The sequence below is a fragment of the Artibeus jamaicensis genome, unplaced genomic scaffold (genome assembly GCF_021234435.1).
Source record: "Artibeus jamaicensis isolate MK-2021 breed Jamaican fruit bat unplaced genomic scaffold, CSHL_Jam_final contig_723, whole genome shotgun sequence".
NCBI classification, from domain to species: domain Eukaryota; kingdom Metazoa; phylum Chordata; class Mammalia; order Chiroptera; family Phyllostomidae; genus Artibeus; species Artibeus jamaicensis.
This window is the reverse complement of record NW_026521938.1, coordinates 2376295-2631898: the sequence shown is the minus strand read 5'-3', so window position 1 is coordinate 2631898 and position 255604 is coordinate 2376295. Positions and strand designations below refer to the sequence as shown.

At 49.8% G+C, this 255604-nt stretch overlaps 18 protein-coding genes, 1 long non-coding RNA gene, 1 other non-coding gene and 2 pseudogenes across 44 annotated transcripts; 8 read left to right on the top strand and 14 right to left on the bottom strand.

The window, feature by feature from the left end:
- The first annotated feature begins 6398 nt into the window (after positions 1-6398).
- Positions 6399-39740, top strand: LOC119051619 (histone-lysine N-methyltransferase PRDM9-like). The gene is made up of 14 exons (XM_053672069.1): positions 6399-6452; positions 10892-11154; positions 26695-26795; positions 26857-27056; positions 27492-27587; positions 27773-27896; positions 28191-28298; positions 29350-29399; positions 31796-31952; positions 32569-32670; positions 32870-33141; positions 33552-33619; positions 34757-34950; positions 36903-39740. Exons 1-14 carry the CDS (start codon positions 6399-6401, stop codon positions 38189-38191), a joined length of 3078 nt encoding a protein of 1025 aa, XP_053528044.1. The 3' UTR covers positions 38192-39740.
- Positions 39741-63062: 23322 nt separating this feature from the next.
- Positions 63063-74514, top strand: MZF1 (myeloid zinc finger 1). 7 transcript variants are annotated; one of them, XM_053672080.1, is made up of 6 exons: positions 63063-63290; positions 66786-67220; positions 67508-67706; positions 68382-68452; positions 68541-68661; positions 72632-74514. In XM_053672080.1, exons 2-6 carry the CDS (start codon positions 66822-66824, stop codon positions 74053-74055), a joined length of 2214 nt encoding a protein of 737 aa, XP_053528055.1. In that variant the 5' UTR covers positions 63063-63290; positions 66786-66821; the 3' UTR covers positions 74056-74514. The 7 variants fall into 7 exon arrangements, with proteins under 7 accessions (XP_053528055.1, XP_053528054.1, XP_053528053.1 ...); XM_053672079.1 differs by having other exon boundaries at positions 63063-63375; XM_053672078.1 differs by having other exon boundaries at positions 63063-65310; positions 67508-67691.
- On the bottom strand, positions 66074-78626 carry LOC119051607 (uncharacterized). Its single transcript, XR_008392798.1, has 2 exons — positions 78357-78626; positions 66074-66318 (listed from the first exon to the last, which is right to left on the bottom strand). It is a non-coding gene; the product is annotated as an uncharacterized LOC119051607 (long non-coding RNA).
- A 447-nt stretch (positions 78627-79073) lies between these two features.
- UBE2M (ubiquitin conjugating enzyme E2 M) lies at positions 79074-81880 on the top strand. Its single transcript, XM_037148485.2, has 6 exons — positions 79074-79355; positions 80424-80518; positions 80649-80687; positions 80798-80901; positions 81200-81263; positions 81349-81880. Exons 1-6 carry the CDS (start codon positions 79247-79249, stop codon positions 81487-81489), a joined length of 552 nt encoding a protein of 183 aa, XP_037004380.1. The 5' UTR covers positions 79074-79246; the 3' UTR covers positions 81490-81880.
- A 450-nt stretch (positions 81881-82330) lies between these two features.
- CHMP2A (charged multivesicular body protein 2A) lies at positions 82331-84928 on the top strand. 4 transcript variants are annotated; one of them, XM_037148482.2, is made up of 6 exons: positions 82331-82476; positions 83209-83406; positions 84101-84280; positions 84354-84484; positions 84570-84631; positions 84723-84928. In XM_037148482.2, the coding sequence occupies exons 2-6, from the start codon at positions 83239-83241 to the stop codon at positions 84848-84850; spliced, it is 669 nt and encodes a 222-aa protein (XP_037004377.1). In that variant the 5' UTR covers positions 82331-82476; positions 83209-83238; the 3' UTR covers positions 84851-84928. The 4 variants fall into 4 exon arrangements, with proteins under 4 accessions (XP_037004377.1, XP_037004376.1, XP_037004375.1 ...); XM_037148481.2 differs by having other exon boundaries at positions 83197-83406; XM_037148480.2 differs by having other exon boundaries at positions 83193-83406.
- Positions 84929-85536: 608 nt separating this feature from the next.
- Positions 85537-91710, bottom strand: TRIM28 (tripartite motif containing 28). Of its 2 annotated transcripts, none has more exons than XM_037148431.2 (17): positions 91031-91710; positions 90585-90700; positions 90248-90380; positions 88608-88743; positions 88415-88531; positions 88218-88332; positions 87952-88098; positions 87735-87849; positions 87552-87658; positions 87420-87456; positions 87282-87330; positions 86962-87211; positions 86553-86872; positions 86356-86479; positions 86179-86265; positions 85958-86095; positions 85537-85872 (listed from the first exon to the last, which is right to left on the bottom strand). In XM_037148431.2, exons 1-17 carry the CDS (start codon positions 91389-91391, stop codon positions 85696-85698), a joined length of 2529 nt encoding a protein of 842 aa, XP_037004326.2. In that variant the 5' UTR covers positions 91392-91710; the 3' UTR covers positions 85537-85695. The 2 variants fall into 2 exon arrangements, with proteins under 2 accessions (XP_037004326.2, XP_037004327.2); XM_037148432.2 differs by having other exon boundaries at positions 90585-90697.
- Positions 91711-103714: 12004 nt separating this feature from the next.
- Positions 103715-109691, top strand: ZBTB45 (zinc finger and BTB domain containing 45). Of its 6 annotated transcripts, none has more exons than XM_037148468.2 (3): positions 103715-103959; positions 106095-107379; positions 108938-109691. In XM_037148468.2, exons 2-3 carry the CDS (start codon positions 106095-106097, stop codon positions 109192-109194), a joined length of 1542 nt encoding a protein of 513 aa, XP_037004363.1. In that variant the 5' UTR covers positions 103715-103959; the 3' UTR covers positions 109195-109691. The 6 variants fall into 6 exon arrangements, with proteins under 6 accessions (XP_037004363.1, XP_037004362.1, XP_053528077.1 ...); XM_037148467.2 differs by having other exon boundaries at positions 103715-104014; XM_053672102.1 differs by having other exon boundaries at positions 103949-103989.
- Positions 109692-113426: 3735 nt separating this feature from the next.
- SLC27A5 (solute carrier family 27 member 5) lies at positions 113427-121886 on the top strand. Its single transcript, XM_037148447.2, has 10 exons — positions 113427-114175; positions 115101-115310; positions 115658-115816; positions 118378-118502; positions 119349-119543; positions 119627-119717; positions 120312-120510; positions 120692-120789; positions 121093-121223; positions 121314-121886. Exons 1-10 carry the CDS (start codon positions 113497-113499, stop codon positions 121488-121490), a joined length of 2064 nt encoding a protein of 687 aa, XP_037004342.2. The 5' UTR covers positions 113427-113496; the 3' UTR covers positions 121491-121886.
- A 1114-nt stretch (positions 121887-123000) lies between these two features.
- ZNF446 (zinc finger protein 446) lies at positions 123001-128118 on the bottom strand. 3 transcript variants are annotated; one of them, XM_053672106.1, is made up of 7 exons: positions 128067-128118; positions 126939-127319; positions 126662-126863; positions 126291-126385; positions 124901-124985; positions 124626-124718; positions 123001-124472 (listed from the first exon to the last, which is right to left on the bottom strand). In XM_053672106.1, exons 2-7 carry the CDS (start codon positions 127278-127280, stop codon positions 123991-123993), a joined length of 1299 nt encoding a protein of 432 aa, XP_053528081.1. In that variant the 5' UTR covers positions 127281-127319; positions 128067-128118; the 3' UTR covers positions 123001-123990. The 3 variants fall into 3 exon arrangements, with proteins under 3 accessions (XP_053528081.1, XP_037004368.2, XP_037004367.2); XM_037148473.2 differs by lacking the exon at positions 128067-128118 and having other exon boundaries at positions 124626-124715; positions 126939-128035; XM_037148472.2 differs by lacking the exon at positions 128067-128118 and having other exon boundaries at positions 126939-128034.
- Positions 128119-128176: 58 nt separating this feature from the next.
- Positions 128177-140711, bottom strand: ZNF324 (zinc finger protein 324). Of its 2 annotated transcripts, none has more exons than XM_053672094.1 (4): positions 140622-140711; positions 134466-134592; positions 133998-134114; positions 128177-133395 (listed from the first exon to the last, which is right to left on the bottom strand). In XM_053672094.1, exons 2-4 carry the CDS (start codon positions 134584-134586, stop codon positions 131978-131980), a joined length of 1656 nt encoding a protein of 551 aa, XP_053528069.1. In that variant the 5' UTR covers positions 134587-134592; positions 140622-140711; the 3' UTR covers positions 128177-131977. The 2 variants fall into 2 exon arrangements, with proteins under 2 accessions (XP_053528069.1, XP_037004395.2); XM_037148500.2 differs by lacking the exon at positions 140622-140711 and adding an exon at positions 135986-136803.
- Positions 140712-140982: 271 nt separating this feature from the next.
- ZNF132 (zinc finger protein 132) lies at positions 140983-147197 on the top strand. The gene is given in 5 exon segments (XM_053672090.1): positions 140983-141604; positions 142665-142824; positions 144844-146334; positions 146337-146630; positions 146633-147197. Coding segments are annotated over 5 exon segments (2001 nt in total). The 5' UTR covers positions 140983-141589; the 3' UTR covers positions 146674-147197.
- A 3538-nt stretch (positions 147198-150735) lies between these two features.
- ZNF584 (zinc finger protein 584) lies at positions 150736-158288 on the bottom strand. The gene is made up of 4 exons (XM_053672110.1): positions 158170-158288; positions 157387-157510; positions 152841-152963; positions 150736-152283 (listed from the first exon to the last, which is right to left on the bottom strand). Exons 1-4 carry the CDS (start codon positions 158185-158187, stop codon positions 151277-151279), a joined length of 1272 nt encoding a protein of 423 aa, XP_053528085.1. The 5' UTR covers positions 158188-158288; the 3' UTR covers positions 150736-151276.
- Positions 158289-159384: 1096 nt separating this feature from the next.
- Positions 159385-164258, bottom strand: RNF225 (ring finger protein 225). Its single transcript, XM_037148477.2, has 2 exons — positions 163492-164258; positions 159385-163011 (listed from the first exon to the last, which is right to left on the bottom strand). Exon 2 carries the CDS (start codon positions 162998-163000, stop codon positions 162023-162025), a length of 978 nt encoding a protein of 325 aa, XP_037004372.2. The 5' UTR covers positions 163001-163011; positions 163492-164258; the 3' UTR covers positions 159385-162022.
- Positions 164259-164348: 90 nt separating this feature from the next.
- Positions 164349-169290, bottom strand: RPS5 (ribosomal protein S5). The gene is made up of 6 exons (XM_037148484.2): positions 169183-169290; positions 168335-168443; positions 165662-165871; positions 165367-165495; positions 164547-164645; positions 164349-164467 (listed from the first exon to the last, which is right to left on the bottom strand). Exons 2-6 carry the CDS (start codon positions 168440-168442, stop codon positions 164399-164401), a joined length of 615 nt encoding a protein of 204 aa, XP_037004379.1. The 5' UTR covers position 168443; positions 169183-169290; the 3' UTR covers positions 164349-164398.
- A 6915-nt stretch (positions 169291-176205) lies between these two features.
- A1BG (alpha-1-B glycoprotein) lies at positions 176206-180861 on the top strand. Its single transcript, XM_037148466.2, has 8 exons — positions 176206-176309; positions 176392-176427; positions 176620-176898; positions 177507-177779; positions 177972-178274; positions 178865-179161; positions 180077-180352; positions 180699-180861. The coding sequence occupies exons 1-8, from the start codon at positions 176240-176242 to the stop codon at positions 180704-180706; spliced, it is 1542 nt and encodes a 513-aa protein (XP_037004361.2). The 5' UTR covers positions 176206-176239; the 3' UTR covers positions 180707-180861.
- A 1777-nt stretch (positions 180862-182638) lies between these two features.
- On the bottom strand, positions 182639-190661 carry LOC119051634 (zinc finger and SCAN domain-containing protein 22). Its single transcript, XM_053672068.1, has 4 exons — positions 190642-190661; positions 190145-190218; positions 189904-190032; positions 182639-185320 (listed from the first exon to the last, which is right to left on the bottom strand). The coding sequence occupies exons 1-4, from the start codon at positions 190659-190661 to the stop codon at positions 184710-184712; spliced, it is 834 nt and encodes a 277-aa protein (XP_053528043.1). The 3' UTR covers positions 182639-184709.
- LOC128628405 (zinc finger and SCAN domain-containing protein 22-like) lies at positions 185339-188934 on the bottom strand (annotated as a pseudogene).
- Positions 190662-193892: 3231 nt separating the features above from the next.
- Positions 193893-203204, bottom strand: LOC119051600 (zinc finger protein 8). The gene is made up of 4 exons (XM_037148457.2): positions 203042-203204; positions 197649-197775; positions 197255-197350; positions 193893-195607 (listed from the first exon to the last, which is right to left on the bottom strand). The coding sequence occupies exons 1-4, from the start codon at positions 203105-203107 to the stop codon at positions 194190-194192; spliced, it is 1707 nt and encodes a 568-aa protein (XP_037004352.2). The 5' UTR covers positions 203108-203204; the 3' UTR covers positions 193893-194189.
- A 7129-nt stretch (positions 203205-210333) lies between these two features.
- On the bottom strand, positions 210334-224623 carry ZNF544 (zinc finger protein 544). The gene is given in 6 exon segments (XM_037148430.2): positions 210334-210608; positions 210610-212783; positions 217307-217393; positions 217693-217819; positions 219084-219175; positions 224487-224623. Coding segments are annotated over 6 exon segments (2697 nt in total). The 5' UTR covers positions 224557-224623; the 3' UTR covers positions 210334-210461.
- LOC119051617 (protein BEX3-like) lies at positions 213196-214725 on the bottom strand (annotated as a pseudogene).
- Positions 224624-229604: 4981 nt separating the features above from the next.
- ZNF274 (zinc finger protein 274) lies at positions 229605-253240 on the bottom strand. 7 transcript variants are annotated; one of them, XM_037148448.2, is made up of 8 exons: positions 252921-253240; positions 252438-252510; positions 251393-251519; positions 250600-250695; positions 234408-234890; positions 232386-232486; positions 231360-231486; positions 229605-230862 (listed from the first exon to the last, which is right to left on the bottom strand). In XM_037148448.2, exons 1-8 carry the CDS (start codon positions 253055-253057, stop codon positions 229943-229945), a joined length of 2064 nt encoding a protein of 687 aa, XP_037004343.2. In that variant the 5' UTR covers positions 253058-253240; the 3' UTR covers positions 229605-229942. The 7 variants fall into 7 exon arrangements, with proteins under 7 accessions (XP_037004343.2, XP_037004345.2, XP_037004346.2 ...); XM_037148450.2 differs by lacking the exon at positions 252921-253240 and adding an exon at positions 252828-252913; XM_037148451.2 differs by lacking the exon at positions 252921-253240 and adding an exon at positions 252687-252821.
- LOC119051639 (small nucleolar RNA SNORA1) lies at positions 235570-235710 on the bottom strand. Its single transcript, XR_005082965.2, has one exon. It is a non-coding gene; the product is annotated as a small nucleolar RNA SNORA1 (small nucleolar RNA).
- Positions 253241-255604: the final 2364 nt, after the last annotated feature.

Sequence of the window (255604 nt, the reverse complement as noted above, 5' to 3'; positions counted from 1 at the left end):
AATGTAGAAATAAATCTGCATATTACAAGGAAACAGTTGAAAATTGGAATATTTTTTGGAAAATTGGGGTTGGAAAATTGGAAAATTGGGGTTGAAACGACTGAATGAGAAAAATGTTGGGCCCCTTACATTACATCCTCCACCAAAATCAATTCTTTAATTGATTTCAATAGCCACTCATATCTAACATAAAACACTGAGAGCCATCTAAAACATATTAAGGGATCTAAAGTGAAAGATCTGGAAAAATATACTATACAAATATGAACCAAATGAAAAACATATAACATATAATAGACTTTAAGGCAAAAAAATGAATCACTACTACACATAAAGATGAGTACTTCATATCAGTAAGTTCAATATACCTGTTAGTTCGAAATTTGTATTCACTTACTAACATAAACTCAAAAATATATGCATGGAAAAATATACAAATTAACAATCATAATAGGAGGATTATCCAACCTCTATCATTCAGGTTCTGTTTCAGAATCAATAAAACCCACAAAAAATGGTACAAATATTTTAAAAATAACATTAGAAAAAATGGCATTCAGTGTGCATAAGTATTCACCACAACCCAAAACTGCAAATTACAGATCCTTTCCAAGCTCCCTGGGAATTGTTTTAAAAACTAACCATATTGTGATATAAAGCAAGTTTCAACAAACTTTAAAAGATTGACATTTCTACATATTTATATATTTATATATATTTACATATTTATATGTGTATATGCAATGTATATGCACATATATGTGTATGTATAAACATGTATATGTTTATTGCTCTCACTGCCATTAATCAAGAAATCAGTAACAACACATAAATAGAAAATATTTTTATTTACAAATTATGAAATACACTCCTAAATAACCACCCAAAAATAAACCACAATTGGAGTTAGAAAATTATTTGCATGGAATGATAGTAAAAACACTTCTTACCCAGGACAGATCACTCAGGTTCCAAACATGATCACAGCTTCAAGCTCAGTGGTTTTCCACCTCAGGTGGACTTTTCCCCCAAGGGGACATTTGGCACATTGTATGGAGACCTTTCAGATTGTTCTTGGGGTGGGGTTAAGGTGGGAGTTACTGGCATGAACTGAACAGAGGGAAGGATTACTAATAAGCACCTACAATGTGGAGAAAAATCCCCCAGGAGAAAATATGATCCATAGCAATGAGAAACCCTACTCTCTATGGAGCAGGATGGAGAGTCCATTAGAATACAAACAGCATGTGACTTTGCACCCTAGATCTGAAATCACACCTCTCTCTGGACAGGCAACCTGGAGGCTGAGAGCTAAAGAACAACAACAGAAAATAAATTAAAATGTCAGCCATCTTGCAAAGACTGGGGAGGAATGTCCTTGGCTAAGAAGACACCCGGGAAAGCTCAGAAGCCAAGGAAGATCTGACACTTTAACAGACTGAACCACAGTGTGATTAAACCACAGCACTGAGGGTCACTGTCCCTTTTCACTGCCCAGAAATCACTCTGCAATTGTTTCTTAAAATTACTTAGAATCTACAATCTTACTCTATTACATTCCAGAACTCACCATCAAACATTCTTCTTTTCGAAAATGTGGACATTGCCATGTTGTGAGTTCCTCAGATAACCTATAAGGGAGGGGCACAATTTTACTTACAAAATACTTCGGATTTCTAGAACACCACTGCTCCAGGCCCTGAACTCATTTACAATGCTAAGAAGCATGTTACTATTTTATCTAATTATTAATGAACTTATAACTAGTACAATTTTAACTCTTCATATCCTCATGTTTTATTCCAAGCTCTATTTTTCATGCCTTATATGTTGCATCCGCCGTCACGAGAAACAGAGGTTCGGAGACTTTCAGAATTTTTCAAGATGTTACTTTACTGGCCAAGTTTTACCTGCGCAGGGGCGAGCTCTCTGAGTGTCCGAGGACACTATGCTCAGGAGAGCTGCGGATGAGAGCCGCACCCGGCGCTTACAGCTATGTCCTTATATAGGGGTATGCAAGCAAGCTTTGAACAGAAGCAGATGCAGCTGTTAGCTATTGGCTAGCTCTAAACAGCTGATTGCCATTGGCTTATTAGGGAAATTGGCGGTTAGCCCTTTTAGGAAGTAAAAATTTCCCTGCTCCTGGCCAGCCTAACTTTAGTTCCTGGTCAGCCTAACTTTATCCGGGGCTCGTTTGGGATTGTCCCTTTTCAACATCTGTTTTGGACCTCAACATTATACAGCTAAACTAATGTAATTTTATTATTGCATGATATCTTATTTATCTTGACAACTCATGAATATCAACCTAAAGGTATCATAAATAGTACAACTTAGTAAATTGTGTGGTAAATAACATGCAGAAATAAATATCTTTTATATATACAAAGAATAATTTAAAGCCATAATCAAAGAACCAAGGGTGAACCTCCGAGTCCGATGTCTGGTCCAGATGGTGTATTCATAAAAAGTGGCTCCAGGGAACTGGTCACTGACATTGGGACCTGAGACTTGTACCTCGAAACAGTCTTTTAAAACAAATCAACAGTTCATTGATTTATTTTTTGATTTATCTGTTAATATTCCACTATAATCAACCACTTTTCCTGCTGTCCTGTACTAAGATGTTATTCCCAAATGTCCCATGAGATAGCAGCAGAGGTGCACTTTTGAGACGTATCGGTTGCTCGACCAGATCGTTCGATTTTTATGTATAAAATAATAGCGTTTTATTTTTTAACCTCTTGGGTAAAAATTCATTTTAAATAGATGTTACTTTATTGTTTAAGGAAGCTGCAACAAACAAAGCACATTACAAATGTGCTTTTCACACCTGGATCTTCTAAAAACCAGACTCTATTACACTATAAAGCTAGTTCCAACAAATGGCACATAAAACACATTTATTACTTCCTTTCCCTAATGTGAAAACCAGTCACAAGGTAACTGGGCACTCCTTACATTTAGACATTTTAAAATACTGACACTTCTACCAGCCCCACTTACAGCAAGGTTCAACCAGCATCGCGGCCTCAAAATTCTCTATACAGTATGTTTTTGCCCTCATAGCACTTAAGCTAGCATTCACTGAGAATGGATGACTAGAAAGTTCTGTGATGTGGGACTTCTGAAATAAACTCCTACAGAACCTCTGAAATAAACTGCCATTGGAATTACAAAGTAACTGGACCTGAGTGCTGGTAAAGATGCTCCGTAATGAAACTTGAGAAAGAAATCTTCACCTTTAAATGCACAGCTTAGAAACAGAAGCTGAAAACGCACGTGTTCTGCCCCCGTACCAGGAACCTAAAATAGTAGACGAAGTCCAGGGAAAGGGAAGAAATGAACCCTCAGACATGTTCCAAAGGGCGGTACAGACAATGATGGCGCTGGTATTTTACTTTGCTGTTTTTGTATTTCTTGTAGCAGCATTATATATAAATTTTACCTTCACATTGTTTTAGGAAGCTACAACAGAAAAAGCGAATTACAAATGACTTTCGAGCACAATTGGCACTTGTGAAAACCTGCCTCTATTATGCTACAAAGCCACTTCCAAGAAACGTCCCATAAAACACGCTTATTCCTCCCTTGGCCATTACTCTGGAGACTAGTCACAAGGTAACTGTATAGTCCTGACATTTAGATGTTTTCCAAACCACTGGAATCAACCATTTTTCCTGACCTAAACTAACATGTCCTTCCCCAAAACGGCCACGAGGTGGCAGCAAAGACAGACACTTGGAACATACACTGTACTATGGGCTTGGCCACAAGGTTCCTTCAGGTTTTCCAGTAAGATGCAATGACAGGCTCATTTTTTTCGTTTTTCTCGACAATGTGACTGGACAGCAATTTCGTCGTTTACTTCCTTTGTCCTCTGCTATCATTTGGCCCACTTCACCATTCCATCTGCCCACAACATTGTTATCTTTTGGAGCACAGAACTCTTCCAGGTGCCTTTTGCAGTCTTCCACGGACTGAAAATTTTTCTCCACTAAAAGAATTTAGAAAAGGCAGCGGAAATACCTGGCATTCCAAGGATACAACATCTTATGTGTACTGTAGATGAATCAGGACTGCCCAGCCAGACTGGAACCGTTTTCCCCTGGTCACCAAAGAGAAACGTACTCTCTTGCCTTTTCCTGAAGGATGATTGCTTACACATCTGCTGACAAATTCAGGACTGTGTCCTGGGCCAGTGACTTCCATTGGTCCAATGGGGAGCAGTACTTTGGAAGTAACCGCCTGGTCTCTGGCAAGGAGTTCCTAGTACAAGACTCCCTAGTGATCCCACCATATCCACAGCATCACCTTCTTTGGGTGCAGACCACAGGTGGGAGTGGCTGCTGGTGGTTCCCTTCATGTGCCCACCATCTCTCCCGTTCCATGTTAATGTCAAATATCAATGATTCGTCCCCCCTGTCCACAATGCCTTGGAAACACAACATTTTTCTTACATATCAGCAGACAATCTGATGTGGAAATGTGGTCAGGCAGGGATCCCGCCTCCTCCCCTCTTTACTTCTGTGAACCCAAACATCAAAGCGATGAATGTAACCACACTGGTGGAAATGATTTTCGGTGCTTGCTTAGGATTTTTTTAGTGTGTCACCTGTCTCGTTGGCATAATGTGGTCTCTCCTTGATGAACACCTGGACTGGATGACTATCTACTGTGACTGGTCCATCCAACACGTGGGGAACCCTCACACCAGAAATCTCCGACAAGAAACTTCTCAAACCACTTCTGACATGTTCAAGCCATCACACCACCTTCTCCTACACAGCGGAAATCTGGTATTCCATTCAACTGGCATTTAACCCTCTTAATATGCCACAGTGTAATGTACTGAAAATATTACTTCTATTCATCCATCTTCAATATGAAAATGGCCACACACTCAACAGTTCTTTTTTTTTTAATATTAATCAACAGTTCTAATAAGCTCTTTTTTTAAATACATGCTGATAGTACATCTGTCATGATACAGTTTACCCAAAGGGTTTCAAATGAAGTTACAGACAAGTACGTGAACCAGAGCCACATGATGAGAGAGGGAACATGGGGGTGGTGAGGGACTGAACTGACTTTTTAGCCAACCCAGGATAAAGCAGGCTTCAACAAGCATTGCAGCGTGGAAATCATACACAATGTGTTTTTTGCTCTCATAGCACTGAAGCTAGAATTCACTGAAAGTGGGTCTACAGGAAATTCTGTTGTTTGGTATTCATAAAACAGACATCTAAATAATCTCCAAAATGAACCACCCTTTGATATACAAAATAACTTTAACTGAAATATGCTTAACACACTACGTGTCAAAACTTGAGAAAGAAATTTTCACCCAGAAATACGCATGTTAGAAACAGAAACTGGAAATGTACCAGTTTTATACCCATATGAGGACACTAAAAGAGTCAAAAACATCAAGAAAAAAAGAGAAAAAGAGCCCCAAGACAAATCCTTAAGGCCACATACACAAAATGATGACACTTCTATTTTATTTATACATTTTATTTTATATTTACACCATGCTAGAGAATACTGCAATAACGTTACTTTTCTCATTCTTTAAGGAAGCTGCAACAGACAAAGCAAATTACAACAGATTTTCAAGCACGCCTGTAACTTGTCAAGCCTGCTGCTGGTACACCACAAAGCCAATTCTGGGAAACATCACATGAAACGGTTCATAACTCCCTTTGCTCTTAACCTGCAAACCAGTCACAAGGCAATTGGACAGTTGATATTTAGACATTTTTAATGATTTTGTAAAACTGCATCAAAAACATTGATATTCATGGAATCAACCACTTTTCCTCCTGATCTAAATGAGGTGTAATGAAAGAAAGATGCAGAGACCAACAGTTGGAAACACGTTGTTACTATTGGCTTCACAAAAAGATTCCTTAGCTTTTTCCTTGGTTCATTTTAGGTACAATGAACCTAAAATACTAAACTCAATCTAGGCAAACAAAACTGAGGAAATGAGCCTATAAACATGTTGTAGGGGCACATACATAAAATGAGAGTGCTTATGTTTTACTTTCCTTTAACTCTTGGTGGAGAATTTCAAATAAATTTTACCTCTGCGTTGTTTAAGAAAGCTTCAACAAAGCAAATGACAATTTTCAAGCACACCTGGAAATTGTAGAAACCTGACTCTATCACACTACACAACCAGATCCAAGAAATGTCACATAAAACACACTAATTGCTCTCCTGGCCATTAATCTGAATACCAGTGACAAGGTAAATGGACAGCCCCGACATTTAGATGTTTTCAAATGCACTGGTAAAAACCCCTGCCATCAAAAGTCATTGATATTCTACTGGAATCAACCACTTTTACTACTGACCTGTACTGAGGAATCATTTCCCAAAATGGCCACAAGATGGCAGCAGAGACCGACATTTGGAATACCTCGAACTACTGGCTTGGTGGAAAGGTTAGTTCACTTTTTACCATCAGGTGCCATGACTGGCACGCTTTTCCTTCTCCCCCAACAACATGACTAAACGACGACTGGACAACATGGTCACCACTTTGTTCCACTGCCCTTTGCCACTTTTCAGGCAACTTCACCATTCCATCAATCCCAGGACATTGTTCTCTTTCAGAGCAGAGAACTCTTCCAAGTGCCTTTTGCAGTCTTCCAGGGAATGGAAATTTCTCTCCATTAAGACAAATTTAGAAAGACTGAACTAAATGGCCTTGCACCTTCTGCGTCTCCTGCTGACAAATTCTGAACGCTTTCCCACTGGCGGCTTTCAGTGGCTCTGATGGGAGGAACCCGCTGGGTTTCTGCAAGGAGTTCCCACTGCAGGACACCCTCGGGAATCCACCACATACACATCACCTCCTTTGGATGAAGACCAGCCTTTGGAGGAGCAGCTGGTGGTGGTTCCTTTCTTTCCCTCAACTCTCCGGTTCCACATTATTCTACCATATCAACAGTTCATCCCCCCCTCAATATTTGTCTTGGAAGCAGAATGTTTTCCTTAGGTTTCAGTGGAGAACCACTTGTGGCAATGCAATCAAAAGGGGTCCCCCAGCACTACACTTAACTGCTGTGGAATTCCATGTCAAAGCGATTAATGTCATCGTGCTGATGCAAATAATTCTTCATACTCGATTTTGACCCTCTGAGTATGTCGCCTGTCTCCTGCATGCCATAACGTGGTCTGTCCTCAGTGAACATCTCCCCTCCATGGCTCTCCACTGCACCTGGTATACCAACTCGTGCAACTGAGCTTAAGAAATCTCCACCATGAAACTTTTCAATCCATTTCTGACATGTTCCATCACTCACAGCAACGTCTCCATACACACCACAAACCTTTTGTTGCCTTGCAGTTGCGCTTGTACCTTTCTTGAAGTGACAAAGCCAAAGGGGCTGAAAATGTTGCTTATGTTCATGCATCTTCAGTGGGGAAAGGGACACACACACATTCACCACTTGTGATGAGGATTTTTATCTTCCAAGAACTTTAAGACACAGGGAGTAAGGCAAGAGGGTCAACAAGCTCTTACTAGGAGTATTACTGTTTAGAGCTGTGCTGAAACTCTCTTCCTAAACCCAGTTTTGGCAACTAAATCTCTCAGCAATAAATGACATAACAATCCTCAGTAATTTCCCAGTCTTCCCTTTCCTAACAGCCAGTTTAAAATAAACATACCAAATGCAAAATGTTGACCCTCTTCATTACCAGCTCTGCAACTTTACATAGAAGTTTTGTATCAACAAACTAAATTAGTACATTGCTCCACATTTTATTCAGGTAATCATTCAGTTTTGAGAATAGTTACTTCAGTTAAGTTATTAAATCTTAAGTAAATGGTTACAAATATGTATTGTCCAAATCCACCTCCTATGAAATATGTGACTGTTTGCTTATGTGATGGAGAAACAATCCTTCCTCCAACCTCAAGAATCTGTGGGCTGGTCTGATAATCCAACAGGTATGACACAGATTAGCAAATGAAACCATCAAATTTGAGACGTGCATAGGCATGGGAACCTCACTCACATGACAGAGTCAGGAACCCCACATGCAGAAGAACATCAGGGATAGAGTGGAAACGTGCACACACAAAATGTACTGAGGCTGCGATGGGTGTGCGGTGCCATGGGGCTTCAAAGTGACCTTGCAAAATGATAGCAGATGCTATGAAAAAGGTGCTATTCTCAAGATGTCCAGAAGGTGGCGACAAAAAGAGCATCTCCTGCTGGACTCACCTCAGATGCTATTCCAAAGAATCGCACTAGATGGCGATGTGCAGCACAGTGTGAAAAAGGGTCCCACCCCCAGAGAGCAGGGGTCCTGCCAAGTTAGCCCTGGGTCCTCTGACTGCTGGGAAAAGTATTTTCACCTAAGAGAGGATGGAGCGACATAACATGAGCTCTGGATCCTCACCAAAGAGCATAAAAGGTCATGTCAGGTCACCTCTGCGTCTTATAAGCAAGGGGAGGGGACCCACCTGAGACCTGGGGTCCAAGAGTCCTGTGACCTCAGGTCTGGGCCACTTGAGTGTAAAGAGGACCACACAAGAGACAGGAGTGTCCTGTTACTGCACACCTGTGTCCTGTGAGGGTTGAGAAAGGTCTGTGAAATGTAAGTGTCCTGACCCTTCACCTTTGAGCCTGGTGACTGTGGGGAGCGGTCTGACTTGAGACAGCAGGGGTTCCTGTCACTTTAGCTCTGCGTCCTGGGAGCCTGAACACAGCCCCTCTAGGAGAGTACAGGGCTCTGCCATCCCCGCCCTGTGATTGAGAGGTGCACAAAGGTTCTGGGTCCATGACTGCAGGGAGCATCCCTGCCTGTGAGTGTGTTGGGTTCAGTCCCATCACCTGTGTCCTGTGGGTGCGGCAACAGGGGCTTCTCGGAGAAAGCTGTGGGCCCTGTCACTTCGGCCCTGGGTCCAGGTATTGCAGGTAGAAGCCTCTCCAGGGGGAAGAAGCTGTGGTTTCGAGTCAGCACTGGGTGTTGTGAGCAGGAGGAGAGGCCCCACCTGAGAGGACACCTGGTCTTCTGACATCAGCCAGGGTCCCAGAGAATGTGTGGAGGTTCAACATGGGATAGTCTCGGGTGCTGTCTCATCACCTCGGGGTCTTGTGAATGTGGGGTGGGCTGCTCACTGAGAAAGTAGGGGGCCCTGCCATCTGAACTCTGGGTCCTGGGAGTGTGGGAAGGGGTCTCTCCCTCCCAGGAGTGGGGTCCTGTCACAGTGAAGAGGGACCCGACCTGGGAAAGACAGGCGTCCTGCCTGACAGCCGAGCCCTGTGGACGCAGGAAGGGCTCCCACCTGACAGAGTAGGGAGCCTGTCCCACTGGCTCTGTCCCCTGTGCGTCTGAAAAACTGTCCCACCAGGGAGAAGAGTGCTTTCCCTTCCACTCAGCTGTGGGGCCCCTGATTGTAGGGAAGGGTCCCTCCCGGAAAGTGCAGGAGATCCTGTCACATCGGCTCTGGGTACTGCAATGCTGGGGTCGGGTCACACTGGAGACAGGAGAGGGCAGAAGAAGGCAGCCAACGCTGTGGTCCCGATTATTCAGCAATGCAAGTCACAGACCAACACCAACCCTGAGGACTCCTGGACACAGTAACTCCTGGCAAGAAAGGTCCCAACTTCAGCAACGAGGTTGGGCGGGAGCGACTATCCTCTGACGCCTTCTGCCTGTTTCCTCCAGTCCATATGCCACCCGCCTAGTTTTGTTGCAACAGCAAAGTTCTCTTTCATCTTTAGGGAGAACTGCTCACAGTGGCCACAGCCAAGAAGACCCTCTCCGTCAACCACTTCACTTAAGGGACCAGAACTGTCCCCAAACTCTATGTCGGTCTTCCCCCCCCCCCCCACCCCCGCCGAGCACACAGTGAGAACCAGACCCCCACTGGTACTGCGTCTGTTCTGACAGGGACGTTTGTCTCACCAGGGGCATTTCTAACATATAAACGCTGACTCTCCCTACTGGCACCTAAACAAGGCAAATGTCTGGGGAGAAACACGTGCGTGTAACAATTCTGTACACAGGTCCCTGGCTCAGGGGTCCGGAGCCTCCGCGTCCGCACGTGGGGTCCAACGACCCTCTCCCTGTTCGCGCACCGGGGGAAAAAAAGGAGAAAACCATCACCCCCTCACCACGCTCCCCGGACTCCGATTCTCCCGGGTTTTCGTCTTTCACAACCAGGAAAGAGAGGGGGGAGCTAAGCGGCCTTGGAGAGCGCATCCACCTGAACTCTTAGCCGGCTCCGGCTCCGGACCCCCGCACCCGCGCTGCGCCCCGCCCGCCCGTGAAAGGCCGCACGCTGGGTGCGCAGTGTTGTGCGCTGTGAGGCCGCTCCCCTGCGCTCTCCCTTCCCGCCCACGGGGGAGAGGACCCCCAAAACCTGTACGAGCGCGCAGCCCACTGTCCCGTTTCCGGCCCCATCGCCCTTCTCCCAAACCCTCCTGCGGTCTCTCACGGTCTCCGGCACCTCCGCCCACGCGCAGGTCCCCGTCCCCAAACCTCCGTTCTCTCAGTTGCACCCGAATTCTGCGGGGGCCCTTCCCTGTCTCGCCCCCAATGCAACCGGTTCGAACCTCACCTAACTGGCTCCGATCCAGGTCCCTTAGTACCCACCGCTTCCCAGCAGGGTCCAGTCCTCCTCTGACATTCCCCACCCTTCCCTTCTCACCCCGGCTTTGCCCTGAGAACCGCCACCCGGACCCCGACCCACCGGGATCGCAGCCCCGCCAGCACCTCCGGGATCCTAACACCCCTCCCCGACCCCCTGGTCCCTCACGGAGCACGATTCTGGTCACTCCGCCTCTGAAAGTTCTCAAAGTTCCGGGACTCGCATCACCTGGGCCCCCCTTTGCTCTCCTTCCCGAGACCTTCGCCCCCGCAGATTCCCGCCGACGCCCTTTGCCCGCGTGGGATCCTCTGCGCCCAGCACATCTCCGTCCTGCGGCCGCTGGGAGGGAAGAGAGGGGACCGGCAGGCCGAGGGGGGACAGGCTGGGTCTGAGAAGGGCTCCGGGATGGAGGACCAGCGGGAACATCAGGTCCGCAGGGAGGCCGAGCGCAGCGCCGGACAGGTGCGGCCCCACCCGCACACGGAGGACACGGACCAGAGGGAGGTCTCGGCCCGGGAAGCGAGCGAGTTCACTCGGTAAGTGCCTGTGAAGACGCATTTGCTGGTGTCAGGCCCGGGGACCGGCATCTCGTGCGTAATACAGGACACACACCGGTGATGTTACAGAAAACAACTCAGCCGCTTACGGGTGTATGAAGTGGAAGTTTTATTTTCACGCATGGGGACCCAGAGGAGTCATTCTCCAAATTCTGGGCCTTGAACAATGGGGAAGCAGTTATTTTTTTTTAATATTTTTTTAATTTATTTATTGCCGCGGACCAGCCTCGCCAGGAGAGGGGAGGGGGTGGAAATGAGTCAAGGACGCAGGGAGTCAGGTTGGAGAGGTCTCAGCATCCCGCTGAGCCCCGAACTCCGTTTATTCAAGGCTTTTATTACAATTATGGGGAATAAGCAGGAGGGGGCTGCACCCAAGCCAGTTTCTTTGTCCTTTCTGCAAAGCTACTCCACGGAACAACAGGGGAACACAGGGTGCTATCAAAACTTCCCTGTTTATCAAGCACCGGTGCATGACCTACCCTTCTACAGGGAAACAGGCTGTCTAGCTTTCTTGGGAAACCTATTGTCTAGCCACAGCAGGTTCCAGGCAGGGAGCCAAGCAAGGTGGAGAGGAACTGTGCCACGGGCAGCGGCCTTGCCAGCTGGCCCTGGCCCCCCGGCTTTGCCAAGGGGGGCTTACCGCACGTCTCCACGAGCAGTGGCTATGCCGGGTATTCCTGACCCCCTGGCTTTGCCATGGGGGGCTAGTGGCGCCCACAATTTATTTTTAGAGAGAGGGGAAGGGAAGGAGAAAGAAAGGGAGAGAAATATCTGTGGTTGCCTCTCATGTGGCCCCCCACTGGGGACCTGGCCTGCAACCCAGGCATGTGCCCTGACTGGGAACCAAACCGGCGACCCTTTGCTTCACAGGCCCCTGCTCAACCCACTGGGCTATACTATACCAGCCAGGGCGGAAAGCAGTTATTTTTATAGAGCAAGGGAGGGCCCGTCCTTCGGACCAAAAGCAGGAGACAATTTACAGAAGCAGAAAGCAGAGAGTTTCATTATCTCTGGTATGTAGGCGATAACTTAGAAGAAACGAGGCGAATCACTGGGCTATAAAAACCTGGGCTGTAAAAACAACCCCCTAATTGCTGTGCTGTATTTCTAAAATAGCGAGTCACTCCCTACGCACTCTGCTGTATTTCAAAATAGCTATCAATTTTCCCCAACAGCGAGAGGGACACACGTGCCTTCGTGGAGCTCACTGTCCCGGCCTGTGGCCGAGCCGCGGTGGAAGCGTCCAGGCTGAACCGGCACCTGCCCAAGTGCAGCGGGCGGAAGGGACCGCAAACCTGGGGAGACTGAGTCACGGTGGTGAAGCTCCGCAGGCGTGCAGGGATGACAGCTTTCTTGTCATTGCTCACACGTCACTCCTTAATAACTGTTCTGTCAGGTCACTAAAAGTAAATACTCCCGCTTTCTACATTCCAAAGTTCACCATCTACAATCTCCCTTAACGAAAATGCGCACATTTGCCATATCGTGAGTTTCTCAGATAACCTAGAGGGGGCGCCATTTCACTTACAAAACACTTCTTTCTTAAAGACCAGGGGTCCAAACCCTGAACTCACCTAAGAATCAGTATCCTGCTCCTGTTTTATTTCATCAATAATGAAAACCAACAAATTTTTTTCTAACTCCTCACATTACCTTATTTCTTCATATTTTCTTTCAAGTGTTGTCTATTTTTACATGTTTTTACATAACTAAAGTAATACAATTGTATTCTGCTACGATAGCTTATTTACCTTGATGAATCATGAAAAGCAAGGTAATGATTACAAATAATAGAATTTATTACAGTGCGGGGGAATAACACAGAAATAAATACCTTTTTATATATACAGAGAAACACTAAGTTGAAGATAGAATGGAAAAGAACCAATAACAACAAACCAGATACAAGGCCTAACACTAACCTCAGCAAGAATGTGATGATCTGTGTGAACAAAATGTTAAAACGATGCCCAATGCAAGACACTTGAACAACTGGAAAGTAACATCGCGTTCTTTGATTTAAGAAAACCAAAAACATAAGGACGTCAATTTCCCAAAGTTGCTTATAAATTTATTGTGATACAGTTTAAAATACCAACATTTTAAAACTAAAACCAACTCATGTTCAGTAAACTTGTTAAAATGAGGAATGAAAAGAAATTTCTGGAAGAGGAAATTCATAAATACAACTTAGCCCAACCAAACATAAATAGGTATTGTGTTATAAATGTACTTTAATCTAAACAGTGGGGTAATGACCTTTGAATAGACAAATTAATGGGACAGAATACAAAGTCCAATAATAAATGCAAAGTCTGGGCCCTGGCTGGTGTAGCTCAGTGGATTGAGCGTGGGCCTGCGAACCACACGATCGCGGTTCAATTCCCAGTCAGGGCACATGTCTGGGTTGCAGGCCAGTTCCCAGCAAGGGACACATGAAAAGGCAACCATACACTGATGTTTCTCTCCCTCTCTCCTTCCCTTCCCCTCTAAAGATAAACAAAAATTTTTTAAATAAATAAATAAATGCAAAGTCTGATGGAAATTTTCTATGACAAAGATCTCTCTTTAGATCCATGGGGAAATATTAATAATATAGTAAAAGGTATTGGAACAACAGAATAGGAAATATATTGGCCCTCCTACATTACATCCTCTGCCAAAATCAATTCTTTGATTGGTTTTAATAGCCACTCCTAACTGATATGAAACACTGAGAGCTATCTGAAATATGCCAAAAGGTGTAAAGTAAAAGAATGGGAAAATGTAGGGAACTATTTCGAGTGGCGTGGAAATGTATCTCAGCACTCACGTGGAAAACCAGTGGGGAGCAAGTGCTGTACAGGACCACGCCCACAGAGAGGTTTTTCTGTGCGTAATCAGGCCTGCATTGTACCTAGACTGCTTTGAGACTTTCGTTTGCTAAAACTCCCTCACCCTGAATTGAGGCATCAAGGGCTTACTGCATCTTCCTAGAATCTGAGCCAAACCTCCCAAATATAAAGTGTGATCAGTTCAACCACTTTTCCCCTTGGTCTGAAACATCCTTCTCTTTGAAGTAATTAGCAGGATTCTTTCCCTTTATTATCTGTAAAAGGTAGTCCCCTGCACTGAGCCTGTGCACAGTAAATGAGGACTACCCTCCATGTAATGTACCCAGAGAAGCAATAAAAGCTTCTCCAGACACAGGCCTCTGGCCCCCTGGCCCTCTCTCTCTCTCAGAGAGTGGCCATGCCATCCCTTTTCCTCCACAGAACTTCTGTTGTCCGTGTGTATTTGTTCACTAGCAACCACAACACACAGAGATGCTGCCGGCCAGGCTCCACATCAGGAATATATGCTATATGAACATTAACCAAATGAAAATCATATAATGACCTAGTAGACTTGAAGACAAAAAAACACTACTATACATAAACTAGAGTACTTCATATCAGAAAGTTCAATTTACCAGTTAGTTCCAAATTTTTATTCATTTAATAACACTAACTCAAAATTATATAGAACAGAAATGCATGGAAAAATACACAAAATAATAATAATAGGTGATTTAACAAATTTTCATCGTGCAGGTTCTGTTTCATAACCAATAAAGCCCACAAAAATAGTAAAAATACTTTTAAATAACATGAGAAGCAAATGGCATTCAATGTGCGTAAATATTCACTACACCCCAGAACTGCAAATTACAGATGGTCTCCAAGCACCCTCGAAACTTTTTTAAACACTGACCATATAGTGATATAATGCAAGTTCCAACAAATTGCAAAGGACTAAAATTTGTGTGTGTGTGTGTGTGCATTTCTTGCTCTCACTGCCATTAATCAAGAAATCAGTAACAATAGATAACTAGAAAATACTTATATTTATAAATTATTAAATACACTTCTAAATAACCACCCCAAAATAAATCACAATTGGAATTAGAAATAATTTGTGTAGAATAATAGTAAAAATACTACATATCAAGGCCACATCGCTCAGGTTCCAAAGATGATCAAAGCTTCAAGATCGGTGGCTTTCACCCTGGCTGGTGTACCTCAGTGGATCGAGCACAGGCTGGGAACCAAAGGGTTGCCATTTGATTTCCAGTGAGGGCACATGCCAGGTTCCCAGTGGGGTCCACGTGAGAGGCAGCCACACATTCATGTTTATTTCCCTCTCTTTCTCCCTCCCTTCCCTACTCTCTAAAAATAAATGAATAAAATTTTCAATAACAGGTCAGTGGTTTTCAACCTAAGGTTGACTGCGCCCAGAGGAACATTTGGCGCATTGTATGTAGGCCTTTCAGGTTGTCATTAGGGGGGTTAAGTTGGAAGTTACTAGCCTGCACTGAAGAGAGATAACAATTACTAATAAGACTTCCGCCAAGATGGAGGCATAGGTGGATGTGCCGTGCCTTCTCCCACAACCAAGATTAGAGAAAACTAAATATTAGCAACAGAAAACACAGCCAGAACACGGAAAATTGAACTTTTCGGAAGTCCGTTAACAACAAATTCTTCAGCCTGACCGGTAAGGGGCGAAACCAGCGGCTGGCGGAGCAGGGTTGCACAGGAGGACTCGGCCAGACACACTCAGGCCCGCGGAATCCAGACGCAGGGTCAGACCTAGTGAGCGACCCAGCGAGCAACCAGGCGAGCGACCTCGGGGGAGACAGCCGGGCCAGGGCTGCGTGTTGACTGAGGTCGCGCATTTGTGCGAGGGTGGACAGGCGAGGAAGTGGGCGGTTGGACCAGGCCGGCAGGTCCCCACGGCAAGCGGCAGTGGAGGGCGCCGCCATTTCCCTGCTCTGACCCCACCTCCACATACAGCGTCATAACCCAGCGACTCTGAGTGGCCCGGCCCAGGTGAACCACCTAAGGCACTGCTCCTCCGCACCCAGCTGTGAGAAGCGGCACAGGGGGTCGCCATTTCCCCGCTCTGGCCACGCCCCCACATACAGCGTCAGAACCCAGCGACCTGGGAATCCAAGGCGCCGGCTTCTCACACTTAAAGGGCCCGAACAGACCAAGAATGGCGCAGGAAGATCTCAGAGCCCCAGAGCCAATAAATGTAAGCGATGAAGAAATAGCAAAACTCACAGACACACAGTTTAAAACATTGGTGATCAGGATCCTCACAGAACTGGTTGATTATACTGACAAATTAGACAAATATATGAAGGCGAAACTAATTGAAATGAATGGAATTGCACAGGACACCAATAGCAATGAAAAGGAAACTGGGACTCAAATCAATGGAGTGGACCAGAAGAAAGCAAATAATGGCCAAACAGAAAAGAGTCAAGAAGCAAGAATTCAAAGAAATGAGGAGAGTTTTAGGAACCTCCAGGACATCTTTAAATGCTCCAACATCCAAATTATAGGGGTACCAGAAGGGGGAAAGGCACAGCCACCAGTGGAAAACTTATTTGAACAAATAATAAAGGAGAATTTCCCCAATCTGGCAAAGGAAATAGACTTCCAGGAAATCCAGGAAGCTCAGAGAGTACCAAAGAAGTTGGACCCAAGAAGGAACACACCAAGGCACATTGTAATTACATTAGCCAAGATTAAAATGAAGGAGAGAATCCTAGAAGCAGCAAGAGCTAAGGGGACAGTCACCTACAAAGGAGTCCCCATCAGACTGTCAGCAGATTTCTCAAAAGAGACCTTACAGGCAAGAAGGGGCTGGAAAGAGGTATTCCAAGTCATGAAATCTAAAGACCTACAACCAAGATTGCTCTATCCAGCAAAACTGTCATTTAGAATGGAAGGACAGATAAGGTGCTTCTCAGATAAGATCAAATTCAAGGAGTTCATCATCACCAAGCCCTTATTATATGAAATGTTAAAGGGACTTATCTAAGAAAAAGAAGTTAAAGAAACATGAACAGTGAAAGGACAACAAACTCACAGTTATTAACAACCACACCTAAAACGAAAGCAAACTAAAAGGACAGCTAGATCAGGAGTGGAAACATAGAAATGAAGATCTCAAGGAGAGTTAGCAATAGGGGAGTGGGAGGAGGAGAAGGGGGGAGAAGGTACAGAAAATAAGTAGCATAGACGGTAGATAGAAAATAGATGGGGGGCAAGAATAGTATGGGAAATATAGAATCTAAAGGAATTGAGACACATGGTCATAAACTAAAGGGGGGGGGATGGGGGGATGGGGGGTAGGGTGGAGGGGAATAAAGGGGGAATAGAACAACTGTAACAGCATAATCAATAAAAAAATAAAAATAAAAAAAATAAAAATAAATAAAAAAAAAACAATTACTAATAAGCACCTACGAGGTGGAGAAAAATCCCCCAGGAGAAAATATTATCCATAGCAATGAGAAACTCTACTCTCTAAGGAGCAGAATGAAGAGTTCATTAGAATACAAACAGCATGAGACTTTGCACCCTAGATCTGAAATCACACCTCTCTCTGGACAGGCAGCCTGGAGGCTGAAAGCTTAAAAAACAACAAAAGATAAATTAAAATGCCAGACATCTTGCAAAGACTGGGGAGGAATATCCTTGGCTAAGAAGACACCCGCGAAAACTCAGAAGCCAAGGAAGATCTGACACCTTAAAGACTACACCACACTGTGATAAACCACAGCACTGAGGGTCACTGTCTCCTTGCATTGCCCATAAATCACTCTTCAATAGTTGTTTCGTAAAATTACTTAGAACCTATAATCTTACTCTTTTACATTCCAGAATTCACCATCTAACATTCTCAGCTTTGAAAATGTGGACCTTTGCCATATTGTGAGTTCCTCAGATAACCTATAAGGGGTACAATTTTACTTACAAAATACTTCTGATTTCTAAAACACCGTTGCTCCATTTACAATGCTAAGAATCATATTATTGTTTTATTTAATTATTAATGAACTTATAACTAACACATTTTTAATTCTTCATATCTTCATGTTTTATTCCAAGTTTTAACTATTTTTTCATGCTTTATACAGCTAAACTAATGTAATTTTATTATCGCATGATACCTTATTTACCTTAACAACTCATGAATATCAACTTAAATTTATTACAAATAATACTATTTAGTAAATTGTGTGGTAAATAACATGCAGAAATAAATTACTCTTTTTTATACACAAAGAATAATATAAAGATACAATCAAAGAAAAGAACCAATAGTGCACTTCCAAATCCAGTGTCTGGTCCAGATGGTGTGCTCATAAAAAGTGACCCCAAGAACTGATCACTGACATTGGTACCTAAGACTTGTACCTAGAAATAGTTTTTTTTTTAATCAACAGTCACTGATACTCTACTATAATCAACCACTTTTCCTGCTGACCTGTAGTAAGATGTTATTCCCAAAAATTCCCAGAGATGGCAGCAGAGATGCACACTTGGTCCATGTGTTAGTGGATTGGCAAAAGGGCTCATTCGATTTTTATGTATAAAAGGATAGCGTTTTATTTTTTTAACCTCCTGGGTTAAAATGTATTTTAAATAGATTTTATTTGCTTCATTGCTTAAGGAAGCCACAGCAAACAAAGCAAATTATAAGTGATTGTCAAGCACATTTGGAACTTCTAAATACCTGACTCTATTACACTATACAGCAAGCTCCAACAAATGGCTGCAACATTTATTACATCCCTTGCTCTACTCTGGAAACCAGTCGCAAAGTAGCTGGACAGTCCATACCTTGGGACATTGTAAAATACACTTCTAAATACCATTGCCATCAACAGTCATTAACATTCCACCAGAAGCAACCATTTTTCTCATTGACCGGCACTAAGGTGTTATTCCCAAAATAAAGAAGAGATGGCAGCACAGAACTGAGCTTGGAGGGTTTTGGCGGGGGGGGGGGGGGGGGGGGTTGTTTGTTTTTTTTTTACATTGACCATATTCTGTGGAGCAAGTTTCAAATCAAAGGATTGAAACTATATAAAGTACGTTTCTTGTTCTCATTGCAACTTATCTACCAATCCGTAATAAAAGGTAACTAGAAAGTCCTTATGTTGAAAGATGATAAAATACAATTCTAAGTAACCCACAAATTAAATTATAATTAATTTAAACTGAATGATAATAAAAATTGTACATAAAATACATTCTGGGAAAAAGGTATTAATAAATCCACACATTAGGGGAAAACCCTGAAAATTCACAAGTTTTGCATCATATTACAAACCTGGAATAATAAATTAAATCCAGAGGAAGTGGAAGAATGAAAATATGCAAGTAGTGCTGTCTGGGAGGGTATATACTTTTTTTAAATTTTTTATTTTATTGATTATGCCATTACAGTTGTTCTATTCCCCCCTTCATTTCCCTCCACCCTACCCCCTGTCCTCACCATTACCCCCCCTTTAGTTTATGACCATGTGTCTCAATTCCTTTAGATTCTATATTTCCCATACTATTCTTGCCCTCCCCCCTATTTTCTACCTACCGTCTATGCTACTTATTTTCTGTACCTTCTCCCCCCTTCTCCTCCTCCCACTCCCCTGTTGCTAACCCTCCTTGAGATCTTCATTTCTATGTTTCCACTCCTGATCTAGCTGTTCTTTTAGTTTGCTTTTGTTTTAGGTGTGGTTGTTCATAACTGTGAGTTTGCTGTCCTTACATTGTTCATGTTTCTTTAACTTCTTTTTCTTAGATAAGTCCCTTTAACATTCCATATAATAAGGGCTTGGTGACAATGAACTCCTTGAATTTGATCTTATCTGAGGAGCACTTTATCTGTCCTTCCATTCTAAATGAAAGTATTGCTGGATAGAGCGATCTTGGTTGTAGGTCTTTGGATTTCATGACTTGGAATACCTCTTTCCAGCCCCTTCTTGCCTGTAAGGTCCCTTTTGAGAAATCATCTGACAGTCGGATGGGAACTCCTTTATAGGTGACTGTCCCCTTAGCTCTTGCTGCTTCTAGGATTCTCTCTTTCATTTTAATCTTGGCTAATGTAATTATGATGTGCCTTGGTGTGTTCCTTCTTGGGTCCAACTTCTTTGGGACTCTCTGAGCTTCCTGAATTTCCTGGAAGTCTATTTCCTTTGCCAGATTGGGGAAGTTCTCCTTTATTATTTATTCAAATGAGTTTTCCACTGGTGGCTGTTCCTTTCCCCCTTCTGGTACCCCTATAATTCGGATGTTGGAGCGTTTAAAGATGTCCTGGAGGTTCCTAAGTCTCTCCTCATTTTTTTGAATTCTTGTTTCTTCATTCTTTTCTGATTGGTCATTTTTTTCCTCCTTCTGGTCCACTCCTTTGATTTGAGTCCAGTTTCCTTTCCATTACTAATGGTTTCCTGTGCATTGCCATTCATTTCAATTAGTTTAGCCTTCATATGTTCCTCTAATTTGTGACTAAAATCAACCAGTTCTGTGAGCATCCTGATCACCAGTGTTTTGAACTGTACATCTGAAAGTTTTGCTATTTCTTTGTCACTTAGATTTATGGGCTCTGGGGCTTTGAGATCTTCTTGAGCCATTTTTGGTCTATTCACGCCCATTAAGTATGAGGAGTGGAGACTTAGGGGCGGGGTGGGACCTCCAGTGCGGGGTCGCTGGTTTGTGACTCTGTATGTGGAGGAGGGGTCAGAGTGGGGAAATGGCATCCCCCTCTCCTGCTTCGCTGCTGGGTGAGGAGCGAAGCTTTAGGTGTTCACCAGGGTAGGGTCACTCAGGGAGCTGGATTGTGACGCTGTATGTGGGGGCAGGGTCAGAGCTGGGAAATGGCGGCCATCTCTGCTACCTCTGGTCACTGGGAACCGCTCGGTCCCATCTCACTGCCCACTCCCTCGCTGGTCTATCTGCGCAGGAATGCGCCACCACAGTCAACCCACCGCCCTGCGCCCTGGCGGGATCTGTGGGTCGCTCACTAGGTCGCTCACTGGGTCGGCCCTTTGCAACCCCACACCTGGGATCGGGGAGCCTGAGTCTGTCTGACCGAGTTTTCCTGTGCAACCCCGCTCCGCCAGCTGCTGGTTTCGCACCTCTTACCGGTCAGGCTGAAGCATTCGTTGTTAACAGACTTCTGAAAAGTTCAATTTTCTGTGTTCTGGCAGAATTTTCTATTGCTAATATTTTGTTGTCTCTAAATTTGGTTGTGTGAGAAAGCATGAATTCCCCACCTATGCCTCTATCTTAGCGGAAGTCCCCTATACTTTTTTATTAAATCATTTTTTATTGATATTCTATTACAGTTTCCTGATTTTTCCTTTTTGCCCTCCTCCACTCATCTCACCACACACACACCCACCTTGTTTAGAAGCATATATACTTTATATAATAGCAGTTATTACCTGCTTGGGTAGGATTGTCAATTATTTTTATTTTTCTATATAACTTAAGTAAGTGGCAACAATAACAACAAAAAGGCCATCTCAGTTTGCACTTAAAAAGTACTAGAGGAGGACTTCCGCCAAGATGGAGGCATAGGTGGATGTGCCGTGCCTTCTCACACAACCAAGTTTAGGGACAACTAAATATTAGCATCAGAAAACACAACCAGAGCACGGAAAATTGAACTTTTCGGAAGTCCGTTAACAAATTCTTCAGCCCAACCGGTAAGGGGTGAAACCGGCGTCTCGTGAGGGGTTGCACAGGAGGACTCCGGTCGGACGGACCCAGGCGCGGAATCCAGACGCGCGAATCCAGACGCACGGGTTCCAAATGCAGGATTGGACCTAGTGAGCAACCGAGCAACCCACCGGGTGAGCGACTGCTGAGGAGACAGTGGGGAGGCGGTGCTGCGTGTTGACTGCGGTTGCCTATTTGCGGGCGAGCGGACAGGCGAGGGAGTGGGCGGTTGGACCGGGGCCGGCGGTCCCGTGGCACGCGGCAGTAGAGGGAGCTGCCATTTCCCCACTCTGACCACGCCCCCACATACAGCGTCACAACCCAGCGAACTGGGAGTCCAAGGCGCTGCTTCTCCCGCTTAAAGGGCCAGAACAGACCAAAAATGTCGCAGGAAGACCTCAAAGCCCCAGAGATAAATCTAAGCGACGAAGAAATAGCAAAACTCTCAGACGCACAGTTTAAAACACTGGTCATCAGGATCCTCACAGATCTGGTTGATTATAGCCAAAAATTAGAGAAACATGTGAAGGCTAAACTAAGGGAAATGAATGGAATTCCACAGGAAACCCATAGAGATGAAAAGGAAACTGGGACTCAAATCAATGGAGTGGACCAGAAGAAAGCAAATAATGGCCAAACAGAAAAGAGTCAAGAAGCAAGAATTCAAAGAAATGAGGAGAGTCTTAGGAACCTCCAGGACATCTTTAAACGCTCCAACATCCGAATTATAGGGGTACCAGAAGGGGGAAAGACACAACCACCAGTGGAAAAATTATTTGAACAAATAATAAAAGAAAATCTCGCCAATCTGGCAAAGGAAATAGACTTCCAAGAAATCCAAGAAGCCCAGAGAGTACCAAAAAAGTTGGACTCAAGAAGAAACACACCAAGGCATATCATAATTACATTAGCCAAAATTAAAATGAAGGAGAGAATCCTAGAAGCAGCAAGAGCTAAGGGGACAATCACCTACAAAGGAGTCCCCATCAGACTGTCAGCAGATTTCTCAAAAGAGACCTTACAGGCAAGAAGGGGCTGGAAAGAAATATTCCAAGTCATGAAATCTAAAGACCTACAACCGAGATTGCTCTATCCAGCAAAACTTTCGTTTAGAATGGAAGGACACATAAGGTGCTTCTCAGATAAGATCAAATTCAAGGAGTTCATCATCACCAAGCCCTTATTATATGAAATATTAAAGGGACTTATCTAAGAAAAAGAAGTTAAAGAAACATGAACAGTGAAAGAACAACAAGCTCATAGTTATTAACAACCACACCTAAAACGAAAGCAAACTAAAAGAACAGCTAGATCAGGAGTGGAAACATAGAAATGAAGATCTCAAGGAGGGTTAGCAACAGGGGAGTGGGAGGAGGAGAAGGGGGGAGAAGGTACAGAAAATAAGTAGCATAGACAGTAGATAGAAAATAGATGGGGGGGGCAAGAATAGCATGGGAAATATAGAACCTAAAGGACTTGAGACACATGGACATAAACTAAAGGGGGGGTAATGGTGGGGATGGGGGGGCAGGGTGGAGGGGAATGAAGGGGGGAATAGAACAACTGTAACAGCATAATCAATTAAAAAAATAAATTTAAAAAAAAAGTACTAGAGGAAACCTCGGCATAATTTACAAATAATAATAATCTAGTGCGTTGTTGTGACAACACCAGAGCCTGATCTCACCATTCAGAGGGGCTCCTTTTCCAGTTTTCACTTCTTCTTGTGCAAATGCATCCCAGCAAAGAGGAAATGAAAGGTCTAGACCAGAAGTCGTGTAAATGAGCGAAGAAGCCCTACGCAGCTCAGCAGGAGAGGGAGTTTGCTTCAGGGCTGCCTCACTTCAGGCCTCCTCACAGCCCTGATGCTACATAACTAAGAAGCAGCAGTACTGAGTTGATACACAGCGTGCTGCTTCATAATTCACCTGTGACAATACTGAGCTTCTTAACAACCTTTTTGTATTCACAGCCATTCTGTATTAAAATTGAGGTATTTGCATTAAAGTTTCCTTCCTCAACACACCCCAACTTTGGGACTCCTCTTGGCACTAACTTGAAGCTAATGACTCTAAATTTATAGACATGCACGTGGACCCTATACACAAACCCAGAGACCCCAAAGCAACACCCAAAGAGACCCGAGATCTGATACCCATAGCCAAATAGAGTCAAATCCAGGCCACAGACCTCAGAGACAGGATCAAGATCTATAACCAAGACTCCAGAGCCAGACTTCAGAGTGGAAGCTGGACAATGAACCCTAGTTGCCAGATGCCAGACACAGAAGCTGAACCACACTAGTCAGGGTTTGTAATATTCTTAATTGCATTTCTGTAAATGACCTTGGATCCAGTACTTAAATATAAAACTCATTGTATTTATAATGAATGGTTTCTATCTCTCAAACAAACAGTAACTGTGAGACAGTACATTTTGCACTGTAGAAATGTTCTTGCTGGAATAGACTTTTGGGTGCAAATTGGACACTTTGGGTGGTCAAGGTGCTCTTCAGATAGAGAAGGCAGCACCAGGCACTGGATGTAATGAAGATGTGCAGAATTTTTGTTGAGTCATTTTTATATGCACACATATATAACCAACTACTTCTCATCCATTCTTTTATATACAAAAAATAATTATAGATAAATTTAAGTAAAGGAGAAAACAAATGACACAATACTCCAAAGGACATGAAGGAAAAGCAAGTTTTCCCCTCCACTTTGTCCAGGCCCTGATCCCGGCGCATAGTCCCTGTGTCTCCTCCCAGCACGTCCTCTGCCTGGGTTTTTTTTAACACAATTTGTTTTGCAGGATACTTTTCTCACATAACAACATTACTTAGAAACTATTCTCTGTTAAAGTCCATTAGAACCACCTTACGAGGTTTTGTTTCTTTTTTTTATTTGTTTATTTATTTATCTTTAGAGGGGAAGGGAAGGAGAGAGGGAGAGAAACATCAATGTATGGTTGCCCTTTGCGCACCCCCTGCTGGAAACTGGCCTGCAGGGAACCGACCTGCAACCCAGGCATGTGCCCTGACTGGGAATCAAACCACGATTGTCTGGTTCGCAGGCCCGAGCTCAATCCACTGAGCTACACCAGCCAGGGCGGTTTTGTTTCTTTAATGAAATACCATGTATCCTCACCCATTTTCAACATTCTATAATATATCACAGTGTGATCAAACCATTTTTAGCAAATTCTCTTCTACTTAAAACTTTAAAATGATATGTTATTATATAAATGTTGAATACAATATTTTTAACATACTTCATTTCATACACAGGGAAGCATAACTGGGGGGATTTTTATGCTTTTAAAAAAGTTTCATTTATTAATTTGAAATAGAGAGAATTCATTGTATTCATTCCACTTATGTATTCATTCATTGATCGCTTCTTGTATGTGCCCTGACTGGAGAATGAGCTGACCACCTTGGCATATAGGCAGGACACTCTAACCAACTGAACTACCAGGCCAGGGCTACTGGAAAAAAAACTTTGAAAAGTGGAATATCTGTGTCAGAGGGTATGAGGATATCATTTCCGAATAGCTATTCTCGAAATGATCTGGAGAGTCTGCACCAAAGGACCATTCCCTGAGTCTTTCAGAGCAAGGACACTGCAACTGCTTGCTCATCAGCCTCAGAGATCTCAGAAGTCCTCTGGATCCCCATATGAGCCACCAAATTATGTTGAGCCTAAAAATATAGCAGGCAGTTATTTTATCAGCACATAAGGGGTTTATTCAGAAATAGTAACAAAAAAATGCAATTTAGGACAAGCAAGCTTTAGCAAAAGATAGGTAGCTCCACAAGTATAGGAGAGGAATGTTATTCTACAGGGAGAAAGGAGGAAGTTGGGAGGGGTCATTTCAAATGAAAGTGCAGTGCAGAAAATCCTCAGTTCAGGGTGACCATGGCTTCTTTCTGGCTGAGTTGCTGGGGAGTCAGTTTCTCCTGGGAGCACACAGTACATATTCATGTTGGGGCCTGTGACAGACAATTTTTCCTGTAATTGACCCTGGGTGGTGCTATGTGGAGCACCCCCACTGACCCCCAACTCCACTTTGGTCAGGTTTCCCTTTATGCAGTTTCACAGTAATAATTACAGTTAGTTGGCGCAGTTCCAGTCCATGGAAATGAAGTTATATTTACGGGCTCAAAACGAGGTATGGACCAGAAACACTCTTCCCACTTTATTCCGTGAAAGCCAGTAGCAGCTACACTGACCCTGCTCTGTGGACCCTGTCCTCAAACTTGATATCTTATTTTTATGCAAAATACTTGTAGGCTTTCTCAGCATTTTAAAAGCTTACTTAGTTTTATTTGGTTTTATCTTGTCTTCCTATTTCTGAAATGTTTTTGCACCTGAGTTACTTAAACATACCTATTACTCATATTACTCATACATAACGTCACTTTTTTGAGATGTGAACTTCTCCCAGTGTGTTTTCCGGTGTACTTATTCTGTCACTTTTTGCGTTTAAATCTTTGAGCTCTCTGGGAATTATTTTGTGTCTGTGAATAGCGTGGTCAGAATTTACTGACATGTTTCCACCGAATGCAATGCAGTGTTGACTGTGTGCAAAAGTGGGTTTGACAAGGGAGGGCAAGAACGGGCCTAGACGAAAGTTGGGGATCCCGATCACAGTCTGGTGGAATAAAAACACTTTGTCAGGCGGCAGGAGGGCCACGTTCACCCTAAAGAAAGGCCTGGGCTGGGAGCTCTCAGCTCCTGCGGGTCAGGTCCCTCACCAGCTGCTGGGGAACCGCCAAGACTGTGACACGTGAGGGTAGCCAATCCCCGCGGAGTGAGGCGGGTCTTCCGCCATCCAGTCCCATACCAAGGGGGCACCGCCCCCTGCCCCGCCCTTTTAGCGTCTTCTGACCGCCTGTTGGCGGGCAGGGCCCGGGAATCGCAGCACTGATTGGCGGATTGCTCTGGAGTGGCTACCCAGGCCCCTCCCTCGCCTCAAGCGCCCTCCCTCCTTCCGAGGGCGAGAAGCCCAGGAGCTCGGAGAGGAAGCTCCATCTCTATCGAGGTGGGCAGCGCGGCAAGGACCCCGGGCGACTGATCGGTAAGCGGGGAGCTTTGCCATGTGGAGGCCTTAGCCCGAGACCTTCAAAGTCCCGCCTAAGAGACCGTAGGTGTCCTCATCCCAAACCCCTTCAGCATCGGGGGGCCCGCGTGCGCTACCTCGGAGGACCCCCAACGCTTAGACCCCCAAACAGCCCGAAAACCCCAGCTCGGGGCACGCTACGTGCAGTTCGCCCGGAAAGACCAAATCGCCCCAAACTCAGAGACGCTGAATGCCGTCGTCCTGGAAACCGACTCAGTGGTGGGACCCTGAAGCCCCTCGATGAGATGCCCCGAATCTCCTCAGCCCCAGGGTCTGACCCTCCCCCCGGCCGCAGTGTCCTCAGCCCGGAAGACGCAGAATCGGGTCTCAGGGACCCCGAGCCTGTCAGGCTGAGAGACGGCGGTCTGCCGGAGACCGCGCCTGCGTCTCGTGCGGGCCTCTCCCGGTCCCCGGGTGCACCTCCGGGCCCTTCCCCGGGAAGAGCGGGTTTCCGGGCGCCGCCACAAGCCCACCGCCAACGGAGCCTCTCAGGCGCCCAAACTTGTGGAGTTGAAGAGGCGAGCGAGGGAAGGGCGGGAACAGGGCGCCCCCTGCGGGCAGCTCGGCCCCTGCATCCAGCCCCTCCTCCCGCAGGGCCCGCGCCCCAGCCTGGAGAAAGGACTTTGGCCCTCTCAGCGCCTTCTCCTTCCACAGGCGCCTGGGACTTGGGGCTGGGACGCCATGAACCCCGACGGGGGCCCGCAGCACAGCCCCGAGAGAGAAGCGGTGCGGACGCGGCGGCTGCCGCAGGTGAGCTGAGGGGCGGGGAGTGTGGGACAGGGCTCCGCAGACGCCCGGCCCTCGGGGCGACCCTGGCTGTGCGGGTGCAGGGCGCTGGTGGGAGAGACGGTTCTCTGCTTCACGGGGTCGGGAAGACCCTCAGTGAGCGTCCTCACTCGCATCACCGAGTTACCGGTGTTTCCACTCCTCTCCAGGCCGAGGAAGCTTTGGAAGACGCTTCCCTCTACTTCTCCAGGGAGGAGTGGGCAGCGATGGGAGACTGGGAGAAACGCCGGTACCAGAACGTGAAGAGGAACTTCCACGTGCTCACCAGCCTAGGTAGCCTGCAGGCTTTGAGCAGGAGGAGTCCCGTGGCCCGACAGGCTGCTGCGCTGGCTCCGACTCAGGCTGCTCCATCCGCCCGCAGCTCCCTCCTGCAGGGACACCGAGCAGGGGGCATTTGCTCTTTAGCGGCAGAGCAGGGCTGGCGCTGACTGTGCCGTGCTCACTCGTTTTACTCTCCCATCCCAGTTTTACTCTCCCATCCCATCGGGGCCAGTCCCACGGGCTTCCTGGTGCTTTTTGCTCCTCTGGGCTCTTTGCTTTCAGGACAAAGGTTTTGTCTCTTTCCAGGTCTCAAAGCCCCTCGACCAGCTTTCATGTGTCGCCACAGACGCGCCACTGAGCTCCAGGAGGAGGACCCTGAGGACTCGGATGAAGAATGGACTCCAAGGCAGCAAGGTGAGGGGCGGGAGGAGCTAGAGCTGCCCTCCTGACACAGACCTGGTTTAGGTCAGGCTGCATCTCAGCAGTTAACCAGGGGACGTGTTTGCTGGTCCAGCGAACAAGCAGGATGCAGAACAGTGTATCATACAATCAGGGAATATTCCTGTAAACTTTCAAATGTGAAACATAATCATATATATTTATAGATACACTAATAAGCAGTACATGTATAAGAACATACACGTGAATAAGAAATAACTAGTTCAGAATAGTTGTCATCGCAAGAGAGGGAGACAGGTCTGACAGGTGAGGAGTGTCCCCACAGCTGGCTGCATGATGGCCTGCATGGAGACAGACGGGAACAGTATTAACCATAGTGATTACGGGAGCTGGGGATGGCCAAGGTCAGGAGTGGTTGATCACTGTATCATTTCCTGATGTTGGCCATGGTGCTGTTCTGTCCAGAATCATGAGTGTTCAGTGGGTAGAGTCAGTCCATTTTCATGCGTCTGGGATTGAAACACAGCTGAAGTCAGGATGTGATCTTTAACTTGACTGGAATTCTGTTTCTGTGGTCATCAGACTGTGGGTGCTGACCAGAATCTAATGATAAGGAAGGGCGTGGATGGCCAGTATGTGCACCGGGGGGAGGATACCAGAGAAAGGAGGCGAGGTGGTCGTGGTGCCCTTAGTCCAGACAAGGCCAGTTCAAATGCAGAAAACAGGACGGAGAAAGGGTTATGTTGAAGACACGGAGTTTCTGTGCAGTTACTTTCACTACATTTTTGTCAGGAGAGGCCAATTTATTTTTTAATAAATGATAATAGGTACTTTATGAACATAGGGTGAAGCATAGATAACACTTTGTCTATTTTTTTATCATTCAAATGAAATTAGTGGGTGGCCCCAATAGAAACATAGGCCTTAATGAAACCTCAGAAAACATTTTTCAGTCATCCTGGGATTGTTCTTAGACTACTGTTTCAGAAGTCTGTGTCCCTAATAAGAATCTTTAGATTTTGGAAACATTTACCAACGAAAACACTGATTTCTCATCATCTTTCAGTGAAACCTTCTTGGGTGGCCTTCAGAAGGGAACAGAGTAAACCTAAGAAGGTGAGTATTTCTCAAATCCTGTTGACAAGAAAATTTTCCCCATGGATAGAAACGCAGATAAGAGTAGGAAAATGCTGAAAGTATCCTAGGAACTGCTGCCTTTCCTGATCTCTTCAACACATTGTTCAATTTTACCATCTTTTTTAAAAGATTTTATTTATTGATGTTTAGAGAGAAGGGAAAAAAGGGAGAAAGTAAGGAGAGAAGCATGTGCAAGACACACCTGTATGGGTTGCCACTCACCCACCCCCAAGTAGGGAACCTGAACCGCAACCCAGGCATGTGCCCTGACCGGGAATGGAACTGGTGACCTTTCACTCTGCAGGCCAGCACGCAGTCCACTGAGCCAACCAGCCAGGGCTCATCATCATCTTAATAGTTAACAACTACAGCAACAGTAGTGAGTACCATTTGTTTCATTCTTACAATGTTTCAGACTTTAAAAATTCTATATGAATAAACTCACTTAAACATTACAACACCCCAGTGAGGTACGTACTATAACTGTCACCATTTATGATCAGGAAAGTGAGCTTTCAGAGATACAGAAAAGTTTGACTACTATATTTCTAAGATCACAGTATCAGGGGTAGTGCAATCTAACCCATAGTTGCTTCTCCAAACCACTTACGAACTCATTAAAACTTTCAGAGTTTTGCTCTGGCCACCATGACCAGTTAGTTGGGTGTCATCCTGCAAAGCAAAAGATTGTTGGTTTGATTCCTGGTCAGGGCGCATACCTGGGTTGTGTGCCAGTTTCCTGGTTTGGGCGCATGTGAAAGGCTACTGATCAATGTTTCTCTCTCTCCTTCTCTTCCTCTCTCTCAAGAAAAAAAGCAAAGTCTTTTTTAAAAATTAGATAAATAAACTTTCATAGTTTTGTAAAGTTTACATTGTCTCATCCATATGTCATTACATCATTCATCGGACTGTTTCAACCAAAGTTCTCTGCTATGCTGAAGTGAGAGATGCACTAAGACCCTCTGAGTAAGGAAAGCGTACAATACACAGGCAGTTTGTACAGTGGATGGTCCCAGAAGAAGGAGAATGTAAAATGTCCAGGATCACAGCCTCCCACTCTAATAAAGAGCATCTCCCACCCCTGAGGAGCTTCAGGTTTGATGATTGAGAAACAACAAATAATGAAATGACTTAAGGACTGATGCACACACCGGCCTGCAGTGTCCGCATCATTATGGATGAAATGAGACGTTCACACACTACCGAGTCTGGTGGGGGAAAAGTGACAGCATGGCTTTTCTCTCAAGGGTAGCAACTTTATTGGGTTTCTCAGCACATTACATGATGGTCTTTATTTACTATGCACAGGTTGGTTTAGGTGGTTACCTTTTATAGAGAACAAAGAAGCTAAACACATCACCAAAGAGGGATATTTGCAAATGAAAAGGCAAAAGTGCTTGAACAGGTTACCCTCATCCTTGGAAGGTTTAGCAAGGATTTGAGGAAGTTACTTTGCAGTAAATGTTTGCCACTGGGGGCTGGGCCCACGCCACGTAGAATTGTCTCCTACAAAGGACTTCATATAAGTTACATACTCTTCTATAGAAACTCATCCATCTGGAACTGATTTCAAATGCCCTTTCTTATACGGGGAAGTAACAGCTTCTTTCTCTGAGTTCTTCAATGAGGCCACTCTCATCCCATTTAGAATCATTTGTTCAGCCTGCAAAGAGCTTCTGCATTGTGAGCTCTTTGAGAGCCTGGTCCATAACTGAGATTTCTCAGAGGTCACAGGCCCAGATCAGGACCCCTGAGGGCCCCCAAATGTTTGTTGAATGAATGATTTCACAATTACAAATTAAACTATAAGATGACCAAAGAGTGCTGAAGGTGATATCTGTGAGATTTAAATATGGAGAAAGCTGAGGGGCAGGTTGCTAGCAGGACTGTAATCTCACTTCATACTGTATAACACAATTCACAGAACACTGGTGAGCATTATTTAATTGCAAATTCACTATAACATTGAAAATTAGCATGCTATATAGTTCATGAAACTGAAGACAACTAGCTACTGATGATACAGCCTTATTCAAACAGAACTGGTTGGAACCAGCTAATCTTAAGTACAAATAGTCTTTCTAAGGTATTGTAAATTTTATCACCATTTAATTTATTGTCTAGATATATTTCTGCCAACTCTTTATTCTCTTCCCAATATTCTTTCCAATATTTTATCAATATTACAGACACAGTTGAAAGGCATGATTTCTAATCTTGGATTCATTACCCACATTGGCTCCGTCCCCTCTGATACTCATTCTCCCCAGGTATTTCCAAGGGTTGAAGTATTAGAGACATGCACGTAAACTGTATCATAAGCCTTAAATAGTTAAATACATGTTATCTTTTAATATCTGACTCTTATATTGAAGGAAACATCCAAGGTGCCATTAAGCAATGAATATAGTTTGAAGGAATTGTCAGGAACAGCAAATTTGAGGACTGCAAGTGACTCAGAGCAGGCCCAGAGACCAGTGTCCCCTCCTGGAGAAGCATGTGCCTTTGGAAAGCACACTAGACGAAAATCAGGTAAGAAAAAATAATTTGGAAACTTTAATTCCTCTAAGTCCTATAGAAGGGCTGATGAGTATGACCTGGGTATGTGAGGAGGACTTTGGATGGGCCTGGATTTAAGGTGGGCTAAGCTGAGACTGAAGTTAGCAATGGAGCTTTGGGCAAATCCTATCAATTCTCTGAGCTCCTGCCTGCTAATGTGTAAAGTGAAGATAAGGAAACATCAGTCATATATTGTTTGAAAACATTAAATTGAATTTAAAACAGGTGACACATGCAAGCTGTCCAAAAAATCCATCTGTGATAATAGCAACCGCACTGTACCGGTGTTGTGTGCCCAGGCCTTTACGCAATGCCGAACACATGATGTCCACTCAATAAATATTTTACAAATGATTAAACATTGGCAAGTTAAAACTGGTAATGGGAAGATCTAGAAACTAAAATTGAATCAGTCATCTGTAGTTAGTGTGGAGTCTTAGTCTTCTGAACCAATAGTTAACAGAGTAAAATACCAGGGTGTGCAAAAGGACAGGTGGTCATTTGATGAGAGGAGATTGTGTTTTCTGACAAAATGGGAACTAACACTCCAGACCCCACAACCTCACTCACCTGGCCTTCTCCAACTTAGAACCCAGGAGAAAGGAGATGGACGTAAAGATGTACAGCCTACGAGAAAGAAAGGGCCATGTGCACCAAGAGGTCAACGAACCCCAGGATGATGACTACCTTTGTAAGTGACCCTCACTAAGAAGCATGTTACGATACAATAATTTCATCTACTCCTTTGGTCCCCAAATCATTCCCTTCCTCTAGTGACCTGGAGTACAGGACTGAGTCTCAATGGTGTGACTGCAGAACTCCCTCTGAAGGTCTTTGTGTCTAGGAACATACGCTACACCTTCCCTAACCTGTGTTGCTCTCGCCTCCAGATTGTGAGAAGTGTCAGAACTTCTTCGTCGACAGTTGTGCTGTGCATGGGCCCCCTACATTTGTAAAGGACAGTGCAGTGGACAAGGGGCATCCCCACCGCTCAGCCCTCACCCTGCCCCCTGGGTTGAGAATCGGGCCATCCAGCATCCCTGAGGCTGGGCTTGGAGTGTGGAATGAGGCAGCTGATTTGCCTGTGGGTCTGCACTTTGGCCCTTATGAAGGACACATCACAGAAGATGAAGAGGCAGCCAAGAGCAGATACTCCTGGCTGGTGAGAACTATTTGCCTCTTCCACTGTCCTCTGGCTTCCCACATTCCTTCTGAGGCTTGGGGGGACCTCTCCTCTTACGTGCTAGACATGGAGGGGATGATGTGGTTAGCTCTGTGTAGTGACTGGACTTCACATGAACACAGAGCTCCTGTTGAAGGATTAGAAGGTAAGTGGGAGCAAAGTGGTGCAGACACAAAGGAGTGGCTCCTCCCTTGTGAGGGTCCTGCTCTGATTGGACAGGTACACTCAGGTGTGTAGGTGATGAGTAAGAAAAATATCATGTGGTCACAGCTGGCACTTGAATCCCCATGCAGGCTGAATGAGCTTTGATGACTGTGGAGTAAAATAATTCTGACTATTACCTCCCCAGAAAAAAATAAAAGGTCTTCAACTTCTTTTCTGAAACACAGATCGCCAAAGGGAGAAACTGCTATGAGTATGTGGATGGAAAGGACAGATCCTGGGCCAACTGGATGAGGTGAGGTCAACAGGTCTCTGGATGTCAGAGGGGACTCTCATCCCCCATGAGCCCCTATATCTGTCCCTCTCATCATGCCTCCCTCAGTGGTCTCCCTCAATCCTTTTTTCCCTCTTTTTTTTCCATACAATGTTCTTTCATTTTAGGGGACTTTTAGGAAGAAAGTATTGCATATGTCCTTAAAATATAAAGCTCTCTACTAGACACAACTTGGGCTCTGGAAAGGTCCTTGAAGAGCCTAGATTCACCTGGGACACTGGATTACACTTTAATTTATTAAATGAACATTAATTAAGCACTTAGTATATTCCAGTTTAGGTAAAGGGATATAACATTACTTAAACAGATCACACAACCCATGTCCTTATGGAGGACTTCTCACGGACAGACATAAAACAATTACTTTTAGGAACATTTAACTATTTTCCAAGAAGTGCAGTGTCAAGATAGTACAAACCAATGGTGGCCTAAACCTGTGAGGGCAGCAAAGCATCCCAGCCTCATTCCAAACTAGAACTGGGCTCTGAGGCCCGCAGAGGAACAGTCATGGGCCCTTTTCCTGAGAGGAGCTCTCTTTTATCAGGGTTAACAGAATGTGAATCAACTACTATTATTCTGTTTTATTCTAACAAGACAAAAAGATATTCAATTTTCTATAGTAACCTTGGGCAGGCAAGTGAATGATATTCTACATAAAGTGTAGGGGGGTTGGAGAAAGGCCTCCCAAGAGAAAACAGTTGTGGACTGAGTACTGGATCATTAGTGAGCTGATTTAGAAGCAGAGCCCTAGATCAAGCACCAGGTTCTGTGGTGTGAGACAACTTGATTAAGAGTTTGGACAAGCCAGAGATAACTGGATGTTACAGACAGTCAGGGTGGAGGTTAAGTCTAGAACTGGGTTTTAGAAAATAGTAATAGGCAGGATGAACACTGCCAGCAGTACTTGGAGGTAGGAATTCACATGACATGCTGGCAGATGCTCAGACACTAAACAAAGATTCCCAGGAATCATTAGGGGCAGTGGGCAACACCAGAGCCTGAGGGCCTTAAGAATCAGTGAGGGGCTGGACATGGATGTAACAGGTAGTGGGAACTCATCACCATGGTTTTCTTTCCCTTCCTCTGCCTCAATCCCAGGTTTGTAAACTGTGCCCGGGATGATGAAGAGCAGAACCTGGTGGCCTTTCAATATCACAGGCAGATTTTCTACCGAACCTGCCGTGTCATTAGGCCGGGCCATGAGCTGCTGGTCTGGTGCGGGGATGAGTATGGCCAGGAGCTGGGCAGCAAGTGGGGCAGCAAGTGGAAGAAAGAGCTCGCAGCTGGGAGAGGTGAGTATCACTGTTCTTCAAAACAGAAAGGAAAGAGAGAATTCTTTATAGAAATATTCATGACCCAACTCTTAAATGGAGTAAAATCCACTCTAAAGTCAGTAAAGTTTCAACTCAGATGCTTCAGAAATTCACAATTCGTTCTATGCCTTTGACTCTTAGGCAAAATTTTTGTATTTTTTACTTTTTAAAAAAATTCATGAACAAAACACACAACCGCATATAGTGCTCAAAGACTGAAGGGCAAAACAAAAATTTTCAAGCACTAACCAGTTCTCTCACCAAGGCAGTTTTTCTGACACTTTTATAGCTGTTTCTTAATTTTCCTCCATACTTCTAAATAAAACATTTTTGTTTGTAGGCATTCATTATTTTTTAAAGATTTTGTCCTGGCTGGTGTGGCTTGGAGGATGGAGCACCAGCCTGTGAACTAAAGGGTCACCAGTTTGATTCCCAGTTGGGCATATTCCTGAGTTTGGGGCCAGGTCCCCAGTACAGGGTATGTGAGAGGCAACCACACATCGATGTTTCTCTCCCTCTCCCTCCCTCCCTCCCTTCCCCCTTCTCTGAAAATAAATAAATATATAAATAAAAATTTTTAATGAAATTTTATTTATTTTTACAGGGTGGAAAAGAGAGAGAAAGAAAAATCAATGTGCAAGGGAAACATTAACCGGTTGTCTCTGGCACACCCCCAACTGGCCCACAACCCTGGCACGTGCCCTGACTGGATCGAACTTGTAACCTTTCAGTTTTCAGACAACACCCAACCCACCAAGCCACACCATTCAGGCAGGGCACATTCGTTCATCATTTCAGTGAATTATCATGAGAGATCCTACTCTGTGGTGCATGGTGTCCTGGGACCTGGATATACAGGTTGATGTGAGGATCAGAATCACTGCTCTTGAGGAGCTGACCGGTGAAGGAGAGAAACCCAGGCACACATGCTTACGTGTGCATAACACCACACAGCAGTAGTGCTTTGGAGAAAACTAATCTAGGACAAGTGCCTGGGGATTAGTGTGAGGGGAGGCGTGTGGCAGGTGGTCCGGGAAGGGCTCTCTCAGGAGACAACATTTACAAAAATTACCTGCGGGCAGAGATCCCAGGGAGAGGTAGCAGCTAGGCCAGGGAAGAAAAGAGATGGGGCGTTGAATTGGCTGAGGGTCACTCAGGTCTCGTCTCAGCACAGAGGGTAAAAACAGAGATCAGACAGATGCTTAGCAGCCCAGAGATGCAGTGCCGATGATCCGAGTTGAGACACTGGGGACTTTCCTGAGTGAAAGTGTGCAGTTGTCAGCCGTAGAGTGGTGTGTTCTCTATTCTGATTATGTTTTGTTAATTTTTAGAAAATAAACTCCAGTGGGGAATTCCCTCAGGTTACTTCATCTCCAAGTAAGAGAGCATGGTGGATTGGCCAGAGAGAAACAGGAGTCAGGTGTTTAAGAAATGTGGTTGAAATATTTTGAAACAGGTCTTAGTGTATTTGAAATAGTCTAACACTAAATGAGATAAAGCATAAATAAATATTTGGTGTGAGGCTTGAGGAAGAACATTTCATTTTACTATTTTGGAAAACCGAGACAAGCGATTCCTAGTTGGGACCTGTGGTTTTCCTCTTTAACATGACTTAGAAGATACCTGTAGATGAGAAACAACACTGCAGTTTGATCCACAAAGTGAGTAAAATGGCCTCTCATGCTCCAAAAATCCCTAGTCTGGGCAATATTAGAATAGACCCTTGATGTGGGCTTTCTGGATTTCTGAAGAAGATGCACTGCATAAAAATAAAAAGGAAAATAGACAGCAAGTGGACACTGTGGGAGACAGAGGTTGTGTTGTCACCACAGTAAGAAGGACTCATGGGGCAGGTCTTACCAGGAGACTAATCATACAGCCCAGGCATTGTCGTCAGCACCTGCCCTGACCAAACCTTTCTCTTTCAGCAGAACCAAAGCCAGAGGTGCACCCATGTCCCTCCTGCTTTCTGGCCTTCTCCAGTCAGAAATTCCTCAGCCGACACGTGAAACTCAGTCATCCCTCTCAGATTCTCCCAGGAACATCTGCAAAAAAACAGCTCCAAGCAGAGGAACCCTGTCCAGAGGATCAGAATCAGCAGCAGCAACATACTAGTACGCTCAGCTGGAATGATAAAGCTGAAGGTCAAGAGGTCAAAGAAAGGTCCAAACATTTGCTTAAAAGGATCAATCAAAGGAGAATCTCAAAACCCTTTTTCCAACCATCCAAAGAACAAATGAGCTCTAGTGAGCACGAGAGACTGATGGAAGAAGAGCCCCGGAGAGGCCAGAAAGAGAATCCAGAGGACACAGGCAAGTTCTTTGTGAAAGGAGGAATGTCAAAAATTGTAACAATCGAGCATGGAGGGTGTTGGCAAGGCTTTAATGATGGATCACATCTCATCACACATCAGGTGACACAGTCTGGGGAGAAGCCCTATGTTTGCAGGGAGTGCAGGCGAGGCTTTACATCCAAGTCAAATCTCATCAGACACCATAAGACACACTCTGGAGAGAAGCCCTATGTTTGTAGGGAGTGCAGGCGAGGCTTTACACACAAGTCATATCTCATCAGACACCAGAGGACACACTCTGGGGAGAAGCCCTATGTTTGCAGGGAGTGTGGGCGAGGCTTTACATGGAAGTCAGTTCTCATCACACACCAGAGGACACACTCTGAGGAGAAGCCCTATGTTTGCAGGGAGTGTGGGCAAGGCTTTACATGGAAGTCAGTTCTCATCACACACCAGAGGACACACTCTGGGGAGAAGCCCTATGATTGCAGGGAGTGTGGGCGAGGCTTTACATGGAAGTCAAATCTCATCAGACACCAGAGGATACACTCTGGGGAGAAGCCCTATGTTTGCAGGGAATGCGGACGAGGCTTTGCATGCAAGTCAAATCTCATCACACACCAGAGGATACACTCTGGGGAGAAGCCCTATGTTTGCAGGGAGTGCGGACGAGGCTTTGTATGCATGTCAAATCTCATCACACACCAGAGGACACACTCTGGGGAGAAGCCCTATGTTTGCAGGGAGTGCAGACGAGGCTTTGCATACAAGTCACATCTCATCACACACCAGAGGACACACTCTGGGGAGAAGCCCTATGTTTGCAGGGAGTGCGGGCAAGGCTTTACACGCAAGTCACATCTCATCAGACACCAGAGGACACACTCTGGGGAGAAGAAGCCCTATGTTTGCAGGTGGAGTGAGTGAGTCATTAGCATTAAGTCACATATCAATAGCCATAGGAAGTCCACAGCCCCTTATTCTCCCCAAGATTGTAATTAGTATAGAAGTAACTGGTTAAACAAAGCTTCCAGTTTCATTACAAGAGATGAAATGGACAAACAATTCCATAGTAATATGGGGCTGTCAGCACCAAACTCGTTCATGTTTTTTTGACCTATTCTAAAACGTTTTGTCTCCATACACATCTCTCATTTTCCTCATCACTGAAAGTAGAGGGTTCCTAAAGAGCCACAAAGAACTCATACTCTCAGCCACAGAAATTCAACTCCGACAAATGTGTAAATGTGAAATCAGTCTACTTTCGTTACTCCAGAAAGAAAGGGATTTGAGACAGACTCACCCGGGAAGGTAATTCCCCAGACTCCTGGAAAGGGCCTTTTCTCCTAATCAGCTCCATACTTCTCCCTTGCCTTCCCTTGGCTCTTCTGGTTTCCTACAACCTCTGGAGTCTCAGAGATGAATGGCAGGGAGAGACGGATGCTTGTGCATGGACGTGAGCTGCTCAGTCTGGGCACTTGGTCTTCCTCACTCTCCTTGCTCGCTTTTCAGGGTCAGCATTTCCTAGTGCACAGCATACAGATTCCACATCAGTCCATACTTGGTGTGAGTCTCAGCTCTGTCTCCTCCAGCTGTGTGACCTAAGGCAAGATTCTCAACTTCTCTCTGCCTGCTTCCTAGTCTGTGCAATGGAAATGGGAACTCCAGCCTTTTGGTTTGACATTCAAAGTTGAGTCAGCACAGACAGAATCTAGCAAGAGAATCGCTGACATCGCAAAGCCCTACTGAACAGCCTTCAGTGCCCATGTCTTCCTGGTCTTTAGTGGTGGACAAAGGAAGATTAGGACAGGGGTGTTTAACCAAATTCAGAATTTGAGTAGGACCCCACTGCTTTCCCCACACAGACTAAACTGCCCTGAGAAGGAAGCCTGAGGTTGGGGAGGTGCCTCCCCCTGATCACCCTCTCACTGAGCCTGGGCACCCTCAGAGCCTCCTCAACACAGGCAGGTGGTGCTGAGAGTGGCCTGTGAAACAAGACCCTCACCCACCCCTTGCTGAGAACTGACACTGGGAACAGCACCTGCCTGCACTGGTGTGTTGGAGTAGATGGTGAGCCAAGTCAGGGAGGACGAGGAAGATGGGTGTCACCCAGTGACTCAGCAGTCCTGCACCTGGTCCAGTTCTATTGGCAGATGTTCCAGCATCACAAGAAACACCATGCTAACACATTGAAATTCTAGGTATTGTTTCCACTATCTGGGAAAGAAAGGCCTTCAAAGGGTATTCATCCCAAGGCCTAGAAGATGGAAGGGGATCTACAGCACTCACGGAAAAACCTGTAAAACAAATCTGGTTAATTCCTTACCTCTGCCCACTATCTTTTATGAGAGGGTCCACTTTTACCCACCAACTATATAAGTCCTCAGGACAAAGGGCCTGGTGCTCTTACCTTTCACCCCCACCTCAGCAAGACCTGTCCTCTCCCATGAGAATGTGTCACTAATAAACCCTGCTTGCACGGCAATACACTTGATGACCTGTGATCTGCTGCGGACCAGCCTCGCCAGGAGAGGGGAGGGGGTGGAAATGAGTCAAGGACACAGGGAGTCAGGTTGGAGAGGTCTCAGCATCCCGCTGAGCCCCGAACTCTGTTTATTCAAGGCTTTTATTACAATTATGGGGAATAAGCAGGAGGGGGCCGTACCCAAGCCAGTTTCTTTGTCCTTTCTGCAAAGCTACTCTACGGAACAACAGGGGAACACAGGGTGCTATCAAAACTTCCCTGTTTATCAAGCACCGGTGCATGACCTACCCTTCTACAGGGAAACAAGCTGTCTAGCTTTCTTGGGAAACCTATTGTCTAGCCACAACAGGTTCCAGGCAGGGAGCCAAGCAAAGTAGAGAGAAACTGTGCCACAGGCAGCGGCCTTGCCAGCTGGCCCTGGCCCCCCGGCTTTGCCAAGGGGGGCTTACGGCACTTCTCCACGAGCAGTGACTATGCCAGCTAGTCCTGACCCCCTGGCTTTGCCATGGGGGGCTAGTGGCGCCCACAGTGATCCCTTACTGCGTTGGCAGGAACTGAGTTTCTCCTGTGACAGGTGCACCCAATCTGCACATGGCATTCATGAAGCCTGCAACACAGCAGGTTCTGTAATGCACCCTCCTTGTACCTGGGCCCCACAGAGTTTAATGCACTGCTGACACCATCTCAAAATTATTCCTTATTGTATCTTTGAACTGGTTTGTGAAGTCTGATGGGATAATAGACATGCACAATGTTGGTCATTCCTGGCCACCCATTCCCAGATAATGTCCACAATGGCCCAGGAACACAAAATTCCCATGGACCCAATGGGTGGGAGTCCAACAAGACTCAAGGTGAGAACAGGGTAAACATCTACATCTGCATAAACATAAGGAAGGGTGCCAACAGCTCCCAGAGGCCACTTTTCTAAGAACCAGAGCTGAGTTCAATACACAGAGATGTCAAACATTCAGTGAGGACCCCATCAGACCCTCTCCTGCATGAGGGAGACCTACACATGACCCACCCCATTCCTGCTGGAGTGGGTTCACCAAAGGGGGACACCAACCCCCATGACCTGGAAGGATGATCTCTGTGCCGCAGATCTAAAGTTCACCAGCTCGATTATCAATCCGGGCATGTGCCTGAGTTGAAGGTTCAGTCCCCAGTTGGAGGCGTGTGAGATGCAACTAATAGATGTTTTTTTTTTCTCTGTCTCTCCCCTTCCCATCCCCTGTCTTAAAGTAAGTAAAATCTTTTTTTCAAAAAGACACTTGAACAACAGGAAAGTAACAGCATGTTCTTGGAGGGGAAAATATATAATGATCGCCATTTCCCCCGGTTATTTATAAATATATGATCTAGCTTAAAACATCAGGAAAAAAATTTTTTATTCCTCACCTGAGGACATGCTTATTGATTTCAGAGAGAAGGGAAGGGAAGGAGAGAAACATCGATGTGAAAGAGAAACATCAAAGAGTTGTCTCCCCACTGGGCACAAAACCCACAACCTAGGCCTGTGCCCTGACTAGAGCTTGTACTACAACCTTTCGGTTTATGGAATTATTATGGGAGAAACTCAGTTCTCTTTGCTGATGCAGTAAAGAATTACAGATCAGCCAGTCTATTCATGAGCAAGCAGGGTTTACTAGTGATATGTTTTCATGGAAGAGAACAGGCCTTGCCAAGGTGGGGGAGAGAGGTGTAGATTCTGGGCAGAGCAAGGTAAGGGTGGCAACAGTCAAGGGCAACAGTGGCAAGAGCCTCAGGTCCTTGGTCCTGAGGAATCCGGTAGTTGGCAGGATCGGGGTGAAGAAATGAATATTAACTGGTGGGTAAAGGTGGTGCCAGCCTCCATGGGGGAAGTAACTACCCAAATGCAGGTATGTGGGGGGGGGTCTGTTAGCTTGAATGCTCATCTCAGCCCAGACCCCATTTGTTCCTCTTGTAAAACAAATACGTGACAGGAGCCAGTTGAAGCTGGGGCAGTTACCCAACATTATAAATTATTTATGGGCTTTCTGTAAACATTAGGTACTCCCTCGTGAAACAGATGGTGACCAGAAGTAGGCAAGTAACCAAAGTTGCCTTGTGGGCTTCTTTGGGCACTGTGGACACCCTCCCACCTACCAACCAGACCGTGGAATTAACACACAGTTTAATTCCAAGGCTTTCCTTCCCAGACAGTGGGAACAGTACATAGAATTCCCTCCTCGTGCGCTACCATGTGTTTCTTGTGATATTCTGAACACCTGGCACTATTATCAAATCCGGCTCAGGACGGCTGAGTCCGTGGGTGAGACATGTTTCCCTTTTCCTTTCCTTAGTTTGCTATCTATCCTACCTTACAAGACAATGCTCCAGCAGACTGAGCCACATTGGCCAGGGCTCAGCAATTTTTTAAAAGTAAAACAAGCTCAGTTTCAGTTTACCTTTTAAAATAAGGAAGTAAAAGGTGTATTGTATTACTAAGCTACAGTAAGCACAACAGTGGATTAATGCCTCATGAATAGACGGATTGATGGAAAAGAATACAGGGTCCATTAATATATACAGATCCACATAGAAATTGTGTTTTGTTTACTTTTTTAAATTTATTGACTTATTTTTCATTTGGAACATCTATTCTTTGCCTCTCATATGCTCCCAACTGATGACCTGGCCCACAACCTGTCACAAGTGGGCACAGGTAACCAGGTTCTTGATGATTGCAAACAAAGAATTGAACAGAACACAGAGAGTTTATAGCAGACAGATGGAGAGCAGATTTATTAAGCAATATTACTCTCCACAGAACATGGGAGCAGGCTAACTCCGAGCAGAGATTTATCTCAGGGGCTGGAGGGATTCTATACCTACAGAGCGATATTTCTTGTTTTGGCAGGGTTTTATTGCCCATGTACAAGTAGTTATATTACCTTAAAGCTTACTGTGTGTGTGGTCTCCCATGATCTTCCTTGATTGACTACTAGGGAAGGGGGTCCCACAAGGCTGGTTTATTACAATGCTATTATAATGAAGCAGAGGTCATGTAGCATCTTCTGTGCAGGTGCAGTTATGATTTGCCATGATTCAGCACTTTTCCAGAAAGCAGGAACAACTGGTCTTGGAACAGGGTCTCTGTCCTATATCAGTGTCCTTTCTCTTAGCCCTGGAGCACCTCCAGAGTTTCCTCCTGACTGTCTGCTGCCTCAAACCCAGGTAAGTGCTCTGACTGGGAATGGAACTGGTGACCTTTTGGTTTGCAGGCAGATGCCCAGCCCACTGCACCACACCAGTCAGAGCCATTGCTTGAGTCTTGCATGAGGCTTGACCAGGGATCAAACCTACACCCGTGTTTACCTCCCTTCCCCAAAACCTTGTAGAGATACAAAAAAACTTCACATGAGCCCTGGCTCATGTGGATCAGCAGACTGAGCACAGGCTTGCGAACCAAACAGTCATGGTTGGATTCCCAGTTAGGGCACATGGCTGGGTTTTGGGCCAGATTCTAAGTTTGGGGTGTATGAGAGGAAACCGATCCGTGTATCTCTTACACACATCGACACATTGATGTTTCTCTCCCTCTCTTTCTCCCTCCCCTAACCCCCTCTCTAACAATAAATAAAATCTTAAACAAATAAACTTAACATGAGCAGCGAAATTGAGTTCAACATTCAGGGATGACCCACTATACCCAGCCTTTCCTTCTAATCTGCACCAGCGTATTTTCCAAACGTGAACACCAGATGGCAAAAGAGAGGCGCACTTGGAACATTTTTCACTGATCATACAGTACTGTAAGCAAATTTTAACAAACTTCAAAACAATGAAATTATTTAAAGCTTATTATTGGCATTAATTGCACTCAATCTGGAAATCAGTAACAAAAGGTTACTAAAAAGTTCTTATTTTTATGAGTGATGAAATGCACGTTTAAATAACATCAGATTCCACATTTCTAGATGATCCGCTGTAGCCACAACTTTCCCTGTGGACCTGCACTGAGTTATTCCCAAACTGAGCACCAGATGAAAGCAGAGAAGCACATTGGTGCCCCTGCCCCTGCCAACCCCCGGAGTGTGATTTGTCTCCACCAGGCATCTCATTCGGGTGTCTTGGTATTTTTTTTTTCTTTGTGTCATTTAGTCTACCTCTAAATGCCTATGGTTACAGCTTTGGAATGGAAAGAGCAAAATAAAATAACACAAATAAATTAACCATATTGTGCTATAAAGCAAGTTCCAACAAATTTCTTTTTTTTTATTTAAAATATTTTATTTAATCTTTTCTGTATTTTTTATAATCTTTTTAAATTTTATTTATTTATCTTTAGAAGGGAAAGGAAGGAGAGAAGGAGAAAAATATCAATGTATGGTTGCTTCTGGTGCATCCCCTGCTGGGAACTGGCCCCTGCTGGGATTTGGCCTGCAACCCAAGCATGTGCCCTGACGGGGAATCGAACCGTGATCCTTTGGTTCACAGGTCCGTCCTCAAGCCACTGAGCTACACCAGTCAGGCCAACAAATTTCAGTGAAATGAAATTGAGGCAGGAGACAGCATAGGAAGAACTCTGAAACTGCAATACTGTTACCAACCAGCAGCCTGTACTGTAATGCACATCCTGTACATGATACTGTAATGCATCCTGGTTACCAGGAAACGCCTTTTACCAATTAGGTAGATTAAATAGTAAACTGAGGCAAGGGGAGGAAGGAGATAAGTCTCACATGTTAACTCAGTAGTCCTGAGCCTGGTCTGGTAATATTGCCAGGTGTTCCAATATCACAAGAAACACTATATTAGCATGAGGGAAGGGAAGTCCTTGAAATTCTATGTAGCATTTCCACTATCTAGGAAAGAAAGTCTTGAAACTGTGCTTTCATCCCAAGGCCTGGAATGCAGGAGAGGGTCCACGGTGCCCAAAGAAGAAGCCCGTAAAACAGCTTCGGTTAATTGCCTACTTCTGGTCACTATCTGCTTTACAAGGGAGTCCCTGGTGTGTACAGAAAGAGCCCATAAATAACTTTGGAAAGTGCCTCAATTTTAATTAACTGCCTCCTGTCACATATTTGTTTTACAAGATGAACAAATGGAGTCTGGAGCAAGATAAGGATTCGGGCTAACAGACCCCCACACATACCTAAGTTGGGGTAGTCACATTCCCCCAGGAAAGCTGGCACCACATTTACCTGTTAATCAATACGTAACTTTTTTTCTCCTAACCCATCAACTATATAAGTCCTCAGAAGAAAGGACACTCTCTCTCTCTCTCTCTCTCTCTCTCTCACTCAGGGGCTCCAGGTGCTCTTGGCTCTCAGGCCACTGGGCCTCTAGCCACCCAGACTCGGGCTGCCTGGGGGCTCACCACCCTGGTCTTCAGCTGCTCTTACTTTTGCTGCCCTGCTTTGCCCTGAACTTTGCATTTCACCCCCTACTCTTCTTAGTCCCACTCTCTTCCATGGGAATGAGTCACTAATAAACTAATCACATGCTAATAGATTTGCTGATCCGTAATTCTTTACATGAGTCAGCAAGAACCAGGTATCTCCTGTCAACAAAATTATATAAGGTATGTTAATTGCTCTTATTGACAATAATCGAGAAATCAGGATCAGAGGGTAACTAGGAAGTACTTTTATTTACATGCTATAAAGTACACTTCTAAATAACCCCCCAAAACAAATCACAATTGGAGTTAGAAATAATTTAAACTTAGTGATAATAAAAATACTCCATACCAAAGCCAGATCATTCAGGTTCCACAAACGATCAAATGTTCAAGGTCAGTGGTTCTCAAGCATAAGTGATCTTGCCCCCAGGGGGACATTAGGTACAGCAGAGACACATTTTAGATTGTCAAGTGGGCAGAGGTGAAGGAGGGTATTACTGGCAATCAGTGAATAGAAGTAATGGCTGCTAATAAACACCTACAATGCAGAAAAAAATCGCCCAGGAGAAAGAATTACATAGCCCAAAAGGTCAATAGTACTGTCACCAGGAAGACCCAAGTTAGGGGAGTTAGGGACCTTCCCCTCCTAGGTTCTTGTCATGCTAAAAAAATGAATTCAGGCAAGAGACAAGTATAGTGAAAATGAGGTAGCAAGTTTATTTGTGAAATACACTTGAACAGGAACCTGGAAGCTTGCACCCAACTAGTCTGAGTGCCCTGCCTATTGGGATTTCAAGGATTTTATGCTAGCAGCAAGACTCCATCTAGGCTTCCCCTCCTCTGCCCCTCTCCTGACCTCAGAATTAACATACAGTTTCAAAGGCGTCCTTTCCCAGGTAGAGAAAATGATAGAGAAAATTATTTCATAGGCTCCCCTCCTGCTGCTATGCTTATCCTGGTCTCTCTTGTGACCTTGGAACTCTGAAAATCTTACCTGACCTGGCTCAGGACTGCTGAATTACTGGGTGGAACATGTCCCCCTCCCACTCCCCGCCTTGGTTTGCTACCTGTCCTGCTTAACAGTACTGAGAATCAGAAGCCCTGCTCTACACGAAACTCAATGAAGGGTCCATTAGAATAGAAAAGGTAAGTCAGTTTGCTCCCTAGATCTGAAACTACACCTCTGTCTTCACACAGACAGCATACAAACTGAGACCTAAAAAACAACAACAATAGCCCTGGCTGGTGTAGCTCAGTGGACTGAGCACAGGCCTGCGAACCAAAGGATCACAGTTTGATTCCCAGTCAGGGCACATGCCTGGGTTTCAGGCCAGTTCCCAGCAAGGGACGAATGAGAGGCAACCATACATTGATATTTCTCTCCCTCTTTCCTTCCCTTCCCCTCTAAAGATAAATAAAACGTTAAAAAAAACAACAATAACAAAAGCAAGCCATCTTGCACAGATTGGCCATTGTCCTAGGCTGAGAAGACACCCTCCAAAAGTCAGGAGGCAAAAAAGATCTGACAGCTTAGGAAACAGAACGACACTGTGATACACCACAGTGCACATCTGAGGGTCACTGCTTCTTTTCATTGCTGGAACATCATTCTTTAATAGCTGTTCTATAATGTAACTAAGAATCAATCATCTTAGTCTTTTAGTTTCCAGATTCCACCACCTAAAATTACCATTTTGAAACTATGGATGGATGACAGACCTAGGCAGGCCTAGGAGGAATAGAAATCCACCAGGTGGGAAACTGTACCGTGGAAAAATGCCTGCCTGGGAAGGTGCCTGCCGACCCTACCCACGACAAACTGATGCCCCAGCTAACACTGGGTCTGGGGTCAGCCTACCTGGCATAACAGGATATAGCTTTAACCTGAGCCTGACAAGATGTATCTAAAACAATGGTCAGAAGAAACAGCAGCAGCAACCAGTTGTAGCCAACCAGACTCTGGCACCCCAACCAGTTACCCTTTGTGAGTTTCTGCACTTAAAAACCCTGCCCTAAGAACAACCGAGCGAGGCTTAACCTCACTTGGTTCGCTCCCCAACCTACCGTGGGTTGGCTCCACTTTCCCTCTTATTCCCGCTAATACACCCTGCTCCTTGGCTCTCTGCGTCCGTCTGGTTTCTTAAGCAACTCCGACCTAACAGTGGGCATTTGCCATATTATAAGTTCCTTAAATTGCCCACATGAGCACAATTTCACTTACAAAATACTTCTGGTTTCTAGACCACCATGCATCTAGGCCTTAACTCATTTAAAATGCTAAGAATACTGTTACTACTTTATTTAATCACTAATGAACTTATAACTAATGAAACAAATTTTTATAACTCTTCACATTACCTTATTTCTTCATGTTTTCTTCCAAGATTCTCTTTCAAAATTCTAACTGTTTAGTTATATAAACTAAAATAATGTGATAATTATTATTACATGATATCTTACTTACCTTGATAACTCATTAGAATCAACTTTTACATTATTACAAATAATAAAATTTAGTAACATGGGGGAGAAATTACATACATAAATAAATATCCTTTACATACACAAAAAGTAAGTTAAACATAATTTTTAAAAAGACTCAATAGCAACAAAACAGGTAAAATGCCTGGGAATAAACTTAATAAGAACATGGAAAATCCATATGAAACAATTCATAAAATTATACCCTATAAAAGACACCTGAACAACACTGACGGGGGCATCTCAGTGGCCTGGGTGTTGTGCCACAGATCTAAAAGTCACAGGTTCTATTTTCAGTGAGAGCATGTGCCCGGATTGAGGGTTTGGTCCCTGGTTGGTGGTGTACGAGAGGCAACTAACTGATATTTCTCTTTCTCTCCCTCCCTTCCCCTCTCCCAAAAAAGAAACAAAATCTTTAAAAAAACAACAATAACACACACACACTTGAACAACAGGAAAGTACCAGCATGTTCTTGGATAAAAAAATATATAATGATCTCTATTTCCAAAGTTACCTATATATTCAATATGATCTAGATTAAAATATCAGAAAAAAAAACTTTTTAATCCAGACTTCTGGACAAGATGGAAACATAGGTGGATACACTTTGCCTCCTCACACAACCAAAAGGACAACAAATTTAAAAACAAGAAATAACCAGAACTGCTAGAAAAATCAAACTGTATGGAAGTCTGACAATCAAGAAGTTAAAGAAGAAGCATTCCTCCAGCCCTGGCGGGTGGAGCACAGTGGATTGAGTGCGGGCCTACAAGCCAGACGATCGCAGTCTGATTCTCAGTCAGGGCACATGCCTGGGTCGCAGGCTGGTTCCCAGCAGGGGACACACAAAAGGCAACCATACATTGATATTTCTCTCCCTCTCCCCTTCCCTTCACCTCTAAAGATGAATAAAATGAATAAGATTTTTAAAAAAGAAAGAAACATTCATCCAGACCAGTAGGAGGGGCAGCAACCAGTGGCCAGGGTGGAGAGAGTTCAGGACATGGCTGGTGATCCTGGACCAGGAAAGGCTGGTGGAGCAAGTGGTCCCAAATCTGCATGTGGATAAACCAGGAGAAACAACTGGGGAGCAAGATAGACTGCCCAGGGTTCCAGTGTGGGAATATAAAGCCTCAAAACCTTTGACTGAAAAAACCTGTGGGGGTTGCAGAGGTGGGAGAAACTCCCAACCTCACAGGAGAGTTCATTGGGGAGAGTTCATTGGAGAGATCCACAAGGTCCTAGAAAGTACACAAACCCATCCAAGAGGATATCAGCACCAGAAGAGCCCAATTTGGGTAGCAGGGAAGTGGCTGAAAGCCAGAAGAGAGTTGAGCAAGTGTCATGGTTCCCTCTCTGACCCCTCCTCCACATACAGCACCACACTGCAGTGACCTGGGTTGTCCTACCCTGATGAATACCTAAGGCTCTGCCCTTTACAATGAACTAGGTGTAGCCCAAATGAAAGAACAGATCAAAGCTTCAAAAATAGAACTAAGCGATGAGAAGATGCCCAGTCTATTAGATGCAGAGTTCAAAACACTGGTAATCAGGATGCTCACAGAAATGGTTGAATATGGTTGCAAAATAAAGGAAGAAGTGAAGGCTATGCAAAGTGAAATAAAAAAAATGCACAGGGAACCAAGAGTGAGAGGAAGAAAACCAGGACTCAAGTCAACAATTTGGACCAGCTGGAAGAAAACATTCAACAAGAACAGAATGAAGAACAAGAATTCAAAAAAAATGAGGTGACTCCTGGCTGGTGTAACTTAGTGGATTGATCAAAGGGTTGCTGGTTTGAATCCCAGTCAGGGCACATGTCCGGGTGCAGGCCAGATCCCCAGTGGGTGTCAGAGAAGCACACACTGATGTTTCTCTTCCTCTCTTTCTCCCCCTTTCCCCTCTCTCTAAAAATAAATAAATAATTTTTAAAATTGAGGAGAGGCTTAGGAACCTCCAGGACAAGTTAAAATGTTCCAACATCCAAGCCCTGGCTGGTGTAGCTCAGTGGATTGAGCGCAGGTCTGCGAACCAGAGGATCGCGGTTCAATTCCCAGTCAGGGCACATGCCTGGATTGCAAGCCAGTTCCCTGCAGGCCAGTTCCAGCAGGGGACGCACTAGAGGCAACCATACATTGATGTTTCTCTCTCTCCTTCCCTTCCCCTCTAAAAATAAATAAATAAATAAATATTAAAAAATAAAATACTGTCACAAAGTAACATTTAAAAAAAATGTTCCAACATCCAAATTATAGTGGTACCAGATGGAGAAGAAAAACAGCAAGAAAGTGAAAGTTTATCTGAAAAAAATAATGAAGGAGAACTTCCCCAATCTGACAAAGAAAATAGACTTCCAGGAAGTCCAGGAAGCTCAGAGAGTCCCAAAGAGGAACACACCAAGGCACATCATAGTTACATAACCCAAGATTAAAAAGAAGGAGAGAATCTTAAAAGCAGCAAGAGGAAAAGAGAGAATTACCTACAAAGAAGTGCCCATAAGACTGTCAACTGATTTCTCAAAAGAAAGCTTACAGTCAAGAAAGGGGTGGAAAGAAGTATTCCATGTCATGAAAGGCAAGGACCCATATCCAAGACTACTTTATCCTATAAGCTATCATTCAGAATGGAAAGGCAGATAATGTACTTCCCAGATACGGTCAAGTTAAAAAAGTTCATCATCACCAAGCACTTATCATATGAAATGTTAAAGGGAACTTACCTAAAAAAAAGATAAAAAAAATATAAACAGTAAGATGACAACAAACTCACAACTATGAATAACTGAACCTAAAAACAAAACAAAAACAAACTAACCAAACAACTAAAACAGGAACAGAATCACAGAAATGGAGATCACATGGAGGGTTATCAGCAGGGAGAAGGAGGGGGGGTGAGTGGGGAAAAAAGTGCAGGGAATAAGAAGCATAAATGGTAGGTACAAAATAGACAGAAGGAGGTTTAAAACAGTATAGGAAATGGAGAAGCCAAAGAATTTATATGTACAACCCACAGACATGAACTAAGGTGAAGGAATGATGTTGGGAGGGGTGGTAGAGGCTGGAGGGGAATAAAGTGGAGGAAAAAATTGAGACAACTGTAATAGCATAATCAATAAAATACATTTAAAATTTTTAATCCTCACCTAAGGAAATTATTATTGATTTTAAAGAGAAGGGAAGGGAAGAAGAGAGAAAGGGAGAGAAACATTGATGTGAGACAGAAACATCAATATGAGAGAGAAACACTGAAGGGTTGCCTCTCGCATGTGTCCCCATCAGGGACCAAACCCACAACCTAGGCATGTGCCTTGACTAGAGATCAAACTATAACCTTTCAGTTTATGGGATTGTTACAAGAGAAACTCTGTTCTTCTTGCCAATGCAGTAAAGAATTACAGATCGGCAAGTCTATTGGCATGCAAGCAGGGTTTATTAGTGATATGTTCTCATGGAAGAGAATGGGCCTTGCCAAGGTAGATGTGAAAAGTATAGATTCAGGACAGGGCAAGTTAAGGGCAGCAACAGGGAAGGACTAGGTTGCCGCGGACCAGCCTCGCCAGGAGAGGGGAGGGGGTGGAAATGAGTCAAGGACGCAGGGAGTCAGGTTGGAGAGGTCTCAGCATCCCGCTGAGCCCCGAACTCCGTTTATTCAAGGCTTTTATTACAATTATGGGGAATAAGCAGGAGGGGGCCGTACCCAAGCCAGTTTCTTTGTCCTTTCTGCAAAGCTACTCTACGGAACAACAGGGGAACACAGGGTGCTATCAAAACTTCCCTGTTTATCAAGCACCGGTGCATGACCTACCCTTCTACAGGGAAACAGGCTGTCTAGCTTTCTTGGGAAACCTATTGTCTAGCCACAGCAGGTTCCAGGCAGGGAGCCAAGCAAGGTGGAGAGAAATTGTGCCACGGGCAGCGGCCTTGCCAGCTGGCCCTGGCCCCCCGGCTTTGCCAAGGGGGGCTTACGGCATGTCTCCACGAGCAGTAGCTATGCCGGTAGTCCTGACCCCCTGGCTTTGCCATGGGGGGCTAGTGGCGCCCACACTAGGTCCTTTGTCTTGAGGACTTATATAGTTGGCAAGGTGAGGTGAAGAAATTACATATTGATTGATGGTTAAAGATGGTGCCAGCTTCCTCTGGGTGGCACATGACTACCCAAACTTAGGTATGTGTGGGGGTCTGTTAGCCCAAATTCTTATCTCACTCCAGACCACACTTGTTCATCTTGTTGTAATACAGATACATGAAAAGAGGGAGTTAAAGTTGGGACAGTTACCCAGAATTATTTATGGGATCTTTCTATGAACATTAGAGACTTCCTAGCAAAACAGATGGTGACCAGAGGTAGGCAATTAACCAAAGTTGTTTTGTGGGCTGCTTCTTTGGGCGCAGGGGACACCCCCCCCTTCCCACTGACCAACCAGGCCTGGGGATGAATACAGTTTCAAGCCTTTTTTCCCCCGATAATGGAAATAAAACATAGAATTTCAAGGACTCCCCCACTCTCCTGTGCTATCATAGTGTTTCTTGAGATGTTCTGAACATGTGGAAATATTATCAGATCAGGCTCAGGACAGCTGAGTCGGTGGGTGAGATATGTCTCCCTAGTACTCCTGCCTTGGTTTACTTTTTAACCTACTTAACAGGAAAATGCTCCAACCAACTGAGCCACATTTGCCGGGGCTCAGCAACATTTTTTAAGGTAAAACAAGCTAAATTTCAGTTAACCTATTACGATAAGGAAGAATAAAAGTGCTGTATTATGAAGCTACAGTAAGTAAAAAGTGAAGTAATGCCCTCTGAATAGACCGACTGATGGAGAAGAATAGAAGGTCCGGTGATTGATGCAGATCCATATGGAAATTGTTTTAATTTTTTAAAAAGGTTTTATTTATTTATTTATCTTTAGAGGAGAAAGGAGGGAGAGAGGGAGAGAAACATCAATGTATGGCTGCCTTTTGTGCGACCCCTGCTGGGAACCGGCCTGCAACCCCGGTATGTGCCCTGACTGGGAATCAAACTGCGATTGTCTGGTTCGCAGGCCCACGATCTATCCACTGAGCTACACCAGCCAGGGCTAATTTTTTTAATTTATTGATTTATTTTTTATTTAGAACATCTGTCATTTGCTTCTCATATGCCCCCAACTGGGGATCTGGCCCACAACCCAGGCATGTGCTGTGGCTGGGAATGGAACTGGCGACCTTTTGGTTTGCAGGCGGACGCTCAAACCCCTAAGCCACATCAGCCAGAGCCATGCTTGATCTTGCATATGCCTTGACCAGGGATCAAAATTCTAACCTTGTTTTCCATACATTAAAAAAAATGTAGAAATATAGAAAAAAAGACTTAACATGAGCCCTGGCTTGTGTAGCTCAGTGGACTGAGCACCGGCTAGTAAACCAAACTTCACCAGTTGGATTCCTAGTCAGGGCACATGCCTGGGTTGTGGGCCAGATTCTCAGTTTGGGGCAAGTGAGAGGCAAACGATCGATGTATCTCTTACACACATCAACACATGGTTCTCTCTCTCTCTCTCTTTCTCCCTCCCTTTCCCTCTCTCTAAAAATAAATAGCTAAAATATTGTTTTTAAAAAACTTAACACGAATAGCAAACTTGGATTCAACATTTAGGATGATCCACTATACCCAAGCAACTCACTTTTCCTTCCGATCTGTTACTCCAAATGTGAACACCAGATGGCAGAAGAGAGGCACACTTGGAACATTTTTTACATGATCATACAGTACTGTAAAACGAGTTTCAACAAACTTCAAAAAATTGAAATTATATAAAGAATATTGCTGGCACTAACTGCAGTTAATGTAGAAATCAGTAACAAAGGGTTATTTAAAAGTCCTTATTTTTTTAAAGTGATGAATTGCACATTTAAATAACATTGGATTCAACATTCCTACGTGATTCACTATACCCTCTGTTTTCCTGCTGACCTGCAGTTATTCCAAAGTTTAACACGAGATGGCAGCAGAGAAGCACATTGGTACTATGCAGCAAGTTTCAACAAACTTCAAAGAATTGAAATTATATAAAGTAACGTTTCTTGTTCTAGTTGCATTTATTCTAGAAATCAGTAACAAAAGATAACTGAAAAGTCCTTATACTTAGAAAGTATGAAATACACTTCTGCCCAGGCTGGCTGGTAGGGCTCAGTGGACTGAGCGTCAACTTGCTAACCAAAAGGTCGCAGGTTGGATTACCCGGTCAGGGCACATGCCCAGGCTGTGGGCCAGGTCCCCGGTTAGGGACGTGTGAGAGGCAACCATTTGATGTTTCTCTCCCTCTCTCTCTCCTTCCCTGTCCTGTCCTCAAATAGCCAAGACCCACCAAAGGCCAGGAGAGCTGCCCACTTTACAACGCCGAGTTCCTCCTCGCATCAACATGATCCCACTGTCATCACAAAAGGGTCTGGGAAAACAACCCCCAACCGACAATTCTGGGGAAAGTACTGGAGGACAACATCCAGTTTTTCTTTTGTAAATCTGTGCAGACTGAATTGGTTTTTTGTTTTTCTTTGCAATATCCATTTGTTACCATTGCAACCTCAAAAACTAATGAAGACTGTTTTCAATTCCAATGCATTTTTAAAAAGGGCTGGTTCGCTCTCCCAGACCCGGGGGGCCCCACCCACACCCTACAACCACCAGATGAGCAGGTGACAGCTGGAGGAAAGGACTCTCTGGGCACGGGCCGGGCCGTGTGGCCAGGACGATCCTGCAGAGCCTCGACCCAGGAGGGTATGGATTTTAAACCCCGTGCATTCGCGAGGAGCTTCCTCTCACTTTGTGAAAGCAACCGGCAAGCGCGTAGGTGCATTGGGAGCAAAGAGGGGGATAGGCCTGGGCTGCAGAAGTGTGTGAATCGAACCGCAGCCGCCAAAGGCCAGCAGGGAACTTCGGATGAGCAGGAGATCGGCGCCCATACCCGGAACCACGGTGACAGCCACACTCAGCCTGGAACCACATCCACGGCAGGCCCTGCCCCGCCAGACTCCAAGACCCACGCACTGCCTTGCCCTACGGACTCGTTAGGGCTCATAGGGAGGAGGGTGGGGCTTCTCCGCCCACTTCCCCTACTGCCCTCTGGCTGGCCACACACCCTAACCCGGGCCTTTCCAGCAACTCTGGCCTTGTCACACCCGGATTCAACGCCACCGACAGCCACTCTAGGGCCCGAAGACAGGGAGCTTCCAGTCACCCCAGGGACTGCTTCTGGCGCTTTGCACCCTCCTCCCCGCCCCAAGCCCTTACACTAGACCAGACTTTCCCCCCGACATTCCACACAGGAGCGCGAAAATGAGGTGGTGGGAGGCGTCACTTGTTTCTGCCTCTCCACGACACGCCGGGATGTGAAAGTTGTGTGAAACAGGTTCTGTCGGCAACATTCTCTGGGGAACGTAGTCCTCCACCCCACAGAAAGTCAGCCAGTGGAGTTGCAGAGACTACATATCCCACAAAGGAGCGAGCACCAGCCCGCTCAGAGATGCAGTGGTGCACTGGGGCGCCTGGATAAGTTCCTCAGGGGCCTGCAAGAAGATGGTGGGTGGTTGTACGAGTCCAGGGCCTTCCCCTGAGTGTTGATGGAAGGCCGGAAATTAAGGTTTTTGTCTGGGAGTAGAGTACCCTAGAGCCAGATGGACCCACATTAGTCACGTTCCCAAGGCTGCGCCTTTGTGACCTCGAGTCAACTTGCTTCTCAAGTGTCAGTGGCCGCCACCTGCCTCCATACTCCTTCTACATTGGGATTTGACTTCAATACCTCACACAGGGTCATCGGGCTCCTTCAGGCCTTGTACCACTCTAAGACTCTATTGGAGCAGCTACTTCCTCTGAGACGTCCTTCATCTACCCACCCACAGTACTGGACCGCCTTAGACAAGCTCCTCCGTGACACACGGCATTTTGAAAAGGCTGTCAGCCAAGTCCCTGAAAGCTGGGGCACCGCCTCCCTAGAAAACCTTCCCTGTCATATCCTGTCACTCCAGCTATGTGGAGGTTCCTCCAAAGTCACCTGTCCCAGCCCATGTCATGTAGAATCTAACAGCTTCTGGACTGGCAGCTCTTGAGGCTAGTCTCACCCAACAGAGTCTCCCCAGCGCATGTGAACATTTCATATGCTCATAATTTGTGCAATTAACCAATCCAGTCAGCCACCCAGGTCCTAAGAAAACCTCCCTCTCTTCTTGCTATCCCTCTAGCTACTCATTCTAGGAAAGTGGACTTACCTTTTTCCCAGCAAGGCTGGGCCCTCAAGATCCTCCCTGGCTCCTAACCCTGTCATATGTTGACACCCATCACTGCAGGTGTTAGCTGGGACAGAAGTAGCAGAACTCCTTTCTCAATTCTTTATTTCTTGGCATGGGTGCACACGTGCACACACAAATGCAGGTACCTGTGTTGAAAAGCATCCAGGAGACCAGACATCCCTCCTCACCACCTGTGTGACTCCTCTGGCTGGAGCACAAGAACACCTTCCCTTGCTGGCTAGCTGTGTTTTGGTAGCCCATGTAGTGTGTCTGCAGAGTCAGGCAGACACCTGGAGTGCCTGTTTTTAGAGTCTGAGGGACTAGGATGAGGGGAGAAACAAAACGGTCCAGGGGACCCATCCATTGCAAACAAGCGGTCTAACAGCTGATCCTGCAGCAGCCACTGGGCTTTAACAGTAGATCAGATTTCCCAAAGAGAGCTAGGCCAGGAGACCATCAGTCACAAAAGGTGCAGCAGCCTCAGAGGCTGGAGAGAAGCCAGACAACCATGCCACAGAAACCCAGGGGAGAAAACATCTTCGAATCCATGCGGTGGGTGGAACCTGGTGTCAAAAGCCACAGTGACCAACACGTGTCCATGGGCTTGGGCACAGGGGCCAGAGAGGCCTCTGATAAGAGGCCACAGAAGCCAGAGAGGTTTGGGTTGGGATAGAAAGCAAGGAAATGCCGAGAACAGGAAAACTTCATCTAAAGTTGGCTAGGACGGGTCACCACAATGGTGCGGGAAGTGAGAGGTCAGGGTTGGCAAATGGGAAATGCTGGTCTCAGCTCGGGCACTCCTGGGCCCCAGAGCTCATCAGCCAGTCAGAGAACACCACCTTCCTGACCCTCGAGCCCAGTGGGCTATGTGTCACTGTAAAAACACAAACAAACAAACAAACCAAAAAGGCCCTGGTGGGTGTGGCTGATTGAATTGAGTGTCAGCCTGTAAACCAAAGGGTCACCGGTTCAATCCCATTCAGGGCACGTGCCTTGGTTGTGGGCCAGGTCCCCAGTAGGGGGTCTGAGAGAAGCAACAACACATTGAAGTTTCTCTCCCTCTTTCTCTCCTTCCCCTTTCTAAAAATAAATAAATAAAATATTTTTACAAAAATTAAAAAACCCACAGGGCATAAGATATGAGAACCAGGAAGCAGCAGTATCTGCCCTCCAGAAACAAAATGTCATTCGACAGTGCTCATCTGAGGTCAGGCCCAAGCCCCAAGTCACGCAGGCCAGCTGCAGAGGCCTGTCCTTCAGGGCCTGTGTCCTTAGCCACCCGCCCACCCTCCATAGGCCCCACCTGAGGTGAGCACAGACTTCCTGCCAACTCCCTTGTGGCCACCACCTTAGAGCCTGCTGAGAATGCAACTGCCTGAGCCTGTCGCCTCCTTTCCCGGTGCCGTTCCCGGAGGTGGGCAAGGGCACAGTGGACACTCCGGGATACTTGCAGGCTGCGCTCCGGGTTAGGGTCGTTCTCCGTGAGGACCCACAAGCCAGCAGTGAAGTGGGCCAGGGCCTGGGCCGGGTGCTGAGGGCTCAGTGCACCCACACCAGCTTCCTCAGTCCCCACACCCACCACGGCTTCAGAGAAATCCAGTTCTGATGTTTTGGAGGCCAAGCATTTCCTTGCCTCCCAGGGCAGCCCTGAACTGTTGGCATCTCCATCCTCTGCAACCTGGGGGGTTCCTCAAGGTGGGGGTTCCATATGGGCCTGCAGCAGGCGGACAACATCGGCCTCTGCTACGTCCCCAAGGCCCACGTGGCTGGCCAGTGCCACAGTGCTGCAGTGAAGCTGGGGCACGGTGTCAGGCTCCAAAGTGGCGGCAGGCACACACTCAGGCCAGAGCTTCCCCCAGGCACTGTTCATAGTGGTGGGCTGCAGCTCTGCCCAGGCCTGGGCAATGTCGTCTACTGCAGTCGTGACGCCAGAACTCCCACATGGAAGGCCGGTCTCCACCAGCCTTCTTCTGGACCAACTGGCTAAGTGGGAGGTACAGGTAATGGGCCTTGAAGGCAGCAACGATGCCCTGGTTCATGGGCTGGATCAGGGTTGATGTGTTCTTGGGTAAGAACTCAACGCGCACGTGGGCCGAGAGACTACCCAGATGGGCAGGATGGCAGGGTGCACTGTCCAGGAGCAGCAGGGCACGGTGTGGAAGGCCGTGGCTGGTGCAGTAGCTCGCCACAGCAGGGCAGAAGCAGCTAGTAAACCAGTCTTGGAAGATGCTGGGCGTCAGCCAGTCATTGCGGTTGAAACACCAGACCACAGGCAGGATGGCCTTGGAGCAGCCCTTGAGGGCACATGGGTTCTCCGAGGGGTACACCAGCAGGGTCTTCAGCTTGAAGTCACCAGCTGCGTTGACACCCAGCAGCAGAGTCAGGTGGTCCTTAGGAGCCTTGGGCCCGGGCCTGGCTGCACCCTCCAGAGCCAGCAGCATGCGCTCAGGCAGCCTCTTCAAGAAAAGGCCTGTCTCATCAACGTTGAAGACTTGGCGTGGTGAGTAGCAACCATCCTCCAGAATGGTATGCAGCACTGGGAGGTAGCAGGCTGCGGCCTGGGCATCAGCCACAGCAGGCTCATCCGTCAGCAGTACATTGTGTAGTGCCTTGAAAGTGCAAACCAGCCATTACTGGCCCCAAAGGTCTCAGCCTGGGCACCATTGCCCTGCTCGTGCTGCAACTGTGCAAAGAGGTGCCGCGCCTTGTCCTGGATGAGCAGTGTGCTGACAGGCAGGTTGCGCTGTTTCTGCTCCTCAATCCACAGGCTCAGCAGGTGTTCCATATGACCCATCACCACACCCTGGCAGCGGGTCAGCTGCTTGGCACTGATAGGTGTAGCTGCCTGAGAATTAGCTCGGATCTTGTCCTTGTTGACACGGATTGAGGCAACGGTGGAGGTGGCTAGCCCTAGAGTCCTGACAATCTGAGTCAACTTTTCACCTTCTTCAAACCTCCAAAGAACCTCCAACTTCACATGCAAAGAGATGGACTTCCGGTCCCTCTTGGCACTGTGGCGAAGGCCAGTCCCACCAAGGGATGCCTTCCCCAAAACCTGAAGGCAGGGGTTTGACTTCATTCCACCTCCTCACACCATGCACCTTGATGATCTCTGAACCTCTTGCCCCTCCACAGTAGCTGCCACTGTGCCCACAATGGTTTCCCCTTGGCCGCTCTGTAAGAAGGACATATATAAGCATTAATATGTGAACACATGGGAGTCCCAACCACTGCCCAGCCTTCCCATGCTCTCACACAGAGCACTGAACCCTACTCAGAGGCATGCCCGTACCTTCCTTTCCTACTGCTAAAAGCACTGCACACTCATATCCAGGCATTCTTTGTTTCTAGAAGTCTGTGGTGTCACTTAGTTTTAGCTCATGAGATCAAAACACAGCTGAGACTTCACTCTTCCCTCCCTGGCCCTGCAAATCTAAGAGCATCTAGAAACCCTGCCCCACCTCCCTGACTCGGATGAGCAGATGAGCTGTCCAGCTCCACAGCTGTCACTCAGAGACATCAATTGTCAGAGTGGGAGGCTGAAAAAGGATGTGTCCTGAAGACATCTGCATCCTAATACCAGGAACCTAGGAGTAAATCACCTTACACGGCAAAAGAGACTTTGTCAGTTGGGATCAAATTAATCCTGAATGGGGGAGATTATCCTGGGTTATCAGAATGGGCCCTAGCCCTGGCTGGTGTAGCTCAGTGGATTGATTGCGGGCCTGCCAACCAGAGAATCGAGGTCCCATTCCCAGTCAGGGCACATGCTGGGGTTGCAGGCCAGTTCCCAGCAGGGGACCCACGAGAGGCAACCATACATTGATATTTCTCTCCCTCTCTCCTTCCCTTCCCCTCTAAAGATAAATAAATAAATAAATTTTAAAAAAAGAATGGGCCTTGTTTTACACCGCTCTGCCTGGTTTTAGGAATTGTATCTCTACCCCTTGTGGCTGAGGGCGAGAGACGACCTTTGGAATGTCAGCCGCAGGAGACAAAGCCTGTCTCTGGTAGCAAACGCTGCCTCAGTTCCTCTCCCTGCCCCCAAAGCTTGGTCGGAAGTCAATGAAGGGTAAGACCCCTCACAGCGGGGGGCAACCTAAGCCAGACTTGATCACTTGGGAGGCCTTCATGGAAGGATTGGGGCGGGGCTACAACAAAGAGCAATGCACTACACACACACCCCACCCCACCCCCCCTCTTTGACATAGCCCGAGTCCCCATGTTCTCTGGGAGAAGCGCTTCCTGGCTCTAATCCCCTTAAGCCTGAATACCTGATGGGGAGAGGTGCAGCTCCTTGCCTTGCTAGAGCGTGTCCTGGGGAAAATCTGGCATCACAAAGACTTCCTGATATACCTGTGAAATCTGCTCTGCTAAGTGTGCTTTCATTCATATGGTAAGGGTTCGAGCAGGAAACCCTAAAACTCTGTTCCTGACAGACTCGGACTCATAGTAAGCCCTCAGATTTCTTTGAAATGTTATCCACTGTTTGATCCTTGCCACCCTGTATTCCTGTGTATTGCAATCCAATAAAAGCCCTCGAGCAGGGGGCTCGGGGCCCTTTTTCTCCTTGGAGAAACTGGCCACTGCTGGCCTTTGTCTCCCCTGAGAAACTGGCCACGGCCCACGTCTCCTCTCCAAGCAGATTAAATCATGTCTCCGCCATATTCACTCCTGTCAGTGGCACTCAGGGGGACTTTTGAGAAAGTCGCTCCCACAGGGCCCTAAATGTCATTACAAGGGTCCTTGTAACAGTAGGCAGATTTCACTCAGAAGGCAGCATGAACACAGAAGACTATAGCCTACAGAAGGAACCAGCCCTACCAGCATTTTGATTTTGGCTCATAAGGACCCACTTCAGATTTCTGACCTCTGAGTCTCTAAAATGATAAATCTGTTTTGCTTTAAAGCACTAAATTTGTAGTGATATGCCACAGCAGTCACAGGCAACTCTCACAGAAGGGAACCCCCCTAACTCGTGCCACCACTGGGGAATACTTGGGGATAGGGGAAGAAGGTGGTTCTCTGCATAGTGGCCAGAATGACTCAGTAAGAATTCAGTCAGATCCAGTCACCCTCTGCTCAGAGCCCTTCCTGTCTCTCCTCTCTCCCTGAGGAAAAGCCACTACATTCTCACTTTCCTCAAGCCTCCTCTTCTTTGCTAACTCCTGATGATACGAGGTACAGCCAAGGGGGGAGGGCCCCCAAAAAGATTTGGAATGGTGTCCAGAATTCAAAGTGTATAAGAATATTGGAGATACATAGATGTCCTCACCCCTTCCCCCCCACCGGTGTGAGTTGGAGGAAGGGACACATGGAGCAGGAACATGCAGGGCTGTTTTGTACAGCCACAGCCTTGCAGCTAATCCATGGCCTGGTCATTTAACATATCTATAGCCTTTGGTGGGTCACTTGGCTATGTTAAATGGCTGTGGCCAGGCCTGGAGCTAGGGGGATGAAGTCACTTCCCCCAAGATGTAACTGGGGGCAGGTCCCCCAAGTTACAGCGCCTGCGTGGGAGCTTGGAGAAGACTGGCTCCAGGACATGGGGCTATAACTGCCCAGACTAGCGATGGCAGCCCAGTAAACTTGTAATAATACAGAAATGTTGGCAGGTGTAACTGATCATGGGAAGAGTAGGAAATAGGGGTACAGAGGAAGATTGGCGCAAGAATTTAAAACCCAGACCCCTGCAGCCATTAAGAGAGCCACGCAGTTTCAGTAAAGTAAGGGTCCCCTCTTGGCCAGGTGAGGGGAGAGCCACCAGTTTGGGGCAGAGTGAGGACCCCTGCAGTCATGTAGGGGAGAGCCATGCAATTTTGGTCAGAGTGAGGACCCCCCTCTTGGTGAGGTGAAAGGGAAAACCACACAGCTTTGCCAGAATGGAGATCCCTGCAGCCAGGAGAAGAAAGACACATGCTTTTGGTAGAGTGTGGACGCCTGCAGCTTTGGTAGAAGAGGCCCATGCAGCTTTGGGGTGCCCCCTTTGGCCGTGTGGCCTGGAAAGCAGGAGAGACTTTGACTAGAACTTGGTACAAAAAACTCTTTCCAGTGGACTATGAGAGGGTGCCACAGTACTTTGGATTAACTAGAGAGAGAGATCCTGCCTGTACAGCGACACAGCTGACGGTGCCAGCGGCCTGAAATACAGAGGTGTGCTCTTTCCTGATTTACGGTACCCGGAGTTGGGACAGTGGGAGAAGGGAGAGCTGTGTGGGTGTAGGAGTATACCCTAAAGGGCTTTGATATTTTAGTGGAGGCATTGGGCCTAAAAAGCATTAAAAAAAAACATTTCGTTTCCTTTTCACAAATCTCTGGCATTGAGAGATGTCTTTCCAATTGGCGGCGGACAGAAGAGCCCAGTAGATATTAGTATTCCATCCTTGGGAGGGGCCCCTGTTGTTCTGTAACAGTTTTTGGTGGCCCTAGGTGGACCAAGTATTGCCCCCCTCGGACCTCTTGTTCAGTAACACTGATTCAGGCCTTTGCTCCTGTGGTTCCTTTCACCCAGAGCTAGGGCTCTTACCTCTTATCTATACAATTTGTTCCCTCTCCTCCTGCAGATCTCTGCTCAAATGTAACCTCCACACCTAAGTTTTACTGTGCCTGAGGGCAGGAGCCCTGTCTACATAGTTCTCTGCTGTGTCCCCCTGTAGTCGCTTGCTGAGTAAATTATTACATGAAGTAAAATGGTAGGACAGGCTTCCTACCTTGTCCCTTTTACACTTTCAACCCTGTGAAAGTAGCACCTAACCAAAACAGTAAAGTTATTTTTGAAGGAGTGCCACGTGAAAAGGAGGAACAAATGGCTAGCGAGTCTCTGTGTTTGGAGTGGCTCTGGCATCTAGAACGAGTACCTTCTTCAGGGCTGCAACTGCCTTGAAACGAGGTAGCACAGCCCAGGGGGCTCTCAGGCCGGGGAGGCAAGGCGAGGTGGGTGGGCAGGCCCCGAATACCAAGCCACTCGCGCCTATCCTTCTCCCTCTGCAACCATACCTTCTCTTACTCAATCACAATTGTAACTTAACCCACTCACTGACCCTTTCATCCCCTCACTTCCCAGATCCACCGCCCAGGAAGGCTCTCCAACCCAAGTCTCTCCGTACTGCATTTCCCAGAAAGCCGCGGGGACTGCGGAATACTCCGATTGGCCCACATCCCGGTGGCGCACGTCCCGGGCTGCGCGCGCAACCGTCTCTCCGTCTCTCCGTCCCAGCCGCCGGAACCGTAGGAAAGGTCGCCCTCATCTCCAGAACCTGGCCTGCGCGCGTTCGACCGCCCTCACCTCAGGACAGCGACGCAGGCGGGCTGCTTCAGCTGGGCCGGCGAGGCTGCGGCCCTTCCCCAGGTCCCGCTTTCACAGCACTTTCGCCGGATGTAGCCGAGCCCAGCCTCCATCTTGTCCGCGAAAGCGAAAAGTTGCCGGTGGGGAGCGCCTCCGACATCGCTCTGGGCGCTGGGGCGGTCGGAAATATAGTTCGGTGATGAGGCTACAACGCGCGGAGTCCAAGTAGGGCAGCCACAGGCTGTCGGCACCTAATTTTTTGTGTGTTCACATCTTTCCCACCCCCTCCTTTCTGTCAGCCTTTCCATCACCTTCCCTACCTCTTTCCCTTCCTGGCTGTCACACTGTTATCTCTTTTTCCATGTCTGTCCCCCATCCTGGAAGCTGATTCCCCTCAGGCTGTCAACACATAATTTTCAAAAAAGGTAGAAAAAAGCGCGCTCTCCCTCTCAGGAGCAGCCCCGTGCCTTTCCCTCCAGCCCTCCGCCCAGGCACCTTCTCTTTGCCTTTCTCGTAACCTCCAAGGACTCTTCTTTTGCCTCTGTAACAGTTTCCTGAGCCTAAGAAGCCCAGCTGGCTCACTTCTACCTCTGTGCCTTTCTAAATAACACTTTCTGATTTAAAAAAATTAATAAATGTAAAAACAGCCCTGGCTGATGTAGCTCAGTAAATGGAGCTGGAGCCTACGAACCAAAAGGTCATTGATTTGATTCCCAGTCAGGGCATGTGCCTGGGTTGCAAGCCAGGTCTCCAGTGCAGGGTGCATGAGAGGCACCACGCATTGATGTTTCTCTCCCTCTCTTTCTCTCTCCTTTTTCTTCTAAAAATAAATAAAATCTTTAAAAAAAATAGAAAGTGAGGTCATCCATTATAAAAGACTAGAAAGATTTTTTTTGGAAAAAAAAAAAAAGGAAGGGAAAAACAAACTCTAACTTTGATTTCTTCACCCAGGGAGCTAGGAGGATGACAGGTGATTCCAGGAAGATGAGAGAGAAGGAACAATGGAGTTGAAAAACAGAACACTAAATAAAAACCCAAAGTCGGACTAGTGCCCTAGAGCACAGGGGTGGGACAGAGGTGTCGTACAGTCAGTCCTGTGACACTTAGGGTCCTAGAGTGTGACACAACTCTAGCTCTGGGGATACTTTCTTTTATAAGGGACAGTGAGCATTTGCAACCTATCAACCTTTACAACTTAGCATCTAAATTCACAGTATCTGGTCCCTGATCAAAGTAGTTAAAAACAGTTGCTTGGCTTAGGGAGTTGGGGCTCCTAGTCATCTTTTTGCCTCAATGTCAGGTTTTGGGTAAGTTTTCATAACAAGTCTCCCACTAACTCTTTCTGGTTCTCTTCTTGCTGTCACTTTTTCTTAGTCTTTGAAAACTCTCAATCCATCTTATTCTATCTCTGATTTTTGTCTCTCTGTTCCTTCTTGCCTGTGTATTCCTGTGGCCTTGTCAGTCCCTTGAGTCTCAATGTCTACACTTCTGGTCCCTGTGAGTCTATTCTCTCCCTCTTTCCTGTCACCTCCATCCCTTCCTGATCTCCGTCCCTGTTGCTAACTATTCTGGTACCCCTGTCAACCCCGGTATCACTCCCTGACTCGCTGGATTGTTATCACATTCTGTAGCTCAGAGAGAGTAGAGATTCCTCTCTCTTTTTTCTTTCCGTGTGTTCACATACTGGAGTCTCCTCGCCTGTATCAGTCACTCCCTTCTCCCCTCTACCCCGCACCTCTTTATCCCAGTCTCCGCCCCACGCTTTCACCCCACTTCCCGCGCTTTTCCGACGCCCACCACGCCCCTGGGTTGCCTAGGAGACCAACGAGCGGGTCCCACATGTTACTGTGGACAGGCACCAGCCCACCTACCGCTAGCCAAAGCAAACGGTGCATAAACACGCACGGAGCGCCCGGCTAACTACATCTCCCAGAAAGCACCGGGTCGATCTACTTTCAGCATTCCGTTCCGGGAGAGAGTGGCACCTCCCCCAATCTCAGCGGGCGGTTTCCATGGAGACCCGGGATGACCGAGGGCGGTGATTGGTGCAGAACCGTGCTAATCCCCTGGAAAGACCTTGAGAGAGTTGAGGGAGAGATGATGGGAGGCGTGCGCGGTCCGATAGGCAGCGTTGCTGTCTGTTGCCTTTGGGAAGCTTGCGTGCGTTGACGGGAGCCCCAATACCTGGGTACCTGGGAAGCGCGGGAAGAGGCGGTCAGGAGTGCTACCTGATCGTTGGGAACAGCGCTATCCCAGGGAACAGGGTGGAAACTGAGGCGAGGGTGGGGGAAGGGCAAGGAGGTGCTCCGACTGCTGCGTAGAGCATTCTGGGAGATATAGTCCGGCCAGGGAAGGAAAGTCAGGGAATTCGCTTGCTCAGGAGCGGGAAAGCGGGCTGTTGAGAGCTGAGGTGAGGGCGGGGGGAGGCTCTCATTGGGAAAGGCTTGGACGGGAATTGGGGTGGTGGCTGCGGACTCGTGGGTTCCGGCTGCTTTGAGGTCCGGGAGTACAGGGAAGGGACCTAGGCAGTCCTTGCAGGCGGGCCCCGCACTGTCGCCGGAGGCCGGTTACTGAGCGTTGGCAAGGCGACAGACCTTGGAAGCCCCGCCCCCAGTTGCCTTGGCGGCACCGGGTCCGTGGTTGCTCCCTAAAGCGGAAGTCGGGGGTCAAAACTGGTAAATGTAGTTCGGTAACTAAAATGTAGTTCCGCTTAAGATGGCCCAGCTTTCTCCCAAGGTTTTTGTGTTGAGGAGCGGAGGGTTGGCCCATGGAATTTGGCGCCCCTCGAAATGGAATCCACCCTTTAAATAAACATGTCTTAACCAAGCCCGAGTCTTACTGCCTCAGAAGAAGCAGGGAGTGCGGCGGGGGTTGTGGTCCTTATTAGCAGTTGAGGAAACAGGTTCACAGACAACAGCCAAAGTTATGGGGCAAATAGGCGAATCTCAGACCTTTATTGCAGTCTTCGGGTCCCGTGGTCGCAGGGCCTTTGCAGGCCTCTGGAAGCTCCCCCATCACCTTCTAGGTTTACCTGAGTCAGGAACCTGAGATGATAGGACATTGCATGGTGTGATAAGCAGGGCTCAGAAGATGGGGCTGGATTGAGAAAGGATGCCATCTGGGTGTTGAACCACACAGGTGAATTCGGATAAGTGGAGGGAGGCTGCCCTGTGAAACCAAGAGGGCAAGTGAATTTCTGAGACTGGGTGGGAGAGTGGATGGTGCAATAATGGGCCGGCATGGGGCTGGGTAGTGGTGCTGATGCACAGGTTGGGAGGTGTTCTGTCATTCACCTGTTGGGGGGAAGAGCTACAGGGCCAGGATAAGGTAGTACACATTGAAGGGCAGGATTTAGGGGAATGAGGAGTGGCTTCAAGCCCTAAGAAGTCTTTGCTTGGAGCTGGGGGGCTACCAGAGCCTCTGCAGCCCAGCTAGAGAGACCAGGGACAGGTAGCTCGTCCATGGGTAACCAGCCCCACAGGGCGCTGGGATGTGATCACCTCTCTGTTCCTTAGTGTCTTCACCTGCCTTCTCCCTAGGCAGGTCTGAGGATGGGACAGCACAGCACACACTAGGCGCTCAATAAGCACTTGCGCCACTATCATTGCAGCAGCTTTATCCCATTCATCCCCCAGGGGCAGACACCGGCCTCAGCCCAGACTGTCTTTCTGATGAGGCCCACAGCACTGGGCTCCCCAGGGCACGAAGCCCCAGAAGACAAGAGACCCATCATGGTGAAGCTGGAGGACTCTGAGGAGGAAAAGAAGGAGACCACCCCATGGGATCCTGGCCCAGAGGCTGCACGTCAGTGTTTCTGGCACTTCCGCTACGAGGAGGCAGCAGGGCCCCGAGAGGCCTTGGCCCTGCTCCGGAAGCTATGCCGCCAGTGGCTGCAGCCCGAGGTACACTCCAAGGAGCAGATGCTGGAACTACTGGTGCTGGAGCAGTTTCTGGGTGCACTGCCCACTGAGATCCAGGCCCAAGTGCGGGAACAGCAGCCAGGCAGCACTGAGGAGGCTGTGGCCCTTGTTGAGGAGCTGCGTCGGAAGCCAGGAGGACCCCGGAGATGGGTGAGGCAGTTGGCAGAGATCAGGGTTAACCTGGGAGATGCCACGCTCAGCTAGACACCTGTCCCTTGTGGTTTGGAGTGGTCACCTACAGCAGACCCTATGCCAGGTCGAGGACACGGGGAGGGATGCAGGGTGTCAACACAGGATAGCCACTGCAGTGGCTCCCTGCTCATTCCTCGGGGGGTGGGGGGTCCCTGAAGGACCTAGTCTGTCAGGACCCCTAGAGTCCTGTGATGGGGTCCAGCCCAACTGCCTGCGCCCCTGATGAAGAGGGGGCACCTCCCCAGGTCACAGTCCAGGTGCAGGGCCAGGAGGTGCTATCAGAGAAGATGGAGCTGTCGGACTTCCAGCCACTCCCTCAAACCAAGCCTGGGATTACAGAACCTGGGCCTGATACAACCCCTGGAGCCACACAGAGGTCGCCACTGAGCCTTCACGTGAAAGAGGAGCCCGGGGTCACAGAGGACCCAGGTGAGGGCAGGCAAGGTAGGCAGGGCCCAGGGCCTGACTGGGTAGAGCATGGGAGCCTGGCCTGAGTGGCCTGAAGCACACTGGGCCAGTCACCTGGTGGATGGAACCATTCCCATGCACAGGGACCTCACATCCCAGCCAGCCAGTGGCTGTCATGGCCCCCTCAAATGCCAAGCCTGAGTGTCACAGTTGTGTTTCCATGTGTGGGAGGCATGTGGGGTTCACTCCCAAGGAGATCTATTGGGGGATGTCATCTAGTCACTGGGGAACAAACAGTAGGCTGGGGTATGGGTGGGTGTGGCTGAGGGAGGACCCCAAAGTACTGGGGGCTTGACCCTCCCTTGTACACCTACCAGGCAGGTGTTACAGCTGACCACCCATCCACCACTCTTGTGTGGACCCTCATGCAATGCCCTTCTCTTGCCCTCACTATCCATCTGCCCAAGTTTTCTGCAGCCATGCAGGGCAGAGGCCTGAGCCACCTTCTCCTGCTGCAGTTCCTCTGTGGCCTTCCAGGGGCCCTACTTTGCTCTACCCCCAAGCTGGGCCCTTAGAGCCATCCTGCCATGCCCAGTCCCAAGCTGGCACCCAGCTCTCACCCCACCTGGATCCCAGCACGTGGCCCATCACTGAGGAGGGCAGAGGGGTGGGAACAACCTTGGGCTGTCTAACCCCACCCTTCCTCTCCAGAATTTCTGGATTCTGGGCCTCTAGCCAACCTCCGGGAGGCCGATTCTACCCTCCTGCTTGAGGAGACCCAGGTAAGCTCCACCCCTGTGGGTGGGGGTCGGGTAGGTCCCTCCCTGAGCCTAGCAGGGCACAGATGAGCAGTGACCACTGTGGTTTCAGGGCTGTGGGATGGTGCTGGACCAGGCCTCTCTCCACAGCAAGACTGGGCCTAATGGGCGCTCATGGATGGAACTCCCTGGGGCCCTATGGCAAGAAAAACCTGGGAGCATCTTCTCCCCAGGTGAGTAAGATGAGCATGGTGGGGATGGGCCCTCTTGTGTGAACAATAACACACCTGCCTATCCCACTCCTAGCCCTGCTCCCCGAGCCCCTGTAGCATCAAGTTTCAGCATCTGCCCCCAAAAGCCAAGCTTTCCACTGACCCCATGCCCCTCCAACTGCTATCCCTCACCACAGTGAAACTTCCCAAAACCGCAGTCTGTGTTCCCCAAACCCATGCCTCCCATCTCCGTGCCCCCTGGACTCTGGTTGTCAGCATAGGGAGGATGGGGAGTGATTAGGAGAACGGGTTAGTAGACAGAGTGCACAGGCAGGACAGTGGGATTCTCATCAGTCACCCAGGTGTTCACTCCAGCCACTCAATCCTAGCTTGACATCATCCAGACTCCTGATCTCTTCCTCCCTGTTCCCTGGACCCCTTCTTTTTGATTCACTCCCTTGCTTTAGTGGACATTTCTGAGATACATTTCTCTGACACGTTAGACCAGAGTTTGGCCGGAGAAAATTCTTTTTATTAAGTTAGTCACAAACCTCTTTTTACCACATTATTAGTGACCCTTTCCCATTTGAAAAACACACCTCAGTTGTGGGAAATGCTTGGAAAGGTTCCTTTGATTTCCTTCGCTTTTTTTTTTTTTTAAGATTATTTTGAGAGAACATGTGGTTGTCTATTTCTCAGCCCCACTGGGGACGTGGCCTGCAACCCAGGCATGTGCCCTGACTGGGAATCAAATCAGTGACCCTTTGGCTCACAGGCTGGTACTCAGTGCACTGAGCCACACCAGCCAGGGCTCCCTCGTTTTATTCTGTCTTCTGGCATGCCTGTTCTTTAGCTGTTGGCCTCTGAAACAGATCCTCTAATGTTATCTTTTCACTCCAGTCTTCCATCCTTTTATGTTCTGTTGTCAAGAAAAGTTCTTCAGTTATGTCTTTCAGGCCTTATGTTGAGATGTTCATACCTGCTAACAGTTTTAATTCCCAAGTTTCATTCCTTAAACATTCATTTTTATAGCCACTTCCTGTTCTTACACTTTTATCTTTCTCTAAGAATCGCAGTAATTTGTTTTTTAAGTTTTGTCCTCCCACTGTGGTCTCTAGTCCCCCCAGGTTGTCTGCGTTCATGTAAGACAAGGGACCACCAATCTGATGGCTCTTAGCAAGTGGATGAGGGTGTGGGAAGGACAAGGGGGATCAATCCCAAGGAGACCTACATATTGGGGGACATGAGCAGGTGCGGGGAGTATCACTGGATGCCAGTTAAGGATCTGTAGAGCACTCTGCCTGGGCCACTTGGAGCGCACCTTGATCTGATCCTCTTTAGGTCTTACCTGAGTCCTCTCTCAGGTAATAGGCTGGTGTCTCAGCTCCAATATGGCTTCATTTTATCCCTTAACTTCCTCGGTAGGGTCTCCCACCTCAACCCAGCCTTTTTGTCAAAATGGGAGAAAAGACCCAGAATCCGAGCTACAGTAGTGCCCACTGTTTGTTCAGCATTCTGTGCAGAGCCCAGGGCTGTTCTGTGCCCAGCTTCTGCTTATAAAACAGCCTCCTCCACCTGCATGGCAGCCCTACCCCTGCAAGGCCAGAGGTATCTAGTACCTCCAACTCCTGAATTTTTTGAGCTTTCCTTAGGGTAAAACACGCTGATATTCTTTTGTTTTGTTTCCCCACTGATTTAGTATTCACCTTATTCAGTCTGCTACACAGTCACCGACTCATCTGCTTTCTAGAGTAGACACTATTGGGTCTGTTTCTTTTTCTCTTTATCTTTGGGGATCTTATTGGGGCACACACACACACACACACACACACACACACAAAACTTTGTCTTTTTACTCATTTCAAGATGGAACAATTTTAAATAGATGATACTGTTTCCCAAAAGTCGCCATCTGCTATACTAGCAGTAAGGAGGATCATTCATTCTTTCTCCATAATGTCTTTGTTTCGTAGATGCTGGTCCCTCCTTTGAGGATTTAGAAATAACTTTGTTTCCTTCCCAGACTGGTTAGCCCAGTTTCCTCAGCTGTGAGGAAATAATTTAGTTTCCTTCCCAGACTGGTTAGCCTCAGTTTCTCCCACAGGTTGCACTGTTGACAGACTGCCTGAGTTCTATGAGCTTGTTGCATCATCCTAGGTGAAGGGCTGCCACAGGGTGCCCTGAGATGGCCTTGGCTGGTGTAGCTCAGTAGATTAAGTGTGGGCCTGCAAACCAAAGGGTCACCAGTTTGATTCCCAGTCAGGGCACATGCCTGGGTTGCAGGCCAGGTCCCCAGTGGGGGCCACATGACAGGCAACCACACACTGATGTTTCTTTCCCTCTCTTTCTCCCTCCCTCCCCTTCTCTTTAAAAATAAATAAAATCTTTAAAAACAAAAAAACCCTGATGTGGTCCCCAGGCCATTCAAGGAAGATACCTCCGCAGCCCAACCAAAAGCAAACAGGTTGTTCCTGTCCAGGTCTGTGGGCGGACTGGGCTGTCATAGCCCTTCAGCCCCCAGCTTTAGAGCTCACTGTACTAGGCTCTGGATCCCTGAACCTCACCAGCTGGCCGATCTTGCTTTGGAATTGCCCAAGGTATTTTTAGGTTACATTCTCTGTGTCAGACCTAAAAGCAGTATCTGGTATATGCCCCTTCTGTTTAGGTTTCAGCTGCCAGAGAGATGCAGCCTGCGCTGTGTGGCTGACCACTTCCTCCAGCTTGGGACGTCTTTCAGTTTACAACCCCAGTCTTTATCCAGCCACACTGGCAGCATACTTTGGGTTCCCTGGTGGATTCCTCCTTTGCAGCCCCATTCTTTCCTCAGGCTGCACATGCTATAGACAGCTACAGCTCCCATACTCACACACAGGTCCCCCGTCCACCTCAGTCTCCCCATCAGGTCTCCTGTCTGCTCTCCTGGCCCCTCAACTGCATATTTACTGTGCAGCCAGGTTTTTGTTTTTTTTTTTAAGAGTTTATATTTTAGAGTTGGGGAGGGAGAAAGAGAAACATCAGTGTGTGGTTGCCTCTAATGCACCCCCTCCTGGAGACCTAGTCCAAAACCCAGGCATATGCTCTGACTGGGAATTGAACCAGTAATTCTTTGGTTCACAGGCTGGCACTCAGTTCATTGAGCCACACCAGCCAGGATGGAATTCTTTTAAGGTTAATTAACACCTTGCCTCTAGAGAGTTTCTCAGTTTGTCTTTTTTTTTTTTTTAAGTTTTTTTTTTGATGTGCATAAGTTATTTTCTTTGATATAATTTATCTGCCTCTTGATAACTTAGGGTTACTTAGGTAACTTAGGGTTACCACCACTGAAGCCCTTGATACTGTCTTCTTGATTTGACTTCTGGGCTTCCTATTCTCCTGCCTTGCTTCTCAGTGGCCTTTGCTTGTACTTTCTCGTTACCCAGCATCTACTCCTGAGGTCAGATTGTGGCTAGAGGACACTCCTTTTCTCGACAGACACCCCTCCACCCCACTCCATTTGATCTTATGCAGGCCCAGGGCTCCATATGCCATGCATATGCCCCAGCACCCAGGTTTATATTTCTTTTTCCCTGAAGACGGAGCTCCTGACTCTTGCATCCCAAACCTACATGTATGCACTGTCCCTCAGATGCCCCATGGGCACTGAGCAAAGCACATTAGACCCACCCACTTCTATGCATTTGTGGAAACCATCCTTACCCACCTGGTGGTACAAGGACCACCTTTGCAAACAGCCCTTCTAGAAAGGTGATGTTTTGCAAACTGAAGTCAGACCTGGAAAGCCTACACTAGGCTTCTTAGTCTTCTTCCTCATACAAGATTCTGTCCCCTTGTCACCTCCTGAGGATGCTCGCACAGGTAGAGTCCCTGCTCCTCTGTCTGCCTCCTTGGTCAGTGTCGGAGCCTCCAGTTCACACTGTTTACCCAGGGCTAGAACGCTCCAGGCACACAATGGGTTCTGTCACAAAGGAGTGGATCCCTTTGTACAATGCAGGGTTTGCGCTCCAGATGGACAGTGTCTCTGCTGGCCCAGGCACTGTGAGCCCCCACCTCCACTGGGACCTCAGTGTCGCTGGCCTCACAGGCCAACTCCAGTCACCCTCCAGAGAAGGTGGCTTCTCACATGCGCTGGTGCTCCCCAGCGACCCAGGAGGTGAGCAGGACCCCACGGACAAGGATCCCTGCCAGGGTGTGGGGCGAATGACCACTGTCTGCTGGCCAGCCCCCGGGGGTCGGAGCCGAGGTCGTCCCAGCACAGGTGCTGGGGCAGTACGAGGTGGCCGTTGCGACGTGTGTGGGAAGGTGTTCAGCCAACGCAGCAACTTGCTGCGGCACCAGAAGATACACACGGGAGAGCGGCCATTTGTGTGCGGTGAGTGCGGCCGTGGCTTCAGCCGCAGCTCACACCTGCTGCGCCATCAGCTCACGCACACGGAGGAACGCTCATTTGTCTGCAGCGACTGCGGTCAGGGATTTGTGCGCAGCGCACGACTGGAGGAGCACCGGCGTGTGCACACGGGCGAGCAGCCCTTCCATTGCACCGACTGTGGCCAAAGTTTCCGGCAGCGCTCCAACCTGCTGCAGCACCGGCACATCCACGGTGATCCTCCAGGTACTGGCACTGGGCCCCCCACGCCTCCCAGTGCACCGGAGCCCCCAGGTCCCTTCCCGTGCAGCGAGTGCTGCGAGAGCTTCGCGCGGCGCGCAGTGCTGGTGGAGCACCAGGCTGTGCACACGGGCGACAAATCCTTCAGCTGCATCGAGTGCGGGGAGCGCTTCGGCCGCCGTTCAGTGCTGCTGCAGCACCGGCGAGTGCACAGTGGTGAGCGGCCCTTCGCCTGTGCCGAATGCGGCCAGAGCTTCCGGCAGCGCTCCAACCTAACGCAGCACCGTCGCATCCACACCGGTGAGCGGCCCTTCGCCTGCACCGAGTGCGGCAAGGCCTTTCGCCAGCGGCCCACGCTCACACAGCACCTGAGGGTGCACACAGGCGAGAAGCCTTTCTCCTGCCCCGAGTGCGGCCAGTGCTTCAGCCAGCGTCTCAAGCTCACACGCCACCAGCGGACACACACTGGCGAGAAGCCCTACCACTGTGGTGAATGCGGCCTGGGCTTCACACAGGTTTCGCGGCTCACGGAGCACCAGCGCATCCACACGGGAGAGCGCCCCTTTGCCTGCCCTGAGTGCGGCCGGTGCTTCCGACAGCATGCCAACCTCACACAGCACCGGCGCATCCACACAGGAGAGCGGCCCTACGCCTGCCCGGAGTGTGGCAAGGCCTTCCGCCAGCGGCCCACGCTCACGCAGCACCTGCGTACCCACCGGCATGAAAAGCCCTTCTCCTGCCAGGACTGTGGCCGGCGCTTCCACCAGAGCACCAAGCTCATCCGGCATCAGCGTGTCCACAGTACAGAGTAACCAGTGCCCACTGACCTCCTCTGTGCCCACCTCAGTTCTCTGTGTGTAGGGGGACACAGGGGGACAGAACACCTAGTTCGCAGGGTTGTTGTGAGGCCTGCCATCACATAGGTATACGCAGGCTGGTCCAGAGTCTGATGCCCCAGTAGGTACTCAATAAACAGTAGAAGGAACCTGGCTCTGGATCTCCAGACACTCAATGCCACCCTACCTGCACAGGTCTCTCTCTAACAATCCCACCTATCCATCACTTCCACTGCAACCTCATGGTTCCTGAGAGCCTGACCCCCTGCAGAAGTGGCTCCTAGCAGCAACTGCACGAGGGTTCCCCATTTACTATGATTCCAGTACTGTTAGGATGACTTCAAGGCACACATCCATGAGTCAAACGAACTGGCAGGGGAGGACCTGGACTGGCTCAGTTCTCTCCAGCCAGCCAAGATCACTGGATGCAATAAAAGTAGCAAACTCATGCCCATCAGACCAGATGTGGCCTGGAATATGCTTGTAAAACTAAACCTGGGAAGGCATTCCTTAGGTGTAAAAGCTGGAAGGCTTTATCTGAAAATACACATTCTTTTAGGACTTTTCCCTCATTCCCACATTTACCACCAGCAGATACTGAGAGTGGGGCCCCTTCTGATGGGATTCCAACTAGTCTGGGAATGGAGGTCAGAGGGAGGCCCAGAGCCAGCTTCCCAGCCACCTAGTGGTCATTCCCATACCATAGGCTGCATTCACCTCCTACCCTGAACCCACGCATAACCCCCGAGGGCTCCTCCACACTGGGAGATCTCCATCAGGAGTGTTTTCAATGGCAAGTTACGGGAAATACATCCTGCCCATGTAGGTTCAGCATCCTGAAGCTTTGAGGGGTGGCCCTTTTCCCATGCCAGTGCCCCTAGCTATTTTCCACTTCCATCCCATTGCCCAAGCCCTTGGCACAGACCCCCACCCTGGGTGCCAGAAACAGGGTGAACGACAGTGCCAAAGAAGGAATCTTCATGCAGTAGGAGACTTGGGACCTAACTCCACTACAGACCAGCATCAGCCTTTAGCCTTGTGCTTCTGACAACAGCATTTTGAGGCCTGTGTGTCCAGGCTTCCAGACGTGCAGGTAGACTTTCCCCTACTGCTCTGAGTCACCCTGACCCCCCACAACAGGGGTCCCCAACCCCTAGGGCCACAGATTGGTACCAATCCATGGCCTGTTAGGCATGGGGCTGCACATCGGGAGGTAAGCCGTAGACAAGCAAGCAAAGCTCCGCTAACATTACTGCCTGAGCTCTACCTCTTGTCTCTCCTCTGCCCCCCATGGAAAAATTGTCTTCCAAGAAACCAGTACCTGGTGCCAAAAAGGCTGGGGACCACTGCCCCACAAGACTGGTGCCCCAGCATAAGGGAAAGAAGACAAGCCAGCCTGGGCCCGAGGCTTGTGACTACCACGCTAGAAAAGGCTCCCTGCCTACCTCCTACCTCCCCTCCATGATTCCTCCTCACTCCTCAGCCAGAACCAGGGCCACTCTGGCATTCTCTACATTTGCCAAAATTAGCAGCTCCCCAGGCAGGGACACTCCTGAGTGGCACAGTCAGGGAGGGAAGTTTCCTCTGGGACTTACAGTAGAACTCACTGTCCTCTCACTGACCACAAAGGGGACTCTGAGGACCCTGGTCTGGGATCTATTTAGTTAGGACAGAAGGTAGTTATGGGCCCCTAGGCAGAAGCTAAGAGAGTCAGGTCAGGGCAGGTACTGGAACTGAGGTAGCCAATGGTCTCAGGCTGAAAGAACATTGTTGGAACTTTAGAAATCCTGTAACATTGACTTTATAAGCCTGTGTGACTTTTATAATAGCGACAAACAAGGAAGCTCTTAAGTTTTGTTCATCTTAATGTAGTGAACACATAAAGGAAAATCGGTGCAGATACAACTACATAAACACATGAAAGTCCACACAGAAAAAAATTTCAACATGGAAGGCCAGGGCCCCAAACTTGAAGACTTGAGAAGTATATAGATCCACCTGCCAAACCAACCTCCTGAGGCAAAACATGAAGAGTGATATGACAGCCACCCATGAAAGACCATTTCTGAAAAAACAGATAAAGAAAGGAAAGACCACCATTTCTGCAATTGGCCAAGAATACCTCTACAAGCTGGCTGAGTGGGTGGGGGTTAAGATCCCAATTGCTGCCCTGGCTGGTGTGGCTCAGTGAATTGAGTGCCAGCCTGTGAACCAAAGGGTGGTTGGTTTGATTCCCAGGCAGGGCACATGCCAGGTTGCAGGACAGGTCCCCAGTGGAGGGTGCACAAGAGGCAGCCAGGAAACACACACTGATGTTTCTCTTCCTCTCTCCCTCCCTTTCCCTCTCTCTAAAAATAAGTAAATAAAATCTTTAAGAGAAAGAGAGAACCGTACTATCAGCAAGGCAGAGGGCTTGGATAGAATGATCACGTGGCATCACTTGACCAGAGCCAAACACGAACCCAGGAGAAGCCCAAGGCACTGGTCATCTCATGAAAGCTACAACAGTGCCTGCCCAGCATGTCCCTGGATCTTCTGTATTTAAGCCCATAGTTCCCTCCTAAGCCCATCCTCCCCGTGCCACATCTATCCAGTTGTTCTGACAACCAACCACAGCCTCCCGAATCTATTCACTTCTCTCCGCAGCACTACTCTGACCCCAGCTGCCAATCTCCTGTCTGGAGGTCCACAGCACTCAGCCTCCCTTTGCCACCTGCTCCTGCCCTGCTGTTTCAAAACTGACAGTATCTTCCCAGTGTCAGCTCGCAGGAGCCATCCTAACACCCCCAGATGCACTTCCACCCTCACTCCTCCTAACTCTCTGACCCTAGCTTCCCTCAGGGCCTCTACATATGCCAAACCCTCTGCTGCCTCCAGGAAGGTTGCACACCCAGGGGCTACAAGCACCCTCAACACACAAACACCTGTGCCCTTTTGCCACTTGGATAAGCGTGAAGAAAGACACAGCCCCAACACTTCCAACTCAGTCTCCTGCATCAGTCTGGCCATCCAGCCCCCATGGACTCCTTTTCCCAGCATTTTTTGCACAGTTGAGTCTAAGCCACAATGTTAGAGACCACACAAGTCCAGTGTCACCTCTCCAGAGAACCTACATGGGCCTGCAGCAGATGGGCTTCAGCAACAGGCCTGAGGATGGACACAGGCACCAAGCTAGCTGAAAAGAACAACCCCTGAGTCTTTGGTCACCAACCCTCACGTTAAGGACAGCTTTAACAAAAATAACCAGAAAGAGAAAAGCAGCTGCCAAGAACAGAGTAGAAGAGTTAGAGGAAGAGAGCTGAGTCTGGAGGGGCCCTCTGATAACCAGGACCGGTCATGACTGAAGCCTGAGAACACTGGGATGGTTGCAAGCACGTCAGCTCCAAAACTGAGCTGCCTGAGGATTCTGAGTCCATATTTTCACCCCAGCACATCGTTCTCACGGGACTCAAGAAAAGACGCTGGGAAGGTGAGACTGGGTGCAGGGTGCACGTGGGTTGGTGCCATTGAGAATGGAAGGGCGGGAAAGGGAAGCAGTTACAGAAAAACAGGTGGTATCAGTCCACTGAGGCAAGGGACACCAAAGTTCAGCACTCACGGGGCAGAGAGTACGTGGAGGCTGGAACCAGGCAGGTTGACGGACCGAAATTCGATGAGGTGGAGGCAACTCACTGGGTTGCGGAAGGGGGCTGGGGTGATGCCCGAGAACGAACCAAGGAGGCGCTGGGGATGAGAGCGTCAGGGTGGCTCCCCGGAAGAACCACGGTCCTGGAACTGAGGAGCCGACCCAAACGCGACCCCAAGAGGACCGACGAAACCGCGTCTCCCACAACGCTCCGGGCGGTTACGGCACGTCTACTCAGTGCCCCGCTTCTCAGGAGGGGACGTGTCGCGTGAATCACTCTCGGATGCGGACGGCCTGAGCTGCAGAGTGCCAGCCGCACACAACGGCCTAACCCTAGCGCCCAAGAGCCTCACCCGCTAGACGGTTTCCAAGGTGACGAGTCGACGATCGCAGAACCGCCAGACGCCGCTTCCGCCCGCCCTTAGTGCACGCTGAGCTGTGATTGGAGGAAGGCTGGGCCCACCCACGACGCTCCGCGAGCCGCTGCTGGAAGTTAGGGTTCGCGCAAAGCGGCTTCGCCTCTCCAAGTCCTCCACTACCGCAGAACTCTACAGTTCATGAGCACTCTAGCACAATACATGTTAGTTTACCTCAACTATAATATCTGCGAGCGGCTTGTTGGTATTTGCCCCGTACCCTCAGCACAACGCACCTGGCATAGTCCCAGGCTCTGACCCGCCGTAATCACAACGCCTCTGTGACCTCCGGGACTAGGGTCCCGTTTGAGCAACCTCCGCTGCGGTCTGCAGTAGGGAAAGTGAGAATCCCTGTACCGCTACTGAAGCGATCCGCTTCTGCCGTACTTAAAGATGGCGCCCTTTACCTGGGTCCCCAAGAGCGATCCCGGAAGTGACCAAGTTACGACCGCACCAGCGGAAATACTCGAGCCCAGCAGAAAATACCCGAACTCTAAGCCCCAAAGCTAAGCAACGCTGGGCGGGGACAGCGAGGAGGGCGGCCGCGGTGGTTGCGGCTGCGCAGGCGCACAGAGCAGGCCGACCGGGAAGAGCCGAAGTGAACTGGCGGCGGAAATTTCCGAAGTAGTGGGGATCCCGAGGCCGTTGCGAACCTCCGCGCCGAAGTCGCTGCTCCCGCAAAAGCCGAGCTTACTCCAACATACGGCCATCTCCGCCTCCCTCCACCTAGAGCCACATCGTCTTCGTGGAGGGAAGGAAAGAACGGGAAAGCGGCGCGACCCAAGGAGTCCTTGTCCGCAGCCGCAGCCGGGCCTGAGAGACCAGAGCGGGCGAGGGGGCGGAGAGAGCGGCTGGGTGGGGGCGGGGCCGAGCGGGCCGGAAACAGTCGAGTCGGCCCGAGCAGTTCCGAGCGAGGCCGAGGCGCTGGGCCAGGCCAGAGCCGGACTACGGGAGCCGACGCGGGCCGCGCGGTGGGCGCGGAGCGGCGCGGCAGGCCGGAGGGGCCGCGGCAGCAGCGGAGGAGGCCGCGTCGGCCGGTCCTAGTGGCGGAGGCGGCGCGGGCGGCTGCGGGGGGCCGGGTGGCCGGGGTCCCGGGCCCCGCAACGGCGGCGGCGGCGGCAGCAGGATGATCAAGCTGTTCTCGCTGAAGCAGCAGAAGAAGGAGGAGGAGTCGGCGGGCGGCACCAAGGGCAGCAGCAAGAAGGCGTCGGCGGCGCAGCTGCGGATCCAGAAGGGTAGGGGGTCAGGGGGTGGGGGTGGGGGTCGGAAGTCAGGGCCTGGGATGGGGTAAAGAGGGAGTCAGAAGTTGGGTAACGCATTCGCCTGCGGTCAGCGGTGGCCGAAATTAGGGGGCCGTGGATGTGGAGAGTCAGAGGTCAGGGCCTGAACTTTGGGGTGCTGGGAGGATCAGAGGTGGGGTAATGCAGTCACCGGAAAGTAAGAGATTGGGGGCACAGGACGGGACATTTAGGATACTCAGAAAGTCTGGTATTGGGGGCTAGGGACTGAGTCTGGGGATCAGTCGAGAACCCGGATGGCAGGGAGAGGACATGGGGATACTAGGAGCCTGGTGCTGGGGATAAAAGTGGGAGAGGATTTTGTGATTATGCTGGGGTCACTGGGAATCTGAGACTCAGATGGGGTGGAGTAGGTTCTGGGGTCTGGAAGTTTGGGTGACAGGTGCTGGAGGAAAGGATGATGAGTGCCAGGAGGGTTGAGAGCAGTGTAGGTTAGTAGAGCTGGGAACTCACTGGTCTGGGGGTTAGATAGGAACCTGGATTTCGGGTGACAGGTAAAGAGGAGACCAGAGGGATGGTGGAGACCCGGGATTGGTGAGGGGATGATGTGGAGTGTGAGTGGCAGGGTCCTGGAGTTTCAGTGGACAGGTAAGGATTAGCAGAGTCCACTAAATAGTGAAAGTGGTGGCTAGGGATCCTGGGATTTGGGATAGTTAGAGGCTCTTGGGGACCACCTGGGATTCGGGACTGTTAGGAGCTGAGTTGGGAAACCTAGCTATTGGGTATAGGGATTTGGGGTTGGGGGATCAGAGTTGGAGTTTATTCCGGAGCAGATGCTAGGGTATGTTTGCATGTTTGGGCTGTGTTGTGGATCCAGAAGATCCTGCCTAGAGACTGGGGAGCAGAAAGTAGGGACAGGGTTGAGGATGTGGGGCACAGCCCATGACAGAGCCCCAGGGTCCTGGAGGAGGCCATAGGGGATCTGCTGGCACCTACCCTGCTCTGACCACCCTCCCCTCTCCTCCTCCTTCCCTTTCTTTGTGCTCCTCTGTTGTGCAAACCCAGACATAAACGAGTTGAACCTGCCCAAGACCTGTGACATCAGCTTCTCAGACCCAGATGACCTCCTCAACTTCAAGCTGGTTATCTGTCCTGATGAGGTGAGAGCACACTTATCTAGACTCCCAGGCACTGAGTAGGCCATGGCCCAATCTTGAATAGGGAGACCTAGTTCACCTGCCAGGCCCTGCAGGATGGGGGTTGAGGCCTTTCTCTTCTCTCCCCTCACAGGGCTTCTACAAGAGCGGGAAGTTTGTGTTCAGTTTTAAGGTGAGTCCCAGGTGGGCAGGGGCGGCTCCCCGGGCTGAGGAGGTAACAGCTGAGGCTCCACCCAGGCACTGCTGGGACACTATCCACTTCCCCTCTTTTCCTGGAGCCAGGTGGGCCAGGGTTACCCGCATGACCCCCCCAAGGTGAAGTGTGAGACGATGGTCTATCACCCCAACATTGACCTCGAGGGCAACGTCTGCCTCAACATTCTCAGGTAAAGGCACTGGCCCTCCACTGCTCTCCCCAGTCCTGCCTGCCAGGCCCCCTCGTGGCCGTGCACTGAACCAGTTTCCATCCCTTTCCTCCTGCTGTGGTCTGTGTTCCTGTGTCTCTTCATTTCCAAGTTTTCTTCCTCATGGCATGACCTTGACTTTCTTTCTGGCTTGTGCCGCTCTGCACCCTCCCCCTAGCTTCACACACACACTGTCCTGTGCCTGACCTGTCCAGGCCCAGCAGGGTCTGTGGCAGCCTCCTAGCCACTGGTCCCTGAACCTGATGCTCTCTGCCCACAGAGAGGACTGGAAGCCAGTCCTTACGATAAACTCCATAATTTATGGCCTGCAGTATCTCTTCTTGGTGAGTAGAGGTGGGTGGGTAGGGCTTGGGGAAGTTGGTCTCCCTACCCTTTGGACCTGTTGACCCTCACCCACACTGGCTGCAGGAGCCCAACCCTGAAGATCCACTGAACAAGGAGGCCGCTGAGGTCCTGCAGAACAACCGGCGGCTGTTTGAGCAGAACGTGCAGCGCTCCATGAGGGGTGGCTACATCGGCTCCACTTACTTTGAGCGCTGCCTGAAGTAGGGTTGGCGCACACCCATCCCTGTCAGGGCCACCAGCCCCGGCGTCCCCTGCAAATATTTATTAGGGGCCACAGGTGGTGGGCATGGGGCAGCAGGTGGGGGAATCCCATGCCCCAGCCTTGCCTCCCCTTCCTGCCACCTGCTCCTAGTTATTTTTTTTTTAACCACCATGTGATTAAGGTCGGCGCTGCCTCCCCACCCCCAACCCGGACCAGCTCAGCGATGGGAAATGAATTGGCTTGTCTAGCCCCACGCTGGGTGTCGTCCAGCCCCCCTCCCCCACTCTGGGCTCTGGGGTGGGTGGCCAAGGGGACTGGGTGGCTGGGGCCCTGACACCCCAACCCTTCACCACTGGAGGTCCCACCAGGCTATTAAAGGGGAATGTTACTGCATGGCCTCCGCTTCTTCTGTGGGTTTGGAAGGGGCTGCTGGTGTCCATGGCGGGTATATCAGCTTGGGGGAAAGTGCACAATCAATCACCGCTGCCACTCCCTTTTGCCATGGGTGGGTGGGCCAGTGGAGGAGAACCTTGCCTGAGTGCCTGAGGTCCGTATACATTAAGGAGAGGGTCAAAGTTCCTTGAAGACTGGGCTAAGTAGTGAGTTACATAATGGGATGTAGGACCTCCGAGGAGTGTCGGGGAAGAGGTCGAATGGTGCACCAACATTGCGGGTGTGTCATCCTCCGGGCGTGACTCGGTTTCGTGCCACGAGACTCGAACGTGTGTACATCCTTAGTCTGCTGCGACGAAACGAAGCTGACGCGCATGCACTTCGGCGCCGGTCTGTTACAGGGTGTGTGCGCACGCGCGCTTAAGTCACCTCCCTACGCCCCGGAGTGGGCGTGGCCTGTGACGTCAGGTCGTTTACTCCGGAAAAGGCGACTGCGGCGGCAACAACCGGAGGGTTTTGTTGTAGACCACCGCGCCCGGGAACCGAGCTAGACGCTCGTAACCCGGAAGCGGAAGTGGGTCCCCGTCCCAGCTTCGGTGAGTTGCCCCTACCGGGCCTCGGGTCCCAGGTGGGTGCGTGGGCAACCAAGTAGGAGGGGCTCTTCACCGGGGCCGTCCTGAGCCTCTCTTCCTGGGACTCACCGTCAGGGTGTGCGTCGCCACCTTGCTGTCGGTGTGCAGGGCCCCCACGGCCCTCAGACCCTGGCCTGGGTGGACACCATCCACCCATTCTGCAGCCCTCGGTTTACAGGGTTCCCCGATGCCCCTAAATGTACTCTCGGCACAGAGGTTCCCTCAACTTTCAGAGTCCCGGGATCTGAATGCCGTCCATTCGCTGTCAGCTTGGCATTCAGGGCCTCCACGTATCTTGCCCTCCCGTGGGGGACTCCCACTACCCTGACGCTCAGGATCTCAAATGCCCCAATTGACTCCCAACCGTCCACCTCCAGTCTCCGTCCATCAGAGACAACAGGGCGTCACCCTTGTCTGGAGAGGGAGGCGGAAGCCTAGAGCCTGCTTGAGGCACTGTAATGAAGGGGCTGGTACAGGAACGCTGTGTTGGCTTTTAGGCATAGCTGTCCCCACTGTGACTGTAGGCCCTCCCCGATGTTTCCGGTAGCACTGTTTTGGTCTTCCATTCACTATACCCTTTCTCCCTACTCGCCCCTTCCCGTCTTCCACAACCCTACCCGTCCTGCCCCTGCATACATGCTGCCTCTTGCCACTTTTTTGGGCCCCATGCCAACCAGAAGCTAGGTTTCGCACTAGTCCCAGGCCCACCAGCGGGCTCCTGCCTCCATGGACCTGTTGTTCGGGCGCCGGAAAACTCCGGAGGAGCTGCTGCGGCAGAACCAACGAGCCCTGAACCGCGCCATGCGAGAGCTGGACCGTGAGCGACAGAAGCTAGAGACCCAGGAAAAGAAAATCATCGCAGACATCAAAAAAATGGCCAAGCAGGGCCAGATGGTGAGTTCAGCTGGGCAGGGGCTGGGACACAGGAACTAGGTGCTATTCTATAGTCAGGCACTGCTATATGATGGCAGCAAGCAGAAAGGGACACCAAGTAGGTGCTTAGAGTAGAACGGAGTGAAGGGTGAACAGGGCCTTCCGAGTTTGGGGGTCTATAAAGCCTGCCTCTTGGGAAGTAATATCTGCGGCAAATCTTCAGGAATGAAGATAGCCAGTGGAGACTGAAGCAGCAAATACTACATGAGGGAGTGTAGGTGAGCTCAGTAGAAACGGACAGGAAGGGTTTACTGCAGGAGACATGGCCTGGAGTACACTCTGACCTGCAGGTGAAGAGGACAGCCTGCCTAAAACAATAGTGAGTAGAGCCTGTGGCTGGTGAGTAGTTTGGGCCTGAGCAGCTGGGTTGAGATGGTACCATTTCCTGGGATAGGCAAGGCCAGGAAGAGGTTTAGGGAGTCAACAGCTGAGCTTTGGATTAAGTAACGTGGAGGGGGAGGAGGAAGATTCTTTGGCCAGGGTGAAAATTCAGAAATGGGTGTTTTAAGGCAAGGGAGGGACTCCAGCCAGGAGGTCAAGCAGCTTAGAGAAGCCTGGAGTGATTGGGAGGGAGCTGTAAGCACTGTTCAGCCACAGAGAATTCTCTGAAAACTTCCATGGGAATGGCCCCCTGCCACCTTTGTCCCCTCCTCAGGATGCTGTGCGCATCATGGCAAAGGACCTGGTGCGCACACGTCGATATGTGCGTAAGTTTGTGCTGATGCGGGCCAACATCCAGGCTGTGTCCCTCAAGATCCAGACACTCAAGTCTAACAACTCAATGGCGCAAGCCATGAAAGGCGTCACCAAGGCCATGGGCACCATGAACAGACAGGTATGTCTCTCCCCAAACCCATCACCACCAGCTCCAACCTCAGGGACCACACTCATCTTCCCCCCACTTGCAGCTGAAGTTGCCCCAGATCCAGAAGATCATGATGGAGTTTGAGCGGCAGGCGGAGATCATGGACATGAAGGAGGAGATGATGAATGACGCTATTGATGATGCAATGGGTGATGAGGAGGATGAAGAGGAGAGGTTTGTGGAGAGGTGGGGGATGGAAGTTAAGGCCTGGCCCTCACAGGGGGACTAAGTGATCCCGAGTTCCTCTTCTCTTCCCCAGTGATGCTGTTGTGTCCCAGGTCCTGGATGAGCTGGGACTGAGCCTGACAGATGAGCTGTCCAGTGAGTGCTACAAACCCTGGGCCTGGGTCCCTGCCCACACACAACCCTCCCACTGCTGCTCCCTAGGATCTCTAACCCCCTCCCTCCACAGACCTCCCCTCCACTGGAGGCTCCCTCAGCGTGGCAGCTGGTGGGAAGAAAGCAGAGGCCGCGGCGTCGGCCTTGGTGGATGCTGATGCAGACCTAGAGGAACGCCTCAAGAACCTACGAAGAGACTGACAGCCCCAAGCCACCCTAGGGGCCCAGTGGATGCTTTTTCACTGTTCCCTTTCTGTAATAAAAAGAGATTGGACACTAGTTCCTAGGCCTGTGTGGCTGGCCTGTTGTGGGCCAGTCTGGGATCCCTTAGGACTTATTCTCAGGGCGCCAGGTGGGCCAGTCAGCGTGGCTGTCAAGGGATCAATCAGCAGATGAGTTGGGTGTGGGCTGGGATGGACTAACCCCCTCCCCCATGTATCTAGTATGTGGGCCTCAACATTATTACCCCAAGATGGTGTGTTTTCTATAAGCTTAATCCTACCTGCCAGGGACATACTTCCCAACTCAGCTCGGCAGGGTGGCAGTCTCCCCACCCAGCTCACAGAAGTGGTTACAACCAAGTGTAGGGTCAGGTCCAGTACGTGGTACACAACTGGGGCACCACCCTGCACACCCACAGACCTGGGACAGCCCACCTACAAGGCATAGCTATTCTCAGTTTGAGGTGTATGCAACCCTCCGGAACTGGTGTTTTCCACATCTCTGAAGCCAAACTGGGATAACTCCTCCCCACTCCCCTGGACATGCAAAAAAGGCTGGGGGAAAAGTGCCCATATCCCTACTCAACCTGCCTGAATTTGGGGAAGCATAAATGCAGGCAGAGACCAGGTCCTAGGAACACTGCCCCCACTGACCAACGCCCAAGGTACTTGTGAAGTTTTTATTAAATCCACAGAAGTAAAAACCGTATTGTGAGGGACTGGGAAATGGGGATACCAAGGAGTGCGAGCCAGGCCACCAGAGGAAAGGGATGGGGTTGAGAGAACAAGACCCAGGCAGGCTGAGCTGGCCCAGGGGGCCCAGCTTCAGGGGCCATCACCAGGGCCACTGGACAACTCCTGGGCACTCAGGCCTGGACCAGGTAGGCTCAGCGGTGGGGGCTCCACCAGCACAGCCGAGAACTTGGTGTCACCAAAGGCCTCATTCATGCGAGTCTCGAAGAAGCGCTGCAGGCCGATGATGGACTGCACATCCGCCTTGTCCTAGACAGGCAGATGGAGGTGGTGGTTCCCTGATCTCCCCTATGCCCCTGCCCCAGCCCTTACCCCAGCCCCTGCACAGGCTCACCTCTGTCAGCTTGTTGAATTGCTTAAACATTCGGCCCACATCCTGGGCAAATTCTTGGGGCGAGCTGTAAGGGGGTGACAACTTCTCCTGGAGGCGGGCACGAATCAAGGTCAGGTCCAAGGTACCGCCAGGTTGATCCTACAGGCAGAGACCACAGGCTGAAGGTGAGTCCAGGCAGCCCCTGCCCTTGTGCCATCCCACCCCCCCATCCCAGGACTCACCACAGAAAAGCTGGAGTCAGTGGCCAGCTGGTGCAGGGGACGGCAGGGCTCATGGCAGAACAGGGCCAGCAGAACACGCTCACACTTCTATAGACAGTTGAAGCAAGATGTCAAAGCCGCTGGGGGGTGGGGGTGTGTGCATCTGCTGGGCAGCCAAGGTAATGACCCAACGCTCACCTGCTGGTTGGCTGGCGAGAGCTTGGCCACCACACCACTGCTGTCACCACCATCCAAGCTCAGACTGCCATCCTCCTCCTTCAGATCAGGTGGCACATGGCAGAGTGAGCAACTCCACTCCTCCCTACAGGAGACAAGAGTGAGGAACTGTGCAGATCTGCCACCCCCATCCCCAAGTACATCCCACAGCCTCGCACCCTGGCACATCCTGCAGGGCTGGCAGGTGGCAGTCCAGGTGGAAGCAGAACTCGCACTGGTTGCACATGACCAGGTCACCTGGCTTCTGGCAGACACGGCATATGGTAGCACTGTCATCCAAGGCACCTGGGCCACCAGTGGGGGCTGAAGTGCCCTCTGGAGCTACCACCTCCAGGCCAGAGCTAGTGCTGCCACTGGGTGAGACCAGGCGGGGGCCCTCAGCACCAGGGCCCTCCGCCAGGGCCATCAACACAGGCTTGGTCTCAGGGCCCTCAGCAGCTGCAGGTGGGGCTCCAATAGCAGCCTCTGTCTCTTCCTCCTGAAATAAAATGCTGAGGCTTCAGCAGTGTTTGGGCATAGGCAGATGTCATTTATTTGCCAGCCATGACGACTTGGCGGCAGACTCACCTTGACAATGGCCATGCCAGGGAGGGGCTGGGAACCAGGGGCTCCGGGTGCAGTTCCAGGCTGTCCAGCAGCTGCAGCTGCAGCCCCACGCTCAATAACTATCAGGTTATAATCCTCAGTGGTGCTGCCTGGGAAGACCTTGAACACTGGTGGCTGGCTGTCAGCTGTGAGGTCAAGATCCAGGCGCTCCAGGCTCACCCGTGGAACCTTGCGCATGAGACCACTCACTTCACCCTCACCTGAGCGAGACCTGTGGATGGGGCTTGGTGTGAACACCCTGTTTGTGTGCCCACCCAGCTCAAAAGGACAGCCGCACTCACCGTTTCATGCCCGACACGTGAGGCTCTGCACTCATGTAAGGATCATCCGCTAGAAATACAGAAGATGAGACAGTGGGTGGGAAGGCAGAGTTAGCACACTGGACCTCTCCCCCCTACTGGCAGATCAGACTCACTCACCTGACACGAAGCCATAGCCTTCCTGCACGTCCATGGGCTATAGACAAAGCAGGTTGCACCTGAGTGGGCAGGTGCCCCAGAGACCAAGCCGCCCCCCCCGCCCCCCCCACCCAGTCCCCTTCCCCTGCTCACCTGGCTACTGCCAGAGCCCTGCTTGCTTAAGGGCCCTGGAGCCCGTGGAGGGGCCATGGGTGCAGGGCCTGTTGAGTTGGTACCGGGACGCTCTGCCACAATCTTGCCTGTGAGAGAGAGACAGACATAAGGCGCAGTGCCTGGAGGGATGGCAAGTGCAGCAAGGGGAAGACCAAGACACACCAAAGGCCTCAGCGCTCTTGGTCCAGGCATTGAGGTCCCACTGGAACTTCATCTCGCCATGTGGCTCCACGGGGTCCACGATCATCTTGAGGGCGCGGTGTAGCTGGAAGTAGATCTGGGGGTGGGGCACTGTATGAGTTCTCAGGTAGTAAACAAGGTGCCAGGATGCTGGCACCACCTGTCTACAACCCATCACCTAGGCATGCCTAGCACACACCAACTTCTTGGACAGCAGAAGAGCCGTATTATTGTCACTCTCCAGGGCCCAAGAGGCGAAGCGTAGGATGTGCTCCTGATGCTTTTGGATCTTGGTCATGGTCCAATGCTGCCGCTCCAGGCGCTCCTGCTGACCCTCCGTTACCTTCTGCGAGTATGAAGAAGCGGCATCAGGAAGAAGAGGCCCCAAGGATGCCTCCCCACACAAGGAGGGCATGAGCAGCCAGCAGAGGGTGCTAGTCCCCAGGACCCTCCCTGCAGGTATACCTGGGCATCATTGACCAGCACCCGGCCCCGTTTATTTAGTTCCTTCATGATCTGCAGAATCGCCATCTTAACATCCACCTGTACACGCTTCTGCACGTCAGACACTTGGCGGATCCTGGGGTGAGGGTGAGCCAGGTCAGAACTAGTCAGGCAGGTGCTCACCTGGGGACACCCCCATGGCCCAGGCATCTACTTACGAGCTGCGAACCTCCTTGGTGTTCTTCTGCAGCGTTGCATGCTTATCCCCGAGGCGCTTCACCAGTGAGGCCAGGAGCTTGCGCTGGTTCCTCACTGCGTCCTCCAGGAACTGGTATCTGAGGGCAGACAGAGGTGGGCCTGGGCATTGAGCATGGGACCAGACAGAGCCCCTGCCCCCGCCTCAGGACTCACTGGTGGTCCTTGTGGGCGTTGAGCTGGCAGTCCCGGCAAGTGAGGGTGTCACAGCTCTCACAGAACAACACGAGGGGCTCATGCTTGTGCACATTGCAGTATACCGTGCGGTCGCCATCTCGGGACTTGGCTGGCCCTAGGGAACGAGTACCATAAGGACAGAACTCACGCTCAGTCCCTCCAAGTCAGGGAGTCTCACTGCCTGCCTGTCCTGCAACCCTGGACTATTAAAAAACACAGAGGGCCCTGCAGCAGGGGCCAGGGAACAGGCGTGGAGGCCAGATCCTTGCTTTCAAAACTCTCTATCCCAAGCCTAATCAACAAACCTCACACCCCCTACCCCCAACAGCTCCATCTCCCTTTCAGCTCTGGCTATGACAAAATGTGAGGATCATGGCCTGGGGACTACCCCCTGCTGTTCCTCTATTGGAATTGTCTCCAGGGACTCTGGAGAACTTCTATGCCTCCACCTCCCCCCTCCCCCCACCGGGCCCCCTTCCTCCTGCACTCACAGAAGATTCCGTCCAGCAAAAGAGGAGAATCTGGCTACTATGAGTCTCAGGACAAGCAATATTTGCTCTGTGACACACAGAAAGCAAATCAGAACCTAGAATACCATCCAGGCAAGTTCCTCAGAAGTCAGGCCTGGTGACCCTCCTTCTCCCCTCTGTTAAGAGGCCACCAACCTCTTAAAACCCACAGGCCCTTCAGAGCCTTCTCACACTGAAAGATGAGATATCAGAACAGGACCCTCAGAAAGGTGTCAGGACCCCTTACTGTGGGGGAAAGTGCTCATTACCACCCAAACAACAAGACACCATGTGGGTGCCCTCCTGTCCTGCCCCAGAGTCTGTCACCATTAGAAAGATGCTTGGAAGTCTGTTCCTCTTTACTCCCCAATCTCCAAAACCCCCTGGATACACCAGTCTAGCCTAAGCTATATATGACATTGAGACAAACCCGACTTCAGCTCCTCCAATATTGCTTTCTCCTGCACCCCGACTCTTGCCTAAAACCCAGGATTCCCTGTGGACACCTGCTCTTTCTTCCTGGTGCTTCATGCCCCACAACCACCATCTCCATCCTCATCCTCCCACCAGTATTGTCCTCTGGTCTGGAGCAGCCGTGATATGGCCACCAAAAGCCCACTCGTGGTAAGATGCAGACCAAAAATCAAGGTGGATTCAGAAAGCTTTTATACCCATCTTCATACCACTGACAGCATTATTTTCATATAAGTCTAGAAACCTGGCATATACACTCTCAAAATAAACAACTTCCAGAACTCACTGTCACTAGTGACCTAAAGGCTGTCCCAGCTTGTCCAGACCCTGTTCTGGCCCAGAGACCTTTCTCCTAGAGCCTTAAGCCAGGTACCAGGTGACACCAGGGTGCCCCTTACATCCTTTTTCAAACACCTTGCATTTCATTGTCTGCACATGCTTGTGAGCTTTCCTTTCCCACCTGGACCAGCAGACTACACACCAAACGCCCAGACTCCCCAGTTCTGCCACCCAGACCTTTAAGCAGTGACTTCTAAAGAAGCTCCAGAGACTCATCCCACCACATACGACCTCATCAAATACAGCTGGTGACAAAAATACAAAGGCAGCCTGGGCCACCCTGTCCACCTTGCATACCAGTGGAGCGCACAGTGTGGTCCTTGGTATATTTCACCCGCTGGTGTGCCTCCACACAAGTTTCGCACAGCGGCTCGGAGCACTCCACACAATAGCTGGTGGCAGGGGCATTATCCTCACAGCTGGTGCAGCACTGCTGGGCAAAAGCAGAGTCAGATAACAAATACCAAGTAGAGCTGCATTTACATCCCAAAGGACTTAAAACCAAGTACTGCTTTTCGCCTTTACGGCCTGCCCAGCGCCTCACAGTTCCGGCAAAGTAAAACCTGGAGCTGGTAACCGTGTACCTAGGGTAGTGCCGGATCCCCAAGGCCAAAACCTACTGCTAAGGACATACCTGATTAGCATCCTGGGAGTCAGTGGGAGCCTTGCTGCCGCTGTCGCGCATAAAGTAGTTCTCCACAATATCTTTGGAGAAACACTGCTGCTTGCACACGGGACAGTCCACAACTGCTAAGAGTAGGAACCAAAAAAACAATGTACATTCGCATCCAGGACTTAAAGTCACCGCACCTCCACCACTGGACCCCCAAACTCGGTCTGTGCGAGGTGAGCCCCTCCCCTCCCACAACAGTGGCAAACTAGTTCGTCGAACTGAAAAGCAGACGACCCATCTCAACGCACCGCCAAGACCCTATTACCCGCACCCAATCCGGCCCACCATCCCTCTAGCCACTATTCTCCCGACCGGGCTCACCAGGCTACGCTGAAAACGAACTCCCTACCTGAACGCCCAGTCCGGATTTCAGGGCATAGATAGGGGAGGGGCCAGATGGGACTCACCGGCTCCGTCGCCCGCCGCCCCAGCATCCCCCGCGCTATTGGCGGAGGAGGGCGCCGGCGGTCCGAGACAGGCGTTGCAGGCCGAATGCAAACAGGGCAGCAGGCGCGGCTCCCGTTCCGGCCGCAGGCGCTCCCGGCACACGCCGCAGTGCTCCAGCAGCTCCAGCGCCTCGCCACCGCCCCCCGCAGGCGACGACGCTGAAGCCGAAGCGGAGGCCGAGCCCGAAGCAGATGCCGCAGCCGAAGCTGCGGCCGCGGCAGGGACACGCTTTTCGCTGCCCGCCGACCCCTCGCCAGGTCCCGGGCTGCTCGAGGCGGCTGTTGCCGCCGCCGCCGAGGCCGCTGCCGCCGAGGCCGCCATTCTCACGCCGCCGTGGGCGCCTGGGGGGGGGGGGAGTAGGGGCTGGGGGACCCGCCGCGCAGGCGCAGAAACACTCGCCGCCAACGGCTGGGTTGCAGCCGCCGCTGCGAGGCCGAACGCCTCCGAGCGCCGCCTGGGCCGCCGCCCGCTGCGCGCGGGGCGCTGCAGACGCCCGGTCGGCTACTGCCTGTTCGCTTCTTGCCGCCGCCACTCACGCTTCCTCCTCAGAAGCCTTGGAGACCCACGACACGCGCCACGAGAAAGACCGCTCGCCCGCGCGCCTACTTGCAGAAAGAGACGAGGCCGGGGGGCGGGACAGAAATAACTGGCGCCGACGACGCCGCGCATGCGCGCTGGAAATCTTGCTCCTGGGGGTGGGACCAGGATAAGCCGCGGCAGGCGATGACTGGAGTACGCATGCGCCAGAGTAGGATCCTCCCACATTCGCCTATCCCACTGCGACGCGGCCCCGGAGGCAGGGGGCGGGGCATCTCTGTCGTCACAGCCTCTACCTATTTGTGGGCGGAGCGTGCCTCGTTGTTAGAGCGAGGTACCCCTCCCTCTGCCTCCTAGTTAAGCCGCTATACTGCGCCAGAAGGTTTGCGGTCCGAGCTTCTACTTCAATCCCCGCCCTCTCGGCGACGGGGAGACGTCTCCATTCGCTGCGTCAAGGGCGTTCGCGTGACGGGGTGGGGCTGAGAGCTGGAGGAGATACCGGGCACGAGTTAGGGGAGCAGGGTCCCCAACCCTGGGGGTAGTGACGTTCAGAGCCAGAAGGCTGACTTTTGGGTTTTAACCTTTTGTTGTTTAACGTGAAAACTTCCCAAAAGGCTACAGAGCAGAAGGTCTGCGATGCCTTTTCGGGTGGGCAACCTGAACCTCAACGTTGGCCAAATTCTGATGGGAGATTCTTGGGAGTGAATCCTATTCGAGGGTCTCGTCCCTGGAGGGATGCACAGCTGTGCGTCTAACCGCAGACCCTGGTCCTAGTTCCCGCGTTTGCACACGCCCAATGCAGGATCGCAGGCGTAGCCCCCAATCGCCTCCTCGGGCGCCCGCTGGAGGCGACCGAGGCGAATCTTCCGCTCCCAGGGCAGGTGTGGCCTGCCTTTGTTCCCGGCGGGGCTTGGGACCGTGGTGGGGGTGCTTTGTCTCCGCGCAGGCCTTTGTTTCAGCCCTGTTGAGGCCCCGCCCCCTCAGCAGCGAGCGAAGCTCCGCCCCGCTACCCGCCCTCCCCTCTTGTCTGCAGCCCCAGACTAGGGCTGGACCTCCCTTGGATGTTTGGGAAGGAGGATACGTGCCTGGCACAGAACTGAGCGAGGTGTGGTGTCCTTTAGTAATGTATGGAGTCTTTCGAAGACTCCGTCAAGCGCTGGGCATCAAAATCACGGGAGGCAGGAGTGGGTCGGTTGTCAGGGACCAAAGAGTCAAAATAAGTAGGTGATCGTAAATAAGTAGGGAGCGAGGAGTATGGAAGGGGACTCCTCTAAGGGGTACCTCCAAACACCTGCAGGAAGGACAGCTGAGGCAGAAAGTAGTGCAAAGGCCCTGAGGTTGACCAGACACGTAGGGAAATGTGTTGTGAGGAGTAATAGAAAGTGCTTAGGGATGGCTGGTTCCCTGTTATAGACCCTAGACTAAACTGGCAACTGGTCCTGTGGTTTCAAAGACCTGCCACAGGCCCATGCTCTTCTCTCTAAAGAGTTTCCCCTTCCTCCTTCTGGACCCAGGACCTTTCCTTCCCAGTCTGTGGCAGCCACTGCCAGACCCCTTGTCTAAATGGGGAAAACCAGGCTTCTGGAATTGCCAAGACATCATTAAGGGAGGGTGGGATCAAAGAGAAACCAGGCTCAAGCAAGCTCAGGAGCTCAAGAGGGCATCCCAGCACTGGCTGATCTAGCATGGACATAGCAAGAGCAGAAGCCTTGCTCAGAGGTCATCATCTCTGAGGAGTCAGCCTATCCAGAGGTCCAACACAACTTGTTCTGGTGTTCCACACAACTTGGGTACATCCTGCCTCTGTCCCCCCATTAGGCAACACCGAAGAGCAGTCAGTCAGTATCACCTTATGCTGTCTGGCCTGCTAGCTCAGTCCGTTCGAGGGTCATCCCAATACAGCAAGGTCGAGGTTTTGATCCCCAGTCAGGGCATATTTGAGAGGCAATTAGTGAATACTTATCTCCCTCTCTCTCTCCCCCCTCCACCCCTTATTCTCACTGTAAAAATCAGTAAGTAAACTTTTTTTTTAAAGGAATGTCTCTGGCTCCCAGGACCCCTCCATGGCCCTCATACCTGGGGCCATCCTGAGTTCTCCTACTTGAGACAAGCCTTGCTGGTCTGTATGTGGAATCTGTCTGGCTTCATTTCAGAGTATGCATCCATGTGGCTGTGTGTGGCCCCTGTTGTGTGGGTCCCATCACTCAGATACCCTTCTGTTTGTGCGGTCCCCTATGAACCACACTTGCACTTGGGTCTTCTGCCTGCTGTGTGATTATAAACACAGCCACTGTGGCTTTCAGTGGGATATTCTTAAGTTGTAGGTAGGAATGGCATGATCTGATTCCCATTTCGAGGGTACCAGGGGGAAATGGAAGGGTGAGAGACAGCTGAAGACAAACTTGAAAATACAGGCAAGGCAGAGAAGGCATCAGATCCTCTAAGCCTAGAGAAGGCTACTGTAACATTATCACAAACTTGATGGCTTAAAACAAAAATTGAATTCACACTGCTGGAAGCCAAAATCATGAACCAAACTGTGGGCAAGGCCATGCTCCCTCTTTGAAGGCTCCAGGGGAGGATCCTGGGTTCCACGGCTGTGGCTCTGTCATGACAGTCTTCAATACCAACATCGTCACACAGGCTTTTTGCCTGGGGACTGTTCCTATGGACCGAATTGTATCTGCCACTAAGTACATGTGTTTCAGCCTTGCCCTTGTGCTGTGCCCTTGGAGATGGGGCCTTTGGGATGTAATTAGACTTAGATTGGGTCATGAGGCTGGGGCCCTTGTGATGGGATCAGTGCCTTCCTAAGAAAAGACACCAGAAAGCTTGGTCACAATCAAAGATCATGTGAACACACACCAATGTACGGCTTCCTATAAGCCCAGTGAAGAGGCCTCAGAATGAAACCTACCTCACCAGCCCTTTGATCTTGGACTTCCCAGCCTCAAAAACTGTGAAAAGTATTTCAGCTTTTAAAGCGGATCCATCTATGGTATTTGTTATGGCAGCCCAAGGACACTAAGATGGTTGTCAAATTTGCCTCTGCCTTGCTCCTAAAAGGATGCATGTGCATTTACATTGAAAGCACACCCGAATAACTCAGGATAACTTCTCCATTTCAAGATCTGTAATCAAAATTACTAAGGCTCTTTTTCTTTATAGGATAACACTTCCAGGTTAGAGGGATTACAATGTATACATCCTTGGGGGTCATTTGTCAACCTACTGCAATCCACATTTCGCGTTGGAAAAACCAATCCCCAAAGAGAAAATGGTGTCAAGAGCACCACAGCCTGTATGAGTCCAGCCCAGTCCTGGGCTCAGTGGGTACCGTTACCCCTTCCATCTGCTGCTTCCCAGGGAATCTGTGTGGCCCCCGGGGAAGATAGGTGTTGGGGGCCACCCTGTCTGGTTTCAAGGACTGTAGCCTCATTAACAGACAACAGGGGGCCCATGGCTAAACTTGAGTGATAAGGCCTTGGGGACATGAGCCACTAAGGAGACAGAACATATCCTCCTGGCAGAAGCACAGCCTCTGCCTCCCTCATTTCCCCCTGCTCCGTCAGGGTGGATGACTGCTAAGCCAAAGATGGGTAAGACCCTTCAAGGGAGGGATGACCTAAGACAGGCACAGTCAAGACAGGCCATGAGGGAAGGACTTGGGGGTCTACAGAGAAGGGACAGAAAGACCCTCACCCCTTGGCTTTGTCATAGCCTCAGTTCTCAGTCTTTCTGTAAAAGTCTCCTAGCCTCTTGGCTGCTTTGCTCTCCCTGCCTGACTCAGCCTAGGAACTATGCTGGAGGCAGCTGTAACCTTGTACTGGAACAGAGGGCTCCTCGAGAGGAATCTGGCCAGAGAAAGAATATACATTGTTTCCTTTGAGGCTTGCTCTGCCCCGTTCCTATGAAACAGACACAAGCTAAAGCCACCCCTGACCAGACACAATCCTTGTGTTTCAACTATTATCTGTAAATGATGTCAGTTTTTCATGACTGTAGCTTTTTCAGCATTGGTTAATGAGCTTTATGTAAATTGTATCTCTGTGTGAGCCGAACTCAATAAAAACTCAGGAAAGGAAATCAGGAAATCGGGACCTCTCTCCTTTGAGAGACTGGTCATCTTGCCTCCCCAAGCAGATCATGTCTCGGTAGATTTATTGTCATTTGCAACAGACAGCGGGGAGAGCTCTGCAGGCGGAGGTCCCCCACAGACAGGGAAGGAAAGGAGAGGAAACATCCAAAGTCCAGAGTTTCATTCCTTCCCTGGCATAGAGAAACCAGAGGAAATAACTGATTCTAGGACCATACAGGGAAAGTCCCAGGTTCACCTGGTAAGAAGTGCCCAAAGAATGACGGGAACATGCTACAAGGACACTGAAGCCAAACCTGATGATGTACCTCAAGCATCAGAAAAAAAAACAGTGACAGTCACTGACTGACGCCCAATGAATGCATCCTATCCATGAGCCCCTAAAGGTTCTCAAAGAGACTGCCAGAAAAATTGGCCCATCTGTCACCAGATGATGCCGCCTTCAAGGCATCCCCACACTCTGAGAATTCAGTTCAGATCCTGCCTTCCCAGGGGAAAGTGTATTTCAGAGGAACACATGGTCCCTGTTCTGGCTTAGATAATTACATGCTAATATTTGGAAAACATCATTTCCCAACCTATAATGAGATTACTGAGCAGGCCAGGATTATCTGTGCAGACACTATTAGGTGAATGGACAGTGTGGTGTCAATGTGGCCATGGTGGGGGAACACATGAGTGGGCAGTGAACGGTCAAGCTGCCACTGCCCCTCCTGCTGCCCATGTTGGGGTCAGCAACACTGAGATTCTGCATGGGATGCAGATGGGACCTGTACAAACCCTCTCCCCACAGTGCGGAGTTCCTTTAACTTTATTTTCTTTTTAAGATTTTACTTATTCACTTTTAGAGAAAGGGGAAGAGATGGAAGAAGTAAGAGAAACATCAGTGTGAGAGAGAAGAAATATCGATCAGTTGCTTGGTTGCTTCTCTTATGTGCCCTGACCAGGGACCAAACCCACAACCCAGGCATGTGCCCTGACCAGGGATCTAACCAGTGACCTTTTGCTTTGCAAGACGATGCCCAACCAACTGAGCCATACTGGTCAGGGCTAACTTTCCATTAGTAGGCGCTAAAGGGGATGTTGGAAGAAGAGAGAGAAGCAGCCAGCCTGCCCTTTCAGAAGGAGGATGTCTCTTTGCAAGGGTCCACTGTTTTCCACCAGACACCAGGCTGCTGGGTTGGAGCAGAAATGACTACAGCCTGCACAAAGGTCCTAAAAACAGATTTTGCTGGTGACTGTCAAAATGAATGTTAATTTACTGGAAGTCTTTGAAGGGTACCGTGATGGCTGTATTTTTTAAGGTACTTTTTAAATTTTTTTGATTTTTTTTTTTTTTAGAAAGAGGGGAAGGGAGAGAGAAACATTGATTTGTTGCTTCACCCATCCATGCACTAACTGGTTGATTCCTGCATATCCCGTGACCAGGAACTGAACTGAAACCTTGGTGCCTTGGATAGCGCTCTAACTAGCTGAGCCCCCTGGCCAGGGCTGCAATGGCTATATTTTATAGCATGTAATCAACTGTGAGAAAAGGAGGGAAGGTCCAAAGCAGATATAAAAGTGGCCTGGACAATAAATACATGAAAATACACTCCACTTCATTCCTCATCAGGGAAATACAAACCAAACCACTATGAAATTAATGATTGATACCCACTTAGGACAGATGGCTTTTTAAAAAATAGACAGTAACAAGTATAAGCAGAGATGTGGAGAAATTGGAACCTACTGGGAAAGTAAAATGGTATAGCCACCATGGAAAAAGTTCGGTAGTTTCTCAAAGTGTTGAACATAGATTTACCATGTGATCCTTACAGTAATCAACTCCTTGGGCACATACCCAAAGGATTCGAAAACAGGTATTCAAACACATTCTTGTACAGGGATGTTCATAGCGGCACTGTTCAAAATAGCCAAAGTTGAAACAACCCAAATGCTCATCACCTGATGAATGGGTTTTTTTTTAATGTATTTCCATACACTGGAGTCTTATTCAATCATAAAAAGGACAGCCCTGGCTGGTGTAGCTCAGTGGATTGAGCGCGGGCCTGGGAACCAGAGAATTGCGGCTCGATTCCCAGTCAGGATACATGCCTGGGTTGCAGGCCAGTTCCCAGCAGGGAACATATGAGAGGCAACCACACATTGATATTTCTTTCCCCCTCTCCTTCCTTTCCGCTCTAAAGATAAATAAATAAAATCTTTTTTAAAAAAAGGAAAGGAGCCATAATATGTAGCATAACATGGATGAACCTTGAAAATATGATGCAGATTTAAAGAAACCAGATGCAGGCCCTGGCCACGTAGCTCAGTTGGTTACAGCATCACCCAGATATACCAGTTGGGGCTCAATCCCTGGTCAAGGTTCATTCAAGAATTAGCCAATGAGTGCATAAATGTGTGAAACAACAAATCAGTGTTCCCCTTTCTCTTTCTAAAATCAATACATAAAACATTTTTATAATGCTTTAAAGAAAAAAAGAAGCCATACATAAAAGACCACATATTGTATGATTCCATTTGTATGGAATATCTAGAATATGCATATTCATAGAGATAGAGGGTAGAATAGGGGTTGCCAGGAGCTGGATGGAGGAGGTGTGCAGGGAGCGACTGCCAACGGGTGCAGTTCTTTTATTTTTTATTATTTTGCTTTAGTTTTCTTCAGTTTTTTTACTTTGGAGTAAAACCTCTTAGAACTAGTTGGGAGGTGGTAGTCATATAACATTGTGACTATGTTAAAATCCACTGAATTGTTCTTTTTAAAATGGTTAATTCGTATTACATGAAATTCACCTTAATTTAAAAACGGGGAATAGAGTTTCTGGAACACCAGGGAGGAGGCTTTAATGGCTTCCAGGCTGGACAAACCAGCCATCAAGGTGGGTTTGTGGAAGGTGGTAACTTGGACAACTAGCAAATCACTCACTTTGTCTGTTTGCTTATTTTTATTTTTTATTTCTTTTTGTGTCAATGTGTTTTAATTAGGAAAATATTCTTTTTCTTTTTTTAAAGATTTTATTTGTTTATATTTAGAGGGGAAGGGAAGGAGAGAAGGAGAGAAATATCAATGTATGGTTGCCTCTCCTACGTCCCATGTGCTAGGAACTGGCCTGCAACCCAGGCATGTGCCCTGACTGGGAGTCGAACCGCGATACTTTGGTTCGCAGGCCTGTGCTCAATCCACTGAGCTACAGTAGCCAGGGCTAATCAGGAAAATATTCTTACTTTTATTTATTTTATTATTATTATTTTTACATTATAAGAGAAAGTTTATTTGGAAAGTTGCAGAGGCCCTGGCTGGGTGGCTCAGTTAGTTGGAATCATCCTGAGATGCCGAGATTTCGCATTTGGCCCTGGGTCAGGGCATATACAAGAATCGACCAATGAGAAACAACAAACCGATGTTTCTTTTTTTTCTCTCTCTCTCCTGCCTTCCTTTCTCTCTATAAATAAATAAATAAATAAATAAATAAATAAATAAATACGTAAACTTTACAAGGTTAAACCTAATTAAAAAAAGAATAAAATTAAAAGAAAGGTACAGACGTAGAAGCGAGCCAGATGGATTGTGTAGGTTCAGGAAACAAGACACAGAAGCAGAAGGGCCCTTGGCGTTTAGGAGAAAGGAGGTAGTCTGGAAAAGATTTCATCCAGCGTAATCTGGGAGGGGAGAGAGAGAGAGATGAAACCATTCTTGCTTTTAAAAGCTGCACCCAATGTAAACTGTAATAATAATAATAATAAAAAAGCTGCATCCGGAGGTTAAAAGAGAAGAGTTCATCTGTGTCTACAACATGAAGAGGGCTGAGGAGGGCAGTCCTCATCATGGTGAGCGTGGCGAGCAGGGCTGGGAGTGTTCGGTCTCAATCACCCACCTCAGCCCGCCAGAAAGCGCTTTTCAAATCAGAAGCCTAGGCCACAGCTCCGGAATGAAAACAATCCAACTTCAACACAATTCACAACCTCCGCGGGGCCAGGAGCCAGAGGCAGGGCGAAGGACACCTCAGAGAGTGGGATGCCATTGGTATAAATTTGCAACTCGAGCAAATCGACAGCGACCTTCGATTCGATGTTTCCTAAAGAGGGGAGGGGTTAGATGAATAATCCCAAGAGTTTCACAGGGGATGATGGGAAGGTTCTAAAACTGAGGGATGTCACAACATGGTTAGTTTACTGAACATGATCGGATCGTCTGTCCACTTGGAATGGGAGAATGCTCTGAGCAAGCTGAGGTTCCGGTGTGGGAAAGGCTGAGGAAGGAAGTGAAAGTTTCAAATTTACACTCGCTCCCACACCCAGGGCCCAGCGCGCTGGAATTCCCAACCCCAGGACCCCCAGGAGGACCAGGGGTTAGAACAGAACATTCTAATCTGGTTTTAGAGGATTCGTTAATCCCAGGAAGGAACTAGAAGCCTTAAAGAACAGACCAGCCCACGTGTGCCACCCTGACATGCTTTCCCTGTAGCCCTACAAAGCTTTACGCACAATTTTTTTTTTTTGCTTACACTTTGTTTTAGTAAATACCTGACCAAAATAAATAAACAAATAAAAGACAAATTTAGCAAAGAAAAATTTTGCCCTGGCCAGGTAGCTCAGTTAGAGTGTTAATCCAGATATGCCAAGGTTGTGGGTTGGATCCCAGGTAGGGGCGCGTGTAAGAATCAACCAAAGAATGCATAAATACTTGGAACAAGAGTTTCTCTACAAATTATCAATAAATAAGAAAAAATTTTAAATTGCTTATTTGAGGATGAGCGTGCTCATGTATGCCACTTCGTTCTTGTTTCTTGGGTTTTTCACCTTTTCAAAATCAATGAGTAGCCTGGGTGTGGGGGCCTTAAAGAATTACAGAGGTAGTTGTAATTAAAATTATTTTAGTTTAGGTCTCCTCCTTCCTACCCGGTTTTTTCAGGCTGCTCTAGGAGGCTAATAGTCTCTTCTTTGTATTTTACAAATGAAAGCAAATTAAACCTTTTGTGTTGTAAATATTCCTCACCCCACCCACACACCACACCCTCATTGGCAGTCACTGATGCCTCTCTGGCTGTTTCTTTTTTTGCTAAATCTTTTCATGGCCCCATCCTCTGCAGCCTGGTCCATTTCCCTTTCAGGTGTCTCAACAGGATCCTGTCACTGCCCCTCCCCCACCCGAAGGTCTCATTTCCTCTCAATACAGTCAAGGAGGCTACACCCCACCCCACCCCCGCCCCTCCCCACTGCTGGTACCTGCCTGGTCAGGTACCACCCTCAGTTTCAACTCTGGTACCTCCATCAAGGTACCAGAACACATTTTCCTGGGGACATGCTTAGTGTCTAACACCACCACCCCCCAAGCCAAAGGAAGCTCTTGGTGCACTGAGATGTGTGTATGGGTCTTAGAACCTGCATCCCACACCTGGCACAGCCCAGATCCATTACCATAGGGCTTGGAGACACGGTGGCCTGGGTGCTAGGCTTCTTCCCCGAACAGTGGCTGCCACAGAAGGGATCCTAACTGGAAAGCCAGCCTCATAGCCACAGATGGTGGAGGGGGGTTGAGAAGCCAGGTTGAGCTGGAACTGGGGATTGAATTTTCTGATTCCTTACCCGTTACGCCCTGGGGGTGGGTGTCCTGCCTCACCAGCAGATGAAGCCCAGCCACTCAGGAGCTCAATTTCTAATGTTCTTTTCTGTGCCTGTATCCTTGGGGCCTCCCAGGATCTTCCCTTGATGGTCAGCCTTGTTTCCTGCCCCTTCACATCCCCCACTACCCTGAAGACTCTAAACCTAGAATTTTCAAATACTTCCAGGCCACATCGGCCCCTCCCTGGTTTATTAAACCTGTGCCTTCAGCTGCACTATTCCCCAAAAGGCCTCCATAACCACTATGACAGAGGCCTTTGGAGAGAAAAACGAAACATGTTTTATCAAGGCCTGAGAGGGGTCAGGGCTTGAGTTTCTCCCCCTGTCCCACACCCTCCCTCCTCAGAGTCCTCACACAAGCCTTTCCACCTGCACTGATGCTCTCCCAGCCTTATGTCTGGAGAGTTGGTTTCCCTCTGACCCCTAAGATCCCCCTGCTTGTAGGACCTTGAAGGATGGGCAAATGAGACCAGTAAAGTGGTAAGGCAGAGCTGAAGCATATGGCATGAGAGAGGCAATGGGAGAGGTATTCATCCCATGGAAATAGTGGCACTTATCAGACACTATGTGGAGACCCTGAGTCTCTGGCAGCTGTACTCGATTTTGTTGCTTGCTAACAACTAACCACAACACAGTAGCTTAAAACACCCACTTTATAGCTGTAGGTTAGACATCCAGGCTGCAACATCCCTCTGGGTGTCACAAAGGATTCAGTCAAGTTGTGGGCGGGACTGGGTTCTCCTCTGGAACCTCTGGGGGAAAATCAGCTTCCCAGCTCATTCAGGTTGCCGGCAGAACCAGTTCCAAGTCGCTGTAAGACTGAGGATCCCTGTTTTCTTGCTGGCTATCATCCATGGGTCTTCTCAGGTTCTAGACCCTACCATCACTCCCGTATCCCTTGTCACGTGGCCCCTTCCACCTTCAATGGCCCCCAAGTCCTTCTCCTAATTCAAGTTTCTGCTTTCCTCTTCAGCCTTTAAGGACCTTGCTGATTACCTTGGGCCTGCCCAAACAATCCATGGTCATCTCCATATTGTGAGGTCACCTGATTAGTAACCTTGATTATACCTGCCATATTTTGGGGATTTGGGCAGGGCATTTTTTAGAATTTTCCCCCCCTACATTAGATCACTTACAATGCCCCAGAATCCAATGGAATTAGGTCTAGGGCACAGTGAAGCAGCTGTTGCCACCTCCACTTTTGTTTAAGTTGTAGGGGCAGCAGCTGTATGTCAAGGCGAAAGACAGACATGACCTCCGTGTGACAGATGGAGGGAAACTTGAGGTCAGGGAGGTTCCCTGGGGGAGGCTGCTAGCAGCTAAGCTGTGTGAGGTGCTACAGATAAAGGGAACTGCACAGGCTGGCTTTGAGGTGGGCACAGCAAGGAGCCTGTGAGGCCAGAGAAGAAGGGATCAGTGATAGGAAATGGAGAGGAGAGATCGAGAGGGGTCGCTGCGGTGGTATGTGGTAGACCCAGTGGACCAGGCAGGCCATTGTGAGGGATCCACATTCTGAACAAAGACAACGAAGCCATTAGACTTGGGTTTTCATGAGCTTCCTCAGGTCATGGGCCACAGGAGGGGCTGCCAGTGGGGAAGGTGATGTCCCACCTAGCATATTCCCCTCCTGTCCATGGCCTTCAAAACAATTACAGTACAGCTGTGGTAAGAAGGCACTCCTACCTTGTTTCCACACTGAAGGCTGAGAAGTCACCCCTCCAACAAGATGGACTCCATGCCTGCTGCATAAGGTATGGGCTCCACTGAGGTCCAGGCCCTCCTGCCTCCCTCCAGCCCCCATGAGTACAGAGTAAGGCCAGGCCAGCTCACCATCTATCACGCATATGCTGGACAGCCAGTCCCACGTCAAGGTCCTTGCAGACCTATCCTGTTCCCTAGGGTCGGACAGCTCTTCCCAGACTCTGTCCCTGTGACTTCTGATTTTTGGGGTCTGGCTGCTCACCACCCTCCCACAGAGATACCACCCATCTCGTCCTCCACCCTTCCTTTTCTGTGCTCTGAGCTGCATCATTCAGTTCCAGAAGCCTTCCTTTATTTATCATGGCTAACCCTGGGGTAGGAGGACCAGGGAGTGGGTAGAGCATCCAATCAGGCTGTCTTCTCCTTCAGCCTCGAAACCATGCTCAGGCACAAGGCAAAGTTGGGCTCCAAGGCTGGGTGGGGTCTGCTCCCCCACCCCACTGGCTAGCCTTACTCTTGCTTGCACCCCTGTTATGAGTACAAGGCCTTTCCCTCCCAGGGTCACATGTGGTGTAGGCCGAGCGCGAGCTCCGGCCACAAACTGCCTTCGCAGACTTCAGGCGGCACAAGAGCTCCAGCTCCGCAGCACGTGCACGGGGGCGTGGCCTGCGAATTGACAGCACAGGCCCCACCTCTGCCCTGTCTCTAGGGCGACTCCGGAATCGTGGCAAGGCCCAGAGGTTCCCCGCTGCCCAGCAGCCGCTGGATCTCAGCCTGGTTTCCCGGGAACTGCTGCCTGGAGGCGGCGGCGGTTAATCTCTATAGAAACACCGGAAACGTGCTCCCGCCCAGGACTTCCCGGCGCCGCGGCCGCTGCGAACTTCGGTTCCGCTGGAGTCGCGGCCCGGAAGTGCGGCCTTGGCGGTGGTAAGCCGGTGGCGGCTACGGCCGGGCCCGGTCGGTACCTGAGGAGGAGCCGGAGGTGGGGTTGGGCGGGCATCCCCCAGCCGCAGGGCCGGCGGGGAGGCCGGGGAGTGTCAAGAGAGGGGCGCCCGCACTAGGTTTGGAGAGCACGTTGCCGACGTGAGGGGGCGCTGCAGGGTGTGGGCGGGGCGCGGACCTGAGAGACGCGGGTTTGCGGGCTGCAGCGGGTGCACCCGGTGCAGACCAGAGAGGGGCGTGGGGCTCAGGGTAGGGTGCGTGCAGTGGCGCAGAGCGCGGGAGAGGGCGCTCGGGGTTCAGAGTGAGGCGTTGTCAAAGGTGTGGCGTCGGGAACGCGGCGCGGGCCCCGGAGGGATGGCTTAGGGGCCGTGTCCTCAGGTGGCCTTTGTTCCTAGGCTCCTGAAAGGCCCTGCTGCCTCCGGACCGAGGACTCGGGGCCTGTCAGGGACCAGGGATGGGTGGTTCGAAAAAGGAAGGGATCCAGCCCTGGGTGTTGATGCACCGGTTTCTGTCCCATTCCCGGGCGCGCACTTGAAGTCCTTTAGATGCTGGGTGAATGGAAAGGAGAAGGATGCTTGTGGAAGAGGCAACTACGTTTGCAGACTTGACTCCTTTGCGGAATTGTCAAGAACTCTTCGCAGGGGTTGCGGATAGGGGGGCTCTGAGCAGAGGAGGGTCCCGATCGGTTGGGAGTGAACAGGCTCCCTCTGGCTGTTGCGTGGGGAATAGACTGGGAGGGGGAAACGAACAGATCATTGAGTCAGTCCAAGCCAGAGGTATTGGCCCAGTGGAGGTGTGTGAAGTGGTCTGAGGGGTCTGATCCCAGCAAGGCGATTTGGGCTTAAAGAGCAGGACAAAGTGAGCTAACACCCCAGTAGATGCTAAAGGATTAAGGAAGGCCTCACTCTGGGGCCATGTGGCCCTGCATGGTCTAGACTGATTTCAGGGTGCATCCTGTGTCCCAACTCCTCCCCTAGACTGGAAGTGTGTGGCCTGGGTGTGGGTCACAGACTTTATTTTATTTCTGTTTGATAGAGGGAAAACTGAGGTTGAGTGAGCATGGTGCCTGCTTGATGGGTGAAGTAGCAGAGTTGCTCAGATTCTCAGAGCCCCTTGGAGGGGTGATAATCCCTCTTTCTGGAGCCTGAGGGTGAGCAACGCTGGGCTTATGAGGCCACAGTTGGACAAGAAACATCCAAATTGCCCAGCCATGCTCCACCTACTCTAACCCACACACCCCTGTGGAGGCCACACAAGTCCCTTCTTTGTGCCCCACAGGCACCATCCATATTCCAAGAAGCACCAGGCTGCTGTGTTGTAGTGTGCCGGAAACCAGGTGTTTTCCTCCGGTGGGGCACCTGCCAGGCTTTTGCTCAACATACGCTGAACCTTTTGTGATTGCACACTCTTGGTCACCTATAGTCCAATAGGCAGGTTGAGCCACTCTACCCTGTGAAGACCTCCTGTATAATAGTTAAGCCCGGTGATGAGGCAGCAGAACCAGGTCTGCACAGGGCCTTGGATGCTCTGAGGTTGGGGGGTGTGGCAGGGGCAGAGTAAAAGAAGCCAGGAGAGGAGTAAGTATCAACTGTCCTGGTGGAGAGTGAGCCCATTCTGGATGCAGGTCTCTGCCCTATTCTCCACAGGGCTGCCCCCTGGAGGGGGATGTGGGGAAGGTAGATAGGTACTGGAGTTGAGGAAAGGGTGGGTGAATAGGTCAAGACAAGAGGTGCCAGCCCTGGACCCTCCCCTGAGTAGTAACCAACATTGGCGAAAACGGAATGGTAGGCCTTTGGTATTCTCAGCCTTCCTCAGTGGTCTGCTGGAAACTGCGGAGATGGCAAGACCAGAAGTCCTGAAGACAAAGAGAGAGAGAGAGAGAGAGAGAGAGAGAGAGAGAGAGAGAGTGTGTGTGTGTGTGTGTGTGTGTGTGTGTGTGTGTGTGTAGGGGAGTAAAGCTGGGCCCTGTGTGCTGAGCTGAACGCTGCAATGGTCCTGTAGGGAAGGCTGAGAATTGCCCCTGGGCCCTGTCCTGTGATAAAGGCTGAAAGGACAGGGGCACTAAAGCAGAAGGAATTTCCTGGCTGACCTCCCCCCTTCCCTCCCCTCCTCCGGTGTAGATGGCTGCGGCGGCGGAGGCAGTGCACCACATCCACCTGCAAAACTTCTCCCGCTCCCTGCTCGAGACCCTCAATGGGCAGCGACTGGGCGGGCACTTCTGCGACGTGACAGTGCGCATCCGCGAGGCTTCGCTGCGCGCACACCGGTGCGTGTTGGCCGCCGGCTCACCCTTCTTCCAGGACAAGTTGCTGCTCGGTCACTCCGAGATCCGCGTGCCACCCGTGGTGCCCGCGCAGACAGTGCGTCAGCTAGTGGAGTTTCTCTACAGCGGCTCACTGGTGGTGGCGCAAGGCGAAGCACTTCAGGTGCTCACGGCTGCCTCAGTGCTGCGCATTCAGACCGTCATAGACGAGTGCACGCAGATCATCGCCCGCACCCGCGCCCCTGCCGCAGGCACCCCCGCGCCCCCGCCCTTGCCCACACCTGTGCCCCCGCCACTCGCGCCCGCACAGCTTCGTCACCGCCTGCGCCACTTGCTGGCCGCTCGCCCCCTGGGCCATCCAGGTGCGGCGCACAGCCGCAAGCAGCGTCAGCCCGCACGCCTGCAGCTACCTGGGCCCTCTGCACCTGCCAAAGCAGAGGGGTCGGCCACTGACCCCACCCTGTCTGCCGGCCCAGACGAGGGTGGTGAGGATGAGGACGAGGAGACCGATGACGACACTGATGGCGAGGATGGCGAGGGGGGTGGCCCGGGCGAGGGCCAGGCGCCCCCTTCCTTCCCCGAATGCCCTGCAGGCTTCCTTACCTCAGCCGCTGACAACGCGCGTGAGGAACCAACTGCACCCGCCGGCCTCTCTGAGTACAGCACCGGGAGGGACTTCTTTCGGGGGCCTTCGGCGGTCGAGGACGTGTTCCCCAGCAGTTACGTTTCTTCGTGGCAAGGGGAAGAGGGCACAGCCGTGGAAAGCTGTCCCACCGAGGCCCCTGCCCCACCTGACTGTGTTGTGTCGGGACCTCGCCCGCCTGCCGTGAAAACCCCAGGGCCGCCCGTAGCCCTTTTCCCCTTTCATCTGGGTTCTCCAGGACCACCGGTGCAGCACCCTCTCCAACCCTCCGGGCCAGCCCCTGCACCCCCCACCACCTTCTACCCTGCGCTCCAGCCAGAGACCGCTCCCAGTACCACTCTGGGAGAGCCTCCGGCCCCGTCCTCTGCTCGCGCCTCTGCCCCTTTGGTCCCCTCTACGCAAACCGCAGGCTCCCAGCCACCCACTTATGAATGCAGTCACTGCCGCAAGACGTTCAGCTCACGGAAAAACTACACCAAGCACATGTTCATCCATTCCGGTGAGCCAGGGTGTGTCTTAGCCTCTGAGTCATTGGAGATTCAAACCTGAGGGGGGACTGGGCACTGGGTAGGGGTGGTGACGTGGTTCTGTTGCTGTTCGGTGACTCTAGAGGAACCTGGAAATTGAGTCCCCAAGTGTTACACATGTGGAGTGTGGGATGTGTCCTAAGACTGGTTTGTAGGCAGGAACCTACCCTTTGGAAACTGGCAGTGTGGCCTTTAATCACAGAGGTGGAGCTGGTGGTGGTGGCAGCGTGGCCAGGTTGGGGAGCCGTGCTACGGGGACCTTCATGGGTCTACTTGGATGTCACTGGATCCAGTGACTGGGACTGGATGCAAGGCAGTGTAGGTTCACTGTCCTTGGGGAGGCGTGGGAAACAAGAAGAGAGGTGGTCTGATTGGGGCTGGAGGAGAGACATGGAGCTCCCCAAGGCTGCAGGGAATTCTTGGCCCTCGGCATGTCAGGGGGGTGGGCTTGGAGCTGATGGGGGAGAAGTAGAGTGTCGTGCTGGGGGTTGTAGCCAGGGGCCGAGGCGGTGGCTGGCAGGTCCTGAGTGTGTCACAGGATTGTTGCGGGTGCTCCTGGGGAGCACAGGAGGATGGAATGCCAAAGGCCCACGGGGATTCTAAGAAAAGCAAAGATTTGTCTGGAAAACTAGTGGGAGCAGCATGGGGGGGTTCTGCTGGGCCGGGAAGTTGGGGAGGGCGTCAGTGTCCTGCGATGTGATTTCCACTTTGAAATCTCTGCCTGAAATCTCCAGCTGGCTGCCTTGGGGAGGGGAGAGAACAGGGGCCCCAAAGCAGTACCAGTCAAGATTTGCCAGCTTTGTGTGGCCTTAGCCAGGTGGGTGCCAGGCCTGGTTGGTTTGCAAGAACCCCTCCTGGGCACTGCCCCACAGCCACCTGCCTCTGAGAAAGGCTTCTGTTTAGACCTGAGGACTCTGGGGACCAGCACAGCCTGTCTCCTCAGATCCATGGTGAGGGGCAGTCTACTCTATCTCCCTGGGGACATTAGAGTGGCTAGCAGGCAGGGGTTCCAGGAGAAAGGGGCTAGATAGGTATGTCCAGATCTCTTCCAGTGTAAGGGTGCTGGGACTTACCAGACTGTCCTTAGCGGTGGCCAGAGATCAGAGTCCAGAATCCTCTATGGGCATGGCATGAATACAGGGAGGGGAGACCTCCTTGTCAGGAGTGGGGGTAGGGACATTGAATGACTAGTCCCAATAGGCTGTGATGGACTGGGAGGGTACCTGTTGGAGTTGCGAGACCCTGACAGTCAGTGGGATTCTGGTGTGATGATAAGGGTCTGGGGGAGGGGAGCCCCAGCGGGACAGAGAGAAGGGGATACACCAGGCCATGTGTGGGGGTCCTTGTTGGACAGTATGGTCTGGGAGTGGAGGGTGGTCCCAGAATGTCCCTGTCAGGCAGGGGGATTCTGGGTTGATGGCTGGTCCTGGAGGGGAGGGGAGGGGAGGCCCTGCTGGCAGGGGTGCGGGGGTGGGGTGGGGTGTCTGTTTCAGGCTGACTTACGTGAGGGGCCCATCCTGTTGCCCGCAGGGGAGAAGCCCCACCAGTGTGCCGTGTGCTGGCGATCTTTCTCACTGCGTGACTACCTGCTCAAGCACATGGTCACGCATACGGGCGTGCGTGCCTTCCAGTGTGCTGTCTGTGCCAAGCGCTTCACGCAGAAGAGCTCACTCAATGTGCACATGCGCACGCACCGGCCAGAGCGCGTGCCCTGCCCCGCCTGCGGAAAGGTCTTCTCGCATCGCGCACTGCTGGAGCGCCACCTGGCTGCACACCCTGCGCCCTGATCCGGGGCATGAGACCTGGCCACACCCCTCATGGGTTTGACCAAGTCCCCAAAGCAGGCCACACCCTTCACAGGGTCTCGATAGCCAGTGGGCTAAGCCATGCCCGCTACAGGACCCCTTAACATGCCCGCCGACCAGGTCAGTCCACCATGGCATCTTGACCACGGTCCAGCCATTCCACCATGCTGTCCCCTGAGCACAGACCCTCCTCTTCTCCATTGTCCACGGGCCCAACTCAGACCCCTCCTAGGTAATACCAGGTTGGGGCCGGGGTGGGGCCCAGGGTTCACGGCTCCAGCTCTGCTTCCTGCCCCACTGCCTTCCCTAAGTGGGGTGCTCGCTAGGGCTATTCTCTACCCCAGGGTCAGGCTGGGCAAGGTGTCTTCCCCGAGCCACTCCTCATTCCCCTGCAATCAGTTTGGTTGCACCTAAAGGAGCTCCAATGGACTCATCGTGAATTGTGTATTAAAGACTGGCTCTTGGGCCCAGACCCAGAAGCTGTGAGCTCCTGAACCGTGTATTCCTCACTCCCACAGACTGGCTGTGGGCATTGTGGCTCAGTGCCCCCCTCCCTGGGGCAAAGACAAGTCTGGTCATCTGGTACCTCTGTTGTCTGTGCTGGAGTGGGGTGCACATATGACCGGCACCTGACTCCGAGAGGACCTGTGCAGAGGGTACAGGTCAGCCCCAGAGAGAGATGCCACAGGTGGGTCTCTACCCCAATCACTGTTGCTGCTGCCCACAGGCAAATTTTGAAGCCTGTCACCCAGATCTTCCAAGACCTTTGGGCTTCAGAGCTCCTCTCCCTGCTCTGATGGACATGATGATCGAGCACCTTAGTTCTGTAGGGCCCAGAGGGTCTTTGAAGCGAGGCTGCCAGTTGCCCTGGCAGGCAAAGACTGGAGTGCCAGGCGGGCTGGTGTCAGATTGGCAGCCAGGACCCTTGGGTTTCTTGCTGGGCTGCTGAAGACAAAGCTCCTGTCACCAAACCCTGCAATCAGTTTGGTTGCCAGCCCAGAGGGAGGCTGCTCCTTTCTTACCTCTAGCACAGGAGTGACCCCTGGCCTGGGCATCCTGCCCTAAGGCTTTGGGACAGGTTGAGGGGACGGTGTGGCTCGGAGGGTGCCCCAGCGCCTGGGCTACTGGCAGCACCTCTCTGAACTCCCCCTGTGACCGTCTACTAGAGGTGAGGGGTCCCACCATGCATATGGTCCCCACTGATGGCAAGGTACATCTGTCCAACAGAGCACAGGACATGAGTGGGAGTCAGACTGGTTTTGAATTTGAACACTGCACATATTACTTTCAGTACTTACTGTACACTTGGCTAGAGTTTCAGTCCAGCAAAGCCTAATCTCCCTGTGTGGGGGCAACTTTGCCTGCAAGTCCCCCCATCCACCATGGATAAAAATGAAACTACCAAATCACGATCTGCTTGGGGAGGAGAGGTGGTCAGTCTCTCACAGGAGGACCAAGAACCTCTTCCTCAATGTCAAGCAGCAAGGATCAAACAACAGAACATTTCAAAGAAATCTGAGGGCTTAATTTGAGTCAGTGTCTGTCAGATAAGGGGGTTGCGAAAACTTTGGGAGACATGCTTATTTCCTACTCTGACCTTTATATGAATGAAAGCACTCTTAGGAAAGCAGGCTTCACAGGACTTTAGGAACTCATGCCTGATCACCCCAGAACCTGCTGTAGCTGGCAAAGCTATGCCTTCCCTGTCATAGGTTTTTAGGCTTAAGTGGATTAGAGCCAGGAAGTGCTTCTCCCAGACAGAAATGGGGACTTGGGCTATGTCAGAATAGTTAGGGGAGGAGGGTCTATCACTCCCTTTTTGCCCAAGCTCCCCCGAGTCCTTCCTTGAAGGCCTCCCAAGTGATCGTGTCTGGCTTAGGTTATCCCCCCTCTGAGGGGTTGTACCAGTCATAGACTAACCCACCAAGCACTGGGGGCAGGGGATGAAGCAGAAGCAACCCTGCTGCCAGAGATAAGCTTTGTTTCCTTACTGGCTCATATTCTGGAGGTTGCTTACTCAGCCTTAGCCATAGGGGGCAGTTACAACTCCTGAAATCAGGCAGAGCAGTTTCCAACATTCCTGCAGATTAAGTGCGTGTCACTGAACCAAAGGCGCCCCAGTTGGATTCCCAATCAGAGCACATGCCCAGGTTGTGGGCCAGGTCCCCAGTAGGGGGTGCACGAGAGACAACCACACATTGATGTTTCCCTCTCCCTTCCCCTCTCTCCAAAAATAAAGTAAGTCTTTTTAAAAAAATAAGTGGGTGTCATTGGAGAACCTCTAGGTGAGGCATGAGGAGGGCAGACTGCGCTTGCAGCCCACTGCCCTTGCTGTCCTGTTGACTCTGCCCCTGGCCCATTTCCCAAGTGCCTGGTCCACAGTGGGTGTCCACAGATGCAGAGAGGTAACAGGACCAGACAGAGCTAAACAAATAGGTGGGGGTAGAAGGGCTGTGGGCAGAGTTGGGGGCTGGGAGAAAAGGTGAAGGGGTTAAGAAGTAAGAATGGTCAGTTACAAAATAGGGGGATGTAAAGTACAGCGTAGGGAATATAGTCAGTATTGCAATATCTGTATGTTCCCAGGTGAGTACTAGGTGTGTGTGGGGGGGACCACCTCCTAAGGTATACAAAGTTATCCAACCACTGTGCTGTACACTTGGAACTAACCTAATATTGAATGTCAAGTGTAATTGAGAAATAAAAAGAAGAGCCCTGGTTGGCTGACTTGTTTGGAGCACTGTCCCATACAACCAAAAGGTTGTGGTTCAATCTCTGGCTGGGGCGGGTATGAAAGGCAACTGATGGGTGTTTCTGTCTCTCACCCTCCCCCTGCCCGCTGACTCTCTCAAGATCTGTAAACAGCCCTGGCTGGTGTAGCTCAGTGGATGGAGCGCAGGCCAGCGAACCAAAGGATCACAGTTCGATTCCCAGTCAGGGCACATGCCTGGGTTGCAGGCCAGTTCCCAGCAGGGGACCCACAAGAGGCAACCATACACTGGTATTTCTCTCCCTCTCTCCTTCCCTTCCCCTCTAAAGATAAATAAATAAAGCCTTTTAAAAAATCTATAAACATATTCTTGGGCAAGGATTAAAAAGTAAAAACAATAAAAATACCTCTAGCCTGAATGGCTCAGTTGTTTGGGTATTGTACTGCCAACTGAAAGGTCACAAGTTCAGTTCCCAGCAGGAGTGCAGGCCTGGGTTTCCGACACTGTAAACAAATGAGAGGCATCTGATAAATGTTTCTCTTGCACATTGATGTTTTCCCCTCTTTCCCTTTCTCTAAATATAAAATCTTAAAAAAAGGAAAAAAAGCAATGAAAAAAAATTCTATGGGTGAGGATTAAAAAATAAAATAAAATGAACAAATAAAGAAAATAAGCCCCTGGCAGGTGTGGCTTAGTGGATTAAGCATGGGCCTGCCAACCAAAGAGGTTTGGTTTGCCCTGGTTGCTTTCCTCCCGGCCAGGGCACATGCCTGGTGTGCAGGCCAGGTCAGGTCCCCAGTAGGGAGCGTTCAAGAGGCAACCGCACATTGATGTTTCCCTCTTTCTCCCTTCCCTCTGTTTTAAATAAATAAATCTTTTAAAAAAATTGTAAGCCCTGGCTGGTGTAGCTCAGTGGAATGAGCGCGGGCCTGCGAACCAGACAGTCGCGGTTGGATTCCCGGTCAGGGCACATGCCAGGGTTGTAGGCTGGTTCCCTGCGGGCCAGTTCCCAGCAGGGGACCCACGAAAGGCAACTGTATATTGATGTTTCTCTCCCTCTCTCCTTCTCTTCCGCTCTAAAGATAAATAAATAAATAAAACCTTTAAAAAAACCCACTAAATTAAAAAAAAAGAAAATAAGCACTTAAAAAATAAAAAAATATTTTAAATTTAATTCTTGTTCAAGTACCATTTTGTCTTTTACTCCCAGCCCAGCCCCCCCCGTTGCTCCCCACCTCCCTCCCATTTCCACCCCCCTTAGTTCTCGTCCCTGTGTCCTTCATACTAGTTCCTGTAAATCCTTCCCCTTTTCCCCCTGAAATTCCGTCCCCTCTCCCCTCTGGTCACTGTCCCCCTGTTCTCTATTTCAGTGTCTTTGTTTTTATTTTGCTTGCTTGTTTGTTTTGTTGCTAGCTTCCTAAATAAATAAAATCTTTAGCAAAAAGGAAAGGAGGCTGGCGGCAGAGTCCTGGGGGTGGTACCACCGCTGCCAGAACTGCGTGGAACAGCCAGGGCCAGAGGTCGAGGTCCGCAGCTTCCTGCATTTCGCCCGCACTTCTCTGTACAAACTGGTGCAATGGGTCGTTGGCTGCACCTTTCGCTGTTGCTGCTCCTGCTGCTGAGCCTGGGGAGGTCTGCGTGGCCTGCAGCCGTGGCCCTGGCCCTGCGCTGGCTCTTGGGGGACCCCGCCTGCTGCTCGCTGGTAGTCCTGGCCGCACTGGCAAGGCCATGGCTCCTTCCCTGGATGCCCCACTGGTTGAACCTGGCTACCGTGGCCCTGGTGCTGGCTCTGCTGCCCGCACGGCCACCCCCAGGGCTGCGCTGGCTGCCGGCTGACGTGGCCTACTTCGTCGGGATCCTTCGTTTGGGCCTGAACGTCAGGGCGCGCTTGAGCCGCAAACCCCCCTTAACCTTTGTGGATGCCTTTGAGCGGCGGGCGCACACACAGCCGGGCCGCGTGACCTTGGTATGGACGGGACACGGGGGCCGCTCGGTCACCTACGGGGAGCTGGACACCCAGGCCTGTCGGGTAGCGTGGGCCCTGAAGGCGGAGCTGGTCGACGTCGCGGGCCAGGGGACCAGGGAATCTGCCGCTCTCCTGATGCTGCCCTCCCAGTCCATTCCAGCTCTGGGTCTGTGGCTGGGACTGGCCAAGCTGGGCTGCACAGTGGCTTGGATCAACCCACATATCCGCGGGGCGCCCCTGGTGCACTCGGTGCTGAGCTCCGGCGCTCGGGTTCTGGTAGTAGACCCAGGTGAAGACCTCAGAGGGGGGAAGGGGATGGGGCAGGGGACAGACTCAGACTGTGGTTTAAAGGGCCCAAGTGGGGGCTGGGCAAGGAGCTCCTTCCTCCTGGCTCATTCCAGAGGCTGTTGGAACTTCATAGTAATACTGGGGTTACCAGAAGTGTTTTCGTTTTTTGTGTTTGCCATGACTACGTCTATCTTTGTTTTGGCCAAGAACTACTACCGTATGTTGCCGTGTATAATGCGCACCCACATTTTTGGCCCAAACTTTCAGGAAAAAAATTTTGGCTTTAATATTTTGATTCAATTACTTATTTATTTATATTTAGAAACAAAACTAACGATCATATTCCAGCATATTATTTTGCATATGGATATCATTATTGCTTTTTCAAGTTACACTTTTAAGGCATAAACGTAAATAAAAGAATTAAAAACATGTTTTTAGCCCTGGCTGGTGTAGCTCAGTGGATTGAGCGCTGGCCTGAGAACAAAACAACCGTGGTTCAATTCCCAGTCAGGGCACATGCCTGGGTTGCAGGCCAATCCCAGAAGACTCACGAGAAGCAACCACTCACTGATATTTCTCTCCCTCTCTCCTTCCCTTCCCCTCTAAAGATAAATAAACAAAATATTTTTAAAAAGAATTTAAAAACATGCTTTTATATATACACACACAGAGAATTAGTACTACCCACGTGTAATGCTCATCCTGATTCTTTCCTCAAAAATTTGGGCAAAAACTGCACAATATACACAGCAAATTACGGCACTCATGGGGTTCCTTACAGAAGAACGCAGATGTTTTTGTCTGCTGGCTGCATCCTTTGGGGCTGGCAGTGCGCTTCTCTGCCCCATCTCTGGGTCTCGGTCTCCCCTCCCAACCTCGAGGGTGGGCCTTGCCTCAGTTTCTTCTCTGGCCCATCCCCGCAGCCCTGGAGAAGAACCTGGAGGAGATTCTCCCCAAGCTGCAGGCAGAGAACATCCGCTGCTTCTACTTCAGCCTCTCCTCCCGGACACCGGGGGTCGGGGCGCTGGGGGCCACTGTTGACGCTGCCTCCACGGACCCCGTGCCTGCTGACCTGCGTGCTGGGATTACACCGAGGACCCCTGCTCTGTTTATCTACACCTCAGGGACCACTGGTGAGGGCAGCCCAGCAACCCTAGCCCCGACCTCTGAACTCTCACACTGACCTAACCCCAAGCCTGGCCTCCAAAATCCACTCTGTGCTTTGATTATGAAATCTGGCCTGAACCCTAGTCCCACCAATGTGATATGAGTGGTCAGTGCCAGAATCCTAGCAAACAGCCACTGAAACCCTAACAGAGCAGTCCCCCTCTGAACCCCAAACCTATCAGACCTCCTTGAACCCACCTGCAAATACTCACACTTGACCAGCTTCTGAGGACCGTGCGAACCTGACCATGGAGACCCAGCCCTGCATGTTGTCCCCCTGCCACCCCACCCTTCCCATGCCTTCATCCTCTAGGTCTCCCAAAGCCCGCCATCCTCACACATGAGCGGGTACTACAGATGAGCGGGATGCTGTCTCTATGTGGGGTCACAGCTGATGATGTGGTCTACATGGTCCTGCCTCTGTACCATGTGATGGGACTTGTCCTTGGGGTCCTCGGCTGCCTGGAGCTCGGTAAGCCCTTCCCTGCCAACCTCTCCAAGGCAGGGGACCCCCAGACTGGAGTGACAAGGCCCCACAGATTATCCAGCACCCTGGGTCTCCCCTTTACGGCAGAGAGCCCCAGGAGAATCTGCACAGAGGCTTGGACACCCAGCCAATCCCCAAAGGCTGTTTTAGTAAGGAGGTGACAAGAGCTGGTGTGAGGTAACTTGTGTGAGCTCTTGTCCCAGTGAGGAAATTCTCACCAAGCACTCCACTGGGCTGTCTCATGGGACACCTGTCTAGGAATTCACAGGGAGACCTCTCCACAGTGGTTTCTTTCTTTCTTTCTGTTCCTTAAAAGTTTTATCTTCACACCCTGGGTGGTGTGGCTCAGTGGAATGCACGCCAGCTTGCAAACCAAAGGCACAATTCGGTTCCCAGTCAAGGTACATGCCTGGGTTGTGGGCCAGGTTCCCAGTTGGGGGCATGTGCGAGGCAACCTATCACTGTATTTCTCACACACTGATGTTTCTCTCCCTCCCTTCCCCTCTCTCTAAAATACATAAATATTTAAAAAAAGAAAAACTTTAAACATATAAAAATTTCTACATGAATCCTCACATACCCACAACCCAACTTCAGCCACCATGAACATTTTGTAGTACTTTATCACTTCCCCCTTGACTTGTCCTTTTTGTATTAAAGTACTTTGTTAAATCACAGAAAATTTTAAACATACACGAAAGTAAATACTTTGATGAAGTCTCCCATGTCCTCATCCACACCCAGCCTCAACAATGGTTAACATATTGCCAGTTTTATTTCACATGAATTCTTCTCTGGATTATTTTAGAGCAAATCCTAGAAACAGTATCTTTTCACTTGCAACTGTATGGTGCAAGTGATGAGACTTTGTATGTAAGTCTCTTACATACAAAGACTTAACAGCGACTCTTTAGTACCATCTGACGCACACTTCATGTTCAAATGTCCCCAACTGTCAAACTGTCTTCTCACAGTCTAATTGCTTGGTCGCTGCTCCTCTTTCCTCGTGTTTCCTGTTAGAGTGGAAATTTCCTCTAGAGATGTTAGATTCTGTTCAATTACTCTTGGGAAGAACTGTGTGGTCAGGTTCATTGTGCTTCCTGACTCATCGCATCGGAGGCAGCTCATAATGTTATCCTAACTTGAAGAGATTGAGGTTAATTGAGAGCTTCACTTGGAAAACTCTCTCCCAGCCTTACACCTGGTTTTACTAGCTCTTGATAACCTTTCCTGAATCATGAATTTCATTCAGAGAGCTGTCATTTTCAAGGTCCCAGCACCCATCTTATTTATTATTTTAAAGATTTGATTTATACACTTTTAGAGAAGAAGGGAGGAAGAGAGGGAGAGAAACATGGATTGGTTGCCGCTCATACACCCCCAACTGGGGACCTGGCCCCCAACCCAGGCGTGTGCCCTGAGAATTGAACTGGTGACCTTTCTACTCGCAGGCCAGCACTCAATCCATTGAGCCACACCAGCCAGGGTCAGCACCCATTTTATTTTATTTTATTTTATTTATTTATTTATTTATTTATTTAAAAAGATTTCTTTGTTTATCTTTTAGGGGGGAAGGGAAGGAGAAAGGGAGAGAAACATCAATGTATGGTTGTCTCTCATGCGTCCCCCACTGGGAACTGGCCTGCAACCCAGGCATATGCCCTGACTGGGAATTGAACCGCGATCGTGTGGTTCATAGGCCCGCACTCAATCCACTGAGCTACACCAGCCAGGGCCATTTTATATTTTACCTGTCAAAAATACAGGCTCAAAGAAGATACACTTGCTACTAACCAAGCACACCAGCCATGGTCCCATTGGGTGCAGGGATAATGATGTTTCCCTTGCAGGATTCTGTTGAGGATTAGGGTTGAGTTGGGGAGAGTGCCCTCTACAGAGCCAGCTGTGGAGAAAGGAATCAGAAAAGGAGGGTTCATTTACCTGGGGTGAATGTAGTAGCTCCTAAAACTAACCCATGTGAGCATCCTTCAAAACATCCACCCATCCACCCACTCACCTTTCCATCCACCCATTTACTAGCCTGTACTTCTGCTCAGATAAAACACTTATCATAATAGCCCTGGCTGGTGTAGCTCACTGGATTGACCACAGGCTGGGAACCAAAGGGTCACCAGTTTGATTCCCAGTCAGGGCACAGGCCTGGGTTGCGGGCCAGGTCCCCATTGGGGGCCATGTGGAGGCAACCACACATTGATGTTTCTTTCTCTCTTCCTCCCTTCCCCTCTCTCTAAAAATAAATAAATAAGATCTTAAAAAAACACCCATCATAATAAAAATGATTAATTTTCATAGCCCTTATTTACCAGTGCTTGCTTTCTGCGAGGCACCAAAGCTTTCCACACATTCTGGACCCAGGATTCAAATGCAGGCCTGCCTATGCTTTTCTAATGGAGGCAGTTCTGGCCGGGCCAGGGACACAGAGATGAGCCTGGTATCATCCTGTGCTTCAGGGGCATCAGATCAAAGCAGCTTCTCACAGTGGCTTGGAAGCACAACCTGAAACTCATTCTTCTCCTGCCTCCCAGGAGCAACCTGTGTCCTGGCCCCCAAGTTCTCTGCTTCCTGCTTCTGGAATGACTGTCGGCAGCACGGTGTGACTGTGATCCCATATGTGGGTGAGGTCCTGCGGTACCTGTGTAACATTCCCCAGGTGAGGCACTCAGGTAGGGCTCCAGGGGGAACACCTTAGGTATGAAATCCCCACTGTCATACCAGGTAAAGCTCTAAGGTATATTCAAGTACAGGTGTCAAGCAAGGTCCCACAGGTAAAACACCCCAGACAAGAGCCACATACAATGAGTCCCACACAAGGTTTCCAATAGTGGCTTCTTCAATGATCACCTGTGCTTCCTTGGGCAGGTGACTTCACTTCTCTCAGCCTCAGTGTCCTCATCTGGAACACAGGGATAATATCTCAAGGGGGTATTATGAGAATTAAACGTATGTCCTATGCCTAGAACACGGCGTGGCTCAGGGCAAACTCATTAAACGTAAGCCAGTCTCATCCCTACAGAGCAATGAGGTATAGGCCACAAGTAACTATCTCCAACCAAGGCCCCCAGGTATCCCTCCAGATAAAGTCTGTAGGCAAGCCCTCAAGGAAAGTCTCCAGGCAACTAACCCCAAGTACGGCCCCTAGGTAACTCCCCAAAATGAAGCTTCAAATCACTTCCCAGTTTACCTCCAGGTAAAGGTCTCCAAGTAACCGCTCCAGATAAAAAATTCCAGGTATCTGTCCTTACATAAGATACAAGACAAGGCTTTCAGTCACCCTGGGTGTCCCTTCGGGTAAGGCCACATGTTAACACTCTCTGCCTCCAGGAAATATCTGAAGGTAACCTTCTAAGTACAGGTGCCAGGTAACTATTCTCAAGTAAGAGCCCCTGGTAGACCCCCCTAGGTATAAATCCCTCATCACCTCCCAGGTGACTCCTCAGACCCGAGGTAGCCCTCCCAGGAAGGGTTTCCCGGGTAGCTCCTTGTCACATCCCTGCAGCGACAAGAGGACCAGACACACACAGTTCGCCTGGCAGTGGGCAACGGACTCCGGGCAGATGTGTGGGAGACCTTCCAGCAACGCTTTGGCCCCATTCGGATCTTGGAAGTCTACGGCTCCACGGAAGGCAACATTGGCTTTGTGAACTATCCAGGGCGCTGTGGGGCCATGGGCAAGATGAGCTGCTTCCTTCGAGTGAGTGGATTGGGTATGACAGTGACCCTGATCAAAGCTGAGTGCACCTTACCTCTGCTGATACCTTCCCACCCTCCACTCAGATGCTGTCCCCCTTCGAGCTTGTACAGTTTGACATGGAGGCCGCCGAGCCTGTGAGGGACAAAGCAGGCTTCTGTGTGCCTGTGGGTCCAGGTATAGGGTTTGGGGAAACTTCCCCGGGTGTGGGAAGGGTAGGGAACCCACTTCCTCCTTGGCTGGAGCAAGCCACCCAAAGCTTTGAGGTCAGTGCCCTGTGGTGGTGTCTGCAGCTCTCACCTGGACGCTGAATACCCCGCGCGTCTGACAATCATCCGGAACCCTCTGCCTCTCAGCTTCTCAGCTCTGCCAGACTTTCCAGTCTCAATCTCTTGGCTGCTGTGTCTCTGAGCGTCCATTAGAGTCTTTGTCTCAGGCTTTTTGTGGAAGCCATGTCCTCCCAGGCATCAATTTGTTGTCCTCTACCTTCTCTTAGAGTCTTCTCTTCTGCAAGGCCCTGGCCACATTATTCCCGCCATCATTTGTCTCCGTCCCTTGTCCACCTCTTGTTATCCTCTTCCTATTTTCAGCGGGCTTCCCATGCTACCTTCTGTCCCTCTGTCTCCCTGTCCCTGTGTCTGAGTCTGTTTCTCCCATTTCCACATCTCCCTGTCTCTAGCTCTCGGGGATGATGGAGCTCATCGTTGCTGCAAATCTCCCGCGGGAGGCTGGTGGGCTTCTGAGGTTCTTGTTTATGGTTAATGCCCCCAGGGGAGCCGGGGCTCCTGTTGACTCGGGTGCTAGGCCGCAGCCCTTTCATGGGCTACCGCGGGCCTCGAGAGCTTTCGGAACGAAAGTTGGTGCGAAAGGTGCGGCGCCCAGACGACGTCTACTACAATTCGGGGGACCTGCTGTCCATGGACCGCGAAGGATTCCTGTACTTCATCGACCGCCTCGGAGACACCTTCCGGTCCTGGGCGGGGCTTATTGGGGGCGGGACTGGAAGGCGGGGCCACCGTGGCTATTAGACACAAACGGAGACCGACTGAAGAGGCGGGACTTCCGGAGCCAGGGGGCGGGGCTTGGTAGGCAAGAGGCGGGGCCTGGTTACTATCAGGGGAGTGGTTACAAGACTTGCTACTACCCAACAGATGGAAGGGTGAGAACGTGTCCACGAGGGAGGTGGAGGGTGTATTGTCACTCGTGGACTTCCTGCAGGGGGTGAACGTCTACGGTGTGTCTGTGCCAGGTGTGTAGGGTTCACCTCATTTTATTTTTTGTTTATTTATTTATTTTAGAGAGGGAAGAGAGGGAGAAAGAGAGGGAAACATCTGTGTATGGTTGCCTCTCAAGCGCCCCCTACTGGGGACCTGGCCCATAACCCAAGCAAGTGCCCTGACTGGGAATCAGACCTGTGACTCTATGATTCGCAGGGTGGGTTCACCTCATTTTAAACTCGATTTTAGCGGTGGGGGAGCTGCTGGGGCACAGCCAGTGAACAGCGCTGTGCCAGGAGAAAGGGTCGGCGGAGAGTGACTGGTGTGCTTCTCAGGGTGTGAGGGGAAGGTAGGCATGGCCGCTGTGCAGCTGGTTCCTGGCCAGACCTTCGATGGACAGAGGCTGTACCAACATGTCTGCACTTGGCTCCCTGCTTATGCTGTGCCCCATTTCATACGTATTCAGGTGAGCCCAGGGCGGCAGTAGTTGGTGTGGTGGGTGGGAGGTCTTGTATGTGGGGGTCGCAGTCGGAGTTACCGTCCATTGCCCCTGCAGGACACCCTGGAGCTCACGGGCACTTTCAAACTGGTGAAGTCCCACTTGGTGCGTGAGGGCTTCAACGTGGGCATCATTGCTGACTCACTGTTTGTGCTGGACAACCAGGCCCAGGCCTTCCGGCCCCTGACACAGGAAATATACCAGGCTGTGTGTGAGGGTACCTGGAGACTCTGAACATCTGTACTGCCAACAAAATATCTGAAGGGGCAGGGCCCAGTTCTGACCGTTGCCAAAAAATAAATAAAGGGAGGCACTTTCATGTGGAGCTGGAGCTTCCATGTCAGAGGATCTACCTTGCATGTCTTATGTCTGAAGCCTTTCAAATGTTAACACAACAACAAAACAACCCTGGCTGTTGTGGCTCAGTGGATTGACGACTGAAAGGCTGCCGGTTCTATTCCCAGTCAGGGCACAGGCCGGGGTTACAGGCCAGATCCCCAGTTGGGGCCATGCAAGAGGCAACTGATTGATGTATCTCTTCCACATTGGATGTTTTTCTCCCTCCCTTCCCCTTTCTAAAAATAAATTAATGAGGCATAATAACCTTTGGACCTAATCAATTAACCTTGTGTCCCAAACTGTTTACAAGAATAACAAAAAAAGTAGTTATTATGGCTACTGGACTAACGACTATATGATTCAAAATGAAAAACATTGCCTTACCTGGCGTGGCTCAGTGGGTTAGGTGTTATCTGTCAAACCAAGGGGTTGCCAGTTCTGTTCCAAATCAGGGCACATTCCTGGGTTGTGGGCCAGGTCCCTGGTTAGGGGCATGCCAGAGGCAACCAATCGATGTTCCTGTCACACATCTGACACTGGGCTCAGGAACACAGCAAGAAAAAACTTAGGTGTGTACATGGATGTACGTGTGGAGAAATGAGCCAGGAGTGCAGGGCTTAGTACTTTCCAGGAACCATACTTCAGGGCCCCCCGTACCTCCCCACCAAAGACCTCAACTAGCCTATAGGAGTGGCTACCCCTGGTGTAGCCCGTAGTAGTGTTATAGCAACAGGTCAGTAGGTCCTCAGAATACAGGATGGAAGAGGCGGTCCTCCTCCCTCCTCCCTCAATGAAAACTTCCCCCTCCCAGCTTTAGGCTAGAGCAAGGTCAAGTGTCCCCACCCAAAGTGATCTCCCAGGAAGCTCCTTCTCTGTCTGGTCACACCCACCTGCCATTCCTGCATGTGTCCGAGGCTGCAGAGGACTCCTGTTTTCCTGAAACCGTCCCACATATAATTGCCCCCTTGTTTTCAAAGTAGGAAGGAGATGGAGAAGGGTGCTTAATAATGGTCCCCAAAGACATTCACATCCTAAGCCCTGAAGCCTGTGTTATCTTGCATGTAAAAGGGATCTTGCAGATGAATCAAGTGTGTGGGTGGGGAGCAAAAAAAGTGATTAAGGATCCTGAGATAGGGAGATTGTCACAGATTACAGGTGAGCCCTAAATGCAACCATAAGGGTCCTTATAAGGAGGAGATAGGAGGACCACGGCCAGAGAGATGGCAGCATAAAAAGACTTCACCACCATGGCTGGCTTCACAGGTGGAAGAAGGGGCCACAAACCAAGGAATGTGGCAGCCTCTAGAAGCTGGAGAAGGCAATGAAATACATTCTCTTCTAGAGCTTCACAAGCAGCCCGTCCTGATGACACCTTGATTTTAGCTCAGTGAAACCCATTTCACAGTCATGAGAGAATAAATTCGTGTTGTTTCAAGCCACCAAGTTTGTTACAGCAACAACAGGAAACTAACACAGTGTATTGAACAAAGTCCCAAATGCCTGCCTAGGAATCCAGACATACCTCCATGGGCAGCAGGCAGCTAATCCTTTTTTCTCTAACTTTGTGACCCACTGACCTACTGTGTGGGCCGTGGGGACACAGTCCTGACCTGCAGGTGTGCATGGCCTAAGTCACATATTTGTGTCCTTTTTGTGAGGCCCCCTTGTCTACCCATGCTTAAAGTGTAAGTCCCCTAGTGTCCACTCAAGCTGGGACTCATGAGCTCAAAGGAGAAGGCCGGAAGAGTGACGTGTCCAGTACAGGAAGGTGGGCCGGGAACCAGGACTGCTGGACTCTGCTGGACCTTTTCATGGGTTTGCTGCTCAGTGGCCCCAGCTGCCAGGCAGGAGGAGTGGAACTGCTGATCTTCTGACCAGCAGAGCCAGAAATCAGGATTGTTATGCAGAAACTTCCCTACTATAAAAGTGGGATTTGTTAAAAACCTACAACACATATGAAGGACCATTAGTTCTCTCTCTTCCTGCAAACAAGCAGAGCACTGCTCTCCTAGGCTTTCTGCATCTACCACGTGTGCACTCTGGACCCCGCTGTGTCAGGAAGGGTGGGAAGAGGCAGTTGTCAAGCAACTACCTGCAGGTAACGAGGTCCCAGGGCTTGGAAAAGTTGTCAGCCTGCATCGCGCCACAGGTGGGGAGATCCAAGCTTGGAAATCGCCTGTAGGCGACTGGGCAGGGTGGATTCAAACCAGGCCTCACTTCAGATGAGTAGAGGCATGGGGGCGTGCAAGAGCAGCTTCTTTTCTTGCACCCAGGTGGCTTCCCGGAAGCCCTGACCCTGATTTACTACAGCGCCCGCTACTGCCTCCCGGTCTTCCAGGCTGCGCCCTGGTCCTGAGGACGAGATCGCTAAGGTGAGTCGGCCTTCTCCAACCGCTCACGGGGCCTCCAGCTGGTGGCTCTTCCTGTGGATAACCAGCTGGGACTTCCAGTCGAAGCCACGGCCGCAGTCGTCGCAGAAGTGGCGTTGCTGGCCAACGTGGCTCTTGCGGTGGATGACCAGCTGCGACTTCCAACTGAAGCTGCGCCCGCACTCCTCGCAGGCGTAGTTCCGAGGGGCTGGGGCCGTGCGCCGGGGGTGGCGCAGTGCACCCGGCTCCCGGGGAGTCTGCAGCTGCTTGTCAGCACCCCCGACAGTCAGCGCTGCGGCCTGAGTACCCTGCCCGCTGGTGTGCGTCCGGTGGTGGATGACGAACACTGACTTCCAGTCGAAACCGCGACCGCACTGCTCACAGGTGTAGGGCTTTCTCCGTGCGGCACTAGGCGCAGGTGGCGGCGGGACCAATGCGGTAGCCCCAGATGGGCCCTCCCAGGACAGCGGAGACTCCGGGCAGCCTGGCAGACCCTCGCGCTCACCTCCTGGGAAAAGGACACGTGGTGGACCAATGGCCCTGGAACCAGAACCTTGGCCCGCCATCAGATCCCCCTCCCCGCCCTCCCCACCGCGTGTGCGCCACACAAGCTCCCACCCACCCAAAACGGGTGGCCCTTTCCACATGGGGCAGCACTCACGCTGACAGAAGGTTCCTGGGTCCTCTGTCCCTGCGCTCAGCACCCCTGGCTCCAACTCGGCATGCGCATCGGGCCTCGGGGTCGGTAACCCTGCTGGGGTTGGGGGTGATCAGGTGCCACTCGTGGCACTGGGCGGGTGAAGGGCTGGCACAAAGGAGGGGTGGGGTGGGGACCATGGCAGGTGGCATGGGAGCCCCTTGGGACGAAGGCGGGCACCCCCAGGACAGAGAGGGATGTAGGAAGGGGAGAGGGGAGGAGGCGCCACCGGTCCTCACCCAGGGAGACCACCGTGCCGTACTTCTCCAGCATTGCGTCCCAGTACAGCTCCTTCTGTGACGGGTCCAGCAGCCCCCACTCCTCCTGCCGGGACGAGGCCTTTCATTGCCTGCACCTCCACTCCAGCCCACCCCTCTCCAGGACACAGCCTCATTCCCTGGAGACTCAGACCACGTTCAGATGGAGGTGTGAGGGATGGGGAAGCGGATGGGTGGGAGGGGCCTGTGGTTCACCTATTGGAAGCTGCCAGCACTCATCCCAGAGCTGCCCTACCCCAGGTTCTGGAGGGACAGAGCCTAGGACTCCTGGGTTTGCCAGAGGCAGTCAGGGAAGATGTGGCTGGACCCACACCTGTGCCTTGAGCAGTGTCCCCTTGAGCAAAAGATCAAGGGACTCAGGGGACTCCAGGCTCCTCTCCAGGGAAGCTGCGAAGAGCCCTCAGCACTCCCAAATGTGGGCCCCTGGCTGCCCACATGATGGGAGGTACAGCCCCACACCTGGCACAGGTAATGTGGGTGGGTGATGTACATGGCCGGGGTGGTGGGCTGAGTTCTCTATGTGGACAGGGAGAACCTTCTGGCCTCTCAGAATCCCATTATCTGGTTGAAGCTTTGCTGGGTTGGGAAAAATAGTCCCCACAGACAAGCCACAGAGGAGGCAGTGGCCACAGGGAGTCACAGCCAGGATGGTGATGACTGGAGGTGAGGAGGCTTTGAACTGAGTCTGTGTCTCAGTTTCCTATTGTTCCTCAGGATGTAGAGGGAGCCTGGGGCACTTTGCAGCCTCCTAGCTCATCTCAGCCACCTCTTCCACTGGGATGCTCGAGTGGAGCGGCTTAGTAACAAAGTTGCTGGGAGAGGACAGGACCCCTGCTACTCTGCTACCCACACTCAAGAAGAGAGCAGTGCAGGTAGCGGGGGCTTCAGCTGAGCTTCCACGCCCAGCTGGACAGAGGGGACTGTGGGCATTTCCTTCGAAGAGCCTCTCCATTCCGATCTCAGTTGTGCTGGGGAGACAGGACTGCCGTGTGGTTGAGGCTCAGGCTTTTACCCACGGTTGGTCATCTTGTCCCCTCCCCACCTGCACACAAGGGAGGGTGTAAATCCCCAGGCGCTGGCTCAGGACTGCTGGGAACTGCAACCCCCTGACTGACTTCTCTGGGAGGAAGCCAACTCCTAACAGTTCCCATCACTCTAAACCAGTTTTCTAAAATCCTCCCCAACTATAGAGACCCCTGGTCTGTCCCTGTCCCCCAGGACCTGCAGGGCACCATGGTACCAACTCCGATCTGAGCCGCAAAGAGCACAAGAATGGCTGGCCTAGGAGCCTGAAACACTGGCAGGCAGAGTGATCACCAAGGACATTCTCCTCCCACCTGGGGCTGCTCACCTGAATCCTGGGTGGATGGAAGGAGGTAGAGTCTGGTTCCCCATGTCCAACTGGCCCCTCTTGGGATTGGGCTGGATTTAGGGGACTAGCAGGTGCTAGGAAGTGAGGCAGACAGGGGTCAGGGGCTGCCCATGTGAGCCAGGGCAGATGAGCTGGTGCTGGTGCGGGTGCTGCAGCCATGGCCCTCCTCTGCCAGCAGGCAGGAGGCCCCTGTGTGTGCCAGACACGTGGCACACAGTGAGCCAGCACTTTCTTCCTGCCTCGCAGGGATCTGCTGTGCAGCCTGCAGTCCCTCCTGGGTCCCCATCCCAGCTAAGGACGTCCACACTCCCACCAGGAGACCCCTAGTCAAGTGCAGCCCCCACTCTCACCCATTTCCTGTCCATCCACATCAGGCTCCTCCTTCACGCTGCAGCTGAGCTGAGCAGACCCCTTCCTCTGGGCATCCTGTGGGTCCTCCCCAGCAGCTGCTCTGAGGGGATCTACTATCCCTGGAGGGTGAGGCCTCCCCAGTGAGTCCTCTGCCTTCTGTGCTGCTGGGAGCACTGCTTGCTTCAGGACGTGGGCTGTGATCTGAAGGGAACAGAGAAGTCACCAGGACTGTAGTCTTGCTCTGTACCTCCTTAAAGCCAAACTGGCCATACTCACCCAGCCCAGTAGTTGCCCAGGATCATGCTGCAGGCCCTCGACCAGGTCTGAAGCCTCCTTAGGGCTACCTGGCCTCTGGCCTCGCACCCAGGCCTGGATCTCAGAGGGCAGCGAGCCCAGGAACTGCTCCAGCACCAGTAGCTCCAGCATCTGCTCCTTGGAGTGCAATTCTGGCCGCAGCCACTGGCGGCAGAGCTCTTGAAGCCGGGCAAGAGCCTCTTGGGGACCGGCCACCTCTTGGTAGCAGAACCCCCGGAAGCGCAGGCGCGCCGCCTCAGGGTCCTCTACAGTTGTTGCAGGGTCCACGGAAGGTGGAAGAAGGGACTCCAGTGAGGATGGCATTTTTGTGTCAGGAGTCTTCTTGGAGCCACCAAGAGGAGCCTGCAGAAAAGGATGAGTCAGGGTACAGGCCAAAAGGCCGTCGTCAGGATAAGGCAGACTTTGGACAAGTGCTTGGAGGCAGTTTGTCCAGTTGAGCTTCCGGCAAAGTGCCAACATCTGGGAACAACAGGGGGTGTTGGAGAGAGAGGTTTCCAGAGTCAGGCGGAGGCGCCACAGGAGGTGTCCAGCAGAGGAGGGAGGTAGCAGTCAGTCCACAGGACAGGGAGGCTTGGGGCCGTGAGGATGGGAAGGGGCTAGGGCAGAGCATGTTGACTGACGTGGTCACCCTGAGGGGCTGGCTACTGGGGCAGATGCGACTGCGCCCTCGGTCGAGGGTAGAGGCTGGACTCCAGGGTTCTGTGCTCGCCGACCACAGCAAACTGTGGATGACTCGCACCATCTACACTGTGCATGTGAAAATCAAAAGCACAGCACAACGAAGTGACGAACTGTAGAGTCGTGAGCAGGTAACTGACCCTGAAGAGGGTCTGGAATGAAAAACGCCCACGGGGGAGGGGCTGTTAAACACGCGAGACCAGCCTCCCGAATCTATCTCTCAAAATTGGAAGGGAGGAAGGGAGGTCTTCCCGGAGGAGGCAGAACGATGCTCTGAGTGGGAGATGTTTGGAGATGAAGCACACAAGGAACGTCGGGAGATCCGCAGGCGCTCCCTATCGCAGGGAGGAGGGCCTGGGTCCCGGGAAGTAGAAGCCGCGCCCAGCCCAGCCCCGCAGGGCCCACGCTCACCTCAGCTAACGCGCCCGCAGGCTACTTCCGGTCAATGGCACCTCAGCGCCTCTCCCACCTCACGCAGGACGCCCCGCCCCGCCTCTCCGTGCGTTGCCTTGGCGACACAATTCTGGCCAGTCACATCACTGCTCCGAAGACACACACCCCCCCCTCGGACTACGTTTCCCATGAGCTTCAAAAAGCAAGGACAGTCACGGCTTCCGCCAGCGGAGGCTATTTACAGAGATCTTTCACGACTAAGAGGTACTCCATTCCTCGTAGAGGAATCTGCAGAGTAGCTCAGTTTATGGAGCTTCCTTCACTGGCGGCCGTTTCTTGCATCTGTGTCCTACAACTCGTCAACTGCCAAGGTGGGCCGTTAGACTTCTGCGCGAGTGTGCGAAATGGACAGGGCTCCCGTTGGTAAGCGAGGTGTGACCTCCCGACCAATCAGAGCTCGCACTTATCCAGGTCCCTCCCCCAATGCGCTGCTTGAGGCTTGTGGCTGGTCCTGCGGTAGGAATGAGTCCGCCCTCCTGCAGGTTTCCAAGGCAACAGCTGGAGCGTCGCCCTGCCTTCAGAGGAGGCCGGGTCGAGTACTAGCTCCGCAGACTTACCTCCTGGTGGTCCCAGAAGGAAACAGGGTCCGGCCCCGCTGACCTGCTCCAGCGAGGAGAGTGTGGGTCCTTCATTTGATCTTCTAGCGTTCTCCGGTGGGCACCCGTTTACCGATTGGGAAACTGTCCCATGATTTACATATCCTGAGTCTGACCGGTCTTCAGATACCAGTACTCAAACCTTTTACTTACTTTGGGGGCCAGAACTAGTAAGATGACCTTTATTTTTAGTTTACCTTCATAGACAGTGTTATCGAGGTCAGTTTTGCTTCCACACATCAAGTGCGTGAAGCATGACTTCTGATACCTAGGATTGCCTAGCTGCCAGCTCTTTACAGAGCTGTGGTTTTAACCACTTATTGGAAGCTCTGAGCGTGTGAGTGGCTGGGGATTGTCAACTCTTCCCAGTAGCATCATTAAATTAGCTACTTCCCAGTAGCTCTTTTGTGGGGGCTTAGGTCTTTTCACAGGGACTGACCAGACCCTGTAGAAACAGATCTCTCACCATCCACCCTAGAAAGACCTGGGCTCACAGCTCCTCCAGTATCTCTCCCCTCAGTCATCCTTTAGGTCTTCTCTCGAAGGAGACTGCAAGTGTCATGATTTCTTAAGTTTTGCAGCATAAGCCTGGTGGGTCCACCTCTACCTACCCTAGTGCCAACTCAGTACTGACTTTCCCTAAGTCAGTGACAGCTCCCTCATCCTCATCTAGGAGTAGAATGCCATCGTCACGTACTTTTTTTCCAGCCTCCTCCTCACAAACCCACAAGGTTTGTCTTAAACACGGTCTTCTGTGGTTTCAGTTGACTTCTGAACCAAGTGGGGATGGGTTCAGCTCACCATCTTGACCCAGAAAGACCAAGGACACTTTTACAGTCACAGCCTGTTCAGGGCTAAGCGCAGGGGAGCCCACCTGGCAGGACAGGGCTCAAAGTGACCAGAGGTTTGAGGGAGGGCAACTCGGGAGCCAATGCATGGTGGAGGAGGATGCCCATGTGGCTGCTTTTCCCATAGGAACAGAGTGGAGGCCGCTGAGCAGTCCCGAGTTGTGGGAGGGGTACATTTATGGAGAAACTCAGGGATAGCAGAGGCCACAGAGATAGGAAGGGGGTCAAGGAAGCAGGGAGGAAGCTAGTGGGGAGACAGAAGGCTCAGGCTGAGGGGTCAGGAGAGCTCAAGGTGGAAACTGGGCTCCCAGAGGAGCTTCTGTCCAAGTTGCAGAAAATGTGGCATGTGACTCTCTGGGTCCCCACAGACTTCCAGAAGAGTCCTCAGTTAGGGTGGGGAGGCAAGCCTGGGGAAAGGAGAGATGGAGGCAAGGCCAGAATGTGGACCAGAGCAGAGAGCAAGAGTCCAGGAGGAGCAAACAATGGTTCAGGAGCCCAGGCACGGAGGACATGTCTTGGAAGGGTCTGGGGTGGGGTATTGCATGACTCCTCTCCCCACCCAAGTCTCCCCACATCGAAGGAACTAGGAAAAAAGATGGGACTGGCTCTGCTGACAGGTGGAGAGTGGGGGTGGGGGTATCGTGTCTGTGCTCACTCAGTATAGCAGATGTCTCTGAGGTCTTGGATATGATGGGACTAGAACACCTGCTGGACTGGGGCCAACCTCTGGGGTCACATGTAGCCCCTGCCTCAGATGCCATAGTTTGGAACCACAAAGGCCCAATTCCTAGCAGAGCTGCTGTTTGGGGCACCCTCACCCCATCTGGCTGCCGCTCACCCACCTGGCTGCTAAGGGGACACAGGTGTCTCAGCACTTCAGGGGGCAACAAATAGGCTGTGCCTCTACCCCATGGCTCTTCCGAAAGACCCACCAGTTTGAAGCCAAGTCCCTGCACGTCTATGGCGATAACATATCCTGATGGCACATCTGCTCTGTGGTAGGGTGAAACCAGGCTATTAGCATGCACTTAATTTGAAAAAAGAAACCTTTATCAGGGAGCCTCCCTGGACCTGGTGGGAGGGGAGGCTGAAGGTGTGGACTCCCACAGTGCTGCACAAGAATTTACAGTCAACGAATGTCTCTCCCAAGTTAGTTCCAAGTTGTAACTTCTAGTACTTTTTTCCCCAAGCAAAAAGACCATTAACTTCCCTGGGAGTGAGGCCAAAAGTTGAGATGGGCTCCAGTCTGCTAAAGGCCACAGGAAGCAAACTGGGTCCCCCACCCCAACTGTCTGCCTCAGTGTCCTCATCATGTGGGGGTATCACACTAAGGATGGATCTCAGGAGGGTGCCACACCTGGGCAGAGACCCTGCAGAAGCAAGCAGCCCCATCTTGTCTTCTATGAATCTGTTATTTCAGTCACCTCCTGTCAGGGCAGTAGGGATGTAAAGGCTCCTGTAACTTTGACTTTGGTAACAATGGGATGTGGCCAGAGCTGAGGCTTGGATATATGAATCTGTATGGATGAGCGTGGCTGGGAGCCATCATTCTCCCTCCCCCTGCAGACCTCTACCTCTTCTACCTCCCGACGGTTGGCCATGTGCAGGGAGCCAGGCCAGGCCTCTCTCTGCCCTCACAGCTGGCAGACGAGTGTGGGGGTGGGGCGGTGAGCTGCCTGGATGCTAGGCCTGGCCCTACAGTGTGTAACTTACACCCCATCTCTGTGCCTTAGTTTCCTATTATGAGAAGTGGGGGTAATGGCCACATCAGCCACCTCAAAGGACTTTTAGGGGGCACCTTGCAGCACTCAGAACAAGGGCTGGAAGTTGGCACGTGTTGGCCCTATAAAGATCCTGTCTGTCAGAGCACTGCAAACACCCTCTGTAGGCTAGAATTGTTTTTTTCCCTTCTTTTCCCTAGAAAAAGCTGAGGCTTCAAGCCCAGCCCTTTGCCCAAGGCCGGCACCCAACTCCCACATGACCTCTTGTCCACTGTGCCTGCTCCCAGGGAGCCTGGGATGAACAGATGCCTGGGGGGAGTATCCTGAGTGTCTGTGGACCAGCCAGTTTGAGTGTGGACATCACAAATTCCTCCAGACCGCCTTCACCCCCATCCCAGCACTCCCCTCCTCCCCTAAGTGTCCAGTCATAACATGCAACCAGTGGCACCACCATGCCAGCCTCCCCTGCCTCTGACAGACACCACTTGGCTCCACCAAAGTCCCAGCCTCCATGTCCATCTTCCTGACCATTCTGCAGTGAGACTTCTGGGGGATGGAGGAGGCAGTTGTGGCTGAAGTGGCAGATCTTGCCACCATGTGAACTTCAAAGCACACACAAAACTTCTCCAGAGTGGATTTGCTTAGGATTCAGCCTTCAGCCTTGGAAGGGGCTCATTACAGGTAAGAAAGAGTGGAGCTGGGGCCTAGGCTTCAGCTGGCTTCGGCAGCTCAGGTGTGGCTGGGCCTGAGGCAGGAGTGGGCGGGTCCCCTAAAGTACCCTCTGATGAGGCCCCCAAAGGAGGCCTGGTTCTGCGCCTCCGCACTGGCTTCTCACCAGTGTGGATCCTCTGGTGGTGGAAGAGGGCTGGGCGTTCACGGAAGGCACGGCCGCACTGCGAGCACACAAATGGCTTCTCTCCCGTGTGGATGCGGCGATGGCTGAGCAGCACGGCGCCTTTGGCGAAGGCCTTTCCGCAGTCACCACAGCGGTAGGGCCGCTCACCAGTGTGCAGCAGCTGGTGCTGTGTGAGGTTGGAGCTGTGGCTGAAGGCGCGGCCACACTGTGTGCAGGTGAAGGGCTTCTCACCAGTGTGCACACGCTGGTGCTTGAAGAGCGAGGAGCCCTGGCTAAAGGCGGCTCCGCAGAGCGTGCAGGTATACGGCTTCTCACCTGTGTGCGTGCGCTCATGCTGGATCAGATGGGAGTTGCGGCAGAAGCGGCGGCCACACCTTGCACAAGCGTAAGGCCGCCCACCCGCATGGATCTTGCGGTGCTGGCTGAGGTTGGAGCCGTGGCTAAAGGCCTTGCCACACTCGCTGCAGCGAAAGGCCTTTTCAGCCGTATGGATTCGCTGGTGCCGCACCAGTGAGGAGCTGTGCCTAAAGGCCTTGCCGCAGGCCAGACATGCATAGGGGGTCTCACCGCTATGGATGCGCTGGTGCTGTGTCAGGTGCGACGTCTGACTGAAGGCCTTGCCACACTGTGTGCACTCGTAGGGTCGCTCCCCGGTGTGCGTGCGCAGGTGCTTGAGGAGGTCAGAGCTCTTCACGAACACTTTGTTGCATGCCCTGCATTCAAAGGTCTTCTCCCCGGGGAGCAGGCCAGGGCTGCCGTGGAGGGCCTCCCCCAGCTCATCCCAGGTTGGGGGCTCCTGGCAGGCAGGGAGTCTCCGAGGCTCCTGCCAGGCCATCCCCATTCCTAGTTCCCCCACAGTGTGACCAGCCTCAAGGTCTGGGACACTCAAGAAGGTTCTCCCAGGGGGTGGTTTCTGAAGCTCGGAGGCCCTCAGCTGCTTGCCTGGCTCTGCATGGTCTGTGAGGGCTTTCTTTGTCGGTGGGCTGCCCAGGGGAGCCCGCAGCGGGGAAGTCAGCCGCAGGCTGATGCCGGCCTCACCACTGCCCGGGCGTAGCAGGAGCCTTTCCCAGTAGATCACGGAGACCCCCGCAGGTTTTCTTTCCTGAGATGAGGAAATGTCCTGCAGAGCCTCTGGGCATTTTTTAGGCTCACGGGCAGCAGTGGTGGGGAGGACCCTGGCAGGCATCGGAGGGAGCCTATCCTGGAAGGTCCTTGGCCATGCTGCTTCCCCAGAAACATCTCTGCCCTCTGCCAGACATTGGGAACCTGAAGGCACAGAAACAGTGGGTTGCTAGGTCATCCTGACCATGAGGAAGTGACTGGGACAGTCCAAGTGGGTGGGCAAGGAGACCCCCAAGGTCTAGTGTGGAAGCTAGAGAGAAGAACAGACACCCTTTCTGTACGCAGCTCACTTGTTTGGGGGGACTCCCCAGCCTGCTGTGCTCCTTACGCTGATGGCTACCTGATGCCAGAGTTTTACTCATGAACTCTGTTTATGGACTCCTCTCCCCTAGCGTGGTCAATTCCATGAAGGCAGGACCAGGACTGTCTTGGTTAAGGTTGTGCCCCTGGTTCCGAGGCCTGGTCATTGCAAGAGCTCAGGAAACAATGACCACATGGATGAATGGCCCCAGAGATGAGGTGGTAAGGTAAGACAGGGAAGGTTTGAGGCCATACACTGTGGCTGAGGTTGGGATTCTGAGGTCTGGGGTGTCCTGGGACTTCCCCATTTAAGGGCAGCTAAGGCTGGAGCCTGTAGGAGAGGCTAATGGTGGCAGAACAGGAGGGAATCAGGTGGGAGGCAGGAGAGGACAGTGTCCAGAAGGGTGGGAAAGAAGGACACCCCCTAACCTGGAAGCCCCACTCACCAGGGCTGGGCCTCCTCTGGGAATTCCTGGCCAGGGTCGCATCTGACCCACTGAGAAGCCAGGGCTCCTCACCACACTCCAGCTGGATGACTACACGAGGCCGGGAGGCAGAGAGTCCTATGAGACAAGACAAGCAAGTGAGGGGCCAGCCCCAGCTCACGACAACCAAGTGCCCAGTAGGTGGCAGGAGTCACGTTTTGTGCGTTAGAGGTGGCATCATCTGTGCAACTAAGAAAACCTGAAGGTCCCACCACAGGTCAGGGCTCATAGGAACAGCTTAATGGTGTCTGTGCGAAGAAACATGTCAGCAGTGCCAAAGGAGCCCAGGCACAAAGGTGCCACAGCCGGACAGACATACTCAGCCAGTGGGTGTGAGGCTGCTCACAGGCCACCGGGACATAAGGGGTTAGTGCTGGTGGAGCAGCCCGGTGACAACTAAGCTTTCCCATGGAGGACCCAGAGCCTTACCCAGTGAGGCCACCAGTGCAAAGTTCTCTAGCATCACGTGGCGGTACAGAGCCCTCTGGGCTGCGTCCAGGAGCCCCCACTCTTCCCGGGAGAAGTACACAGCCACATCCTCAAAGACCATCAGGCCCTACAACAGTGGGCAGGGGAAGACAGACATGGTGTAAGTCATGGCCGTGTGACCCAAGGCCCAACTGTGTCCCAGTGGCTACTTCTGCTGATCTCCCTCAGACATTTACCTTTCCCCACCAGGGCTCTGCAGATGCAACTTCCCTCACCTGTCTGGGCCCCCTCCTTGACTAGGCCTTAAAAGCCTCCTTGGCCTGCTCACTGGCCATTCTAATTAAGGCAGCTAGAGCAAGCCCCCAACTGTCTGCAGGCTGCCAGTCTAAGGGCAGTCCCAGGCATCCAGTCATTCTCTAGCCTCTGCACAAGCTGATTCCCCAGACATGCCCCCACTGTTCTCGCAATAAGCAGCTGTATACGTCTCAGCTGTTTCCCTCGCACCACATGCCCACCTCTGTTGGCGATGCTGGCCCTGCTGAACTTGCCTGACATTTTAAGGCTGCTCCCCTTAGCTCAAAGGACTGGCTGATTCCCTCTGGTCTCCACAGAGTGAATTAAAGGATCTAGTGGGCCAGTTTCTCCCTCCATAGCCATGCCCCCTCTATTTTCTTCTTAACTTGGTTGCCACCTGCTAGACTTCCCAAGAACCTCAGAAACTGGGTGAGCAGCTCTTTATCTCCCTAGCTGAGTCAGTGAAATCTCCTCCTCCTACATTTGATTCCCAGGCCCTGGCTCAGCTCAGAATACCAAAACTCTGTCTCTGAAAATCAACAATTCCAGGTGCACGTGACAACTCAACTCCGGGGCAGATTCTTCCTGATTCTCCCCTGAAACCTGCTTTCCCTTCAGATTCCTGACTTAGTACCCAGCAACTCCATTCTTCTGGTGTTCAGACTAAAAAAACTTGGGAAGGTCTTCACATAGGACATCCAATCACACCCTGCACCTGATAACAAGGCAGATCTATTGGGAATTCAACTGCTTTCCCCTCTGCAAAAACCCAGTCTAGTCCATGTACCATCGCCTCCTCCCTGCGCACAACACGCCCCCCTCCCACCTCTGTGTCTGTTCTCCATGCGGGAAACGGCGGAATTGGTTTAAATTTCTAACTTTAACCATGTCTAAAATCATCTATAGCTCCCGGCACCCTCGGAATAGGCCACCCCTTGGCCTGACACTTCATGCATACTATCTTCCCGAACTCCATGTGAAAAGCTCTGGGCTGAAAGCACATAGGCTGTCTCCCTTCCTAGCTATTACACGTGCGAGACCCTCACCTCCTTGGCTGCCAGAAGTGGGGATCCCTCACGTGCACACCCCACTGGCCTGGACACCGGGTCCAGGGCGTATCGAGAGGGGAAGACAAGATGTCAGGTAAAGTCCCTCCCGGGCGGGACTCTGGTCCATGGAGGAGAGGTCCCGGCGGGCGCATGGGGTCTGGGGCTACCTCTACTCACCTGCGCCGCCCCCGCCATCGGAATCTGTGCTTGCGGTGGCCGAGCCGGGCACCCCTGCTCCTGGCCTCAGTCTCCCGGTCCGTCAAGGGCACGGACGCCCAAGATACCGCCTCCGCGGCGCCACAGAGGCCGGAGAGCACGTGGGTCCGGGAACCGCCCGAAGGCCTCAGGGGGCTGCCCACGCGACACCCGAGAAACCAAGGCTGGGGGGGGGGCGTGGCCGTCGGCCAGCAAGCACGGCGCGTGCGGCGCGGGCCCAGAGCCGACGTCTTCCTCCAGCCCTCGCCTCTGGTCTCCAGAACCTCCCAGAGAAACGGACCCACCAGCAGAGCTCCAGCCCCCAACACCGCGGCGGTCCGACGCCCAGCAGCGAAGTGACAGTCTTGGAGGCCGGAAGTTCGACCCCCGCAAGGTCCAATGCGCGAAGAGGATTCACGCGCAGAGCCTTCTGGGAACGGTAGTTCCAGGGTGCCTTTTGGCCACGATAATGATGATGGTGGCGGTGGTGAAACAATACTACTAACAGCTCCCATGTATACTTAGCACCCCGTCCCTGGATCTGTGCTAAGCAGGAAAGCTGTATTTTCCAAGTTTGCTCCCTGGAATTTGACGTAGAGCTGATTACGAGTGAGCATCCCAATTCCTCAGGAGAGTGGGTCAACCCCGATTCCGTGGTTGGAACAAGAACTTCCAAGTTCCCCAGTGATGCTGATGGTACTGACTCAGGGACCAGTTTGGGGATTGATGAATACAAGACGTTTAAATTACTGCACAAAATCTCCTTTGGGGACGGGACATATCTCCATTTCACACACAGAAGAAAAGTGTTTCCCAGAAGCCCCTCAGGGCTGGCAGCCCGAGGCCCAGAACACGGGTTGCTAGCTGGACAACGCTGAGGGAGGAAATCTGGGAGCGGCCCCTTTAAGAGGAAGCGAAGCCTCCAACCGGCTCTTCTTTAACTGGGAGCTTCATTTCCCAGAGCTCTTCACCGTGGCGCTCAGGCGTTGCCATGGAAAACCTGAAGCCGCCGCTCGGATGCAGGATTAACTACAATGACCAGAAATCTCGGGAGGGGCGGGGTGGGGACCTGCGCCAATCACAGCGCAAAATAGGGAGCACTTCCTGTGGCTCAGTCGGTGGGGGCGGGACTTCTAGCGGCCCCCTTAGTGGAAGATCATTTTACTCTTTCCGGTGGTTCTGGTCACCGTTGGGGACCTGAGCACTGCGTCCCGGCCGCTTTTTTGGCACTTCTTTAGGACCAGCCCGGGAAGACAGTACGGGATGGGGCGGATCTCGGCGCTTTGTACAGGCCGCGACACCCTGTAACAGGAGTCCTGCGCACCCGCCCTCGGTCCCCACGGCCCCCGGAGGCGGCGCCCTGGGCCCCGTGCATGTTTGCTCTGTGGAGTGACGGGCGGCGGGCGGGCAGCCGACCCAATTCAAGGGTGGGGTTGGCCGAGTATACAGGACCGTCTCGGATCCAACGGCCGCGGCGCTGACCTCTCACACGGACTCCACCCACATGGCCTGGGTCCCCCAGGGAGGGGAGACGACCGGTGTCCCTGGACTCTTCTCCGTCCCCTTCCTTCGCTACTGGGGACCCTAGAGTCTCCCCAAGCAGAGGTTATGTGGAAAGACCGTCATTTCTCGAATGCATTAGGACAGGTGTGGGAGACTGTTTCAAGCAAGGGGATGTGCAAATACTTGGAGGTGAGACTGAGCTGGGAGTGTTCAGGGAACTGCAGGTCGGCCTTAGGACCGGTGGACAGGGGCCAGGCCTAGAGTAGCAGCCTGAGGCACTAGGCCTGTCATCTGAGGGAGGTGGGTGGGAGCTGCCGAAGGACTGGAGGTAGAGGAGGAAGACCTAATTCAGGTGTTCACAGGCTCCTGCAGAGTGTAAAACAGATGGGGCAGGGGTGAGGGTGAACAAGGAGAAAGGGAGGTCCTTAAGGATGTGTGACCTTAACAGACCAGGGGAGTGACAGTGGTGGCTTGGCCAGAGTGGTGAAGGAGTTGGGGGAAGGGATTGGATTTGGGATCTCTTGAGGTTAAGCCAGCCAGATTTTTTTATGTGGAAGGTGAGAGAGAGAGAACTGGATGAGGTAGGGGTGGGTGTGTTCATGGATTTTGGCCTCAGCAACTGGAAGGAAGGTGGAAGTGAGATGGGAAGTCAGGGGAGATCAGGAGGTGGATTTTGCCCATGTTGAGGCTGAGTTTCCTGAGTGAAGGTGATGGATGGGCAGCTGGACATCAAGTCTAAGTTATACTGAGGGATTTAGCTTGGAGATGTGCAGCCAGAAGAAGCCAGCTGGTGAACTGAAGGGGAGCTGTGGAACTGATTCAGGAGGGGGCATCTTTAGGTCATGGTCAGGGCAGCTGAGGACTGGGTGGCTGGCTTGGGTACCTGGATGGGGAGAGGGAGGCTGTCATAATGTCAGATGAAGGGAAGAGCAGCAACGAGGAAAGGTGTGTGGGGGAGAGGAGGGTCCAGAGGGTGACCAAGGTCCCTCAAATGGAGGCTGAGACATACTGGAGACAGAGGTGGGATGACACAGGTCTGGAGCTGGCACTCATGGCATTGGCATTTGGGAGGAGGGTGACCTAGAAGTGTGTTAGGGGTAGTTTTGCCCACCAGATGTATCAGGATGTGTTATCACAAGCCTAGTCTGCATGTGTTCATTTGTGCATTTTTTTAATTTTTGTTTTTGTTTGTTTTTCTGCTGTCTTTTGGTCTGGTTTTCTTAGCTGTCCCCGTCATGGCAGGGCTGTGTAATCTTTGAAGGCATGGTGGTATACTTATCCCAGGAGGCGTGGGGGCTCCTGGATGGGGCTGAGACGCCTGGACCACCGTGTGTTGCTGGAGAACTTGGCACTTGTGGCCTAACTGGGAAAGGTCCTCACCGCCCCCCCCCCCCATTTCCTGTTCTAGGCTCTGCCTTTCCTCTTCTCCCAGGAGCAGCTGTCTTCCCACAGCTGAGGACGAACACTGCTCCCTTCCCTGAACTACCTGCTGTGTGTGCAGAGCTGGGCTGCAGGTATAGTCTGCTCCTCTCCAAGGAGACCCAACAGCTGCTTCTGAAGACTTCCTGGGAAGGACTCAGGGCCAAGAGCCTGTCAGGCTGCCTGAGTTTGTCTAGATGGGTGGAACATCTGTACTCAGGTTCTGCCCCCTTTTTCTGTCAGACATTTCCAGGAGTCTGGCTGTATCATGGACCATAGACACCAATATCCTGGTCAGTGGGGCTCACTGGGCTGTTCCTGTCAGATACCCACTCCTCAGAGGCTTATTTTGCAACTATGTTTTCTTCCCAGTTGCAAAGATGGCATGGGCTCCCTTTGGTCTGTCACAGGGTGGGTTGCCCTGAGCTGGGCCAGTCACTTACCCACCCTGTCTTTCTTTCAGGACTCATATCTTCCATGTCCTGTCTGGCTGCCACTTGGAACAGGGCAAAACGCACTGGTGCCTGATATGATGGACATGTCTGCAGCCATTGCAAGAGAGGCTGAGAGAGGGCCTAGCTCTGGTGAATGAGAGCTGGGAGAGACATGAGGTGGGGCTGGGAGAGACATGAGGTGGGGCTGGGTTCACACTCTACTTCGCACTTGCTGTGTCCACTAGTGCTTGGGTCTGGGGCCAATGGCCACATCTTACTCCCACCTTCTTACCTTTTCTTTGTCTCTGTCCCTCCATGATGGATAACCCCACTACTTTGATCTCAGTGTCTCCCCCATTCTCCTCATCCTGTCCCTTTGCAGGGCCATCCCTTATCAGACTATACTCAGTGTACGAGATGAGCGCATGTGCTCATACAGACTTGAGCACCAGGTGCCCAACTGCAGCTGGATTTTCCCAGCTTGTGTACACCGCTCTTTGTCCCCCTTCCCTGTCCGCATCTTCTGGGGCCTGCCAGCACTGGGTCCTGCTGAAAGCTAAGGAGTGAGTGGGAGTCCTTGACTCTTATCCCAGCCTGGTCCCCACACCTGCATTCTCCTACATGCTGAGGACTTGCCCCCTGTAGCGCTCTCTCTCTTTCTCTCTCTCTCAAGCCAGCAACCTTTCAATCACATGCCAGCACTCAGTCCACTGAACCATACCAGCCAGGGCATCTGTGCCTTTCTTGAGCTTAATCCTACACTGTAGGTTATACTACACCCTGACTTAATCCTATAGACTCATTCCAGAGTGTGTCAGATACACATCTGGGAAGGAGTTGACCCCTCCCAAAAAAGCCTACACACACTTCACCAGCATTTCTCTGCTTTGAAGGGTGGCAACAAACACGTCCAAGCAAAAGCCCCACCAGGCCTCACTAAGGAGGCCACACAACCCTCCTGAAGAGTATTTCAGCAGCAGCATCGTTAGTGTCCCCGCTCTCTGCCGTCCAACGAGGCGGAACTTCAACTCACGACCTCGGTTCCCTGTAGTGGGGACAGGCCTTTCCCGAGCGCTCTCAGGTGGGTCTCCTCGCCGAGTCCGTGCACGTGCAGATCTATCTGTACACCCTCCACATCCTACCATCCAGGATTCTGAAAGGAGACCCCCACCGTCCTGAACGCTGAGGCCTGGGGTTCAGAGGGCACTCGGCGCACCGGGGCTCGGAGTCCAGCCTAGTGGGGCCAGGAGACCCTTACTCACCGCCGGCTAGTCGCTCGGCTCACGCGTCACGCCCGCAGTCTGGTCACAGGCCGGGTTCTGACCTCGGGAACGGGTAGTTTGGGTCTCGGGCTCCGCAAACCCGACACCTGGCAGAGGGCCCGCCCCCTTACGGCCGCGGACACCCGGGCTGGTGGAGGTCGTAGTTCGCTGCAGTAGCAGGGCGTACAGGATACAGAGGTGGGACCTCCAGACTCGTGCATTCCCCGCTCTGGTTTCCCTGGGCGCCGGAAGCCCCTAGGGAATGGTCCACAGCCCGGCAACTCGGTTCCTCCCCGCTGTGAAGCCAAAGCAGCGGTCTGACTTGCGAAATTCCGCCCCGCCCCTAAGGCGATCATTGGCCAGAGTACACCCGGAAATGCCCTGTCTTAAGCTGTCATTGGCCAGCTCTGGTGAAGACGCACGGTGAGGGACTGTTTGGGTAACGTAGTTCACGTCAGGTGAGCAGCGTCGTTGCGTTGTGCATCCTTCCTGATCACCTAGGCAACTAACGGGCGGCACTTCGATTGGGTCAGGAAAACAGTAGTAGGAGGCGAGCCTGGAGCCAAGCGAGCTCCGGAGTGGGGCGCTTTCCAGGGGCGCAGAGTATGGAGGGGGACTTCCGTTGTCATCATTGCGTATCCGTTTCGCCTGTGGCGCCACCGCACCTGAGAAGAGGGCAGGGAAGTGCCAGGACTCTTGCCGCAAGTTTGCAGGCACTTTCACTCACGCTAATGGTTGTGCCTTGCTGACCCCCGATTTTACTGGGTGTGGAACCGAGTTGACGAACCTCTGCATCCCGCCTTCGTCCCCCGGCCCCTGGAGGAAGCTCCCGGCTCCTCGGGTCCATTTATACCGTGGAGACGAGACCCTGAGTGCGACTGTCGGCCGGTGGTCACCCGCCCAGTGGAGGTTGGGGTTCGGATGAGCCTGCTGCAGGTTCTGACCCATGGACTCGGGTTCCGTCCCTCATGGACTCGCCGAAGGTGAGTGGAGGATTCCGCCCTCAAAATCAGGGGTCGAGGAAACAGTGGTGTCTAGGACCTCTGCCTACGTGAGTCTGGGGCCCCGACTGTCACTTTGCCCAGCATCCTGAATGCAGGCCGAAGCTTATATGGTAGGGCTTCACAGTTTTGGAATCCTATGGGATAAGGCCTGGAAGAGTGTCCAGGCACAGGGATCAATCAGCATGTGCAAATTGCTTGGAAGTGTTGAGGAAACAGCAGGTCTCCATTTCTTCTGCTGGAAATAGGGGGCCAGGGGGACCAGAGTCGGGCCTCTAATCAGAGGTGGTGGGAATCAGGGGCAGAGGAGGGAGGTGATGTGATCCGGTCTTAACTGACTCCCTCTGGATGCTGGGTGGAGAGCAGCGTGGTGAGGTTGGAGACAGGAAGACCGTCAAGGAGGTGACTGCAACGGTCCAGGTTCTTTTTGTTGGCTGGACCGGAACGGGAAGCATTTCTTAGAGGGGTGATGGCTGTCTCTTGCAGTGGGGGGTTTTAGAGACCTGGGGTAGGCCAAGTCATTATTGGGTGCTGGTTGTCTTTCTTGAGTATGCTGTGTGCACAGTGGAAGGGGGAACTCCCGGCAGTTGCCTACTGTGTGGACCTGGGGTAGAGGGGTGGAGAAATGCTGATAATGTGGTCCCCGTACAAGGTAAGGGAATGTGAATCAATGGGCCCTGGTGTTAGATGCTTGAGGAAGGAAGAAGAGCCCCAGTTTTCTCACATGTGAGGCATATAAGGGAAAGTGGCCAGTGTGGGGAGGGGAGCGAGGTGGCAAGCCAGAGCTCAGACAGCATCCATCTGCCCACCTGCTTTTTGTTCTTTTAGGTCATATTGGCCTGAATACAGTGACTGAGGAGTACAAGGGGAGAGGGATACCAATGATTCCAGGGCCTGCTGTCTCCTCTGAAGTGGAGGCCTGGGGAGGATGGACTGAGAGGGTTACAGGAAGAGATGTCAGTGGTAGATAATGCAGAACGCTGGGTCACAGGTCAAGGGCTTGAATGTGTGCATTTGACTATTTTGTTTCTTTGTTTTTCAGCCCACTTTTTGGCTCCCTGTCTCATCACTGCAGAGCCCAATGACCTTTAAGGATGTGGCTGTGTACTTCTCCAAGGAGGAATGGGGGCTCCTCGATGAGGTTCAGAAGCATCTGTATCATGATGTGATGCTGGAGAATTTTGAGCTTATGACTTCGCTTGGTAAGACCCTTATGCCCTGCTGCACTAGGGTGGCCAGCTTCTGCCCTATGCCTCTTCCTCATAGAAAGTTCTGTTTTTCCCAAAGCCCAAAAATGGAGGAGGCTTCCTTCCCAGATTTCATGTTGTAGGAGCTGGGACTGGGCTGTGTGCACTCCCCTGTCTTTCCCTGGACAGTCTCATGAGTCATCCTAGTAGCTATTACCCAGATGCCTTGTAGGAGCAGAGCCTGAGGATCAGGCATCTCTCTGTTCTGCCTAATTGGTCCCACTGAGCTTGATCCATTGTGGGGTCATGTCCGGGTTTTGCCCTTCCCCCATGAGACTTTTTAAAAAACACTTTTAGCCCTGGCCAATGTGGCTCAGTTGGTTGGAGTGTCTGTCCCATAAACCGAAAGGTCACTGGTTCAGTTCCGGGTCAGGGCACATGCCCTGTGTTACAGGTTTGGTCTCCAGTAGGGGAGCACACCAGAAACAAAGTGATAAGTGTATCTCTCTCACATGGGTGTTTCTCTCCCTCTCTCTCTAAAATATCAACAAGCATGTCCTCAGGTGAGGATTAAAAAAAGAAACAACAGCTTCACTAGATACATCATAAAATTCACCCTTTAAAACTCTATGTTTACATAGTTGTATAAATATCACGATCTGATTTTAGAACATTTTCATCACCTAAGGGAAAGTTTGTACTGTATCCGCCCTCATTCCTTTGTCCTGAGTCAGGGGCAACCTCTGACTATATTTTGACTATAACCTACATTCTGACTATACAGATATGCTTATTCTAGACATTTCATATAAAGAGTCACATAATTTATGCTTCTCTTGTGACTACCTTTCACTTAGCTTGTTTCAGAGGCTCACCCATGTTGTAGCATATACCACACTGATTCCTATTTAGTGACTGAAAAATATTCCATTGTATAGAGTTCATGTATGCAGTTAATAGACTTTTGGCTTGTTTCCACTTTTTGGCTGTTATGAAAAAAAACACTGCTGTGAACATTTACAAGTTTTTGTATAGATATGTTTTTATTTCTCTTGGAGATATATATATATATATATATATATATATATATATATATATATATACACACACATGAGGTGGACTCTGGCCAACAGAGTCCACCTATTGTGGCTGACGAGAATAAATGCACAGGCGACAACCTATGGAGAAAAAGGGAACGGCACAGTTGCTCTCTCAAGGGAAAGTGGTTATGGATGCCTCGGGCACTCTCTCAAGTGGAGAGCAACTCGACCCTTGCCTAGACTGGCTTTTATTGTTTTCCTCAGGTCTCACATCAAAGATTTATTATCTATCTACATTTGAGGTACAATCAAGGAAATGAAAATAACATGCAGAGGGGAATGGCGGCGAGCTGATTAGCTCTGTCCTTGGGAAAATTCACACAGGCTTTGGAAATTACCTTGAAAATAGACAATACACATTTGTTGTTTTAGACCAGGGTGATGGAATTTTATCAAGAGAAAGCCATAACAATCTGTATGCATTTTCTAGGCCTGATTCCCATGGGAAAACTCGGTTTGAAGGTCTGGCTCCTGTCCATCACTTCGCTTCTGTAGGTTTTCCATACAGAGCTGAGTCACATTTGCCAGACTTAAACAAACCGGTCCCCTACATATATAGGAATGGAACTGGCCCACTGTTATAGCTATTCTAGTGGGTGTAAAGTGGTCTCTCATTATGGTTTGGATTTGCATTTCTCTAATGACTGATGATGTTGCACATCTTTTCATGCGCTTATTGGCCATATGTGTGTGTACACACATCTGACTTTGAGGGATGTTTATTCATGCTCTTCGCCCCATCTCTGTCCTTGCCTCTGGCGAGGCCTGCTGTATTCTGCGGCATGGCTGGGTGTCATCCTGCACAGTCAGCCCTTCACTCTTATTCTGGCCCCCTTGGCCTGTCAACAGTCCCTTGGGCTCCTTCCTGTATGTGTCATTTACACATTTCTAATGCACTTTCCACCAAGTTAACCGGAAATTTCTCTGCTTTCAGGTTGTTGGCATGAAGTGAAAGTGGAGGAGGTTTGTTCCAAGCAGAATGCTCCTGTGGCAGGGTTGTCCCAGGTCAGGATCCCCAATATATATCCTTCCACCCAGAAGACTGATACCTGTGACACGTGTGGCCCATTCATAAAAGACATTTTGCATCTAGATGAGCAGACCCCCTGCACATGTGGAGCTTGTGGAAGAGAGTTTTGGTTCAATGAAAATCTTCCCCAGTACCAGGAGCACAGTGGAGAGAAGCCCTTCAGATGGGACAAGGACAGGGACTCATTTGTGAAGAGCTCCATGGTCTACCTGTCAGAGAAGCCCTTCACTTGTAGGGAAGGTGGTAAGGATGTCTTAGACAGCCTTGACCTCCATCAGTACCCAGCCGCTGACAGCAGTGGGAAGGCACGTAAAAGCACCGAGTGCAGAGAGTTCTTCCCACACAGTTCCAACCTTGGGCAGCTTCCAGAAGTCCATACCACACGGAGGTTCCTCCATTGGAGCTGTGACTGTGGCAAAGCCTTCCAGAAGAGCTCAGCCCCCCTAAACCACCTGAACACTCACTCTGAAGAGATAGCGTTTAAAGGCCCAACAGTTAGTAATTCCTTAGAGGAGAAATCAAACCTCGTTAATTACCAAAAATTTCACACTGGAGAAACATGTCATGTATGTAAAGAGTGTGGGAAGGACCTTAAGTACCCATGTAAGCTGAGGCAGCACCAGAAATTTCCTACTGGAATAAAATACTATGAGTGTAGTGACTGTGGGAAAACCTTCAGCCACAAACTCGCACTCCTTCATCACCAGAAAATTCACACAGGAGAAAGGCCTTATGAGTGCAGTGCATGTGGGAAAACCTTTAACAACAGGTCACACCTCACTCAGCATGAGAAAGTTCACACTGGAGAAAGGCCTTTTGAGTGCAGCAAATGTGGAAGAGCATTCAGCCAAAGGTCCAATTTCCTTCGGCATCAGAAAGTTCACACCCAGGTAAAACCACATGAGTGCAAACAGTGTGGTAAAGCCTTCGGCCGGAGCTCTGCTCTCATTCAGCATTGGAGGGTTCACACTGGAGAAAGGCCCTTCAAGTGCAGTGAGTGTGGAAGAGCTTTCAACAATAACTCCAATCTTGCTCAGCATCAGAGAGTTCACACTGGAGAACGACCTTTTGAATGTAGTGAATGTGGAAGAGACTTTAGCCAAAGGGCCCACCTCCTTCGACATCAGAAAGTACACACCGGAGAATGAGAATGGCCTTTTGAATGCGGTGAATGTGGGAAAGCCTTCAGCAATAACACCACCCGCATTCAGCACCAGAAAGTACACACCTGGCAAAGGCCTTATAAATGCCGCAAATGCTGGAAAGCCTTCAGCCACAGCTCCAGCCTGATGCAGCACTGGAGGATTCACACTGGAGAAAGGCCCTATGACTGCAGCGAATGTGGGAAGGCCTTTGTTCACAGTTCCAGTCTCACTGAGCACTGGAGCATTCATACAAGGAAAGGCCGTATGAGTGCAGTGAATGTGGGAAATTCTTTAACTGAAAGTCCAGCCTCATTTATCACTGGAGAGTTCACACTGGAGAAAGGTGTTATGTGTGTAGTGAGTGCGGGAGAGCCTTCAGCAACAACTCTTACCTGATTTGTCACCAGAGAGTTCACACACAAGATAGTCCGTATAAATGCAGCCAATGTGGGAGAGCTTTTAGTGAAAGGTCCACACTTGTTCAACACCAGGTACTTCATACCACAGAAAGGACTTATGAGTGTGGCCACTGTAGGAAAATATTTAGCTGCTCTGCAACCTTGCTCAGCATAAAAAGATTCATACCTGAGGGGAGCCTTATGGAAATAGACTTTGTGAGAGTCTTCATTCAGATCCAACTTCATGCAGTAGACCTCTTACAGTGAAATCACCTGCCTGTACCACCGATGTGGAGAAGCCTTCAGAAACTGCTCTGCCTTTTCCAAGTAGCCTAGGGACCCGGGCAGAGCTATGTGCCCTGGAGCCCCTGTCTAGCCCGCCTGGATCCAGACATTTACATCAGTCACCTGCATGTACACGGAGAAAACAGCTTCCTATGCCTTCTCTCCCTTGTCCTGGAGCAGATCAGGATTGTCTTGGGCTCATTGGATGGTTTCATTCCCATTGCCTCTGAGAGTGCTCTGGGATGAACTTACCCCTGCTGGTTGAGGGGGGTCTCGTGGGATGTCCCGTTTGGGCTTCTTGGGGAAGATGCACGTTCTCCATGAGTAGATGGTATTCAGCTGAAAATATTCCCAGCAGTTCATGTTGATTCTGGTGTTAATAATCACAACTGCCACCAATTTATTTTATAAAACTGACACTGTCCAGTCACCATGAGGACTAGGCTCTTCATCTGTGAGAGTCACAAAGAATTGCTTTGGTTCCTTAGGTGATATTATGGACTGAAGGTTTGCACACACACACACACACACACACACACACACCCAAGAATTCATTGGTTTAAGTCCTAACCCTCTCTGTGATAGTATCAGGAGATGGGGCCTTTGGGAGCGAATTAGGTTCGGATGAGATCATAAGGATGGGACTCCATGATGGGATTAGTGTCCTTATAAGAAATCAAGAGAGCCTTGACTGGTGTGGCTCAGTGGGTTGAGCATCGTCTTGCAAATTGAAAGGTCACCGGTTTGATTTCCAGTCAGGGCATGTGCCAGGGTTGCAGGCCGGCTCCCCAGTTAGGGTGTGCAACAGGCAACCGATTAGTGCTTCTCACATTCAATGTTTCCCCCCTCTTACTGTTCTTCCCTCTAAATTAAAAAAAAAACAACAAAACATCTTTCTTAAAAAAGTCATACCAGAGCCGCTTCTCCTCGTCTTGTGAAGATGGCAAAATAATGGCCATCCACAAGCAAGGAAGAAGGCAAGAAACACATCATTACTAGATTCCAATATCAGTGAAGCCTTGAGCCCTTGTTGGGATGTAGCTAAGTCTTTTAATTTTTATTTATTAGTTTTAAAAAGAGAGGGAAAGAAAACAGCATCGTCCCACTTCCTTATGCATTCTTGTTGACTCTTACATGTGCTCTGCCCAGGAATCGAACCTGCACCCTTGGCCCATCAGGAGAGTGGTCCAACTGAGATACGCAGCCAAGGTTGTTCCCAAGTCTTTAAACAAACACAAATGTGGCCCTGATTTCAAATGTGCAGACATCTATGAGGATAAGCAGGTGCAAGAGGGTCTGTGTCCAGCCTAACATCAGGGCATAAAGACACAGAAAGGGAGGAAGCTCCGAACGAGACAGTGAGTGAGGGGACTCAGGAAGAGGGGATATTTTGGCCAAGTTGTTGAAGGGGTTTTAGCGGGAGAGGCTGGACTGGGGTGGGGCAGGCATCTCTGACAAGTTGTGGTCACAAAACAAAGGACCAGGAACTGCTGGGTGGATTGTGAAAGAGCTACCCCTGCCTGGGAGGGGACAGAGGCTGCAGCCCTGGGCTGCCGGTGCTGGCTTGCCAGGTGAGCTTGAGCCAACATGATGGAATGAGTGAGTCCTGCCCAAACTGCTCCCCGAGCAGTGGATCAAAGGGTCAGAGCCATTGGGTTTTGTTCTAGATGTCCCCGTATCAACAGGGAAACTATTCTCCACCCACTCCCCATTAGGTTGGCTGCTATGTGTGGAGCCCTAGCAAGAGACCAGAGAGCAGATTTAGGGCAAGTGCCGAGGACCCCTCACCCAGGTGTGGGGCCATCCTGTGAAATCTAGTGAAGGCCACCCACCCCGATTTGTTCAGAGACCTGGGCCCTACCTGGCTGGACTAGACTTTGCTCTCACACAAACCCCCACGTGGGAGGCAGACAATTTACACTCAGGAAAGAGGGCCTGAGCAGATGTGAGGTGGGCAAACATTTTATGGTATTGGGGAGAATTTGAGCAGACTGACCAAAAACTCCCTGCTGCAAGCCTGCCTGAAGTTGTACGCAGTATGGTCGTCACCCCTTCAGCCATCAGGATGGGCGGGAAGAATCAGCGCCGTTGGAGGCAGCAGCGGTGGTTTCCAGCCCCAGTACAGAGTAGGACTAACACTGCAGCCCACAGCCCCTCATGTCAGGTCCCGGGCTCTCTCCACACACAATTCCTTCTCATTTTTTTTTGACAAACCCTGCCTCAGGTTTATTTGCACAAACACCACAGGAGGACCCCAGCCCCAGGGGCACACCAGTACTTCTGTCCTCGCATTGGCATACAGAGGCCTCTACTGCAGAGCCTTCGCAGAGGCCACGGCACCTTTGGGAGACTGAGCCTGAGCCATGGCTGCATCTGCAGCCTGGGGGTTGGTTTGGGCCTTGGCCTTTGGTCAGCAGAGCCAGAGACCCTTGGTGATGCGGGCATGAGCATGTTTTCTGAGCTTGGGGTGAGCAATGTAAGCAAGCTGACTGAGCTTGGGCTGCCACCCCTTGGGACCTTGGGCTTAACCTTCTTGGACTTGACCAGGGCCTTGATAGCCTCAGCACATGCACTCATGGCCTTGGCATTGTTGGCCTGCATCTTCTTCAGACCCTTGTGCTTTTTGGCAAAGTGCATGTTCCTTAGGAACTTGGGGTCTACCCCCTCGAGAGATTCACATCTTTGCAGTCAGAGTTGATTGATGCCCTTTCTGTGCCATTTTGGGGACTGGATGTGTGTGGTGTGGTTCTTGGACTTGGCCATCTCTGCACCCACAGCCACAGCTCTTGAAGCACCTGGGACCGGAAGAGAAAGAGCTCCTACTAACTTTCTTGACAGGAAGCAGTTTCAGGACCAGGGACACAGCTACAGACAACATACAAGTTTTGCTTAACTGACATTTCATTTACCTTGTGGGAAAAGTTTCCAACATTTTTTAAATCAAAGGATCCCACAAACCACAAGATCAACCACTTCTCCCTTGAGCCCAGGGACAGTGGTAGCAGAAACACTGAAGGCCATGGTGTGCAGATACCAGAACACTGGCTGGGTCCCTAAAGCCACATCCCAGGACACTGAGCGATGGCCATGAGGTGAACACGCACACAGGCTAGGAGAATCCAAAAAACAGGTAGATAGCTGAGAGTGACCTGGGCCACAGATGACAGGTCTGTAATCCAGAGAATTTCTGTGACCCTCGGCTCCTGAAGCCACAGCTGCCAGAGCACTTGCGGAGGCCTCTCTGGAACCTGCTCAGACCTGCTAGTGTCCCAGGCTCCCCGTGCATTACTACAGGGTCTGCGCCCACCAGTCTTCCAATAGGCCCCTGCCGGTACCACGGTTAGTCTACAACTTACTCCACATTCTAGATTTCAGCGGACATAGCTGCTGAGCTGACTCTGGAAACAGCTTCCTCTGAACAGTGCTGGAGATTCAGGAACATCCCCTGGGAACAAAGGCCCTGGCTCATGTCCCTAGACACCTGGGGCATTTAATGCCAACTTTTTAAAGATTTTTTTTTAAAGAGAGGAATGGAGGGAGAAAGAGGGCGAGAAAGAGCGCGCACGAGATACATCATCAGTTGCCTCACACCCCTCCAACTGGGGATGTGGCCCACAAGCCAGGCGTGTCCCTGACTGGAAATCGAACTGGTGACTTTTCAGTTCACAGGCCAGCTCCCAATCAACTGAGCCACACCCGCCAGTCCCCAACTGTCTAATCTTGACCCACCAATAAACCTGACACCCAGGCACACGATTCACCCACCGAGCCTTTCAGTCTCTCCCTGCAGGTCTCGGGCACCGATGCAAGCGACACCATCCTCAACTGGAACTGTTCCCTGCCATCCTGCTGTCCCCTCCCAGACAGACAGGAGGCAGGGGTCCCCATAGAAGCCATGCCCTCTATTCATGAGCCCAATTTTGTTCACCATCCCCTCACACAGAAATCAGAACATCCTACATTAAAGGTGACTTAAGTAATAAGACCTTTATTGCTGTGCCTTGCAGAGCAGTGAGACAGTTCCAGGGCTGGGTAAACCCACAACAGGTACCGCATGTAGTGTCAACAGCGTCCACGACACTGGTTCACCTTCCCCAGATGTCCGCTGTAGACACTGCTTAGCTAAGTTGTTGGCCCCAGGTAGGTGTGTCCACATGTAAACCACTCAGGAAAATAAGGCCCAACATGGGCTCCACCATTCATGACTCTGTTCTGCACACAGCAGGGTGCATGGACGTCTGCTGTCCCTGAGCACATTAGGGTGACAATGCACCGTGGAGAGGTGCCAGGTGGCAGAGGTGTGACGGCTTCTGTCACAGCCTGTGCAGGTCAGAGTGCAACGCAGCTCTCAACCTTCCCACGTACCTGGAACCCCGACAGCAGGAGTGACGGGATGTACCCAGTTCAGCTTTCAAGGGGCTCCTCTCCCCAATCTCCTTTCTGCAGAGACGCCCTCCCTGTTGAGTGAGGTGCCAGCTATGGTGAAAGGCCTTCCTGCATCCTCTCCCCCTACGGCCTTTCTCCAGTGTGGACTTTCTTGTGCTGAAGGAGGGTAGAACTGTGTTTGAAGGCTTTCCCGCACTCCGTGCACTCATAGGGCCTCTGCTCCGTGTGGAACTGCTGGTGCCGGTTGCGGTAGGACCTGGTGGTGAAGGTCTTCCCACACAGGCCACACTCGTAGGGCCGTTCTCCAGTGTGGACCTTCCAGTGCTGGTACAGGCCCGAGCGGGTCACGTATGCCTTCCCACACTGCTTGCACTCGTAAGGCTTTTCTCCAGTGTGAACTCTCCGGTGCAGAATGAAGCTCTGGCTGTATTTAAAGAACTTCCCACATTCCCGGCATTCATACGGTCGGCCTCCAATGTGAACTTTCCGGTGCCGAATGAGAGTGGACAGGACGCTGAAGGCTTTGCCGCATTCGCTGCAGGCGTAGGGCCTTTCTCCAGTGTGGATCCTCTGGTGCAGAACAAGGGCGTCTTTGCGGTTGAAAGTTTTTCCACACTCACCACACTTGAAAGGTTTTATGCCTGTGTGAACCTTCTGGTGCTTCCTTAGTTTAGACGGGTAACTGAAGGCCTTTCCACACTCATTACACACGTTGGATGACTCTGCAGTGTGGATTTTTCGGTGACGAAGGGCTGAGTTCTCCTTGGGGACATTTCTACCTTTTGGCCACCTAAAAGGTCTCTCTTCACAGCGAGTTACCAGGTGGTCAAGGAGCGTGAAGGCCTTTGGGAAGGCTTTTCTGCAGCCGCTGCACTTGAAGGACTTCTGTGTGGTGTGGTCTCCCTGCTGCTGCTGCTTGCGACTGGGGCCGGGCAGGAAGGGCTCCCCGCGCCCCGGACTCCTGCACGGCTCCGCCTCGCTGTGGGTGGCCTGGAGCTGGAGGGGGCCTAAGGCGGCAGGGATGTCTTTCACAGTCTCCCCACCCAGAAGGTGCTGCTCTGACAGGTGGACTCTGCAGCTCCTTACCTGTTGAGGAGGGGCCTCCCCACCATCCAGTTTACAGGGACAACCTGAAACAGAGACACAGCAGTTGCGGAGAGCTGGATTAGCAGCAGGAGGCACCTTCATTGTTGGTGCACGTCAGACACACCCAGCAAGGAGTCCACAGAATCCCCACGAAGCCGCAGGGAAATGTCTGCTGAGAAAGGGCTGGCCCAGCACAAGAGGGCTCCACCAGATCACAGAACAAAGGAGACCTCAACAGGGGTGAGGACACAAAAACAGGAGAGTGTGGGGAGGAGAGCTGGGCCTCTGAGCCGAGTCATGTCTGTGCAACAGGCTTTAAGCGGGGCCTGAGCTACTGGTGACTGCATGCATGGTGAAGAAGGAAAAGACGACTGTAGCACAGAGAAGGGGAAATGACGAGACACACAGGCCACAGAGGTGGCCCATCAGGGCCTGAGTCATGGTGGACACGGCAAGACCACACCGTGTGTCCAGAGGGAAAGGCAGGGTGGGAATAAGATGCGGTCACCAGCCTCAGAACCAAAACGCCAGTGCACACAGACACAGGACCCGGCAGGCTGTGAGCCCGCTACTGAGACCAAGGCTCCCCCACGCCACTCACCGAGACCAGGACCCTTCCCGGCTTCCGCTCTGCGAATCAGAGTAATGCCCACCATGTTGGCCATCTGGAGCTCTTCTTCACCCTCCAGTTGGGCCACCACATGGGATCTTGAAGGTACAAATCCTGGGAGGGAGAAAGTTTAAGAGGCCAGCCAGCCACACACCACAGGAATCTTATGTCACCAAGGCAACCAGAAGGAAACTGAGTATTAGAAAAGGAACCTTCTCTGTATATTTAAAAATTCATTGAGAGGATAGATCTCATGTTATATGTTTTGCCACATTAAAAAAAAATCTCTTACTAGCATAACTGAAGTAAGAAATAGATAATGGTTGGAGATTTCAATTTCTAACTTTCAATAAAGGGATAGAACTAGGAGGCAGAAAATGGACAAGGATGTAGCACTTGAGTAGCACTAAAAGTCACCTAGAACTAACAGACACATACAGGATATGCCGCCTAAGGACAGCAGATACATGTTCTCACTCTGGAACATTCCTCACAGCGAACCATTTGGTAGGACACAAAACAAGCCTTAATGGATATCAGAGGACTCGAATCATAGAAAGTACGTTCTCTGCCCTGGCTGGTGTGGCTCCAGGGATTGAGCGCCAGCCTGTGGATCAAAAGGTCACCAGTCAGGTTCCTGGTCAGGGCACATGCCCGGGCTGCAGGCCAGGTACGCAGCTGAGGGCACACGAGAGGCAACTGATTCATGTATATCTCACATATCGACGTTTCTCTCCTTTTCTTTCTCCCTCCCTACTGTCTCTCTAAAATAAATAAATAAAATCCATTTAAAAATTTTAAAAATAAAAGAAGGTACCCTGGCTGGTGTGGCTTGGTGGATTAAGCACAGGCCTGTGAACCAAGGGGTCATTGGTTCGGTTCCTAGTTGGGGCACATGCCTGGGTTGCAGGCCAGGTCCCCATGTGGGGTGTGCAGGAGGCAACCATACAGTGATGTTTCTCTCCCTCTTTCTCCTTCCCTTCCCCTCTCTCTAAAAATAAATAAATAAACTCTTTAAAAATAAAGGAAGGTATATTCTCTGACTATAATGAAATTAAACAGAACTTAATGACAGAAAAAAAGTTGGGAAACTCACAAATTTATAGACTTTAACTAAAACTCTCCTAAATAACCAGAAAAAAATTTAAAAGCACTTTTAAGGTTTTTTATTAGATTTTATTTAGTTTTAGAGAGAAGGGAAGGGAAGGAGAAAGAGAGGGAGAAAAACATGATGTGTAAGAGAAACACTGATCAGTTGCCTCTCCCACACCCTCAACCAGGGTCCCTGCCTACAACCCACGCATGTGCCCTGACCAGGAATCAAACTGGCAACGCTTTGCTTGGCAGGCTGGCACTTAATCCACTGAGCCACACCAGCCAGGCACAGAGTACTTTTAGATGAAAATGAAAATGCAACATATAAACATTATGGGGGAAAAGCAAAGCTTAAAGGGGAAATTATAGCTACAAACACCTCCGTGCTGTTTTACTCACAACACTTGCGACACCAAGCGTGTGGAGAGTTTCCCAGACCGCTTCTCCAGCCGTGACACCAACTGGGTGTCCAAGGGCTTCATCAATTCTGACACCAACTACCCAGAATTAGTGTCAGACGCCACAGGTTTAGGGCTCAGCTGCACAAGACTGTTCCCACTTCAGACATCGATGGAAAGTCTCAGGACTCCCATAGTTTTGGCCAACTGGCTATAAGCTGGGGATTCCCATGACTGATCCCTCCTTAGGTTCATTAATTTGCTAAAACTCAGGTTCACAGAACTCAGGAAAACAGTTTCCTTAGATCACCAGTTTTACTATCAAGGACGCAGCTCAGAAGCAGCCAAAAGGAAGAGATGCGCAGGGCAAGGTGTTCCCAAGGTGGGCGTGGGCGTGGGGAGTTGAGTGTCCACACCCCCTCCCCAGGGGGGTGCCACTATTCAACACCCCCTTGTGTTCACCAACCCAGAAGCTCTCCGAGCACCACCGTTTATAAGTTTTAATGGAGGGTAGGTTTCACTATGTAGGCAAGATCGATCAAACCACTGGCTGTTGGTGATTAACTCCAGGCCCTCTGCACTCTGTGTGGGGCTGGGAGGATGAGGGGTAGGGAGTAGCTAAAAATTCAACCTTCCAATCATGCCTTAGTCTTTCTGGTGACCATGCCTCATCCTGAACCTATCTAGGGGTCCCCAGCTACCAGTCACAATGAGCATACAAAAAAACACCCACATCACTGCAGAGAGTCCAAAGGTTTTAGGAGCTGTGTGCCAAGGGCTGGAAACAAAATAAAAATACAAATGCATTTCTCTCACAACAGACGTATTTATTTTTAATTAATTAATTTATTTTCAGAGAGAGAAGAAGGGGAGAGAAAGAGAGGGAGAGAAACATCAGTGTGTGGTTGCCTCTGACTGGGAATGGAACTGGCGACCCTTTGTTTCACAGTCCAGCACTCAATGCACTGAGCCACACCAGCCAGAGCTACAACAAGAATATTTTAAAAAGATCTCAAACCTCTGATCATAAATCCCTAACAGGAGCAGATCAAGGTGGGTAGTCAAACCCTAGGCCTGTAACTTCTTCAGTGCGGCCCTTTGTCTCTGTGCATCTGGGTTAACACACCTTTGAAATGCCTCTTTTTAGACCCTTCGACAGAGCACATGATCTGAACTACATTGGAATACACTCTCTGACTCACTTTCTTCCACCTTTCTGTAATCTTCCTCCTTAATTTCAAATGTGTAAAAGACACTGCAACACTTTTTCTCCCTGGCATTTCAGATCTTGCTCCCTGGCATAGGTCATCAGTTAGTTTTTGCTCAAATAAACTCTTATTAAAAAATAAAAAATAAAAAAAACACCTCAAACCAATAGTCTAACTTTACACCTCAAGGAAAAGAAAACGCAAGAGCAACTAGACCAAAAGTTAGCAGAAGGAATGAAATAATAAATGAAAGAGATTGGATAAACACAATCAAGGAAACCAAAATCTGAGTTTCTGAAAAGATCAACAAAATTGACAAATGTTAAACTGACAAGAAAAACCAGAATACTCAATTTATTACGAAGAGGAATGAAAAAGGGACACTGCTAACAAATCACAAAAATACAAACTCTTCCAAAAAACAACAGAGGATGGAACATTTTCCATCTACTGAAGCCAAAATTACCCTCACATTCAATCCAGAGACGTTACAAGAAAAGAAAACGATACCACTGATTTTTTTATTACTTTATTTTTTAGAGGGGGGAGGGAGAGCGGGGCTGACAGACACTGATTTGTTGTTCCACTTGTCCATGCATTCATTGGTTCTTTCTTTCTTTCTTTTTGTATTTTATTTACTTATTTTTAGAGAGAGGGGAAGGGAAGGAGAAAGAGTGGGAAAGAAACACCAATGTGTGGTTGCCTCTCGTGTGCCCCCTACTGGGGACCTGGCCTGCAACCCAGGCATGTGCCCTGACTGGGAATCGAACCGGCAACCCCTTGCTTCACTGGCCTGTGCTCAATCCACTGAGCTACACCAGCCAGGGCTCACTGGTTATTTCTTATGTGTGCCAGCTGGTGATCGAACCTGCAACCTTGGTGTGTCAAGATGATACTATAACAACTGAGGTTGCCAACCAGGGCACAATGATAACTCTTATGAATATAGTTGCAAAAATACTAGCGAACCAAATCCAGGAATTAACCAAAGGAATTATAAACCACAATAGAGTGGGATTTATTCCAGTATTGCAAAGTGGAACATATTAAAACCAAATCCAGAAATACACCATGTTAACAGAATAGAGGAAAAAGTCACACTATACTTTCCATATACATGGGAAAGGATTAGACACAATCTAAGGGCTTCTCATGCCAAGTGCCCTCAACAAACTAGGAAGAGAAGGAAACCTCACCTGCAAAAACCTACGGCCAATATCATACTCATTAGTAAAAGACTGCTTTTCCCATAAGATTGGAAATAGGATAAAGGTGTCTACACTTATCAAATAAAGTCCTGGAGGCTGACAGGTGTGGCTCAGTTGGTTGCACAAAGTGAAAAGCTGCAGGTGTGATTCCTGGTCAGCACACATGCCTGGGTTACCAGTTCAGTCCCCAGTAGGGGTGCGTACGAGAGGCAACCAATGGATGTTTCTCTCTTACATCCCTCTCTTTCTCCCCCCTTTCGAATTCATGGCTCAATCCTGGCCCAGGGAGGGCCCTATACAATTTTCTTTGGAGGAAGGTGGCAAAACTGGGAGCAGAGGGGCCATGGCTTCAGCAGGGTCATAGAAAAAGGCAGAGCTGTATCGGATTTGTTGGGAAAATTGTAAACATCCGAACCCAAGCCATCCCCCATGACGCCCTTGAGGATGAGGCTGCTAACAGGGCTGCTCAGGGAGAGGTGGGACGAACACAGTCCGGTCCGAGTACTGGGCACCAAACCAGGGAACCTGAGAAAAAGCAGTCTCCGTGGTGGGGCTTTAGGATGAACACAAGTCCCCACGGGGAAAAAGCAGAGGTGGCCAGATTGCTGGGAGAGTGTGAGGGTCTTACCCAGCGAGACAATGAGGGCAAAGTTTTCCAGCATCACATCACGGTACAGGCTCCTCTGGGTGGAATTAAGGAGACTCCACTCCTCCCGGGAGAAGTACACAACCACGTCCTCAAAGGTCACCCCCTGCCATGATGGATATTCAACTGAGCCTTCAGGTCAACAGTAGGCAGAAAAGCCAACCAAAATGTAGACAGAGAAACACATCTAGGGCTTGACATGTAGCTTAGGGTCTTGCCACATCTTTCCCTTTGAGCCCTAACCCCCCCATCCATACTCTCATCCCTCCCTCTTCCTAATATCCCTACACCTCAGAGAATGACCAGTGCCCCTAATATCACTGGTGCCTCGCTCCTAATATTACTACTGGATTATGTATGCATCCAGCCCACAGCAACAGGCTGGGGATCAGACAGATGCCAACTACGTACCGAGCACGGAGCACAGGAGCTCCCTATCTCCTGCCCGCCAGATCCCCGAGCCTCAGACCTCACAGAGTTCATATAGCTGCCCGCCAGGCACACAACCCGGCATAACCTCTCCGGTCCGCCCCAGATGCACGAAACTAATGAGCCCCCCACAGGTCAGTTCTGCACGTGGTGTCTCCAGCGTGACACCACGGAGAGCAACAACTCCCCCACCCGCCCCAGGCAGCGTCGCCCCTAGGAACCACGCACACATCTTCGAGCCCCAGCCCTCATCCAACAGCATTTGCTTGGCTGTCCCTCCCCTCCCCAGCCTTGCTCCCTCAAGGGCTCATTTGGAAGCGGATCCCTGGCACTCACCAGCGTCTCCTTGGCCATCGGAACCTTCAGGCGGAGCGTGGCAGCAACCAGGCTGCACGCCCAGTGTCCACTGAACGCCGCCGCCGCCCCGCGCGCAGCCACCTCCAGCCGCTGAGGAAACTTCGGAGCTCGGTCTCCACCGGGTACGAGGTTCCGAAGGGTGCGGAGCCGCCTCCGGGGAAACGGGGCACGCGAGACTCAAGGAAACGGAGCCATCACGGGGACGCCCGCGCGTGCGGAGATGCTGCCAGGGTCCCCGCCTTTCTCCTTCGCCGCCCACTTGACTCAAGGGAAGTAAGTCCTTGCTAAAGGACCGCAACGACTCACCGCCAACGGCCAACTGAGCACTGCCTGGGCGATGCCGGAAGTCCCGCCCCACCCGCGCAGTCCGCGGCCGCTTCACGCGTTCACTTCTTTTCCCAGCTCCTCTCGCGCGGCCGCTTGCTCGTTGCCACGGCGATAGTGGAGCGCGTTCCCAGCTTCTTCAGGACGCTTAGAACTACATTTCCCATAATACCTCACACTGAGGACGGCACTGGAGGGGGCCGTTTCCCAGCGAGCCGCGCGTGCAAGGAGGAGCTTCTTGTTACTTGGAAACCACCTGGGGCTGAGGAGCAGGGTTGCTGTGCGACCCGTGGCGTCCTGAAGGCTGCCCCGGCCTGCGGCGAAGCCAGAGGGGAAGACACGAGAGTCCGATGTCCCCCCATGCCCTGTACTCCCGAGGCCTGGTCGGCCGCGAGTGTTAGCGAGGAGGGGAGAACTGAGGCAGAGGGAACTGCGGCCGCGGAGCCGGGGACAGGAAGTGTGCCAGGGGGGCAGGGGGTGGCGGACAGGGAAAACCGAGTGTGTCTGGGTCGGACAAGAGCGTGGAATTGAGGGGAGATGTTTTGCAGAAAGCTCTCTGGTCCCCATTTGAGTCCACGCCCTGCCCACACCCAGCCTCAGTTTCCCCATCTGTCAATCTGGGCACTGCCGCTCCCTCGAGGGACAATAGGAAGAGAGCTGGGGGAGGACCCAGGTAAGATTTGCTGAGTTGGAGGCCCCACGAATGTGGCGGAGGAGGCTGTGTGGCCAAGATGATGGCTCCTCTGCTTAGACCTCTGGACATCATCTGCCATGTGAGGTCCCTCCTTGTGCTTGTGGTGCCCCCAGTGCACCTTTGGTACACAGCAGGCACTCAATAAATAAGGTGGATTAACGAATTTTTCTTGCAAATAGAGTGTTTATTGTCCGCTTTACAATAAAGGACAGGGAACCAAAGCCTGGCAGGTACAGGCCTCTCTGTTATAATGCCAGGAACTGAGGGTGACCTGCTGTCTGGGTGTTCACAGGACCTGGGAGGAGGAGCAAGCCTGGGACAGCAGGGATGGAGCTGGCAGAGGGAGGGCTGGGAGAGCACAGCTCCGGGTGACCACAGGCTGAAAGGTAAAGGTGGGGGGCAGTCTCCATGATCCTGGCCCCGGGGTGGTTTCGGGCAGACCCTTTGTTCATGAGCAGTGGGCGGGCAGGCATCGAGGTAGTAATCAGCAGACAGGATGTGCAGCAGTCCCTGGGCTCTGTCATCAGCCTCATTTTACAGGAGGAGAGACTGAGGCCTCAGGCTCCCAGCTGAGGGTGGAGAAATCATGCTTCCTTTGTAGCCTCCTGAAGGAAGCTGGTTAGCACAGGGAGGGAGAGGCCAGCGCTGTCTACTAACCTCAGCCACCACCTCATTGTGTCAGGTCCCCAACTCAATGTCAGCTATCATTTCCCCTTAGTGTCCTTGAAGATACAGTTCTGATGTCTCTTCATCCAGGCAACCTTCTTTGAACATCCTCAGGCAGAGAGCATCATCTCTCCCTCTTTTATGTACCACCAGACGAGGGTTCCTTTCTGGTTCCCTTGGCTGGATCCATCCCTGGAAGGTCTTCTGCCCCCACCCCTGTGCCCCAGGCGGGAGAGATGGGATGAGGAGGGAGCTGAGACACTATACAAACAGTAATGGCTCCTGCAGATATCCAGATCCTAATCCCTGGAATCTGAATCTGATACCTTGCCTGGGTACCTAAAGGACTTGCAGATGTGTTTAAATTAAGGACTTTGAGCTGGAGAGAGTATTCTGGACTATCTGGGTGTCATCACAGAGTCCTTATAAGTCAAAGAGGAAGGCAGGAGGGTTAGAGGGAGAGATCTGAAGATACTATCCTCTGCTGTGAAGACAGAGGAAGCCAAGGAATGCAGCTTAGAAGCTAAAGAAGCTAAGAAGGACCCAAATTCTCCCCTGGAGCCTCCAGAAGAAACTGGCCCTGTGGACACCTGGACTTCAGTCCAGTGAGACAGATCCCAAGACTTCTGCCTGCAGAACTGAGAGACACTGTGTGTTTTTCTAAGGAACTGAGTTGGTGGAAATATGTCACAGCAGCCAGAAAAATCTACACATTGCCATCCTTGCTCCTGCCTGATCAGGTCTCCTCCCAACGGAGGCTGGGCTGTGAGTGACATTGGCCCTACAGGTATGGGACAGGAACTGGTCTCAAAAGACACCCCCTGGAACACCCTGCCATCCCCACTCTGTCTGTCCACCTGGAAGCAGCAGCTCACACCAGAAGGAGCTCCGCTGACTGCCTAGATCAGAGTGACTGGCAGCTGTGTCCGCCCAGAGTGTCCACAGGCATTCCTGGGCTGCCCACCAGTTACCTGCAATGCTGTCACTTCCCAGAAAACTGTTTGGCATTCACTCGAGGCCAGGTGCTGAGGACACACATGTAAACAAACCAAACAGGAGTCTCTAGCCCCATAGAAATGTCACTGGAAAAATGCTGGAGGCCCCCCTGCAACACACAGCACCCCAACCTTGGGAAGAGACAGAGTAGGGGTTTCAGGACCTGGGGGTCAGGGCAGATGACTCATATCCTGAGGGTGGCTGCCATCAACTGTGCTGTGACTAAGCCAGGAAGGCTTCGGGGAGGAGAACAGGATCCAAGAGCTGCCCTCTCTGGAGGAAGCAGTCCACCAGCAGGGCTGAGGCCTCACCTGGGGGCCCGACAGGAAAGGCTGATGGAAATCTGGCAGAGGAGGAGGGGCAATAACTGGCCCCGAGAGAAATTAATGAAAAGAGGTGGGGGTGATGGGGACTCCACTTGCCAAGGAAGTCCAGGAGCAACCCCCCAAATCATGCATCACTGATCCAGAGGGCAACCTTGGTCTCTGTGAGCCTGGGTGATACAGCTGCCCCAGGCCCCAAAGTCTATCAGGAGGATCCCAGAAACCAGGACCCACAGAGGAAGGTCGACTTCCTCCATGGAAACTTGGTTCTCAGCACACAGGTGGGAGCTGGTATTTGAGGCTCAGGTCCTACCTGTCCCTCTCCAGCCCTAGTCCCAGCGAGGTGTGCAGGGTAGCAGCGAGACAGCCTGCAAGCAGCTGAATATAAAACAAAGTGCACCACCTGGGTGGGAGTCAGCCCTACAGTGGCCCGGTCAGAGGGCTGTTTCCAGCCAAGAACAGCAGCAGCTCTGCCCTCCAAGGACAGGGCCACCACAGTCAGTGAGGGAGGCTCTCCAGCCAGGGATGAAAATTGGGGGACTCCCACTGCACTCTCACGGAGACAGGGTTGGACCTCCCAGCAGGGTGCCCTACAAAGACCCTCAGCTGAATGCCTGCAGGGATTGGGGGCACAGGTGTTCTCATGGGTTTCTTTTTGAAAGGGTCCCTGTCTAGCGGTGATAATCCCACCGGACCTCTCTCTGGAGAAATGTGTGCCACCAGGCTCCCAACTAAGCCTCAGGGGATCCTAGCAAGTGGTTCTGGCAGGGCCCCCAGGATAAAACCAAGATCCCCAGGACCTGAGGCTGGATCTGCAGCAGAGATGCGTTTACTGTGCCCCCCATACCCTCCTCCTGCCCCGTGCCCCACTGGCCCAGCCAGGGCCATCCTCTGCCTCCCACTCACGGTCCAACGTCCTGTCCAGCATCCCCTCTACCTCCTCTGTGTCTTCGGGGCTCCCTTGGGGCTCCAGCGCATCCTCCGCAGCCCCTGGCAGGATGGCATCCAGGTCACTGTCCGTGGGGCCTGGGGTCCAGGGCATCCCAGGCGTGGGCTGCTCCGGGAACCAGGAGAAGCTGGGTGCCGGGGCGAGCGCCACAAGCTGGGGCCGTGCGGGACCAGAAGAGGCGGCGTGCGGGATGAGGAAGAAGATATAGACGCCGGACACAACCAGGCCTGCGGTCACCAGCACGGCCAGTGCCACCGCAGCGTTAAAGGCCCAGGTGGGGCTGTCCAGCGTCAGGCGGCGCGACAGCGGCCGGCCAAGGCGCAGGGGAGGTGGAGGCTGGGGGCGCGTGGGGCGTGTCTTGCGCGACCCAGGAGCATGAGGTGGGCGCATGTAGAGCAGACCCCGGCGCCGGTCAAAGCGCACAGAGCCTTGGCTCGCAGGCGGGGTGCACGCCTCGTGGGGCAGCAGGCCGGTCTGTGTGGGCAGGGCGGGCAGCCCCCCGCGCTGGGCTAGTCGCGTGGGTGTGCGGCACATTGGGCAGGCCACCGCGTCGCCGCCGCCTGCCGTGGCCAGCGACAGGCGAGCCAGGCACTCCAGGCAGAAGACGTGACCACAGTCCAGGCGCTTGGGCAGCTTGAACACGCCGTCGAAGGGCGACACGCAGATGAGGCACTCCACAGGGGACGCGGGGGGCAGGATGGGGCCCGAGCCCGGGGTGCAGTCCCCATCCTCCTCGTCCTCCTCCTCTTCCTCCCCCCGGCCTGGGGACCGGGGTGTAGACAGCGAGCCCGGGGAGCTCGGGCCGGAGGCCTGGGTGGCCCTCGGGTGGCGGAGCCAAGGAAGCCCAGGGCAGGGCATCCGGACTGGGCCTGAGAGGAGAGGCGGACAGGCAGCAACCAAGGCAGTGCAAGGACGGAGTGTCTGCACGCCGCAGGGGATTCTCTCCACGTGGAGCAGGGCCCAGAAGTAGAAGACAATATGGGGGGATAGAAGAGACTCGGGGTTGGGGTAGAGGAAGATGTTCAAGGTGGGGCGTAGCAGCAGGATCAGGAATTGGGGGCACAGAAGGGAAGAGAGGGAGGGACCTCGGACGGACTAGAGATGAACCCAGGGGACAGAGCCGATTATGAACTTGGAAGACCCAGAATCAGCCAAGAGGAGACTCCAGAGAGGACCAGGCAGGCATGGGGAAGAGCAAATAGGGACTCCCAGGACAGCTAGGTTGACAGACCCTGCAGGAGCACAGAAACTCCAAGGACAGGCGAGGACACAGGAGCCGGTGCCTGGAAGCAGAGCCAGGAAGCCCACAACAGGTGTCCCAGGCTCCCCAGCCATCCGACCCTTCCTACCTGCTGGAACCACCTCTGTCTGGCAAGTCTCTGCTGGTTCTGACCCCAATCCTTGGCTTACCGTCAGAGGGACAGAAGTGCCCCTCCCTGTGGGAGGGAGCCTGAGGTGGCACCACTGCCCTCCAGGTCCCAGCCAGACTAGTCAGACTGCTTGTCACGCCCACCAGGATGAACAGAAGGATGTGGAGGGTGGTGGGCAGGTGAAAGACAGCACAGGGTGACAGAGCTCGAACGGCCTAGAGACCTCTGATGAGCAATCCCACCCCCCCAACACCTCCTCATGAATTCATCCAGGAGGCACTGGCAGAGGAACATGGATGCGGTGACAGTGGCCCCAAGGGCTGCCCGGGGCTGGGCCGTAGCCAGACCACCTACTGCTCCCAAGGAGACAGCCTGGAGCCACCAGGGACAACCTGGCGAGAATGGGGCTTCTGGAGTTGTGTGGGTGGGAAGTAGGAAGACCCCTCAGTGGCCTGGGCAGGGTGAGCCCTTGCTGGCCAGCTAAAGGGGCTGGAAGTGGTCATGGCCCAGATCCCAGCTTAGTTTCCTCTTCCTGGGCTACTCAGGATGGTAAGCCGCCACCCAGACTTCACAGGGACTAACCAAGCCCCTCCCCAAGCCAGAGTGACACCTCTGTGGGGATAACCCCACCCTTCTCATTTCCAACCAGCCGGAACACTCCAGGTGGCCAGGCCAGCACCCCAGGGTGCCATGGTTCTTAGTCAGTAGTGCTTTCCTGGGGAATCCAGGTCCCCACAGGCCAAAAGATGTGTCAGGAATGTGACCAGCTCCTCAGGACTTGGGGCTGTCCTGTCCCAGCTCCCAGCGACCCCCAAGGACAGACAGTGGCACAGACAGGTGGTGCTGCCCGAGGGGCAGACAGGTTTATTGGGGCTGTAGCCAGTGATCAACGGTTGGACTTGGCCACACGCTCCAGCTCGTCTTTCTTCTTGATAGCGTAGGAGTTGGAGGAGCCCTGGAAGGAACAGCGTGGTTAGCTCCAGAGGTGGGAAGACCCCCCCCCACGCATCAAGTCCCCCAGTGTCCTCACCCACCTTGGCCGCATTGATGAGCTCATCTGCCAGGCACTCAGCGATAGTCTTGATGTTCCGGAAGGCAGCCTCACGGGCACCTGTGCACAGCAGCCAAATGGCCTAGGGAACAGAAGTCCACTGAGCCCGGGACAGAGGATGCCCCAAACCAGGCAGGGCCATGGTCCTCCCCCAAAACTGCTGGCCACACATTACCGCCCACTGGCTCACTAAGATGGAATGGCAGGAGCCCATATTGCTGCCAGATCTGGGATCAGACTGAGGGCCACAAAAGTGTGGATAGACACAAAGGCTGAGGTTGGGTTCCTGATTACAGGAGACTGGAGACCTGCCGTAATAGGGAAATGCAATGTGTGCTCTTGACCCGAACCCTTGATTGGAAACTAACAGCTATAAAGGGTGTGCTGGGGACACCAGACACTCAATTGCTGTTAAAATTCCTTGGGGGTGACAGTAGGGATAGAACATCCATGTTCTCAGAGATAACCACTTAAGTGTTGAGAGGGAAATGGTTAGTTAAAATGTCTTCAATGGATTCTCAAGTAATCCAAGACAGACAGACAGACACACACACACAGACAACCCCCCCCCAAAAAAACAGACCAAAAATCAATTGGCATCTCAGCCCAATAGGTCCAGAGCTGGGATCTGCCCTACATGTGATAGGAATCCAGGAAGGCTTCCTGGAGGAAATGACACTCCAGCTAAAACATGCAGACAAGAATGAGCCATCCCACTTGCCAGCCGCTGCCCAGGCAGGACTCCACTAAGGTCTGATTGCTATTACCAGCCCAGCCGCGTGTGCCTAAAGCCCCAGGCCCACCTGGTTCACCCGGCGCAGAGGGGACACATCCACGGCCTGTCGCCTCACTGTTCCAGCTCGTCCAATTCGGGTTGAGTCCTCCCGGGGGCCACTGTTGATGATGGCGTTCACCAGGACCTGCAGGGGGTTCTGATGGGGTGGGGGACAATGAGCCTGAGATCTGGCCAGTACCCTACTCTAGTCTCTCATCCCTAAAACCCGTAGGGCCTCACCTAACAGCACGCACACCGTGGGGTGGCTGTTAACTTTAGGGTCTGCTAAGGGCACACTCTGCCCACCTGGCCTCAGACCCTACCTCGCCAGTGAGCAGGTGGATGATCTCGAAGGCATGCTTGACGATGCGCACAGTCATGAGCTTCTTGCCATTGTTGCGGCCGTGCATCATCATGGAGTTGGTGAGGCGCTCAACAATGGGGCACTGTGCCTTGCGGAAGCGCTTGGCCGCATAGCGCCCTGCACTGTGGGGCAGGTACTTGGCATACTTCTCCTTCACCGCGATGTAATCCTGGGGCAAGAAAGAGAGACCATGGTCAGAAACAGGATAGACTGGAGGCACGGAGCACCCAACCCCCGCTGCCACAATAACATAAAATGTAAACAAGTAACCTTGTTTTCAAGATTTTATTTATTTTTAGAGAGGGGAGGGGAAGGAGAAAAAGAGGGAGAGAATCATCAGTGTGTGGTTGACTCTAGTGTGCCCCCAACTGGGGACCAGGCCCCCAACTCAGGCATGTGCCCAGATAGGGAATTGAACCAGTGACCTTTTAGTTCACAGACCAGCAGCACTCAATCCACTGAGCCACACCAACTAGGGCACAAGTGACTTTACAATGGGAGGAAGTAGGGTGGAAAACTATGGAGATTATCACAAACATAACACAACTACCCAACTTGGTGTTCCTGAAACTGCAGTACTGACATTTTAGATAATTCTTGGGAGGGCCAGGGGCTGTCCTGTACGTTACTGAATGTTCAGAAGAAACACTCTTGGTCCTGACACCTAAACCATTGTTAAAAAAAATGTATCACACAAAAACCCTTTCTATGCATACATAAATTTCCCCCCAAAATGTCTAGAAAACCCCAAAATGTTGGGAAGGGGGCTGGGATCAGGAACTATGTGGCCACTTACAGGACTCTCAATAGTCCCACTATGAAACATGCCCAAGGCCATTCTATGACTCACACGTCAGGATATAAACAATGTTTTTCTAAAGATACAAGGAGTGACAAGGAAAGGACACAGAGAAAGCTGATACTGGCCCAACAGTCTAGTGTCTACTAGAGGGAACCACCCGCACACATGAGCTGTTCCATTTACTTCTTTTAAAATATAGTTGAAAAAAGATTTATCTTCAGAGAGGGGGAAGGAGGGAGAAAAAAAGAAAAGAAACATCAATTGCTCGCCTCTTGTACACCCCCACCTCAGGTATGTAGACAGGGAGTCAAACCGGAGGAGACCTTTTGGTTTGCAGGCCAGCACTCAGCCCACTGAGCCACACCAGCCAGGGCTCAATTCCTAATAAAGTAAAAAGGGACCCTGCCTGGTGTGGCTCAGTAGACTGAGTACTGGCCTGGGAACCAAAGGGTCATCAGTGTGATTCCCAGCCAGAGCACATGTCTGGGTTGCAGGCAGGTCCCTAATAAGAAATGCACAAGAGACAACCAAACACTGATGTTTCTCTCCCTCTTTCTCCTTCCTTTCCCCTCCCTGTAAAAATAAGTAAAATCTTAAAAAGATAAAATTTAAAAAGGGAATAATAAACATAACGCAAACTAAATTTTATTCGTCTCTGTACAAATGCAGTCACAAAATATAACCTTTTTCCCCCAGAAAGAACCCACAAAAGTGCAAACAAGGTCAAGTATACAATACGGAGATAAAGTAGGAGGTGTCCCATTTTCTGACTTCAAACCTATTTGTTCAATCCCTGGTCAGGGCACTTCTAAGGAACAACCAATGAATGGATAAATAAGTGGAACAACAAATCCGTGTTTCTCTTTCTTAAAAAAAAAAGGGGGGGGGGCGCGTGTATCAGGTGTAAGGACAGACACAGAATCCAGAGTCCAGGAATAAACATCTATGCTTAGGCATTGGCTGGGTGGCTCAAATGGTTACAGTGTTGACCCATTGTACCAAGGTTTCAAGTTTGAGCTCCATTCAGGGCACATAAAAGAATCAACCAATTGTCCTGGCTGGTGTGGCTCAGTGAATTGAGTGCGGGCCTGCAAACCAAGGGATCGCAGTTCGGTTCCCAGTCAGTGTGCGTGCCTGGGTTGCGGGCCAGTTCCCAGCGGGGGACACACCAGAGGCAACCATATGTTGACATTTCTCTCCTTCCCTTCTAAAGATAAATAAGTATAAAAAACTTTTAAAAAATCAACCAGTGAATGCACAAAGAAGTGGAATAACAAGTTGGTATTTTCCTCTCTAAAAATCAATGGAAAGTAAAAACCAACACCTATGCTCAACTAATTTTCAACAAGCATGCCAAGACCAACACTCTCTTTAACAAACATTGCTTGGATACATGCATATAGTGTTTAGAAGAGACTTAAATTACAAACATCCTATGGCCTAAGTTTGTTAAATAAAATGCACAAAACTGAAGACAAAAACTAGATGGTGCTAGGACAAGTGGAAGAATGATGTTGGACCCTGCCCTTTAAAATGGTCACGATGGTTAATTTTTATGTTATGTGTATTTTGCTACAAAAATAACCCATGGGATGGGATGCTCCTTCTGAGAAAGGAACCATCTCCTAATAAAAATGTTAGCAACCTCTGTACACATCCAAGTAACAATGGACAGGTGGGTGTGGTGGTACAGGGATCCCCTTTCAAAGGTCACATGTTCATCTCTTGACTTAGATGGGCAGCTACAAGTTTCAAGTGACCTTCCTGAAAGAATCCACATGGGCCCCCACCCCCAGCTTGAGGGGGTACAACCACCACGTCTCCTCTAACCTGCAAGGAAATGTCATTGATCTGCACATCATCGGTGCTCCACTTCCCGAAGAGCTTGATATCAGGGGTCTCTGCTACTGCAGGTGCAGCCGGATCCCAGTCGGTCATCCTAGGGACAGAAATCGTCAGGGCCCAGGTGCACCCACCACTGACTCTGAGCCCGGCGCACATCCTGTTAATTCGGAAGTCATGAGGAACCCAGGCAGGCTGTGAAATTCTGGCTCTGCCTTTCTGAACCCTGGAGAAACCACTCAGGGGTTAGCAAGAAGCATGTGTCTGTCAACCAAGAACCCAAGGGTCAACAGCTGATGCATGAACCACAGCCTGCAGGAGATGCCAAACGCCGTAACATGGCATCGCTGGAGAGCAAATCACAGGAGCTCTAAGGAGCTCTGCGACTGTGGGAGTCACCCAACTGCTTTAGACTCTGCTTCCATATCAGCAAAACAGAAATGTTATCTGCCATCAAAGGTCACTACACGAGTTCCGAGCAGAACCAGGCAAAACCTACGGTTCGTGTCCGGCACTATAAAGGGAACGGAAGCTATTATTAAGGAAGGAACCGTGTACGAAGCGGAGAATGCACCGTGCATCTCAGAATTACGAGAACTTCCTATCTAGACTTGTATTTGTAAAGAACAATCCCACTATCCGGAGGCCTGCTGCGGGGAAAGTTCCGGAGGTGGCGGGGCTCCAGCAACCCCCTTGCCTCTTCCCGGTCCCTACGCACGGTTCCCGGAAGGAGAGGAGAGGACCCACGAGAGAAGCCTCCGGCTTCGGGGCCCGCCCATGGCTTCCTTAAAGACTCTGGAACGTCCATCAAACCCCCGAACCCCCGACAGCCTCACCTGAGCGCGCTGCCTGGCCGCCTCCGTCGCTCCGCGTGGACCACGCGCTCCGCTGGCACAGACAGGAAGAGGCCGCAGGCTGCGGACTTACGCTTTTAACGGGAACAAAAACTTCCGGGTCAGCAGAGGCGACCCGCGCGGTGAAGACACAAGGTACTTGTGAACGAATCAGGAGCAAGAATGTAAAGACATCTGCTACGTCACAGGGTACGCGAAAATCCTCCAGCGCGTGCGCACTCGGAGAAGCGTAGGCACTAGATTTCCTGGCGGATGTCTGACGACCAGTACTTATCCGGCGGTGCTCTAGCGCCCGGGTCTCTGTGAGGCCAGTGCCGCCATGTCTAATGAGGGCAAAAGTTCCGCAAGCTTTCTCCGATTTGTTCCGCCGCTGATTTCACTTCCCACCTGCCCAAGTTTTAGCGGAGTTAGTCCGGCAGTCTTTCATTCCTTGCCCTGGTGATATCTGCCTCACCCGCAAGAGCGCTACAGGCTCAGGTTGCGGAATGGGAGTCCCGTGGTCACTACTGCCCCCTGCTGGTCCTGGCCCCGAGGCGTGCGCGTGGGCGGGCTCCACTCGTGGTTCCCACTTCCACTACACGCATGAGTTTGGGGCAGGGAGAGGACATTTTTCAAGCTTAACCCCTGTCATTTCACCAGCCCGAGACCCTCCATTGCCTTGCCCCTGGGGGGCGGGGAAGAGTCCCCATCCTTTGGTTGTGGGTCCGTGTTGAAGTAGGTAGGACGGTGAGGGTTGGCGGTGGTGGGTGCTCTACCTTCTCTGCCTCCATATCCAATGGCCGCGAAGGCCATCGTTGAGAACACGTGACAACCCTTCAGACACCCACCTCACCTTTTAGGCACCTCCTAAACCTAGACCCTGGTGCTGAGTTGGAAAGTGGTCTCTACCCGGGTGGGCTTCTCAGAGGCAACGACCACTGCGGCTGCACACCCATGCTGTCCGGCAGGACGGCATGGGGTGGCATCTGGTAGAACAGGAGGCTCCCCACCTCCCAGTTCCTACGACAGCCTCCAAGGGGCTCAGCCAGTTGACCCAAGAGGGCCTCCATTTGTCCCCAGCGACCCCACTTGCCTACCCACCCTGGGCATGCACATAGCAGGTGCTCAGCACCTACCATACATTGCTTGTTTACTGACTAGCTGATTGAAAAGGCTCAACCCTGCCCCTACAGCAATCAAGAAGCATCTCAGATAGGAGACTCTAGGTACCCCAGGACTGTCATTAGTAGTATCTCATGATATTTCGCAGGACACAGTCTCCGGAGCTGATCTGTATAGGGGGTTAGACCTCAGCCTCTGGCAGGGGGGACTTGGAGGCCAAGACCTCTGCAGCCCCTGGTCAATACCCCTGCCTTCCTCACCACAGTTATGTGCACAGCAGTAGACTCGGGCATCCCACTGGGTTCTCTAGGGATGAAGAGGGGCTAAGTGGTTTTCTTTCTGGTCCTGGCGGGATCTTCTCTGATCCTTATGGTCTTTGCCTGGACATGGGGAATGCCCCTGGGAAGTACTGACCGGGGGAAAGCAGAGTGGATAGGCTTAGGCAGTGACACCATTCACCCTCACACCCAGCAGGGCCCAGAGGGCCCTCCAAACCCTTTTTCTCTTCAAAAGCAGACAGAGGCCCACCCTTCTGAACCACAGTTTCCCCCTTCAGCATAGAAATGAGAACAGAATCAGACAAGGCCAGTCTGGAACTTTTCGATCTGTCCCCTGGTGGTCACTTGGTAATAGACATCATTACAGACCACAAGAGTGACCCACTGTTCATTGGAAAGATAAGAATTTAGAACAGTCTCACAGATACAGATTCATGGTGGCTGTGATTTGTGGGGGCAAGGCACAAATTGGGGGAGAAACAGGGACCTGGACTTGAAGAGGGGAAATTCAAGGCCCTCACTGGAGGAGAAGCAAGGTCCTGAGTTTTAGGGGAACACAGAGGCAAAAACTGGAGAATGACTAGAGACCAATATTGAGGGAGAAACAGACATCCAATTTTGGTGGAACTAGTGACGGGAATTTAGAAAATTATAGATCGCGAAGATGGGAGAAGCTGACCTTCAGGATTTTGGGAGTCCAAAGAAACAGCTTAAGAATTTCGGGGGTGGGGGACCATCCAGTACTCCCTGTCGGGAGCCGACCAGCAGCCGTTCTTGACACAGTCGGGACGGATGAGATGCATCTGCACAGCAGAGGCAACTGTGGCTGGATTTCCTGTCTATCTCTCCTTACATGTTTGTTTTTGCGATTAGTAGGTGGTGGGATTTTTAGACGCCTGCATTTCAGGGTCAATGATCTGCATAATTCCAATGAAGTTATATTAAATAAATTCTTGGCCAGAGAACAAAGTCCCCCCCTTATGAGGTAGCCCATGAATATCTAAAAGTTGTTAGAGTAACAGTCCCTCCTCTACCTTGGACAGGAATAGAATTAGACAGATAAGAAAAAAGCAGGACAACAAAGGCTCTGTTCATACAGCTAGCTCTAATTATCTGATTAATGACTCTCCTGGTCAAAATAACCTTTATTTAACATAACTTCATGCCATGCACCTGCTCCTTTAATGTTGTGTAACAATCTCTATAAAAATAAAGCTTAAATCAAACTCTGAGAGTTCGGTCAGACCCACAGAGGCTGGCTGTTCTCCGGCATTCAACCTGCTGTCTGACTCTTCATTCGTCGCCTATGCCGTCCATCCTTCGGGGACCCTGAGACCTTCCAGGGCTGGACCCCGGCAACTCCCCAGCTCTGCACCAGCGCATGCTGACAGCGTGAGAACCAGGCCAGAAGGCCCATCCTCTTTTAGAACCTACCAATCACCAGCATCCAATGACTGGAAGGCAGGAGGATGTGAGTCGTATCCCAGGCAATGACGAATCCCAGGAAGGCTGCAGTTCATCACGAAGCCTTTTTTTTTTTTCCACTCCTCCCATCACCAAAGCTGGAGAGTGGATTGGCTTGACGGTTGCCATGGTAACGCCGACGCTCATAAGTTCTCCAGTTCCTCTCCTGCGGGGTTTTCCACTGCAAACGACTTAGTTTAGAGTCCGGTTCCGACCGCGGTAGGAACTACATTCCCCTCGAGCCTCCGCGCTGCTCCCACAAGCCCGAAAGAAGACGCAAGGAATGATGGGACTGTTCAGGTCCGGATGGAACCTTGGCGGGGTTGGTTTGTTGGTTCCGGAGTGTAAGGGGGCCCGGGCTCTGACTTTAGCTGGTCCGGTATGGGCTGCAGTCTACCTGCTGCGGGCCTGGGCCACCTGCTGCGTCAAGCTTCTGGTCCTAAGTCTGTCGAGGGCTCGTTGTCAGCTGTGTATGGAGATCAAGATTTGGACAAAGCCCTGCACTCACTAGAGCCTCAGCTAGGGAGCTCCAAATTCTGAAGACGGCTGGGTGGCGTCTGGAGCCTGGCCCAGACTCGAGTTCCATAATTGTCTGCTGAATGAACGACTCATTTCATAAATTAGCTAAAAGAAGCCACAGTTTTCTGAGGCCTGCTAGGCACCATCCAGCCTTTGTGCCAAGACTGTTAGAGCCTTGGTCGGGTAGTTTAGTTGGTTAGAGCATCGTCCTGATCCGCCAAGGTTGCAGGTTTGATCCCTAGTTAGGGCACATGTAAGAAACAACCAATGGTGCACAAGTAAGTGGAACAACAAATAGACTCTCTCTCTCTCTCCCCCTTCCTTTCTCTCTCTAAAATCAATAAATAAAAATGTTTAAAAACCCCCACCACTGTTACACAGATTGATTCATTTAGTCCTCATGCCAAGTCTAGAAAGGTCCATCCTGCCCATTCTACAGACGGGGAAATGGGGATTCGGAGAGAGAAAGGCAGGCCTGGCCAAAATTCTTAAACTTTAGACCCAAAGGAATGTGAAAAATTTAGCTCCCAGAGCCACCATAGATAGATAGGGCTTTAACTAGAGATCAGGGGCCACAAAAAGAGCCCCAACTCAGCTCAAACACCCCCCGCCCCCCGGCCAAAATTGTTGCCCTGTTATTCCGACTTGACAGAGAAAATGAGGCCCAGGCAGGAAAGCCACGAATCTTGCGCTGAACCAATGCAGTCGAACTCAGTCACTGTCCACCACCCTGTCAAGTGTTCACCTATGTCCTAACCACCTGCCCTGTTCTGCCAGTCGTGGGTGCATTGCGACCCTCCTCCCCTGCCCCTAGACAGTCGAGAGAGGACAGTAGTGAGGATGGGGAGGTCCATGCCTGAAGAGGCAAATATGTGACCCCTGACCACCTCCCCCGCTGAGCTGGCTGCCTTCAGCTCTTGTTGAAATTCCTTTCTTTATGATTCTCCCTTTTTCACAGCAGGTCAGGACAGGAAGAGACACAGCCGTTCTCTGCAGCTTCCGTCTGCTGTGCCTGGTCCTGGGAGACAGGTTCTGTTGCACTACATGGGCACCGGAGCCACTGTGGGAGTGAGTATCTGGGGACAGTTCTCTGGGATATGCCAGGCCTGAGCACATGGTCAACAGGGGAGCCTTGGTCCCCATCTCCTGTGAGTCCAGGGTCTCTTCCTGTCAGGTGCGAGCTGCTTCTTCCTGGGACCACCCAGTCTTCCCTGCCTCTCAGTCAAGGCACCTGACTCCATATCACCGGAGGTCAGGAGGCCCCCTGGCAACCCACTCATCCCTTCCAGGGTGTTGGACTGTCTCTGTATCAGTTTCCTGGGGCTGCTGTAACAAACTACTACCAACTGGGTGGCTTAAAACAACAGAAATGGATGCTGTCTCAGTTCTGGAGGCTGGAATCAAGGTGTTGGCAGGGCAATGGTCTCTGAAGTCTCCAAGGCAGAAGCCGTCCTGTGCATCTGTCCAAGTTTCTGGTGCTCTTGGCTGCTGCACTCCACTCTTGGCCTCGGCCTCTTCCTCTTCTCTCTCTGCTTCCTCCTTATAAGGATCCTGTCATTAGACTCAGGGCCCACCCATGGCATTCGGAATGATCTCATCTTAAGATCATTACCCTTATCTGCAAGTACACTTTTCCCAAATAAGGTCACATGCATGAGTTCTGGGCATTAGGGTGTGGATGCATCTTTTGGCAGTGGGGGCACCATTCAATGACTACAGCCTCCTTCAGGGGACCTGCTCAGTCGAGGGTGACCTGATGCCCAGGACACCTGTCCTCTGGTCTTTCCACTGAGTCAGCGGAGATTGGCCATCCTGGGTTCGGAAGGCTGCCACTGGCGTTTTCTCCCACCCTGGTTGGTCCTGGGTCTCCAGATCTCTGGGGGTTCAGAAGGTCATGCTGGGTGCTGACCTGGCCGCCAGCTATTACACAAACCAAGACACAAGGCCAGAAGCCATGACCCTGAATTCACTGGAAGCCCTGGGGCAGGATCACGGCGGGTGCCCAGGTCGCATTGTCCCTCACACCTGGACCACCACGACCTGGTGTCCTGACAGAGGGATCTGGATCCTGCTGTGGCGTTCTCCAGGGTGCATAATTGTGGAAACCCTGGTGCCTCTGTGGGGGTGATGCAGAGAACCTCGGGCACTTGCCCTCCTGTTGCTCAGCATCCTGTCTGAGGGGCTGGAGTTCACCCTGGAGTTACAGTTATACAAGGAGGAAGGAGGGGACAGGGCCCCACATCAGACGTCACCTTTCCCTGTGTGGAGACCTCAGATCCCAGCCTGGTAGTGTCCCTGGACTCTGTGGGGGGTGGCGGGTGGCCAGTGGGCCAACATGGGTGGGTAGCCAAGGGCTCCTTGGTCACACAGACTGGGGCAGCAGTGCCTGTGCTCCTCGTCCTGCCAGAGTCTTGCCCTTCCCTTCTGTAATCCAGTGCCCTGGGACTCGGGTCGCTGGAAGGCATCGCGGACCTCATGCCAGCAATGCTGCCTCTTGTTCCCGGCAGCTGTGCTCAGCTTCACACTTGCACTTCACACAAAGAATTTTCTTCTTGAGATGAATGGGTTAAGAGACACCTGGCTGGCCCTGGCTGGGTGGCTCAGTTGGTTGGAGCATCATCCTGTGCACCAAAAGGTTGCAGGTTCAATCCCCAGTCAGGACAGCTGTGGGAAGTAACTAGTGATGTTTCTCTCTCACACTGATGTTGCTTTCCCTCCCCCCACCTCTCTCTCTCTTCATCCCTTCCTCACTCCCTCCCCTCCTCTCTCTCTAAAATCAATCAACATATTCTGGGGTGAGGATTAAAAAAATACAGACACCTGGTTGGAGAAAAGTCCATGTCTTGGGGGCGAATGTTTTCAACTCAAAGTTTAAGGTTCTGATGTGAAAACTCTGCTTGGTGTGCAGGCTGAGTTAATATTTTATTTTCACCTAGCAATTTTTGAAGGCCTTGTTTTCTTTTCTTCTTTTTTTTTATAGATTTTATTTATTTATCTTTAGAGGGGAAGGAGAGAGGGAGAGAAACATCAATATATGGTTGCCTCTCCTGTGTCCCCTGCTGGGAACTGGCCTGCAACCCAGGCATGTGCCCTGACTGGGAATCGAATCACGGTTGTTTGGTTCACAGGCCTGCACTCAATCCACCAAGCTACACCAGCCAGGGCAAAATTTTTTTAAAGTTTTATTTATTTTTAAAGAAGGGAAGGGAAGGAGAAAAGTGGGGAGAGAAACATCAATGTGTGGTTGCCTCTCATCTGCCCCCCACTGGGGACCTGGCCCACAACCCAGGCATGTGACGAGGAATCAAACCAACAATTTCGCGGTTCCCAGGCTGGTGCTCAGTCCAGTGAGCCATACCAGCCAGGGCTATTATATCAGTTTTTTAAATGATCGCTTTTATTTACTTTTAATTGTATTCATTTTGTAAAGGGTATGTAATCTTTATTTTTTTCCGTTGCCATTTAGTCCCCTTACAGCCCCTCCCCACAGCAATCACCGCCCTGTTGTCTGTGTCTGTGATAGTTCATTTCTATGCACACTTATTGCTGCGGTTCCTGAAGCCAACACCCTGTACAGCACCCAGCCCCCGCCTGGCCTTGGGGAAGGATAAACAGCCAGAAGAGGTCAGTGCCCTCTTCCGCCCACTGCTGCCCTCGCTGGAGTCTTTTAACCTCGGATGCTCACAGGATTGGAGCAAGCGAGGCTCACCACCATGGCCATGCTGGTGACCTTCCTGCTGCTCTGGGGTAAGGCATCTGGGCCTGGGGCTTCTGGGGAGAGAGGGTGGGAAGGGGCAGGGATGGGGGCCTCACAGACGCATCTCCGCAGGTCTATCCCTGAGCCCGGAGACAGAAGCAGCCACCTGTGAGTCAGGGCTGGGTCTGGGCTGGTGGCTCCGGGCTGGTCTCATGGTGGTGGGAGCACTTGGGACCTGAAGACTGGGGGACGGTGGGTGTACACACACACACACACACACACACACACTCTGATGGTGGTGGGTGCACACACAGGGTGCCTATATCCTGGTGCCTGGCTTTGACCCTGGCTCCCGTGCAGTTGTGGAGACCCAGCCAGACCTGTGGGCAGAGGCCGAATCGCTGCTGGAACCCTGGGCTAACATGACATTGACGTGCCGGGCCTGCCTGTTCACCTCGGATTTCCAGCTCTTCAAGGATGGGGTGCTCCAGGATCACGTGCACCTTGCTGTAGCCACCAAGGAGCACCGGTTCCTGCTAGGAGCAGTGACAGCTGACACCCGGGGTCTCTACCGCTGCCGCTATGATATGGGCAGTCAATGGACCCAGCTGAGCAACCTGCTGGAGGTGACTGGGGCAGGTGAGCAGTGAGACGGGGTCATGCTGGAGAGGCCTCCCTTCCTCCGCTCCTCACTCTCCTTGTCCTCCTCTCCCACCCTGACTGCCTGAGAGGCTAGGTGACTCTGGCCAAGTCATCTGACATCTCTGAGCCTCAGTTTTCTCATCTATAAACTGAGAGTGAGCCCTGGCTGTTGTGGCTCACTGGGTTAAGTGCTGGCCTGCAAACCAAATGGCCACTGCTTTGACTTCCAGTCAGGGCACATGCCTGGGTTGCAGGCCAGGTTCCTGGTTGGGGCCACGGGGAAGGCAACTGATTAATGTTTCTGTCCCTCTCTTTCTCCCTCCTTTCCCCTCTCTCTAGAAACGAGTAAGTCTTTTTTTTTTTTTTTAAGTGAGGATGATTTTTGTACTGACCCCAGAAGATTGTGAGAAATAAATGACAGTTCCTAGAAAGTGCTTTGGGGAGGCCTGGCACACAGTAGGGCCCACAACACATCTTCCTCTTGTTTTATGTCCCTGTCCATGTCCCTGGCTCCCTCACGTTTTCTTGAATGTGCTGGTTCAGGTCCTGCTGAGCCACCGTGTCTCCTAAGTCATGCAGAACCCTCAACCCTGCCCCACCCGCAGAGACTCTGCCTCCACCCCTGCTCTCAAGTAAGCCTGTGTCCTGGATCACGCCGGGCCTGGAAACGACCCTGTTGTGCCGAGGGGGACTTCGGGGTGTGACCTTCCTGCTGCAGCGGAAAGGCGATGACCAGTTTCTGGAGGTGGCCGAGGCCCCTCAGGACATGGAGGCCACCTTCCCAGTCCAACGGGCTGGCAACTACAGTTGCAGCTACCGGACCCACGTGGCAGGCACCCCCTCTGAACCCAGTGCCACTGTGACTGTCGAGGAGCTAGGTGAGTATGTGGACCAATGGCTGGGCTTCCTGGGTGAGGAGGTTCCTGGAGCATAGAGCTGCCTTAACTTGACCCCTAACCTTGAATACTGCGAGCAGCATGGGGTCTGGGAAACAGGTCTGGAGGCTGGGCTTTCTCAGGGAACAGGGTATCTAAGACTCCCCCGCCCCAGCTCCCCTCCCTTCCTTGTAGCCACACCACCACCGCCCAGGCTGAGTTTCTATGGAGGAACATCTGCAGAAGTCCTGCTCCGAGGCGGAGAAACTTCCCTCGTCTGTGTGGGGCCCCTGGAGAGCGGCATGGAATTCCAGCTGAGGCGTGGAGACGAGGCGTTGCTCTTAGATAGATGGAGCACCCACCCGGACCGCACTGTCTTTAAGCTGAACTCAGTGGCCCCGGGGGATGGTGGCCTCTACACCTGCCGCTACCACCTGCGCGGGGAGGACATGCCTTGGTCCCAGGACAGTGAGCCCGTGGAGCTGCTACTGAGCAACGGTAAACCTGGCGCCGTGTCCCTGGGGAGCCGGGTAGACGCCAGGGAAGGTTCTCCGGGACTGCAGGGCTCTGGATCCAGCCCAGTCCCGACTAATGCGTGTGGCCTCAGTTTCCCCATCTGAGAATGAGACACTGAGCTCAGCAGCTTCGAGGCCACACGAAGAATAATTGGGTCAACAATCAAGTGTGGCGCAGGCCATGCAGATGTCAAGTACCTGAGGACCCCCAGCCTCCAGGTGCAGGTGGGTGGGGAGACTTGCTTGTAGAAGGTGGCCATGCTTGGGCCGCATGACCTGTTCAGGACGCGGACATGGAGCATCGACCCAGGAGAGGAAACTGGCCAGCAGCGGGAGTTGCTGGGGAGATGGGGAGGAGCTGTGGAAGGTGGACACAGTGGGCACCATGACCCCTTGGCCCCATCTATTCTTGGAGTTCAAAGAAACTAACAAGGAAGTGTGCAGAAGATCCAAGGAGGGTGGGAGACGAGAGCAATTTTTTTTTTGCGGGGGGGTGGGGAGGGAGTGTCCAGGCGGGTGTCCTGGAGCGGGCAGGTGGATCCCAGCTCCTCAGTCACCCGTGTTTCCCCCCAGAGATGCTGCCTGCGCCTGAGCTTTCGGCAGAGCCAGCGACTCTGCGCCCGGAACCCGGCACGCTGGTGCAGCTGCGGTGCCGAGCGCCCCAGGCCGGCCTGCGTTTCGCCCTGGTGCTCGAGGGCGACAATAGGCGCCAAGTGGTCAGTCTCCAGAGCCCAGCAGGCAACGAGGCCGTTTTCGAACTGCACGACGTCTCACCGATGGATGGGGCCAATTACAGCTGCATCTACACGGACACTGCGCCGCCCTTCGCGGGCTCTGCGCCCAGTGAGCATCTGGAGCTGCGCGTGGACGGTGAGTGGCCGGATCTCCTTCATCCCGGTGCGTAGTGAGGTTCCCGCACTTCCTTGGTGCCAAAGTCTCGCGCTCTGGGCCTCCGTACTGAGCGCAGAGACGATTCCTTACAGAAATGTAGAGTGGAAATCCTTACGGAAAAAACGTCGGAAGTCCTGGGGACGCCTCGTATTCGGTTTGTTTACCTGGGACGTGAGCGCGTGCGCCTCCGTTTCCCCGTGTTATCTTTTTAAAAAAGATTTCATTTATTTTTAGACAGCTAGAGAGAAGCATCAGTGCGCGACTGCCTCTTGCACGCCCCCTACTGGACGCCTGGTCCGCACCCCAGGCCTGTGCCCTGACCGGGAATCCAGCCGGCAACCTTTCGGTTCACAGGACCATGCTCAGGCTGAGCTACACCAGCCAGGGCCCATGTTGCCTTATTAGCCTTACACCTGCCTGTGCCCCTTTCCCCATGGGAGGAGGGTTAATGTGCAATCCTCCGGGTGTTCTCAGTCCCTGAGGTCTATTTGTTCCCCTGATTTCCTCATCCAGGGCTCCACCTGGCAGAGGCCATTGGCACACAGGCCCCGCCTCCCAACCTTGAGCTGCGCTGGACGCCAGGCTCTGTAGGGAACATCACTTCTGTTGGTTATGATTCTTCCTCTCACCTCGGGCCCTCATATGTGGGGACTCCAGGAAGCCTCAGTTCAGGGCCCAGGTCTAGGGGACTGCTAGGGTCCTGGGGAATGGGGTGACGCAGGGACACAGACAGTTGCAGTGAACCAGTACAGTGCAGTATTCAGAGTGTGAGGCAGCCATCTCCATGTGGGGCCAAGAAAGGGGAGAAAGGTGTGGATGACAGAGACCAGCAGGCCTGGGCTGTAGCGAGAGGAGGGAGGGGGAGTAACTGGCCTGACCCTCTGCTGCACCCAGGACCCCTCCCCAGGCCAAAGCTCCAGCCCCTGTGGAGCGGAGCAGTGAGTCCAGGCCATGACGCCACCCTGCACTGCAAGAGCCCCCTGAGCCGTGTGCCCCACATCATCTTTGAGCTGCTGCAAGAAGGCAAAGAGGTGGTACTTACGAGAAGTTACTCAGAGGACCTTGTGCTGACCTATGTTGGGCCCCAACACGCTGGCAACTACACGTGCCGCTACTCCAGCGGGCCCTTTGTGTCTGACCTCAGCGATCCAGTGGCGCTCCGGGTGGCAGGTGCGGTTTTCCCCTGGGGGTCTGAGCATTAGGTTCTTCCCTGCTGCCCTTCCCCACCCTGCCTTTGCCTAGACCGTGCCCTCTGCCAGTGTGCCCTTCCTTGCACATGTTCACAGCACGTCGGGAGTGTGCCTAGTCTCTTCCGAAACTGCTCAGAATTGCAGGAAGGGAAACAACACTCAAACCCGGCCCCCTCCCCGGGGGTGGGGGGCAGAGTGGCTTGGTCAACTGGAGCACCAGGGGGCAGGCCCGGCAGCTTTCTGCTGTGTGGCCTCAGTGAGGCCCACCCTGATTGCACACGGGGTGCCTCCTTCCCCTGCCACTTCTTTTGTCATTATTTCTCTAGGACACTGATCCAACTGCAGACCAAGGCCACTGAGAGTATCCTGGTTCAGTATGGCACGGATCCTTCCTGCTGCAGCTGGAGGCTGGACTCCCCTGGGGAGTGGGTGGGGGAACAAGAGGGCTCTCCCTAATTTTTCCTAGGAATTAATAAACGTGAAAACAGACTTTGTCTTTTGCTGCTGCAGGGGCTGGGTGCCCAGGACAGAGGGAAGTAGGCTGGGATCCTGTGCCCTGAAGGTGGACAGGCCCCGGACTGGGTCCTCAGGGTAGAGGGGCTGATGACTGGCTCCAGGGCCCACCTTTTTCAAGACCTTTCTCTTCCACCCCAGGCTGCAGGGCCCCAGCCAGTGTGGGTAGGTAGCTTGAGGCTCCAGACACACCCAACTCCCCACCTGCCTTGCCCAGATCAGTCCCCACACCGGGAGGCAGTTCACAGGAGGCTGCATTTTATGGTTCCGCCCTCCAGTGTGAGTGGTTACCAGGCAGTGATGCTGGACTGTCCCTCCAGCCACAAAGGTCAGGTCTCCCACATGGAAGCTTAAAGCTTTGAGAGGGGCAGGACTCCTCTCTGTTCTCTGCTGTCCCTTGGATCTGAGTCCCCACTGCCCAACTTAGTGGGGCAGTGGGGACTCACCCTACTGAATTCTTGCCCAGTCCCTGCCTGGAGTTTGGCCCTCCAGGTACTGGCACATAGTGGGTGTATATTCATGTTGTCAACATGAATATGTTGATAAACATATACTTGATAAACTGTGTTTTCAAGGAATTTGCCTGTTTCATTTGTGTGGTCTGATTTACATATTCCTGTCTTTTTTTTTTTTAAGATTTTATTTTTAGAGAGAACAGAAAGGAAGGAAACATCGATTGGTTGCCTCTCTCACATCCCTAACTGAGGACCTGACCTGTAAATATGCCCTGACTGGGAGTCGTACCCATAACCTTTCAATCTACAGCCTGGCACTCAGTCCACTGAGCCAAACCAGCCAGGGATGATTTACGCATCCTGTATTCTTTGAATGACTGTAATGACTGTAACAATGTCAGCTCTTTCCTGCCTGATGTTTGTTCTACCCTACTCCAAACTTTCTCCCCCTCTCTGCCAGTCCAGTTGGGGGTTTATCAAATTTTATTAATTTTTCAAAAAATGAACTTGTCTTTGCTCATTAAAAAAAAAAAAACGGTCTCTTTTCTGTTTGCTCTCTACTTGTGTCATTACTATTCCCTTCTTTTACCTGCTTCTGAATTATTTTGTTCTTTTCTACTTTCTTCAAGTGAAATTTATATTATTGATTTGGGGGGGAACAAACATCAGTAACAGCTTCATATTAGGCTGTCAAAAATAAGTTTGAAGTCCTGGCTGGTGTAGGTCAGTGAATTGAGTGCTGGCCTGTGAACCAAAAAACTGCTGGTTCGATTCTCAATCAGGGCACATGCTTGGGTTGCAGGCCAGGTCTCCAGTAGGGAGTGTGCAAAAGGCAACCACACATTGATATTTCTCTCCCTCTCTTTCTCCCCACCTTCTCCTCTCTCTAAACATAATCTTCTAACAATAGGTTTGTATTAGTTTACTTTTTATTATTTTTTTCTACATCAATGTATGGTTTTCCTCTCACACACCCCTAACTGGGGACCTGGCCCACAACCCAGGCATGTGCCCTGACCGGGAATCAAACCAGCAACCCTTTGGTTTGCAGCCCGCACTAAATTCACTGAGCTACATCAGCCAGGGTTGTATTAGTTTAAATCATAGAAAATTACTTCTTTGTGGATAAAAAATATGAAATATTGGCAACTTAATTATATTTAACTATGTGAAATTACTGATATTTGATAATTTTTAACATACAAAGAATTTACTATGATTTAAACAGATACAAACCAATTCTGTAAAAATCAACTTTATTAAGATTTTATTTATATACAATAACGTATATACCTTTCAAGTGTTTGATGAAATTTTTTAAAAAAGATTTAATTAATTAATTTATCTTTAGAAGGGAAGAGAGAGAGGGAGAGAAATATCAATGTATGGTTGCCTCTCGTGGGTCCCCTGCTGGGAACTGGCCTGCAACCCCAGCATGTGCCCTGATTGGGAATTGAACCACGATTGTCTGGTTCGCAGGCCCGCGCTCAATCCACTGAGCTACACCAGCCAGGGCTTGTTTGATGGAATTTGACAAATGTAACCATGACATAACCAAGATCTCCATATCCATCTAGTTTGTGTGCACAGTCCTACAAATTGAAAGACATGGCTTGCTAATGTCTAGAATTAATGCAGCTGTATTGGCATCCTTCAGCTTCATGCCTGCCTTATACATCCTTTTGTATCCTTTTATCCTCAGCTTTCCCATGTCCTTGTTTTAAGTGTGCCTCTTCTACAGAACCCCCACAGGTGGGATAAATGGGTGAACTTTTTTTTTTGTTTAAGTTGAATTTTAAAAATCAAAGCCAAGCCCTGGTTGGTGTGGCTCAGTGGATTGTCAACCTGCAAACCAAAGGGTTGTGGGTCAGGTCCCCAGTAGAGAGAATGAAAGAGGCAATCAACACATTGATTCTCTCCCTCTCCTCCTCCCTTTCCCTCTCTAAAAATAGATAAATAAAACCTTAAAAAATCAAAGTCAAAATCACAAGCACAATGAGATTTCCACTAGGAAAGTTATAATAAAGAAAACAGCCCTTCCTCCACCGTGGTGGGAGACAGCCCAGAAAACATACACAAGGGCACTGCAGGGGGAGCGTGTCAGAGATGTGAGTCAGGGCCTGTCCTCACATCCTATAGTAATATCTCATGGATCAGAGACTAAACGGTCCTGCACATTGCAAGGAGTGAATACCACATGGGAGGAAATTTGGGAGGGGTAAGTTGCAGGAGCTCCGAGAGTGATAAAGGCAGAAGTCAGCCTGAGGAGATGGGTGACAATTTGCTGGGGAGGGAGAAGATATTTGAAACATCTTGGAGGAAAGCAAAGAGGAGGGTCCCGGGTCCTGGTACAAAGGCATGTCGGTGGGCAAAAGTATGGCTTCTTCAAGAACTGCTAGTAGCTCGATGTGGCCAGTGGGGCCACGTCACAGATGCTCATGAACAGACAGGTGCAGGAGCTTGAGGTTCATCCCAGACAACAGTCCTTTGAAACCATTCACATCTCGGCACATGCAGAGAGATGACCGTACTCAGACACATATGTGAGGGTAACTGGCAAGGTTGTTTGGAGCCCAAAGTGACTCTCCTCTTGGCAAACCTGGAACCCATTCGGGAAGCTCTGCCGTACAAGGGGAGGCATTAGAGAGCTTTCTGCCATGGTGAACATGATCAGAATCAGTGTATGGAAAAAGTGCCGTGGAGGCCGGTATGGAGAAAGCAGGAAGGGGTCTGGAAGGCCCCCTGCTGGAATCCATGACAGGCGATGAGGGCTCACATAAAGTGATGATGGAGAAGAAAATGAAGTACAGGTGAGTACAGGTAAAACCAAAAGGGCCAGTGGCTGCTGGGCTGTGGAAGGAGAGGGGGACTCGCAGACAAATGCCTCCAGGCAAGTGTCGGCAGCATCCTCAGAGAAGGAGAGGATTAGATGCAGTGTCTGGAGAACGCCTCACGAAGAGGCAGCCTGGTGAGCTGGCCTTAGAATTGGACAGTGAAGTGAATAATCAGCGGAAAAGCACAGAGGCGGTACGGGCAGTATCTCACCTGGGCTAAGCAGTGGAGAAAAGGGAGCGTGAAGCTGGAGACCCAGCCAGGACCATCCTGGGACCACGGAGTCCTGACAGAAGTGCCACCTGACAGCCCTGGCTCTGATGACAAACCCAGCTCCTCAGCTCCCCTGTCCGCTCTCTCAGATGGATTTAGTGTGAATGGAAGACAGTGGGATACTTCTGGAACCTGGATACTTTTGCATCCATCTGGATCCTCGAATGCAGAGTTGCTCCCGGATAGTCCTAGATCTGCCCTTCGGAACTCATCGCTCTGGGGAGCCATCATGACCCGCCCCGTTTTCCCTTGCTCCTGTGGAACTCAAGGTTTCTCTTCCATGCTGAGTCCAAGGGTGCTGCCTGGTGGGTCACCGCGGCACTGAATGTGGACGCGCAGGTGCACCAGGAACGCAGAGCTGCGGCTGAAGGCCTTGCCACAGTCACTGCAGGTGAAGGGCGTGTTCCGGGAATGGCTCTTTCCGTGTGGCTCCAGGGCCCAGGTGCTCTGGAACATTTTCCCACATTCTCTGCACTTGGAGGATGTCCTCCCTGTGTGCCTGCGTGGAGGCTCTGTCTCAGGACCATCCAATGGACCAAATTTCTCCTCGGAAGGAGTCTTCTCTTCCCAAGTGCCATCTGGCCACACACTGGGACTGCTCCTGAAGGCACCAGATTCACAGCCGGACTGGTCCACGGGGGCATCCTCCCGATGCCCTGGAGTTTGCCTGACGTCTGCTTTTTGGGAGGCAGATTTTGTCCAGACATCCCCCAAGAGTCCTACCAGTTTCTCTGAGCTGCTCTGGGGTTCAAAGGCATCACCAAAGGCGTATCCTGGGGAAGTGCTCCCCACGAGGGTCTCACTGGCTGGGTCTGACCATTCTGAATGGCTGTGTTCACAACTTTCCTCTGAGGGCTCAGCTCCCGGCTCCCATCCTGAAACAGCCCAAACGACAGCGTCAGCCCTTCCCCCACACCTGCCTTTCCTGCACTGGCCTGTCGTCACTCTACAAAGGGTCACAAGGGCCACTCCTGGCCTGAGGCCTTGTTTCCACAGGGAAGTGTCTCCATTGGTGTCTTCGATGACGCAGGCCACGTGGCTGGTCTCCTACATCATCAAAAGCTGCATCACTTTTGCCCTGGCCGGTGTGGCTAAGTGAATTGAGTGCTAGCCTGCTAACCAAAGGGTCTCGGGTTTGATTCCCAGTCACGGCATGTGCCTAGGTTGCCAGCCAGGTCCCCAGTAATGGGCGTGTGAGAGGCAACCACACATTGGTGTTTTTCTCCCTCTCTTTCTTCCTCCTTTCCCTTTTCTCTGGGAATAAATAAATACAATCTTTAAAAAAGAAAAAAGCTGCATCGCTTTTAAGAACATCTGATCTCCCCTCATCCCCCAAACTCCATTGTTCAAGGCTCCTGATTTGGGCTCAAATGAACTGATTTGAAAGAAAGTGAGAGTGAGACAGTGAGACAGACAGGGGTCTGTCCTTGCCATTGCTGTTCGTGTCCCCCCGATGGCCTCAGTGTCGCTTGCACTCATCGCCTGGCCCCTGGGTCTGGGAGGGTCTGCAGATGCTGTGGCTGGATGAGGGGTGAATCCTGGGTGCCAGGGACTGTGAAATTTCCCACACTTGACTCTACCTTGAACCCAAGTGGAAAATTGCTGCTGTAAGGGTACGATGTGCCCGCCTGGCCTCTCCATGCCTGAAGGCCTGAGACCCAGTCTTTAAAGTACTGCACTGGCAGAGGGGGCTCAGGGCAGCTGGAGACTGGGTTGTGTTTACGCAGTGGAGGTGCAACCTACACTTGATGGGTGCACAGGGCACCAGTTCCCAGACAGATCCCAGGAAGGAGGGGGTGCAAAGAGTAACTGTGGCGAGTCCCCGGTGGGGGCACCAGCCTTGCCACTGGAAAGATCCTGGGCCCAGGGCAATCTTGCCCTCATCTGGCCTCACCTGTAAGAAACAGTGAATAGAGGCTGCGGGCCCCCTCGGGATGCTGGCCACTACTAATCTCCAGGTGCAGTCAGTAACATCCATTGGCTTGTTTCAGCTTCACTGTGTTTCTGACAGGGAAACTGAGACCCAGGCGAGGGTGTCTTGGACACCCACCCCACCACTGCTACCTTCAGGTGGGGCTGGCCCCTTATGGGAGGAGCCTTTACTTCCTGCTCTGGACTGTCCCAGGGCTGGGTCCTCCCTATGTTCCATGGGACCACCCTGGGCCAGGACATCTGAGTGATCTCCCAAAGTGATGCTGCCAGCTCGGGCCCAGCGCAGGTCTGATCACCCAGACCTCGGAGGCTAGCACGGGGGCGGAAACTCGCAGGGAGTGCGCAGCGACACCTAGTGTTTCTATCCTCCACTTGCACCCCAGAGACCCGGGTCCTCATTTGGTGTGAGCAGTCTAGTTTTCCTCTGGGGAGCTGCCTTTGCTCACGTCATTCTGTGGGGTCTGGGCGGCCAAAGACAAACATAAGACCCCAAGCAGTTCACAGGGATCAGCCTAGGGGCCTTTCTCTGTTCTGCCCCTGGGGCTGGCTGCTGGGCTGGTTTTGTCTCCTTTGGGGAAAGAAATGACTTCAGAAAGAAGCTGTCAAAAGAAAAACTGACTGAGAAATAGAACAACTAAGAGTCCCGATGCTATCAACCGACACTTGGACACAGCCATGAGGCCTTCTGACTTTGCTTTAGTCACCTCAGTCATAAAAACAGATATGCACAGCACAGTGTGAGAGTACGGGTGAATTACAAATGGGAGGACAAGTGCTGAAGGACCCCCGACCCCAACCCTCCCCATTCCTATCTAGTCCTTGCCTGAGGTGTCCTACAAACACCTGCCCATCACTGCCCCTTACCTCTCCTGTCCAGCACCTGAGTCACATCCCCCACTAGCATGGCGACCTCCTTGTCACTCTTGGGGCACTGGGCCCCACCCAGGACTGGATCTTGGGGGGCAGCACACCCAGGAACTGCTCCAGCACCAGCAAGTCCAGCATCTGCTCCTTGGAGTGCACTTCAGGCTGTAGCCACTGGCAGCAGAGCTTGCGGAGCTGGGTCAGGGCCTCATGTGGGTTGGAGCCTCCTCATAGCGGAAGTGCTGAAAGCACAGACGAGCAGCCTCAGGGTGGACTGTGTTGCCAAGGCCACGTTCCTCTATCTGGGAGAGGCTGGTCTCCTCGTCCTCTACTTTCACTTGCAGGAAGCCATCCTGTTCCCAGGGCACTAGTCTCAGGGGCACCTGAGTGGCCATCAGGCAGCAGTACTGCAGTGAGCCCTGGATCTGGGTGTGCAGAAAGATCGGAACTTCGTCACTGTGGAACCTAGGGTGCTGCTTCACATGTGTGGAGTGGGGCACAGGCTGGCCTGGGGCCTCTGAGATGTGACTCACTCTCACAGAGAAACGGATCCACAAACTAATCAGGACAGAACCCACTTGGTGGTGAGCACCATTCCCAATGAATGATGGGTGATATATTAACTCTGTGCTTAACTTAAAAAATCACCTGGCTGCCAAGGATGGGTAGCTCAGCTGTTAGAGCGTCGTCCTGATATTCCAAGGTTGTGGGTTCCATCCCCGGTCAGGGCACATATAAAAATCAACCAATGAGCTATAGGCTCCCCCTTACTCAAGGACTTCCTTTCCCTCCTCCACCCACAACTCCCACAGGTATAATTGTTTATAGCTGGTGTGGCTCAGTGGACTGAGTGTGGGCCTGCAAACCGGAGCATCACGGTTCAATTCCCAGTCAGGTGCATGCCTGAGCTGCAGGCCAGTTCCCAGCCGGGGACGCACGAGAGGCAACCATGCACTGATGTCTCTCTCCCTCTCTCTTTCCCTTCCTCTCTAAAGATAAATAAATTAAAAATTAAAAAAATCAACCAATGAATGCATAAATAAGTGGAATAACAAATATGTTTCTCTCTGACTTTAAAATAACTTTTTTAAAGTAATAAATTAATAAAAATTACCTGGCTGTTTTTCCAAAGTGGCTACAGCATTTTATATTCCCACCAAGCAGTGGATAAGGATTCCAATTTATCTATAGCTTTGTTAAGGTCTTATATACTACAAGTCTTTTCTGCTTTTCTCTGCATCTTCATTGTATAGCTTTTCACAGGGAATCTTTTTTTTCTTTTACAGTCAGGAAAAAAATGAAATGTAACCCTTCCCAGGAGACCCCAAAGCATGTGTGTTGTGGCTATGGGCTCCCCCTTACTCAAGGACTTCCTTTCCCACCTCCACCCACAACTCCCACAGGTATAATTGTTTATAGCTCTTTTTCTCTTTCCCATCTAATGTCAGCCCTGATATTCCTGCTGCTTGGAGTCCCAACTCTGAGAAGCCACCTGGACAGAAGTATAGGAGACCTTTGAAGGAATCATGGCCATGGGCACAGGGAGAAGCAACATTAGTAAAACAAGACCCCAATGTGGAAACCTTTCAGGGGCAGTGGACAACCTCTGGCAAAGCTGTGTTCTAGCCCCTAACTCCACTGTAAAGCTCACTTGGGCCTCTGGTCACCTTGCCATGACCCCATTCCTCTTAGTCCCTGTTATTCCCTTGTCCTAAAATCCTGCTCTGCATCTTATTTCTCCTAGTTCTCCAGGCCCACAACTCCTTAATCAATTGAAGAAAGTGGTTCTTTCATTTCTGACTTCTCAGCCAAGCCCTGGCTGGGTGGCTCAGCTAACTGGAGCGTCGTTCTGTGCACCAAAAGTTTGCAGGTTTGATGTCTGACCCCCCTTCGGGGTGCGTCCAGGAGACAACTGATTTGATATTTCTCCCTCACATGATGTTTCTCTCCCTCACTCTACCTTTCTCTTTTTCAAGTCAATAAACACTCTCAGGTGAGGTTTTATAAATCAATCAACCAATCACTCTGTCTATCACATGCCTACATACACACACCCTACAGTCATAACTCAAAATATTCCCGGGCACATACAATTTGTCACTCACAGTCACTAAACACACAATCTCACAGCATCTCCATCGCACAGTATCATTCCGCATTCATAATCTCTTAGCCAGCTATAGAGACTCCAAGTCACACCTGAAATCACACATAGTCACACACAAACCCTCTCACCATACCACAAAACCCACCCACCAAACCTCAAACAGCCGCCATCTCGGTCAGTCGCACTCCGGACCGGGTCGGTCAGACGCTCATCCTACCTGTGGATCACACACTCCCAGCCCGCCAGCCACAAGCCCACACCCAACACGTGTCCGACACCGTAGCTCGGTCTTCCCGCACAGGCCACTACTGCTCGGCCACTCCCACGCCCTTCATCTCCTCAGCGGGCCCCACATTTCAGCAGTTAGTTCTATGCTCGGTCTGTAGGTGCTCAGCACCCGCCACCCCTGGTCCCGCACACTCACGGGTGTCAGCGCTCGCGCGCCTCGCACTCAGACCCTCACTTCCACCCGAGGCCACCTCGAGGGTTCGCGGCTTCCGGACCTGCGGTCTTCCTCTGGCGCCCAGAGCCGGGTGGGAAACCTTGGGGACCTACCTCCCTGCGCTGCCAGAGGACACTTGGCAGAACGGACGCCGGGGTCGCCGGACCAAAAGAGCCCTTCGCCCGCGCCTACCGGCCGCCAGGACCACAACTCCCAGGATGCACCGCGCAGCCCACCACGACCTCAACTCCGGTTTTGTCACACGTCCCAACGTACGTGTGACGTGTAATCCGCTACGACCCGGATTACAATTTCCAGGTTCTGCGCAGGAGCCCCTCGAGCAGCCTAGGGCACGCCGGGAATTGTAGTCTAGGCGGGCATGCTGTCCGTAGGTCGGGCCTTTCCGGAGCTGGGGCGGTGGGCGGATGCTGCGGTTGGAGGAACCGTGTATGGGGCATAGACGTAAGGGATGTGTGGGACGATGGTGAGGGGATGAGGGTGTGTGAGGGGTGCGGATGCCTGTGTGAGCGGCATGTATCATGTGTAATGTGTGCGACTCATTGTGGCCATGTACAGGTGACTCCACATGTCTGTCGTGGGTAACTACCTATTACCTGGATGTTGGGGTGTGTGTGTGCACTCTCTGTGACCACGTGTGGGTATTTAGTCACCATGTCAAATAATTGTGTAGATGCATGTGGCTGTCACAATATATGATGGTGTGAGACAGACATGGAGGTGATGGGGGCCTGAAACAGCATGAAGGTCCCAAACCGTGTACGATGACGTTGTATGTTGCTACAGTGACTGTAACGGTGATAACAGGTGTAAGTGTGTGACACAGTGGATACCTGGTTGTGTGATTGTGCATGTCTGCTCCAGATTTCCCTTTATGAGGACACGAGTCATTGGATTAGGGCCCACACATATGACTCACTTAACCTTAATTACCTCTTTAAAGGCCCTATCTCCAAATACAGTCAAATTCTGAGATGTACTGGGGGTTAGGAAGTTACCAACCCCCAGTAAATATGGCCACAGTCGGGAGAGCATCCAGGTTGGCAACAGCCTATGGTACCCCCCACTCAGTGTTCCTGGGAGAATTAAGAGGGCTATATGACTTTACTGGGAGAGGACAAGTGGAAGCTTGTAGCCGGTGACTCCTGGATTCCAGGTTATGCACTTATTTTTTAAAATCCTCCCTGGCTGGTGTGGCTCAGTGGATTGAGCCTGGCCTGAGAACTGAAGGGTAGCCAGTTCCATTCCCAGTCAGAACACATGCCTGGGTTGCAGGCCAGGTCCCCGGTTGGGGGCGTGTGGGAGGCAACCACACATTGATGCTTCTCTCCCTCTTTCTCCCTCCCTTCCCCTCTCTCTAGAAATAAGTAAAATTTTAAAATCTTTTAAAAATTAATTTTAAAAATAGTCTTCACCTGAAGGTATATTTCCACTGATTCTTGAGAGGGAGAGAACATGGACCAGCTGTTCCCCTCACCGCCCCCCCAGACCTGGGATGGAACTCAAAATCCAGATATGTGCCCTGACCGGGGATTGAACCAGGGCACAACCTTTTGGTGTACAGGATGACACCCAACCAAGAAATCGGCACAGCAAAGAAAAAAGGCAAAGTCTGTATGATGGAGCATATGGATGGTTGCCTTTTGCTTCACTGTAGGTTAGAAAGCAGGCAGGTTTAAATTCTTGATTTTTGTCAAGAATTTAAGGTATAGCCCTGGCTGGTGTAGCTCAATGGATTGAGCGCAGGCCTGTGAACCAGATGATTGCGGTTCAATTCCCAGTCAGGGCACATGCCTGGGTTGCAAGCCAGTTCCTGGCAAGGGATGCACAAGAGGCAACCATATATTGATATTTCTCTCCCTCTCTCCTTCCCTTCCCCTCTAAAAATAAATAAATTAAAAAAAAAGAAATTTAAGGTACATATCAAGGGATATACCTTGGGCTATGAGATACCAAGGATCACACCTCAATCACAATGCTCTTTATGTGGACAGCATGGACAGAGATCAGAGCTTGGCTTGGTGTAAAACTGGAGAAAAGCAGATGATTGAGGTGAGGTTTGCAACTGTGGACATTAATAGTCATGTTAACATGCCCTGCGTGATACAGAAATAAACTATTTTCTCAGAAGTCTCATTTTACCTGGCACTGATAACTGGGACCTCTGGCAGAGATCCCTGCCAAAGTGGGAGCCACACAATCCACAAGGCACCCAAGGACACCTGGTGGTGGACGATGTGATGCCAAATCAGGAGCTCCACCAGGCCAAAGCAAAGAGCATCTGATGGACAGGCTGAAGAGGGCAACTAATTTTTTTTTGTCCCAGAACAAATAAAAGACTAGAAGAGAAAGAGGGAAGGCTCTGGTTGGGTGGCTTAGTTGATTGGAGTGTCATCCAGAACACCGAGAGGTTGTGAATTTGATCCCTGGTCAGACACATATCGAAGGCAACCGATTGATGTTTCTCTCACGTTGTTTTTCTCTCTTTTTCTCCCTCTCTCTCTAAAAACCAATAAACAAATCCTAGGGAGAGAATTTAAAAAAAAGAGAGGAAGCCTACCTACAGGTTCAAGGAGACCCACAAAAATCAACCAAATGCACTGTGTCGATCTTGTTTAGATCCTGATTAGAACAAACCAAAGACAAAACAATTCATGAGGCAACCAGAAATTTCTGAACACTAGACATTTGATGATATATTGAGGAACTCCTGCTATTTCTGCTTAGATGTGATAATAGCTTAGTTTTAGTTGAAATTTTATAAAACTGATCATTTTTCCTGTTCCATCACATATATTGCTAAGTGATGTGAGCATTTTTTGTTGTTGTTGATTGCCAAGCCTGGTGAGGAAGACTACAAGCCACCACCTGGGGTTCACTGCCCTCATTCGCACTGAGGCCCCAGCAGTTTTACCCACTCTCCATGCAAATATCAACACTGTGAATAAGGCAAATTATGGCTTAGTATGATTATGAATATGATTTTGTCCCCATGGACCAACAGGGTCATTATACATATATTATATACATAATTTTAAAGTCCTTGCCTTGTAGAGATATGTTCAGAAAAGTGGATGAAATGACATGATTTCTAAGACCCATGTGAACAGAATTCTTGGCAGGTGGAGATACCAGTGAAAATATAATGTCCATGTTTTGGATTACTCAGAAAAATAAGTGGATTCTCTTCCTTTCTCCACACCAATTATAAATACTACAAAATGGTAAAAACAAACAAAAAAACTCCCTAAAAACTATATTGTGCATTAACTAGCTAATGATACCATTTGTTAAAATAAAATATTGAAGATTATTAGTACATAGGCCCAATCAACTAATTTACATTTTGGAAAACGGCTGTATTGCTGGGCATAGTGTCTCTACCTTGGTACATGTGGGTCCAGAGAATTCTGCCAAGGGGACTGTTTTGGGCATTATAGGATGTTGAACAGCATCACTGGCCTAAACCCACTAAATGCCAGTGGCATCCCTCCCTTCTGCCAGTCATGACAGACAAAAATATCTCCAGACATTATGGAACGTCTTCTGGGATGCAAAATCACGCTGATGAAGAACCTCACGCTTACAGCAACGCTAGCTGTTGAAATGGTTTTCAGTGGGGCTGATGCCCCCAAGGAATGCTGTGGATTTTCACAGGGCTTCTTTGTCATTTGAGTTGGGCATGAGAGTGGCTGACAGGTGAGTTGGAGCCATGCTACTTTAATGTCTGTAAAATGTAGACTGCTCCCTGGACACCCTGTGTGTATGATGAAACAATCTGTTTGTAAGTACAAACTTACACCCTCAATTGACTTCACATGTAAACACACATTAATTCCTGCATGCTGAGAACTTTATACAGAATTTTACAGAAATGCAATGGCGTTTTGTTTTGCTCAAAACTTTTCCAATAGCGAGTCACCACTGAAAGTCACATCCCACATAGGACTGCACGTCACAGCATTTCCGTGACCAACCCCAGACCCTGCGAACCAAACATCAATCAGCAGACAGTGCTGGGTCTGCAGAGTAACGGCCCGTCATGGAGAGACTCCGCACCAACTCAGTACACATTACTCCATCATAATTTGCTTTTGTTTTAATTATCCTTTACAAAACACGGCTATAGGATGACTTTTTTGACCTTATGTTTAAAATTCATTTCAGGGTCATGGAGGGAACAGTACAATATATCTGGTTAAAGGAGGCACCAAGCTTGATGGATCTGAGGACCACCAATCTCAGGTGTTTAGGAAGGCATCTTTCCTAGGAAGTCAGAGGTCACCCTGGGCCTTCTTACCCCCAGGGACCCTGTTGGTGCACAGCCCACGTGGAGTTACAAGTTATGTACCTGCGGTTCAAAGTTATCTGCACTTTCTCCCTATGTGGAGTCTCTGACGTCCAACAACACGGAAGTGCCCGCTGAAGTTTCTTCTACCCCAATAACGTGCACTGGGTTTTTCTCTTGCATGACTTCATGGATGTCAAAGAGGGCAAGTGCCCTGCTCGCAGGCTGTCCTGCCTTCGGCCTGCCCCCAGGGTCCTCACCTGCGTGCACGTGCTGAGAGCTGCGGCCCAGGGGCTGCTCCTTCCGCCTCCGATTACGCCCGCGAGGCTCTTCTCTGGTGTGAGTCACTTGGTGTCTGATGAGGTGTGAGCTCTGAATGAAGCACTTGCCGCACTGACTGCACTTGAAGGGCCTGTCACTCCGCTGAGCCCTCTCCCCTGGATTCACAGGCGTGTCGCAGGCCCACTCGTGCTTGGAGAGAGCAGCTGCCTGCGCAAAGATCAGCCTCTGGCGGCATTCGTAGGGCTTCTCCCCAGCATGCTTGCGCTGGTGCTGTGCCAGCGAGGAGCTGTGCCGGAAGCCCTTGCCGCAGTGGTTGCACTCATAGGGCCGCTCTTCAGTGTGAGTCCGCAGGTGTAGGAACAGGCATGTGGTTCGTGAGAAGGACTTCCCACACACGCTGCAGGTATATGGCTTCTCTCCAGTGTGGGTCCGCTTGTGGCGGCCCAGCGAGGAGTTCTGATTGAAGGCCCTTCCGCAGTCCTGGCACGCGTAGGGCTTCTCACCAGTGTGGATCCTGCGGTGCACAGTGAGGTGCGTGCTGTGGCAGAAGGACTTCCCGCACTCTGCACACTTGTAGGGCTTGTCTCCCGTGTGGATGCGCTCGTGCTGCACCAGCGAGGAGTTCTGGCTGAAGGCCTTCCCGCACTCCTTGCACATGTAGGGCCTCTCCCCTGTGTGGATCCTCCTGTGCACGGTGAGGTGCGCATTGTGGTTGAAGGACTTCCCGCAGTCCGAGCACTTGTAGGGTTTTTCTTGCACGGGGCCTGGTGTGAGCTCTGCCTCGGGAACAGCCAGATGGGAGGCTGTACTACTACAGTCACCACTGTCACCTGGCTGCTCGCCTGAAGAGCATGTCTGCTGACTGACAGAGTGTGACTGACCCTCTGAATCTGCGACCTGTGAGTCTGAAGTACAGAAATCTTCTCTCTGAGGAATCTCTGGGAACAGGTTGAGGTTGGAACTTGGGAGACAGGTTTCCCCAAGTGTGAGACTTTCATAGCTTTTATCTTGAACTGGTGCCTCCTCAAGGCAAAATTCCAAGTGCCTGGAACTATCCTGATCCTTCTCGGGCACCTTGACCTGGCCCTCACAGTCCCAGCCTCCTCCTTGAGTGGTGAGACAGGCAGTGTCCCCCAGGAAGCCTTCCCTTTCCACGATGCAGGACAGCTCCTCTGCAAGAAGGCCCTGCTCTGTGGCTGGCGCTTGGTTTTCAGGTCCAGGCTCCCGGCCTGAAAGAAACCAGAGTTCTGAGAGGTTGGCGGGAAACACACGAAGGGACAAACCTCTGACAGCCAAGCCCGCTTCCCGACTACCTGCTCTGCCTCCAGGCAGATGTTGGTTCTGCTTTTATGTCAACACCAAGTGCCCTGTCAGCAAACACAGCTTCATCAGTTCATCATCTCAACAAATATTTCCTGAGCACCTGCCACGGGTCAGGTTCAGGCCTATATCAGAACCCAGAAAAGAAAGTGCCCAAGCTACAGATGGTTTTTACGTGTATATGTGTTTTTTGTTTTGTTTTACTTTAAATAGTTTTTTAATTTTTCAGTTACAGTTTACACACAATATTATTAGTTTCAGGTGTACAACCCAGTGATTAGACATTATGTAACTTATGTGATCAGGTTTGTATGTTTTTAAAGGGCTGTAGAAAAAAAATATGCGACAGAGACAGGTAAGAATTCCAACACTGTCCCCTTGCTGTTCAATTAGTCATGTAGATATTGCTGTGAAGAGGTTCTGTAGGTGACATGAAAGTCACTCATCAGGCCCTGGCTGGTATAGCTCAGTGGATTGAGCGTGGGCCTGTGAACCAAAGGATCACAGTTCGATTCCTAGTCAGGGCACATGCCTGGGTTGCAGGCCAGTTCCCAGCAGAGGATGCACGCAAGGCAACCATCCATTGATATTTCTCTCCCTCTCTCCTTCCCTTCCCCTCTAAAGATAAATTTAAAAAAATTCTTGAAAGAAAGTCACTCATCAGCTGAGGGACATGATGCTGGGTTATGTGGGCAGGCCCAAAGCATCCTCTCAATGTTTGTGAGCAGAAGAGGCAGGTGGGGTAAGAGGCAGCTGTGCAGGGGCCTCTCAGAGCTGGGGACAACCCTTGGACGAACACAGAAACCTCAGTCTAAGGACACACACAGCTGAATTCTGCCAGCAACCTGGTGGAGGCTGGATGCCTAGATGTGATGTCTTCCTAAGCCTCTCTGTACGGCCCCTGGGCCAGGCTGACACCTTAACTTTGTCCAGGAGCAGACAAAGCACTCAGGTCTGACTGACAGAACTGTGAGAAAAACAAATGTATGCTGTTTAAAGCTGCTATGTTCATAGTAATCTGTTGTGACAGAAAACAAATACAGAAACTGCATGCAGCCCATGAAGCCCACAGCATTTACTGTGTGATCCCAGATGCTGGGGATAAAGCAGTGACCCCACAGACAGAAAACCCCACCATCAGGAGCTGGGCGCACAGACTGAATGAGACATGGAAGCAGCAGGCTGAGAGCAGGGCAGACAAGCAGATCGGTTCTAGAAAAATCTAAGTTAGGCCACCTCCAAGTGGAGGTGCCCCTGTCTTCAGGACAGCTTGGGGGAACCCCCATTACAAAATCCTCTAGACACACACACGCTCCCCTCGTACAGTGCAGTGAGGTGAAGGTGAGCCTGTTTTCTTTGGCTGCTGCAGCAACCACCACAGACTCAGCCCCACTGGGGGAGAGACTTTGGGCCGGGCTTCCTCTGGACTTCACGTGTCCCCCCGCCCCCCCCGCCTTTTCCCCTTTCCAACTTCCCCCTTAACCTTTCGCTGTGATCACTGATCTACATACAGATAGTCTCAGGATCCCAATACACCACGTCTGGTGGGTTCTCACCGGGACAGCGTCCCTGGGCAATTCCTCTCTCCACCATCCACAGCTCAGTTCCTTGCTCCAGCTGGGAGATGACATCAGGTTTGGGAAGCTCGGGTCCTAGAAACGGAGAAACAAGGAACGTGGGTTCTACTTTGGACAGAAAGAACCAGCCCAGCCTCCAGCCCCTACTCCTGACCATTAGGACATGGGGACATCTCACAACACAGCGAAGACTTTGCAACGGGACACAAAAGGGCAGACACCCCCCCCGCCGTCCACGTGTCCTACAGGGAAGGAGAACCCAAGGTCCCTGAGCCCCAGGTCAAGTCTTCATACCAGAGGCCCTACAACCTATAAGCCATGAAGAGTAAGTGACTGCAGGAATCTGCCTGTCAGCTTGGGAAGCAGGCCTTACCCACAGAGAGCAGATGCCCAAAGGTCTCCAGCATCACGTCACGATACAGGGACCTCTGGGCAGGGCCCAGCTGCCCCCACTCCTCCCGAGTGAAGTCCACAGCCACGTCCCGGAAGGTCACTGGCTCCTGAAACATCACACATGGTCAATCAGCCAGACTGTCCCCATCAGTACTCTCAGAAAGATGAGGAGGAAGGGGGAAGGGGGAAATGTGTGGGCCAGTGTCCTGAGAGAGTGCATGTTCTGGGCAATGCGAGTCAAGGCTGGCTGGGCACCTGCTGGGCTGCTGCATGTAGGTGTGAGTTATACAGAGAAGAAACGTGAGAGTATCCAGATAAGACCAAAAGCACCCCACAGCCGACCTACAATCGACTTCAGACGGGTGGCCTCTCTCTACTGCTGACTTGTAGATCTGTGGGCTAGAGAAATGGTTACTGTCTCAAGGCACTAGGTTTGGGATAGTTTCTTATACAGCTATAGTTAACCGATACATTAATCCTTAGATTCAAAGCAAGGCTTGTCATCCTCTCTGAAAAGAGGGGTGTATAATTAAGAGAAATCACCTGCCTTTAGGCTCACAAGTGACTGAAGCGGGCCAGTGTAAGAGCCTACCAGGGTATTTAACCTGAGAGAGGTGACACCGGAGGGGACAGGTTACATGTGCCCAGTCTAAAAGGGCACCAGGACTCAGAAACAACTGATCTTGGGAAAATACAGGCCCTAAGGGGTCAGAACTGCTAATCTCTGGTGAGAAGAAATATCCTACAAACATAATTCTTTTGTGGACCGGCTGTGGCCATGGTGAAAAGCTAGATATTTCTGGATCAGAGTCTTGGCTCTGTCACTTCCTCTTCAAGAGGCACAGAGCAGAAACCCAAGTATGCTGCCTTGTTTCCTTGTCCCCTTGGAGGCTATGAAGGGGACTAAGTGGCTGTAAAACACTTTCTACAGGACAACCAGACAGCCACATGCAAAAGAATAAAGCCAGTCTCCTACCTCACACCATATATAAAAAACTCAAAATGGATCAAAAACTTAAAATATAAAAGCTGAAACTATTAAACTTTTTGAAAAAACACAAGAATAAATCTTCATAACTTTGGAATTGGGAAAGGATTCTTACAAAGGATTCTCAAAAGCACTAGCAATAAATAAATTGAACTTAATCAAGATTAAAAAATTTGTGTGCTCCAGAGGGTACGCTAATGGAAAGACACCCACATAATGGGAGATACTTATTGCGAATCACACATCTGGTAAGACTTGTATCCAGAAGATACAAAGAACTCTTACAAATCAATAATAGATGCAACCTAAGTAAAATGAAGAAAATATAAAAGAAGATATCAAAGGAGACATAAAAAAATTAGTAAATAACCACAAGAAAATATTCAAATAAAGATGCAAATCGAAATCATATATCAAATACCTTTTCTTTTTTATTAATCCTCACTTGAGCATATGTTTATTGGTTTTTAGATAGAAAGGGAAGAAGGGAGGGAGAGAAACACTGATCAGTGGACGCCCAATGGGGGACCAAACCTGCAACGTAGGTACGTGCACTAACTGGGATCGAACCTACGAACTTTTGGTGCATGGGACAATGCTCCAACCAACGGAACCACCCAGCCAGGGCTCCAATACCAAAATTTTTAAAAGGTATTTTCTGTAAACAAAAACAAAACAAAAACCCCAAGTAGAGCCTTGGTGTAACTGGTTCGATTCCCTGTCAGAGCACATGCCTGGGTTGCAGTCCAGGTGTGTGGATGGGGGCATGAGAGAGGCAACTCATCAATGTCTCTTTCACGATCAATGGTTTTCTCCTTGTAGCTCTCTCTTCCCCCCTCTTTAAAAAATAAATAAAATCTTTTTTAAGAAAAGAAAAAGGATTTTGAAATATTGAAGAAATTATAGTACAGAGTGACATGTGGCTGTGACAAAAATTGTGCAGAAAACTTGCTGAGCCTTTTGACTGGACACAGAGGTCTCTGCTCCTGTCCTGCTGTCCTCACCTCCCACTCAGAAGGTCCTCCAACCCTGATACATGCTCCCTGCGCCTCCTGCCCCTACCCTCCATCGCCTACTCTGCATGGGTTGCCAATAAAACCCCAGGTACCACACGCACTAACCACTGTTCCGTTCAGGCCACGAGACCTCACGTGAGTTCTTTGTGCCTCCTCCTGGGATTCTAGCAGGAGGCTGCTCCTTGCTGTCTTGTGACTGTCCCCGCTGCTCTACATCAGCCCCTGTACCCCTCCTCTTGCTCTGCACTGCTGGGGCCTGGAGGGATGGCCTGCCTCAGACTCAAACACTCTCCCCATCTGACCAGGCCACCCTGGCATTGGCCAGCACCGTCATTGTCCCCAACCTCCCTCCCTCCAGTGCTTTAGTTACTTCTCAGTGTCTCTCCTACCCTCACCCTTATATTATTGACTGGTTTTTCTCAAACCCATGCCATTCCTCCTTAAAACACCTGAATGACTCATCACTGGATACAGACCCCAAAGCCTGACTACAGTTGGCTGAATAATGACCCCCAAGTATATCTGGGAACCTCTGAATGTTACCGTAAATGGCAGAAAGGAGTTTGCTGATGTAATTAAGGATTTTAAAATGGGGAGAGTATCCTGGATTATCCATGTGGGCCCTAAATGCAGTCATAAATGTGCTTCTAAGGGCAAGGCAGAGGGACATTTCATTACAGAGGGAAGAAGGCAATATGATCACTAAGGCAAAACGCTAAGCTGCTGACTCTGAAGAGGGACAAAGGGCCAGGAGCCAAGGAAAGCAAGGTCTACATTAGGAAAAGGTGACTCCTACCTAGAGCCTTGACAGGAAGCCTGGCTCTGCCACACACTGATTTCAGCCCAGTGCCAACGACCTCTGACTTCTGACCTCCAGAATGTAAGGACAAATGTGCATTGTTTTAAACCACCAAGTTTGTGGTAATGTTACAGCAACTATATGAAGCTAATACACCCTCCACTTTGCTTTTTGCCTCCTGCAGTGGCTGGCCTCCAAAATGCACCCCCATGAGCCCCAACTCTTTTGTGGTCCCCTCCTATATGAAGCAGTGACTTGTGTCACTGATAGGACACTGAAGAGGGGGAATTCTGTGGAAATGTGAGAGTGGGAATTCTGACCTCAGGTCACAAAAGGCATTGTGGCTTCCACCAGGCCCTCTCCTGGATCGGTCGCTGTGTGGGAAGCCAGATGCCAAGTTGTAAGAACACCTAAGCAGCTCCACAGAGTCCCATGTTGGAAGGAACTAAGGCCTGCCAACTGTCACCTGAGTGAGCCATCTTGCAGGTAGATCCTCCAGACCTAGTCAAATCTCAGGGGACAGAAATCCAGGCTGACATCTTGATTGTAATGTCAAAAGCCCACAGAAGGCCCATCAGCTAAGTCATTCCAGGACTCCTATCATCAGAGACTGTGAGATGCCCTGATTGATATGGCTTCGTGGGCTGGGTGTCTTCCTGCAAAGTGAAGGGTCCCCTGGTCAGAGCACATGTCTGGGTTGTGGGCTGGGTCCCCAGTTGGGTATGTGTAAGAAGCAAAGAATCACTGTTTCACTCTCTCTGTTTCTCCCTCCCTTCTCCTCTCTCTAAAAAGAAAATCTTTTTGAATAAAAAAAAAAAGAAAGAAAGAAACTTCCCTGGCTGGTATAGCTCAGTGGATTGAGTACTGGCCTGCAAACCAAAATGTCTCTGGTTCGGTTCCTGGTCGGGGCACATGCCTGGGTTGCAGGCTGATGGATGTATCTCTCACACATCAATGTTTCTCTGTCTCTTTCACCTTCCTTTACCCTCTCTCTATAAATAAATAAATAAATAAATAAGCAAAATCTAAAAAAAAAAACCACACAAAAAACCCCCAAACATTAAAGTATATAAAAAAAGAAACTGTGAGGTATTTATTATTGTTTTAGGCCGATATGTTTTTTTGATTTGTTACACAGCAACAGGTAACTAATACATTTCCTCCTAAGCCTCTCTTACTGCTGATAAAGGCTCTCACCTTGACCAAATCTTAGTCTGGCTCCTCTGAACACTCTTCTCATCTGAACCTTGATTTTAGGCTTCTGTGCCCATTTATACATCACCTAGTTTTACCAAAAATCCTGTCAAGTCGGTTTTGCTGGGATCCCCCTTCTCCATACGTCGTCACTCCTCATACCTTTTTAAAGTTCTCCTCGCCCACAACTGCCTCAGTAACATGATCACCTGCTCTGCTTCAGCAAGAACCCTTTCTCTCACCCACTATAATTCCCCATTTTCTTGTTGGGTTCAGAATTGAGCCTAATTCTACAATGAAGTCTCTTTCCTTCTACTGCAAGAGTTCTGAATAAAATCTGTGTTTGCTGCTTTAATTACTGTCTACCTCTGACTCTCTCTGACACTGCTCACTCTCTGCCCCAGCACCCCCAGCCAAAGCAAACTAAAATGTGGTTGCATTTTCATGAAGATCTGCAACAACACACATTCTAAAACATGCAAAGCTAAGATAATTTATGGTCTCACTTTGCATACTAAATCGGAAACACTGCCAACCCCTGTAAACAAACAAACAAGCAAACAAACAAACAAAAGACAGGAAGTGGCCAGGTGGGGGTCACTTGGTTGAAGCATTATCCGTACACCAAAAGTTTGCTGGTTCAATCCCCAGTTGGAGCATGTATGGGTGGCAGCTGATCTGTTTCTCTCTCTCCCTTCTTCTCTGAGATCAATAAACATATCCTCAGGTGAGGATTAAAAGAAAAAAGACAGGAAACATTAGTTCGAAGATACGAGCGGCCGGAATTATACCAGCGTGGAGAAAGAGCACTTTAAGGAGGACATCAGCAGCGGCCAGTTTGTCTAGAATTGCTGGTGCTGTGGATGGGGGCCTTCCCTGAGGGGCTTGCAAGCGCTGGCTGCCCTACACTGCTGTCCCCACAGCCCCGCGGGGACCTTTGTCGCAGTTCCGCCTCACTAACGGGGGGGTGGGGGGTGGGGGAGGGGCGCACGGTGATCTCTCCTCCCTCCCTCCAGGTAAAGCCCCGCCCGGAGGCCCGGGCTGCACGGAGCCATGCACTGTACCGACTCCACGCATCAGAGCATCTTCAGTCGACAGTACCGATTACCCATCATCTCGGGGTTCGGCCTTCGGGGTGGAGGGAAGGGTATTGGCGAGAGGACCCAATGAGCACCAGCAGTGGGGGACCAGAGATCCATAGTTCGAATCCCGGCCCCTCCCAGTAGCAGCGGTGCCACTCGGCGCGTGCCGACCTGCGCCTCAGTTTCCTTGCATGTAACGCGGGATAACCCCCAGGCCCCGCTCACCGCGAGCAGGGTCAATATCTGAGGGAGACGCTTGGACGGGCCCACTGTCACCATTATTGTAATTATTACCTGAAGCCGTTCCGTCGGAGGCCCCGTAGCCATTGCCAAAGCGGCCGCCCCCTCCTCGGGATCCATTCTAGACCGACAGGTCGAGGAGAGGGGTCCGGTACGAATATAAACCCGAGAGTCGTCTGCACTACCTCGACCGTTCGACTCGCTGAAAGCTGGACAATGGCGGTCGAGCCGGGGACACTGGGACTACATCTCCCAGAGGGCCAGGCGGCGCACCGTAAAGCTCAACCAATGGAATCTTTGCTCCTTATTTCTCAGACCAATGGAAGCCTCTTGGCTTCAGGCCAATGGGAGCCTCCGCCCGACGGCTTCCGGCTAAGGGTGTCCTGCAGCAGCTGCGGGCGGTGATTCCAGAGACCCTGTGGGGGAACTTGGGCCAAGGCCCTCTCAAGTGATGAAGGCCCTCTGGGTAGCGGCCTTCCCGTCTGCTCTGACGGCAGGCTTTGCCTGACTGCCCCCTCGGAGCAGTTTATACGATGGGACGGAATGGGCTGATGTAAAGTCATTCCTGACGCTCTCCCCTTTTATCTTGGGGGTTCCTACTACTTTGTCCTTTAAAATTATTTGTTAACCTGTGCGGGTGGCTCCATTCATGGGAGCGTCCTCCCGAACACCAGGGAACTGCAGTTTCGGTATTGCTCTTCCCAGAGGGGCAAATACCTAGGTTGCAGGTTGATCCCAGTGGGGACGGGGAAGGGCGGGGGGGTTCGGAAAGCAACCAAGCGGTTTCGCTCTCTCCAAAATCAATTAAAATGTATCGGGTGAGAGTTTAATGTAGGTATATACACACAAACATTATGTGTATATATACATTTAATGTGCATATATACATTCAATGCACATATATAGTATAAATATATTAAATATATATCTAACAATAAGGGTATTGTGGGTTAAATACAAGGGGACAAAACAAGACCGTGTGCCTGTCTTTAAATTTCCTCTTTCTGTAAGGATGCCAATTATACGGGAGCTGGACTCACCCTAGTGAGGTTTTAATCACCTCTGTAGAGACACTATTTCAAAGGTTGCATTCTGAGTTATGGGGTTAGGACTTCAATATGTGAATTCCCAGGGGGCACCGTTCAAACATTAACACAATATTTTAAAAAATATTATTTTTTTCATCTTTATATGTAATAAGGGAAATATTGATGGAAAGAACCTACAAAAACCGTTTGGCACCCTCAATTTAAGACTGAAGACGTCTTGTAATTTTGTGAAAATTGGGTATTGTATTAAAACATGTGTCATTATTTTTATTTATTCTTTTTTAGATAAAGCTGTATATATATATATTTTTTTACAAGAATCAACCAACACATGCATAAATAAGTGGAACAACAAATCAATGTTTCTCTCTCCCTCTCTAAAATCAACCAGTAAGCTCTGGCTGGAGTAGCTCAGTGGATTGAGCACAGGCCTGCAAACCACAGGGTTGCCAGTTCGATTCCCAGTCAGGGCACATGCCTGGGTTGCAGGCCAGGCCCGGCTCCCGGGGGGGGGGGCACCTGATGTTTCTCTTTCTCCTTCCCCTTTCTCTCTAAAAATAAATAAAAAACCCTGCCTTGGTCAGGTGGTCAGGTTGCTCAGTTGGTTGGCCCTCATGCCAGGGTCGTGGGTTCAATCCTTGGTCAGGGGACATGTGAGAGGCAAGTGGAACAAAATCAATGTTTCTCTCTAAACAGATGGATAAACTCAGTGTAAAAAAAGACTTAAAAAGTGCCTTTACAGCATGCTCACACCACTTCCCTATATGCTTGAAAAACCACTCACTGAGGAAGGGACATGTGAGCCCAGGACTGGAGATCAGAGAGGGAGACATGGAGATGTTTAGGGGTAAAGTCTCTGGGGAAAAAAAAAATCACAGCAAGTGATCTCTACAAGCTCAAAGAACACACTTTCATACCTTCTTGTGAGACTTCAGTAATGACATATTTCAAGGCTTTCCCTGACCCTGGGTAACATTTTAACGTGGGCAGCTCCACTTTGATGTCCCTTAGGTACCTCAATATAACCTGAGTGGAAGCACACACAGTGTTCCTGTATTCGAAGTTTGCTTCTTCATGTCACCTCAAGCTACTCAGTCATCTGTCATAATCTCAGTGTTACTCTATATTCCTCCTTTTCTATTACATTGAGGCTCTGTTGTGAACTAAACATGGCCCCAAATTCTTTGTCACTCTTTCCATTGACAAGTGGAATTTATTTCCCCTCCCCTTGACTCTGGGCAGACCCTGACTAGCTATCTAATAAAATAAGGTCAAATGATGATGTATGACTTATGAGGCTATATCATAAGGAGCTGAAATGCTCATTCCTGGGATACTCCCTCTTGGAATCCAGTCACCCTGTTGACAACAGCCCAGGTCATGCGAAGTAGTCCAATGTGAGTGCTCCAGCCAACAGTCCAAGCTGAGTTCCTAGCTGGCAGTCAGCGTCTACTTCCAGCCTTAGAGTGGGCCATCTTGGCTGCTGAAGTCTCCACAGGACTCTAGCAGTCGCTATGTCTGAAACTGCATGAGTGACCCTAAGTGAAAACAATCACCCAGCTGATTCCAATGAACTCCTGGACTGGCAAGAAGTGAATGTTGGGTAGTAACATCAATGTGATCCTGGCTTTGGAAATTTTACCCCTTAAATGTCTCTCCCTTCTGCCTTCTTTGTACCACAAGCATCTTAGTTTAAGAAGTCATCACTGTTTAAAACTTTTTAAAAAATGTTTTGCATGCTGGCCAGGTGTGTTATTTGAGCATCATCCTGTCTGCCAAAAGGTTGCAAGTTTCATTCCCAGTCCAGGCACATTCCTGGGTTGTACGTTCAGTCCCAGCTTGGAAGGCAACTGATGTTTCTCTCTTACATTATCAAGACCGTGGCTTTTAAGCTAAGCCTAAAGCAGTCAAAATGGGATCCATGTCTACAAGACAGAATCAAGGCAAGAAATGCCAAGAATACTGAGTTGTGACATGTTCCTGAAAACCAATCTGAAGCAGGAACTGTATAAGCCATGTACATCCTCCACATGTGTAGCCAGAGCTGCAGTTTAAGCAGCTTAATGCAACAGGTACGGTGAATAAGGCTAATTGCATTCATATTTGAAGAGATATGAAAGCTTATGAAAAAAAGGATAAATACAACAGGCCTGAGGTTGCACAGTTTAGGTCCTTTTTGCAAAACCGGCTTTCAGAATGGTGCCTTTTCACTGTGCCTAGACTATGAAAAATAAAAACAAAAACCAAAGCAAACCCATAAACAACAACCCAGTTTACACTGAACCCACTCTACTACTGGGAGTCTGGCCTTTGGTCCATGCTGGGCAGACGGTGTCTTATTGCCTGGTCCCCGCTGCTTTGTGTGACCACTTCAAAGGAGGGGAGAGCAATTAAAACCTGCACATGGATTCCCCCAGACTTCATGTTTTTTCCTTTATGCATAAACTACTTATCCTTGGTATATTACTGCAATAAATCTAAGCCAGGCATACAACTATATGTGGAATCCCATGAAATCTTGTGGAAAACCTCTGGATTGCGGATTGTCTTCTGGGTCCGCAATCATTCCACTGCTAGTTGTATCAAAAATATGTTTAGGATTATTCTGGTACCTGTATTTTGAAGTGGGGAGGGAGGATGGATTTGTTCAAAGCAGCCTGCCCTCCTAAAGAAAAGTAACTCATGGACACAAACAACAGTGTGGTGATTATGGGAAAGGAGGTATAAAAAATGAACTTAAAAAGACAAATCAAATCAATTTAAAAAAATACAGTTCAGCACTTACATGAAGTGGGTGTGGTTTCTTTTTTGGGTCTCCTTTTTACCTGATCACAAATTTAAGTGAAACCAAATGAAACATATATGAATATACAATTTAGAGATTACTCTTTTCAAAATTAAAAAAAATATAGCTATAGAGCCCTGGCTGGTATAGCTCAGTGGATTGAGCACGGGCTGTGAACCAAAGGATCGTGGTTCGATTCCCAGTCAGGGCACATGCCTGGACTGCAGGTCAGTTCCCAGCAGGGGACACACGAGAGGCAACCATACATTGATATTTTTCTCCCTCTCTCCTTCCCTTCCCCTCTAAAGATAAATAAATTTAAAAAATCTTTCAGAAAAAAATATAGCTACAGAAAGTGTCCTTAGCCCTGGCTGGGTAGCTCAGTTGGTTAGAGCATTGCCCTGATATGCCAAGATTGTGGGTCCAATTTCTGGTCAGAACACATATAAGAATCAAGCAATGCGTGAGTGGAACAATAAATTATTTCCCTCTCCAAAACCATACCCACTTTAAATTTTAAAATTTTACAAAACTGCCCTCGGACTATGCAAATGTCTAGGTTGCCCCTCAGCCTGAGGAAGTGGACTCTCTGAAGATGGACCCAGAAACTGCAATTCCAACACTTCCTTTCAGGTGGGACTTACACACATTTTCATTAGTTATCACTAGACTCTGATTATGAGAATCATTTCAGGAGGAAAGGTCTCAGGTTCTCATTTCAAATGAGCCCAGTTCTCGGGTCCTTGGAGTATCAGGTTTGTGACTTGCTAAAGCACAGGGTACCTCTCAGAACACAGTGCGTATTCATACTGCCCTCCCATTTCCTGCACACAAATCCATCTTCCCGCCTGTGATTCTCAATGGGTGTTGTCTCCAGCAGGACAAGACCACACAACCCCTGCGGACTCCTCATGTTGGAGAAGGAACATTCGTATCCTGGGACTTCAGATACAACATCCATATCTGAGCTTCCAGGACTTAATGAATTAAACTTGCTCTTAGATATCTGGATCACAAGAATGCCAAACATTCACGTTGCTGAATCTGTTGGGCAGGTCCTTCCTCTCAGGCTCCAGCATCTTCTGAATGCTACGCCAATGATTTGCTGGTCTCAGCAGCAGGCCCAACAATCACACCAGGAAGTAAAATCCCCACCTGCTCTGCTCAGACTGCTCATCTCAATCTCAGGATCCAATATAAATCATGAAAGTTATGTTACCTAAGTGGTTTTATGAAAGGTACCAGGTAAGTGCCAGAAGGACCCTGGGAAAATACATTCAGTATCTGGTGGTTATCCAAATTCACATACCTGTCTTGTCCCTTCAGATTCTGTTCAATTGTCTCAGAATATCAAGCCCTCTCCAGGGTCCTAGTGACTTTCTGGTGACAAGGCAAGACAGGTCCTCAGGAGGGGGAGGGGGAGAGGTAACCACACACTGATGTTTCTCTTCTGGTCTCTTTCCCTCCCTTCCCCTCTCTAAAAATAAAAATAATCATAATCATAAGCCTTGCAAGGCTGGCATCGCTCGGTGGACTGAGTGCTGCCTTGCAAACCAAAGGGTCACCAGTTCAATTCCCAGTCAGGGAACATGCCTGGGTTGCCGGCCAGGTCCCCAAATGGGGGCTTGTAAGAGGCAACCACATACTGATGTTTCTTTCCTTCCTTCTCCTCCCTCCCTCCTTCCTAAAAAAATAAATAATCTTTAATTTAACAATAAAATTTGTTTACCCTGATGTCCTTGGTTACATTTTTCTTTAAAATTAGAACATTTCTTTTCTTTAAAAAAAAAAACCCTATTTCTAATAAGAACATTTCTTTTCTTTTAAAAAAAACCCTATTTCTTTTAAGTTTTATTTATTTATTTTTAGAGAGAGAGGAATAGAGGGAGAGAAAGATTAATGTATGGTTGCCTCTCACATGCCCCACAGTGAGGAGCTGGTCCGCAACCCAGGCATGTGCCATGACTGGGAATTGAACCAGTGACTCTTTGGTTCACAGCCTGCGCTCAATCCACTGAGCTACACCAGCCAGGGCTCTATTCCTTTTCTTTGTTTTAAAACTATTATCTCTAGAAGTTTCTGCAATGTCTTTTTAACTGCGTTGTTCTCAACAGATGTTACTAATCCTGTATAGTAATTGGCAGGACCTTAAGATTTTCTTTCAGCTCTGCAAAATTTTTTTCTCTTTTTAAAAAAATCTTTCTTTTAATTTCAGCTTATTTTTGTTCTAATAACTTTTTAAAATACTACCTTGCATTTATTTTTCATTTGCAATTATTTCTGACTCAATCTTCATTTTAAATGTTTAGTTCCTCTGAGTATCTGTCCTTCTTGAGCTTTTTTTTTAACCTCAGATATTTTCTTTGATGTTGAAGGCTTTCAAACCTCTCACTCCCTGCCTTCCATCCACATTGTAGATACTATCAGAAATCAGAAGGGAGTCTCCATAGATGGTGGGGGCTGTTTTAATGGTTCTCTTTGAGGGGAATAGGGCAGGAACCAGGTTTTAGTATGAAGGTCCTTGAAATATTAAGGACAGCCCTTGTTCTGGAGCATAATACACCTATTCCCTAGCCCCCAGACCAACTATTTCTTCATAACTAATTCACTCTCTATTTCATTTTGCTCACCCACAGGCAGATACTTTATGCAAGACAAGACTAAAAAAGGGGGAGAAAATCTGGAATTTCATGAGCAGACCTTCAATCCTGCTCTCCTGCCACAAAGCTATGAGCCTTAAACTCTGCCAAGGGGCTGTGACCTCCAGTGCTGCCGCCCTCTCTTTAGTCCTGGCTTCAGCCTTTCCCAGTATGTGCCCCTAGGTGATGCTGCCCCATGCTCAAATCTACAGTTACAGTAATGGCCTCTCACATTTTTACCATTGTGGACATACACTTCAGCCTCTCTTGGATATATAGTATCTGCCAGCCCCCCATCATTTTTTTAGGAATGTTATAGGGATAAAATCTGGTGACTTTATGTGGCTATTTGCAATAAAATGGTAACAAACACAGTTCTATTCTGAGTTTTCTATTCTCTGCTATGAGCTTTGACTGAAAGTTTACCTTCTCACATAAACGCAGAAGTAAACACATTTTAGTGCATGTACAAATAACATGCTGCTTTAGGAAATGCTGAGCTCCTGGGTTTTACTGGTTGACTTTTGATTTAGTAAATTAGGATAAACTTGGTAATCTGCAGTTTCAATATACACTCCAAGCAATTCTGATGCATGTGGTCATCTGATGTCTAAACAAGTTCTAGCAGTGAGCTTTTCCATCTTAATTATTCATAGGGTTTCTCTATGAGTTTTCTCATATTGAATTAGAGATCTACTTTAACTGAAAGCCTTCCAACACTTGTTACATTTATAGGATTTCTCTCTACTATGAATTCTCTGATGGCCAGTAAGGCAAGTCTGATGCCAGGAAAGGCCTTTCCACAATGATTACATTTGTAAAGTTTCTCACCAGTGTGCGTTCTCTGATGCGTACTGAAAGCTTTCCACTTGAAACCTTTCAACAATAACTGTATTCATAAGATTTCTTCTCTCCAGGATGAATTCACAGATACACAAGCTGTGTAAAAAGTTTTCCCACAGTAGTAACATTCATAGGGTTTCTTTCCAGTGTGAATAGTTTTATGTGTGACAAAAATAGGAGTTATTGCTGAAGAACTTTCCACAATGAGCACAAAAATATGGTTTCTCTCCAGTGTGAATTTTCTGATGCCCATTACAGGGACTCTGCCCAGTAAAGGCCTTTTCACAATGATTACATTCATTAACAAGGTTTCTCACCTGTGTGCGTTCTCTCGTGCTTTCTAAGAGCTAACCGACCACTAAAGGCTTTAATGCACATGTTACACTGATAAGGCTTCTCTCCAGTGTGTGTTCTTTGATGCACAATGAGGAGGTATCTCTGGCTGAAGGCTTTAACACAAATTTTACACTTATAGGGCTTTTCTCCAGTGTGTGTTCTCTCATGAACAGTGAGGATAGATCTCTGGCTGAAAGCTTTTCCACAATGACTGCATTCATAAGGTTTCTCTCCAGTATGGGTTCGCTGGTGTACAACAAGCTGTGATTGCTGCCGAAAAGATTTCCCACAGTGGTTACAGTGATAGGGTTTTTCACCAGTGTGTGTTCTCTCATGTTTTCTAAGAGATGACCCATCACTGAAGGCTTTCCCACATTCAATGCATTCATAGGGCTTTTCTCCAGTGTGGGTTCTCTGATGTAGAATGAGGTGAGATCTCCACTTGAAACCTTTTCCACAGTGATTGCATTCATAAGGTTTCTCTCCAGTATGGGTTCGCTGGTGTACAACAAGCTGTGATTGCTGCCGAAAAGATTTCCCACAGTGGTTGCAGTGATAGGGTTTTTCACCAGTGTGTGTTCTCTTATGTTTTCTAAGAGATGACCCATCACTGAAGGCTTTCCCACATTCAATGCATTCATAGGGCTTTTCTCCAGTGTGGGTTCTCTGATGTAGAGTGAGGTGAGATCTCCACTTGAAACCTTTTTCACAATGACTGCATTCATAAATTTTCCTCTCCCCAGTATGAGCTTGCTGATGTACAAGAAGCTGTGATTGCTGCCAAAAATACTTCCCACAGTGGTTACATTCATAGGGTTTCTCTCCAGTGTGAATCCTTTTATGCGCAACAAAGTCAGAGCTACAGCTAAAAGAGTTTCCACAATGAGCACAAAAATAAGGTTTCCCTGCAGTATGACTTCTCTGATGCCTAGTAAGGTGACTCTGTCGGTTAAAGAACTTTTCACAATCATTGCATTCAAAATGTTTTCCACCCGTGTGTGTTCTCTCATGTCTCCTAAGAGCAGACCGACCACTGAAGGCTTTAACACACACATTACACTGGTAGGGCTTCTCTCCGGTGTGTATTCTCTGATGCACAATGAGGAGATATCTCCACCTGAAAGCTTTTCCACAATGACTGCATTTATAAGGTTTATCTCCAGTGTGGATTCTCTGATGCACAGCAAGCTGTGATTGCTGCCTAAAAGATTTCCCACAGTCACTACACTCATAGGGATTCTTGCCCAAGTTAATTCTCTGATGTGAAAGGTAAAAGCTCCCACAGATGGCTTTACCACAATGATTGCATTTACATGGCTTCTCTCCAGTGTGTGTTCTCTGGTGTACAAGCTTACAGCAACAGCTGGCAGATTTTCCACATAGATTACATGCATGTGGCTTCTTTCTTGTCTGATTGATGTCACAGTCACTAAAAGATGAGGCCATGTAGAAGGCACTGCATTCCTCCTCACATCCAGGATATACAACAATTACTTCAGGTTGCACAAAGCGTTCATCACACTTATACTGACTTTCTCCAAAATGCACTGGTTGGTTTTTATTCAGAGACATGCTATGGTTAATGACATTTCCATTGGCCTTACAATCATTACTGTTCTCTGATGAAAATATTCTGTTATGGAAATGAATAGAAGTACCATATTTCAAAGAGTCACTTCTGACAGTACATTCATGAGGCTTTTTATCTTCCTTTTCAACGTCTGCAAGTTTATGCAAGTGAATGTTCTGAGAGAAGGCTCTGGCACTTGCAAGATTTTCACAGGTCTTCTGATTGGTCCAGCCTTTCCAGTGATTGACAAAAACTGAACTCTGTTTCAACTGTTGAACTTGTGAGTCAAGCTTGTGGAAAGGTGTTTTTGTAGGTAATGCTGGAGGTAGAGGACTTTCACTCTGACAACCTCCCCCAAGGTCATGTTCACAACATTCCTCTTGCGCAAACTCCTCCAAGGTAAGTACAATTTGACTCAAAGATTCATTGTGTTGTTCCCCTGGCTGGTCCCTCCAACCCTGCACAGACCAGGGGCTTTCTACACAGCATTTCATATTTACGTGGAAGGACAGCTCTTCCACAGCAGTATCCTCTCCAGGAGGTAACTCTTTCTTTTCAAGTGTAGTCATCAAGTCTGAAAGAAATCCAAAATGCCCAAATTATTGCAGAAGCCTTAGAAGGGGGGAGGGGAACAAGAAAAACACCAAGTATGAGAAGTGTCTCTGGGTTTGTTTCGAATCTATGGACTGTAATTTCACACAGAATATAAAAGAGTGGGATGGATCAGGAATCAAGTGATGCACAAAAAACAAGCAAAGGTAATGAGATAATTCAGGAGAACTGGTCCCCAAAGAGGAAGTAGAGGACTACGAACAAGTACAAGCATAAAGATTAAAGGAGAAATCCCCAGAAAGAACTGAGTCTGAAGGTATATGGACCTCAATAAACACAAAAGATACATACCTATGTCCAGTTACTGGGACCTGTAAATATGGTATTGTATTTGAAAAAAGATCTTTGCAGAACTACTGTGTCTTTCTTTTTTTTTAGGTTGCTTTTTCATTGCTTTATTCACTTAACATTTTTCCATGTAAACGGGTGAAACTACTGTGTGCCAAGGCAATCTCCATTAGAAGTTGGTGACACAGAACCCACTTGACACATGGAAATTACATATGGTTCACAGCAAATGGATCAGTAAAGGCGTATCAGGAAATGCAAGGAAAAAGCAGTGGGAATCACAGTATTAGTCTCATGGAAAATGATAGGAATCAAGGCAAAATTCATCATGATGGTCATGGTTAGAGATTAGAGAACTCCCCCATCAGGATATGCAGACAATTCCACAACTGCAGCTTCCTAATTTTTCTCCAGATTTCTCCCATCCCTTCCATGAACATTTGCATATCATCTCCATCTCCACCCATCCCATCATTGATCTGCCAGTTGGGTATGGCCCATTGGAAGTTAGGGGCCCGTTCGCATGCCTGTCGCCGACTGTTATTTCCTGCGGCTGGTGGTCTTCCTCTCCATTCTGCATACACCGCTCCATTTCTTCGTTTTGGTGGTGCATATTTGCCATGGTATTTTCTTCCTCATTTTTTTTTTTGAGCCTATCCTTATTGTCTGCTCCTCTTCCCGATTCTCACCACGAGTGCGCCAGCACAACACTTGGACCAGCAGACGGGCTCCCGTATCCTGGGCCTGAAGCCAGCCCAGTGTGCAGGGCAGCAGAGAGCTGGTACCCGGAAGGCAGAACTGCTGAATCTTGAGATGGGGAAATTATCTGGCTGTAAATTTCACAAGTGACCTTCTATGATGGAATTAGAGGAAGAATGAACGAATACACAGAGATAAATTAACAAGCACAGAGCAGAAATATAAAGATGTTGGACTTAAGAGACTGAAGTGATGTGGGAAAAACCCAAGGAATGTCACAGCCACCAGAACCTGGAACAGACAGGGAAGAGATTTCCTCCAGTGACCTCCTGAGAGAACATGGCCCTGTTGATGTTGTTTCAGCTTTCTGGCCTCCAGGGATGGTGGGAGAATAAATTTGTGTTGTTTAATTTTTTTCTGTTTTTCAAAGATTTTATTTATTGTTTAGGGAGAGGGAAAGGGAGGGAGAAAGAGAGGGAGAAACATCGATGAGTGAGAGAAACAGTGATTGGTTGACTCTCACATGCACCCGAACTGGGGACCTGGCCTGCAACCCAGGCACGTACCCTGACTGGGAATCAAACTCACGACCTTTCGATTCTTGGCACTCAACTCACTGAGCTATACTAGCCAGGGCTAAATTTGTGTTGTTTTAAACCCAGTGACAGTTTATTATAGAACCCTCCAGAAACTAATACAGGATCTTAACTTGTGCCTCAATCTAATTACTGACTCAGAATCTTAGCCTATTTTCTGATTTTGAACCTTTTTAAAAAAGATTTTATTTATTTATTTTTAGAGTGGGGGGAAGAGAAGGAGAGAAACATCAGTGTGTGGTTGCCTCTCACGTGCCTCCCACTGGGGACTTGGCCCACAGCCTAGGCATGCACCCTGGACTGGGAATTGAACTGGCGACATTTGGTTTGCAGGCCCACACTCAATCCCCTGAGCTAATCAGCAAGGGCTGATTTTGAATCTTAAAACGGGATTCAAACACCAGAATGACTTAATAGTCATAGGCACCATTTCTATCACTCCTTCTGGCTGCACAGAGAGAAAAGCATTGCTTTAACCATTCCAGAATTGATGCTACAGATTCACCAGAAAAGCACTGTCATCTGTGAAGCAGCGTGGTTGGCCAGTCCAAACCACAGACTTCCCCAACTGGTGACTTTTGAGGATCACCTTCCTTGGTGGTATGCCAGGAATAAGAATGCTTAGCTTGCCAGGTTTACTTTGAGGCATAAATGAGTCAACATGTGAGCTTCACAGTGTCTGGCACAGGACACACTGAGAGCTCACAGTACTGCTGACATCATCACCGTCGTTACTGATTCCTCCTTCTGTTGCTGATACTGGGCTCCCAGTGCACCCAATAAACTCCCAGCTAAGGACACTTACTGAGGTCCTCTGAAATTCCCCCTTTGTTGGTCACTCTGTTCATCCCAGTTATGTAGCCACCAGCATCTAGTCCCACAAAGCCTCTGTTCAAGCACCCATCCTTTGCTCTCCATGCCTGCCAAGGAGACAAGGACCCTCCACTTACCAAAGTGTTAAATACACTCCTGGCCATCCCTTGACTTCCATGGGGACGTTTCCCTCATGTCAAAGATCCTCTTTCCCTCTTGTGTAAGGTCCTTATCTATACCCAGCAATGCCTATAAGCAACACTGTTCTCCTTCCTGAGACTCTGATGTGTTCATTTGGGGTTTTGCTTTGGAATCCCCAATGATGGGAATGAGGACTTTTTCAAATGAAACTATGACCCAATAAAGGGGAGTGATAGGGTGTTTGAGGACAAGGACAAGAGAAATCTCTGGATGGGTAAGATGTGTCAAAACTGTGCCTGGCTGTTGGAAACCGAGCAAAGGTGGTTAAACATTCCACAACAACTTCTGAGTCAAGATCACGAAAAGAGGAAGACAAACTGCAGGTCAGGCAAATAGTAACATCTATGTTAGACAGAAGGAAGGTGTGGCCAGTAAACTGAATTCTGAATGACATGAGGACCAAGGATAATTACAGATGAGACTTCAGAGGAAGAAATAACAGGCTGTAGGTGAGAGTTACAGGATCAGCTGGAGCAGAAACACAGAGATAAATTCAATGCCTCCAGGTGATGAGAAGGGCACACATGATGGTAAGTGAAAGCAGTCCATCGGAAAAGGCCACAGAACGCATTATTCCAACTACAGAACATTCCAGAAAAGGCAGACTAAAGAGACAGTAAAATAATCAGTGGTTAGCAGGAGTCAGGCCAGCCAGAAGGATGACCAGGCAGAGTACAGAGGGTTTTTAGGATAGTACAACTACTCTGTGTAATACTATAAAATGGTGGATACAACTCATCCCACATTCGTCCAACCCACAGAATGTAAAATACCAAGCGTGAACCTAATGTAAACTACTGATCACTATTAATAACAGAACAATCAATAAAGGCTCATCAATTGTAACTAATGTACCACAGAATGCAAAATATTAATAGGGGAAATTGTGAATGTGTGGACTAAGAGGTAAGTGCAAACTCTACGTTCTGTTCAACTTTGTGTAAACATACAACTGCTTTCTAAATAGTCTATGATGAAAAAGGTGAAAGGGATTAAGAAATACAAATTGTCAATTATATAAATATTCACATGGATGTAAAAAAAGTACAACATAGGGAGTATTCTCAATAATAATGTAATAAAAATGTCTAGTTTGAGAAGTATGCTAGACTTATTGGGGTTATCGCTTTGTAAGTTATATAAATAAATGTCTATTGTTTTACATATGAAACTAACATAGTATTATATGTCAACTGTAACTGAAAAATAAACTTTAAAGAAATCTATTATTTAAAACAAAAGGACCATGAGAGGTAGCCCAATTTACTTGGGGTGATGAACAAGTTCTAAATTGATTCTGGTGATGTGAATACACTAAAAACCTTTGGGCCCTTTAAATGGGTAAATTGTGTCTTGAAATAGCTGTTTGAAAAAGGAATTCCAATCAGGCTGACACACTGGGATATATGAGGAGGTGGGTCTGTGGGATGGGAAGACCTGGAAAGCAGGTCCAGAAGAACAGGAAGAATTCTTCTGAAAGAAACAAGCGCTGACATTTCCTAGGATACGTAAGGTCTTACCACACCAGGGGATCATCTGGAAGTCATGGGAACTTCAAACACACCGGGGGGAAAGAGCAGGCCTAACAGGGAAGCCTGAGGAGCTGCTTCCACAGTGAACTTATGACAAGGAGCTCAGGGAAGAGGGATCCAAAGGACCTGGGGATAAGACAAGGTCGTGAGGGGTAAAGACCAAAGGGGAGCAGGGGAAAGAAGTAAACCCACGCCTGAGACAGTGGCATGTGCATTCCGTGAGCTGGGTCCCTGGAGGAAGAGGTGGCTGCCTAGCTGGACATGAGGCAGCTGCACAGAACACCCGAGCAAGCTCCCCACGCATGGCCGCCCTCCACCTCCAACCTAGGGAACTCTGCCCAACCAAAGGCTCTCACCTCGGATAGGAGGTTCCTGCTCTGCCCTCCATGGGTCCTCACCATTCTCCAGGCGGGAGATCACATCCAGATTGGGGAGCAGAAGCCCTGGTCAATGGGGAAAAACACAAGACTTGGTGCTCTGCTTGGAGATGAAGACAACTACATTCTCCGGCCCAGCCCTTGTTCCCTGGGGTCAGATATGGACGGACTAGGAGGGACCTAGAGCCATTCTGGGGAATGAATGGCTAGTCCTGTAGTAGAGGCTAAGCAGCAACACCTGGGATCTGCACCTCGAAGGGACCCACTTCTGGACTGCTCCACCCCAGCACAAGCACATCCAGGGAAGAGCCACAGTTTGGAGTCCCAGAAGCAGAAAGCCCATGCAATGGCAGAGCCCACCTTACCCAGGGAGACGAGGTGGCCACATGTCTCTAGTGTCACGTCGCGGTACAGTGTCCTCTGAACTGTGTCTAGCTGTCTCCACTCCTCACGTGTGAATCTCACAACCACATCCTTGAAGCTGACAGGTGGCTGAAACATCACCCACGTTACCACGGGGCCATGTCTCCCCGATGTGGAGGTTGAGGAGGTAACAGGCCAGCAAAAGGAAGGAGACATGATGTCCAGAGCACCCACAGGTTCCCACCTTTGAGCAGTGATCTGATCAGACACTGACCCAATGCACAGCATTTTCACTTCTGAGTCTATTGCTGGTCACACCAGCAATCCTGATTTTCTGTCCTGGGAAACAAGAGGAACCCCACGGGGAGAACCCCATCCCCTGCTTCTCTACAAAATCACAGATTTGAGGGCAGTCAAAGAGGATGTTCTAAATCAGAGATGAGCAATTACAGCCTGGGGGACAAATGAAGACTGTGGTGTATTTTGAGAAGGCTAATGCCATGAGCTAGTGAAACTGTTTTTTCCCTAAATTCATATGTTGAAGTCCTACCCCCCTATGTGACTGTATTTGGGGGCAGGGCCTTTACAAAAGCAAATAATGTTAATGGGGGGGGGTCATAAGGGTAGGGCCCTAATGCAATGGGATCGGTGTCCTTACAGTACAAGGAGACACCAGAGGCTTCTTTCTCTGTCATGTGAAGACACAGAGAAGGCACAATCTTCAAGCCAGGAAGACAGTCCTCGCCTGAAACTAACCCCGCTAGCACCTTGGTCTCAGACTTTTAGTCTCCAGAACTATGACAAAATAAATGTTGCTTGAGCTACACAACCTGTGGTATTTTGTTACAGCAGCAGACAAATATAGCTAAGAATAGATTTTGTTTTTTAAAGGGCTGTGTACAAAAAAATATGGGACAGAGACCACGTGTGGCCCAAAGAGCTTAAGGTAATTTCCACCACCTGCTCTTTACGGAAAACACTGGTAGAGCCGGCTCTCAACAGAGGCTGGCAGGCAAAGGGCCCTACGCCCTGGCCCTGGCCGCCAGGCCCAATTTGGCACCTCAGCTTCATGCCTTAGCAGCTAGACACCTGGACGAGTCCCTGAGCTTCTCAGGTGTGAGTTGTCCTGATGTGACCATGCAGACAGCATCCCACTTCCGGCAGCCACACAGGACTTGAGGGGAGGAGATACGGCCCAGAACCAGGTGCAAGTGGCTCATCTGCACAGGGAAGGTGCTTGATCTGCAGGGAGCCCATAGGTCTCACCCAAAGGTATGAGGCTGCATCACTGAGCTCCTGTGTGTGTCCTCCTGAAGAGGCGAGTGCTATTCCTGGACCCATTTTATAGCTGAGAACACTGAGGGGCAAAAAGAGCAGAGGTAACCTAACTTACCTGGGATGGAACTGATTGAGAATCCGCCTCCATTTCCTCCTCAAACTGGAAGAAGGTGGTGTACAGAGGGCAGATGTCCTCAGGAGGCAGTGCTGGGGGTGGGGGGACAATTAGGGATTCGGCCACTGCTCGGTACCCCCACACTCTTGAGCCCACTCCAACCCCAAACAAGGGAGGGGAATATACCAGTTGAGGAACATTCCGCTGGGGTGTGAGGAACAGGGAGGTAGAACTGTGACCACACGGCACTCTTGTCCAAGGCTCTGAGGTCAGCCAAAGTGGCTGAGACAGCTTTCCGGTGGTGAAATGGGCTCAGCATGCTCAGGACTGAGCCTGGGGACCAACCCGGGCTGTCCCTGGGCTCGAGGCAATGCCCAGACATGTGCTGGGGTGTCTGAACTGTGATCCAACAGACACAGATTCCCCCCACATACATAGAGAGGGGCCAATTTTTCCTGTCATCTCATGAGAATGAATGGGGGGAGGTAAAGACAGGGTGTCAAAACAACTGCACGCTTTAAAAACATTCCAATGAAACAACTGGTTTGCAAAAAACAAAAACCCTGCACAATTGTCAAAGAACAGTGATACAGGACCTGGTTTCAAAAAAAAAAGCACAATTTAAATATATTACAATGAAACATCAGTCGGTTTCCAAAAATATGTGTGGGGAATTGTGACAAGGAGGTTATGAAAGCGCTGAGGGCAGCAAAAGGCGCTCCGGAGGAGGAGTGTTCTCCCTCAGGATAATTCTGGAGGTGCCGCGATGCTGCCCTACTGCCTGGGGCAGAATAACAGAACAGAGAGCTGAGAAAGAAAATCTCATTTATATGGTACATCTGTGACTGGTGAGCAAAGAGGCAAGGTTGTAAAATGGGGTAAAGACAGCGTCTTCATCCCTCACTGGTGTGGCTCCGTGGATTGAGAGCCAGCCTGCAAACTGAAGGGTTGCCGGATTGAATCCCAGTCAGGACACGTGTCTAGGCTGAGGGTTTGGTCCCAGGTTGGGGTATGTACACAAGGGAAGCAATTGATGTTTCTCTCCTGTTCTTTCTCCCTCCCTTCCCTTCTCTCTGAAAATAAAGTCTTTAGGGGGAAAAAAAAGCAGTATTTTCAATAAAAGGTGTTAGGAAGCCTGCCAGATACATGCAGAAAAAAAGAAAGTAGACCAGTTTATAACTTCATATACAAAAATGAACTCAAAATGGAATAAAGATTTAAATGTAAGACCCCAAACCATAAAACAATAAGCTTTCTGACACTAATCAAACCAGTAATTTTTAGATTTGTGTCCTCAGGTAAGGGAAACAGATGTGAAAAAACAAAACAAAACAAAAAATGATGACATTAAACTATAAAGCTTTTGGCCACAAAGGAAAGCTTCAACAAAACAAAAAGGCAAAAACCAAAAAAACAAAAAAACCAAACCAAAAAAACCCCACCAAAAACAAAAACAAAAAAACCAAAAAGGCAACTTACTGAATGGGAATAGATAATTGTAAATGATATATCTGATAATCAGTTAATATCCAAAATATATAAAGAATTCATACATCTCAACATTTAAAAATCCAATTAAAAAATGGGCAGAGGACCTGAATAAGCATTTTTTCCAGAGAGAACACATAGATGGCCAATAGACATATGAAAAGATGCTCAACTGCACTTAATCATCAGAAAGATGCAAATTAAGATGCAGGGTTATCACCTCGCACCAGTCAGAATGGCTATCATGAATAAATCAACCACCAAGTGTTGGTGAGGATGTGGAGAGAAGGAATGCAGATTGGTGCAGCCACTATTGAAAACCACATGGATTTTCCTCTAAAAATTAAAAACAGAACTGCCTTATAACCCCACTCCTGGATTTATATGCAAAGAAACCCAAAACACTAATTTGAAAGGATTTTATGTCCTGCTATGTTCCCTGCAGGGTTGTTTACAATAGCCAAGATGTGGGAGCAACCCAAGTGCCCATCAATAGACTAGCGGACAAAAGTGGTGGTACATATATACAAATGGAATATTACTTGGCCATAAAGAAGAATGAGATCTTACCATCTGTTACTGCATGAATGGACCTAAGTGAAATACATCAGAGAAAGACAAACACCATATAATTTTACTTATGTGTGGAATCTAAAATCAAAACAGAAATCAACTGATTGATAAAGAGAATAAACTGATGGCTGCCAGATGGGTACCGGGATAGGTAAAAAGGTCAAGGGAATTAAGGACCACACACGAACTGCCCTGACCAGGTAGCTCAGTTGATCAGCGCATCATCTCCACATGCAAACTTGTGAGTTCTAGCCCCAGTCAGGGCACATACTGGAGTCAACCAGTGACTGCATCAATGAGTGGAACTACAAATTGATGTTTCTCTCTCCCTTTTCCTCTCTCTAAAATCAATAAATAAAAAAATTAAAAAGCACAAGCTTCCTGTTATAAAAATAATCACATGGATGTAAAGTAAGAATAGGGAATACAGTCAGTAATACAGTAATAACTGTGTATGGGTCAAATGGGTACTAGACTTACCGAGGGGATCACAGGTATAAAAATGCCTAATCACTATGCTGTGTACCCAAATCTAATATTGTATGTCAACTATAATTTAAAAATAAATTTAAAAAAATAGCTTGAGCCCTGGCTGGCGTAGCTCAGTGGATTGAGCACAGGCCCGCAAAATAAAGAGTTGCCGGTTCCATTCCCAGTCAGGGCACATGCTTGGGTTGCGGGCCAGCTCCCAAGTGAGGGGCACATGAGAGGCAACCACACATTGATGTTTCTCTCCCTCTCTTTCTCCCTCCCTTCCCCCTCTCTAAAAATAAATAAATAAATAATTTTTTTTAAAAAGAATGTGGGTTAAAAAAAATAGCTTGAGTAAAAATTCACCAAGGCTTCATGACTGAGTAGAAGCCAGGAGCTCTGCAGTCTCTGGTCCCAAGCACACTGTCGCCTGGTTCCCAGCTTCCCCCTGGCCCAGCCCACTGTCCTTGCCCTCTTTCCTGTCATTCTCCATGTGGGGCCCACCTCTAGGCCCCTCACTTGGGTGCTCTGTACAATCTGCTCCAAGCCATCGGAGGCCCTCTCTGCCTTCCCCTGCTGGAGTCTGCAACCTGGGTGGTATGAGACTGGAAGGACAACATCTACTTCATCTCCTTCCCCTATGGCTGCAAGTCCTGGTTCTCACTTCCCCTTCCAGCCCCTCTCACCGTGACCCCTTCAGTGCAGACACACCTCTTAATTCACTCCAAAGATGACCTTGGACTCTTCCACCTTCCTGGCACACATACTCCCCTAAGCCCACATGCTCCCAAGGGGCTCCCTGCAACTTCTCAGAGGTTTTCCTTCTGGTTAAGGCAACTCCTGCATCCCAGTGCCCCACTCTTGCCACCAAGTTCTTGCTCCTCTCAGCTGAGCCCTTGACAGAGTTTCTGACACCCCCAGGCTCCCCACACTAAGAAGACTTCCCAGAACAGCCGAACCCAGGGCAATCACCTACTGCCTATGTCTATTTCCACCCTTTGATACTATTCATTGTCTGGGAACACCCATTCTGCAGCCAAACCACCCACTTGCAAAGTGGAGTCCCACTCTACAACTTGCCTCCGTAGGGCCCCTAAGAGACCTTAACTTCTCTGGCCCTGTTTCCTCCTCTGTAGACTCCTGGAATAGCAGTTCTTACCTCATCATGCCTCTGTGAGAATTAAATGAGTTGCATTTATAGAGCTTGATGCCATGTTGACACACAGTACAAGCATATTTAATCATGTCAATTATACTTGGACATGAAATTCCCCTTCCATATCTCATGCTGGACCCAGGAGAGAGCTGGTCTGGCTGGAAACTGTGCAGGGCTGTGGAGGAGGCACTTTCTCTTTATGTTTCCAGTTTCTTCTTTCCCTGACTTTGGCATGGGGTTTTAAGCTACCCCAAGCTTCCTGACAAGCTTAAACCTCCCTCCCAGGCTTCTGACACTGCCATTCCCTTCTCAACACCACCCCCGCGCCACCACCATGGAATCCTCAACTCAATAGAACTGAGAGTGACTAGGAATCCCTTTTCTCTTGTTCTGTGACCTTCTTCCTGGCTTTTTTCTAGAACTGGAGCCCTGGCTGGGTAGCTCAGTTGGTTAGAGTGTCTCCATTCCCCATGCACCAATGTTGTAGGTTCTAACCCAGATCACAGGACACAAGAATCAACCGATGGATGCATAAATAAGAGGGACAACAAATCGATGTTTCTGTCTCTAATATCAATAAATAAAATTTTAAAAAATTGGAGTCTTAGCAATTTCCACTCTACTGACACTCCCCCTTGCACTGAGTTATTTCCACAGCAACATGATTCCACTTCCACGGTCTCCTTGAAATCCAAGCCCTCATGTAAAGGACAGCTTCCTGCCCCTGCAGTCCTCACCTCCAGTTCTGCTCACATCTCCAGCCCCTCTTCTAACCTAGCCCCTAACTTGGGGCATTAGCACACACAACCGCTGTAGTCCCTCCACACCCCAGATTGGTGTTGCTGACGTTGTTTGCCTAGGCTACCCCTAACTTTGTTCACTTGGAAAACAACAGTTTTTTCTTCAAAGTGAGCACAACAGTCACGTACCAGTGGAAGAAAACGTGGCTGTATTCTTGGACTGGGGTGCCCTCTGGGGTACAGGGTGTGGATGTAACAAGTAAGGGCGTCCAAACCTATAAGGAACTTTTACCACTTACTTGAGCCAAACAGAGAATTCACCTGAAAGTATGATCTCAACAGACTGAGAAAATGCTTTCCAGAAATGAGTTTGCAGCTTTCAAGCATTTGGAATTAAAATGGGAATGTAAGGAAGATTACTTACATAGAGCGGGGAGAAAGCAAGGTAGAGATTGGGGATGTCCAGCTATTTGACCAGAAAGAGGCACTTCAAAGGTGTGCTGAGATGCACAGAGACAATGGACAGAGCTTGCTTAAGGCGAAGATAAACGTCTTCCTAAGGAAGTTACAGGCCTGGAGCATGACTACCAGTTAAGAATTTATGACCTTATCTCCCTATTAAGTTGTTCTCACAGAACTTTTTCATCCATAAGGTGTACTTCCCTGGACGGCTGCTAAGAGGCTCTTGGCCACCACCTCCTGCACAGAGAGCCTACTGGGGGTGAGCAGTGTGCCTTAACAGGCAGGAAAGCAGGAGGCACGATTCAGGCCGGGGTGGGAGGCCCCAGAGCTACAAACGCCGGCCACAGCAGCTCTCCATCCAGGGCCTGTTTTGCGGTAGGAGGGCCAAGCACAGCAACCCTAGCTCCGTCTTGCTGCAGGGGTGCCTCAGCGGGGCTCTGATGCTGGAGGGGCCCCTTCCTGGACCTGCTCCCTACGGGTTCCTGCGGCCAGAGGGGCTTGAATCTTACATACCACTGCCTGGCCCCGCAAGAGGAGATACGCGAACCAGGCCCGCTGCCTCCTTGGACGCTGCCGAGGTCATTTCGGTCAGGTCCTGTAACCCGCCCCGCCCGCTTGCAGCGGAACCTTCCCGCTATTCCCGCAAGCTTGACTCACCTGAGCCGGGGAGGTAACAGAGGGGCTTCCGGTGGACGGCGGAAGTGCGCGTGCTCAGCGCCAAAAACTACAGGTCCCAGAAGGCCGCGCGCTGGTGGCGGTTTCCTGCCGTTGTCCTTGTGGACGCGCCACTCCGCCGAAACCTGAGTCAAAGGGCTGACCCAATTCCTCTTTTCAGGTGACCGAGGCCGGCGCCTCAGCCACAGTGGCGACCCACACCAGGAGCGGGATTCGTGCGTCAGTTGCGCTCGGCCTCCTTTTCTCAGGGTCGTTTCCGACGCCCCGACCTGCTGTGGGTGTAAATGAAGACTGCCTGGCGGGTGAGCAAGGTAGCCCGCCACCATCCTGTGCGTTTGGCGGAGGCTGAAGGGTTGGGCACAAGGGCAGTGGCAAACGTGAAAGGCCGCAGCAGGCGCCCTGTTTGCACTTAGTCGAGGGTGGAAGTTGGAGGGTGGCTGACTGGAGGTGTGCGGTCCTCTTACCCGCAGTCTGTTGGGCGCTGGGGCGTCTCTCCCATTGGTCAAGATGGTGGCAAGGGGAGGTTCTTCGACTGAGCGTGTGACAAGCTAGAAAAACGGATGGGTGGGGATCCCCCAGTGCGCCAGAAACTAGAACTATGACTAGGTAGGGTCCCTAGAGCGGGGAAAGCTAAAAAGATTAATGGATGGATCCCAAGCCTGCTGAAAGCTAGAAAGATGAATGGATCGGGCCCCTGGCCTGCCAAAAGCAAAATTATATGGACAGAAGAAAGAAAGCCCTCGCCTCCCTATCCCTATAAGAACTGGGGTCTTGAGCAGGAAAAGGAGATGATCTTTGAGACTCCTGTCCAACATTCACCCAGGTCGTGCGGCTAAAAACCTCTTTTTTTGCACCACACCTTCACGAGTTTGGCTTTCCTTGTGGCAGGCAGCCGAACCTGGGTTTTGCCCTGTTACAGCCTTACGCGATTCTTTGGGGGGGCATATTTGTCTCCCCATTGCTCCTAAATAGTACAGGGGCAAAAACCAGGGAGGCCGGCAGTTAGTAACCAAGTCTTGACTAACTTGGGCCTATTGCTGCAGAGGTTGTGGGCCAGAGAGCTGTGGCCTTTGTATGTATATCCAGTCACTGCATTGTATGTAGGATGTAGTCAGACCCACAACCCATCCTTTTTTGGTGGGAACCACTCCTGCTCTGCTCAGACATCAGTCATGGTGAGCTCCTAGATTGTGTTCTTGTGTCTGGGGTGTTCCTGTAACTCATCTGGGACAGACCTTGCTAGTTGCTTTACCCAAGAGCCATCTTACTCGCACGTTTGTTACTTGTTAATATGACCCTGCAATTTGTATATTCTTTCAGAAAGTCTGGAATCTAACTTCCAAAGGGAGAGTCTTGATGGTCTCATGCCTCTTGTGTTTTGTTTGAATTAGGAAAGGGCTTTCTGGCCAAGGAGAAATAACAAGTGTGCTGGGGGCTTTTGGGGAAGTGTTCCTCCCTCTCAAAAATGGACATAGGGCACTAGTGTGTCCCCTTTTATTCCCTCTGAACATTGTTGTCTGTGTGTAATGTGTGGAACAGAACCGCCCTGTCAGCACCACGAGGAATCCAGTCCTAGAGAATGCTGAGAATGGCAGAGCAGAAGATGGAAAGAACCACAGTAATGGGATCCTTGAGTCAACTCTTTGAATCAACTAATATCACCTATGCCCACCTATGAATGTATTTCTAAAAGAAAATTATTTTTGTCCAGAATAGGGAAATGTATAAAGAAAGCATAATCGTGGTAGCCTAGGGCTGGGGGAATTTAAGGGGAAATGTGACCAACTGTTAAATGGGTATTTTGTTTTTGAGGTGATGAAAATGTTCTGAAATTGTCCTGATGGTTGTATAACCCTGAATATATTAAAAACCATTGAATTGTACAGATTAAATAGGTGAATTGAATATAAACTGTGTCTTAGTAAAGCTGTTTAAAATACATGTTACCAACACCTATTGGGAAAAAAGGTAAAATGGAGATAAAATGAATATTAAATAACTATAAAACCATTACCACTTAAAACTAGTAGCAGTTGGCTGGAGTGGCTCAGTGGATTGAGTGCTGGCCTGTGAACCAGAGTCTCCGGTTTGATTCCCAGTCTGGGCACATGCTTGGGTTGCAGGCCAGGTTCCCAGTAGGGGGTGTGCAAGGGGCAATGGATTAGTGTTTCCCTCTTTCGTCCTCCCCCTCTCTCCAAAAATAACTAAAATCTTTAAAAAAAAGTAGTAGCAGTAATTACTTAATAGCAAATACCCAGTATTTAAATTAACCCCACTTATATCAAAGGTTTTACATTTTGCTTTTCAAACTAGGGTTTGAACAAGGTTCACTTGAAACTGGTCTCAGGAAAAGCAAGGGAAAAAGAAATGACACCATAAGGATACCATTACCAAAATCTAGGATGTGGTAAATCCATTGGTAGAAATTTGCCTGGTTTCAACAAATAAAGTAAAAGGAACCTTGGCTGGTGTAGGCCAGTGGATTGAGTGCTGGCCTATAAAGCAAAGGGCCACTAGTTCCAATTCCCAGTCAGGGAATATGCTTCCGTTTTGGGCCAGGTCCCCAGTAGGTGGCGCTCCAGAGACAACCAACCACACATTGATGTTTCCTTTCTCCCTCTTGTCTCCTCTCTAAAGAATGAATGTTAAAAAAACAAAACAAAAAACCCTCCAACCTACTTTTAAAGGGGTCTTCATTTTTGTAGAAATAAACATAAGTTAAATAAATATATTTGGTTGAAACAAAACAATATTGCTTTAATTTTAGCTAGATATTGTTGCCTCTGAAAGCCTGTTTTTTTTTTTTTTAATTTATCTTTAGAAGGGAAGAGGAGAGAAATATCAATGTATGGTTGCTTCTGGTGCATCCCCTGCTGGGAACTGGCCTGCAACCCAGATATGTGCCCTGACTGTGAATCGAACCACGATCTTTTGGTTTGCAGGCCCGTGCTCAATCCACTGAGCTACACCAGCCAGGGCCATGAAAGCCTGTTCTTTTTGTTTAAAAGGATTACTAGCAAAACATGAGAGAGCATAAAAAACTAGCTAGCACCAAATCAAGATAGCCTTGATATCAGGAATCTGATGGGAGCCTCAGATTGGGTTCCTCTTTCCCTCAGAAAGAGGGACCTCTTTCTTGCTTTGAGGGTTGGTGATATTTAATTTAGTTGATCATCTACAGTTCCTGGGGTGATTCTAGAGTAAAAATGGGATGATCTTTCACTGACCATGAGAGGTACGGACATCATGGAATTCTGGGGCTTGGGTATGGTCATCCTGGGAAGGGAGATCAGTTTAATATATGCAGCGAACATTTTTTCCTTTTTAAAAAGATTTTATTTTTTTTTTAGAGAAAGGGGAAGGTTGGGAGAGGGAGAGAAACATCTATCAGTTTGCCTCTTGCATGCCCCACAACTGGGGGCCTGGCCCGAAATCCAGGCGTGTGCACTGACCAGGAATCAAACCAGTGATCTTTCAGTTTGCAGGACAATGCCCAGCGCACTAAGCCACACCAGTCAGGGCTGCAGCAAACATTTTTAAGGGGAGAATAGTGAACAGTCAAACCAAATCCCTACACACGTGGGGCTCATGTTCCAGCCAGGAACTGTAATTCCATTGGAGATGCCAGGGCAGTGAGAGCTATGAGAGGAATTAGGACATGAACAGATAGTCATGGGAGCCATCCCAGAGATAAGGAAGTGTTCCAGCAAAGATGGAGCCACATCATTCTTTAGGACCTCATCTCCGTGTTGGAAGTCACATGGCCTAATATTGACACTACTGACTGAAACAAGCCTAATTACTAGGGAGGAATGGCAAAGAATTTGTGGCCATGTTTGAAACTGCCACAGATGGGAAAGCAGTCCGCTCATCTTTAGTGAACTTCTCACAACAAATAAATGTGACATTTCAGGATGAAGTGATCTCATTTGAGGACATGGCTGTGGACTTCACTAGCCAGTGCTGGGAACCGTGGGGAAGCCATACCCCAAGAAAATCATTAGGACTTGGAGGAGCTGCTGACCTTCTACTTGGAGAACTGTTCCGTCTCTCTAGGAAAGGCTTCAACTCACATGGTGGGAAGGCAGCAGCACCCAGATTAAATTCTTTAACCCTGGATGTTTTCCTGGCTTGGAGAAGCCAAAAGTGCCATGATCAGATTGTGGGAATGACTGAATGTGATATAGCAGCCATGAGCTCTGTGTCTGAAGAGTCTGGGGAGGGCAGCACTCAACCAGTATCTGTTGAAAATAAGTACTTTTGACCTTAGAAAGTAAGTACTTAGTATTTACTAAGAAAGTAAGTACTTAGTAAGTAAGTACTTAGTACTTACTTTCTAAGTACTTAGAGGCTTAGAAAATGTTTTGAAATATTATGCGCAATTCAAGAGAACAAAGTGGAGCCATGGAGCAAGGGATGGAATTGGTTGCAGGTTGTAAGTTGTATGACATACAGAATTTTAATGCTATCTCATGTGAAACGTGAAAATCACATACATGCCCTAGTTGTGTCAGCATCTTGTTGATTAACTTGGTGACAGACATTGGATCATCCCTCTCTCAAAGGAGTCCCTTGGGAAAAGCCGAAATGTAAAGCAAATGAATGTGCCCAGGAGGCTTGCCTGGGGATTCCAACACTCTAGGCATCCAAACCTTGCTCTCAAGGTTCCGTTCCCTGCACTTCACTATATCTTTTTTTTTTTTATTCTCACCCAATGATATGTTTTTATAGATTTTATAAAGAGGAAAGGGGAGAGACATGGAAATGAGAAACATCTATTAGTTGCCTCCCGTGTATGTACCCTGACCAAGGATCGAACCCACAACTACCTACCATAAGGAATGATACCCTGCTCACTTGGAATTTTGGACTGGAGGGGCTGTGGCCTTCCACAGAATCTGTTAGATATGAAAGGATTTATTTAAATAAAAATACACATGAAGATTCTGCCACAGAAATACATGGTTTATTTATCTTCCCTTTTCATCCTTGTTCATACACAAATACTTTACCACAAATATAATATCAGTGCATACTTTTTCATTATAAGCAATTATCAGATTTCACGAATACCACTTTTAATGATCAATATTATAACTGCAAATCAACTGAGTAAAAAGTTAAATCTGTTTTTCCAGCAGTTATATTTATTATCAGCGACACCCCACCAGTTAATTAGGGGCAGTCTCCCTGGTTGTCCTTTGGTCTCACGAACATCATCCTTCAACACTTTAAGTCCCCACCACATTCATTCACGTTCTGATGCAGGACTGGGTTGAAAAGGCAGCATCTCTTCAACAGGCTTTAGCACTATGAGGTAGGTATTTCTTCTTGCATTTCACCCCACTGTGCGTCTTCCGATGCCCTATGAGGTGTGAGCTCTGGGTGAAGGCCTTTCCACATTCGTTACACGTGTAGGGGCGCTCCCCAGTGTGGGTCCTCTGATGCCTGACAAGATGGGAGCTCTGGCGGAAGGCTTTTCTGCAGACCTGACACTGGTAGGGCTTGGCTCCAGTGTGAGTCCTCACATGCTGGGAGATGGCAGAGCGGTCATTGAAAGTCCTCCCACACTCGCGACATTTAAACGGTCTCTCTCCAGTATGAATTCTCTGATGCTGCGTGAGGGAGGAGCTCTGAATGAAGGCCTTCCCACAGTCCTGACACACGTAGGGCTTCTCTCCTGTGTGGATTTTTTTATGTACAGAGAAGTATCTTGGGTTGCAGAAAGTTTTACCACATGCACTGCATCGGCAAATTTGGCTCCCCTTATGAATTCTTGTAAATGTAACCTGTTGGGTGCTCTGGCCAACAGTCCCACAACCACTGCTTTCCTTGGCTTTGTTCCCTTTGCGGCTCTTCTGATGGATTTTTTCATGGGAATTATGTATCACTTTTTTAACCCCACGCTTGCGCAACTGTTTCTTGGGTAGAGTTTTCTGGAGTGATACATGACTTGGGTTAAGACCCGTGTCTGCCTGGGAGCTGGGGCTTTCACAGTGCTGCTTCCGAGAGAGGGATTCTACCTGAGTCAGGCCCACATGTTTCAATGCTGTGTCCTGAGCTTCTGGGGCCCTACCCTGCAAGGCATCTCCTGAGGTAGAAGACAGGGCCTCGGCCCTTGAGGGACTGTCCACTTTCCGGTCATGGGCTGGTTCTGCCTCAGGAATAGGAGACTTTGGGGTTAACTCTTTGCTTTCCAATGTGTTCTCCCACCCTGAAAAAAACCAAAAGGTGTGGATTCTGCACAGAGAAAATGCTGAAAGGGTTGAGAGTATGCCATAATTACTTATTCAAAAGCTGGGGTTTTTTTTGTTTGTTTGGTTTTGCCTCCAAGTACAGTCTTTTAACTTGGGGAGAGAGAATGAGAAAAGCGGGTAAAGCAGCAAAGCAGGGAACACTGAGCTTGGAGATCAAGGACTGGGCTGAGGGCTGGAATTTGTCTAGCTCTACAAAGTCCTGTGTTGCCCTCACACACCTGCAGGGTGGATAGGTCAGTCCCTCAGTGGACCTCAAGATGCCTCTGTCCACACAACACCCACCCCTTCAGGACCACAGTGCCAGTTAAAGGCCCTGGATGGAGCAAGAGACTCTTAAGGGAAGGCCCTTTCCTTAAGCTGGGCCCAGAGTGGGGGAAATCATGAACTCAAGGTCCCTGTGGCATCCCTGGTCTGTCCTGGGATGGTGGAATGCCCAGTGTGGGCAAGGCCTTACCCACAGAGACCAGGTGTCTGAAGGTCTCCAGCATCACGTCGTGGTATTCAGTCCTTTGTGCTGGGTCCAGCAGATCCCATTCTTCCCTGTTGAAGTCCACAGCCACATCCAGGAAGGTCACTGGTTCCTGCAATGACACATATTGGGCATCCAAGGAAGTCAGGAAGTCATCCAAGGGGACAGAAGGCAGGCCAGCTGGGATATCCTGGAAGACCTTGCTGTGCAGGGAGGGGATGTTTTTCCCTTGGGGGTTTGCTGGAAACACTGACTTGGAAGAGGTCCAATAGGTCTCTCACAAAACCAGCTTAAGGCTGGAGGCAGAGTCCCTACTTCACTAAGAGCTGAAAATACTACAAGCAACCTGCCTCTGCCAACCCACACCTGGGTCCAGCTCACCATTCCCCACAACTCTCCACAGGAGTCCCACTGATGGGCACAGCCCCCACCCCTGCCGTATGGAGAGACAGGAGCTGCTGCAGTATGAGGCTGTCCCCAGGCAGCTGTGATCGGTCCTAAGGAAATGACAAGAACTGCAGGGAAAAGGGAGAGGCCTCCCCACTGCCCTTTGCCTGGATCTGGGAGGCATTTTGCCCATCACAGGCAGAGCCACAGATGGTCTGGATAGAGACCTCCCATCCCCTGAGAGCCACTGAATACAGCATTGCCTGGAGCCCACCACAGAATGCTCACTACATGAGGGACAGCAAGCACACACTGGTGCTTGGGCCAGGTGTAAGCAACTTTCAGCAGAAGCAGCCCTGACTAATGCCACATATACACAGTGGCTGGGTCACACTATGTGAGCCTCAGTGGCCCTATTTTGTCTACACCCCAGCTCTGTGTTATTCTGAAGCAAACCTCAGACTCTGTTTCAGTCATGAACACCTAACTATTCATTCTGAATGACAAGGGTTCTCCTGCTCTTCATGCTCATAAATTTCAGGTCTGGCCTGGAGGCCTCAGGGTGGGCCCACTTCACAGCAGATGCTGTGACCAGAGCAGGAAAGGGTGATATTTTCTACACACCTCAGGTAGTGCCTTTGATGGGTAAGTAGTCTCCTTCTCCTCCTTTTCCTCCTGCTGAGCTGTGGTCTCCAGAGAGCAGGTGGGGTCCATGTCAGGCAATGCTGGGAACAGACGTCAGCACAAGGGGTAAGCTGGGTGTCATTAGCACAATGGCAGCCCATGTCTCTCCGGGATCTACAGGCCTCCTCCTCTCGTCTCCTTATCTTAATTTTTTGGGGGATTTGTCCTCCCCCATTTTTTTTTTTTAAAATTTTTTTTTTAGAGAGAGGGAGAAAAACATTGACGTGCGAGAAGTACATCAATCAGTTGCTTCTTGCACGCCCCCAACTTGGAACCCAGCCTGCAAGCCAGGAATGTGCCCTGACCAGGAACTGAACTGGCCCCTCTTCATTTTGCCAGCCGGTGCTCAATCCACTGAGTCACACCAACCATGGCTCACCATACTCATCTTGATGGGAATTTTACCAAGTATCTTCCACCTTAGGAAACAGCTCTGCTTGGCCTCACAGCCCCTCTCAATTTCAGCTTTCCTTACACATCCACACATGGTCTGTGGGTTTCTGAAATGATGAGTCCACCCTATCAAGGGGCACACACAATGTGGCCCAGGCTGGCCCAACCGGCCACAAAGATGGATCAGAGACAAAAATGAGGCTAAGCAGAGCCAAAGAAACTTTTGGGGGGAATGTTTACAAGAAATTCCATGCAGGGAGGCCCCAAAGAGAGAAAACCTGCCTGTGGGCTTCAGGACAATTCTCCAATCTCAGGATTCCTTAACCTAATCATGTCTACAAAGGCACTTTGGAAAATAACATATTCACAGGTTCCAGGGATGAGGATGTGGACAGCCTAGACTCAGCGAAGAGGAGACACTGCTCCCTCCACAGCGGCTTCTTACGGATGCCCTGGCCCCTGCACCCCACCCTCTACCTTGGATTCCACCCGCCACCAAATTACAAAAGTCTATCAGTCAATCATTTGTTGGTTCAAGAAATGTCTTCTGGGCACCCACCAGATGCCAGTTGGGGTGTTGAGGTGAGCAAAAACATGTCTGAGCTCCACAGAACTTAGCACAACTCTGTTGAGAAACCAGTCTCATGGAGTCAGCTCCCAAATGCAACCCCCCCAGCTACCAAGGTCACGCCTCTCAGCATGGTCACAGCTCAGGGTGGCCCACAAGCCACATGCTACAACCTGGAGAATCCTGGAAGGTTCCATCAGATCCTGCCACCCTCCCTGGAACTCAGGAGTCAGTTCCTGATACATTAGAGTAACATTTGTCAAGGGCCCTGCTAGCCTGCCCTGTGCTCCTTGTGGTACAGACCTACCCAGCCTCTGATTCTGGAACATAATGACAGGTCCCATGTGGGCCTGGACAGGGGATGCTTGCCTGCCTGACACATCTGTCTTGCTGCCTCTTGAGCTCTGCTCTGCACCAGGTGTTGGCTACAGCAAGTTGGCTTCCACAGGCCCCACTGCCAGGACTTCCAACAACACCTGTCTCATACACATTCATTTGCCAAATTCCCATCTTTCCTGCTAGACTGAAGGCTTGCTGAGCCCATGAGTTCTGTGTTCCTTGGTTACCATTTACCCACAGCTCCCACCAAATTGACGTTAGAAGGCACCCAGGGATATGCCACTGTGACTAAAATCAGGGTCTCTGCTGGCTCCTGGGGGACAATGAAACACTTCATCTGAGAGCTTCCATCAGAGGCCTGAGGATGGAGGATTCCTTACATAATAATGCAGTGCCAGGGGCCACCCAAGGGTTTTGGTAGCTGTGAGGTGGGACCTGAGACCTTCCATTTACACAAATGGGTCCAGGAAAGAGACCATTCTCAAAGGCCTTGATTTAGAGGTAACAGCAGGCTTGCTAGCAAGGAAGCGCCTGAAGCTCTGATCCAGGAACACATGGAGAAGGCAGATGCCCTTGGTGTAGATGCAGTAGGTATGACTGCCCCCATCCTCCAAGATGCCCCCACAAAACTGTTTCCCAGCCCACACTTCCACTGCATGTACCTTCCTCCTCAGATATCCAAGTTACATCCTCCACCAGGGCTACTGCCTCCTGGCAGTCTTCTGGGTGCTGTGACTCCACCCACACGCGGAGCTTCCCCGGCAGCGTGCCCAGGAACTGCTCCAGCACCAGCAGCTCCAGTATCTGCTCCTTGGAGTGTGCCTCGGGCCGTAGCCACTGGTAGCAGAGCTTGCGGAGCTGAGACAGAGCCTCTCGGGGCCCTGTCGCCTCCTCGAAGCGGAACCCCCGGAACCTCTGGCGTGCAGCCTCAGAGTTAGCTGGATGGCTGCCCGGTGGCTGAGTGGGCTCCCGGAGGACCTCTGGGCTCAGGCACTCATCTTCGGCGTACAGGGCCCGGATCCGGGCGTTCCGGGAACGAGCTACCTCCTGGTTGAGTGTGAGAACTTCGACAACCTCGATCTTCATCAGGGGTTCCTCAGCAGGAAAAGGGTCCAAATGAGGGTACAGCTGAGTCTTAGGACACTCTGAAAGTCAAAAGCAGAGCAAGAAAGGTGACGAGGAAGTGCATGGAAAGACGTTCAACATCATTAGCCACCCAGAAAGTGCTAAATAAAACCACGTGAGATACAATCTCACATAACAGGATGTGAACAACATGAACTAGGAAGGTTATTGCAGAGGAAGGGTAACAACTGGTGGTGATGAATTGGACGGCGACTCCTCAAACAGTTAAAACAGTGCCCTGACGGGGTTTCTCGGTTGGAATGTCATCCTGCGCACTAAAAGTTTGTGTGCTTGATCCCCAATCAGGACACTTACTTAGACTGCGGGTTCTATCCCTAGCTGGGGTGTACCTGAGAGGCAACTGATTGATGTTTCTCTCTACCTTTAATGTTTCTCTTTTCCCCTTCCTCTTTCTAAAATTAATGAAAAACATATCCTCCAGTGAGGATAACAAAAAGGAAGTACCGATACATGCTACAGCATGTATGAATGCTGACATTATGCTATGTGAAAGAAGCCAAACACAAAAAGCCATATATTATGTAATTTCATTTATTTGAAATGTTGAGAGTCCTTGGCTCCATTTTCCCTCTTACTCCCCGCTAATAAACCCTGCTCCTTAAAAAAAAAAAAAAGTTGAAAATATACAAATACAAAGGAATGGAAAGGAGCATTTTTGTATCTTTTTTTTTTAGCAGAAAATGTTACAGGTCTCATTGTCACCACTGCAATAAAGTTAATGTGATGGAAGGAAAACCTGTGTCTCAATGTAGCTAGCTACATTAACAGTTTCTGGACACATGTACAAAAACAGTAGCCATTTTCATCCAGAAAGAGGCTGGAAAGTAGTGTTTTTTTAAGGAAATTATTTTTTAAATTTATTGAATTAATAAACTTATTAATTTATTGAAAAAGAGGGGAAGGGAGAAAGAGAAATACCAGTTCGTTGTTCCACCCACTTGTGCACTCGTGGTGGATTCCTCCACGTGTCCTGACCAGGGATCAAAAGCACAGCCCTGTCATGTAGGGACGACGCTCCACCCACTGACCTGCCAGCCAGGGACAGACTGGTGGTTTCAGGAGATGGGGGATTTGGGGCTAATAACTAATGAATATGAGGCTTTTTTGGGGGGATGATGAAAATGTTCTGAATTTAGATTGTAGTGACGGATGCTTGGCCTTGTGAGTCCAGTAAAAGCACTGAATGGTACACTTTATGATATGTAAATTACCTCACTACAGCAAGGGAAAAAAGAACAAGAGGCAATAAGGGTTGAGAAGAGACCTGTGACGCCGTACATGCCTGTTGCCCACAAGGGGAACAGAACCTGATCCTGCCTCCCCGGGGGCCAAGCCTGAGACTGTCTGGGCAAGGCAGGGCTCTGTGGCCTAGTATGGCATCCACGAGAGCACCCACTGAAGAGAACCACAGGACTGCTCTGAAATGCTAAGGAGGGTGCATAAAGCAATAGGAAACAAGGAAGTTCTCTCCAACTCCAAGAAATAACAATTCTAAAAGATTTAAATACTTAAAAAAATACAGTATACATGTGCCCTGGCTGGTATGGCTCAGTGGCTTAAGCACCAGCCTGTGAACCAAAACATCGCTGGTTCGATTCCCAGTCAGGATGCATGCCTTGGTTATAGGCAAGGCCCCAGGTTGGGGGTATGAGTGCAAGAGGCTACCAATCAATATATCTCTCACACACCTTGCTTTCTACCTCCCTTCCTCTCTCTCTAAAACCTTAACAAGAAAAAAACACAAAACATCATGATTTATAAGTATAAGCCCTGACCAAGTGGTTCAGTTGGCTGGAGCACTGTCCCATGCACCAAAAGGCTGCAGGTTCAATCCCTGGTTGGTGAGTACACAGGAGGCAATCAACTGATGTTTTTCTCTCAGAAACCAAAAAACAGCCCTGGCTGGTATGGCTCAGTGGATTTAGTGCCAGCCTGAGGACGGAGGGGGTCACCAGTTTGATTTCCAGTCAGGGTACATACCCGAGTTTCTGGCCAGGCTGATGGTTGGGGGCACACAAGAGGCAACCAATTCATGTACCTCTTGCACATTGATGTTTCTCTTTCTCCCTCCCTCCCCCTGTCTAAAAATAAGTAAAATAAATTAAGAAAATAGTATATATTTGGTCATCTGAATGACCAAAACATACTTCTGATATGTATCAGGTCTTCATCCACAGTTCTTGGCTCACAGCTCCAGGTGTCTTGTTCTGTTAATGAGGTGACTTTTGGGAGGCATGTGGGGATAAGGGATATTTGCCAGGAGACTAACCATGTAATTTGAGGGTTGAAACTTTCTGTCCCACCTCACCCTGCAAAATCCCCAGGAGGGGAGAGGGGCTGGAGATGGAACCAATAGCCAGTGATTAATCAATCATACCTATTACAGTGAAGCCTCCATAAAACCCCAAAAGGATGGGATTCAGAGAGCTTCTGGGCTGGTGAAGATGGGGAGGTTTTGGGACAGTAGTGACCTGGACTGGGTATGTTATTACCCTCTGATGAAGGGGTAATTTTTTTTTATAATGAAGGTACTTAGAAGTAATGTTTCTGAGTTCTGTGGGCAAATTAATTAGTCAAACCCCAGGAGTGGGTTGTGGGAACCCCTGATTTACACTCAGTGGATTAGTGTACATAGTGTACAGGTACAACCTGGAATAGCTTGGCATTCTGAGTTAGAAAAAGTGGTTGGCACCTTCACTCCATAACCAGTTGGTCAGAAGCACAGAAGCCTGGGCTTATGGCTTGCATCTGAAATGTGTGCGTACACACTGGAGCTGGGGAGGCCGAGGGCTGCTGACTTGTAGGACTTAACCTGTGGAATTTGATGTTATCTCTGGGAAAAAGTGTCAAAATTGAGTTGAGACTCTGCTGGTGTCTGAGAATTGTTTGTTGGTGTGGGGAAATGTACCCCTTCCCGGGTGGAATTGGTTCTGGGAACAGTTTAAACTGTAAATAACATGTTTTGTGATTAATTCCTAACTAGATTTGTTTTAAAAACAAAGTGTGGCTGACCTCAAGAGCAAATAAGCACTATCATCCTTGAAATTGTGAGTGTAAGTGGTTAACACAACTCTACTTGGAAAGGAACTTATAGCATGGACTCAAGCCTTAACAAAGAATACCCTTGTACTATCTGCAGGTTAATCCACTCATGGTCTGAGAGCTACCTGGAGATGAAGATGGATGCAGACAGAGAAAATGAATATTCAGAGACAAAGGCCAGACCACATTTGAGAACAGAATTGACATATAGCAAGGGGTCTTGGTTAGTGCTCTCCAGTTTGTCCTTTTTTTTTACACCCCCCCAGCCCATAATCTCTGACCAGAACCTTCCCATTCTTTATGTGAGTCGCCCCCCACACCCCCGTTCCTGCCTTCCTTACAGTGTCTAACAAACATAAGATATGCTGGCTGAGCCTCTTGCTACAAGGGCTCTGACTGTCCACGTTTTGGTGGTTTCATTTCCGTAACACACATTACCTGAACAATGCTGGAAAACACAGTTCACAAAAACCGTGAATGATTCCCACAGAGGCATTAAAAGCCACATTGAATAAAAAGAGAGTATTACCCTAAGCGCAGGCCTGCGAACCAAAAGGTTCCTTGTTCCATTCTAGTCAGGGCACATGCCTGGGTTGGGGGAGCACAGAGACCAATCCAGGTACCTCTACAACGCTGAAATTTCTCTTCCTTTCTTCCTCCCTTTCCCCTTTCTAAAAAAAAAAAAAATCACATTTATTTAATGTCATTATTACAACACAGGAAAGCTCCTGCGTGTGAAATAAAAAAGGACAGAAAGCCGCTATTCAGGAGCAACTGCGACTGCTTAAAAAAAAAAGCGCTCTAGCTGCTGTGGCTCAGTGGGTTGGGCACCCGCGGGGTAATAGAAACGTGGCTGGTCTGATTCCCCGTCTGAGCACGTGACTGGATTGCCAGCCAGGTCGCCAGTGAGGGAGGGGTGCGAGAGGCAACAAATCGGTATTTGTTATTCTCTCCCTTCCCCTTTGAAAAAAGAAATCTTTAAAAATAAAGTCAAGGCGATGTTAAGAGAAGCGGGGCATTTCTCATTGTCTGCATCCTTCCAGCACCTGCTGCCTTTGCAGCGCGCATTATCAACAGGTGCCAGGAGACCGGGGTTTCAGAATGTCTTCCGCTCTTCCACGTGGTGAAGCCGAGTAGAGGTTACACACTGCCTGCGGCCGCAAGTTCCGCCAGGCGCTAGAGTATATCACGACTCGACTATGGCATACTACAACTCCCAGGAACCTCCGCGGTGCGGCTTCGGCCCGCCTTGTCTGACAGTTGCTCGCACCTCGGTGTAGGTTTGAATGACCAAGTTCGGCGGGTTGCCGGGCGCTAGTCCCCTCCCACTACTTCCAAGTCAGCGCCGGGTACAGAGGCGGCGCAGGTGGAGCTCTTGCGCACACCTCCCAGATCCGTGTCCCTTTTGGCCGCGCTGGGGAGAGCGGTCGCCTTTCACCACAGCAGGGCGCACCGGCTTCCTAACCCATTTCATCTTCTTCCGGTCCCCCCTCCCCTTCTCGTAGGGCGTCCTGTTCCCCCTCCTCCCAGCGTCCTTCAAACCTGGTTCGTTTTGGTTGCCCAGTCTCAGTCGCACAGACTTTACAGGTGCTGCGGTCAGCCAGCGCGCCACCCAGGAAGTGAGCGGCTCCGCCCCGTACTTGTCCAGCGCCCGGTGATTCCGCCCCAGGTTGGCCTTGGGCGCAGCGGGTTGCGCAACACACGTGACCTACGCACCTCGCAATTCTCGGCCATCGCCGGACACTCCTGCTCGACAGTGTTTTTCCCCCTCCTTGGTAAGAATGACAGACGTCTGACCTGTCACTTCTAACCTCTTCTCCCAGCAAGATCTTGAGTGTTTCCTTTGGGTCCTTTCGTAACTCACTAATAAACACCTGCCATTATCTTTAGAATTTAATCCCCTACAAATCCTTGTTCTTTAGGATTTCTTGGGTTTATCCCCACCCCCAAATTCCGGATTTTAAAGTGTAGTTCATTTTTTTTCTTTAAGCAGACGCTGGTAAGGCTTAAAATTCCCCCTGAGCCTAGGGGAAAGCCCAGGACAGGGACCTGACATGTGCCCCGCGCCGCCCCATACAGGATTTGGGCAGGTCGCCTCCCTAGGGCTTAGTGCTGGGCCATGTACCATTTGAGCAATAACCATGCATGACACTTGAAAACAACCTCCCTGGTTGGTGTAGTTCAGGGGATTGAATGCCGGCCTGCAAAGCAAGGGGTCACTCATTCGATTCCCAGTTAGGGCACATGGCTCGGTTGAGGGTCCCAGTAGGGGGCGCAAGGCAACCACACATTGGAGTTTCTCTCCCTCCCTCTCTAAAAACAAATAAAAATATTTAAAACAACAACAACAACAAAAACCCCACCAACTAAACCCTCCTTCTCTGTATTGCTTCATAGCTCCCTAATTTGTACATATAACTCGTTTTGTACTCTGGCTCATCAGAGGGATTTTTATTTAGTGCCTCCTCCCTTAAAATAACTGCTGGGTTCTTTCTATGGTACTCTCTATCTTCCTGCCCCCACTCGGTTTCTGATTTACTTACTTCACCTTTAATTTAGTTTCTCTTCTTATCCTTGGGGGCAGCAGGGTGCTTTTTCAAAATCTTGCATTGAATGCTTGCTGAAAAATGTTAACTCTTCCTGTTTTAATCCACAGAACCTTTCTGAGTTTGGGTGTCAGGAACTCTGCCAGTCCTTAGGGTGCTGAGAGCCCAGCACCTGCAGGTGCAGTCTGACACAGGGTCTGCAGTTATCATACTGAGTGCTAGGCAGTAAAATCAGATGGGCCACAAGCCTGGAAGCTGGTGAGTGTTATTCTAGGCACCTGTCCTCTAAATGGCTCTCTTCCACTGGACCATCCCAAGTCGTCTAAAGTAATGTTTACCAGTAAAACAGAAGCTCTTAAACTCGCCAGCTGATGGGGAAGTGGATCCTCACTTCACTGGGGTAGAGCCTGACTGACTGACCCACTCCCCTCCCTCCCTAGGGCTGCATAAAATAATCCCTAACGGTTGCAGCTCCAAGTACAGATGCTCCTCAATTTAAACCTCATAAATCCATCATAAGTTGAAAATATTTTAAGTTGAAAATGCATTCAGACTTAAGAGGAAGGGATTAGCCAAATACATATGCGTAACTCATGGACACAGACAACAGGATGGTGATGGCCAGAGGAAAAGGGGTCAGGGGATGGAGTTGAGTAAAGCTGGGAGAAATCGGGACATCTATAATAGTGTCAATAATAAAAATAAAATGCATTTAATACACTCAACCCATTGGATATCAGAGCTGAGCCCTGACTACCTTAAACGTGCTCAAAATACAACATTAGCCCACAGTTGGAGAGTTAATCTTGAGTTTCATTTCAATCGTAACTACCTTCCAATTCTTACCAGAAACAGCAGACACAGACAGGGGTTCTGTAGGCTTGAAGAGATGGGAAAACACAATATATCTATACAATGCTGGCAACACAGTACATTGTAGTGTTGGTTTTTTACCCTCGTGACCATGTGGTTGACTGGCAGCTAAGGCTTTGCCACTGCCCAGCAACTCTAAAATGGTACTATACCCCCTGATCACTAGCCTGAAAAAAGGTAAAAATTTGGAACATGATTTCTATTGAAAGCACATTGCTCTCACACCATCATAATGTTGAACACCTGTGGGGGAACACTGGTCCTGGCTTTCAACCCACCAGCTGACTCCTGGAGAATTTGAGCAATGTAATCCACTGACCTGCAACTCCCTACTTCTCTACTGGATTGTTCAAATACTAATCTTTGGGCAAGGTTTCCTTACCGTAAGTGGTCAGGTACCCAAAGCTAGGTCCAGCTTCCAGTACAGGCTGATGGGAGCTGCTGTTTTCTTCTCTCATGTTCTTTCTGTCTCTCCACTGATTCTCTTCCAAGGTAAGCTGGCTCCCTAACAGTGCAGCTTCCTAGTGAACACTGATGACTAACCAGGTGTACTGAGGCTACTAGTCCAAAAATAAAATGACTGCTTAACACCTCCACTAGACTTCTAAGGCTGCCAACTGGGTCTTATGCAACAGAAAACCCTACACCAGGCCCAGAGAAGGGTCTGGTAAAGGTTTTGATGACCACCTTTGTATCAGTCTTTGATCAGTAATAGTAACTACCATTTCACGAAAGCTCCCCAGAACCTGGACTTCACCACAGTCCCAGTAAACAAGTGTCCAATATTCACACAAAAAATCCACGTTGGGAAAGGCCAGGAACTCTGCCCAAAGTCACACAGGGAACACAGCAGCTGGGATCCGAACCTTGTTCCTTTGTGCCCTTTACACCAACTGGGACTTCCCATAGCCACCATGTTACATTTTCTAAGATGTGCCCAAGAGTGTCTTGTCCAGAAGTTTTCAAACCTGCCATCCACCTGTCTAGTAGTCTTTCCCAACATCTTCCCCATCAAGCTCTCGGCTTGGATGTCACCTCCTCAGCACTGTCTTCCTGACCAGTCCTAAACTATCCATGCCTCCCCACTGTCCCCAGCATGTCCCATTGTTTTATTTCTCTTGATAGCACTGATTGCCATTTCAAATTATCTGGTCCTTACTGTCACCTCTCCATCTCTAAAGCAGCACTGCCCAGGGGAACTTTACAGAAGTGTTCTAGATACACATTTCTCAACACAGTCAGTAGCTGCAGGTGACCAAGAAACAATTGGGAAGATGACCAATTTGATCAAGGAACAGACCTGGTATGTTCACGTTCGCTGGTTTAAAGTCCACCAGCCACACATGCTCTGGAATGAGAGAGACCCCACATGACAAGCCTCACCACACCTGTAATGGTGCTTGGCACTTTGTCAAGTGCTCAGGTGCAGTATTTGTTGACTCAATATGGGTAAAGACTTATAGCCTTCTGCCTGGACTTTCCATTTCTGTCAAATTCCAGAAAATCTAGTTAGCATTGAAACTGTGTCCTGTATGTAAATTATCATGGGAGGACTGCTGCTACAAAGGGCCCATCTGCTGGAGAAGTGGCTGGAAGTGTAGGCCATGGCATAAAAGGGGACCTCTGGTCAATGTTTGACCCCGACCAGCTGGGACAGACATTGGCATTCCTGCTCCCACAGGTAAAAGGGTTCCAACAGCACTTCCTTAGAGGCTGTAGGACATTGTCAAGTAAGGAACTCCATACACTTCTACCTTTTGTAAGCCCTCGTAAGTCAACATTTACATCTATTCAAGTCTTCCACTTCCCACTAACAACTTTCTTCAAAAATAGCCTGTCCATTCCTTTATTCTTAGGTACCATTTCAAAAAAGTATTAACAAAACCTTTCCTCCATCTGTATTAAACTGGTTATCCTACTGTAAATCACAGTTACTAGTTTCTCTATTATTTTGTAATCTGTCATATTTCCAAAATCCTTACTGTTTTAAAAGTTTAGTCTTTTCCTTTTTTTTAAAGGTAGTTATGCCCTGGCTGCTGTGGCTCAATGGACTGAGTGCCTGCCTGTGAACTGAAAGGGTTGCTGGTTTGATTCCCAGTCAGGTCACATGCCTGGGTTGCAGGCCAGGTCCTTGGTTAGGGGTGTACAAGAGGCAACTGAGAGATGTTTCTTATACATCGATGTTTCTCTGTCTCCCTCCCCTCTCCTCTTAAAAAAAAAAGGTGGTGTTACGAACTATAAATATTGTCTCCTCAGTATTTTTAACATTCCGTACTTTGGTATTCTTTTCAGAAAGAACCTGTTAGCATGCCAGTTTCTGTTTTGTCACTGAACTGTTCACATTCCATGGAAACTACCTTTTATCAGAAAGCTGGAAGATATTCACTGCCCAGGTCAGTACTGAGACATAACTGACTGTCTCATAATTACAGGGAGGCAGCACCTCAAAAAAAAATCGAAGCAGTCACAGCCTCTCAGTTTCTACATTCTTACAGTGATAAGAAATCAACATACACTCATATTTGTATTTTACATGTACATTTTTAAAAGGCATCAATAATACTTGCATATTATCTTTACATATGTTAAAAGATATTTTAAGAAATATCTTGCCCTGGCTGGCATAGCTCAGTGGGTTGAGTGTGGGCCTGTGAACCACACGATCGCAGTTCGATTCCCAGTCAGGGCACATGCCTGGGTTGCAGTTACCAGCAGGGGACTCATGAGAGGCAACCACACACTGATGTTTCTCTTCTTCTCTCATTCCCTTCCTCTCTAAAGATAAATAAATAAAATCTTAAAAAAAAAATATCTTACTGTGTATCTTGGAAATTTTTCTTCACGTAGTACACAAAACTGGCTCATTCTTTGTAAAATTGTGGAAAGTAGTATAATAGAATCCACCTCATATGCTGCTGAATATCTATATAATTTCTCTCCTGTATAGGTTTTTAGATGGTCTCTTATTTACTGTTTAATCCAAGTTACACCCCAGAATGGGCTCTTGGATTATTTTCTTCTCCTGTATTTGATTCATTTATTCCTGCCTTGATTCTTATCACTTCTCTTTCATTAGGACTTTTAGAGGTCCCTCCCCCGTCCCCCTGTAAAATGTCTGTGTCAAATGCTTATTAGTTTGTCTTCCTTCATATTCAATTAATAGCTAAGGCATTTCAGGCCTTGAAATTACCCAGGGTACTACATCTGGACATCTGAGAGAGTAGTCCCCAGATAAAAGGATTAAGATTTGCCCTGGCTGGTCTGGCTCAGTGGACTGAGTGCTGCTCTGTGAACCAAAGGGTCACCAGTTCCCTGGGCTTGCAGGCCAGGTCCTTGGTGGGGGCACATGAGAGGCAACCACACATTGACGTTTCTCCCCCTTTTTCCTTCCCTTCCCCTCTCTCTAAAATAAATAAATAAATAAATAAAATCTTTAAAAAAACTCAAAAAACTGCACAGTATGTGATCACACTCTGCCAGGCTGGGTTCATGCTAAAACATAGTTGATAGTCACTCATGATCCTAGACTCTGGGCCCAGTCTCCAAGGATGTGAGCCTCTTGGAGTTTTTCTATCTATTTCATCCTAAGATTTTCTTCATCATCCCTCACCCATACGGGGCTTGTCTTCAAAGTCTCTTTTCTTTGAAGATGTCCTCTTGCCATTTCTTCAATCATTTTTTCACTCAACAGGTTCCTGAGCTAGAGATTCAGTCATTGTCTTTAGCAACTGGGGACCTGTTAGTAACTGAAATACAGATCCCTGTTCTCACCCATGTTATTTAATATTTGCTCCAGATGTTCAGATCAGATCACAGAACAAATTAGGAAAGACAGGACCTGTTTTACTTGTACACTTCTATCTATAGTTCTACATAGTTTGCCTTCTGTATGGCTTACCTGGTGTAAAAATAGGGTGAGGTACTTATTGAGTGCAGTTTCTTCTCTCCAGTAAGGTTTTTTGTTTGCTTGTTGTCAGATGAGGTGAGACCTAGTGCTATGGTTTGCCTGCACAGATGACAGAGGGTCTGCTGTCATAGGAGTCCTCTGATTGAACACAATGAGGACTCCTACTGAAGAGCTTGCCAGTGGGGTCTGTGGCTTCTGAAGCCTTCCTAACACTGACTACATTCTCAGGCGCTGTCTGTAAGATTAAACAATGCTGAGTAAGAGCTGTGCATGAAACCTCTTGGCTTCAATCACATTCCCATGGCTTCAGAGTTCTCAGAATTACTTGGTCTAAGAACTTTTCCATAATACTACATTTTTTTGGTCCAGTATGAATTCTCTCAAAACTGGCTGAATCAGACCAGAAGCTTTTCTGGCTAGGATCATATTTCTGGGATTTTGCCCTTGTTTGAGTTTATATGTTGAAAAACTCATGAAAAGGACTTCTCCATTCAGGGTCTCTGCATGTTAAGTCTCCTGTGTGAGCCCTGTCTTAAAGTAGGCTAAAATGAGCTGAAAATGATTTTTGACACTAAACACTCCTTTAGTCTTGTTCTTGAATCCCTTGTATAAAACAACTAACTGATTTTCTATTCCCCAAGGTTGCTTTACTCCCACGTGAGTCCCCTCAGGCTACACAAAGGATGAAATCTAGAGGATTTCCTTCCCACAAAAGGATCTCCTGTTTTTTTCTACTAATGTTACTGCTACTTTGAAAGGTGCCACATTCATATTTGTAGGGCTCATCTGCTTCATTTCTTGACAAGTCAAAAAAGTTAAATGCCCTACAGGCTTCCCTATTATTTTTTCAAAATAGATTTTGAAAAACAGTTTCTTCAGTCCACTGGTTTTCTAATGATCAGATCTAGATTATGTGTCGTGTTTTACCTGAACCTCACAAGGCAATACTTTAAAAGAACACTATGTGATGGCTGAAGACTGCATTCCATCAAATATTTTTCCACATTCCTTATCATCACATCTTTCCAAATCAATACCTAGTTGAAGATGAAAGCCTTCTGTCTGAAGTGTTCACCATTTCCTGCTACTTCAAACAATGCCCGTGCTACCAGTTTTGCTATCCCAGGGAGCCAGAGAGGCCTAGCTTTCCATTCATTCCCAGTTCTCTGCATGCAGCACAGGCCCAGCTACACCAGTGTTTGGAGTGAGAGACCACTGCAAGAGATGGTTGTCTCCTCTAAGGTCAAGCATGCCATTCCAAACAGCTGTGATTCCCATATTTCTATACACTGCTTGGACCTCCTCCTGAGGTTCACACAGGTGCATTCAACTGGCTTACAGATGTCTAAGTCCCCTCTCATTCATACCTGATTGCCAGAATGGCTCAAGACATGAGACAGTTCCAAACTCTTGAATCTAGGCGAAGAAGTTACTAAGGAGTTCTTTGTACTACTCAGATAACTTATTTAAAAAATTATTTGAACATTCTCTGGCTGGCATAGCTCAGTGGATTGAGCGCGGGCCTGTGAACCAGAGGATCGTGGTCCAATTCCCAGTTGGTGGAGAGAAACATCAATGTGTTGTTCCCTCTCGTGTGGCCCCCACTAGGGACCTGGCCCGCAACCCAGGCATGTGCCCTGACTGGGAATCAAACCGCAATCCTCTGGTTCGCAGGCCCGCGTTCAATCCACTGAGCTACGCCAGCCAGGGCTAAAAATCTTAAATTATCTGAACACAAGAGAAACATAACCTCTATTTCCATCCTTCAAAATTCTAGAATTCTATCAGACTCCTCCATATGACCACGTAATGTCCAAAATTCTTCTTTACTGTATTTGTAAGTAAGATGTTGACACATATAAAAAAAAGCATATGTAGTAAATACACGTGTAAGGAAATCCCTGGAAGCCTTTACCTAGAAGAAACTGACGGAAGCCTCCTCTGTCCTGTACCCCCTGGCCAATTACTCACCTAGTCTCACAGAATCCACCCATGAATGGGGAGGAGCCCCATGTTTGCTTCTCCCCAACTCTGCTGATACTCGCTCAGGCCAAGTATCATCACCTCTTCCCTGGATACTACCACAGCCCCTGTATGCGCTCCCATCTGCCCTACCAGTTCTTTTTTCACGAGTACCCACAGTGATCTGTGAAAAGCCACACCACACCTGCTCAATAGAAACCAAACTCCCCCCACAGTGGAGGTCCTGTGTGGTCTGACGAACTGTAGTTGCATGTCATTACACCTCATTACTGCTCTCCACTGACTCATTCCCTGAATGTGCCAAGCCTGTTCCATTCTCAGTCACTCCAAACCGTGTCTCCATGCCTAGAAGCTCTCATCACCACTCTTTAATGTCTGCAGTATACTTTTTTTTTTCTTTTGGGAACTGGCTTCAGCCTCACCCCTCAGTGTCTCCTGACCACCTCCCCACTGCTTCCACTTTACACCATGCTTTTTCCTCAGTATTCACCACTATTTGTCTGTGTTTACATGGTTATATCTGTGCAACTTACTTGTAAAAGGCTGTCAACTACTAGATTACAAAGCCTACAATGGCAGGGTCTTCAGTTTACTACCAAAGTGTTTAGTATACTGCATGGGACACAGGAGGGCTTCGTGAGGGAAAGAAGACACAGTGGGGGGAAACTTCACATAAGGACTCTAACAGAGCAGAGATGAGTCAAGCATTGATCACCTCAGGCACAGCAGACAGAAGAGAGTATCCTGACAAGCACTCCTGCCCATCTCTGCTACGAGGCACCACCCCTAAATCTCCCATAACACGGGATGTGCAGAATCATAGGCACCCAACGTCTCCCATGGCAGCTAGATTCAGGAAACTACTAGATCAGGCACAAGTGCAGAGCTATAAGGTTTGGTCCCGAGGGACATGGACTTAAAATTAAGTTCCAGGGAAGATGAGACACACACTGCCATAGCTAGAGCCACAAAGACTGGAAGGCACATTAGGAGGTTAGGTCAAAGAAGGGGACAGGGGTAACAGAAGCCATGGTGGTTTGTCCAGTGCTTGTGTTGCTGGGGATCTTCCAGGTGAGGTAGAATTCAGTGACTTATGCTCTTGGTTAATGCAGGGAATTAAAGAAATGAATTTGAATATGGAAAACAAAACATTAATGCTGAGTCATCAATGCTGAAACATGGTGTCCAGAAAAAGAGGGCAAAGAGTCACGGGAAGCCCAGCCTCTATGCTGTGGCAAACATCATCACCAGAGACGAGCTGATTTCACAGCTCATACTGCCAGAAGTGGGCAGTCCAGCATCTCTTGTATTAAAGCTCAGAGAACACAGGAAAGTGAGAGCATCCCAAGTTTTCTCTAAGCCAGCACACTGATACAAAGGACGACAAAGACAGCAAACACAAATATAAACCACTCCACATCCCCAACTCAATGTATGAATACTGATGTAAAAGTCCTAAAAAATGTCATTGGATGCCAACATCACATTACAACAAGGGTGCCTGTATGTTTATAACGTCACTGTCTTAACTATTCAAAGGAGAAAATCCCTATGGTCACCTTGGAAGGTTCTGGAGAGGTAATTGGGGCTACTGATTTTCACTTATTAGAAAGCACTACAGAATTATTTACCTAGATAAAAACTGATTTAAACCCAAGCAAAATTAACCATCATGCTCATCAAAATCCAGAAATTTCCCCGTTTCAGTTAAGAGACCATGCATTCTTCAAATTCTCAGTTTTACAGTGTTTTGGAAGAACCAGTTGTGATTGACATGTTTACATGATCTCCCAAAAGAAGAAAAAACACTAATATGACTGCCTACTTTATGCTTGCTGATAAAATGACTTTGTACTGAGAAAATTAATGAGGTACCAACTTAGGTACCAACAGTACCTAAAAGGCCTGATAAAGCAGTGAGGTCAGATCCCTTTTCATACCTAGTGTCCTATTATGCATCAAGAGATTGCTAAATCCAATCAAATGTAATTCATACTCTAATAGGATTTTCTCAATGAACCCTGCTAAGCTGATGGTAAATTCCATCTGCAAATCAGGTGGTTGAGAATAGCTAAGAATACATGTATCTAATAATGAGAGGAACTATCATTTATCCAAGTTTGTTATAAAGTTAAAATAAGTACTTATAAAGCTGCAATTAAGTACAGTAATATGGTGTTTACTCAAAGACAGAGATCAAGGGAGAAGAGGCCAAGGAAGCCTACAATCTATGATGACTGTGAGAATTTAGTCCATGATAATGTTTCAGTAAGTAAAAGAACCTAGTCAAAAAATTGGTACTAAAAGAACTTGTGCCCAACACCAATTGTTCCCAACCTTTTTGGCACCAGGGACTGGTTTTGTGGAAGACAAAAGGACAGATTTCAAGGACTGGGGGGTGAGGGAAATGGTTTGGGGATGATTCAAGAGCATTACATTCAAGCTCACCTCCTGCTATATACCGCCCAGTTCCTAACAGGCATGGACCAACACTGGTCCACAGTCCAGACAGCAATTTATTGCTAGCAGATTTTTAGCTTACATCTTTGGTTGATTCTGAAGTTCTATTTCTAGAAATCCTACCTACAAGAAAAACCAACTTGAATGTGAAAAAAAATCCAAGGAAATTTTCTGCAACTACTTGACTCTCCATCGAGAAAAAAAAATTGTGGATTATACTGAATCTGTTATAATGAAAACCTATCTGTATTAAGAACACCCCAATAATATAAACATGTACCAGATGCTCAACTTATGATCAGGTTATGAAACCATCCTAAGTTGAAAATGCAGTTAACCAGCCTACTTTAAACACACTCAAAACACTTATATTAGTCTACGGCTTGGTAAAAATTATCTAACACAAAGCCTACTTGATAATAGTATTGAGTATCTCATGTATTTTGAATATTGTACCACATATGGAAAACAGAATGGTTATGTGGGTATTGCTTTTACACCACCATAAAGTCAAAGGTCGTTATATTGAACTATTATGTCAGGGACAGTGTATTTGTATATGCGTATGTAAACACGTTAAAAAGAAGTGTGGTCAGAGACACACACCTGTTGGTGTGTGGTGATTACACGAGGGGAGGGTGGGTGACAATGAATGGAGCAGAGTGAGAGAACCCCTACTGCCAATGTATCACCAGCAACAGGTTCACGTTCATCCAAGGAGCACATCCACAACCCTGAGGCCAAAGGAAACTGCGGAGCTTGATTCAGTGTGTGTGTAGCCACTTATCACAGCACCCCACCTGGGGTTTCCTCTTCTACCTTCTCTGTTGAAGACACCAATCCTTGACCAACCAGTCAACCCCTTCCCTGCTGGACTCCCGTGTGCCTGGTTCTCACCTGAAAAGGTGTCTTGAGGAATTCCTCTCTCCACCGACCAGAGTTCTTCCTCCTCCTCTAACTGAGATACCACATCTGGCTTGGAAAGCTGATGTTCTGCCCAAGGGAAAAAAGAAAGGGCTTGGGGGGGTCTGTGTTCGGAAAAAAATGCTTTCCTGTCATGGCACATGCTACTGTCCCCTAGAGGAACACCTCTGGTCTAGGGCAGTGATGATAACCCCCCCAACACCTTTGCTTTCCTGGACTCCCTTGACGATAAAGGTGGCAGTAGGACCCATTCTGGCCAGCAAGTTACAAAGGGAAACGTCAGTGGAGGCCATAGGGCTTTTCCCTTTTTGCTAAATGTGACAGCTCTGAAAACAGCACTAGCCTGGGTAGCTGCCCCCTCCCATTCCTTTCTGCTTTTAACAAGGACGTGATGCTTGGGGCCACAATGATGCAGTTACTAACCTAAGAATGGAAAAGTTCACACCAACCAGAGAGATGGAAGGGATCAGGGTCTATGATGATACTCCTGGGCTGTTGGACACTGACACCATGTCCTCTGGGATTCTTGTGACCACCTCCTGGTATTAAAGGCCTCTGAGGAGTGGACTATGTGAAGCTCCAGAAGTGACATTTGAAGGTACATTTTTCCCATGGGTACAAAGCAAAGCCCTCTTCCTCAAGCTCCAGGGCCTTGACCCTTGTACTCTGATCCCTGCAGCCTGAGCCCAAGCAAGACACACACTTCAGTGGTACCACATTCGAGCAGCAAAGCACAAATCTTTATTTACACAGAGGCCAGCCTTACCCACTGAGACCAGGTTTCTGTAGTTCTCCAGCATCACCTCTCTGTATAGGGACTTGTGTTCACGGTCCAGCAGTCCCCACTCCTCTGGGTCAAAACCCAAAGTCACATCTTCAAAAGTCACTGGTTCCTAAAATCCACAGGTTCCGGTTCAGCCAGTGCCAGTCATCACTGACAGGACGAAGGTGACTGAGAACATCAAGCCACAGTCTACAAGGTGACCTGAGTAGGGGTCCCATTATGTGTTCCTGAGTGTCTGACACTAAGCAAACCTAAGCTTGACCCTATTCAGATCACAGCAAGGAGAACATCACGTGAAGCTGAAGAGGGTGCTTCATTTCATGTAAACCTCCGAATTACATATTAACCTGAGGATTGTAACACTTATGTTGGTGTGTACCTGTCCTCCTAGGGGATTCCATGAGCTGAATCATCACACCCAAGCTTTTAGCCCCCACCCACTGCCTGTGCTGCTTCTACTTTCTTCACCTGCCAAGGATTCACATTTTCTCCTAGTGGCTGAGCTCATGTCACCTCTAACTTTGATGCCAGAGTAGCTGTTGAAATCTAAATGTGAGTCTGATCCCTGCTCAGACCTGTCAGTCTCCCCTAGGTTTGAAAAATTAGAATCTGCCCCAGCCAGTGTGGCTTCCATAAACCTCAAGGTCATGGGTTTGATTCCTGGTAAGGGCACATGCTCAGGTTTTGGGTTCAGTTTGGATTGAGGAGCACAGAAGACTCACATCGATGTGTCCCTCTTTCTTCCTTTCTCTCTAAAGTCAATAAACATACCCTCGGGTGAAGATTAACAATTTTTTTCTTTAATCAGTAAGTGAGAATTCCCTGTAAGGGTCTCTAGGGTAACCACTCCCTCGGAGAGCTAAGCAACCTGCGGCTTGCCCACCCAGCAGGGTCTCTCTTGCCCGCCTCCATCCCTTCGCCGAGGCTCTAGGGCCTGGGGGGCATCTATGGGAGGGTGGCGTCCCACCACCATCCGGCCACCCACACCCGAGACCCAGGGACCTAAAACTCAAAGGACTCTACTCACATGGAACCAGGTCGTCGGGAGCCCGGAGGCCATACTTTCTTCTCCGATGGGTCTTGGTTGAATGAACAAAGTCCTGAGAGAATGGAATTTGGAACGTAGGACGGAAGTGAGGCCTACACTTAGACGTCTCCCTCCCCTGCCCGGAAGCCGGCCCGTCAACGGGAAATGACCAATCCACCCTCTCTCCGAAAACGTCCTGACAGGGTAGTTAGTCTCCACCTCCTCCGAGAAACCTGGAGGCCCTTTTACCGGAGCTACACGAGATCTCCTCCCACGTTCCTCATCCAGTGTCATTTCACTCCGGTCCTTAGTCCTCCCACGCCCCGGGGGGTTGGCCAGCCTACGCCACAGCAGGAGGGAATGTCTTTTTTCCGTGTCCCTGTCACCCACCACTGCGCCCGACCCAGCCCCGCGGCGAGAGGAAGGCAAGCAAAGCAGGAACCGCATAACCCCCGACGGCCGGAGGTTTCGCGCCGTACTCACCGGCGCGCGGCGCACAATGGCGCCGGTCTCTCCGCGGCGAAGTGCGTCACCGCGCCCACTCGGACTACAACTCCCAGGCACCCCCACTGCGATCCGCGCCAAGCCGCTCCCAGGAGGCGGCCATCTTTTCTATCCATTGCTGGGCGGCAGGCGAAGCCTTGGGAAGACTGTTCTCACCCATGTTCCCCTGCGGTCCCGCGGGGCAGGGAAGCCTCGGTTGGGGCAGGCCTGGCCGCAAAGCCGTAATCCCTGCGTGGGTGGTGACGCCGGCCGGAAAACAGTAATGCCCAGCCAGTAGGGCTTCCAGGCGTAGGGTGAGCCGGAAGTGGGAGGAAGGGAAGCAGCGGAGTAGAAGGGTGTGCCGGAAGTTCTGGGTGTGTTAGATTTTGTTGGTGGGGAATGGGACTGATTGTGACATCCTTTGGAAAGAAAGAAGGGCGAACAGAACCGGAAGTTTTGGGGGCGTGGCTTTCCTTCAGCCTATGGGAGGAGGCGGGGTTACTATCTCACCAAGTTACTGGGATTGGAGGAGGGGAGGGCAGAAAGTGAGGGCGGGGCTAATGTCCTCCAAAGTTCCTTGAAGAGGGAGTAAGAGAACGGACTGGGGTGGGGATGGGGGGTGGTGCTAATGTGCCTCCAAGAGTAATATAGCGAAAAGGGGCGGGACTGGGAGGGCAAGAAGTGTGCTGGAGACAGGACTAAAATCCGCCTGACGTTTTCCGGGGGAAAGCCGAGCGGGGTTTTCCGGAAGTGTGTTATCCAAACCTTGTGAGGGGATGAGGGACAGGCTTCAAAGTCTAGTGGTGTTGCGGAGAGAAGGCCAGGGTTAATTGTGACCTGGGCATCAGGGTTGGGGAGGGTGGGTGTTGTCAAAGATAAGCCATAGCTGGACAGAAGTTAGAGCGGTGAAAATAGATTTTATTCAATAAAAATGTTGAAAAGGGATGAGAGTCTATGATAGAACTGGGCTTAATTTTGAATACAACCAGGACAAGTAGGGGTTTATCACAAAGAGCGAATTGGATTGGGAAGGGGTGGGGCAGGATATTGGTGGATATAAAATTGCGAAGAAGAGACCCAAGTATTTGGGGGAAGTTGAGGGGATTCTGGCTGAACTCATCTAACAGGGTTTCTTGCTGAAGGGAACCAGAGTGACTGGGTAACACCTAGGACACGTAGTGAGGATGAGGATTTGGTTAGCTCTCAAGGGTAGGGAACTTTTTTAATATTTTATTTTTAGACAGGGGAAGGGAGGGAGAAAGGGAGAGAAAGGTCAGTGTGTGGTTGTCTCTCGCGGTTGCCTCTCCCCTATTGGGGACCTGGCCTGCAACCCAGGCATGTGCTCTGGGGATGGAACTGGCGATCTTGTGGTTCACGGGTGGCGCTCTAAACACGAAGCTACCCCAGTTGGGAAAGGGTAGGGAATTCTTGATCAGTTGAGGTAGCATGGTTCTAGTACACAGATGAACCTTGTTGCAGAAAGGGTTCATAGGAGCCTCCTGAAGTTGGGTTAAGCTAAAGAATCTGTCAGAGTGTAAGAGTGGGATGGTCAGGTTCCTCTACCCAGTATTATCTTTTGTTTGCCAAGATGTCCATGTCTAAGAATTGAACAAGAGTTGTCCACTTACTGGACATGGTATGTGTTCTTCCTTGGGTCCAGGGTGATCTCTTCATCCTTGAGAGCTCAGGATGAAGTATCGTCTTGCCTTCTGCAGACTCCAGTATCTGGTCTTCTCTCATCTACTTCAGGTTCCAGGGCCTAGGCTCTGATGTTCCCTTTCCTCCTCAGTACTTGGGGCTCACTGGGGCTCCTCAGGTCCAGGACCCGGTGTACTAACTTGGGTTTCCTCACATGTCTCAGCAGCCCTATGCCTTCTTATGGGTCCTCTTGTACACTGCTTGCTAGATGTGTTCCAAGATTTATTGTTTCGTGGCCATTGTGGAGAGCATCCACTTGCAGACTGTGCATTGTTCATCTTATTTACTGCCACTAAGTCTGCCAGTTTTGCATAGATATGCAAAAAAAAAAAGTAAAAATACTTTTACTGAGAGATAATGTAGATGTCTTTTATTCATCCTAACAGCACTTCTTTGGATTTTTTTTTTGCTATTATAGATAAAATACCATCCCCATTTTATAAGTAATTTGGCTTCTTCATTTTCCATACCGTGACTTAAAATAATTGATACTGTATAGCCCTAGGCAGTGTGTCAGAGCCATGTTAATTAGTCATTTTTCTGTTTTGGATGTGTCTGGGGATACTTCTAGTGCTTCACCATCATATTTGGTGGGGACCTTTAACATCTTAAGGAAGCTAATATTTTTGGAAGTTCTTTTACTGATTTCTTTCTGTTTATATAGTATAGAATAAAAACATGATTTTAGGTTAAAAGGTGATTTAAAATATATTAATGAAGATTGATTCCCTGGCTGGTGTGGCTCAGTGGGCTGGGCACTGGCCTGCAAACCAAAGGGTTGCTGGTAGCCAGTCAGGACACATGCCTGGGTTGCAGGCCAGAACCCCAGTGCGGGGCATACAAGAGGCAACCACACATGGATGTTTCTCTCCCGCTCCTTCTCCCTACCCTCTCTTCTGTCTAAAAATAAATAAATAAAATCTTTAAAAAAAAGATTGATTCATGAAAGCCACATTAATACAACTTAATAATCAGTTGCATGTTCT

What these genes read in the sequence shown, in the direction of transcription:
- LOC119051619 (XM_053672069.1), top strand. Translation starts at nt 6,399, where the DNA reads ATGGCAGCAGAGACCGACATTTGGAATACCTCGAACTACTGGCTTGGT. An exon ending in GAAGCGAGCGAGTTCACTCG is followed by an intron (nt 11,155 to 26,694) that starts GTAAGTGCCTGT and finishes CCTCGCCTCAAG; the next exon opens with CGCCCTCCCTCCTTCCGAGG. An exon ending in CCACGTGCTCACCAGCCTAG is followed by an intron (nt 27,897 to 28,190) that starts GTAGCCTGCAGG and finishes GTCTCTTTCCAG; the next exon opens with GTCTCAAAGCCCCTCGACCA.
- MZF1 (XM_053672077.1), top strand. Translation starts at nt 65,176, where the DNA reads ATGACCGAGGGCGGTGATTGGTGCAGAACCGTGCTAATCCCCTGGAAA. An exon ending in CCCAGGTGAGGGCAGGCAAG is followed by an intron (nt 67,707 to 68,381) that starts GTAGGCAGGGCC and finishes CTTCCTCTCCAG; the next exon opens with AATTTCTGGATTCTGGGCCT. An exon ending in TCCTGCTTGAGGAGACCCAG is followed by an intron (nt 68,453 to 68,540) that starts GTAAGCTCCACC and finishes CTGTGGTTTCAG; the next exon opens with GGCTGTGGGATGGTGCTGGA.
- UBE2M (XM_037148485.2), top strand. Translation starts at nt 79,247, where the DNA reads ATGATCAAGCTGTTCTCGCTGAAGCAGCAGAAGAAGGAGGAGGAGTCG. An exon ending in AGTTTGTGTTCAGTTTTAAG is followed by an intron (nt 80,688 to 80,797) that starts GTGAGTCCCAGG and finishes TCCTGGAGCCAG; the next exon opens with GTGGGCCAGGGTTACCCGCA. An exon ending in GCCTGCAGTATCTCTTCTTG is followed by an intron (nt 81,264 to 81,348) that starts GTGAGTAGAGGT and finishes CACTGGCTGCAG; the next exon opens with GAGCCCAACCCTGAAGATCC.
- CHMP2A (XM_037148482.2), top strand. Translation starts at nt 83,239, where the DNA reads ATGGACCTGTTGTTCGGGCGCCGGAAAACTCCGGAGGAGCTGCTGCGG. An exon ending in TGGCCAAGCAGGGCCAGATG is followed by an intron (nt 83,407 to 84,100) that starts GTGAGTTCAGCT and finishes TCCCCTCCTCAG; the next exon opens with GATGCTGTGCGCATCATGGC. An exon ending in GAGGAGGATGAAGAGGAGAG is followed by an intron (nt 84,485 to 84,569) that starts GTTTGTGGAGAG and finishes TCTCTTCCCCAG; the next exon opens with TGATGCTGTTGTGTCCCAGG.
- TRIM28 (XM_037148431.2), bottom strand. Translation starts at nt 91,391, where the DNA reads ATGGCGGCCTCGGCGGCAGCGGCCTCGGCGGCGGCGGCAACAGCCGCC. An exon ending in CTGGCATGGCCATTGTCAAG is followed by an intron (nt 86,873 to 86,961) that starts GTGAGTCTGCCG and finishes ATTTTATTTCAG; the next exon opens with GAGGAAGAGACAGAGGCTGC. An exon ending in GCCCTGCAGGATGTGCCAGG is followed by an intron (nt 86,480 to 86,552) that starts GTGCGAGGCTGT and finishes TGTCTCCTGTAG; the next exon opens with GGAGGAGTGGAGTTGCTCAC.
- ZBTB45 (XM_037148468.2), top strand. Translation starts at nt 106,095, where the DNA reads ATGGCTGCGGCGGCGGAGGCAGTGCACCACATCCACCTGCAAAACTTC. An exon ending in GCACATGTTCATCCATTCCG is followed by an intron (nt 107,380 to 108,937) that starts GTGAGCCAGGGT and finishes TGTTGCCCGCAG; the next exon opens with GGGAGAAGCCCCACCAGTGT.
- SLC27A5 (XM_037148447.2), top strand. Translation starts at nt 113,497, where the DNA reads ATGGGTCGTTGGCTGCACCTTTCGCTGTTGCTGCTCCTGCTGCTGAGC. An exon ending in ACCTGTGTAACATTCCCCAG is followed by an intron (nt 118,503 to 119,348) that starts GTGAGGCACTCA and finishes ACATCCCTGCAG; the next exon opens with CGACAAGAGGACCAGACACA. An exon ending in AGATGAGCTGCTTCCTTCGA is followed by an intron (nt 119,544 to 119,626) that starts GTGAGTGGATTG and finishes CCCTCCACTCAG; the next exon opens with ATGCTGTCCCCCTTCGAGCT.
- ZNF446 (XM_037148472.2), bottom strand. Translation starts at nt 127,436, where the DNA reads ATGTTGGCACTTTGCCGGAAGCTCAACTGGACAAACTGCCTCCAAGCA. An exon ending in CTGGGCAACTACTGGGCTGG is followed by an intron (nt 126,864 to 126,938) that starts GTGAGTATGGCC and finishes TGTTCCCTTCAG; the next exon opens with ATCACAGCCCACGTCCTGAA. An exon ending in TCCATCCACCCAGGATTCAG is followed by an intron (nt 124,986 to 126,290) that starts GTGAGCAGCCCC and finishes TCGTCCCGGCAG; the next exon opens with GAGGAGTGGGGGCTGCTGGA.
- ZNF324 (XM_037148500.2), bottom strand. An exon ending in TGCACTGGTGGCCTCACTGG is followed by an intron (nt 134,115 to 134,465) that starts GTAAGGCTCTGG and finishes CTTGTCTCATAG; the next exon opens with GACTCTCTGCCTCCCGGCCT. An exon ending in CCAGAGGAGGCCCAGCCCTG is followed by an intron (nt 133,396 to 133,997) that starts GTGAGTGGGGCT and finishes CTGTGCCTTCAG; the next exon opens with GTTCCCAATGTCTGGCAGAG.
- ZNF584 (XM_053672110.1), bottom strand. An exon ending in TGCCCTCATTGTCTCGCTGG is followed by an intron (nt 152,964 to 157,386) that starts GTAAGACCCTCA and finishes TCTCCCTCCCAG; the next exon opens with GATTTGTACCTTCAAGATCC. An exon ending in CGGGAAGGGTCCTGGTCTCG is followed by an intron (nt 152,284 to 152,840) that starts GTGAGTGGCGTG and finishes TCTCTGTTTCAG; the next exon opens with GTTGTCCCTGTAAACTGGAT.
- RNF225 (XM_037148477.2), bottom strand. Translation starts at nt 163,000, where the DNA reads ATGCCCTGCCCTGGGCTTCCTTGGCTCCGCCACCCGAGGGCCACCCAG.
- RPS5 (XM_037148484.2), bottom strand. Translation starts at nt 168,442, where the DNA reads ATGACCGACTGGGATCCGGCTGCACCTGCAGTAGCAGAGACCCCTGAT. An exon ending in TCCACCTGCTCACTGGCGAG is followed by an intron (nt 165,496 to 165,661) that starts GTAGGGTCTGAG and finishes CCACCCCATCAG; the next exon opens with AACCCCCTGCAGGTCCTGGT. An exon ending in CTCTGCGCCGGGTGAACCAG is followed by an intron (nt 164,646 to 165,366) that starts GTGGGCCTGGGG and finishes TCTGTTCCCTAG; the next exon opens with GCCATTTGGCTGCTGTGCAC.
- A1BG (XM_037148466.2), top strand. Translation starts at nt 176,240, where the DNA reads ATGCTCACAGGATTGGAGCAAGCGAGGCTCACCACCATGGCCATGCTG. An exon ending in TGTGACTGTCGAGGAGCTAG is followed by an intron (nt 177,780 to 177,971) that starts GTGAGTATGTGG and finishes CCTTCCTTGTAG; the next exon opens with CCACACCACCACCGCCCAGG. An exon ending in TCTGGAGCTGCGCGTGGACG is followed by an intron (nt 179,162 to 180,076) that starts GTGAGTGGCCGG and finishes TGCTGCACCCAG; the next exon opens with GACCCCTCCCCAGGCCAAAG.
- LOC119051634 (XM_053672068.1), bottom strand. Translation starts at nt 190,661, where the DNA reads ATGCACAATCACACAACCAG. An exon ending in ATGCACAATCACACAACCAG is followed by an intron (nt 190,219 to 190,641) that starts GTATCCACTGTG and finishes CTCCAACCGCAG; the next exon opens with CATCCGCCCACCGCCCCAGC. An exon ending in TCCTCTGGCAGCGCAGGGAG is followed by an intron (nt 185,321 to 189,903) that starts GTAGGTCCCCAA and finishes GGGCTGTTTCAG; the next exon opens with GATGGGAGCCGGGAGCTGAG.
- LOC119051600 (XM_037148457.2), bottom strand. Translation starts at nt 203,107, where the DNA reads ATGGATCCCGAGGAGGGGGCGGCCGCTTTGGCAATGGCTACGGGGCCT. An exon ending in CTCCGACGGAACGGCTTCAG is followed by an intron (nt 197,776 to 203,041) that starts GTAATAATTACA and finishes GTGATGTTTCAG; the next exon opens with GAGCCAGTGACCTTCCGGGA. An exon ending in TGCCCAGGGACGCTGTCCCG is followed by an intron (nt 195,608 to 197,254) that starts GTGAGAACCCAC and finishes GGTTTCTTTCAG; the next exon opens with GCCGGGAGCCTGGACCTGAA.
- ZNF274 (XM_037148448.2), bottom strand. Translation starts at nt 253,057, where the DNA reads ATGGATAGAAAAGATGGCCGCCTCCTGGGAGCGGCTTGGCGCGGATCG. An exon ending in TCCTCAAGACACCTTTTCAG is followed by an intron (nt 234,891 to 250,599) that starts GTGAGAACCAGG and finishes TTTGACTTTCAG; the next exon opens with AGTGTCCTAAGACTCAGCTG. An exon ending in TTGGATATCTGAGGAGGAAG is followed by an intron (nt 232,487 to 234,407) that starts GTACATGCAGTG and finishes GTCTGTTCCCAG; the next exon opens with CATTGCCTGACATGGACCCC.